This window comes from Xiphophorus hellerii, chromosome 13 (genome assembly GCF_003331165.1).
Source record: "Xiphophorus hellerii strain 12219 chromosome 13, Xiphophorus_hellerii-4.1, whole genome shotgun sequence".
Classification (NCBI taxonomy): domain Eukaryota; kingdom Metazoa; phylum Chordata; class Actinopteri; order Cyprinodontiformes; family Poeciliidae; genus Xiphophorus; species Xiphophorus hellerii.
In genome coordinates, this window is record NC_045684.1 from 4,052,001 (window position 1) to 4,340,358 (window position 288,358).

The following is a 288,358-nucleotide window of genomic DNA, read 5'->3' on the forward strand; positions in this document are numbered from 1 at the left end:
TATTTTTACACCAGGCACTTTCTCCAAAACACGAGAAAATGCCAATAGTTGGTTTAATGACCATGGTAAATTTCCCAAAAGAAACACTTGAAATAATGTATATCACTTTGTCAATGTGTATATTTTTATATTTATTTGTATGTGTTGAAAACTAAGTAGTTTCTTTTCTGCATGATTTGCTGAATGTGTGTTGAATCTCATGTTCTTTCCTTTTTAACTTCTGTAAAGCACTTTGTGTTACATCAGTGCATGATTAATTTATGCACTGATTAATTTTAATGAGCTATGTGTATAGTGAAGTTTGTAAGTAGCAGAAGAAACCCAACAATTCAAGTGAACTGCTTACAGGATATGTAAACTTTTGCGTCCTAGGGTCAAGCTGTTTAAACATTTAAAGACAAAATGTGAGCATTACATCATTTTATAATGGTTTTTATTATATCCCTTGAATAATTATATATGAATATCACAAATAAGTTTTCTGTGTTTTGAGACGAAAGATCAGAAATTCACTAGAAAAATATAGACAAAGTTACAAGCAACTGAAATGATCTTCTACCGTAGGGCGACTGCTTTTAGTCATAAATGTGAAGAGCTTTATCATGCAGGGGAAACTTGGAATAGAACTTTTGCATCCAAAGGATACAGCTGAGGTTATTTAGTCCTGTTATTAGAATTTCTACAAAATGACTCTTTCCAGAAGCTTTCTGGGTGTATCTCACTCAGAGGAGACCCCCGGGCAAACTCATAACTCACTGGAGGGACTACATACCCTGCCTGGGGATGTTTTGGGATTTCTCAGAATGAGCTGGAGAGTGTCATTCAGAGTGGCTCTCCAAAGTCAAGTTTCACTAAGTCATCAGTCAAGTTTGGAAACTAACACAGAAAAAGTTTCTGCTGAAAAAGAGTTACATCTCTAGGTTATTAATAACAATTCTATTTTTGTCAGAATCTCCCATCCCAAGTCGGTATCTATTGTGCTCATTTCTATTACTCTGCATACTTTTTTGTCATCTCATTGTCCCCCTTTGGTCAATCTTTATTTACTACAGTAAATTCTCCTCAATGTCTTGCCATGGTCAGTATATAAAATAAAATTAATCACCCAAGACTGAAGGTAAAACTGACTTTTAATTTCAGAAGAACTATTGATCAATAGAATTTTAAAAGATTACACTGGACCAAAGGAAACAATTCTTTAATACCGAATCCATGATTGGATTGCAAATCTTCCTTATTGCTCTTCCGATTAGTCAAGAAGGATTTAAATTTTTCTCTGGGACACAGGACATTTTTTTTTCCCAGACACATCTCTTGTCAGCTTCTGAAGAAACATCAGTCCCAAACAATAAGTTTCACAAGCCACTTTATGTGGGATTTCATTACAAACTCATTTTTTGGGTAAAAGACAAAAGGCTGTTTTCAGATGAAGGTTCTTACCCATTATGCTCTGCTTCAGCAGGTGAGAAGTAAAGCATGCTTGGATACATATTTCATGGTCGTCATCCAGCCTCAAGGTACCTTAGTGAACACCCACAAGGATTACCATTGTTTCTTTCTGCAGGTGTGATGTTTTGCTTTATGTCTGGAGGCAGTGCTATCCTCAGTTTCACTACATTGCAGCGACTGAAATCATCCTGAACCTTAGCCTATCCTCATATATGCTCTCTGTTAGGTGAGTGTGATTCACCCTCACCCTTCTGCCAGATGTAATGATCATTTCCTGGCAGCTGAAACCTAAAACCCAAACACTAAATGACTGAGGAACACACACTTGAATTTATATTTGTGTGTACTTGTGTACCTTATATTCAAAGGAAAATAAGTGGTTTAAAAGCAGGTTACAGTGAAACCTGTATGCCTATTACAAGCAATAGAAGAAAATGGAAATGTCAAATGATAGAATAGAACAGAAGATACAAGTTAAGATCCAATTTTTTTTTCTTTTGAGAAAGTAAATCTAAAGAGACAGAAAAGCTAAAATATCTAAACTGAAAATAAAGAAATCACCACTCTGAAAAGTACAATGTAAACATGGACAATGGAATAGCACTGATAGAGATAGAATATATACTGTATGTAGGAGGGAGAACTTTAGAAAAACTGTAGGTGATTGTCGATTAGCAAACACAGACCAAATGTGACAGAGCAGAACAGGACAGAGAAGCAAACTCTGGTTTAAATACGAGATAAAAGAAATTGCCAGAATGCAGAAAGAAACCCAGAATGTGAGTAAACAAAAAGTGGCATGTAATAAAACCAAGTCTAGTCCAAATTAAACAAAGAATTGTTATGACAGATTGAAAATAAATTCAGATTTTAAACCTATCAACATTTAAAGAGAACCTTATTTCCTACTTCTGAAGTAGTTTTTTTCTTTTTGGGTTCCATAGCTCATCCTTGTTTCATGTAATATCACATAAACCACACAAACTTCTCTACGATTTTTCAAATTGTTACTGTTTCACTGCAGGCCATGTTATGTGAAGCAATGTGTAGCCTGGTCTGATTAAACACTAAGTCATGCTGTGTTACAACATAATCACATCATTTCATTCTGTGTGGTTTGACAGAATGGGCATAATGGTAATATCCATCTGACATGTACAACTTGGGATTGACTAACCACTTATCTATTTTCTTTGTGTCTGGGGAATGTCTCCGTCCATATCTCTGGCTAAGTCAAAAGTTGCCATGGTGATGTTGCAGTACGTCTTTTAAAAATACATCTCAGCCAAAAAGCTATACTTGATATTGTCTTATGACGTCCATCACAACCAAAACTTTCTATCCTTATGAATGTTAAAGATTCCTGCCTTGAACTTGGAGAGTGCTCACTTGTGACTTGAGAAAAAATAAGGATGGTCAATTCATACGTTGACACAAAACTTAGACCCACAATGAATTTGTGACTTGTCTTTAAGTGTCACCTGAAGGTATGAAGGAATAAGAAGCTGTACAGTTAAATAACTGTGCTTGTTTTCAAAGATAAGAGTCCTGATGGTTTTAAGTAACAAAAAACAAGAAACCATATTATTTTAGATATTAAAAATGTCTCATCTATAAGAAATAGTAGCTACCTTCTCTGTGGTATCTAACTGCAGTATTGTCTGCTGGGTGGTGGTACTTTCTATCATTTTCATAATCTTTGGGGTTTTATGTTCCACAGCATCAGTTTAGAGCTTTTGGCAGCAGACCCACTGCTTTTTCATCTTGATTGGAGAATGATGGGTGCCACCCTGCTGATACATCCAGCTGCATTCAATGAGGTTGCTATGGAATCAATCAGAAACAAAAAACTCTAGAGTTTACTTGCATGTGTACATGCTGCCACTGTAAACGATCCCCTCTGTTATCCGATAGGTGAACCTCAGCGGGAAAAAAAGCAATGTACTTGTTCCCTGCAGGTCAGCTCAAAGGCATTCCAGCCTAACAACAACTCTGTTGCTCCCAAGCCCACCCCATTTCACGCATCCTCATTCTGTCAGCTCATCTAGCTGAGCTGTTGCCTCAGAAGTTCATCATAAAGATTCTGTTTTCCATAGAGTATTGAAGGCTATCCTTATAAAACTATACCTTGTAGCACAAGCCAACATAAACATCATTTGTCGAAGCAAATGGGGCCACAGTTAATGGTGCACAGGCATCCTCAAATGATAACCATTTGGTAAGAGCTTAATGGTTGTTCTTGCCCAAGATATTAAACTTAAAATAATCATTTAGTTAATTTGAAGTCATCTCAGATTTTCCTTCAAAAGTTCAGGGAGGACACTGGTACATGTATTATTTTTTAGCTGCAGTTGCTACAGAAAATGTAAACCTCTATAGACTGGTTTTGTTGCAACTATTTATTTGACAGTCTTACTGAATATTTCAATTTTCTGTTTATTTATAAAGGAGTTTTATCGCAGAGTGATTCCTGTGGACAGCTTGTAGACCAGCTACAGTCACAAAGGATTGCTGTTGTATGTGATATTGTCAGCAAGGCCAAAAACAAAATGGTTGTTTCTCTTATTACACTTTTGTGGCACAAGCCACCTTTGTTTAGACTTTTAGATAGGAAAGTTGCACAGCAGAGAGGGTAAGACATGTCGCAAAGGTTTTGAGGTCAGGAATCAAAATCCTGCCAAGGAAGGAGTCTCTGAAAATTGGGGATCTTTTTCTATAGCTACACCAGCACGTCATGCTGAATAAATCTAAAACATACATTTTAACAATTGTTTTACTTTTTTATATTCTAAAAATTAATCGGATGAGAAAAGAAATTATCTACCCACTGCGCACACTTGGACACTTAACAGTGTTGAATTTAGCTATTTATGTGGCCCTTCAGGGGCAGTCATGCTGAATTAAAAACTCCATTTTCATTTCCAGATCACAGCATGTAGAAAATAAATAAAATGTGATCAAGTTTGATCACAGTAAATGTAATGTACACCATATTGTTACAGTAAAACACTAAACGTTACATTCGCAATCCCAATACACAAACAAAACGCATCAAACTATCTATGTGAGTTCATAGATGTGAGTTCAATATTTTTGCAAAATAGGCATCATTTCATCATGTCCAAACTGGGCTTAGTTAACTAGTTTTATTTATAAGTTGTCAAAAATTATTGTGGTTAGAAATATCTTCCATGTTTGGCAAAATGATACAGTGGTACAGGGATGTGATTCGGTTTGCTAAGTCCTATTCAGGATGTTTTTCTGAACATTTTCTCCAGTTTACTTGCACCCTGGCAGGCAGGGCTTTTATAGGCCAGAAGTTGAATCCCAGTGTCCAATTTACCACCACAACACTGCAGCGTAAACAAGACCCAAAATGTCTGCCCGTCAGTGCTTCTGAGCTATCCTCTGATAATTAGGGCCTATTTTTACATGTCTGTGAGCCGGCTACCTGACCAAGTGACTGGTGCCATCTCTTTTCTATGTTTAAGTCAAGATGCATGTACAGAGGCAGCTGGGTTTAAAAAGGTGTTTATGAAAAGAAAAAGAAAAAAGAAACACTTCATGGGAATCATTTTTTTCTGTCTTTATCTTTTTCCTTCTTTCAGAGAAATAAAATCCATAATGGACTGGTGGAAGATAAACTCATAGATCTACAGTTCTGTAAATGGTTGAGACCAACTGAGGCAAGCGAGAGCTCTTTCTCCCCTTTAGTGCTAATATGACAGCATTCTGTCACTACAGGATTCTGGAAAGTCTCTGGAACAATAAATGACAATTTTGTTATAATTGATATGAAAAACAGGGCAAATTTTGTGTTGGTGTGAATGATTTGTTCTTTAAGCCAAGGACTGAATCTGTAACTAAGTGGAAGAACGTGAAAGAGAAAGTGTAAAACAGTGAAATGAAAGGAATAAAAAAAGATGTAAAGGAAAAAAATACCAAACAATTATCATTGACTCCCCTCGGTGTTGGAAAGTGTCAGCGAGAACAAAGAAATATTTTTTTTGCTCTGTCACAATCAGGATGAGAAATTGGAAAATGTTAAGTGCATGTTTTCATAAAGTAGTTCATCCATCATCTTTGAATGTACTGAAGGCTGATTAGAAATCAGCATCAAAACAAGAAGCGCATCAATATATGCTCAGCACCACATACAAGAAAAAAAAATAATAATTTAAGCAAAGAAACAAGGGAAATGAGGCTGGATTGAAGGTGAACTCAAAGCAAAACGCAGAGGGAGCAAAAATTCCTTTGCACAACTTAAGCGTAATTACATTCTGGAAGACTTTTTTTTCTTTATATGAGTTGTTCAGCTCTTTTAAAGTGTCCTTGAGCAGCACTTCCTCTGACGTTTTCTCAGTTTTTGTAAACATTTTGCCTACGGAGTTTTATATTTACAGATTTTCTGAAAAGACATAATCACATAATTTATTTTTTGTTGCAGCTAGTGATTATTGCATTTGAAATAAAATGAAATTCTTTAAAAATGCATTGTAGTCGAGAGACACCTTGATCTGAGGCCCTAACCTGACTTTTATTTTCAAAGCAAACTGAGTTTTTCCCAATTCTGGAGCTCTTTTTTTTAATAGAGTTGATTTGAGAAAGACAAAAGTCTCCAAATGTCCAACAATTTTAAAATCATATTGATAGGATGTTATTGTCTTGCAGCTGGTCAAAATGTACAGAGTTTCTATTTCTTTGGCTAAATCTATGGAAACACCAAAGACAACACGGTGTGGTAGTGACGAAACATTGGCGCATGTAGGGTTATTCATGTTGAGATAGTTTGAGCCTGTTAGAATGGTTGTGATTTTTTTCCTTTAATTATTTCTAAGAGATCAATAGGCAACCGAAAAACAAAACGAATCACAACAGGCTTTAAATACTAAACAGATCAGCATTGTCTGATAAAAAAATAACACTAAAAAATAAGAAAGACCTTAAAAAAAATAAAGAGGACCCACGAGATGCATCATCCTTAGATGAGCTGCTTTACATTTTAAGTTACAGGCACAATATTCTGTTTACTTAAAGAGATTGTATGTGAGAACTCAGCACAAATTATTAATCAAAGGAAACTTGTATGTTGTTTTTCACAAATAAAACACTGAAAATGTGTGTTTGTTGAGTCTCTGCTTTTATATCTAGTCAACTGAGACCTCAAACATGTTTTTCTACCTCCATCTTCTCATCAACTCTGACCAGATTTCCGGTCAACTGCTGAGGAAAATTGTCCTATCAGCATGATTCTACCACCACCATGCTTTATGTCAGGAATATTTTCAGTCTGGTGTGTAGATGTCTGCAATACAATCTCACTGAGCCAAAAATGAAAATCACACTTTTTATATTTTTATTGGTAAACCAATAAAATAATCATTTTCTTTACTTATGTGCTACTCTGTTTCCTTCCATCCCAAGAAAATGGCTTGTGGTTGTAATGTTACAAAACAGGAAAAGTTAACTAGTCAGAATAGTTTTGGAAGGTTTACAAGGATGGTTTAAAGACTTCCACACAGGTCGTACTTGGGTATCAGATGCCAAATTTATTTGAATTAAAACAAAGCTTAGTATTTCAAACTTGCTCTTAATTTATTTATTTTTGTTGTGAGGTGTCCAACTAAATAGGTACGCGACTATTGCGGTAATTAATAGATGGAAGAAAGCGTGGAAATAAATTTGGGAGACATGTCTGTATGTCATAAAAATATGGGAGAAAGGAAAATGACATAAGGTGCCTGAAGACACGTTATAATTAAAAAAGGAGGAAATGCCCAGTTAGGTAAATGTGAAATGAATGATTCCAAATCGGCCAACTTAGTTTAGCATTCAACACGTGTCGTGAGGAAGTGATGAGGAGAGGGAGATGAAGGGAGGAAGGAGAGGAGAGAGGGAGGTAGAGAGACGTTGCTAGGTGACGGAGCGTACATACTGAATTTTAACAAAATCACGGGAGAAGAGAGAGTGAGTGAGAGGGACAGAGAGGTAGCAGCCAGCAACATGTAGCCTCGCTGAGTGGAGGAAAGGTCCAAACTGTGCGCGCGCCTGATTCCTTGCCTTGTTTTTCTTTTTTCTTTTCTTTTCTGTGGGGGACAACATGTTTCCGTTTCATCCCGGGGACATTATCCCGCAACATTAGTATTGATCCGGCTGCATGCCGCAGGAAATGTCCAGCGGAGGGATGGACAGATGGATTTTGGTGCACGGAGAGAAGAACTGGAGAGCAAAAAGAGAAGAGGAAGAAGAGGTGGAAGAGTGTGGGGCTGCTGAGAACAGTGAGTAAATTCTTCTGTCTGCTGTCGGACACTTGTTTTCCTCTCTCCCCCCCTTTGGGTTCTCACGTTTGAAGGTGAAAATGTTGCGCCACGTCTCGGAGAACTGTCTCCAGATTTGCCCTTCACATTCCGGCTCTCCACTGTGTGATGGTGCTGCGTTTCTCTGGAGCTTCTCGTGCAGACTCTCCACCGGCTCGCGCTGTTACGGGCAGGACGCAGCCGGCCGGTGCGCGAGGCTTTGACCCCTATGTCATTGATGCGCACGCACGCCAAACTGCTCGTGTTTTTTTTTTTTTTTGGCTGTCTTTCACCCGACGCGCACAAGCCTACAGACCGGTGTCTGGTCTGGTCCCTCCATCCCCCCCCCTTCCACCTCTCCCTCACGCATAAACTCAGAGCATAAGTTCTAGTCAGTGACAGAAGCAAGCAGCTGTGATTCAGAGGTGACATTTCTGAAAAGCCGCATACATGCGCCTGCGATTAACGCACAGACATTTGCATTCTGCAATTTCTCAGCTGGCTGTTGCGCATAGCCATCATATGTGAATTATGGCTTTCTCCAGAAACCTCCCCCCTCCACCTCCTTTTTCCTCACTCCCTCCTTCTTTCATCCCTTCAGTGTTATTAGCTGTGGGGCACCTATCAGATCTGGGATCCGTCTTCTGGTGTTTGTGTGTGCACGCATTAGCAGCTGGTGCACCAGCAAGGAACAAGCTGTTTGCATGAAGATCACTCCTCAGGACAGACAGGGGAGATTGGGATTCAGAGCTAGGAGAATTGACCATCTCTTTCCTTTCCTTCATCTTTCCTTCATTCCTTCCATCCATACATCCGTCCTTCTCTCCCAGTACTGCAAATACAGACAGTTCCTCAAAGCTTGATGAGATAAAACACTTCAGGGATTGATGATGATGGTGCCATTTTGGTTGTGTGTTTGTGTTTGTGTGGGCCTGATTCAACAGTTTGTCTTCATGCTTCACTTCAGTCCGCTGTGAATTGAATTTCCAGTCATGTAGCAAAAACACACTAATCATTCTTTTATTTCTTTACAGCTGCCTGTGTTAGTCTACATGGAGCAATATGGCAGAGTAAGAGCTCATGGTCAGTGTGGCATTAGCAGGAAAGATTGATATTTTCTTGGGAAAACAACAGGGCATGAAGTAAACATTTTTGCGTATGTGTGTGTGGGGATGCCTTTCTAACTCTGATACTCCCATGATGAAAACCTAAAATAAATCATTTAAAACTTGTTCCAAAATTCGAAATTAAAAACTGTGTATCCAAACAGTTGCATTGACCATTGAGAAGTGTGAGAATTGTCATTTTGCACTTGGTTGTATGACCTTGTGGCCCTTGCTGTAAAAAAACCCAAACAAACAAACAAAAAAAACCTCTGGCATCACTGTCCTCTTGCTTCCTCCATTTTGAGACTGTCAGCTGCTGAGCCAGCAGTGTTTTCCTGGTGTTTGGCCCAGTCCAGACATCCAGTCTTCTATAGAGCTGGACACTGTGTGACTGATAAAGATGGTTGCTTTCTGTCTGAGATTGTCAAAGGCTGAAAAGCTTATCGTATATTCGCTTTCACCCTCCCCTTTTCAAGGCCATTCACCACCAAGGTGAGTCTCTGGTCATCCGTGCAGAAAGTGGAGTGTGAGCAAGGCTTCCTTTTGTCATATCAGGTGCTTTGAAATAAATCAAAAATGATCAAGATGGTTACCAAGAGTTGTTGCTTAATTCCCTACAGGTCAGAGTTTGGAAGACGATGTGATAAAAAAAACAAAAAAACAAAAAAAAAAAACAAGGCGACAGGAGGCATGCTCTTTAAACCAGTTTGGGAATGTGCTAAAATGTAACTAAACGGTGGCAAAGTCTGTCAGATTCTTTAGTTAAATACACTGATTAGACATAACATTATGACCACTCACAAGTAGTCAAGTGAGCATTAACAGAGCACCACAGTTTGTCACCATGGGGCTACATAGCCTGTAGAAATAATGTGAAACTTTGAAAAACGTTCTGAATCTCTGGGTTCTGAGATAAAAGTGGAGGTTACATCATGTCTCAGAGAACTGTCTCCAGCTTTGCCCCTCACATTCCGGCTCTCCACTATGTGATAGTTCATGTGCTTTTGGTACATGTACCATATATCAAATGCATTGTTGCAGTACATACTGTACTTACTAAAACAGTATCCCTTAGTGGTTGTGGCAACATTTGCTAAATGTTGTGGCAACATTTAGCAACATTCAGCATGTGCCATGCTGAAAAGCAGAAATTGTTAAAAAATGGTTTGAGGAGCACAACAACTTTGAGATGTTGACTTGGATTAGCAAATAGTTATGGTCACTGCTTACTAATATCAGCAATACCAGTGGATAACTTACTTTTATTAATTCAAAACCTATAAATCGAGATTGCACCGTACTCTATTCATGTCCCACTGGTTTGATCAGATACAAATTGACAGAAGCTCAAAGAAACTATTAATTCTTGAGAGGTTCGTTATTGGTTGGCAGCCATATTAAATTTGAATGCATGATTGCTTGTGAACCTCTGACTTTCCAAGTACAAATTCCTTCTTCTCTACAAGTTACTGTTAACATTTTATCAGTATCCTTTCCAATGAAAAAACAAATGTGAATGTGGTGCTTTATTTTTTGCAGTATTGATTTTGTGAAACACTTTAATATGGATACTATCGATTACTTGTCACCCATTCTGAATAATTCACAATCAAATAAAAATCTCCCCTTAGTCAAGTGAAAAAGATATCAAGTGATACTTCTGCATCATAGGGGGAAGGAATTTGGTTTAGGTTTTTTAGTCTCTCTGCAGACTCCTCATCTCAACAAAATGATAAATGATATTCAGTCAAGGCACTTGTGATTTACTTGTAGCTTTCTGCAGGAGAGTGTTTCAACCCTGAGTGTTCCAAATCTTTTCCAAATATAATAAGTAAGCAAGTGTCCCTGATGGAAAACATTGCCTGATAATTCCAGTTGGGGTGAAATCTTGACAAAATATTGGTACATCTAATTCAAAATGCTTTTCATTAGACTACTAAAGCTTTTCACATCATACCATTAAACTAAATCAGCTCTTTGCATACAAGCATACAGCTGAAACAGATGTTGTAAAATGTTCTGCAACCTGTGCAGGTAATTTTTACAGAAATAGAAAAGAGAACAAAAAACAGTAATACTCCAAGCAAGTTAGAAACTATTTTTATTTTCAAGCCCAGGAAGATGATTGTAACTGATAAACAATAAGTCACAATACCAATTCTATTATACTTTTGAAAGTTCCACGAGTGCATTAAACAAGGAAAATAGCTTAAAGAAGCAAAAAGACCAGAAGGCGGCGGCAACTGAAGCTTTTATCAGAATTCCAACTACCTGTATTTCTGTTACATCTCTCCATAAAATGAAAGAAATGGAAATTAAAGTTAAGCTTAAAGGACAAGTGAATGTGGTTTGGATCTTGCCGACAGTCTTCTTTATTGTTGTCGTGGTGAAAGTTTGGAACATGTAATTAAGATTGCAAGTTCGTCTGCAGGGTTAGTACTTTAAATGTTGACTCAATTAACTTTGAGTCTAAGTGAGTTGTTTGGTTTATTTCAATGAGACCCTTCATTATGTTCTATATGTTTATCCAACTATCTCTCTCTGTTGTGTTTCTGTTTATTATCACAATGTGATAGCAAGTTGTTAGGTAATTGTTTGTAATATGTCCACTGCTGTTGCGTATTTATGCCTTGCAGCTGTCTCTGTATCCCAGCCTTTCTTTTTTCATCAGCTGTTGGCAACAGACGTTTGGAGTTGGGTCGATGATGAGTTCACACTACCCGACTATCCAGATCCATGTTTGTTTGACTGTGACTGAGGTCGCGTTGGATCGGTTCTCCTCACACACTTGCAGACCCCAGTCTTCATTCCATCTCACGCTAACAGATTTTTGCTGTGACTTTTCCTGCTGAATGACTGCAGCTACAGCAGACTGATGCAGATTTGACCCAACTGGGAATATGGAATAAAATGGGGAAGAAGTTAATGTATTGTGGCCCCAGCTTCAGTTGAACCTAAACAAAGAGGTGTTGTTTCCAAAATTAAAAGCTCCTGTAGAGTATTATTAAACTCCCCTTACTAGCCATTAATCAAAAATATTGCTGATGTCTTTCTGTAAACAATATTTTTTTAACATTTTGAAAAGTGATCATTGCAGAAGTAAAGAGATGGAATATTAATTTAGGATGTATTTCAATGAATAATTTAATGTATGAGGTGCACTTTAATGCAACATAAGGGTATTGCTGTGGACATGAAATGCAGTGTAAAAGTGCTGTGGCCTTATAGCAGTGGAGAACAGCTATGTAAAATGTATTGGCAATGGTCACCTTTCCACAGACATGTTACTTTACTGCTCACATCTGGTTAAATGATAAAAGATACCCTGTAGATTAAAAACGTGTCACTGCTGTTGTGTTCCCTATGGATTGTTGTCACCTGTCATGCTGACCACAATCTTTCAAAAAATATTTACTGTCAGCAAGATCTCTGCATGTGTGCAAGTACATCAAGCTTTAGAATTTCATGGGCCATGTAATGACTCACTAGAGGGACCCTGAAAATCAGCCACGACTCAGGAGTGAGCAGAAAACTCAGATATTTATTAAAACACAGCTCAGACTGGGCACACTGTATCGTCAGCTGCAGCACTAGCTTGGCGATCAGGTACTGGAGTGATCAGCTGTGGGACGAGGAGGAGAGCAGATGCTGCACTGACGCAGGGCTCAGGAGGAAGTGCCCGGGGAGGGGACGCGCTGATGCAGGGCAGCGCACTAACTCCGTGAAGCAGCAGAAGTCCAGCAGAAGTACCAAATCCAGATCCAAATTCTTGGTCAGACGGGCCAAGGTCATGCACGATGGGGCTGAGAGCAGAATCCGTGGGAGTAGGCAAGAGCAGTGTAACCAAAACAGGCGTGGGTCGAAATCCAGATGGGGGGTCAGTAACAGTCCAACAAGGGCAAGGCAAAAGGGGCAAATCCGGGGAACAAGAGCGTGGTTGTAACGATGAAGGCGAGATAGGACTGCTGGAAAACTACTTACTGAAAGCGTAAGATAATCTGGAAGCGTGGTTGTGACTGAGAGAGGCTTAAGAAGGAAACAACCAGGGAGTGACACAGGTGCAAGGAATAACGGAAATGAAAAATCGGCTCAAAACAAAAAACACCGAGCACCATGTGAACATTAAAGGCCATTGTAAAAATGAAAAAAGTGTTAAAAGGCAGAGGGATCATAAAGAGCTCTCAGCATGGAGAGCTATAGGGTGGTGTAAAACAGGTTCAGAAACTTTTGCACTTTCTGAAAGCAACCTTGTTGTAGGTGTTGCATCCTTTACTACAGAACTGCAGATAATCCCGTAATCACTGAGGTCTTTGAGGCATCCAGGCTGAAGAGATAATAAGCTGCTACTGTAAAAAGGACTTTTAAAGAGAAATGTTTCCAAAAAGTGCTGGCAAACAGCAAAGCAGCTGGAGTTGGTTGAAAACAGAGGAAAGTGAGTGGTAAGCACAGCATTGTCTGCAGAGAGAGGATCCAGTTAGCTGAATCTGAGGCTCCAATGAAAGAATCAATCATTGGAAGTAACACCGGTAGTCTGGAAAGGTAAAAGAGTAGCAGATGGGGAGCTTCTTATTTACACCTCCACAAGATTTCTTTGCAAGCTGGAGTGTCGACAAGTCAATCTTTCACCAAAAGCTGAAAGTGTCCTGAAGAAAATCTTAGTCATTTGCAGGTTAAAGCTCGTTGGTAAATATGTTGTATGACTATTACCCATTACATTTGTTAAATGAGTTGTTCATTGATTTTGATAGTTGCAGTGATGCATCTAAACAGCACTATCAACCCAACCAGTTTCATGGCCCTCATGCGGTTTTGTTGCATTGGACTGTCTAACCTTAGGGTTGAATTTACTTGAATGCCAACTCATGGGAAATTTAACAAGAGTTTTAAATGTTTAGTTAGGAGACTCTCCTATTGAAATTCAAACTGTTTGAATGACCTTAAGAAAAACAGCTCCTATTAATGTGGTAAAATTTTTAGATAATTGTCAAGTGCATTTGATTAGCTTTACAATGAGCACAATGTGTCCTCTGCACTGACATGGAAACTGCTTCCCTAGACTTTATCCATTTGAAAAAAAAACAAAAAAACTTTGGGAAACTGGAAAGCATTATAGTTTAATATTTTTTGCACCAGATCCGTGTAGTTTTACTTTCCTATAATTATTGGCAAAAATCCATTATTTTTTTTAGAATTTTGTGGGATCAATTAACTTCTTAGGAAATTTAGGGGTTAAAAGTTTACAATTGAAGCATATTCTTTTTAAAAATCATAACATGGCATATGTGTTGAGTGTGGAGAAGCACTTTTCTCTGCATGCTTGTACTTCAGAGCATTTCTCTAAAACTAGGTTTGGTTTCAGTACAAAACAAACTTTTAGCAGCTTCTGATATTATACTGCTCTGCCTTTACAGCCGATAATGCAATAATCACACGTGAGAAAGCACAGCAGGTTCTGGAAACACAGAGGGCAATTTAATTGCCCAGTATGCTGTTATATGAGTCAGGGTGCAGGCAAACTGGACCTCACCTAAATCAAATGTGTATGCTGTTAATATAGTTGTGCTTTATGAAACGGTGAACCTGTGGTTGTATAGGTCTGTAAATCATTTAACTGAAACAAGGCCTGGATGTGTGAAATTAATCAAAATTGCTCGAATCTGGAATTATATTTCAACCTGAGGTTTTCAGTATGTGACATGACTAAGAATAAAGCTAGAGAGGTTAGCAGTATCTGTTACTTGTTAGCAACAAACCTTTGGATGTTAGACATGTTTAATCCCACCTGCAACATGAGCGAGGACAGAAGAAGGGGGGGGGCTGATCCAAAGACATGGGAGAGGAAATGGAGTAAGGAAGGGAAGGAGTGATAAATGAAATAGATTAGAGCAAAATGAAGGCACAACAAGAATCAAACCCCCCACTTGTTGCGCGGAGGCGCCTCTGTGTAACTTGCCACCTGCTCTGCTGTGTTGCTGTGTTTGAATACAGCACTAGAGCTTGTCATGTGTCATCACTTCCCACAATCCATCACAGCTTAGTGGTGGCAAGGCAGAGCAGACTTGTCTCTCTCTCTCTGTCTTTCTCCTGCTCTCCCAGCGCAGCTGATCTTCCTCTCTCGCCCTCCGTCTCTTTGTTTACTTCTCTTCGCTACAATCACACAAGTTCAATTGTAACACTAAGTCGGTTGAATATATCATTTCTTTCAGATAATCCTCTGAATGCTGTTGAAGTGTTCTCATATTCATGTCAGTATATGTGAAAGCGAGATAGTCAGTGTTAGTTAAAAATTTGACAACAGACTAAATGAGTTCAGCCATTTTCATATTTTCTTTGGCTTACAGCCTATTCCACTCCACTTCTTTTTTACTTGATTCGTTACCTACTGTTTTCTTTCTTAACTTATGACTTTTTTTACTCGTTTATTTTCCAATTTTATGCCCTTTCATCTGATATCTTCAGTTCTTACTTATTCTCTTTTTTGTAGATTTAATGTCCAAATTAATCTCTTTCCTAATGCTCTGTCTATAATATAGTCTTTCATTCCCTCTTCCTCATTTCCTACTTTAATTTCTTTCTTCTTACCTTCTCTTTATTTAAATTTTTAATGGTTATTCATTATACGGCTGAGGATATTTAACTGATACCTGCATTAGCTGGTGTTCTCTTTCTACTCAGTAATTGTTCTTTGTCTCTTTTTTCCAGTTTGTTTTTTCCTATTTTAATGTTCTTTTCAGCTTTTGTGCTTTATTCGCTTTCATATTCTTTACCAGGCTGGTAAATTTATTGCTTTCACTTCTCTGAGGTTTAACCATGGTGATCAGGTCAAGGAGTGAGAGTTAGACATCCCCTTTTCCAGGCTTACTCTCCAGTTATTGTGGTGAATCCCAAGTTGTTTCTAGGCCATAAGGGATACAGAGTGCATTCAGGAGGTTCTAGGTCCGTAGAGGGTCACCTCCTCATAACGCGTGCCAGGAAAACCCTTAAAAGGAAGCACTCAGTGGCCTTCCTGATCAGATGCTGGAACCAACTCAGCTCTCTTACTCAGTGCACAGGAACAGCACTTATAAGCTATTCTACAATGGGAGTCTGATCTTCTGAACCTACCTTTAAACCTTAGCCTGGTCACCTTACAGAGGAAGCTCTGTATAAATACGTAATAGGCTGGTAAGCTCTTTCTTCAAGTAGTGGAATATATTTAAGTCAGAATATCCCAACATTATTTTGTACAAAAATGTTACCCTTCCAGAAAAGGAAAATATATTCATGTTTTACCTTGGTTTCATTTTAGAATTTTCACTATGTGTTGCAGCCTGTTTATAGCAAGAAATGATTTGCAGCTATTTTTTTCATTCATCATCACTTCACAAAATACGTCATTTTTAGGCATTTTTTTAAAACAGTAACATTTCAGTTTCTTTATTACATGCATTTCAATTCAGTACAACTCAATTACAGCTCAGTTTAACTCAGATTCAGATTTAAATATAAATATTTCCGTCTTTCTTTTCGTCTTGCGTTTCTCTCCTCTACCAGGTCCAGTTGAATTTTTTGTGAAAATCAACTCTACTGCATCCATCACATTTCCTCTTGCTTTTTCTATACATTTTTCCAATTTATCTTCTTATGCGAGTCTTCAGCTTGGTTTTTCCTCTGTAATTTCCCTCACGGTACTCCCTCCCTCTTTAATTAATTGTTCATTCCTCCGGATCCTCCCGCTCCCAGCCGGGCCATTCATATCTGCAGATTTTTTTTCTCATTCTCCTCTTTATCGGCACGCTAAATCAGATTCTTTGAATGGATGCCTGAGAACAAGGAGATGAATGAACCACAATACACTCCTAGGTGTTTTTCATCAAACTTAGACATCACTCCCGCTTGTCCTCCGTGTTCCACCTCCTCATGCACATACTAACACACTCTCCTTCAGCACATCTGATACTGGGCTCACATGTCTGTGGACATAAAACTAAATGGACAATGGACATGCAGTATCAGACAAAGAGAAAGTATGGTGACTTGGAGAAAGAAGGAGCACAAGCATTTAAGCAGAACACAGGGATGACATATTAAGAGAGGAGTGCTATTAAAGTTATTGAAGAGAAGAAAAATAAAGAGGGTTAAAAAATAAAAAATGAAGGAAATGATGGTGGAAAAGAGGTGAGGAGGTGATGAAACTAGAGAGAAATAAAAACTAGCAGAAGGAGGCTGCAGACAGTGTTCTAAGAGATACAAAAAAAAAAGAATGAATAAAAATATGTGAAAGATGTAAATTGCCCAGAGAAAGACAGAGAGGAATGAAGAAATATGCACGCAAAAAGAAATGAAGTAACAATGAGAAAAACTGAAAACCGCTTAGCAAGTAACAATGCATGGAGTATGCGCCATGAGTCGATGGGGAAAAGAAAAGAAAGCCATAAGAAAGGTGAGAGCGAGAGCAGAAGAGATGGTGGACAGAAGCCAGGGGCTGACATCTGTTTGAGGCAAAGGACCGCAGTGTCAATGTTAATCGAAACATGCAGAGTTAACATTTGCTGGCGTTTAACAACGATGCCATTGTGTGTGTGTGTGTTTCCAGCAGCAACGCAAAAGGAAAAAGAAAGCATTAGGCCACCTTTTCAGAATGATGAATTAACCAAATACCTGTGAATTTTTTTATGACATAAATTTATGAACTACTGATTAATTCTGGGCCAAATTAAGTTTGCTCTTTCATTTGACCTTGATTAGACAAAAAGAACCAAAACATTCTCTCAAAATCTTGTTCCCTTTCCACTTATGTGACACATTTTCACTTTGCCAAGGGATTCTCATCTATGCAATCATCAGACCTCCCTTTGATAAATGGGGTGGCCTTTACAGAAGTGTGCAACAGAAAATGGTTTCCCTTTGGTGAGTGCTTGGCTGCACATGGGCATCATATGTGTGCACATAAAGGGTCAATGTCTTTGGTTAATTGCATTTTGTGGCATATTTTTTTTGCTGCCTGCTAATTTTGACCTAAATTCAGTTTCTAAACAAGGAAAACATTTTCTTGTCTTTTGAAAGGAGATAGAAAACACAAGTTAGCAACTCTCTTGTGGCTATTGTAGAGCCTTCCCTGGTCTGTTAGGGATCTTAAGGTTGCTTGAGTCTTGTTTTGTGAACAAAAAAAGAAAGCACTTGTAAGAAGATCTTGATTTAAAGACAGTAGTATAAGCATCTTATAGTGTGGATAGCGTTACAGAAACACTAGTCCTCTTGTGTTTATTATGCAGAATATAGACTCTTGTCTTAAGTTTTATAATGTGAAATACTGCCAACATTTCCAGATCCTGCATGTTTCATGGCAGAGATGGAAAACTTAAAAACATCCCTAAGTAAACGTGCCCACAATGAAAAGTATTGCTCCTGCCTTACCTGATTTTATTTTATTTTTTTAAGTTTTTGATTGTCCAGTCACCAATCAGGACTGAAGAAGCTAAATTAGCTCATTTGATAAATATTGGATCTCTCATGGTTCTTTGTTGGTTGAAGAACATATTATTTATTGTGTTTTTATGGAACCTTTTGAGAGCCAGCTCTAGAATCAGTCCACATATAAGAACTAGATATGTGGAAATGATACACCACATGCAAGTAAACACAATTCAGAAATGTCTACTGTTGTTGCGCAACACCCCCCCCCCTCCTTTCTGTCTCTACTGTCTCACTCTCTGCTTCCTCTTCTGAGAGGGGAGATGTGCTACCAGCTCTCCTTCTAACGGGTTATTTGAGTTTCCTAAATCTGCCGGGATTTACCCTGTCCAGAACTGAAGTAAACTCTGTTTAAGCTGGTTTCGAGAAACGATTCACCTGATTTTTAACGGCCTACATCCAGGTGTCCCACCCTTCTTCCCCCTGTGAATTAGCCAGACTGAGCAGCCTACAGCCAACTAGTTTCACAGAGCACACCTGTTAACGGTCGCTCGTTCTCTTATTTTACAACTTGCATTTGTTATTGAACCAGGTAGGTTTTAGTGACTCGGGCGAGTCCCAAGGATGACGTTTTAAATTTGGGCTACCAGCAACTTAAAAACATTTTAAACTTTTTCCTCTCCAGAATCAAACATCACAGCTATTTTACAACCATCAAAGAACTTTAAGGTGACTCATTAACTGAATGTCCACAACATCTTTTAGATTTTCTTTATGCTAAATATTTTATTAGTAAGGCAGTTTTGCAAGGGTCAGTACAGCTTAATTCAGTAGCAGAAATAATCAAATAAGTAAAATCAATCATCTAGTCTATCTTTCCCTACTGCTGATACTGAGAACTAAAAAAAAAAGGGAACCTTTGAGAGAGACGGACGGAGTTTGACGTTTCGATCCCCAGACCTGGCCTGATGATGAAGAAGATGTTGCAGCAGGAGGAAGATGTTGATCGGCGAAGGCAGGAATCTCTGTAGGTCTGATGAGCTTCTTCTCCGCATGGATGGTGAGGTCACACAGGACTTGGTGCTGGCAGGAAAAAAGGCACCAGTTCTTCTTCTTTGTCTTTGCCTTTGTCTTCATCTTTGTCTTTGGGGTCTGAACCCAGCCGATGAGAGAAGTGCGATTTGAAGCCACAGGTTGTGGGCCTGACCGGTTGGTCTCCATGAGCGGGACAGTCTTCGGCTCTGTGGCTCCGGCTCTTCTTCAGCTGCAGAGTTCTTTGTCCATCTCTTGGCTCGAAGCTGCCCGGAGGATCCAACGAAAGGTTCCTCTTTTGCACCCACCTTATATAGGGTTTATCCACCTTTTGGTGCGTTTTCATTGGCTAGTACTGTTGCTGTGCTTGTTTAATTGGCTGACTGCTCAGACAGATGATCTCATATCCATCACTGTCTTAAGAGACATTATGTCCTGATGTCTGTGCTAATGTCTCAGGGTTGCTCAACCTCCTATGTCCGTTGTCTTTACAACCTTTCACCTAAATAAGGCGTTGATCATCTCTGCTCTCCTGTTAGTTCCTTGCCTTTCACCTTTCACCTACTCTCTTCTACCTCCAACATATCAGTGATGTTTAATTGCAGTTACACCTTTTACACCATTTCAAGTTCAATGTCAAAATCACATTTATATCACATTTATTTTCTTTAGCTTCTCTGATTTAGCATTCATTTATAATTTTATAACCATAACTTATATCACATTTATTTTCTTCAGCTTCTCTGATTTAGCATTCATTTATGATTTTATAACCATAACTTATTAATTATACTTATTATAATCCTAATGTGAGTTATTACAGATGTTTTTCTGAAAAGAAACCAAGAATAATACATGATTCTAATTATTTAATACTAAAGTTACAGTTACTTGTTTTTCTTGTAAGTGTTCTCACAAATGTAACTGTAAGTATTATTACAAGTAAACCAATATTAATATAAGTATTTTACTTTGAATCTTATCCAATTACTCAAAATGTTTAGATTTCATTCTTTAAACTTTCATGCTTTAAAATAAGGAATAGTCTCAGCTATTTTTATAAATCTGCAGGCTGGAAACTTCCTCTTTTTCCAGGAAACCTGCTTTTCCTGTTTCATGACTCTCTCTGTCTGACTATGATTTCTTATGATTAGATAGAAAAAAGTAGAATTAAAGCAAAGTTTGCATGAGACAAAAACAACACACACAACCAGATTTATTTTATTGACACCTAAGTCTACTGCTGGGCCTTGATGTCACTTGAGTGATTCATTTTAAAGATAACTTTATTTATTATTACTGTTAAACTAAATTTATTGACACTTAAGTCTACTGTTGGGCCTTGATGTCACTTGAGTGATTCATTTTAAAGATAACTTTATTTATTATTACTGTTAAACTTAAATCTCCAGCATGGGGAAGTGGGATGAGCTCGGATTTTCTTGACACCCCCTCCACGAGGTCAGACCTTTCACATGCTGGGAGTCCATCACCCTCCTGCAGTTCGCCGTCCTCATCCCCTGGAAAGAGAAGAGGTTCGTCTGGGATGTGAAGATGCAGATTCTTCATCCTTAGTTGTCACAGAGGGCTCAGTGTAGTCATCAAAACTCCACTTCTCTTGACACCCCCTCCTTGGAGTTTTGATTTCCCCCATGAGGTGATGAATGTCGAAGAAAACTTGGATCGCTCTGATTCTTCTACAGGGACCTTCGCTGGATGAACTGTCGGTTCTTCAGGATGTGGGATGGTTCTTTAGGGAAGGGAAGATGGGCTGAGACAGAAGGCCTCAAAAAAAAAAAAAATTTTTGGCTGTTCAGCAGAGCAAAGCAAAAAGCATAAGCATCATGACGCTTTATCCGTAATCATGATCCTTTTCCATTTTAATCCATCAGGTGGTGACAGGAGTTCTTCTTTAGCATAGTCCAATTTCTTCACGGCCCTCCCAGTCCAATGCCTTGAAGTTGTTCTTTGAACGGCAACCTTCCTGTAATAGTGGCCAGTCTACTGTAGGATGGCATGGTGCTTGATTCTCTGGCCATCTTCTTGTAATGTTCTGGTTTGCTGTAGCTAAGAACTGGCTTGAGCACTGCTTCCTCATGGACCCCTTTCTTCATCAGTAGTACTGTGTTGAAGTTCAGTACTTGCTTTACAAAATCTTGGGCGGTGAATCTCAGCTTGATCACCGTAGTTGCAGGCCGATCTTGAGCTTTAATCCAAACTCTCTGCCCTGTTTTCAGTGACACTTCGAGCTGCAACTTCCCTTTTTCTTCTCTGAGCAAAAAGGAGAAGTGTCTTCGCCTCCCTGCTTTCTGTGACGTGAACGGAGTTCCTCTGCAGGGGAAGACCTGCTCTTCTAGCAGTTGTCACTGTGTCCATCAGCACCAAGAGGTACTTCTCACCTCTCTTTCCTGTTGTCCCCATTGGCTCTGCTACATCCATGCAGACTGAACCCCATGGGACTGTGCTCTTGATGAACAAACCTTCCATCCGCTGCCCTCGGCGACCTGTGTTGTATTGACCACACACTTCACAGTCCCTCAGCACGCGTTGGACTTGTTTCACTGGGATCCAAAGATCTTGCTCCTCCAGCTCCTTACGGGTAGGTCGCACGCCTGCATGTCCAAGGGCCTCATGCACGCCCCACGTTGGGCGCCATGAAGGTTATCCTGCAATAGTCAGCCCCGCCCACTCCTCACTACTCCCCAGGGCTGCCTACTGACCAGTTCTCCGTCTAACGGGTCCGGAAAATCTCTGAGTCCTGGGTATTACCCTAAGAGTACTCTATGAGAGATAATCTATTTAAACTGGTGGCGAAAGTGATTCGTCTAGCTCTAACTACCTCCAATCCAGAAGTTATGACCCTTTACAGTTAAGAAACAATCAGCTGAGTAGCCCTCGCAGCTGCATAATTCCAATAACCACTTCTGTTAACGGTAGCCCACTTTCTAAATCATAACTTGCACTTGGAACCGGCTAGATTATGTTTAGTGACTTAGATGTAAGTCCCAGGGTCATTATTTACTCTCACCAAAGGAAATTATGAAGCCTCCTAATACCTGGAATCATGTACATTAGTTTTACCTTAATTAGAATAACTGGACAAAGATTAAATGACTCTGTTAATTCCAATGTCCACCAACCTCATTAGAATTTTGTAGTATAAATTTATTAAGCAAGCTTAAGCAGGGATATGCGACATACAAATCAATAATCAATCGTATATAGATCAAAAACAGTGTAATAAAATTTACATGTACAATCATACTACTCTGTCTCCTTTCCCTAAGAGTTAAGTCGCAAGTTCTGAAATGGAATTTCAATGAGCAGATTCAACTCATACCCAGATGATGGTGGATCTTTTGGCAACAGGAATTTCTAGCCTCCTTGGTTGAGGTCTTTATCTCGTGTGGAAAAATCCTCCATAGAAAGGTAACAAAGCAGAACGGGTCCGAATCTTTTTGCAAAACCCAGTTCCTCATCCCTGAGGGACCTTTGTCCTTCCTCCAAGTCTTGTTGCAGAGTTTGAAAGTGCTGGGTTGAGACGAGACCAACGGTCAAATAAAGAACCAGAGATGGGGCGATGGGACCCAGTCCTTTCTTAGCGGTGTGAAGTCCGAGCTTCCCCGTGGTTCTGAAGTGCGGTCCGTAGCTCAATCTGCTCCTCTGTGAGTTGTCTCTCCTTCTGCGCCGCCGGACTGGGAACAGCTGGTTCCTCTTTTCAGCCCCTTTTTATGCCTCTCCTCACCATGTGTGTGTATGGGGAGGTTTGGTCTACGTGACTTGCTTCACATCTGCTGTCTCTCATGAAAAAGTCCCTCCATTTCTCAACCTGCTTGCTGACCACAGTGGAATTTCCCGTACTTCTCCATTCTTCCTGTGCTTCTTGGCCATCTGTTCAGAACTGCTTGCGACATTTCCTGTTGTCAGGGTTGTACTGCACATTCGTCTTTTCTATATTCTATAACTCACTTTATCTATTAAAACTCAATAAACACATTCAACCTGTTATTAAATTGATTTCAGATGATTATAACTTCATATTCATTGACAATAAATCACATCTTTTCCATGTTGTTAATCATTAACACAATCATTACATATTTAACTCATTACAGATCATTAATCAGAGTACTTGTATTCATGTTATTCAGCCTTATTCAACTTAATTAACTTTTAATCAAACTACAGGATTACTTTATTTCTTCCAAGCCATTATGCATCTTTTTCTGCGTGTGCCTGGAAAGATCTCATACCCTTATGCCAGTTTTCTTGACACTACACAACTTAAAGTCAACTGCAGCCCTGCTAGCCGCAACCCAACCACGCTGCTGCATTTTCCCTCCATTTTTACTGCAGATGCCTCACTCTGGGTTCTGAGTTGATCTGTACTAACACATTTAGCCTTACTTGCTTCCCAACATAAGATAACAGTATCACCAATTGTGTGTAAAGATTAAGGGTTTCTGGTCTTAGTGTGTTTGGCTGAGCTTATCTCGATCTCTGGTTGCTCCTTCCGTTTGTGCTACATACCTTGCTAATCCCTCGCTTGTGATTATCCAAGCAGGTACATCAGATATTTAAAGTAAAAGATCTCTGGGATCAAAGGCACAACAGTTTGTGGAATGAGAGTGGAAGCTGGAGAAGATGAGAGAGAGGAGGATAAAAAAGGACATTCAGCAGAACATTCTGGAATTGAAGTGAACTAACCAGGGGCTCACCGGGCCCTTCTGTCGCCGCAAATCTACATCAGCAGATTAATGTGGCTTTACCCGACTGAAGGAGGAAACAAGTAGAGGGGAATAAGGGATTTGTTCAGTTCACCTGTAACCCTAACTGATGTAGCTCTCGAAGTCAGGGGCACAGTGGAATAACAGTGGGTGAGTGGTGAGAAAAAGGATGGCAGGAAAAAGAAGGAGGTGAAGAAAAGCGAGATGGACAAGCAGGCTGTACCCGTTGCATATTTTCACCTGGAGACACTTCTATCTATCCTCTTGTTTTTGCTCAGATGCTCCCCAGTGAGTTGTTATATGCCCCTGTTCTTTGCTCACCCCTTCTCTCTTTTTTTTATTTGCTTCAATCCGATAGACAGCTCAGCTCAGGTTTGTCTTCCTTTTACCCTCCAGCCACTGTACATTTCTGACTTTGTTGCCTATTAGCCTCCAGCCAATGTGAATGCCCTTTCCAGCTAAAATTTGAGCTGAATATTCTTAGAGGAGCTTTGGAGGGAGACATGCTGTTCAGAAACTGCCTGCATGACCCTTCGGTCTGAAGCATAGTGCTCAAGTTAGACAGGATTCTGCCTCTCAGGGTTTCAGTGGGTAGTGCAGTGAATGCAATGTAGTCACTTAGGCAGGGTTCGAATCACTGCGCAGACCGCTGGGGGATCTGAGTAAGACGTTCCCTTTGTTTTAAGACTGCTGCCAAGGTGGAGGACTACACAGCACTGTGTCCCAAGCTTCCCTTTGAACAAATGAACTGCTGTGGTTATACAGAACTGAAGTGATAGGATTATAGTGACGCTGTAGATGAGTAAAACAGCTCATTGTATCACACTGCGACACATCTTAAGATCACTGACTTCTAGAATGGCAGTTAAATGTTTAATCACTGATAAAAATAATAACGCTGTTTTAAAAAGAGTATGACGGAATATTTATCTTTTTACAAAACTGCTAATTATGTGTTGAAGTTCCCAGGGTTAATGGTTTCTGCAAAATTAGAATCAGTATAAATTTATTAGTCAGGATAAAGTGGAGGTGGAGGTGTTCCAGTTACTTACAGCCCAACACAATCAAACTCACAAATCAAATCCCACTGTCATTTTTTTCTATTTATTTTCTTTTTATCTATTTTATTTGTAATAAAATCTGTGTTCCCAAATACATACTTTCATTTGCCCATATAGTTTTTTTTAATTTTTATTAAAAATATATTTTCTAAGCCACTTATTTTCCATTTCACATTAGAAATTCCATAAGTAAGCATTGCTTATTTATAGAGTAGGTGAAGAAAAGAACATTTTAAAACATTTGGCTGGGGTTTATGTTGATTTAGCATATTTTATGTTTATTTCACACCGACACATTAAAATGTGTTACTGTAACTGTCAATTTTCAGATGCATGGTTTTTATGCTTGAAAAGAAAATCTATGCTTTGATCTCATGTGCACTGAAAAAAAAATGTTTGATTGCGCAGCATCAACCCACATAGATTACACAAACATGTCTGAATTCACTGACTGAATTGTGCTTTTGTAGTTGCAGTTAATAACGGATATCCCAGTAAATGTTTTTGTCCCTTGATGTTAGTGTGACTCATTTAAGATTAATGATGTACCGACACTAACAAATGCATGGACATTATGAGTACATTAGAATGATTAAAATCAATGACTCTGCGTCAGCTGTTTTAAAACACAGTGCTGATACTAACTTGGAACTCCGATATGATCCATTACCTTATTTTATATGACTTGCATTATCAGCATAATCCCAGAGACACACTTCTTATCCATCTGTTCGTGGGCCACAGTCTTGAATCTCTACTTTATAAGCTTTGCTGTGTTAGATCTTTGTAACTGCTGATGGTATTGTGATGCCTGCTCAGTTACAGAATCCAATCACTGATCACTCATGTCAGACAATGAAACCACTGATACAAACTCATCAGATATTGGAACTTAAACTGTCTTTAAAGAGGACCTATTATGCAAAATAAATGTTATGCTCTTCCATCTGGGTCTCTATTGCTTCTAGAGATAGTCCAAGCACTTAAAAAATACCCATCAGTTTCCTGGCAATAAGTTAATGTCTTTTGGTGTTTGGAAAATGAGTTGTTTTAAAAACTTACCAATTATTAAGTCGAGATCAAGCCGGATTGTTCAGCTGATTTCACAGTTACAGTATATGCTCTGCACTCTGAAAAAAAGAAGTGCTTTGTTGTTAAATTACCATCCAGACATCACTGCTGCATCCTTGATGCTCAAGAGGCTTCACTTCTTCTGCTTCTGACTTAGGGTCATAAATGTACAGTTGTACGTTGCACATGTCTTTGCAGCCATATTCACGTACAAATGTTAATGTTAAGTTAGGGTTCGGAGCCAGCAGGGTATTTAGATTTAAAGTGACAAGAGGCCCAAAAACAGCTCATTCTGAAAGATGCTCAAAAACTGACCACTTTAAAATCTCATTTGCTGAGATTTTGTGCAATAAAATGTAATGAACATGCTCTTTGTAGCCTGCAGATCAGTGTTTCTCAATTCCGGTCCTCAGGGACTACTGCCCTGCATGTTTTAGATGTGTCTTTGTTCCAGAACACCTGACTTACATGACTGCATGGCCTCCTGTGCATGTCAAGTGCTGCAGAAGCCTGTTAATCACCCATTTGTTCAAGTCAGGTGTGTAGCAGAAGGGAAACACCTAAATTATGTAGGGCAGTGGTCCGTGAGGGCCGGAACTGAAAACCACTGCTGTAGACCTACCCTAACTTCTTCAAGGAGGCATAACAGGTCTCCTTTATTAGAATTAATAACAGTAACATCAGATGGAAAAAATGAAAGCTGAACTTAAGTTTTTAGGTTGGTGCTGTGTCAGATAGGATAGCTGAGTCCAGATTTTGCTTTAATTCACAACATTGCTGGTAAGAGTTCAATATGCAACTATCAAGACTCCTTTTAATTACCACATACTGAAAGATCTGCTACTATACAGCATAATTGGATCTAGTTTAATCATTGTTAATTACTAATGTAGATAATAATAAATCAATAAGTAATCAACCCCGAGGAAATAATTAAAATTATTGAATAGATTTTAAAATCAGCAGCCTCACAACTACAATATAATTGTGCTGAAGATACTTTAACCAATCACAGTTGGGAGAGCATATAGTATTTTCCTCTGAGTAGCTTTTGAGCCTAAAGCCGACACTTCATTAACATCACTGATGGTACCACTGTTGTTTTAAGTTGTTCATGCACACTGGAAGAGTTATTCTGTCTTGAATCATTAAGAGTCCATGGCATATTTGTTGTTATTAAGATTTTTCTGTCTCCATTGTTGATATTTAGCCAATTTCTCTTTTTCAAGAAGTAAAGATGTTTGTGCCTTTCTTAATTAGAGTAAAACTGGGTTATGACCATGACATGTTTTCTGTGATATTGATCCTTTCCTGCTGTAGACAGGTGTGTTTATCTTTGCCTCCTTTCTGCTGAAATCAATAATGAACTCCTTGGTTCTTTTGACATTGAACTGCGAGTTATTCTCTGTGCACTACACAGATATGACTGATGATAGTGGTTCGGCTCCAGAGACTTTAAAACTTTACAACAAACTTCTCATATCAGATATATAGTTTCAGCACTGGGACGATAGGGATTTGGGGATCGCCTGATAGCTCTGTATGTATATATATATATATATATATATATATATATATATATATATATATGTATATATATGTGTATATACATACATATATATATATATATATGTATATATATATATATATATATGTATATATATGTGTATATATACATACATATATATATATATATATATATATATATATATATATATATATAGGCAGATTGATAGAAAGACAGACAGGTATCCATAGTACTTTTGCAGCATTATAGTGGCATGTTTGTGGAAAATTATTTCAACATTTTAAAGAAATGAATAGCTGCGGTGCAACAGTAAATATAAACATATAATTCACAATATCGGAATACAGAAATGTCATTACCATAATGTGTGTTTGAGTTCATGACTCCCACACAGTAAATGAGTCATAAATTTGCTGAAGAGATAATGATGATGCCGACACAATGTAATACTTTATTGAAGTTTTTATTATTTTTTTTTAAACAAACAAAAATCTTTGTCAAGCTTGCTTGGTTTAAAGCTATAAATATTTTCTCTTAATCTCTTCTCCTTTGACACCAAAGACTTTTGCTCTGCAGATCCGCCCCATCTTCTCACAGTCCACTAGGTTAATAGGATAATAAGGACCATTTGCTTCAGAAGATCTCTTTAGTTCTACCTAAATCTCTTCTAATTAGCCAATTTTCCTGACATCCATTGTTCATTGTATGCAGAGATAAAAATGCTATTACATAATCAATCAGCTATGTACGAGTGATTATTACAGTCAGGGAGAGAACTGTCTGCCTCTTACTCTTTGAACTTACATGGATCCTTATTCTTGCATGGAAAATAGCTTTTGATGGGTTTGTTTTGCATTATTGTCCTGGATAGAAACATCTGTTCGTTATTCCTTTCCTATCATTGTAATATTGTGAGGATTTCAGATAAGGGTGTCAGCTAAATTATTGAAATAAAAAGGTTGCTGTAATATTTAGTGCTTGCTCTGTTTGTGGCACCATTTCTTCTCTAATGAAAAAATCTTGAAGGCTTTGCACAACGCATTGATTTCAGGTAAAGCCTGGAATCTTACAGTTTCCAGAGTTTACTCTGTGCCACTGAGCCATATCAGTGATCTGTTTGTTGCTCACCTTGGCAGTAGTTGCAAAAGAAAGGTGTGATGCCACCTGCAGAACCAGGTAGTGTACAATCCTGGAATAATGTGACATAAGAGAACAATGGAGCCAGTTTTAACTGCAGGTTTACATGTTGACTTTATTCAACACCACGGGAAACTAACAATCGTTTCACATTCACTTCAAAAATTGGCACATCCTATGAAACATTGTCAGTGCTTTGTCAAAAATGACTGTAGGGATTTGTTGGTGAAGCCAAGTATATTTGTTTGCTGCAATAAATTGAAGACCTGCACAGGATGCAACCTGTTTCTACCTCAGTGTTAAGTGGAACCCTATAATACACTACATGGTGATGATAGTGGTGCCATAAAAGAAACAGCAATCAGGATTATAGTATTTTGTGCAGAGAAATAAGAAATGAATGCCAGCTGAGCGATATCTCTATTGATCTACTGCTACCATGTGCCAGGTGTTTAAGCAATGTTCAATCATGCTAACAAATCTCACAAATTTAAGACGGTATGCAATTTCCACTCAACATCTCTCTCATTAGGTGAACTGAGCTGCTGCATCTCAGTAGGGGAAAAAATATCAGAAAACATGAATACAAGTAAGATGAGTAACAAATGGTATTGAACTTTTTCACCAAATTCCAATTTCTTGAGCTATTAGTCACTTCTTCTTCGGAAATGCTTGGTAAATGTAACTAAGTTAAGTAAAGACTTCTTTTGAGTTTGTGATTGGATACATTTGATAAAACATACTAGAAATTTGACCTAACAATTTGCATTTTAAGAAAATGAAAAATAAAAAAAATTGACATAATTCTTTTAGTGTTAAATTATTGGGTTAAATGTTCATGAATTCTCGTTTTCTGCATTGGTTGGGTTTATATGTACAGAATATAATTCAGTTGCATTTGTTAATATGCACATTAATTATTCTAAATAATTAAAATAATAGACACACATTTTTAAAGTTTAAATTAAATACTTAAAGCATCTTAAAGGACTCATGTTGAGCCTTTTTTCATTCTTATGTCTCCCACCAACAAATCAACTTTGCCTCTAATTTGCTTAAAATACACTTATTAGTGCTTCATACTATGATATATGAACATAGCTGCATTATGGACAGAATGATGTTGCCTTCAAGGCAACTCACTTACAGCTAATAAAACTCATTGATTAAATATGCATTTTGGCAAAGACATCAAGTTCAGAGCATTCCCAAGTAGCGATGGAAGCTCCTTAGATAATAAATAATATGTATAATAAATTATATAAAATAAAACATCCTTTCAAAATGCATATATTTTATGGCCAAGCATGTGCCGAACCCAATATTTATTATATTTTAATGTCTTATTACTCCCTAAATAAATCTGGAGATTTACCGAACAGCTTGGCTGAGATAAATCTGCAATAACCTGCTCTTGAGTGAAAGTTGTTGTTTAGTAGTCGCTAGATAGACAGATGCTTAAGGAGCTAAAGTTGGCTCAGAAAGCCATAGAGTAAGAGGAAATCTTTGAAATGAATGAAAAATGGGTTGTTTATTGAGAGAGATCTTCGAACCTGTGGAGAACCACTGGTGATGTTCAGTGAGGAAAAAAACACCAGAACAACCAGAAGAAAGCCAACATACACTCTTTATGGCATAACAACATTTTGCTGCAGTAAATTCTAAAATGGAAATCAAAGTTATTGTCTTTCCCTCCCCCCTCGGTGTTTGTTTTCAAGGTTCCTCAGTTGAAAGCCCCTTTTCTCTAACCTCAGATAAAACTGACCTTGTGATTTTGTGTGCATCACGACGTGTCCTGTGTCCTGATAGCTCAGGAAAGACTGTGATTATCTAGAGTCTGAGGTAAATAATTCACATGTTTTCAGTCCTACGGAGAACCTTGGTGGCTCTTGGGCATCTCCTGCTGGAAGGCAACACTTTTCTGAGAATTTAATTATGTCTGAAAAGCTTAGTAATAATATTTTTATCCTTTAACCACTGGAGGTAATTCTAGGTGAAAGTAAAATAAAGGAAAATACATAAATATTTAAAATAAATAAGTTACAGAAGAGAAAAACTGTTGAAGGTGTTGCATCAGGTGTTTAGTGGGAAAACAAAACAGCCAAGACTGAGGAGCAGGAGAAAAAAAACAGATGATAATCAAACAGACTCCTGAACTAGACAAGTAATAAATCCAAGTAGGTCAAATTCAAATAACAACTGAGTTTGGGAACTAGACTGAAGCAGACAAATAGACACAGTGCTCAGCTGGAGTAGATCCTAACATAAATCCAGGTGAGAAGGCAGGTAAATCAGCAGAGAGCTCCAGGATCTGACAGGGTCAATGAACAGCAGCCAAGTGAAGATTCAGGGTGAAGTCAGGGTGAATGAACAGCCTCTCTAACTAAAGACTAAAGGAAAAACTGAACCGTATAGACAAGAGACAAGAGGAAACAATAAAACCATTAAATCACTGGAGCAAACAAGCAGAGTTAAAACCATGAAAAAGAACTCCTGGAGAGAAGAGGACATAAATTCTCTTCTCTCCAGCTGTGGTTGTTTTAAAGTGCTTTATAAATAAAGTTGGTATGGTATGGTAAATTCACTTAGAGTAATAGGAAAAGCTCAGCTCTCAGGTTAAAATGGAACTTTAATAGTTTGGGTCAAGAAACAACTAACCGCAAGACAGTCTCCTTAAAAATTCAAAGGAAAAAGACAAGAAAAGTAACCTGAAATAAAACTCAACCAAAGCCTCAAGAAACATGATCAACATCAAAATTGACAGTTTACTTGTCGGATATTAACTAATTCCAGGCCTTAGCTAAAGTTATCAGGATCTTTGATTTTTAATGTTTTTGAAAACACTCCCCCCCAAAAAACAGTGTTTACATAGTATTCAGTGACGTGCTGAGAGGTTCGTGGCTGGTGAGGCACTGACTTGATCAAAATCATAAGATCCCCTGCATGTTATTGTTTACATACGGAAATTTTGCTCATGCGGACACATTGAAAGGCAAATGGACTATACTTTCACATCCATAGCCGTGCTGCCATGGTAGAATAATTCTGTTAACTCAATGATGCTTGGAAATATAGATATTATTAATTTAGTTCTATGCTGCACAGCAAAGGGAAACCCATTGAAGTACAACTCAAAATCACCTTTTTCTCGCTCTCTGTATCGGCCAAGCTACATGTAGACTCGTTGCATGTAGCTTCACTTATTTACTGTATGGCTAGCTCATTGTTACTGTCTCTTACTCTGCTGTTGTGGAGTCACAATGTCTGGGATCATGAGCGCCCCCTGCCATGAGGCAAGAGAACTGCCTGCCTCACCTCGAGTCTGTTCTCTGCCATTTTTTTTTTACCCCTCCAGGGGGTCTTTTTGTGGGCTCTAGTGTCCCTTATATGATAGTAGGCTGACAGGAAACGGGGAAGGAGAGGAGGGAAGACATGCAGCAAATGTCACCGGGTCCGGGAGTCGAACCCGCGACGGCCGCGTCGAGGACTCAAGGCCTCCAAATACGGGTCGCGCTAACCGCTACGCCACCACGGCACGCCCTGTTCTCTGCCATTTCTGATCGTTCCTCAGCACACGAAACATGTTACACACACAGTTGGTGACAACAAACACTGTACATTATATAGATAAACTAAATTATGGGAAATCAGTATATTAAATGGTTTTTAACCATTTTATTGGCAACATACAGACAGGAGGAGCATGCTCTCAGAATGGCAGACAATGTAGTTAGCGAGAGGTTGATCAATCCCAGGTGAGGCTCAGCTCACTGCTGCCTCAATGGCTGCGCTTCCGAGCATTTGAATTGGAAAATGCGAAAATTCAGCGATTTTGAAGAAAAAATAATAAAAATTGGTAAAGCTAAATGAAAAATAAATACTTTATAGTATTTAAAACACAGGATGAAATAGCAATATAAATGATCTTATTATATTATTCTTCCATGATGACAGGTGAGGCAGAGCCTCACCATCACTGACAGATATTCCAACTAAAAACTGGACCATGCTAGTAGGAGATGATAATGTCAACATTAACACCATTGAAATTAAAGGACACCTTAGCATGACTAAAGCAGTGGTCGGATTAAGATTTACTAAACCCATTGTAACTTGATACTGTTGACCATTTCCTCATGTTCATTAACTTTATGATTATATTTGAACCTCAATGGCAACATGCAGGATGATATGAAAAGAGTAGCTCAGCTATAGCTATATAATAGTTTATCTAGGAAAAACAAGATTGTCCTTGCCTGATTTGAAAAACCCATCACTTAAAACCATAACAAATAGGAAAATCCATTGGTTTTCCAATTTGCAAATATTTCTTTCAATTAAATCTATTATCATAACTCTTGACAATAGACCAGAGGGAAGATCTATGAGTCATAGGTCATTGTTTCAATGATCTCCAAATGTTAAGTCCACATGGATACAAAGCAGACGGAGGTTTGAAAATCTGCACGTGTCCCTGGTTTTTCTCATCTTAGACCTCTGAGTACAATATGATCTCAAAATTCTGCACCGATCAGAAAGAAGTCCCATTGTTACATTATATCTCCCAGCTGGCCCTGGGATACAAAATGTGCCAGGTGGAATTGGATGTCTGAGAGTGTGACGTAAGCAGCACCCCATTCTAACCAACAGTGCTGTCACTCAACTGTTTCAGTGGTGCTGGCCTTCTGCGTGGTAGCACGCAGTCAGGGGACTTGGCTAGCTTGATTGGTTCATGTGTGAAGTGCCAAAGACTACTTACAGAGGGGATTATCTTTGCATGCATATCACAGAACCACAGTGTGAAAAGGGACATCATTTTTAAACCATCTGCTTAATGTTCTTTAGCTCCACCTTGTGCCAACAAAAGGCTCTGAGCTACACAGGATGGATTTTGTTAGTCTTGTGGTGAGGTGTTCACAGGTGAATCCTGGGTGTTTAGGTTATGTCTGTTGGCCTGCAGGGTTTTCATTGCTAATATCAGCTCTGAAGGTCCCACAGATGCTATACTCATTTTAATTACTGTTTTGTTTGGAAACAATAATCCCCTGGTCACATTTTAATGTTTTCTAAGCAATTCCTGAAAATATACTGCTTGCTTTTGGAACCAGAACATTTTGCTTAAGAAAGCAGGTAGGCCATACTAAAGCCTGATTGAATGAAAATGTGAATCTGCGTGCACTAAAGGTCTCATTAAACTGTTATCATAGATAGTGGCACTTAAAGCTCTCAAACTGGCTGTTAAGATCCCTAATCCTTGCTGTCCACATGCAGGGTACTTTGTTGTGTGTTTCCGGATTCAACTTTTTTGGAGCTTTATACCTGTCCCACTACCTTCGTTTGCTCTGTACTACTCCTCTCTTCTGGCAGCATGCAACGCCACAACACCATGGCAGCAGCTGACAGCGTAGAGCAGATATTTGTCACATTTTGATGACCTCTTTGTGAATCTTTCAGTTTGCCTTCTCTTTATAAGTGTTCAAACCTGTACTTTTGCTTTGCTTGTGTTCTTCAGTTTGCCTGCTTGCTCTTTTTGCACACTCTTTCCCTGAACAAATAACCTCACTGGTTTGCATTGTTCTTGGCTTATATTTATGTTATGATATAGGCTACACACAGGTGAACTCCACTTACTAATAGGCTGATAGGTTGCACTACTTTTTACTGAGATGAATCAGTATGAAACTGTGTGATATAAATGTTTGAAAGCCATGAATCTTTTTCTTTCCACTTCACAATTATGTTCTGAGTCAGTCACATAAAATCACAATAAAAGCATTGAAGTTTGTGGTCATGTACCTAATTTGGATTTAAACACTACGTATGTGCCCTCTTTGGTTTGTTCACCTTTATGCAGCTTAGAGGAATATCTTGCTTTTGTGAATCATTTTTTGTTCTCTCCTTGCCAGGACTGTACTTTCAATTTCCTGTATTTTCAGATTTTATTTGTAAACATTGTTGGAGGATCATAAACTATGACGAAATATCTTAACATCTTAAAGCATGAGGATAACACTCCACATAGACCTGCAACTAAAACACTGCCACAGGGGGAATATATCAATAATCTAAGAGATTCAAGTATTCTCCAGTTCTTTGAAATAAAGGTAGCAGTTTTGTGAGTTGGTACACTGATACACTGATGTTTTCAGTTTTATGTGTAACAGTGACCTAATTTTTAAAAAGCTTAAAAAAGTTTCAATCAGTTACTGATGAAGTGAATTTATTGTATGGCACACAAGCTCACTTCGTCACCACTGCATTACTCTGACTTTTATTATATGCACTCGACAGGAAACTGGTGAACAGCCGTAGAAAATCAGTCATGCCGCAGCTGCAGCTAATTGGCACCAGTGAGTGTTAGGAGTGGGAATGCTGGTTGTAGGTTTAGTGATTTTGGAGAGAACCCCAAGTGAGTTGAAGTTTGAATTTCAAGCAGATGAAAGCAACCTATGTGAAATTTCTATGATCTCTTTGGCGTACTCTTGCACTGGAGCTGATTGACACCCCCCTCGTCCTTTTCTCAAGCCCCCTTCTTTCTTTAGAAATGCTCTTCTGAATGTTGCTTCAGTCTTCTCTGTTTCACTGCAACTCTGCATTTTTGGGGGATTTTTTCTTGTCAGCAGTATTTTGATCCCCATGACTTCTATTTGGATGAATATGCATTTATTTGTAAGGGTTTCCTTTTAAATTTAAGTTCAGTAATTAGATTTTTGTGAAGGAACCCACAATTACTGCAGAGAAATCATACTGTTCTGAATAACTGCTTGTTGCTGTAAAACTGATCATGAATATCTTTGGATAATGTTGTCCAATCAGAAACTCCCCTCTGTCTTTCTGTTGTAGTTCCATGGCCTAAAGTAATTAAAATTTCTCCTGGGATGCTGCAGAGAAACTTTTTAATTGTTTGGCTCTTAAACAGACCAACAATTTACACTGTGACTAATGAGGATTTTCTTCTCACTAAACAGTTTTTCTTGCTTAAAATTTTCTTTTGTTTTTCAAATATAAGCTATTTTAACCTTGTTTAGTCTTAATAAAAGTGAATATATCTCTGTGTCGTTGTCCCTATCAACAGATGAAATGAAATTAGATTTGATATTTGCTTTGCCTTGCTAAATTATTCACATTTCTTTAATTTTTGATTTTAACATAATGCAAAGAAGTCCCTAATTTGGAAGTGGAAGGAAAATGATTGTAGGTTTTTAACGCTTTTAGCAAATAACTGGGAGTAAAGTTGCGGTTTACTGCCATTAAATAATTTTATTCATATATAATTTTTTATACCACAAAATAAAATATTAAATGTATGCAATAAAGAACCATACAAAATAGAACACAGAAGAGCTATTAAGTAAAGCAAGGAAGATTGGTAGAATCATCTTTCACTCCATGTTTAAGGCATTTACTGCTATACTCTAAATTTCATAGATGCAGTTCAAACAGACCCATTACTTTGAGTGTGATCTATACAAACCAAACACATCTTGTGCCAAAATTATTCATCAAAAACATCCCAGAAATCTTTGAAGGAGGAAGCTCCCACCGGACATTAAAGCTAATCTTCGAAATTTGCACACAAATGGAACTGAAACCTAAATGTCAAGAGACAAACTCTATGAAATCAACAACATATTTTTTTCAACACAGATTGCAAAGGTGAGAAAAGTCTTGAATAAGAAAGTAAGGACATTTTACTGATGCTGAGGTCAAAACTGCACTGGCTACATTCTGAGCAAATCAGGTGGTATCACATTTATTTCCCTAAAGAAATTCACTGTTTCATTTCATTTTGATGGAGCCAACCTTGAACTACAGATGTAGTCTCTGCTACCAGGTCAAACATTTGGTTTGGAGTTTTTTTAATCACAAAAAAGCCTGATTTGTTTTCTCATGAGAAGGGTAAACTAATCTTGAGTTTGATAAGCTGTTAGCGGGTCAACATTCAAAGGTCTATTTGCAGCATCACTGAATCACAATTTATCCTTGGAGTGCTCTTTTAGACTACTTTTGCTTATCTTTGTTGGAAGACTACTTTGATTGTTTTTTGTTTAGATATTGGAACCTTTAAAAAATATAATTATGTGCAAGATAGTTGTCTTCTATGTTGTAGGTTCAAGGAATTTGACACTTGTGTCAACATCAGATTTTAAAGGAATCCATTTTGTTTTACTATAAAACTATTTAATTGATTTTTAGTCAGTAATGTGCAATGTACCTTTAGTGATGATAACTTAGATGTTGGTATACTATCAGTATATTAGAACTTTCTTCATTAAAAAAAGCTGATTTTCTCTCTCTCTGTGGAACAGATGCTTTTCTTCTTGAATGGTTTTGCTAAGAGTTTGAATTTACCAGCTGGTTCCACTCGGTTGATCTGAACTGATTGGCTGTGTTAGATCGACAACACCCCAGATGGATCTATATTATAAATCATCTGATACATCCGGCTGGTGAATATCACACGATTCATGATTGCCATGTGATTATTGGAAAATGATTACTTTTTGATGCAAGTCATGCAGAGTAGGCTTACAGGGAAAAAAAGCTCAGTAAATTTGATCTTAAGCTTTTCTTTAGGTGGTATATGTTTTTCTGTGGTTGCTTTAGTTGTGGGGTTGGTGCTCGTTTTTGATTCCATGAATCAATTTTTACACTTGTTTTTACACCTAATTTTGGGTTTTGCCTCCTGCTGTTTGTTAAGTTTCCTTCAGGAAACAGAGTCTCTGGTTCTCAGTCAGGGTTGTGGTTTTGGCTGGATTGTTTATTAAGGTTCACTTTAATTTTTGCCATATTTCCTCAGTTAATTATTTTGTAATAGTCCTGCCTTGCATTGGCCTTGATTCTGTTTTCAATAGAATCAAGGTCAACACAATCCTGTGTTGTGTTTTGCATGTATCATTTGGGTATTCTGTTTAAATCAATGTGGTTTCTTTCTCCCAATTTCCAAACCCACTCATGTTAGGTTAAAGTTGCTCTGATTAGAAGGATAAATGTATTCATTTTTGTCATGAATCTGTTCATATAGGCTTTTGTTGATTTATTTAAACCATTATTTTCCTGAGTGCAATGATTCATCAACAACTTGTTTTTTTGTGTATATTTTCTAATCCACACATGACTGACATTTTACATAAATATTTTCACACAAACCCATTATAGCTAGATTTCACAAGCCTGACTCAATATTTAACCACTCCTCCTGTCAGAATGTATGGTATTCATTTAATTAGATTGGCTTCAGCTTTGCTTCTTACTCAGATGCAAAGCTGAAGCCTTTGCAAAATTGATTTATGAAATGGTTCATCATGAAACATCATTGAACATTAAGCTTGTTCAATAGGAATAAGCTTAATGTTCAATATAATGTTTGACCAGGATCTGTGTCCTCTTGTAAGACCCAACAGTCATCAGGTTTCAACCATCTAATCTAAAGTGTCATCCTCAGATAAAAAGAAATGGGTCAAGATGTTAAATAAAAACCACCAGCTGGGGTATGAAGTGGAAGCTGCTGAAGCTTCACTTTCTTCCCTTACTGAAGCCAGTTTAGCATCAACTTGGAGTAAGAGAGCACCAACAAAGTATAAACCCACTTTAAAATCATCGCTTGACTGAAATTTGCAGCAGCCCACAAAGACAAGCCAAAAAATGCCTTTGCGGAGAATGTCTTTGTCAGAAGATACAAAGATTTGAGCTATTTATTCACAATGAGAATAAGTATGTTCAGAGGAATCAAGGTTAGGCTTTCAAACTTAAAAAGAGTGAAAAGCTGTAAGGCATGACGTTAAGGTCATGTCAAGGGCCCGCTTCACTGCCAGCCTCATATTTATTTTCAAAAAGTGGGAGGTCTACAAAGTTTTTCAATTCTTTGTCTCCAACTTCACTTTAAATCAACAATTGAATTATTGAAGTGGGTTGGGTATTCCAGCAGTACAATGTTCCCTAACAGACATCCAGCCTGATTCTGAAGTGGATAAAGCAGGTTGATATTAGGTCTCTGGCATGGTCCCGACCTAAACCTTCTGAAAATGTATCCACTTTGCTTAAAACCCAGGTCAGCAGCAGGATGCCTACTAGCTTAAAGAACTAGCAGTTCTACAAAAAAGCCTTTTTCAGCTGCAGTTATGCCAGAAAAGGTGCACATTGCAAAGGGAAATTCAATCAAATATCAGAGAGAGTCCATCTACATATATGAATCTGTAAATATAATTTTTACCCTGCATGCATTAAAAACAGTCCACAAAAAATATAATGTAATTCTTATGAAGAAAATCATTAAAGTTTCATGTTATCTAATAATTCCACCCAGGAAAAAGAACCATTAAAATAGGTCACAAAAAGAAATAAAAGGATGTTCCAAAAGGCGTAATATAAATTTATTGTGAAGGCCTTAGGAAGTTCTTGTGAAATCATCACAAAACTTAGGTAATTTGGATTTAATAATGGTGAGATAACTTATTAAAGTGGTATTAAAGACTTGATATAAGGGGGGATACTTCCTGAAAAGTATTGCTTTAATCTTAAACCAATTTTGGCTTTATGAAATGGTTCATCATGAAACATCATCTTACAGCTTTAAACAATGATAAATAAGAAATATGAAGCACTTTTCAGGAAGTCTGCTCATCCTACTTTCACAGATAAACCTAAGGACAAGGAGTGCAGCAGTAAATCATCTTGATCCACCTTAAGCGTTGGTCTGAGGTTTGCAACCCCCGGCGGCAAGGTCACAGGAGAAAGACAACATAACTTGATTGCCAGCGACAGAGTAATTTTCCTGGCTCTTGTCTTTGTAACCTACTCAAACCTTGACCTTAACTTCCCCGAACTGAGGTAAACAATGACTTCTTCAGACTACCTGATGTCTGGAGACTTGTAATTACATAAAAACAGTGTCGGTTTTGTATTTGTATGCGGCAGTCCAGACATTGATGGGGCTTTTTGGTGTCTGTTTCAAAGTGGATCTCCAGCTACACAGGTTGTAGTGTTGATTTTGTTTTTCATTTAAATTTTAGAATAATGAAAACATTCATTATGAACAGAGCCTGTATTTGCTTTAGGGGAAGTGATCTCTAATTACATCACTGGACTGTTAATTTTATATTGTTGGCCTGCCTGGGGAATGCCCTTCATAAGCTTAACTTCGGCTTTCCAGAAATCCACCGGAGAGTTACTGTCCATGATAAATAAATTCTATTTGGAAACGGTCAAACTGTGTCTTAGTCAGCTAATGATCTGCTTCCTGGTGCATGCTTGACTCGAGGACACAAAATTCACATTTAATTGAAGCAGTAGGTGTTGTGGTGTGGGCTTGTTAAAGCGGCCGACATGTGTTCTGGTTTTACCCACTGTATGAACTGCAAATGAGCATTCAGTAAATTTTAATCAGCAGTATGTGTCAGCCTTAGGTCGCAGCAGAACAGCAATGAAATATGTTTAACGATAATTGCAGTCCGTTTGTTTAGGTGTTGAAAGCATTTTGCAGAGAGCATGCTTGTATACAGCAGCAAGGGGGCCTCCGGACCTCCTCTGCCGGGCACAGAGCTGCTCTCTATGAGGGGCCCAGGGGTTCCCGCATTGCTCAACGGCACATCAGTGTAGCAGCAGCTTTCTGAAGAGAATGCGTCTCAAGTAGTTTTTCAGTTCAGGGATGAAAACCTGCTTTTTAAATTCCAGTCAAATCTAGTGGGATTCTGTGAGGTACTGGCTAGAAAAAATATCCTCAAAATCCTTAACAGTCACCTTACAATCAGTTACCTTTCAATTGATCGCTATGTAATTCTTTGGATGGGATAATAAGTTTATCCTTTCATGCATACTTATAATTTCACAATGAATACCACAAAGTTTTTCTTTTTTCTTTTTTTTAACGTTTCAAAGAGTTTTTCACTTCCATCTGATATTTTGCTCTGTCAGGTGGGAAATCATCTCCCTTTTTAGTTATTTCAGCATCTTAAGCATCCTGACGTCCCTCGGGATCTTCAGCTCTGCTCTACAGTCACTACATTTACCCAGTGCCAGCCCTTCCTTTTCTGCGAGGCTTTTACAGGCTCTGTCAGTGCCATTATCCTTATTTGACTCAGATATTAGCTCCATTACCTTCCCATACGTCTTTATGTTGTGCACTCACTTCGGCTCCACAAAGCTGTTAAATGTTGTTTTGGATAAATATGATTTTACAGAAGGGGTTAGGGTTAGCCTTTTTTTCCCAAAGTAAAATAAAAATGTTCAAAGATCAAGTTATTAGTGTATCTGCAAAGGTCCTGTATTGTAGAAAAATATTTTCCAGATGAATGGAGTCTCTGGCTGACAGTCAACTATGTTGGTTTGAATACATTTTTATCCACTTACCCTGGTTAGTCAGTAGGTGGCAGTGCATGGGGTAAAACTCTAAAATTTAAATGCTAATCCCTCAAAAACATATACAGTACATACATACACATATTAGGTTTTTACTGTAATGTGCACAACGAATTAACAAGCTAAGAAATTAATGTGACCAGTGAAAATGTTTTTGATATATAAAAAAATGATAGTCAAAACGCTCAATTCTCTGCTTGCTTTAAATATTTTGGAGAAATTATAAGACATCAAAAAAGACTCAAATATAAGGTGATTAATTTCTGCAGGAGAACGTTTGTTCCAAACAAAATAACTTATCAGTGTCAAAGGCAAATAAATAAATAAATACACCAAACATAATTATCGCAAAAAATAAAGGAAGATTGAAAAGACTGAGCTCACCTAATAATCTGTTATTTCACAAGATCTAACAAATAAAAAACATTGAGGCAACAAGAATAAACCAGATTAAAATGTTTTCCCAGAATACAGTTTTTTTAAGAGTGAAAATAAAATTTTTAGTTGATCTGAATAAATGGCAGACAGTGGCAGCCTGAGCAAATAAAATGTAGGCCTATTTAAAACCACATTAAATAAAGTGTTTGAGCAATAGAAAGTCACAAAGACATTAAAAACATAATAATATAGCATACTTATTTATCACCATCCCATAGATTTATTACCACTCTTCAAAAAATGAAGAGAATAATACCTCAAAGGGATAAAATTCGGTTTATATGGCTCCTAAATACAGAGGATGCTTGGTGGTTTTCTCATTAGGAAAAATGTCGACTTTTTTACTTTTGAATTTTTTCTCAACAAACCCACCAAAATTACAACAAAGTCATATTCTCAGCAGCATTACAATTTTGTATCTTGAGTTGTTGTAAACACTGGTGATGTTAAAGTTAGCCTTTCAGCTGTTAGCTCTGCTACATTATGAACTGTCATGTAATATGCATTCATGCACTTTTTAATCACACATGTTTGAAGGTTTTTATAATTACTTGTTAATTGCCTTGGCTCCCACTCACAGCTTTTTGAGCATCAAGCATAAGTCATACTAGATTCAGTTTTCTGATTAATGGAGTTGAACTGTGACTGAATAAATGTCTTTAGACACAGAAAAACATTTTTTCTATAGGAGAATATCAGGAGAGAATTAAACAAGTGTTATTGAAAACAATTGAGTTTATGTCAAACAAAAGATAATTGACACTTTTGTTTTCCTGTTTGTTTTGCCACAGCATTAAGGGAGCTGCAATGTGAAAGTTAATGACAAAGCAATAACTGATTGGAGTTTAGCATGTGGCTTTGCTGAGTTGCTTAGTTTTTTGGGGTTTTTTCAATGTGTAATACTGTGGTGTAAAAACAGTCTTGCAGTAGAACAAAATATTCAAAATTATCTATAAATCTTTGGTTCAGTTTCCCCAGTATTTTTACTGTAATAAACCAATTTTCACATTGTTCGACATTAAATCAGACAATAGTTTTCCTGTTTGTGAGAATTAAAAAGATATATAAATTAGATCATTGCCAGAATAATTAGAGTATGTTTTAGTTTTTCATGAAATTCAGAAGTCGACATTAGCGGTACACTGATTGCAGTCTTTTGACCAATCGCCGATTATCAATTTTTAAAAAGCCTGACCTGCTGATTCTGATTTTGGCCGATGCTATTTTCTTTTTTGTGAAATGTTGCTATATATAGCAGGAAATTTGCTGAGTGGGTGACTCTGTCATGGGAGAGCAGAAGACTTTTGCAGAGGTAGATAATTGGAAAAGGTCAGCTTCAAATTCACATGTAAGTATCAGCCCATCACCAATCTCCCAAAATTAAGGAAACTGGCACAGATAAATCGATGCACCTCTTGTGTTGACATGCACAGTGATTACTCTGAATGGTAATATTACGGCTTTTCATTAGGAAAGAACATTATGTGGACATATTGAAGAAAAATCTCCAGACGTCAACAAGGAAGTTCATTTTTTAGAAGATCCATTGGTAATGGGTCTGACTGATCAATAACCTTGAGCATACCAAATAAGTTACAAATGGCCTTAAGGACAACAAAGTTAATGCTTTGTACTGCACAAAGATGTGTTGTCCATCCTATAGAGAATTTGAGAGAAGAGCAGAAAAGCTGCGAGAATGTAAGGCATCTTATGAACCAAACTCAGTTACACCAGTTCTATCAGGAAGAATGATCTGTGTGTCTGATTGTAACTGCAACACAGTTCTGTCAAACTATTATTCTTTGACTATCTTCTGTTTAGTCTCTTTAGCTGATTTTTCATCACTCATGAAATGATGCTCAGTTCCATGAAAAAGAGTATTACACACCAGGCTAAAATATTATGTAAAATAAAAGTCTTGAACTTGTCTACATACATAAACTGCTCAAGAATTGATGGAAAACAACAATGTAAGTGTTCTCAGAATGAATTCAATACTCTTCTACAAACTTTCACTAGATCTCAGCTTTTCCTCAAGGGAACTAGTAGCAACTTGTTTTCACACACAGTACCGAGTCGAGGTAAAAGTTTATTTCAAACAGTCCGACCGTTCACTGCGCTGCATATTGTGGCTGTAATATCAAAACAGCTGACAGCTTTTTGTCATGAATGGACAGACCTTTAAATTTTAATGCTGCATTTGTCTTTTTTTCCCAAGCTGTTTTCTCTAACTCTCTGACATCTGATTAATTTTTCACACATACTATCACAATGACCTGGGCCAAGTTGTCCAAGAACAAGTTTGTCTGCCATGCTGTCAAAAACTCTTTTTACCTGAACACACAATCTAGCATCAGTTTAAGTGTAAAAACAGAGTTCAGAGCTTTAATTTTGTTCTTTTTCTTTTGTTTGTTTTTGGTCAAAGGTAATACTGATTTCATTCTCCTTAACACTCCTTCTTTTATAGTGTCAAAAAAATAGGGCAAGGGTCAGAATTTCTTCAGGTTTTGCTGTGTCCCTGCTCCAACAGTCCCGTTTTAAAAGCTTTCTCAGCTGTCTGTCCCTCAATTTTGAGCTGCATTGATAGTGCCTTAGCATTGTGAGGGGATATTATACAGAACACAAGTGGCTCAGTGAATGCTTCTACTGCAAAAATTAGGTAAGAGGTTAGAACGGAATATTATCATTTTGGAATTCAGGGAAGTCAGCCTTGAAAAGTGGCCTAAAAAACCTCCATCGTCCCGATTTTATGCTGGGATCTTATTAATGCCTCTGTTTCTGCATTATTTTGATTGTTCTCTTTTGGAACTGAAGACAGGGGAAAATGTATTTAACCAAAAAGTAGAGAAGCGTAAGTTGAATGACTGGCATTTTTTGTAGTACATTTTTGTGTGCAAGAATTCAAGGATTTTTTAAAACTAATATTTTTCCAAACTTTTGTCATTTTGGATGGTCTACATGCCTTTGCAAACCTTTAATGGCAGGGGAGTGGTTGCAACTCTAGTTTTAGAGAACATAGGAAGATGATTTTTTTTTAGCAACTTTAAAGTTTTATTGATCAACTGCAAGTTGGTACTATATTATATTATGTCAAATGTGGATTATTGGAAAGCGGAAAGCTGTTAAAGTTATTCTAGAGATTTAGTTCTAGTGTTTCTTCTGTCATTGACACTGTTAAGAATAAATCAATTCTGTGTTTTCCTTCTATCTCTTATAGCTAGTTGCTATGCTAAACCAACAGGAAATGACATGCAAAGGAGAGCTCTGCTTAGAGGAAATGACACAGTAGGGGACGCCCTCTTTGGGGCGTAGCTTAGACAGAGGCTAACAAAAGAAGTTACCAACTGTTGCTTGTTGCCATTTGACTGTTAGCTCTTAAAGGTAGCATGTCAGAATGGACCAGCTGTATTTTGGTATAATAAATGGAATTCATGAATTCAGCTCACTGACTGTTTTTCAACCTCATACATCACAAACTTAGCATGGAGAAGAGATGATTCTCTTCAATACTGTTTTGAAAAATTGTCACAACATAAAATCAAGTCATGTTAAAAACATTAGAAAGTAAATGTGTTAGGAAAAAAATAAGTACATTTATTTGATTTAAAATTTCTGACTTAATGTCTTTGTAACAAGATTCAGGACTCTTTGGGATGGTTGCATCTCAGCCTGCTTCTCTGTGCAATCAGCTGAGGGACGTCAGTTAATCTTCATTTACACTGAAAAGTGGTCAAAACATTATATCTGGAAATGCACTGCAAGTACCTCATTCAAATTTTCTTTTCAGTGTCGTCTTATCCTCTTTCTACATCCTTTGGCAGGCCTGTAAATAATACACCAGGACTCTGCAAAGTTGAGCACCCTAGAGGCAAAACACATTCTCCCTTTAATATTCCTCTCCATAACACTTTCTCAGGCTCCAGGAACATGGTGCATTCAGCTGTGCTTAAATTCATTCTGTGTAACGTCTTTTTCTATTTTAGTTCCAATTTAAGGTGTTTTATTTATAGTTCACATTGCTCTCCATGTTTGCACAATAATCATAGATTGTGATGTTCCGAACCTAAACAATCTGTCATCTCCCTGCAGGATGTTTTATAACTGGCAGCCACCTAACCAAACATTGGGTCTAAAGTAAAAAAAAAAAGAAAAATGTGCTCTGAAAAAAGGAAACTATAAACAGTTGAAGAGTGAGGGATCTAAGAGTCAGAAACCATAACTCAATTAAATAAATTAAGTTAACTTAAAAGAAAATAGAAACAAGTCTGCATTAAGAGCCATAATAAACAAAGCCTAACCAAATTAAACCAAACGACTCAAACAGAAGATAACATCAGAAACCACAACACAACATAAAAGTCACAGAATGTAAATGTACAGTTCTATGTACCTGAACCCTGCACAGTAAATGTACAGGGTTCTTTTCCAAGGTCTGACTAGTTTCATAATGTTTGTTAAACAAAGACAAATAGGTTGGACATGATTTATTTAAAAAGGTTCCCAAATAACCAGGCAACATTTTATATGAACCATCTGCTTAGTTATAGCTTGGTGAACAGCCAGAACAAGTCGGAAAAATAAAGAATTGTTCAAAACTTTTTATGCGTTTCTGGCCATAAAAGCCCTGTTTACATTTAGGGTGCAGTAAGTTTTGTGCTCAAAAAGCCCAGACAGAGGAAATAAGTGTGCAGACTATGGAAGAGATCTTATCTGGAGATGCATGGACAACACATATTGTAAATGTATCTAAAGGATATTACAGTGATTTGTCTCCCTTGGGTCAAACAAGTAAGAACACTGTTTCCATAAACAGTTAAGAATATAAAATATATATTTAGGAAAACCTGCGAGCAACAGTCTGTGCACCTGAGATCACATCTCTAAAAATATATTGTGATTTGAATTCATCTGCCAAGTTTTCACAAGTTTTCAAAGCAATGTAGACTGTGTCCAATCTTGTCTCTTCAATCTTGACTTCCAAATATTAATTATTTCTTGACATGGTAAGAGTGAGTGCTAAAATATTCAAGCCTTGTGAACTTTTTCATATTTTGACATATTACACCAGCAGACGTCAATGCATTTTATTGAGATTTTATGGGATGCATCAAAACAATTTGAAACATACAGTATATGTGAAGTAAAAGAAGAAGGGCAAAATACAATTCTGAAAAGTGGGCCACGGCTTCATTGTCACTTGCCTTGAATCAATACTTTGTAGAAATGCAATTTGCTGCAATTGAAGTTTTTAATAGTAAGGCTCTACCTAGAGACTGGAATATTTGTCCATTTGTCTTAACACAATAGCTCAAGCTCTGTCAAATTGGGTCGAGGGAGCCTGTGAACATCAGTGTTGCCACTGATAAAATATATTTAGGTCTGGGTTTTGAGTTAACCAGTCTTGTACATAAGTATGCTTGGACCAAAATCATTCCATTGAAACACTGGCTGTGTGCTTAGAGTTCTCCTGCTGGATGGTAAATTCAATCAGACACAGGTTTTTGCAGCATCTAAAATATTTTCCTTAAGGTATACCCAGTATTTCTCCACTGATCTGAGAAGCTCCTCTGTATCGGAGGAAAGATGCATCCACACAGTGGGATACTGTTATCACCATGTCTGGGAATGTTGAGTTCAGTGTGATCAACAGAAATTTTTTATTCATTTTGAACTTAAACTTTTTGCCTTACATTGCGTTTTGGTCTTATCTGACAAAAACCCCTTCTTTCACATGTTTGTTGTGTCTCATATATGGCACACACCAAACCAATGGTTTTCTTCATGCCACTCTTCCATAAAGGCCAGATTTGCTTAGTGCATGACTAATAGTTGTCATGTCAACAGATTCTCTCAGCTGAGTTGTGACTCTGCAATTCCTCCTGGGTTACCATGTGTCTTTGTGCTGCTTCTGCGGTTGATGTAGGTTTGTAGCTCTGCTATATATTTTTTATTTTTCAGACAATAAAGTGAACTTTTCTATTAAATGTTAAAGGATTGAGAAATTTATATAATTTAATGCTGCTTTAAAAATTTCCACAACTGTTTCACTCAACACATTTCAGATTTGAAATAGGAACATTTTAAAGTCATACATCCATACAACTACGCACAACTTATGACATACTTAGACATTTTTAGCTTTATGGTGATAAATTCTGAGACATTTAAGATTATGGACACTTTTGTATGGCCCTGTCAATTTCTGTTTTATGGGAGAAATGAATACTAACTTGAAATTGTGACTTCATCTATTTGCCATTTCCAATTCAAACTAAAGTATCTTCATGAGACTGAGATGTTTGCTATTTTGCCTCTTTATTGTTGAAACAGAGGAAGAAGAGATGGATAGTGATGTGATAAAGTGGCCAGTAGATCATCTGCATTTACTGCAGAGCACAGCTGCAGAATATTAGCTTCCTGCCTCTTGTTAATTTCACATCCTTGCTGCTGAGGCTGTTTCTGGTTGCTTTGTGCCTGTGTTTCTCAAAGTACTTCACATTAGCAGCTTTGCGTAACCTGTGGTGAGGACTGTGTGACAAAATGGAATTACTCTCATCACAAATGGAGAAACGGATTACAAGGAGAATCAATATTTTTGTTGCTGCAAGAAAAGCATGTGGCTCTTACTGAAGAAAAAGATAACAGGGGTGAGGGGGAACGTATTGTAAAACTATGCCTTCATCACCATCCAGGACACAAACACACACTTTAGAAGAACAATCCACTTTGGCACGTGCTGTCACCTTTACCATCTGGCTCAGCTGTGATGGTGAGCCAGACATCTGCCAACGTGGAGCCTGGACCAACTTCAAGGATGTGCTCGGTGGTTTTTGCAGTTGCACCCCTCAGGGAGGAGTGAGGTTGAAATCCCCCAGCAGTAGATGCAGCCAGTACCACCACTGCCCACATGGGACCAGAAGAGCTGGCTTTCCCTTTTAGTACTGTTTGTTGCCACAGCGAGGCACCGTGTTTTGTTTTTTTTTATTTTTAACACAAACAAGAATAAACCTCCTGCCATTTCACGCTCAGAATATTCAGCGTTCGATTCAACTTCAGCCTGCTGCTGAGTTCAAACTGGAATGTGATGGTTAAATGCTTCCTGCATGCCAGACACCAGATAAGAGAAGTCTTTCACATCCTTCATTGCACTATACTTACGTTTCTAATCTTGCGTAAGAGATCCATAGTGGTTTTTTTTTGTTCTATGGATTTATCTGGAGATTGAAAACTGCGGGAGTTTTATAATGGAAATCCACTCCTCTCATAGCAACCAAAGGCTGCAGATAGTCACCAACTGCTCCCATTCAAATGTTCAGCCTTGAGTTGTTGATATGTGCCGGAGATTGGCTGCACATGGCCTCTAATGGGCTTGTTCTCTGACATGTGTGAGCATAAGAGGGCTGATGAGTGGTGAACAGATGGCTTCTCTCTTTCATTTGAACTGTGAGTTTTAAGTGAGGACTCTAAATTGTTTATCTGAGCATTGATCAAAGTTTTCAGCCAAAGGGAGCAACAGTGAAAGAGTCCTCCCATTATCTCCCGCAGCACTGTCACCAAACCTATACAGACCTTTCTCTGTGACATTTCGCTATTTAAACACTGAATGTTTATAGTCCTGAATGGGATCAGTTCAAGTTTCTTAGGGTTCTGTTGTATTTGCAGGTCCTTCTGCAAAGCAAAGTTTTAGCTGATCAACTGGTTATTTCCAAAGAGAAAAAGAAGACTTGTTGGGTGCTTGTATTTTGAATACCAGAGTCTGATTCTAGGTGATAAATATTTTTCTTTTAGTTATTTTCTTCATCATTGTCTAATGAAGTACCACCTTTTGATGCACAAAACTGGACAAGTGACAAGTCTGTAAGTGACAAGTCTGTATGAACATACATTGTTTATACAGATTATAAACAATGCATGTAACTATATGCATATACAGTATATTGTGTGTGTTTGTGCCTCCTCCATGCAGCACTCTTGACATGAACCTGCACAAACCTGCCCGACCCTGCACACATCATCTTACTTCACGTTCTCCAATTCGACATGAGGTGGGATTTGCAATTCAGATTTCTGGCCTGAAACACACAAAAGTGGCTATTTTTGAATGAGAAGGGGAGCTGATGCTGGCACGATGTGGCATCTTATTCACTGCTCACAGGGATGTTCTCATTGCAATTCAACAGGTGCATGATCTATCATTGTGGTATAATATTGTTGAAGGATTAGAAGAGGGACTGTTGTGAATATTTAAACCCTACCGCTCAAGAACCTAACTCTTTTTAGGATTTGGAGGAAATAAACCAGGCAGTTTGTCCATACTGACTGGTTTACAGACTAGATTGCAATATATATTTTATTAGGATAGTATTATTGCTTATTACTCAGGTGATTTTATAAATACATATAAAATGCACTTAAACAGCAAAGACTGATGATTTTTTCTGATATTTATGTGTTAAAGAGGGTCAGTGAAATTTCCACTTTTACGGTTTGGATCCAGCTTTAGGGTCTCTCTTCTTCGTAGCAATAGGTATAAATGTGGAGATCTTCCATTTATGCCTAATGCTATCTCCCTCCCTAATTTAGGCAAGGGATGTTGGTCTTATGTTTGATGGAAAATATTTTTATTTTTAAACACTTTTGATGGTGTGTTGGATCTAAATAAGAGGGATTTCAATTTTCTTTCTATCTCACATCATTTCAATCTCACATCAGCTCAAACATACTTAACTAGCTCCTTCCTGATTCTCTGGCACATGTCTAAACAAAGCAGAAAGAATTCATTATCAAAAGGACACACTGATACCTTTCTACATTTTTGCTGTTGAAAAATTTAGTGGGTTTTCATTTACTTTTATTGGTAAATGATTATTTGTCCACATTAACTGAACATAACCTTTTACTTGATTATTCAATCTTAAACCCAACATTTGTTTTAACAAAGCCATGTACATTTTTTCCTAAATCTTGATTTATTTTGTAGAAAAACAAATCACATTCATGTTCAAAAGGCTACAAAATGTGAATGTCAATTAGGTTTTAGTGCTATTTTTTTAAAACATGATTTATCTTTGTGTGTTTAATTGTAAACAAATACATGTTTGTATTTGGCTTATTACTGCAGCCTGGTCACAGTAATAAAACATTCTAATAGTGAAATAATTAGCTCTTATAGCTGCAGCAACTGTTTAATGAATCCAGTAGACTTCATTAATGCTTTGCCCTCTGGAGATAGTGGACAGTCAAACTAATTTAAAAGTAGACCACAAACAAACACATTCACAAGGTTCAAACACACAGAGGGTTGGGAAGACCCTCCTCCCGCCCCTCAGGCATGTAATCTCAGATCTCTTGAGGTCAAAGTTTGGCATCGTCGGCCACATAAACACAAAGTCATTAAGCAAACTTCTCTCTTGTTCTGTCTTCTTATGCCATTAGTAAAGTGAATTGTATTTACCAGCTGTGACTTTGCTTTCATCTCCCCCACCTTCCTTGTCTACCATCTGCAGCAATTCCTTTTAAAATACAATTATCGTAACGACCAATTCCATCAGCACCTGTTAGGTCACAAATGAACCTCTTGGTAATTACTTTGAAGACACTCAGGTCTTGTGCATGTTTTTCCAGTCTAGGCACTTTTGCAATTGTGTGCCTTCTTCCAGTCTTTTTAGCAATTTTCTGCAGCTTTCCTAATAAAAATGATTGTCTGATTAGATAAAATAATAACATATGTGGACTTGTTCACAAAACTATCTAAAGCATATCTTACAGTTAAAAATAAACCACATTATCTGACTGCAAACAGTTAAATTTAACTGAAGGAAATTATTTGAACTTGGAAACACTCAATAAATTAAAACATTCTAAAATGCCTTGCATCTAGACCAGCGACCTCAGCATTGGTTTGATTGGCCTTTCACATTTTGTCAAATTCCACATTGAATGATGTATTAGTTCAGCTCATTAATATAGCAAAACAAAATAAAAAAAATGTCCACACACACCATTCACTCAATAATAATAACTTATTTTCTAAATGATATGCCAGAGTCACTGAGTTAAAAAAAATCTCTATTTTATTCCTCCTGTCGTTAATATTCTTTTTCATTGGCTTTAATCTATTTGTGTATGTTGTGATTTTTTTTTCCAATTTAGTAATTTTACATTTTTTCCTAAAGGGACAGTTCCCAAACAAGATGCAGTTGATTAGAGTTAAATACCAACTAAGACCTGTAAAGCTTTAGATATAGCTTTTTCTTCTGCCATCCTTTGCACAACCTTTTACTGCAGTCTCCCAAAGCTTTAATCTGACCTTGGAGTGGATTTGCAGGGACATTGAATCAAGGAAGATTGACAAGTGTCCTTAACATTTTTCACTTCCTCTCTTCAAAAGGATGCACTCAAGATTGCTTTGAAATCACCTTGTAACCCCACCAAAATCATAGCTGGAACGATTACGGTTTAAGTTTATTGCTGATGTCATACAGCACTGAATTCCTAAATCCTTATTTAAGGAAACCTCAGCTTTCACAATGACAGGTACACCCAGATAATTTATAGCTTCCTATCTCTGTAAACATAACTCCTCTTGTGGAAAATGCTAAATTGATTATGTTACAATACTCAATGTGCCCAAAGGGATTTACAGTCCATAGTTTAAACTGTTTAATGTCATCATGACAAATTAAGCTGGCATTTATGTTTGAATGTAAGACATTCAAATATAAATGCCACTCAAATCTATCTTGATGACTGTAGATTGCAAGCACCACTTCACTTTTAATGCCCTTATTAAGGAACATGAATAAAAACCACTGCCGAGTGAATACAAGGTTTATAAATTTCATCTTCTCAGTTTTGTCGGATTTTGTTGTACTTTCCTTTCATTCAAGGGTCCAGGATACAGTTTTTGAAGGAAAATTTGGAGTGAGAATTTAAAGAAACATATGACCGGCGACTTGGATGTAGCACAAAGGATTATTCACAGAACAACAACATTAAAAATAAAATTTGTATTCGAAAGTGGTGTGTAAAACATCAGGATCATCATGTTAGCTTAAACAGAGCATTTAAGCAAAAGTCATTCCTTTTGAGGTAATACTACTGCTACTGCAGATTCCTAACTTACCTGCGGCAAATCTTCAGTGTTAAATATTCACCAGTTATTTAATAATGTAAGCTATGGTCCGCAACAGTAAGCGAACTCATGTTTCATAATCAGTTTCTGTTGCTGCAGAAGGTTGTCCTGAGGTGCCCTGTTTTTCAAGAAATCTTTTATTTTTCTAAACCGTCAGCAGTTTACCATAAAAACCACAAAATAATAATAATAATAATAATAATAATAATAATAATAATAATAATAAAATGATGTGAGGTATTGTTTTGTTTTCCTAGGAAATGCCAAATATATTTTTATTTATTTTCTTTACCAAATAACATAACTTTGGGAACATGGTAAGAAAACGTATCTCACAGATTATAAATGCTCACACAAAACATTTCTGCAACCGGTCCAGCATTGTTTACAAGATTTTTCAGTTAGCATACTGATATAACTTTTTATCTTTCTTATTTTATGTCATGAGTTTTAGCTGTGTATGGAACCAAATACAGATGAAGTACAAAAGGACAATTGAAAAAGACGCAGTGCAACTTTTTCTTTTTCATTTTGGGATTACTTCTGAGTTACGCTGAACATTATCCAGCATCTATTTCTGACTCATATTTCCTAGATGATCTTCAGGCCCTAAATTCAAAGCGAGTTAGAGTCTTATTCATATCAGTTTATCTAGAATTTTATTTTGGTCCAAATTCAATAAAAAATAACCAAGTGCATTTCAGTTAAATTTTGTCATATAGTCAGATTCTGACTTGTAGAGTGTATATTATATCCAACTTTTCTGAGCAACACAAAAAAGTATTATTGTTTTATGTTTTTGTGATGCATAAAACAAGTCTCTCTTGTAAATCAGTCAATGAGTCTCAAGAGATTATAAATTCTGTTGAATACTTGCTATCAATAAAGGAGTCGAGAGAACAATTATAAGCAACATAAAAAGTTATTGGGGCAATATTTCAAAACATTGTAGTAAAATGGAATGTTAAATATTATAACATATTCTAAACTCCTATGAGAAACCAGATCAGCTGCCAATTTCATAAACAGGTGCAACATTCTGCTGGACGTTAAATGTACAATGTGCTTAAGTAGATATTTACAACATGGACAGCATAGCATAGCAAGTTATATTCTTTAACGGCAATATGTAATGCTTTATTAACATTTTTTCATTAAAGTACATAATACATAATGGTGAATGGCCTCTATGTGTATAGAACTTTATCTAGTCCAGAGGACTCCAAAGCGCTTTATACTATATTCAGTCAGTCAACCATTCACGCATAACAATATTTAAAAATTAATGGAACGAGATATCAGTAAGCGCACAAACTATATTAGGATAAATGTAACTTTCGGATGAAAAAATGGCAGTGGACTGCTCTGACTTGATAAAATCATCTCTTAATACATTATTGAAAAGCATCTGCTCCTTCAATGTCTGATTAACAACCACTGGCTTTGTTCTGCATGGCAAATTATAAATTGGATTTGCCTTCAGTTTGGGATTGAAAACGTCTGGCCTGGTCCTCTTTTCTTTTGGCTCTCAAACCTCCCTCTTCCTTCATATTTCTTGGTCTCCCCTGCGGACCACATTTGATGTGGATAAGTCCAAAGAGAAAAGCAGGCTTGGTAAGATGAAAGTAAACAGCAGGCAGAATTATAGTAATGCTTTGTGGTAATTATTGAAATAATTTCTCTCACAGGCTATTAGAATTTTTGAAAGTGTCATTGAAAGAAGGCTTTTTTTATTGTGGGGTAAATAATGAAAGATTTCCATTCGTATTATGGCTACAATGTAGAATAACTGAAAAAAAAACAAAAATCTCTGTCTTTACTTTTTATGTTTTATGATTTTTTGGTTCTGTATTTATAGCATAGTTTTATTAAATAATATATACATATTTATTTTTTTAAACTGCATTTTGAATTTTTGATAGCTATACATTTATCACAGTAGTTTGTACTGAATCTGAATTTTTGGCTGATTAGATTAGAGCTAACATATCGTTAGCAGGCATTTGAGATCCAAAGCAGCTTTTTTATGTGGGAATCTGTGTTAAAGTTTCATCTGAGTTAACTGAGAGGTGTTCCTCAAACAAAGAAAAGCCTAAAGCTTTTATGTTCAAGCTGATTTTTTTCTTAGACAAATGTTTCAGAGAGAGAAACTGCATATCAGCAAGCAATTAGGGTTCTGAGTGGACAATAAATTGAAGGTGATAAGTTTTTGCATTGGTAAGAGCCTTTTCATGCCTTGAAGACACTAAGGTTTTAGACTTTGTCAGCAGCTTTTGCAAAGGCAGAAGAGAACTTAGCTGCAAGTGGTGTAGATGTAAGAGTGGCAGGGAAACATCTGTTCAATTTGTTTAAGACAGAGTAAATATCACCTTGTCAAGTTTTGCTTCACTTTCTGACATCTTTTTAAGCAATTAGCATCTGACATTATCTCTCCTGATGTAATTGTAAACATCAGCATAGTAACATCACATGCATTTAACAGAGTATGCCACCTTTGAGCAGAGTGTTCCTCAGTGTAATACAAACAAATCATTTTAATAGCTTTGACTAAACTTTGATGAAAGGCATCATAACACATTCAGCTTTCATTTCTAAACACAATCTACTAGAGTTGATGTCACAACAGTTTTTATGCCAATACATATGTTAGCAAACCTGCGGTGATAGGGTTTAGGGTAATATTGTGACACATCAAGTTTGTGATGTGTGTGTCTCTTACAATATGATGCACCCCTGTTTGATACGATGCTTGTGTTTTGGGATAAATGGTGTAAAAGTTACATAATGTAACTGATAGGGAGCCAATATGTTGCTTTTGTAATAACTATATTTTTAAATGTACTTAATGATCACACAACCTGGGGGAAAATCTCAAATATCTATGTCCGGTCTAAAACTGCCTCCAAAGTCCACATAATGCCATCCTCCAGCATTCAGCAATGAACACACTGAGCTGTTTCTATTGAATTTTATAAGCTTGCAATCCTGAAACTCCAGGAATCCCTTATTTTCTGAATTTGTGCTTTCTTGAAGCCATGAATGGTAAAATATGGATTCAGGCTACACATTGTTGGATTTCTTCTACAAGACTTCCACGGTGTTGCTTTCCGCTTCTCCAAAAATGTGACAAAAGCAGACAAGTTGAGCATGTAAAAAGAGACTCAGAGGAAGAAGTTCAAACAGTGGGATCCTTTAGGGTTGTCAGCTTTTTTAACTTCTGTAACTTGCTGGAATAAAAAGAGATGTCATAACTTGTCCCTGCACTTGCAGTTCAGGCTGGCTGCTCATGCAATTTGCTGGTGAAACTGCTGCGAGGGAAAGTAGTAACGAGCAGACGATGTCTGTGTGCAACCTTCACAGGACAACAGAGCAGGTAACAGAGACAAGAGAAGGTGTTGGCTGGTAATTGGGGATTTTAACTTGTCATGAATAAACGAACAATGATAAACCATGTTTTGCCTCTTGAGAAACAATAATTCCATGTTATGCCTTACTCAACCTCTTAGTAATCATAGCATGACAAGTGAAACTAAATCAGTTTTGCTGTTTGCGTAAGGACTCAAGGGATGAACATACTGTATTTCTAAAGCTAGAGGTTATGTAGGCAGCAACAAGTAATACTTCCAAATGCTTTGCGTGAAATGATAAATATAAATTGTATTAATTTTACATGATTGGATATGTTTGAGCTGGAGTTTGTGCTGCATCTTCTGTTTTGTTATAAAGTAAAAACATTAAAATGTTTAAAGCTGGACAGGGATAGCAATTATCATTTGTGAACTTCCATTTCACATTATCATCATGCAGGATACTGTACATTTTCACTCATTTTCTGGAAACACTTTCCTGCATGCATAATATAATATCAACCCACTGATTTCAACAAGTGCATGAACAATGTTTAGTTACTGGGCTGTGAGTGGGAGATGAACTGTCATCTTATGAAAAAGTTCAACTTTTAGAACAAACATCTAGTTTGCTTGTCATATATGGAGCATTACTGTCATATAGAACATGGGGCATACTTTTTTGTCCCTGTTTTTACATGTGCAAAATCAAGTAAATTGTAAGACCTCATTATCCCTGTGTAATAGCTTGATAAGTTATTACACTCATTCTACTCATGTTTTGACTCAAACTCTTCTTTGTTTGTTGTGTTTGTCAGATTTTACTGCAACGGGGTTTGCGTAAATTGTGCAGTCAAGCATCTTAGAATATATTTGGCCTCTCAAAGTTGCAAAACGTGCCATGGAATGTTTCAGAAGCCTGGCTTGGCTGATGTTCAAACTGCATAGTATTAGATGGATAGAAAAACAGTCCTCAAGTGTTATGTACTTAAAGCTGCACATCTTCTTATGCTCTTGAAATGCTAGGCAGGCATGCAGCGTGGGAGATTTATTCTCACTGTCAACTCTCACAGTTTTGTGGAGGAGAGGGAGAGGGGGGCTCACAAAAACTGGAGTGCACATAGTTGCCTGAAGAAAATAAATCATTCATAAATGCATATCCACAAATCACATTTAGAGGGAAAAAAGACCGCTTGGGCATGGCTTTCAGTGTTCAGTAAAAGTGACTATTTTTACCTTTCTCTCTTAAAAAACATGAACTTGTGAAAATCATTTACCTCTTAGTAGTAATTTAATTTAAATGAAATTAACTTATGTTAATAAAATGAACTGGTTTATTTTAATAAAAATTGCATTGTAAAGAATTTATAAATTATTTGTAGAAAGATTTGTTAAAAAAATCTCACTGAAAGTGCTGACAGTGGTTTTACTCTAAAAGAATACATTATAAAGTTTTCATTGCAATAAAAAGAAGAATGTTAAAGTGAGGAATCATCAGGTTTCAGACATTAAGTCTGAATGCGATTAGTCTAAATATTGACACAAACTGGGCTATAATGTATTGAGGGACTTGAATAAAGGTTGTAACTGTGTAAGGAGCTCTAACAGGTTGCAGTTAAAAATGTGTGATCAAATTCTTCTTTTCAAATCTATTACTTTTCTTGTACACAATGTGAAAGTGAAGAGTTTTGCCTCATAATTGACATCTGTTTTTTTATGTTCACACACAGAAATGTCATTAGATGAGCTGCGTGACACTTCGTTGTCTTTTTAATACCACTTAAGCTTCAGGCAACTGAGTCATTGAGTCACCAGATTGCACATCACCAATAATCTTTATGAGAAAATAATATTTTTATTGTTCTGCTCTTTTATGCATTTTCTGCATGTATTAACTTAGAAAGACTTCCCAAACAAACAAATGAATGTTCTATAGCTTATATGATTTAAAATTGAGTTAAAAACGTAACCTTTCTAAGAACTTTGTTTCTAAATAAACTTCACCCAGTGGATCTTTTCTTTTCCCAGCTCTAAAAACATAACCAGCTCTGACAAAATCAGTAACAAATTATGACATATTAAGAAATAACAATGATTATCACTCTAGCTGATTCATACTCAAACATTAGACATATGACAACCTAATTCCAGATTTTTTTATAAAATCAATCTCAGAGTTTTTTTTAATTGAAAATACAATAATAAATTTGTTAACCAAAAAATGTTTTCAAGGGTTTAGTCCTTTCACCTTGGACTGATAACAATGTAATTATTCTCTACTTATTTGTGGTTAATGTGTAAAAGCTTTCCAGAACCTAAAGTTCACTTCCAAACAAAAAAATGTATTCATTCATTGTCATTACTGTCCATGAGTTATTCTCTTTAAGAAAAAAAAATGGCTGGAAGTGCATGAACAGAATGTACAGAATGGGGTTTTCTTAGGTTTAAAAAGAGGGCAATGAAAATACTCAAAACTGTTTTTATGTTGACAACATGAAAACAGTTTTTCTATCCAGAAACATACATCCCATGAGTTTGGGAAGGAAATTACTAACAATGATGGTTCAATCATGTTCTAAACGAAAATGTTAGATTCAGGATAAGTCTGCTTAAAAGAAATTGCTTAAAGTGGTCCTCCATTGAGTTTGGCCTGTAAAATCCTAAATTTCAGCTGACAATGCTCGTTACGATCCAGACACTACAATAAAACAAGCGACAGCCGCAGGGATGGACATGAAGACTTGTCAACTAGCAAAGAGCCAGCTGCTGAGCATAAAATTGGGTGGTCGTCGTTAAAGAAAATAGCTTTTTCTCCGTTAGGTAGAATCTCCCGAGGTGTCCTTGAGCACAGCACAAAACCTTTTTTGTCTTTGTTCATTATACGTTTGTTGACGAGATGCCGCGTCTGTCCCCGGTCTGGGCTTTACAGTCTGAGGAATTCAGAAATAAAGTTATGCGTTTGTTATGTCTTGAGGAAAACCTGCTTTAGTGCATGAAATTTCCATTTGAGGCAGATGCTCACTCCTGCGAGCATCCGTGAAAAGCAGTTAGCAGTTTCTAAATTGAATTGTGTGCTCCTCTGTGTTCGACATTAAAAATTCAGCCGGAAGATGGGTGTCTCATGTTGAGTGTTTAAATCACTGTGTGACCTCCTGTGTGTTATATTATGTGTGATTGTGTCTCTGAGGGTGGATGTGGATGGCTGTTGTCACAATAGAAAGGAATAGGGGCTGGAGGAGGTTGTTAAGTTTATTGGCCCAGAGGCAGTTTGATAGATTATGTCCTGCTCCTGTTTGAATTCGTAAAGAGTGATCCATGACAACTTCGTATATCTGCATGATTTTAACTGCATGTTCTTTTATGATAGATATAAAACTGAATGTGTACACATGTTATTCATCTTTGCTGGGATCTACTGGTTATGCCAGGCAATGGGCTTGTATCTGTGTGTCAGAGTTTCAGTAGTAAGGCATGCAGGGATACAAGGCAGACAGCTATTGCTCTTTTGAATGCAAGCAGACTGTCTGCCAACGTGTCAACAAGCTCACTGGAAGAAATACTGGGTACGATCTCAGTGTCAGGGTATGCTGGTTCAGGCCTTGACATCATGTCTCTGATTCTGTCTGTCTAAGTGCACTAGTCAGTGTCCATTAGACAGCAGTTTTAGGATGAACACATCCCACACTCCCCCTCAGGGATGTTTTCGTCCCAAAATAAACGTGACTGTGATAAATGTTTTATTCATTATGTGTTGTGTATATTATAGATTTTTATTTGGGTGATCTGTGTCTGATATGGACATATGAGCCAAATGTTTTAGCTGTACTGACTAGTGACTGTAAGGTAATGTTGCTGCTAGAAGAGACAGAGGAGGATGGTTGTGTACAGCTGAAAAGTGGGAATATCAATAACTTTTCCAATCAGTGGATAAAACATGGAGTCACTGTTAACCTTCTTTTCATACTTTAAAAACAAAGTATTAACTTACCTCTTACCCAGTGGTTTTGTGTTTAACTCTCTCTCCTGAATGAAGCCATTGACAGAGGTACTGCTTCAATAAATGTGGTGCACTCTTATAGAAATGTATCCTTTCTAATTTTAATTGTCTTTATGTTTGTCATAGAAAGGATTCCAGGTTCAGTCTTGCTGGGTTTTTCAGTGTCTTCTTCCTGTCCTCTCAATCCTCAGCCTGTTGGGGCCAGTGACTATCCATACAAAGCTAAACTCTGCTGAATATATATATTTTTTTTCTGGTTAATCCACTGTCGCCACATACTTGCTCAGGATGAGGGATTGCTGCAACATGAATGATCAAAGGCAATTGGCTGGGCTCCCTTGATTAGATATTTTTTTAACAAACATCAACCAAACATGTAACACCAACCAAATTTTGCGGTAAGGCCTGTTCCCAGTTCCCACATCAAGCAATCTGTGGCAAAAGTTTTACATTAACCGCGTTCTTTCTGAGACTTAATGTGAATAATTCCTCCAGAAAGCACACACACTCAGGCAAATCTACAGAGCTATATAATAGGAAGAAATGGGAATTTGAATCCAGTTAAAATTGGACAAACTACTTTCTGATTTAAAACACTGCAACTGCCTTCAATCACAATGGATCAATAATTGTACTTGACAAGAGTTGAAGAGGATGAGCTCAAGTTTGATTGTTCCACAGTGCGATGACAGTCTTCATGACTTTTGGTCTCTATTGGAAGTTTACTTGAAGCACTGTTAACGTAAAAAAAACTACTTTAGATATCAAATAAAACATCTGCTTTCTAAAGACTTTAGCCACAGAGCTGTGTGAGTCAGAAGTGCTTTTAGACTGATCTGAAAAAAATAACCTCTCTTCACTTCATTTAACTCCCAAAGTAAAGATATCTTTATCCTTATTTTCCACAAAGAACTCGATTTTTTTTTACTTCATCACTTCCAGAGTCACTAAAATTATGACAATAATTTGTCTTTCAGATGGTATAATTTTGGACTGTCATGCAAGATCAATTTCTCAAACAACAGCCGATCCTCCTCGCTCGCTAATAAACAAATATGGATAATGATAAATCTGTTCAGGCCTGGAAGCTAGTTTCTATCATTTTTGGCTGCAATTCAAGTGAAACAATGAAGGAAGGTGATGTGAATGAAAATTAGGGAGGCTTGTTCAGAGCATCAAGAGTCACAGAAGCCAAGTCCTGTTTCAGCTGTATCAAGAATTAAAGAATCATAATTCAGATATCCTTCAGATACTTTGACTTAATGTTTTCAGCTGTCTTCATGCATTAGTTGCATTAGTATTCCTTTCCTTTCCTTTATTTTATTTAACCAGGTAAACCCCATTGAGATCTTGATCTCATTTTCAAAAGGGACCTGGACAGAAGTCTGCAATACACAGCAACCTGGTTACAAAATAAAACTAATTAATACATATGCACAAGTGTAAAACAAAAGAAAACAATTATTATTATGGTCATTACTTGTTTAAATCTACACATCTCCTGCAGGGGTAATTTGAACTGACACCAGGTAATTGGGGTCAAGGGAGTTGGGAGCTATTGATTTCTTCTGGATTACTCCAAACAAGAGTATCACCCCTATGCTGGCCTTTAACATTTTCACTTACACACACACACACACACACACACCCCCACACACCCACACACACACACACACACACTCACAACCACATCTTATTGCTTTGTCAATAACATAAAACCACACATAGATTTTTAACTGTCATGCATAGATCCTCACACTTCCACATACACTTGTGCAAGCAGATCTAGAAACAGCTGGCTCAGCGTATGGTGCGGGCAGCACTGCTTGTTTAGCCGTAATCTATTCTGCTGCTGCAGCGGGTGTTCACTTTATGGCTGGGGAGTGGCCTTTCAGGGAGCCGCAGACTGTCAGATTTGCCTGTTTGGTTGCTTGTGTGTGCATTTGGGAGCATTTTAACCACCAAAGTGATGAACTGAGGTGTGAACTTGCCGCATATTGTTAAAGTGAAAAGCAGCTGTGAGGTTTTAGCGCACATCGAGTGTGAATGCTTCATGTGAACTTTGCAGTTTGGGTTGTTCCTGTGTTCTTGTAGAGTATCTTGCCCATGTTACAGATCAGATGATGACATGGCTGTTCTGTTTACTTAGTTTTTGTCCCTGCCAAGCTGCTGAAGCTCAAACGCAAACAGCAGGCTGATACTGAGCAGATTAACTCGGGTCACACAAAGTTCCCTTGAGCATAACCATGCAGCGGTCAATATTTGGGCAGTAGCATGGCCCAGTGGGCGCAGAGATGTTCCTCTAACCAGAGCAACATGGGCTGAGTTTCCAAAACAGGCAGAAAGTCAAAGCTATACTTCAGAAACCTTGGTGGACCTTCTTTATCTTATACATAAAGGTAATTTGCACATTGTGCAATATGATTGAGCTTTTGCAAAAACCAGTGTTGTCATTGCTGACTAAACAGCTGCTTAGTTATATCTCATGAATTGTCTATGTTGTATCCTTCCTCTAGCCAAATGACTACTGGACATATATTATATACATACATATATTATTGTCCAGTATAAGGGTAATGATTTTTTATCATTAAAAAAAATCTAATCTAAAGCAGAGTGACCAAATCTTGTCTGATGAGCATTTATAAACTTTCATTTATTTTTTTATCTCAAGTTCTCCGCACCTTGAATCAAGGCAACAACAAAAAACACTCTTGCTCACTCACTTTTTTGCACCTGCTTAATCTTGTTCTTGTAAACGGTTGAAAACTCAACAGTCGCCCAAAGGGACAACACAGAGACAAATTAGAATAACAGCCGTGCATGTATACACCTCTAAGGGTGATTTAGAGTTGCCAATTAAGCTGACATGTTTGTTTTTGGAGGATGAGGGGAAATAGGAGTGTTTGTGTGTAAAAATCCATGCACATTGCATGCAAATTTAGCTTCTAATGCCTCATTTAAGTACTCAGACTTTTACATTTTTTTTATTTTTTGTGGCATTACAGTGAGAAACTTTAGTGCATTTTATGTAGGATTTGATGTTATGCACAACACAAAACAGGGGGAGTGATGCATGTTAAGTGCATAGCCTCCAATACTCTGAGTCAATACTGCAATTATCTTTGTAGGTCTTTCTATATGTCTCCACCATCTTTGCATATTTAGGAAGTGGAAGCTTGCCCCATTCTCTGCAAAATAGGTCAAACTAAGTGCAATTAGATGTACAGTGTGAACAGTAATTTTCAAGTCCTGCAGCAGATTCTTGATTTGATTTAGGTCTGTCCATTCTAACAAATGAATATGCTTCACTTAAAACTATTACATTTTACCAATAAACCGCCTCCTTTAACAGGATCTGTACTTTGCTGCATCCATCTTTTTGTTTTGTTGCAATGTGTAGACTGGTGTTTACTGTTTCCTAGATCCTCTTGTTTTTTTAACACACATGTTGGTTCAAGTAAAGATGTTGCAAGTGAAAGCAACTAATGCGGTGGATTCCAAAATATTGTTTCCAATACAAATCAGTTCATGTAAAAAAAAAGGAAAAATGTTCATTTCCTCAGAAAAAAATAATGACTGCAAAAAGGCTCAAAGCAAAACTCAGCAAATCCCCATATGATTCCAAGTGAAAAAAGTGACAACTTAAACTCTTTATGAACCTGCCTTAAAATCTAATTAAACTTTGAATTTTAGTGGCCTTTATAAAAAATAATCTGCATATCTAGGGAAATAGCTACAAATGCATAGAGATGGAAACAGCTGATTGAGCAAAACCCTGAACAGGAAAACATTCGAGTTGTTCTGGCTCAAAGTGAAAAACCTGAAAAAAGTAAAATGTTCAGTTGGTTTGGAAATGCCAGCTGAATCCACACAGTGAGTGCAACAGTGGATGGTATACAGCGAGGCTTTGTAAAGCCTAAATGCATTGCTTGGGAAGACTTTTTGAAAGTTAAAATACATATACAGTACAGACCAAAAGTTTGGACACACTTTCTCATTGAATTCAATGAGAAAGTGTGTCCAAACTTTTGGTCTGTACTGTATATATATAATTTCAGTGTTTTGATTAGTGTTGTGCCAGTTAAAGATCTCCATTGCTCTTGACAAGAAGGAAATACACAGAGTCTGTAGAAATAGTTTATGAAGAAGCCAGAAGCCTTAATTCAGGGGTTCTTTTTTGTATTTATGAAACCATAGCTCCCTCTGCCTTTATTAAAACCCTTTCTAAAAATATGCAAGTATCTGGAAAAAAAAACAAAAAAACAGGGGTTCAACTGCAGGTGTTCAAAATAGAGATTCTCTATTTTGATAAATGAGAGAAATGAATCTATTTGTCATACCACATTAATATGCAAGTGAGGCGCAAAGTAACAGATTACCAGTTAAACTCTAAGTTTGAAAAAAAGTAAAGGTTACATAAAAAATATAGGGAAAGTCAGGCTTACCAATAATTACAGCTTAGTTAATTTGTTAAAAAAGTATAGGATATTTATTACATGATATATATTTTCTGACCCAATACATGCACATGATTCAAAATCTTTTTTTTCCCCATTTTTGTGTATGAAATAATGATTCTGCAAGAAAATAAAAAAAATTCCTCATTTTTATGGGAAAGGAGACGTGCAGGATCCACACATGCCTGGTTCCATTAAATGAATGTTATTCATTCTGAAATTGTAGGCACATATGAATGCATCCATGATTTCCACTCCAGTTCTTGGCCATGAATGAGTGTAAACATTAGAGAGACGAAAGAAAAAAAAAGTATTTCAAATGTATTCCAGGAATAGCAAACCTACAAAACAGACACGTTATACCCAAGCGTACTCCACCGGAGCTCAGCAGATAAGTACACCTTATTGGTAAAGCCCTCTAACATTAGTCATGACCGCTTTGCATTGCCTTAGCAATTTAAGACACCTTTTAGCAGCCTCCTCCTAAATGAGTTGATGTGAGTGACTGTGTGTTTTCACAATCCAATAATTCAGCCTCGTAGCTATAAAAGCATGGAGTGGTCTTTCAGTGGCCTCTGGAGGGCTGAATAGCCTGAACTTTCCAGTCTTTCCGAAGTAAAAGCGGGCTACTACACCTCTAATGTGCTGCTGAGATTTAAGGTCAGTGCAGATGGAGCCAGAGGAATGGTTAGAGGTGGAAAAGGCCATTGGCAAGCCTTGGTGTCCAATAATAAGGGTAAAGAGTGTAAAACAGGGACTGTATGCATCAGATGCTTTAAATGAAGTAAACAATGCTTTATCACTACTTTAAATGGCATTGATGTCTAGAAAACAACCAGTCTGACTGGGTATCAAAAATCTAATCACTCATCAATACAAGTGCTATCTGGAAATTAGCCCTTAAAAAGAGTTAAAAACTGCACTCAAAAAGAAAAGAAACTTTTAACAATGTTTCAGGATAGTTTTAAGAAATGACTAAAACTTACAAATAAGGAAAGTATTTCTTAATCTAATACTTTCTATTGATTAATAATGGACTAAACTAAAGATACAAAGAGAACCTATAGTTAACTAAGACGCAAAGTGAACAATGAACAAGGCAAATAATTGCACCATAAGTTGCATGTTGATGGAGAAAAAGAAACAGGTGATATACTTCTATAAAATAAATCTGATTAAAACTCTAGATCAAGTATCTGTTTAATTCTCAGATATCAAGAGAGAGAATATTCTGTTGCCTGAATTTGAAACTCTGATAGCTAATAGCAGTGGTGCTGACTGAATAGCAACCTCGCTTCTGTCTGTCTGTCTGTTCCAGGGCAGCTGTGGCTACAATCCCATCATCAGTGTGTGAATGTGTGTAAGAATGAGTGGATGACTGGTTGTAGTGTAAAGTGCTTTGGAGTCCATAGACTTGATAAAACTCCATGCAAGTGTGATCCATTTACTATTTATGTTATTGAAAGATAACATGAGGAACCATATTAATAAGTATAGTGATAGAAAATTAACATCAATTTACAATTGACATTATATTCTCAAAGAGATAGAAATAACAGATGGTGTTTTTTTTTTGTTTGTTTTTTTATTAGAATTGAATATTTCAGTTGCACCAACTCAGGACTTGAAGCTGCTCAGGATAAATGAGAGTAAAATATTCAGAAGGTCCTTTTCTGATAAACTGACAAATCACCATCTGGTTTTTGTAGTGATCGCTTCAGGAAGGAACACATGATTATTGGATAAACAGTCTCAAGCTGCACTTTTACAGAACTGCAAATGATGTTGATCACTGGTATTAACTCTAATTATTTGTATGAGTAAATTATCCTAGCTTACCTTAACATCTTCTCTCTTTTTATTTTACACTAGATGGGGAGTCCACATTGATTATACACTGCCTGGCCAAAAAAAAAGTCGCCACCAAAAAATGGTCACACTCTCTAATATTTTGTTGGACCGCCTTTAGCTTTGATTACAGCCAGCATTCGCTGTGGCATTGTTTCAATAAGCTTCTGCAGTGTCACAAGATTTATTTCCACCCAGTGTTGCATTAATCTTTCACCAAGATCTTGTATTGATGATGGGAGAGTCTGACCACTGCGCAAAGCCTTCTCCAGCACATCCCAAAGATTCTCAATGGGGTTAAGGTCTGGACTCTGTGGTGGCCAATCCATGTGTGAAAAAGATGTCTCATGGTCCCTGAACCACTCTTTCACAATGTGAGCCCGATGAATCCTGGCATTGTCATCTTGGAATATGCCCATTCCATTTGGGAAGACAAAATCCATTGATGGAATAACCTGGTCATTCAGTATATTCAGGTAGTCAGCTGACCTCATTCTTTGGGCACACAATGTTGCTGAACCTAGACCTGACCAACTGCAGCAACCCCAGATCATAGCACTGCCCCCACAGGCTTGTACAGTAGGCACTAGGCATGATGGGTGCATCACTTCACCTGCCTCTCTTCTTACCCTGATGCGCCCATCACTCTGGAACAGGGTAAATCTGGACTCATCAGACCACATGACCCTCTTCCATTCCTCCAGAGTCCAATCTTTATGCTCTCTAGCAAACTGAAGCCTTTTTTTCTGGTTAGCCTTACTGATTAGAGGTTTTCTTACGGCTACACAGCTGTTCAATCCCAACCCCTTGAGTTCCCTTCGCATTGTGCATGTGGAAATGCCTTTGCGTTCACAATTAAACATACTCCTGAGTTCTGCTGTTGTTTTTCTTCAATTTGATTTGACCAAACCTTTAAGTAATCGCCGATCACGATCATTCAGGATTGTTTTCCGACCACATTTCTTCCTGGAAGACGATGGTTCCCCACCATCCTTCCAGTTTTTAATGATGCGTTGGACAGTTCTTAACCCAATTCTAGTAGTTTCTGCAATCTCCTTAGATGTTTTCTCTGCTTGATACATGCCAATGATTTGACCCTTCTTAAACAGACTAACGTCTTTTCCACGACCACAGGATGTGTCTTTTGCCATGGTTGTTTAAGAAATGAGGAGTTACTCATTGCATCAGCTGGGGTTAAATAACTTGTTGCCAGCTGAAAGATAATCGCCTATGCAGTACTTATCCAATAGGAGGCTTGTACCTATTTGCTTAGTTAAATCCAGGTGGCAACTTTTTTTTTGGCCAGGCAGTGTATTTGACGTTTCAGGCAGGCATAGTTTTCATTTAATTTAACTTTAAAAAAAACAAAAAAAAAACTATCCCAGAGGTCTTTTTAGACTCAGTTGTTCAGCTCTGTGACAAATGGAATATTTAATGTTGGTGCTCATCAGTCCAGTATGTATTTGTAATCTTGGGATTAGGGCTGCCAAGGCTGAGAGCCAGACAGCTGGCAATATATTGGGAAGATGTCTCTGCTGACACTGGCTGCAGTGGACGGGTAAGGAGATAGTGAATGTCATAACCAAAGGGGTTACTGGAATATCTAAAACTGCAGGTGTTGTGGCCATGTACGCTTCCTAATGAGAACAGGTGTGGGTTTCAGGAACAATGCAGTCAGGCTATAACGAGGATGTTAATTCATTTTGGTTGGTTGTGAGAGCTGCAGCATTGTATTTTAACTATTTTTATGATTTATACATGCACAGTGCTGACACTTCTATGGAGAAGTAGCATAATGAATAAACAGATTCACACTGCAAACAAGCTTTTCCATAAGTATCTTTAAATTAATTTTACTATTAGCATTTTTTCTCCCATATACCAACATTCCAACTATCTATATGTTTTAGTGCTTTGTGAAATCTGAGCAGGTGGTGTCACAGTTGCTGTCCAGTAATATGTATATGCACTGTTCCTGGATCAGCAGCATCACTCTGCTGCTCTTGGCTGCTATTGTCCCCATCCCAACATGCACCACAGGCACGCAAAGAGTAGAATCACCTAATGAACTGCGTCTGTAGCCTCCAACTCACACGAGAAGCCATTATGGCAAGCTACAAATCAAGAACTCTGCATGTAGCGTCACAGTCATTTTGCTGCAAATTACTTTACAGTTCAGCAGTAATTTAGGGTTGGCATGAAAGAAGAAGAAAATGTGTGCAAAATACTCAAAATCAGACCTGGAATAGACCCCAAAAAGTCAAAACCATGGCATCCCAAAGGTCATTAGATTTTTTCTTTATTATGTCTACCTGAGAATGTTAATTCTACCTTCCAGATTTACACATCTTCTCAAAAGTAACAACTTTTTGACCTCGAGAATTAGCCACGTTTATATGCAGAACATATATTCTCTTAGAGATTTAGATCAGAAATAATTCATAGACCTTGATGGGAAAGTAGCAATCAAATGGATATGGATGTTTGACTCTTACCATTACATATCACAAAGAAAACCTGAATGATAACATCAGTTGTTTGATGCAAGTATGATGTTGTATTTTTCCTGACATTTAATAAAATACAACAATTTATAAAATCAACAAAAATCTTCTTCAAAATACATTAATATTTTTTATTGCCATTAATGCTTCATCAAAGGTAACAACAAAAGGCTTTTCCATACAGCATTAATAACATTGTTCTATCGTGAACTTATTACTAAGACTACCATAACTTATCCAATGTCTTGTTTTTGTTAATGTTGTGAGAGAGACTCTATAGGCACCCTTCTGTCAAAATTTAATCGGAGTTTGATGGATGAGTGATTTATGACCCTAATCATTAATTGCTATTAATATCCACCCCCCCCCCCCCTAAAAAAAAACCAAAAAAAAACAACTGTTACGCCAACTGTTATTCCCACTATGTGTTTTAAAAATAGTACAATGAAAGTATGAAAAACAATAAGTGTTAGATAATTGAGAATAATATACAATATAGTATATTTAAATAGAATGTTGTAGTTACCTCCGGTTTTTCTCACTAAGCCATTTGGTGTTTGTGCGTGTGTGTCCGGCTCTCTCGTGCTGACTATGAGTTTGTGACAGAATACCGGACAGGCCTCACCTGTCATCTGTGTGAGGCGGGCTAAAAAAAAACCCTAGGTAGGCGATTCTCTTGACCTGAGGGTCATCACACACACCGCCTGCAAGGAAACTCTATGTCTCCGGAAAACAGATTTTCAAACCGTCATCGATTATCAGCTCGGGATCTGCGCGGGAAAAGGGTTCCTGCCATCTGTCCGGCTCTCTCGTGCTGACTATGAGTTTGTGATATAATACCGGACAGGCCTCACCTGTCATCTGTGTGTGTTAGGCTAAAAAAAAAAACCCCTAGGTAGGCGATTCTCTTGACCTGAGGGTCATCACAGAGGGCCTGCAAGGAAACTCTATGTCTCCGGAAAACAGATTTTCAAACCGTCATCGATTATCAGCTCGGGATCTGCGCGGGAAAAGGGTTCCTGCCATCTGTCCGTGTCTTTCAGGGTGATTCTCATCAATTATCAGGTATAACTGTTTTACCACTTTATTTTATGGTAGCACGATTAGTCAGTGCTGACTATGAGTTTGTGATTTCCTTCATCGCTTAAATTTTAAACTCTTATAGATTTTCTTTTTCTGTAACACTTGCTAGTGTGAAACATGTCAGTAAATGTTCCTCGTCTGTACACGTACTTCTGAAGAATATGTGACAGACAGTAAACAGGCCTACGTGAGGCTGCTCAAATTTAACTTTTATCTTTCCGCAGTTAAAGAATTTGTCCAGACTTTTCCAGAATTTGGTCCGGCATCAATGTGAATGATTTTGTTCAGTTTTTTTTTCTTACTGTTGAATCAACGCTGATCTTCCCACTGCTTCATGTTTTCTCCAAAATAGTAAATCTTGGTTTAAATACATTTGAAACTCATAGATTTTTTTTCTGTAACACTTGCTAGTGTGAAACATGTCAGGAAATGTTCCTCATCTGTAAATTTATTTATGAAGAATATCTGACAGGGACTAAACAAGCCTAGGTGGCTCTAATGATGCAACTCTCAGAATCTGAGCGTGAGGCCATCTGTGTGCCAGGGTGGGTGCGTGTATGTGGCAAAGGACATAAGAGCTGAGGGTCAGTGGTGACCCCTCCCACGCAGAGGACCCCCCCCCCCCCTTGCTCTCTGCGTGCGTGTGTGACAAGACTTAAAGCTGGACATATACCTCACGCGTTCTTTTAAAAGCAGACGTCATCTCGGGGTAAGAATCACAGCTCTCCAGAATTTCGACTCACTTTTGTTACAAATCCAGCTGTATTTCCAAACTTGATAATTTTCTTTAAACAAGTATTATTTTGAATCATGTCCGACTTTACAGGAAGACCTGCAGCTATAAGTTCTCAGGTTCTGTCCACGTTGTTCGATCGTAAGTAAATACAATTCTCAAATTCTCTTTCTCTAGTCATATACTGAATATATATATGTATATACAGAAATGCATCATGCTTAATAATGATTTTCTTATTTTTAGGGGCAGTCTCAGAAGATCCAAACATTGTCTTAGAGTCGGAATTTATAAGCGGTAAGTTTGTTTTCAGCATACCTTTTTTTCTTCTTTAACCAGAGTTGTAACATAATTTAAAATATTATTTGCTTACAGATCTTGCCAATACTCAGGAGACATACCAGAACCACACAGCATTAAACAATACAATTGGTAATTTAATATCTCTGTAACCAGGATTCTAAAAGCGAGAAAATAAAACATTTACTCTAATTTTACTCTAATATTTACAGATAACCGGGAGAATCCTAGGAAGAACCGCTTGTCATTGAATAAAAAAAGAACTGACTCTGAAGCTATCAGATCATCACAGCTGGTGAATACGGCTCTGACACCATCCGGTTCTGTTCAGACAGGAGTACACAGTAAGTTTTTTTTCTTTTTTTAAAACAACTATCTTAACCAATCAAGAAACTGTTTGTTTTTTTTTTTTATTATTTATTTTTTCGTCATTTTACAGGCATAACCCGTGATGAAGACGTAATTCTCATCTCGTCTGAATCGGAAGACGAACCTGTGGCAGACCTGCCTTCAGGGCAGAGATTTGATTTCATCTCCGTCACGCCTCCTCCCACACCACGGCAGGCTGCCAGGGCAAGGCCAGACATCGAACAGAGAGCAGAACCAGAACCTGAAGCGGAACCGGAACCAGAACCTGAAGCGGAACCGGAACCAGAAGCGCTACCTGAGAGGCCTACTAATTCTCACCACCCATGTAAGTTTAATTATTTGTTTTAGATAATAAAGATATATACCTTTAATGCTTCTCATGTCTGATTCCAATGCAAGTCCCAATTTTCAAACTGTTATTTTAAATTAAAAGAAAGATATATATCCGTAACATAAACTCTAATAAAGTTTCTCTTTATAACACCTCAAAATACGAAACATGGGGAGGGGTGTGAATATTTTTCTACACTGGGAACATTTCACTGAAAACTTTACTCAACCCACCCCGACACACAGAGACAGAGACAGCAGAGGGGAGGGGTGTGTGTGTGTGTAGGGCTGGGTGTGTGTGTGTGTGTGTGTGTGTGTGTGTGCATGCGCTTTTTTGTCTCCAGGAAATAACAGCCGATGGCCAGGGGTGGGTGAGCGATCCCCCCACCCGCAGAAGATCCCTTGCTCTCTCTGCGTGCGTGTGTATGTCTCGTTGACATAAAGCTGGACATGAAAGCAGACGTAATAAAAAGGAGTTTGTGTGTATTTATTTCCCCACATACCACTATAAAAATAAATAAATAATAAAAATTTAAAAAACCTTACAAGTCGCCAAGAGCTACGTTCTTGTCAAGTTGGAGACTCCAGTTTGTCTTATTGTAAAATTAAAGTGCAATGTTTGTTCACTACCCCCTCTAACATGCTACATGCTTTTTTTAAAAAAATTATTTATTAATTTATTCTATGTTATTTTTGTATTTACTTTATCCTAATCTACTTTATTTATTTTTTAAATGCTTTTTCAGTAATGCTTTAATTCGGCCTTACCTAACTGATTGTAATCATATTAAATATATTCCACAGCTTCCGGACTCAGGGGCTGGGAGAGGAAGAGGAGAGCACATAATCTCCAATTCAGAACCGTTTTATTAGATGGATTGATTACAGGTATTTTATTTGAATTTATCTAGTAAAATCACATTTCATAGCTGCTAGAAGTTTATTCCTAATTATTTATTGCAGAATCTTTCATGCTGCTGGACAGACCTCCTACGGACAGAGGACGACGACGACAAGCTCTGGCTCGCAACCGAGAACAAGTTAAAATCCTGCTACAAGCCAGCAGAACAGTGTTGCATAATCTTTCCTCCGATGCAAAGGTGATTGTGAAATGAATCATGTATGATTTGTCTCTTATAACTCAGTAAAGAATGGAAGACCAACAAGCTAGAGTTGAATCATCTCAATCAGATTATTCCCAACAAATTTCTAATTCCATCCAAACTCTGCAAACACTTGCATTAGCATTGAATACTGGGGGAAATGACTTTTCACAGAGCCCTGCTCTTAGCCCTGCTAGATCACCAATCTCTGATATTTTAAACGCATCTGAAGTCTCAGACTATTTAAGACAAATTAACGATGCAGTCCGCGGTTTAAATGACTACATATCTCCGCAAAACTCACCGGCTGCCTCATCTGTGTTGGATGAAACTTTTCAAAATACAGAATCTCAATCAGATTATTCCCAACAAATTATTAATTCCATCCAGATTCTACAAACAATCGCTTCAGCTTTGAATACCGGGGAAAATAACTTTTCACAGAGCCCTGCTCTTAGCCCTGCTAGATCACCAATCTCTGATATTTTAAACGCATCTGAAGTCTCAGACTATTTCAGACAAATTAACGATGCAGTCCGTGGTTTAAATGACTACATATCTCCGCAAAACTCACCCGTTGGTTCACCGGCTACTTCGTCTAGCATTTCATTAGATGAAGGTTTTCAAAATACAGAATGTGTGTTACCATCTGAAACAGTTTCTGCAGCAAATGATCAAGCACGGCAGCAACAGCAGCGAGGAGGTAATCTAGATCAAAATCAGAGAATTGAACGTCAGCGTTTCAATAACATTGAAATAAGGAGATCGTTATCAATCGGGCCTCCAACCCAAGCTGTACCTGACATTGCTGAATTCTACACCGCAGTTATGAATGTTTTAACTGATCTGGCAATTGATGCAAGATCAATAGCTGAACGTAATGACTTTGTACAGTTAGAATTAGTGTGGGGTGATATTTCTCATCACATAAATATCTCTGTTACTGATAACGACGCAATCCTGCCTGCATTTGAAGAATTTTTAGATGAGCTCGTTCAATCTAATGCAGAGCTGCCCTCAGAAAGTAATTTGGAGCTGATTCTTCAGATAGTCAAGAATCCTACAGGAGGTTCAAAACGCAAGGCTGAAAGAACATTGGAATGTGAATTGATTAATAAGAAGAGGCGTCACCTGTATATTGTAGAAAATACAGGAAATAAATTGTGTTTTGCTACCAGCCTGGCACATATAGCTCACCCTGAATTTACAGATAAACAAGCTCTTGAACAGGGAAGAAAGTGGCAGCATCAGGCAGGTCTAACTGATCAGACAGCGGTTACATTCAGCGACGTCGCAAAGTTTGAAAACATTCTACAAAGAAAAATTGTAGTGTTTCATCGAACCTCAAAAGATAGGGCTTTATCTAAATTTGAAACAGATTTCCAAAATCGTTCAAATCCCTGCTTTCTCCTCCTCCATAATAATCACTTCTATGGCATTAGGAATCTTGCAGGTTTTACCGGGTCGAGATATATTTGCAGATTTTGTTACGGCGGTCATAATAATTCTAACACCCATCATTGCCAAGGTTACTGTGGTGTCTGCAGTTGTTACAGTTGCACACAACTGCAGTACAATCCAGTACATTGCGATGACTGTAACAGAATATGTCGAAACTCTACATGCTTCGATAGGCACAAAGAACCTCGCAACAGACCTCATGCTGAAATGCTTGTAAGTGATTGCGAGACGATCAAATTTTGTTCTACGTGTAAAAGGTTGTATCGCGTTCCTATGAACAAAGAGAAAACTTTACACATATGTGAATCAAAATGTGTCATCTGCGGTGAAAAAAATCTACCTCCTGGTACAGATGTAACTCTTAACGATCATCAATGCTACATTCAAACCAGTACTACTGATGACAAACTTCATGACAAACTTGTGTTTTACGATTTTGAAACCTTTGTAGATCAGAGCGGCGTACATAAACCCTTTCTAGTCTGTTCAAAAACTGTGAAAGGTGTTGAATGGCACGCTTATGGCCTGGATTGTGCACAGCAATTCCTTCTTCATTTTCGAAGACCAATGTTTAAGGGACACACCTTCATCGCACATAATGCACGTGGGTTTGATAGTTATTTATTGCTTAACTCTATGGTGCAGTTAGGTATCAAGCCTTTTCTAATCATGCAAGGAGGAAAAGTTCTTTGTTTTACAGACCCCGATTACAAATTGAAATTCATTGATAGCCTGTCATTTCTGACTATGAAACTGAGTGCCATGCCGAAAGCACTGGGCTTCCATGACCGCTCGAAAGGATATTTTCCCCACGAATTTTCCGCTGAAGAGCATCTCAAGTATGTGGGTGTGTTTCCTCCTTTAGATTCGTACGGCGTCAAACTTATGAATCCTGATGAGAGGCAGAAAATTACTGATTGGTACGGTGAAGCATCCAAAGGCATTTTTGACTTTGAGAAAGAATCCCTGCATTATTGCAAAAATGATGTGGACATTCTTTTTCAAGGTTGTGTTAAATTCAGAGAGGAGTTTTTTAAGGAGACAAATGTGGATCCCTTTAAGAACATCACAATTGCTTCTGCATGCATGCAGGTTTTTGTGACCAATTTTCTTCCAGAGAAATCCTTGGCGATCCCATCCGCTGTAGATTACAGGCGTGGGTCCAAAACTTTCTCCAATGCTTCAATTCAGTGGCTAGAGTGGAAGATGGACAGTGAGAACTTACAAATTGAGCACGCGCTAAACTCGGGCGAACGCAAAATCGGACCCTATTTTGTCGACGGATTCGCAGTAATCTCAGGTTTAGCCACCGTATTCTCTTTCAACGGGTGTCTTTATCATGCCTGCCCTCGGTGTTTCAAGCAGACTGAAATGTGTCCTTTGAGAAAAGTACCGTTTGAACAAATTTATGCAGCTACGATTGAAAGATCTAAGATTCTGCAAGCCGTTTATGGTGTTCGAGTCGAGACTGTGTGGGAACATGAGTGGGATGAAATGAAAAAGTCTGATCCAGGGGTAATCAGATTCCTGGAAAAATTTGATGCGCCAGAACCTTTGGTCCCACGGAACGCTCTGTACGGAGGTCGAACTTGTGCTCTAAAGCTCAGGTACACCGCTGGACCGGGTGAGTCTGTGCATTATGTGGACTTCACATCTCTCTACCCTTATGTAAATGCTACGTGTGAATATCCGCTAGGTCACCCCACCCTCATTTACAAAGATTTCGATGATCCCTTCAACTATTTTGGTTTTATCAGAGCTACCGTTTATCCTCCACGAGGCCTGTTTTTTCCAGTTCTACCCTACAAGACATCTAGGGGTAAGCTAGTTTTCACTCTTTGCCGCACATGTGCAGATATTAACAATCAAACAGGGATCTGCACCCATGAGGACGATGCTCGATCTCTGACAGGTGTTTGGGTGAGTGCGGAGTTTCAAAAAGCATTGCAATGTGGTTATCGTCTTGGAAAAATCACTGAGGTCTGGCATTTTGAGAGAAGCAGTAGCTCGATCTTTAAAGGCTACATTCACACCTTTTTGAAGGGGAAACAGGAAGCCAGCGGTTATCCCCCTGAAGCGTTGGATCAGGAGAGCAGGTTGAAATATGTGAGAGATTATCAAATTAATCAAGGTATTCAACTAGATGCTGGGAAAATTGAGGTGAACCCTGCTAAAAGACAAGTAGCTAAACTGTGTCTCAATAGCTTCTGGGGAAAGTTTGCGCAAAGAAATGATCTCTCTCAGACCAGCTTTGTAAATGATCCTGATGAATATTTCAATTTTTTTTTCTCAGGTAAATACGTGGTGAAGTACTTTCACTTTATCAACCCTGAAACCTGTCTGATCCAGTGGAATTACAGCAAACGTTGCATCGTTCGTCCTAACAAATCAAATAATATTTTCATCGCAGCATTTACCACAGCTTATGCTCGTTTAAAACTTTTCAGCTGTCTGGAGCGTGTGCAGGATAAGATTCTCTACATAGACACAGACAGCCTGATCTATGTGGTAAAAGATGGTGAGAGTCCTCTAGAACTGGGAAATTATCTCGGTGATTTAACCGACGAATTAGGAGGTGACACCATTCAGGAATTTGTAGCAGCGGGGCCTAAAAGTTATGCTTACCAGACAAAAAATCAAAAGAAAGTGGTGATCCGGGTGAAAGGCATCACTCAGACTTATGAGTGCAGCGAGAGAGTCAATTTTGACAGCATCAGAGAGCTGGTGGGAGGGTACTTAGAGGGGTCCCGACACGGTGTTATCAAAACACCGCAACACACCATAAAACGCGATAAAAAAGGGTTCGTTTTAAGAAACGCGACATTTCTTAAAAGGTTTCAGGTTGTGTATGACAAACGCAGGCTTTTTCCTGATGGTTCAACTCTACCTTTTGGTTATTAGAGTTTAAGAGACAAGGAAAAAAATAAAAAAATAAAAATGTCTTATTCCAACGATGTTCAAGAGGTATACTTTGACCCCAGATTCAATTCACCTTTCTCATGTATGATCGTCGGGGCAAGTGGAAGTGGAAAATCATACTTTGTAGGGAAAATGTTGCAAAATCTTGAGCATGTCATGAATGTTGTACCGGATAATATTGTTTGGATTTTTACTTCTTTTCAACCATTATATGCTGAATTGCAAAAACTGAATAAAAATATTAAATTTGTGGAAGGACTGCCTGATTCTTTCGACGATGAAGATTTATTCCCCGTGAATCAAAGTCACTTGGTCATTTTGGATGATGTCATTTTCCAGGCTTCTAACCACCCTGAAGTAGCCAAATTGTTCACCCAATATCGACATCATAGAAATATGTCTGTTCTATATCTCACCCAGAATGTATTTCAGCAGGGAAAATACAGCCGCACCATTAGTCTCAACAGTAATTATATGGTGCTCTTTAAGAACCCTCGAGATAAATTACAGGTGGATATACTTGCGCGTCAAGTCTTCCCATCAGCTAAAGCAAGTTTCCTGGAGAGTTTTGAAGACGCAACCAAAGAAGCTCACGGATATTTAATCGTAGATCTTACTCCTAGCTGCCCAGAACGTTACAGGTTAAGGACGGGGATATTACCCGGCGAATGCCCAGTGGTGTATGTACCTAAATCAAAGTAAGTCAGAATGTCTGCACGCATAAAAAGGAATGCTCCGATGCTCAGGGCTCTTTACCAGGCCACCCCTCAGAAGCGTAAAGATATTTTAGCTCATTGCTCACCGGATTTTCTTAAAACTTTATGTGAGATTGCTCTGAACATTCTAAAAGGAAATATTAAACTAACACCTTCTCAACACCGGAAATTGAAAAAGCAGCGAAAAATTATCAGACTGTTGGCGGATAAAAGAACCGGATTAAAGCGTAAACAGCTGGCTCTTAAAAGTCAAGGAGGAGGATTTATTCTCCCCCTGCTAGCTGCTCTGACTCCGTTAATAGGAAACTTAGTGGGCGGAATCCTCAGCAGATAGAACAAAAGCAATGGCTCTTAAAACATCTCAAAAGATGTTTCTCATCTCACCTCATCAGTTTAAACATTTGAACTCCTCAAAGACTTCAATCAGAGATGCGGCGGAGGAGGATCTGGATTCTCAAATGAGAGCCATTTTGAATGAATCAGGGCTCACTGCATACGAGAAAATTAAGAAATATGATGCTTTGCTACAAAGATCTCTATCTTTAATCAAGCAAGGTCAACTAGAAGAGCCACAGTTATCTGTGACTGTGCAGCGTACCAAGGATGATCCTGAACTTAGAAACCGTGAAGATGATTCTATTCAAAAAACTACCGAATTGGATGAAACTGCTAATGAAGTTGTGAAAGCGCTTCCTGAAAGAGATCGTAAAAATGCTGAATACATTTTGAAAAAGCTGTCCAAAAGTAACAGCGGTTGGACGTCTAAAGCAGAATTTGTTTATAAAGGAAATGTCACGAAAGGTTCTCATTTGGTTGATTTACTCAAAAACCTTCTGCTTCCGTTTAAAAGAAAATCCCAAAGCCTCCTGCCTGCAGGATGGACCGATTTCCTTTCCACACTGGATGAATTAAATTTCCCGGTATCGTCTGTTAATAATCCACAAGCTCGTGAACAATATTTGCGTGTCAAGACAGACGGTGTCAAAATCCCTTCCAGAAGAGAAAAAAAGAAGATTATCCTATCCCCTAAATTTGATTTCGGGGATGAGGTGACGGATGTAAAAAGTACGCGTAAAAAGAAATTTATCTCATCCCCTAAATTTGATCTACCGAATAAGATCAGAAACAGACAAAGTACGCGTAAAAGAACAAAACCATCACGTTGGATTGCTTTTACTCCATAAACTCTCTGACAACAATTCTTTTTTTTCAATAAAATATTTTATTAAAGAATTTTTCAGGTGTACAGTCTCTTGTTTTAATACAATAATATTAGAAAATCACGTTAACAATTTGTGACAATCTTTAAACATTTGCATAGAACATGTTCCGTGGTGAAAAGAACAAAACTTTTGGTTTTTTACACAGCGTTGATATTTTCTCACAAAATCTGAAACCATGACATCGTTTTTTTTCACATCCCCGGGGTATGAATCAAGCACTTGTTGCATTGATAAACCACATGCTCTATTACATAAGTAATAAACACAATGATGACCGCAGACAACAGACAGAGTATCTTGAAGTTGATTATTATGATATATTATTTTTGAAGACCTGTCTTTCAAAAATTTTACGATGCTTGTTGGATAGAAATCAAAGTCTGGCCGAAAGCCGTAGGAGTCAAAAAACGTGGCAATCCCGTTCCCTTCCAAAGTAAGAGCTAGCCAGTGTTCTCCGGGCATGTGAGCAGGATGCGTGTTCACAATAAAATATGCGGGTCCTGCGTACTCGTGTGAGAGCAAAGACAGTTCATCGCATGCCCAAACTCCACAAAATACTTTCCCCAACAGCTGGTGTAGCAGACTCTCAAGTTGATGATTATTCATGATTAATAATAATCCACCAAAACCTCTCTTTTAGAATTGATCTCCAGAATAGAATCGTAACACGTATATACGATTAGCGTGGTCGTGTGTGGTAATGGGACTCTGAACCGGATCTCTAACCTCAAGTTTCCGTTAGAAACCGGTGATAATGCGTCTGCGTCCTCTCCAGGGTTGAGATTAAAGACAAACAGTGAGTATCCCTGGTTAAAATCAGTTCGGTCTATGCTCAGCGGAAGGTCTTTAAGATGACGGCCTGATGCAGAGAATATGTTGTAAAATTCTCTGACCGATATTCCTTGGTTGAATTGGGGCTGGAAAGCTTTGCCGGGGATCTGTTTGCCCTCCTGGCACAGAGCCAAGTACTCAACGTCCATATGTTTAAAATGAAAAGGTGACAAGTCCCTTCTTCCTGTGAAGGCCTCGTGATGAACCATTCCCAGAACTATATACTTTGGTATAGCCCCCAAAAATAGGTTCTCCTGAGTACATATTCTTGAGTTTTCAGGGATAGAATATGTTTTAACATTAACTCTGGAAAGTGGGTACAACGCATTTCCCCGCATTAAAGCAGAAGCGTGTCCTAAACGGACCGCGGGAGAAACCGATACTTTTTTCACAAAAAGAGAAGCCCCTAAAATTTTCAATCGAAAAGTTGAGTCACGGGCTCCCATCAGACAAAATGCATCGCTGGCTCTTGTTAATTTAATCCTTAAATCCACAGAATTAAGCAGCACCCTCTCACAGAAAAATATATCAGCATGGAGTGCCCCCAACAGGTGCACTTCTCTGGATTCAGCGGTGAATGAGGCCCTTTTATTTAAACCCTGGTTTGGACCATTATTTACAACTATAGAGTCTATGGCTCCCGCTGTATCTTTGTAAAAAAGACCTGCGCTAAATTGGCTTCTCAGCGTATCTTGAGAGAAATTAAGTAAAGTTTCAATCACTGCCCTGTAAGGGTGGGTGGAACTCGACTGAGATATCAGACGGTCTCCCAACGTGATGTCGCATTGGGAAAATATTGTGTTAAGAGGATAATTAATTAATCCCACAGCAGCATCATTAGCCAGGTTGCTACCATCGGCGTTGGTGATCTTGATGCGTAGATGAAGCAGGGTGTCGTTTAAGTCCAGATATTTCTCTCCTCCCGGGATCATAAATTCGATAGGACCGTTGTCCGTAAGAGCCGACAGCGGCAAAATTTCAGTGTAGGTCTTATCTTCTATAGATAGCTGAGTCATAGGGGCTGAAAATAAGTCTAACTCGGCTAAAGTGCATTCCGGTGATTTGTGATGCAAAAGAGCCATGTTTTATTGAAATATATCTTTGCTAGGAACAGAGTTCCTCGCTTTAGCCTTCCTTCTCCCGTTTGATTTCTTTCGCTTCAGTGCTCTACGTATTTGTAAGTTATACGCACGCTCTCCCGGTGGGCGCGTCCTTGCTCTTCTTGACAGAACCATAATTCCTGACCCTTCTTGACCCTCTTTAGAACCAGATATTTTATTCATAGCTTTGCCTAGAACATCCGTGGCAATATTAGCGGCTGCTCTTTTTAAGTGAGGTTTAGCCAGGGCGAAACCTGATTTGACTAGGGGAGACACAAATCTGAATAATCTTGAGAATACCGCCCCTATACCTCTGCCGTACATCACCGGCGCCCCATAGAAACCAGGTAACGCGCCCCCTACCTGGTTATGGTAATAATGTACAAACCGGTGAGGATCATCTCTCAGATTTATTTGACTCATGTTACCCCTGATTTATACAGTTCTTCTCTTAAGGTAAATACTCTCTTTCACGCTGCGAGGGTGAGCCCGTATGAATGATCACCTTATCATCAGCGGTATTTTATACGAATGTTTCTCATCGAAGTTCATACAGTTATTATCTCAGGCTTCCTCGTGACCTCACAGGTCGAAAATGCAATTTCACGATTGCCTTTCCATAGGTAAAATCTATCGGAACGTTCTGGTCTGATTTCAGTTCTATTTGAATAGATTCGATATGTTTCCGCGCCACAGGAAGATAATCGGGGGGATTAAAGGTTTGAGTGATCATATCACCAAATTTACCGTCCACTTTAACCGTACGCAGCAAAGGAGCATAACTATCCCCCACTATTTGCTGTTCGACCACGTCGCTGTAACAATAAATCATGTAAAATCCTGCTTGCATGTCCATTGGTTGAGAAGCTTTTCTATCAAAAGTTAACCATTTTCCAGGTTCCATGCCGAGCATGTAAGCAATCGGAGCATGAAAACGTATTTGATATTGTCCTCCTACTTGAAAGAATACTTTATTTACAAACGCGTAAATCGGTTCAAAGTAAATGTCAGATTTTATTGCTCTAAGGACAGTTTCGATTTCTCCAACCAGATGTGTCGCGTTTTTGTAGTATCCGTGAGTAATACTTTCCCGAAACACCTTTTTCACTTTTCTATCCCTCCATTCAAAGTAAGCTAATTCTTCCGGGATATTATACCAGGTGTGAGGATAAGAAATCTCTGTCAAGGCAACTTGCCAGGAACCTTCTAAATTAATATGCTGTGCTAAATTCACACGAAAACTTGAAATGGTATTATCCTTAAAAACATTTAAACCCGCGTTTGAGGGTAAAGTAACGTAGAACCCTTCATCCTCTACCGAGCGCTCCATGATGTTGTGTCAGGTGTAAGATTTACTGCAGGTGTCTTTTATACATCTTGAAGGTCAGCCAGTCTGATCCAACTGTTAAATTTCTGAGGCCAATTTTTCCACTGCACAAAAACCTGTTTAACCCCCCTTAGGGTGCGTCGGTTTAATATCTTTTCCACTTGGTACATTTTATCTTTACACAGTTTCACTTTCTGAAGCTCCTCCTCGTAAAAAGAACCTTGAATAGGTTCGTTATCAAGATCTTTGAGTTTATACACAGGAGGAGATCGAAGTATGGTATCGGTCACTGTAAACACTTCATCCGTAAAACTCTGCTCATATTTTTTATCAAAAACGCCGCGTAATTTAGATAATCGAACCAGATCCCCGGGTTTAAGCTTAGGTTTGGCATTCTTGCGACGTGTGCTCGAGGACGTACCATACAGGTTCTGAAAGATTTGAAAGGCATTTTTTGAATTCACTTCCATAGGGGTAGTTTTAATACTTGCATGGTAGCTGTGGTTGTAGCTTTTCACCAAGTCTTGCACAACATCGACGTAACGACGGGTATTATTAGCGGTGAAATATCTCCACATTCTTGTTTTTAACGTACGATTAAACCTTTCAATCACTGAGGCTTTTGTTTCGCTTGCAGTGGCAAAATGCTCAATGCCGTGCTTTTTCATTAAAGCTTTAAATTTTTTGTTAAAAAATTCTTTACCCGCATCTGTTTGCAATTTTTTAGGAGTCTGACTATCTTTGAAAATGGATGCAAAGGCTTTTACCACTTCATCCGCAGTCTTCCTCTTTAAAATCCGTACGTATGCTCTTTTAGAAAATATGTCAATGACTGTTAATAAGTAATTATAACCATCATTTTCCTCAGCCAAAGCTTGCATGTCACAAAGGTCTGCTTGAAACTGTTTTAAAGGCCTCGTGACAAAAACTCTGTTTCTTGGGAAATTTATGCGTGCAGGTTTATGCAAAGTATAAGTGTCTTGTTCCGATAAAAAACCTTGTACTTTTTCCACCTTAACCTTCTTTCCCGTTTCATCCTCCAAACCTCTTCTCAATCTCTCTATTCCTCCTAAACTACCGGGATGTGACGGAGTGTAATATACCGTTTTCATTAACCTTTTCCCAGCCATCCTAGTGTCACCTGCTTTGATGGACGGATGATAAATAATGACAAAACCAGATCATAGTACAAAGGATTTATTCTTCCTTTAATAGTAAGAAATCACAAACAGTACAATTATTTACTAGAAATTACAATTAAATGTTTTACTGATAATATGTGTATAAAGATATATTTAATGCTAGTCAATCAGTCATAAAACACAAGTAAAGGATAATGACTAAAATACTTAAACATGCTAAATAAGATGAAGAAAAGGATAATACTTAAACTAAATCTATAGAACTAGAAAAATACAAGTCAGAACAGAAGAGAGATTACTTTTCATTCTGAGTGTAACACTCTGAAACAGAACGAAGCTGGTTGAGTTTTTCATCAGTGGACATGCTCAGATACATGTCGTTAATTGCAGTCTGGATTCCGAATGCCGATTTCAGTTCGTGTAAAACCGTTTCTGCAATCATCTTCACTTTTGCATCCTCAACCTGTATGTAACGCTGCTTCAGCAATTTCTGGACAGCCGGAATGAATCGTGGAGTCAGGAGTCGTTGTGTGATGCGATGAAAGTGGAGTTGGTAATATTCCTCCTCCGGTATTTCCAGGCACTGATGCTGTCGCTGGCTTGGGTGATCTGTTTTGCAGCCGTAGCAGGTTTCCTTGACATACTTGGCACAAATTAAACTGAATAGATGCAGTAAGGCTGTTTTTACACCACCAATCAGCGTGCTCGGTATCCATCCATCAATTTCATCTTCTTGTTGAATTGGAGAAGGTGTAGGTTCGGAGTAATCGGTTGCAGGCTCTCCAGAATCCTCTGCTGCCAGTGCTGGAGGTTGGGTGTAGGTGGTAGAAGGTTCCTCAGAGTCCTCTGCTGCTGCTGCTGTCGGAGGGATACCCTCTTCAGCTAGAGTACTCGGTATCAGAAATTTTGTAGGAGAGAGTGCTGGAGATGATGCCGATGAGGAAGAGTATAAAACAGGAGAAGGCGGGTAATATGGACCCATGTTGTAGCTTCCAGGAGACGGAGGAGTGAAGAGGCTCTCTGTAGAATAACTGGGCTCGCCCCAGTTTGATCCCCATAGTCCATAGCTCCTTACTTCTTCCATTCTAAAGGTCTGGTGTCAGAAGTCCTCGCAGCGCTCTCATTATATAAGGTAGAGGGGCGGGTCCTCAGAAGAGGGTCGGGCCAGAAGAGGATGGCAGGACAGGAAATGTCAGAGTTTTCTTCACTGCCAAAATATCGAGCCAGCAGCGAGATTTTCGGAACAGTTCTGAAATCCGATCCCCGACTTCCGTAATTTTCTCAGACCAGGCCTCAAATGGGAGAGCCAGCATGGTTCTGAATACACCACAGTCCACATTGAAAGCCTCCAACACAAACAGGTCTGGGGAATTCAGGCTCTCGCCCCTCCGTCTGCTCGCCCTTAAGGACCAGCGCCCAGATTCAGTAGTTTTCGATTCCCACACTGCGCTGAAAAGAATGTGTCCCTTTCCAATTTCAGTATCGGTTGGGAAACACTGTCTTCTGGTTTTCTTTGCAGATCGAGGGTCAGGTTCATCTTCTCTTGTATTTTGCTCTAAGGCCAATTCCATATCTTCATTGGCGCGAGGAATTGCGAGCCTTAGCACTGCCCAGTCATTATAGGTGAGGCTGCATGTATCCGATATCGGTGAAAGCTCCTCATCCTTGTCCAGCTGGTACAGGTAAAGCTCTCCGGTCTCATAACGGAAAACATAACCCCATGACCCCCATAGACCATGAGGTTTTAAAGACCAGTCTGCCTTGAGGGATCCAAGTACCGGGCTCTGCACGCGGCACAGATAAAATTTCGATTTCTTTGGGGCATCCGCTCTAGGCCTGGAGTTGTCATAGATGGATATCGGGGTCTCGCATAGAAGAGACGTTCCGCCTGTCACTATTTCTCTTTTATCCACAGTTTTTGAGGCAGATGCATCAGGCGATGAAGGTGAGCTTACAGGATTATCCAACACTGGGCCCAAATCCGGTTTCACTGCTATTGGGATCTCATATACAACAGCACGTTCTTCTTCTTCTTGTTCAGCAAGCAAGTATTTGTTCGTTAACGGTGTTGACTTCATCATCTTAGCGAATGTCTTAGGGCTAGGTAGCTTCGAATCCGTATCAGCTGATGCAGAGGAGGTAGGTCCATTTTTCTCAGCAGCAGGACGAACTCGTTTAGTTCCATTCATTGTAAAGTTCTTGAACAACTCTTACAAGTAGAGTGCTTGATTTTTTCCGACATTACTTATAGCAGAAACACTAAAAGCCGAACCCCTTGTCTCTGTTTCTATTGGCTAATTCAAACCCTAGAGGTCAGAAGGTGAAGGAATAACAGGTGTCGTAACAGATGGAGTGGGGGAGGGGCGGATATTAATAGCAATTAATGATTAGGGTCATAAATCACTCATCCATCAAACTCAGTTCTTTAATTGTACTATTTTTAAAACACATAGCGGGAATAACAGTTGTCGTAACAGGTGTGTGTGGGGGATGGGTGGGAAAGGTGGGGGAGGGGTGGATATTAATAGCAATTAATGATTAGGGTCATAAATCACTCATCCATCAAACTCCGATTAAATTTTGACAGAAGGGTGCCTATAGAGTCTCTCTGTTGTGAATATCTGCTCTCTAAATAAAATAAATATCTGGATGAAAGAGTCCAGCTAAGAGTGGATTGACTTTTCCCTAAAAATTAAGTACAACATGCAGAAACTTTGTTTTTGACTTCATTAGTCCATTAATTATTTTAAATATTTGTTTAGATGTCAAATTGTTACAGTTTTAACACAGAGTTAAGGATGAAGCATACAGTTTACCTGAGCTTGGAGGTCTGCTATCTATCTGAATTTATAATATTCTAGTCAAATAAAAAGCTTTAATTTTCCTTTTAGCCAAAACATGTTCAGATCTGTGATTAAGCCTCTGTTGTGTGCAGGTTAACAAACATGTTGACTAAAGTGCATCAAATCTAACAAAGTTAAAAAATCAAATGAAAAATGACCAGACTGAAGTTAAAACGACCTATATTAATGATTCTGTAACTTAAAAGTTGTAAGTAAAAATGAGACAGTAACTGGGTGATCTTCGACCTAATAAGATTACTGCAAAAAGTAAAACTGTAATACTTAAATGAAGTGTAATTTTCATGAGTAGTGTTCTTTAAAGCAAGTTGCTGCATCTCCTCCTTGAAGTCCCTTTTGTGACAAAAAAAAGTATATTTATATTTTAGGTGAAACATGAGTTAGAGCAGCAGGTTAATTTATGTCAACCTAAGTTTCTGTTAAAAACATGCTATCAATTTTTGTCAAATGATATCATGAATAAAAACAAATTAAAAAAAGGTTTTGCTGGAAAGGGATCTGACAGACATTTTCAGGATTTCCATAGAAAATTTCTGAGTCATGTGACATTACCTTGTTGGAAATGATATTTTACAGTAACTGAATGTTAAAATGGCAGAAACACAGTAAGGCTCCAAGTCCAGTGAAGCGTCTACAGTTCTGCTCAAAGAGGAACGGTGGTGATAATGACTGTGACTGGAGGAACATCAATCTTGGTCGATGTTCATCCCAGTAACTATCACCACAGTTCCACATTGAACAGTGCATGCTTCACTGAACTTGGACCCTTGGAGTCACATGAAACTGAAATCCAGATTACAGTAATACTTTAGGACTGAATATTGCTATGGTCTTGTTCTAAAACAATTAAATTACAAGCACCGCTAGTTAAATGCTATTAAGTTTTAAACCTTAATCCAGTTGCCTGATGGGAAATGATTGGTAACCGTGAAAGCGCTGTGGTTTAGTTGGGCATTACTGTGGTGATGGATGCACTTAATTATGTTTTCAACAAGCATTTAAGAACAAATATGGAGTTTTGTGTGAATGTGTGCTTGCTGTGAAGTTGTTGACCTTTCGCCTTCCAGCAAAAACACAAGAAGCTTTCAAGTCATGAGCGCACATCATGCACACAGCAATTATAGCGAGCACAAAGCTCAACTCTTGCTGAGCTTCACAGCTCCCAACCCACAGCCTGTTGGGCAGAAACTTTTCACTTCCACGCTTGTACACAAAAACAAGCCTGGCAGCAGCAATGCACTTTCTCACAAGCACACACACTTTCGCTTACAGTTTCTCATAACGCCAGCAAGTCGTGGAGTAACCTCACAGTAAAAGTGCGATGGATAGCACTTGACAGCCAGCAGGAGAGCATAACTGTTGGCTGTTTTTGCTTTCTGGGGGGTTAGAGAAGGGAGTGTTATGGAGCACTGCACAGCGACAGGAAAGGGAGAATTGCAAAGTGAATCAGCATGTGTGGTCAGCTGGTAGATTGAAAAGGAAGGTCAAAGATCCATAGATGATTTCCACCGCTGACTTTGTTTTAAAGACGCATTAAACACATTCCAGGAGCAATGAAGTGATAAAATGTCTCCCTACACAGCCATCCACCTCAGCCTTAGTTATAAGGGTTTTTTTTGTGCTTAGTGTTTCCCATATCTGCACAGAATTCTTAAAAATTTGCTGAGGAGAGAGAATATCGGGTGCAAGTTATTTTAAAGTCTCTTTCTTTTTCCATCACTATAGGCAATATAAGGCACAGAGACAATACTTACCAAACCCCTTTTACAATTAAAACAATAATAATTCAAAACATTAACACTATTTAATACTATTAAGCGACACTCAGCAAAGTTGTTGTTTGTTTGCTAATACATAAACAAACACTGGTATGGAAAAGGAACCAAACTCTGGAGGAAAACTGAAGCACCTCCAGAACTTTAGAGTCAGTATCATTGCAGCTAAACTGCTGTCCTAACTCTAGGCTTTGATTTGTGTCAAGGCAGCACTTTGGTTTGTCTTGCTCTGCTCTTCTACAGACTCATTGTTTTTGTGCTGTTTGGCAGGTGTGACATCACTGTGGGAAGCAGCTTTGATTAGATTCAATTGTTATCTTTATTGTTCATCATCACAATAAGGTGCTGGAAATTCTTCATTTGGAAAGTGTTTGCATTTTTCAGAAATTGTGCTGCATTTAAACTAATTTCTACATGTCTTTTGATTGAAACGCATCATATTTAAGCAATAAGGAGTTTATTCTAAAAATATATATATATGGTGATATCTGACCACTTTCTTGATACTTGTTTATATGGTTGACTACATCCACCAAGTTTGGTCAATAGCAGTTGCTGAGTGAAATATTTACACTACAGTGAAGCGTCTCTTCTCCTGGCCTCTCAGTGACTACAGCATGTTAGCAACATGAAAGTCTGGGTTGGTTAGTGCTTGTAGGCAGTTAAATTATGAATACAGAAGTGGGAATAATGATCCCCCCCCCCTTTTGAAATTCTAAGTTTGTTCAGTTACACAAAAATGATCAGGATTTTGTTTTTGATGGTTTAGCGTGTCAGAAATGTAACTTATTCAGAAAAAAACCCACATTACATCAACATAAAATAGATTTTTTATGCTTCTCAATGAATTATGTATTTAAACCGCAAGCAAAACTTGATTTAGAACTTAGTGGAGAAACCTTTACTGACAAGCACAGTAGTAATCCGTTTCTTCTATCTGTCTAGCAGGTTTGTTGATATCTTAGGAAGCATTTTGGTCCACTCTTCTGCAGACATTCTGTAACTCCATAATGACTATAACTAGTCCTCTTGGGACACTGTACTACATATTTTGGGCATTTTCTGGTTCAACACACCTGAATCTAATGATGGTTCATAACATAGTGGGTTGAGTCAATGTCAGAGAAATCTGTTTTGGTCTTATCTAAACTTTGCACTTTCTGCTAACTATTTAAATGTTTTAGAAAGTCACTGGGAATGCAGGATGAGTAGTAGCAGGAGGCTGCCAGACTGAAATCCAAAGTCATGGCCGGCTCCCTCGCCTGTCTCATGATCATCCTCATTATATTAGGCCAGATTTTGCTTGGAGATCCAAATTGAGGACAACTGATGGTCATTTTAGGCTTCTTATAATTCTAAATAGCACCATCAGCAGCTGTCACACTTAAAATAAAAACCAAGGAAATATTTCTGATCACAAAAACATGAACATTTGAGGTTTTGAAAATTCACCTGCCAAGCCTATTAAGTTTTAACTGCTTTAATAGTGACAATCTATAAACTAATTGATAAGCTATTTTAAATAGAACTAATTACCTCATGTAATCTTTGTACCAGCAGCATAATACTGTGAAACTTTAATAATTTTGCTTAAGTTTATAATGCTGTGGGAATCTCATACCGACCTAAGTCTAATCTGTAATGGATTGATTGAGCCATGTGCCTCTTGGCTTGCAGGGAATAAGGTATTTATTTTCCTGAGTGTCATCCAAATCAATGTTTAATTTTCATGTGGGTTTTTTTTTCCTATATTATTGGTTAGCATTTTGTCTCTTTCCATTCAAATAAACTTCAAGTAGCTGCAAGAATGAAAATTAGGTTAAGTTCATTTACTGGAATAGGTCGAACTGAGGATACTGTATATCAGCCATTATAGTTGGATCTAATGAAATTGCTTTTGTAACAAAGATCAACTCCGCTTTCCGAGCAGTAATGATGTTGTCTCACTTTGGCAAGAGTCAAAGAAATCCTCTTTGGGAATTGATTCAGCTTAGAGACAACTTCATCGGTATCCTGTGTGGAATATCATCTCCTTCCACGCATACAGTTTGGTCACACGCGCACACACTTCTCTATCACCTCCCATCATGGCCGGTGGCTGTATGAGGCCGTTATTATGTGCCTGAATAATGCAAAAGTCTTTTCACAAATCAGAGGTTGTTCGTTCCCTCATTGCACCCCCACTGCCCAGCACACCCTGAGCAGAAGATAGCCAGAATATTTCTTCTTTTCGCTTTTCCTTAATAATGATTTTCTCCCCATTTCCCCTCCATGCACCACATTTTCAGTATCTCACACTTCTCCCCTTGATGCTCTACTCATTATGTAGTGCACTTACTGTAATTTATTGCTCTGACAGCTTTCTCTTTGGTTCTTACAGCGCCATCTCTCCAGCAAAAATATAGACAGAATAAAATGTGATCATGTGCACTTACATCTCTGTCACCTTCTTTTTCTTTTCTTTTTTCTTTTTTTCTCTGAAGTATGTTTTCCTCAGAGTTACCATGCACCTGTGCACATATTCTGCTTCACCCCTGAAATGAAAAGTTTTTATCATCTTAATCTTCATTTTCAATTTAGTTCCCCTATACTTTGAGAATCCTAACAGACTGAAAGCCCAGGAGAGTTTGGAAGGAAACGGGTGGTTGAGTCAGAAAAGGACTGATGAGGTGGGAGGGAGAGCTTGTATTACGTCAGGCATCCTTCTGGTTTATTAGTAAGTGATGTTGGGAAAAAAGCCAATCTCAGAGGAGTGTGACAGTTATGGATTGTGTGTTTACAGGCATGGTAGTAGCGCAAAGGAGAGTGTTTGAGTGAATCCATTCTGACTGGTGGATTTCTTTGTAAATCCGGAGAGATTGGATTAGGTTCACTATACAGAGGTTCATTATACGTCTGGACAATTAACAAAAGTACATTATGGAAGATAATATTTTTTTCTCTATTTAGGCAAATTTAGTAATGCGAAACTTAAATATGAGCGTGTGTAGGAAATAAATGGTGTATTGGCTGATGCCCGGGTACATGCATGTCTTGGAAGGCACAGAACTCTTTCTTGACAAAGGCCACAGCAGAGGAAGCATTGTTCAATCTCAGGTTATCAGATAACTGATTGCACACTAATCACATTAGCTGATTGCTACTCCTGTGAAAACAAGAAATATAGTGTAGTATTTAACACACTTTATTTCCATAGTTGGTTGATGACACATTATAAAATGCAATTATGTTTTTTGTTCATTTGCAGGTGTTTACTTAAAGATCTGGAAAGATCTGAATACTTGCATCCGATTGTCTTTATTTTTTACTTTTTACCATGACTCTCCATGGCCTTTTTAATGCACATTACCAACATAGTGAGGTAAAAAAAAAAAGAAAGTACGCCCTTTTTTTTTGTTAAATGTTGTACATATCGTTTCATAGTAGAAATATTCTCCTCTTTGTCAAGTGTTCAATCACAGTAGGTGACACATTAGTAGTGTTTTTTAAACAGGCTTTTAAGCTGTGTGAAAAGTAAGTACACCACTGAAGTTTCTTTTGGATTTAAGGAAGAAAACAGCAGCCAGTTGCTGTTAACCAAATAGACCTCAATATTAAATGAACATCAGCAGGAGAGAGTAACTTTGTAACACCACCAACTATCAGTTTGCTGCTCTAGAGCATGAGGATGTGTGTAAACAAATTGCCAAGAAGGAAAGAACTAGGCAAATTAGTCCAGGAGTGGGTGGAAAATTATTTTCAGATTTGTGTAACACTTTTGAATTCTCTGAATTAGAGAAGCAGTTATTAAGAAAGGCTGGATAAGAACAATTTGTTTTAGTGTTTCCGTTAAATTATTCCGTCTTTTTTATTAAGAAGAGTACTGCCATATTTCTAGCTATGTTCCTTGCACATAAACAGGAAGAGCTAATGAGAAAATATTTGATTTATTTTATTTAATGAGATTTTAAAAATCTTGCAAAATAATTTATTTTATTATTTTTCATATTTTGTTCCAAAGGCCTTTATAAGTTGTAAGGATTTTATAGATCAACAAAATGTAGTGCATGATGGAGAAATATAACAACTGAAAACAGTATATATACATATACTGCAGATTTTTATGTATTAAAAAAATATTTCCGCTTCCATTGGTTCATAAAAAAATTGAATTTAATGTGTTTAAAAAGTAGTAGTCTTTTTGTTTTGTCCATATTGATTATTGTTTGCTTTTTTGCACTGTATCTCAAAAAATGTTTTATATAGTCAATCAGCTTTTCTCCTTTTTAATCAGGGTCCATGCATGGTGGAATAACATGATAAACAACTCACCTGCTGCTTTCACAACCGTCCTCTCTCAGCTCTCTGTCTGTCAGAGCTCAACAGGGGCTGCAGCCTACAAGCATCCATATGTATGACTTCAGGTCCTCTTCCTAGAATAGGACACTGTTTCTTGGAACTGCTCATTTTGTAGTGCAATGGTTCATTCTAAAAAAGAATCTAAACGTGTTCAAAGTAATATTGGAAAGCTAAAATTGTGTTGTGTGTGCTCACTAGAGAGGAAAATGTGTGTTTCTGTGCCTTGGCGTGGATTATTGTGAGCCTGAGGGGAGAAGTTGGAAGGAGGGTGATAATTATAGAAAGTGAATGGAATAAGGTGCTGTGTACTGGGGCTAATGAAGGCAAGAAAGAGAAGAGACAAAGGATGTGTGTAGGAGTTGTTTAAGACGTGCGGTGAGCTCACTGACTTGAGGATGATGCATTGGTTCGTAAGTTCTAGTACTCCCAGTCGAACCATCACTTTGACTACGTACTGGCACATATTTTATTCAGGGAGACTAACGCAGAGACAAACATACACAAGCTTATTTTTAAGTACACACATAAGTTACTAAAATTACTATAATTTCAGGCATCTGCCTGTGTACACTGTTGTAACTGTCAGGTCTTTCTTTTCCTCTGATGTTTTCCTTAAAGACATACTTTGGATTATATCCGAAATACAATTATATTTTTAGACATCTATTATCTACACTTTGCGATGACATTACAGTATTTTAATAAGCTTAGTGTCAATTTGTAATTTATACTACAGTGTTCCGCAAAGCTCATATTTAGGTCTCACCCTGTTTAACCTTGATAGCCTGCCACTGGGTGAGGATACAAGGCAATACACTTTTGAAAAAAAATCCAAGTCATTTTTCTTATGTTTGACCAATTATTATGTTTTACATTACATAAAAATGTAATATGATATTTAATTTATTTTTTGGAGAGATTTAAGCAATTTAAGGTCAGTGTGTTTACATGCCTGTTAAAATTAGTTTTACCCCAGGCAGATTTATGTTTAATCTAGTCTTTGAATTTTAGCAACTTGTTTCTTTGCAGTGGAAGCAATGTTGCAATTTTGGAGAGGTCCAGCCCGAATCCGAGCCTGAGAGGTCCAAGTTTGTCGAAAATTCCAGTAGAAACATACAAAAGTTAATTCATAATTCTAAGACGGTTTTAATTCGTTCGTGTAAAGGTCAAAAAATGTTCCCCAAAAATTGATACCCCTTGCATACTGTCTTATTTTCATTATAACAGCAGCAAAGTTCAGCAGTGTACTTCGGGCAACAAACAAAAATGAAAACTGATTGTTAGCAGTCCAGATAATTGTGGGATCATAATGGTATTTTTAATGTGTTTCACTTGAACATTTTATCCTGAGGAGCAAATGTGTCAGGTTTTGTGTAGCTAGGCAATTTTAAGCTCATTTAAGGCAATGAGACAATTGTAAAGAGAAATAAAAATAAATATCTTCTTCAAATCAAATTTGCGCTTTGTCATTTAAAACCACCAAGAGGGCTTGAAAAAAAACAAACAAAACATCTGGCACAAATTGTCTCTAGAATATATTAAGGGTTAAGTTTGTGATTCGTGAGATATATTTTCGTAAACTGCAAAAAAGAGAAATTGCTAAAAGTAAAAAATAAATAAATAAAAAGTATTGCTACAATCTAATCCTTGTGAACCCATTATTGCCTTGTGTTATAAATTGGATGCATTATGCACCAGTTGTATGCCTAGAGGCGATCGGTGTTTTGTTGCTAATCCTTACGTAAATTCAAGTCTCTTTCTGAATGTCTGTGAAGGAAAACTTCCTCGGCTTTAATAAATAGTTTATGTCTGTGAATGGAACAATAATAAAAACAAATGTGAGGCACTGTTTCTTTCTGTATGCAAAGCGTTCTCTCGATACATTCTATCTCAAAGACCGCTACCGTCGCAACTTCCACAATCACAAACCTGTGGCTACTGTTCGCTGTGCTGCATTACCCTTCATCTTGTTTCCTCTCATTGTCTCATTCACACAAACATGACCACACACACAAACAGGAAAGTCATTATTTGCTGAGTGTCTGTTCAGTGTCATGACCCATGAGCCCCCTGCTTGTTATGAAGCCAGGAGTCGCTGGCTGCAAACATATAAAACAGGACACACAGCAGGTTGCTGCCTCTAATGATGATCTGCTTGGTGACGGTTGTGCTCATGACTACTGGTGTTTTACATGCCCCAGTGTGGTGTGTGGATGTCACTGTGCTCTGCAAATTAGAATGGTAATACTGTGTATCTACCTTCATGCTCTCTCATGTTCATCTATCCATGTTTTTGATATGCTGATGTTTATTGATACAGTATGTGCTTTATGGTATCGTATGTGTAGACGTGTATGGGTGTGTGTGTGCAATACTATATAACTGCAAATTTAAAGGCATGCCTCCATGCTCTTCAATGATGTGAGACGGAGCCATGAATCAGCTCAGCCTGTAATGAATTCCGATGGCCCATGGAAGACAGAGGGGAGGAAGATGGGAGCAGGGAAAGGAGGAGCAGAAGAAAGAGTAGGAGCAGTAGCAAAGCCGTGGCTGAGGAGATGAGGCAGGGGCCGAGAGGAGAATGGTTGGAAAAATGAAGGAAAATAATAAAAGGGAATAACGAGGGAGGGAACAAATGGGGTGAAGCTGCATGGGTTCATTGATTGATCACAAAAAAATAATAATAATAATAATTCAGTCCAGTCTCCCACTGCTCTCTTTTTAACTGAAAACAGCTGAATTCTTTGTCATTATTACTGTTTCCAGAGAAACCATTATATGCAGTTTGTAACTTATTTGCCTAAAGTTAAATAAGGACTAATCTAATTCAGGAGGTTCTTTATTAAAAACTGAGTTTCTTTGTGTTTTATGAAAAGCAAACTTCTAAATGGAGTTTTACATTATCTGAATGCATTTTCAATGCCTTGTGGCTTTCATTCTTTAATAGGCTGATCTGCAAATACTGGTAGCTTCAGTGGGGAAAAATCATCACAGAGAACATTTAGACGTTCCACTCATATCCCAGTTTTTGACAAATTAACACAACCAAATACCTAAACTTAGTCTTATCATTATATCAGTTTTAGTAGTCTCTCTTAATTATACCTTCAAGTACATTTTCTTTCCAACTAGAAATAACATTCACTTTCTTAACAGTAATGGTAAATAGCTGGCAAATTCTGTCAGTATTAAAGCTGCAGTGGGTAGCTTTTAGAAAATTATGTTGGCAAAAATATGCTGTTCTAGATCAAAAAAAACTAAGAGTAAACTGTTTTTATTCAAGTAAAGTTATCTAATGTGAGGTTCATAAAATATGTAAGCAGTGTACTATAATACAGGTCAAATTTGATCTGTCTTTTAAATATCCCATTGTTTTCCTAATTGCATAGAAGTAATAAGAAGCTCACACTGTATTTTTTAAAGAATCTTAAACATGTGTGATGCAGAATGGGTAGGTTTGGCTTAAACAGCATCTTTGATGTCTTGCTCTCTTTTGCTCCTTTACAGCCTGGATGAACAGCAGGCAGGTCTTGACATGATGTTCAAAATACATTTTGATTTAGAAGCTTTTAACATCAATGCGCTTTCTCTGATTCATTTAACCATCTTACTGACTTTGACATTTGCTAAATTTGAGTCCGTTACAGTACATTCTGTCAGGAACAGCGTGCACAGTTTAGAGGACTGTCGTCAACACTACCTGGAAGTGCTTATTATGGTGCATTCACAGATTGGGAAAAGATTAGATTTTCCTGTTTTCTGGTGAAAAGTAAAATACAGGAATTCTCTTTACCTCACCCTTTAAGAAAGCAACCTCCATTTTAAACAGCTATGGTATATTGTCATATATACAAACCAGACTTATTGGAGGCTACTTTTGTTTTCCTCAGACAAACTGGTATTGGACTTTGTGTAACTGATTACATGTTGTCATACTTCACTGTCACCAGTTCTTGTCTCTCCCTGACTTTAAATAGCACCCCAGTTTGAACTCTTCTTCACTCGCTTTGGGTGTTTGACCCCAGAGATCTTTTGTAACTTAGTGGAGTATACTGTATATTAGGGATGTTTTTGTGACATTCTGTGAAATGTGCTTATGTTGTGGATAAACTGTTAATTAGAAAACTTAGAAGATATGGTTCATGAAGATGTGGCATCTGAGAATTCTTTGCTGTCACAGCTGGTGTGACCCAATCTGAAGATCCTCTCCGGTTGTTTCTAACATGACCTGCTCTTTCAGATTCAATCAAAACCCTAATCATAAACTTTAATAGCTTCTGTATACCACCTCGTTTTTTTTTTGTTGCACACATCGTCAGTCTTTAAATATAATTCACAAGTAGAAAGCAAGCAAACAAGACATTATTGAATGGCTTTGTCAGCTTTTCTTGCTCTGTATCATTTTATATTGATCCAAGCTCGCAATCATTTGTTTATATAAAGTCAAATATGTCTGCAGGCAGAACAATGAAACAACTCATATGACACTGCGGCTTAATAATAATATTTTCAATAACATGGCTCATGTGCTGAATATGAAACAGAAAAAGATATGTTTGAGTGTTAAAAATATTTTTGATAGAACCATGTTAGAATTAGATAAGGATAAAAACAATAAGACAGTGTACTGTACTCTAAGCACTTGTAAGTTTGATCGATCCATTTGCAATTTATTATTTCAAAAGGGAAATATATATATATATATATATATATAAATTATATATTTATTCTTTCTAAGTTTGCAAAATGTAAACCACCGGGAGCTTAAGAGATCTATGCCCCAAAGTAGCATCTTGGTTATCAAAGATATGTTTCTTTTACTAAATAAATAAAATACACATTTCCAAAACAAGTTTTATGCTTTAAATGGTTGCTTACATAGATAAACAGAAAATGAAGTCATATACTTGAAATGCTTAGTGGAAATAAATGAGTAATAAAACAGAACAGAATATTAAAATATTGATCACCATAAATGCAGTCTGTCTAACAGCTTTCTTGCATTCTTTGTTGCATTATTGTGATTTTTTTTTCTTTTTCATTCTTTAAAAGTGCTGGAGAAAAAGTATGCATGGTGGCCATTTTGTCTTACCATTTAAAATCATGCTAGCACACAATACCAGAAACAATGTGTTCCCATTCCAGCTGTGTTAAACACAATGTGTTCTTTGGTCACACACCCCCACACACATGCATACAAAGCACCAGAGCAGACATGAAAAAGAAAAAAAAATGTGCATGAACTGAGTTAGTATTTGAAAGCTGTGTTTTTGCAGAACAGTTGTCCTGTGAGTTTAAAAAAAATCAGTTTTATGCAGTTTGACTGGCTTTCAAGAGATTTGCTCTCAGTTGCAGATTTGCCTGCAGGTTAGGTGCATGCACCCGCTTCTCAGTCAAACGCAAACTGACTGACGATCAATGATACATTAACAGCTCGACAACAAGAGCAAACAAAATGAACACTGCTACATTAAATGCGCAATATGCTAGAGATCAACCTAACAAGCAGCAGCTTTGACAGAGTTTCTTATTCTCAATCCCCCTGAGGCTGGTTGTGTAGGATGTGTTTGTTTTTCTAACGATGGTTTAATTCACATGTGGGTTTTAATAAATTCAAAACCAACAAGGCTGTTTGTTGTAGATTTTCCACGCTGAATTTTCTGAAGTCTTACAATAGTGATACTGACATAAATAGTGACAGATGCTTTTCTAATGCAGGTTATACAAAGTAATGTTTTGAATTTGAACAGTTAGACCTTTCTGTGAAATCAAATATCTTCAATAGCATGACGTTGTGCTAATGAACGTCATGCTAAGTTTTACAATAGTGCAATAATTTTATGAAGATTAAATCTTACAATCTCAAAAAGAAGCCTGAATGCAAACACATCTCATACATCACATAAAACATCTCATTAGAGACCTTTTGACTGTTTGCAGTTGATTTTTTAATTCAAATTTCTCCATCCAATGTCTGTTTTCTCAGCTGAATGAGAAACAACAATAAATTCAAGAAAATTTGGTAATAATAAAATAAACTCATCAAATCTATTTGTAAAGATGATCAGAACAGGCTGAAATAGCAAGATTTCTTCTGTGATGATTTTGAGCCAAGTTCTTGTAAAAACCATGTGGCATTCCATTAAAATTATCTTTCGAGTGCCAACTGTGTTTTCTGCAGAACTGCTACATCACCCACTATGTTTGCCAAAAAGGATCCCCAGGTCGACAGACTTGTAATGAGCCCGAGTCTACCAGAGTGATTCTATATCCTCTTTTAAAAGCTACGATCATTCATAAATGTGAGCTTTAATATGGCAAAGCATTCTGTCTTGGCATTCTTCATTGGTGTCTAATCCAAATGGATGTTGATGGCAAGAAATTTTGTACATCTCATATTCAGCAAAGATAGGTGATTTCTGTATTTTTGTCCTGAGTCCTCCAGCCAGTTGGCTGCACTGTCTGTATTGTCACATCATACACTTGAGACAGTTTTACATTTTACAAATGCATGGAGATGGCATGGCTTAAAAAAAACCAATATGTTGCTTGGTTGTTACTCAATGTATATTTTGTGAAATCCTGTAGTGAAAGTCCATTGTACTGCATTACCCACTTGCATTAACATGACTCATTACTGAGGTAAACACCAACTAACCTCTCACATTCTGGCTCATTATAGTGTGACTAACCTGGTTGTTGCTTCATTAGACTGGACGTTGAATTAAGAACAATGTTTGGAATCTCAGCTAATCAATGTGATGAATGGGTTTCTGTGATTGTTTGTCTTATATGGAATTTTAATGAGGTGGGATCGGCTCCAGAAACCACAAATATATAAACCACAAAAATATGCAAGTGAATGACAATCTACATATAATGTTGCTGTACATGTAGGCATTACAAAGATCTCACTGTGACATGCTGCTACTAACCAGATTTTTTTATTCAAAATATTGTCAAAATACTTCTAATTTCAGAATATTTACTTACAAGAAATTTTGCAATTTCAACTCTTTCTTTTATGAAATCATGTATTAAAGTGTATAAATGTAACAGGTAGAGTTGTCTTTTTCATTACTATTAAAAAAGATAATTGGCAAAATCATATTTTTTTAATAAATAAGAAACCTTTGAAAATAATTTAGCGGCAATGCTCTGCATGTCATACAGCTTTAAAAGTCTGTTAAATTCGCTGTGGTCATGTCTAAAAAATGCAAACAGCAACATTTTTATATAGCATACCTACACACACGTGTAGTGGCTTCCAAGAAAGAAAAAAATTAAATCAGCATCTGAATCTATGGACAGGATGGTGGCATTCGACAGCAGAGTTTGAAGAGTATGCTGGGTAGAACATTACTTGTTCTATGTCAATATCAGCAAAAGGACTTTAATTTGAACATTTAAAACTTATAAAACAACAGCATTACGTATCCTCAGTTTATTAATGTAAGGTAATATATTTCAGTTCAAATGTTTTTGAACCACCCAAAATTGTACTCACTTTATTTTACTTGCAAGAAGCAGAACTTTCTTTAAAACATTTTTAAGAGGTTTTGATCAATAATTCCTCAGGCATTCTGAAACTTTTTCAAAGTTCTTCTTTAAAGGGGAGAGCACATTGTGAGTACTGCATTGGATCTCATCGGTTTACACTCATCAGGCGGTACCTTTTTTTTTTAACTGAAGTGGGTCAAGACATAGGAGATTACTGGGCAACCTCGTTTTTACTCATTTTCTATCGATGCTTACCATGGAAGCATGTTGGCATGTTTCAAAAAGAGCAAAATGGATAAGTAGAGACCAAAGGACGTGCCACTTAAAAAAAGAAGTTAAAAACAAAAGTAAGGCTTTAAAAAACAGCAAGAAAAATACAGAAACATATGACATAGAAGCTGAAAGTTTAATAACCCTTCAGCTGATCATCAATAGTAAGAATTTAAATTATTCAAACCCCTGATAGATTTAGGTTTGAAGTAATCTTAGTTTTATCAGGATGGATGACCTTCCTGACTGGATGCAGTTTGGACATGATGGAGTGACCCAAACGTTTCATGTCATTTTTATAAAAATTAAAATACATACTTATTTAAAAAAAGGAATAATTAACATGCCCCTTACATTGCGCTATTTCCTTTTGATCTGTCAATACATGTCACTATAATAAATAATTTTTTATAATGAAAATAATTTGACATCTAAATCTGACAGCAGTGTGAATAATTTTGAACTTAATGGTTTATATGCCATCTTTTCAATTGGAATCTCTTTGTTTTTCCTTAGTCGTTGCTATTGTCAGTTTGACAGGCTGCTACTAACAAAGGAGTTTATTTAAAATTGGTTGTCTCTTATGTGTCATAACACTGGTTCACCTGGAGCTTAGGAGCCTTTTATGGCTGGATGATTAATTTTCCAGAGTTGAGTGGGATAACAATTCTTGCAAAATACTAACATACTGTACTGAGCTGAGTCACAATCTGTAGAAAAAAACTGGAAGACTTTCAGAAACAGTCAGACAGTGATGACGCATCATTGGAAGCAAAGTGTAAAGAAACATTAAATGTCTTAAAACTGTTACACAACACGGTGGCTCACTAACAAGCTATCACTAATACAGTGGTAGCTTGTACTGCTACAAGCTACAGTTAGTAATTTAAAACATTTCAGAAAAACATTTCATAAGGTTTTGAAGTTGTCATATTGTCCATACTAATGGCAGATCTTAAATGTAGTTTAACTAATGATGTGGGGGGGGGGGGGGGGGAAATGGAGAATATCTTAGACCCAGTAAAATGAATGCATTTTTAAAAAAACTGTAAAACTTACCTAAGATTGTTTTGTTAATTTGGCTGAAATGGTTGTTCTGTCTCTTTTTTCAGGACGTTTCTCACATTTCCGAAGTCTAAATGTTTTTTTTCCCAAGAACTCTCTGCAAGTGTAATTCTAGCTTGTCTGGTAGATTAAATCTATTCTCTAACGTCTGTCTCCTTAATGAGCAAAAAAAACAAACAAAAGAACTTCAGTTTCTCATAACTTTTCACTGAAAACTAATAAGATGAAAGAAACATCTTCACAATTGTGTATTTGAATACATTTATTTTGCTTTATTTTATTTTATTTTATTTGTACACATTGTAAGATGAGGAAAACAATTATTCTTCAAGGATGTGTTCAGCTCTGTAAAGTGTAATTTATGTTTGAAGAAGAAGCAGCAGAGAGAAGTGCTGCGCTTCAAACTGTCAGCAGCACACTTGTTAACTTTAATCAATACACAGAAGATAATCTTGTCCTCTGAAAAGATAAGAAAACATAAAAGGAGCTGAGATTTTAAAAATGATTTTTGGAAAGTAGGTCAGTGCACATGGAGAGAAAGACAATATAGCAACTAGACTCAGATATTAAAAAAAAGCAACATTTATTTTCTATTTTCACATTTGTATTATCCATAAAAACTCACATATTTCAAATAATACATTCTTGTCACATTGAGAACATCGATTGCATTTTTAATAAATTCATAAATCAGCTTTAGATGTATTCCCCCTGCAGGATTTAAACAAACAGGCATAAAAATGATTACTTGTGTTTTAGCTGCAACATTTTCCAAATGAACATGCAAGCAGAAATGACTACAGTCATGCCAGTACCGTCCCAGCTGGCATGACTGTCCCAGAAGGCATCACATCATTGTTATATCCAATATATGTGAGAGTCAGCAGCTTGAGCTTGCACAGACAGGGCAGCTTAGGCCAACAACATGACTAATCACTGGTAATAATACTAACAGGTATGACTCACATTACAGAGGCTTTCCTTGCAATCTTCAATACATTTTTCATTTTGTGACACTGATGCCAAAAATAAAGAAGCTGCTCATTTTTAATCTGAAGATTAGTCAAGCTTTGATTAATTTGCATTCTTTGCTGTAATCCATCAAGTTTGATGAACTTTCTTGCTCAACAAAGCCTTCCATAAAACAACTATTTTATCTAGTCTGTGATGGGAACAAATTTTAAACTGTTCAAAAACTGTAATGTCATCGCCTAAAAAAATCTTAACAGTTTTCAGTATTGTTCCAGTCATGGCCTTGATGTTTTTCACTGCATTATGCTCTGTTCTAGGTTTGCATGATATTAGAAAAAACTGAGATTGCGATTTTCTCTAGCCTTGTGATATATTTTGTGATATGAAAAGAACCCAGGAATTTTGAATCGATAACTTGAATATCTCCCTAAGTTATGCTGCATCCCTGCCATCTTGTTGACAATTTCCTCCTTTTTGTGAAAGTCACAAATATTTTAGAAATATTTTGCAATGGTGGTAATAGTAAATATTTTAATGACAATTTAAATTGCTATATATCCATGTTTTTTTCCTCTCTTTTTTTACTGTGCTTCCATTATTCTATGACCTTTAGCATTTTGAGCATCAGTGTCCGGTGTGAGCATCTGCTGGTATGAGACTCTGTGCACCTGCCTAATATTACTTTCACATGGAAAAATACAGGTTCAGAACACTTGAAATATTTTGGTCAACAATTATTACACCCCTAACAGTCTTTTGTGATATGAGTATTACATGAAGTCCTTCTCTGTTCTATAAGCAAATGTCTGATAAGTTTGCAGCATTACATACAATCTATATAAGCATCTGATACGCCACGTTTATTACTAAAGTTGAACACTTTGTGTTTATATTTTCAAGAGGTCTTTACATAATTCTGAGATATTGAAATGTTTTCCAAGGTTAGCATGCTCCATGTCAGACAGGACTCAAAAGTCCCTTCTGTTATCAGCTGAAAGTATTTTTCTGTCTTGCAGTCTGAAGAAACTGCTGACATGCGTTGACATGTTGAAAGTGGTATTCTTTTAAATTGCTTCTTACATCTCATGTCTTTTTCTGACTTCATATTAAAAAATGCAACTGACTGTTAAAATTGCCAACTTTCTGACTTCTTAACTCACTGAAGTCTCTTTTTGCCTTTACTTCCACACCAGTGCTTGCTGGTAGAGCTGACATACTTCCACAGAGATCAGATTTTTGACTTTCTCACTGTCGGATAAGCAGTCAAGACTGATGACAATAAAAATTCAGTTTTGGCTGATTTTTCTGTATATCTTTAAATAGCACACCTTTCTAAACACTGAATGACAAAGGTCTATAGATTTGGCTGTTCTATCACCTCACTGGGAAAATTATTGGTACACATGAGTAAAGGTGCTTAGAGCTGTGATTAGATTATATATAATCTATCTAAATTAGATGCTACAGTACTTATAGTCTTCATATTTTACAATCAGCCCTTTCTTCAGTTTGGAAAAAATGCAAAAACAATACTGGAGTAGTTATTCACATTGTGTGTCTGTGTTGGAGGAAATTTACTTAAGCAGTTCTCTGTTTGTAGTTGTAATTTTGTTTAGTGTTTGAGCCCAGTAGGAAGATTTGAACTTTGTGCACTTTTAAGCGTAATGACCAAACATTACGCCAAGCATGGCCTCTCATGGCCAGGAATCCTTATACTGAAGAGAAGGGACATCTTTGGAGTCTCATTGTAAATGTAGTGCTTGTTTTTTATTGTTGTTTTTTTGTGTCTCTGTTGCATTTGTAAGACATACTGTAAGTGCACCTTCATACATTTTGCAGTTCTTGATATTTTCACTGCTTTTTTTGTGTTTTATTTTTCCTTATACAAAAGCAGATCTTTGCTGGTTAAGTGCGACTGCACCTACTCTCTGTTCTTCTAATCTCTCTTTCCTGCACTCGCTGTTTATCTGCTCTACCTTTCTTGCTGTAGGTCTTCCTCTGTGTCTCTGCTCTGTGTGTCTTCAGTGTTTATTGTCATTGTTCCTCTGAAACCATGCCTGTGCTGACATAAAGCAGCACAGATCCAGTCTCTGCTGGATTGAGAGGGCAAATAAAATATTGTTTTTGGGAAGATTTTCACTGTGAATAAAAAAAGCTGATACGTACACCCATAGAGATTACAATTCATAGGTCTTCCAGATTGTGAAAACAAGACATTTCATAACTCTTATCCAAAATTAAATGTATATTGAATAAGAATTACCAATAGTCTCTGTATGTAATCAGGCTAATGGTTTAAACTTCAGTGTATAGAAATGACCCAAAGTATCTTCATTTTGATTTAGATAGCATCCTAAGGAATAAAGTAAAAAGTTTTTTTTTTTTTTTTTCCTAATTATGTTTCCAGTTATAATATTTGCTGGCAGATATTTGCTTGAACAAAATTCAAAAATGTTCCTGAAAAGTATGTTTTCTTGCTGATTGAAACATTCTTTGTTTATAAAGTAAGTGGTGTCAAAATACAAACACATAGATGAATGGGTTTTAGTCTGTGTCACCTATTACACTGTTTACTAAAAAAATAACTTTATTACACCCACATAAATCATTTGTCTGTCTAGGAATAACACAAGAGTTCCTGCATTTTTAGAAGTGGCAATTAGAAACTGTTTTTGTGGTGCATGAAGATAAATTGCCTTCAGAGAGTAGTTGTGTTTCCATCAAAGTTTTTTTTATGTGCATTTTGAAGTATCACATTAGAAAAGGTTGACGGAATGGTAAAGCTCAAAAATAACTTCCCCAATTTCACAAAAAAGTTTCTTTTTTACACTCATTTGAGGTAGAAACACATTTGTCAAAAAAATTATCATGTCTGAACTTCCCACATGGAGGGGATGATTCTTTTTTTTTTTTTTAAATGAGTGGTGCATGCTAGTTTGCAAACTCTGCATCATGTTTATCACAGCCATGCACCTCAACATCTGATGAAATTATGCTTTGTTTAGCCTGTTTACCTCTGTTTTGGAGGTTAAATTGCTCCAAAACAGATGGAAACACCCCCAATTTGTAATTTCTTTTTTGTGACATTGTAAAAGTTTGCTCAAAATTCACATGACAATTAGATTGAAACATAGCTAGTCACAGTTTTAATCATTCTGCTTCATTCTTCCTCTGCAGGGTCTCCGCTCCATATCAGGTGAAGCACTGTAGGCTGCCAGGCCCCTGCCACCATTACCTTCCCTCCTCCTCAAGAGACGTCATCCTTTACACAGAATCCCTCCACCCCACCTGGCCTCATCTGGCAAAACCCCATCAGACAACCACCACTGGCCCTCCCTTTACCCCATGGTGGCCCCAAGGCCCACCCTCTCATTGCTACTGGCTATCCTGGCCTGCACGGGGCCCGCACGCCCCTCGCCCCCCCTGCTGCTCCGGCCCCGGGAGAGAGAGAGGGACTCGGGTGGTATCAACATAGCCGTAGTCCACTCTGGCTCCTCCCTGCTCCCGGAGACGGCGGTGGTGGGAGGCGCGGGGGTTGGCGAGCCGGGTCTCGGGTCCGGTCTGGGAAACGGTCCAGGAGGAGGAGGCGGCGGAGGAGGAAGGGGGGTGACAGATACAGCCTCACTTGCAGGAGTTGTGGCCATGGCCTCTTTGTCCTCCTCAACATACCTGTCGCTGGCAGCACTTTCCACGGAGACGGTGATGACACCATCAGGTCAAGCAAACGTCATCTACCTGGCAGTGAATGAGAGCAGTCCAGGCACATTGCTGCTGCAGCTGTGTGAGCTGCTGGCCACTACACCTCTACAGGTAGGCACAGGACACAAAACACACATTTTTACACCTTACATTATGTTTGATTCTAAATAGATATGCATTTTGAGTTACTGAAAGATGTTTCACCTGATATTTCACCTTTTGCAACCTTTGTTTAACTCAGGGTTTGGTGTTTGAGGAGGAGAGACCACCCCCGCCAAACCGTGCTCCTCTAGCCCCAATGCTGGAGTTTGTCTCCGCTCAGACTGGAGTTCCTGTTGTTGCTGTCGGGGGAGGAGCCAGTCTAGGCCGAGAGCCACAGGTAAAAATGAGTTACTTGTTATTGCATCATCATCGTCCCCGTTTCTTTCATCTCAACCAAAGAAAGAAGTGTCTGTGAAACACAAGATAGAATGTAACAATTAAAAGATATGAACACGTATTCTGCCTTCTTGAGCAGATTTCAGTTACATAACACTTTGAAGTTGTGGTCTACATGTAAATGGGAAATTTAATGAAGAGAAAATGCACAGTAATTTCAATAAAACAATGTCATTCTTGAGGGTGGAATAATATTACCTTTCAAACCAGTAGAAATCTTATTTTCTATCAATCTACTCTGTGTACAGCAGCATTAAATCTAGATACATGCAGTCTAAAAATCTATACATTATTTTGTTTGAGGAGCACAAAATAAATGTAAAAGAAGACATGGTGTATTATGTAGATAATGTAATCTAAGTAATCTAAGAAGTATTAATCAGCCTCTAACTTTTAACTTTGGTGTAAAAGTGGGAAGAACAGAAATTGTTGCTTCCCTTCTATTCTTATTAAAACCTGCATCAGGCAGAAATGTCAAACTAAAGGGACATGCTTTTAGAGCCAGCATGGCATCCACACCTGGTGTAATTGTTTATAAAAAGTAAAAATTGTAATCATGCTTCAACAAGTACAAATGTTTTACCACATACTGAATGAAAAAAATATTAGTGGTTTGAACAGTCAAAATATTCTGATTTTTTATTTTTTTTGCAGCCAACTCAGGCTAGAAAATCTATAACTACAATCCAATAATTACAATAATAGTTAACATAGCCAGCTTTTTTGTTAACTTTATTTATTATGATTTTTAGTCTCACTTCTGATCATAAATTTTTTGACCAAAAATAGTTTTAAAAAATGTATCTTTGGAGGAATATGTACCTCATGTTATGCCTAACCTACAAGTTTGTTTGTTTGCTGTTTGACAGGAGCAGGTAGAGCATCATGGTTCATTTAGGAAGTAACCATGGGAAAATCCAATCGGAATGGGAAATGGAAAAGGAAAATCCAAATCCAAATCCAAAGAAGCACAAATTTGTATTGAATTAATTACAAAGAGTGACTCAGTGAGACCTTTAATGCTGAGGTATCTTGTTACAAAGCTTTTCATTACGCAATCACAGTTTCTGCTTATTGCAAAAATGCACATTTCAGCTTGAGGGATGACAAATTCCTTAGGCCTGCAGTGTTATGGATATTAAATCCTCTCTATATCTTCTGACAGCAGAAATTGAAGCTCAGTGAGCAATCTCTAATTTATCTCAGATTAAAATCTACAATGTCAACTTCTTTTAGGAAGACATACGGCTTTGATCTTATCAGGAATGTGCGATGGAGAAGAGGGGCATTGCAATATCTTTCTCAGTATGGCTTTAGTTTCAGTTGTTGCTATTTGTTAACAGGTCAGCATAAAAATCACCAAGTAGGAAGAGACATTGGTATGACTATTCATAATATTCAACCTGTTTGAGAATTTAAAAAATAAATCAAAACAATTGTTTATAAATTGATTGCTTAAGTGTTAAGGATAGGCCACAATCAGAGATCCAGATAACAAAGCAGTACAGCAATGGCAGGTGTGATATTCAGTGAGTGTGCCAGACTGTTTTAAACAGATCATCTTCACAGCATGATGGGTTATAATTCTTTCATGACTTGGTTGCTGTTATTGTTAATACAATAAACCTGGCACCAAGCTAACAGCATCTTAAAATATTCATTGATTAAGCAGATTTGTTTACAGCAGGAGGTGAAGATACTTTAAAGTGGCACGAGACATTATGTCATGCAGGTATCATTAACCTTTTAACATATTGCACTTTAACCTAAAAAAAAATTAGGTGGAAATTGTTTTGCTAACTCTTTTACTGAATATGTATTTGTACACTGAAATGAACACAAACAAGGCTGATGATTTGAAATGGGTGTTATTCATTTCACCTACTTCATATTTGAATTTTTTGCTGCTTTATTCCTGACATGTTCAGGTGTGAAATGAACACAAAATGTTTTGTGCTTGTGAAGCATCAACTGGTTCCCACCTTCAGGAAGTTGTGTACCTGTTTTTACAATCAGTGATGTAAAGTAATACCCTGCACTCTACTTATTGTCTACTGAAAACTACAGAGATTATGTGTTGTTAGATGAGCATCCTCTTTGCACACACCACCTGACATTTTAGAGTCCCTCTCTGACCTCTCACATGTGCCTTCACGTCTCAGTCACTCAGATCAGCCGACTATCTGTAGCTAGAAATGCTGAGGACACACAGGAAGCTCAGAGAGGATTGGGCTTTTGCTGAGGTGGCTCCAGATCATGGGGTAGTTGCTGTTGGAGATTACAAAGGCCTCTTATCTAGCCAGTGCTCAATCCTCTCTCAAGACCTACCGCTTTGGTTTGGCTTTCAACCCAATATTTTTGATAATGTGTTTAGCTCTTTGGTCAGTGCTTGCTTGTTTTGAAGTACTTTTTGAAATAAACTTGACTTGGAGATTATTGATATTTTGAAGTCATTCATAGATATTTTAATTTGGGGTCATATTTCTAAATGGTTACTGGCCTCACCGAGCATCAGAGCAACCATCATTTGGGATGTGGTGTAATGAACTGTCTTAGAAAAATAGCTGAGAAACCTGCTGTAGGCAGCATGGAGACATTTAGCTCGTATCCTCTGGCTTTTAGATTTTCTTTCCTTTTGCTTCTACTTTCAGAATCTCATGACCTGGATTTTTTTTAAAGGCTTAAACTCTCGAGAGTCATATCTTCCCAAGTAAATAAAAGTTTAAAAATGAGTCAAACGAGGAATCAAAAATCAGGCAATACTTGAGGTTGGTGTGCAGTGGAATAATATCTTGCATTTTGTTTTCTGGTTTAACTATAAGTGGTCAAATCTGAACTGAATCAGCATGATTACACAACAAGCTCTCCTGGGCAAATGATACAGACTCTATAAAGGAATGACAAAAACTGAGAAGAAGCAAAATATGAAAGAAAAGATGCATCTATGAACCATGCTTTTCTACATAATCTGTTGAACACACCATTGGAAACTATTTTTAAAACAACAAAATATGAATACGCTATTAGAATTCATGAATAAAAGTCATTTCATTTTCAGTCCCTCTTGCTCCAGGCTGCCAGTTTCCTATTTTTCACTAAGACCTAACTTTTTCTTTAAAGAATAACAATGCACATACAAACGTCCTTTCACTTTGACATTAGGAAAGCATCTAGATCATTTTTCAGTGCCTTGCAAATGTATTCAGCCCCTTTACTTTGTCCCAGTTCAACTACAAATTTAAAGTTATTTCATTGGGATTTTCTGAAACAGACCACTGAAAAGCAGTGCAAAATTGCAAAGTGGAACATTTTTCTTCAAATACATAGCCACACTGTTAACTAGTTGGTCCTTTTCATGCCAGTTAGTTGCACTGGATTTTATTCAGGAATTTCAAAATAAGGGGCATTGCACACAGCATAGAATTCAATTTGAAAAATCTTACATGAAATTCTTTTCTCTTATAACACTATGATTCCTTTTGTTGGTAGGTCACATAAAATTAAATTAAAGTACGCTAAGGATAGTAATGTGACAAAATGTGGAAAGGCTTAAGGAATAGGCATATTGTTGCTATAATGTAACAAAAGTACATCAGTGATAACAATGTTGGGATGATGAATCGCCATTTTGTTTTCTATTTTGAAGCATATCAAGAATAAGTAGACCTTGTAGAAGTACGTTTTCTAAAACGATGACTTGGGACGCAACATTAGTCATTCATTGTTTCTGGTGAGTACTCAAGGGTGCCAGTGATTTTATTTTAGCTTCATCTTACAAAAGAACTCTAAAACAGTCTTTATTCTTCAGCTGCAGAATTCACTCCTAGCAAGTTTCCTATAAAACCTTTTCTATGGTAGGTTAAGAAAAGCAAACACACTTACACTGGGAGTCAGTCTGCTGGTTTGATAGCTGATATACTTCAGTGCATCATAACTGGAGGTGAGCCCTGACAGCATGAGACGATGGAATGTTATTCCCTGGCGTCATTCCCTTTGATCATCCACATGTACGCACAGATGCAGAGCCCTGATTACTAATTTACAGATATTCTCTCAACTCCCAACAAAAAAATTATAATTCATACAGTATTTGAAAGTGCAATGCTTGCAAAAAAAGAAACTTATTTTATTTTCTGCATAAACTTACATTCACTCCGACCATCTGCGAATATGTATTTTGACATCTTAAAACTTTGCTCTTGTTTCGACAAGAATACAGTGGCAGAAAAGCCAATAAAAATGAATTTCTTTTTCACACAGTGAGCAGCTCATCTACTAACATTAAATATGACTGCAGTGGCAGAGAGGAAGGCCATCACTGTTTCTTTCATCCATGCTTGAAAGCTTTCTTTTAAAAGCCAAAGCTTGTTTTGACAGACTGCGTCATTCCTCTGAGCCTGCCCCTCTTAGATTTAAACCAGTCAGACACAACGCAGAAAGAGCTGGAATGAATGGGAACAGTGTGATGATGCCTGCAGATCCACTGAATAAATATGCTCAATCTTATAAGACACATATTCAGTACAGCTGAATGACACACCACTCTAATTAACAGTTTATAGAGAGTTTAATGGAAAGCAATAACTTTTCTGGTATTTAATAAACTGAAGTTATATGTGAAATGCACACATTTTATTTGTGCGTCATGAATTCATTCTCTCTGCTTGCAGGAGAGCGGCTCAATCTACCTTCAGTTCACTTGCTCTACAATGCTCCAACTTGAGGTGATCTTCGAAGTCCTTGAAGAATATGACTGGACTTCGTTCTCTGTTGTCACCACCCGTCACCATGGCTACGAGGACTTCCTGGCCATGGTGGAAGGTATGACAGATGGCTCCTTCATTGGCTGGGAAAGGAAGAGCGTGGTGGTTCTTAACGTGACAGACGACCCCGGCGGGTCTCGCACCAAACGACTCCTCAAAGACAATGAAGCCCAGGTGAGTGATGGGAAACACAAATGCCACTTTTGATGGAGATGTAAGTCAGGGACAAAATGGTTCATCTTAGCTCAAATCAATTGAACAAAATGGGGTTCCAACAACACCTGCCACTTACCTGAGTTTGCCTAAAAGCCCTTGAAAAGAAAGTGGATTAAAAAAAATCTAATTTCTGTGAAGCAACAGTAGAAGTAAGTATTTAAGAATTAAATGTCCCCATCTTTCTCATGTGTACCAGCATCTCCTAACCTTTTTTTTCTTTTGAGCCCCCTCTTATCTCCAAATAAAACTCACTCGTTTCCCTGTTGTTGAACTCATATGCACACATGTGCATGCACACTTGTACATAAAAATCATAAAATGCATGCGCAAACTCCAAAAGGTAAACCTGACAAATATATAATTTCTTTACTGGCGAAATAATAAAGATAAGTTATTTTCTAACTAAAAGTTACTTGATATTTCATACAACTGTCCATTGTTGTGATATATGTACCAGCTGTTACAGACTTGTTATATTTTGACAGTATTGTAGATGTAGCATTCAAAGAGAATTAACCTGAAGTTGATCAATTTGACCTCGTCTGACAAATCAGAAGAGTGTGGTTACCATGCCTGATTGTTTATGTCCTTAATGGCCCGACTGAGAATTGGTCTAAATGTCAGTAAAACGAGACCTAATTTTCTAACTAACCCATTAATTTATCAAATCATTATGCAAATGTAAGTGGGGATCTGTTAAGACTGTTCACGTCTCTCATTCATTTAACCCTAATGGATAGGTATTACAAACTTGTGTACTAAGTGTAATGCAGTTCAGCTTTGTACGTCACTTGTTATTTCCCAAAAGAAGCTTGGAATCCAATTTATATTTTTTGACTTGGAGTATAGTTGTGTTAATTTTAGATCATTCTAATTTCACAGTCACAACTGGAACAAGTCATAAGTCTAAAGTTTGGCTGGGATTTTGCAAAGCTATAGATTTATGTCTCTTTTAAACAAAACATATTGCAGATTGTCACCATGCACCAACTGCTTCTATGGACATATGTCTAATATTTATTGGAAGATTTTTCAGGGCTTCCATGAATGTGTAGTATTGTAAATATTTAAACTTAGATTTAGAATCATTCTTGTTCTGCAGTTTTGTGGTTCGTTCCAAAAATGGAATATAACATAAATTTGCCATCAGACTGTTTCTCTATCCCTACCCAAAGACTTTTTCTTACCTTTAAAAGATTATGGCAGGTTACATAAAAAGACTAATGTTTAAAGTAAATGCACAGAATGCGCCTACTTGTGAGAAGTAATGGTTGAATAAACATCAAGCAACATTTTGCCTGACCTTACCGTTGTCTTATTCATGGAAGGAGGGAAGAAAGGAATCGCCTTGCAGTTTTTTTCCCCACCCTTCTCTTTTCTAATTCTCATCTCTGCATGAGTCAAAGTTACCTGAGATGACCTCTCTTTAATGTTTTACCAGTTTAATTTATATTCAATCCTTACTCTGACTTTTTTTTGGCTGATATTACAGTAAATGACCTTCGTAAAGATAAGTCTGAAAAAAAATGAAAGAAAGACAGCAAGGGCAGCTGGAGCAAAGGGAGAACATTATGTAATTATACTGAAAGTAATGTGACATGTTAAATGGGGGACATAAAAGTGATTTTGATGTGTCAGATTATTTTTGACTCTACAGCTCTTTGACTCTTCAGACATGTTATTCCATTTAAAATATGTTTCCTTATTTTTTGTTATTGTCACAATATTCAGAATATTGAATCCAAGAGTCAAAATTAGACATTATTTAAAAAAACGTCAGCAGCTGACATTCTACTGGCGTTCTTCTAAATACCTGCTTAAGCAAGTTCTCTGGCAGCTGAATTATTCGTTGCTATTTCCCCCTCAGAGACCCACCTTCTCAATAACAAGACTAAATAAAAATCTGACCATGATGGATGGGTCGTGTTTTTGGAAGTTCTCCAAAAACATGCCTGTTTTTGCCTTTCTGACCTCCTTTGCTCTCAGGCTTTTGTCTTCCTGTTTCCTGTGTCAGCATCATCAATTTGAATTTGGTATTTTCAACAACTGTATGAATGTGCATGTCCTTGGAAAAAATATCAATTTCCTGTGTTTACCTTGAAGTTTTGGAGGCAGCTTTTGTTGATGAATACTATATGAAGTAGAACATGTTTGGCCATGACAGAAAAAGTTAACAACTGTAAGCTATTCTTAGGGAAAGTCACCAATCTATTTTTACCAACTGCTGATGTTAAATTTGTGAAAATAAAAGTTTCTTTATCTGTCTAAGAAAAGTAAATACAGTTCTTGATGAGCTTGCACATTGCCAGCATCCCTCAATTGGAAGTAAAGACACATGGTTCCATTGAAGTATAAAAGAAGAGTATCTAAACGCTTTACTTGTATGTGCAAGTCAATATCAGTCAATACTAGGGCTAGTACGTACAGTTTTCCGCCCATGAAATGCAATGGCTCTCAGACCACTTACTGTGCAAGACTCCACTGCTAAAGAAAAAGAAAAAAACATGATCAGGCTTGTTTATATTTTGATGCCAAAGATATGGACAAACCAGCAAGACACTTAGAGAATATAACCTCTTAAGATGAGACTAAAGCTCAAATCTTTTGATGACATTTCTTACACCACGTTAGGAGGAAGAATAGTTCTGGACTTTACACCAGAAACAAAAATTCCTACAGTTACATTTGTAGGTGGCAAGATCATAGTTATAAAATATTTTGATTTTATAACTGAATTAAAGATCAATAGAAAAATGTACTCAGAGTTTCTTGATAAAAATACAGAGATGAAATGAGTGTGGAATGCCACGCAAGACAATAGTCCTGAACACACAGCTAAGGAACGTCGCAAACTGCATTTTTATTTTTGAGTGAAATACTTTAAGGGATGAGTCAATCCACTTGCTTTCATAATAGTGCTGCATTAACATGACCCAGATCATCTATTGATTTAGAAACACATTCAGAATGTTTTTGATCCTGATTTTCTCCTACTGTTTTAAGTACCTTGATTTATTTACGTAACTCTTAGTGAAAAAAATACTTTTTCTCCCTGTGAAGGTTTTATGTTTCTTGGTGTATTGGTGGCAACTGCAATCTGTTTGCCTCTGCATACATGTTATGCAATCTGCATTGTGATAACAGTACATAAAATAAGCAGATTAAGGAATATGTTCATAAATGTGTGAAAAATAAAGAGGTTAAAGTGACTGTAGCTTGTGAGTTCCTTTGACTGAGCTATGCACAAATGATAAGAATTTATCTTTAAGAAAACATTGCTCTGTCAAAAGTTGTTTTTTCTCTTGCCCTGCCTTTGTGTTGCCTTCATCTGACAGACTAGCTAAGATGTCAAATTAGGTTTTACCACCAAATGTTGTTTTTTTATGTTTAGAAAAATTCACTGTCCACTCTACTATTTTTAAATATTTCTTTTCATTTGAAATGCAGCTCATAAGAGTTTTGCAAAAACATATATTGGTTTTCTATCTTTCAATTGTGAAATGGGTAGCTTGTTCTCATGAAATTTAATCTGTGAATTTTTCAGGTGTCTTCTAAAAGCTCTGCAATAAGAAAGTATTAAATTCTCTTCACATACGCTCTGTAACCCAGTCAGTACTAGAATTATTGATTTCATTTGGTTCCTCTGCTCTGATGTGACAATAAAAAGATTTGTGTCTTGCAGAAACTTTTTGACTTTTCTCCTTAGAACAAATGTTTCTTGTCACTTTTATACTACTTTATTACTGTACTTGATTCTTTCTTTACACATTAGTGTATTTAAATTGATATTTGAAGACTGCATTTCTTATATACACCTCAAATTAAAAATATCTTGCCTTGATTCACCCAAAACATTTCCTTCTCCTGAAAAACATAGACCTATAACCTCTGAAAACCCTTTTAATATGAATGTGTTGATGGGACGTGTTATGCGCATAATCTAAAGCACTCAGGAGGGTGCAGCACTGCATGGGTCATTTATTTTACTTCAGAACTTGCTGTTGCTAATTAGCATACGGCAGGCATTGCTTGATGATTTGTATCTCAGTACTGTGACTGGTAAGCAAGGCAGCAGGCATGCTGGTTTTCCTCTGCATGCCTCACTTAAGGTTATCATTACAGAACCAGAACACGAAATGAATGACAAAACACATATTGTAAAAAGGAACCAGCTGCAGAAAGCTTATTTGTTCCTTTGTTTTGCACTTTAATTTGATTGCTTAGAAGTTTACTTCTAACCATAGTCTAAAGTTATTCAAGTGACACATCCTGAAAGATTCTTAAATCATCATAAGTTCATACCAACCCAAATTCTCTGAGCCAAGGAATGGAATTAGATATATTTCAAAAGAGATTTGAGATTATTACAGGCTTTTGGACTATTTCTTTTCTCATTTTGTCTTTGTGTAATGGAATCAGACAGGATACAGAGCAGAAAAAGGAGAAAATGTACTGACTGCATGATGAATAAATGATGAAAGATGAACTGATTAAAGAAGAACAACACCTCTGTATAATAACTTATAATAAAACAATATGTAAATTATGTCGATAACTGAAGAAGGAAAGAAAAACAGCCTCATATATATTGATTATATAACCTACGACCAACTTTTACAAGACAGTAGCACACACGATGTTGTTTACCAAGTTATTATGACTTTTTATAGACATGATGAAAATGCTAAAGAGAAGCACTTACTTGGTCCCAAAAACATAACATTTTTATTAAGATAAGTTAAGCAACAAAAACAAACTAGCTAAAGTATGGAATGTGGGTGCTAATGCTAAGCAAGCCTAGAGATAACCAAGGCAAAATCAAGCTATTAACTAGACTGTCTCCATTGGAGAAAACCACACAATGGATGTATAGACTTAAAAAAGGTTTGGAGCTTTGTCACTATCTCATCAATAACTTTTAAATAACAAAATCCAAATTTCAACAGCACAGATTTAAATCAAAGCTGTAGTGAAATCAGCACAATGTCTTCTCTATGTGTGGATGCAGATTTATTTTGCCTGGAACAAGATTTCTAATGTGACTAAGACAGTTAAGCTTTGTCAAAGTACAATATGAAGACTCACAATTGTCTAAAGAAATCCATAATGGGATACCCAGGCTTTAAAAAAATGGATGCCTTTTCTGACAAAGTGATTAACATGCTATGTAATTTTAAAGAAAAAAAAAGTATTTGTGGGTTGTTTGTAAAGGTAGCAGCGTACATCTTTCTTCAAATATTAGAGCAAGACTACAATTTACAAGAGGAAAAAACAGATAATTTTTACCTCATGAGATAAAGATTTTCTATGTAAAAGACTTTGAATGTATGTTGACTGCTGGAGGTTTGTGATAGCTATTGAATGTCTATGTAGACCTCATGCCAACCTTGATCCCATCCGCTGTCAGCTGAGTAGGAGGATCGGCGTCATCCGGCCATCTTCTCTGACGCGAGTCACAGCAGTAAACACGCAGCATGTGATTCAAACGCCACACGCCTGCTGCTATTACTGCTGGTATTCCATATTCCAGTGTTGACTGACTTGAGTTTTTATACCCTCACTCATTGTCTTCCGAAATGGTGGCACACATTTTCCTCAAGTGCTTCCTCTGAGCAATCATCTGAAGGACTCTCATAAACCCCCCCACCCCTAAACACACACACACACACACGCCCACGCCCCCCGTCAGATTCGCACAGATTCATTTAGCCTCCTTTTTTTTTTTAATAACGTATGAATGGAAAATAAAAATGCAATCAGAACAAGATTCCTAATTTTTCAAGTACAGCTAATTTAGCTAAAAATAAACTTAACAAAGGGCAGAAATCTGTTAGATGCCATGTAACACTGATGTATAAATGAAGAAAATGTATAACTGTGAGAGAAATATATAAAAGGTCATGGAACCAAGTAAAAAAGAAAAAGAAAGAAACACTGATCATTAAAATGGGATCCAGTCGCTCAACCTGCATCTATCACCATGCTTCATTTTAATTGATGCTATGCTCTATTACCCTACTGGTTATGGCCACCACCTGAACCCCTCTGTCTTATCATTCACCTCCAGGTCCGTCTGCTGTACTCCTCCCTGGAAGAGGCTGAGCTGATTTTTCGGGCAGCCTGGGCAGCAGGTCAGGCTGGGCCCAGTCACATGTGGTTTGTCGTTGGACCCGCCCTGTCTGGACTGGGATTGGAGGGACTGCCAAAAGCCTTGTTTGCCATCAGGCCTCAGGGCTGGAGGGACGAGCCACGAAGGTACGCGCCAAGCTGATGGTTCCCTACTGGTCTATTTGGGTTTTATGTTGCAATAGATTTTTAGTTTTTCCAATAAAATTAATGACAAATTCATTCCGGCAAATCCGCTCTTCCTTCCACTCTATCACAAAGCCTATTCCACTCTTAGCAAAAGTCTAAAATAATTTTTCAGAATAAGATTGCATTAAAAGCACAACATATACATTAAATATATGATATTACACACAATGTTCCTTTTAATTTCCCTTTAATTTCCTCATGTTAGTACCCATGCAACGCATATATTTAGTAGGAAAGACAGGGCACTGTGAAAGCAGCTTAAGCAAATATCTAATTACTCTAGACATAGTCGGTGAACCACTGGATTCTCTTCAGTTAAACCTTCAACACAACAAAATGTCACTTAACACTCGCCATTGTATGCGTCTGCACAGTTAATTGATTACAATTTACCAAAATGGATTTGTTGTAATGCCTGACTTCTCCTATTTCAGAAAGTTTTTTTTATTCCTAGTTTACTAGTTAGTTTTTTTTTCTTAGCTGAATGAAGAATTTAAAAGGATTAGGAGAGTTCTGCACTTCTGAGCCTTTAGGCAGCAAAAACCCAACCAGGTGATCTGAAAAATGCATGAGGATCAGTGGGAAAATAAACATTCTCTTCTTTATCCCTGATAAACACTTTTTGCAAATCCACGTTCTTTTGGCTTTGCAACACACAGAGGTACTCAAAACCGTTTTAAGACAACACCGCTCCATGCATGTTCCATCCTCCATGACCTCATTTTACAGCTCAACTTTTCTCCTTGCTTTTTCTAAATGGATTGACTAGGTGGATCAAGGTGAGAAGTGCCATAATTTCTTCTCTTTTTATTTTCAAAGAAAGAAAAAACAAAAAACAAAAAATAAAAATGATTTTAAATAAGCTTCATAATACAGAAAAAATATAAAATTCAAAATTAATTTTGTTCTGTATTCCTACATTACAAGTAGCTAAATTATGAAATTGAAAAGATATAAAAAAATAAACATTTGTAAATAATGAATTACTATTGAGTCTTTTATGTTTAGTTTTCCATCAATGACATGTCAAAATACAAGCTTTTTAAACCTTACCATCCATCTTGAATCCACTGAGATGCAGATGTTTTCATCTCAACAAGCAGCATTTTGCCTACATCAGACTTCCAGAAAAAATGTTTTGCACATAGAAAGCCCAAGAGAGCAGCAGAGTTGTCACTAACATGCATATTGTTGTAGTTCATTCGAAAACACAGATATAACAAGACAGGGGCAGCATACTTAAAGGGATGTGATAAACAGACACATGTTCTTTTAAATATTTAATGAAGCCCAGCACCTCTTTTCCAGGTGAAAAGGTTTATTCAGTGTTTAACCTTTCTGAAAAGAAAACACAATTCTCCTTGAATTAAAATCCACCCTTTTACCACAAGTTGGTGTATAAATCATTATGAAGATTTTTAAAATAAATTTGCCTTTTATTTTTTTCAGTTCAGTATTTTAGTCCATTATACATCTCAAAGACATTTCACATTTTGCTTGTTAAAAACTTGACATTGGCTGATATGAAATTCTTTAAATATGAAGATCAAAAGTACCATAATTTTACAATTATGTTATGGTTTACTGAATCATGTATAACCTGATGTTTTTGATGTATGTGTAAAAAAAAAATAGACCATTGTTACTGCAGCCGGAATAACGTGCTATATTAATGTATCATGAATAACTAGCAAAAAATTTATTAATACAATGTTTATTGGTATCTTAAAAGTGACTTTACTGGATTTGAAATTAATGTTGGTAATTTTAGGAGCTGGTGATACTGGACTTGATAAAGTGCTATTCAAGTAGAGGCCATTTACCATTTGTTCTTGAGGATTAGTTATTTTCAACTTTATATCTGTTTCAAACAAAATCCATAGTGATATATTCAGGGATTGAATATGAAGACAATGTGAAGTACAACATCAAATCATATTATATTTGGCAGATTATGATTCCTTACCAGACCAGAAAAAAAAACAAAAACACTGCAACAACTACAACCTCCGGCTGGTAGTTTGTTGTTTACTGGAGTCACATTTCCTTCATGTAAACTATGCGTCAACCAAAATGATGGTTGGTATGAAATATCTAGAGGTGGATAATATATTCATTGTCAAAGTAAATTTCTTTTATGATGAAGGGGTTTTCATCATGACTAAAGATGGGTAAATATGGTTAAAATTGCTGTTTTTTGTAGGTTCATAAATCTGTAATAAATACAGAAACTGCCGAGTTACAAGATGAGGAACAATGGCACTAACCCCTTATCTTAGTTTTATATGCGCAGTGTATTTTAATAGTATGGTCTGATTTATGTTTCCTGGAACACTGCTTTGACTTTTATGTCAGTTTCAGAATATACAATGGAATAGGAAGACATAATAACAAAAGACAAAACAGCCGTGTTTTATTAGGTTTGTACTTTATTCATTTATTTGACATTAAAAAAATAAATAAATAAAAAATAAATTTTCACAGTTTAAGGGTTCACATTAATCAGAGTCAGTTTTGGCCTTAAAGTAAAGTGCCTATTTCAGCTGGATTAGTATTTCTGCCACAGCATTTTGTGGTTGCTGGAGAATCTTTGGAGAACTTTCCTTCACTGAAAAGAAGTGATAATTGTGACATGGATCAGTAGTTTTGTGAACATAACAAAAAAAAGTGTCCCCTTTTGCAGAGTTTGGAATTTCACCCGCAGCCAAACCGTTCTTTCAAGTCATATGTAAAATTAAATTGTCATTGCTTCATAAGCTGATTCAAAACATCAAACCCTGCAAGATAAGATTTTCATTTATCACAACTTCATCACTTTTCCTTCCAGTATAATCAGGAAGCATTCTAGAAGAACATGTAAGAAATAAATTATCTCCCCGTTTGAAATGAAAGTAAGAAGAAAAAGCTGAGTGGTTGTTTCCACTCCTCAAGCTACTTTTTGCTCATTATTGTGGATGTTTATGTATGTGTCCTTTTTAATGCTGGTAAAATTGTTTTACTCTCATCTGGATAGTTTTTGTGTTCGCAGAATTTTTATGCTTAATTGTGTTCTCAGTGTATTGTTGGTTTAGCTTCTCTTTGATTCTTAGTGGGATTTGCATCTATTTCTTGGCCTCTTAGTTTAAGTGGTTTTACTTCTCTTATTATTTCTTTTTCAATTTGTTTTGGTTGTTTAATTTTGGTTGACTTTCCTCCAAGAAACGGCTCTGAATCAGGGTCTGAGGACTCTTTGGCATATAGTTGTATTCTTGGCTGTAATCAATCTACTGACACATTACAGCATTTGAAGTTACATTGAAACACCCAGAAAACATGTCAGCTGACATGATGGCATGTGACACTTCAAATTTATATCCTTTTGAACTTTTGAACTCCTGCTTTTTCAGCTGTTCTGTGAGCATTTTCAATGTCTGAGTTAAAAATGTGACTCAGAAAATAAATTTAATGTTGTTTTCTTTGGTTGCTTTGTTTTGCTTTTTTTTTATCATCATGTCAAATGGAATCCAAGAAATAACTGATAGGTTTTGTTAAAAAAAAAGCAGAGTCGAGTCAACGGTTAAATAAAAAAGTAGTGCCTTCACAAAGAGTCCTGCATTTCTTTCAAGCTTTCCACAGATCAATGACTGATCTATTAATATTTCCCTAAGACAGACAGCAAGATATTTTTATTTACTGAGCACCTGAATAAATTTAGAACTTTGACTTTGATGCATGTTTGTGACACGTATTGTTAGATTTAGATCTATTAACATAATTTCCTTTATTTTTCTTCATTTAAGCAGTCATCAGCAGTACAATTATTCAGGTAAACCGATAATTCCAACTGACAGAACAACATTTATACAGTCTTATATTCTTCATAGCCTTAACACCTCCCCTTTCCTTCTTATGGAATTATTGTCCTCTATTCAATTCATTCATTATGTTTTAGCATTTTTTTTAATCAAGCAAATTTTTTTAGATATACTGTGCTTTCATCTATGGTGTGGTGCATATGTATTTATATCCCGTGCACCTTTTTGCTTTGACAGATTGCAACTATAAGCTTAGCAATATGTAGTTTTCTATATGCCTTAGCTAATACAAATCAAGACCAAGAAACACAGCAGACAGGTCAGGGATAAAGGTGGTGCAGTTTACTCAGGGTTATTCTATAAACAATGTCCTAAGCTGAGAAGATTTCATAGAGCTCTGTTCAACCCATCATGGATAAAAACACAATGAGGAAAAAGTCTTACTTAGGGTATAACTATGGAGGTGCTGCTGAGGTCTATTGCCCAAGCTACTCTCAACAGCTCCCATGAGGTGGTAGAATCTTTTAGCAGGACACCTATTAATGGTGCACTTAACAAATCTGTTTTTTATGGAAGGGTATAAAGGAAAAGACCATGAGAAAGCTGTTTAAAAATCACCACCACTGCAAAGGGAACAGGGACAACATTTTGAAGACTGTGGCTATGACACAACAACCGTGATGATTTTCAAGGGTACAAACAATTTTTCAAATGCACTATTAAAGTCTAAATATTTCAGTCAAAGGGCCAAAGGAAACTGCTACTTTAACCACGACCTGATCTATCACAGAAATGTTATGATGCCAAATGAGTGTAACAAAGATTGGGTGCCAGGTAGTGCATTAAGAGACTGGTTCTTTTTTTCTTTTTTGGCATCTTCACCCTTTAAAATATTAAATACCACATAAGGCTTGTTTTCTTTGCCTCTTCCACTTGTTTTAAGTTGATCACCCCTTCAGTGTCCATCCCTCTTCTTACGATATTTGATCCTGTGTGACATCTATTATCACTTCCAACAAGTGCATCTGCTTGCAGTCATAAAAGCAGCATAATGGCTGTTTGTAAATCTATATTTCATTTAAAATTCATCCCATCTTTTCCACAGTTGCAGTTAAGATGTTGAAAAGCCAACTACGTAAGCAGATTAAAGTAGAAGCAAGAAAACAGAACTGCTGTGTATTTTTTAAATAGTTTTAAGTACAGCTACACACAGCATTTTCACACACCTCCACTGCGCCCATGAGAAGGTGCTGCATCCTTAGATTTTATTTTCTTTCCGTAGAAAACTAATGTGAATGTGTTCCTGAAAATGGCTTGATGGAGAAGAGAATAAAGTGAAGAGAAAGAAGAGAAAATAACTTATTAAACTTATTGTTCTTCTTTGTTATTCTCTCACCTATATGTTTTATATGTATTATATAACATTTTGACATGTTTTAAATGATAGCTATTTTACTTTTGGGACTTGTTTGATAATTGATCTTTATATTTAAATACTTAAAAGGAAAAACAAACTTACACAGTTTTGCTGATATGCAGTGTGACACATTACTTGTCAAAACATACGCAGTTTCTAAGACATGAACATTCCTAAGAAGAATCCTGGGTTTAAAGTGTCAACTTCCTTTACTAAATCCTCCAAAATCACTGCACCTACTTTGACCTGATCGAATAAAGATTTGGCCTGTTTAATGCAGATACAATCAGCAGGCTTGGTAGATTATTAGCAACAGAAATCAAATTTTGAATGAAGTAAGTAATTAGTTGATTCCAAGTACCTTTTAATTTGATTTGCCAATCAAATTAAAAGATAAATGTAAATGTAGAAAATGTAGATAAAATCATTATTGGCCTCTGATTACGTGCCAGATCAGATCTTCTGGATTTAAAGATTGGAAGTTCTCTGGCTCAAGTCTGCAAGTCACCATAAAGGATTGAAACATTAAACATGGAATTCCTTAAAATTTTCCATTTTAAAGTGGTAAAAATGCCATCTTGCATGTGAATTACATATACAAGAAAGCATAACAATAGACATAACACCAGTTTTAAAGTCCCTACACTGGCTCCCTGTAGCTCAAAGAATAGACTTTAAAATACTGCTGTTAGTTTACAAATCACTGAACGGCTTAGCACCACAATACATTCAAGATTTGTTGTTGTTATATCAACCTTCCAGACCTCTCAGGTCTTCCGGTTCTGGTCTGCTCTGCATCCCCAGAACCAGAACCAAACGAGGAGAAGCAGCTTTCAGCATCTATGCACCACAAATTTGGAACAAACTTCCAGAAAACTGTAAAACAGCTGAAACACTGACTTCTTTTAAATCTCAACTAAAAACCCACCTGTTTAGAATTGTATTTGAAACGTAATCAATTGCAAATTTATTGATGGAACTTGACTTAATGCTGTGTTTTGATTATTGATTCCATGTTGCATTGTGTTTCTGTGTTTGTAATGATGTAAAGCACTTTGAAATGCCTTGCTGCTGAAATGTGCTATACAAATAAAATTTGATTGATTGATTGATTGATAGATAGACAGAGCCATCATGTAAAGCAAATTTATTATTCTCCTCTTAAGAAGTCTTGTCAAAACTTGTACATTGGAACCTATAATTTATGGTCCCTAATGGATTGTTGATTATTCTTCTGATGTTGAGAATTATTCTGTGGTATAAATTACATTTCTTTTTGCAAAATGGGAATTGTTGCTGTCCATTTACATTAACATAGAAGCTACACCTTGTTTTCAACCACAGATAGCAGAGAAAGTCTGTGGAAACATATTGAAATTTTGGCCGACATTACCCACTTTCACACATCCACCACACCATCAGAGATCTGCTACGTGATGCCTGTTCTCACAACTGACGCCATTGTCGATCAAACAAAAAGGGTTTTGAAGGGGCAATTTGAAGGTAATACAGCCCTCTGCCTATAAATACTGTTTTTTTTGCTACAAAAATAAATCAAGCAATAAATGTTAATATTCTATCATTATCAGCATACATGATTTCAGAAGCTCTAAAAATAACCTAAAAATTTTTTAGCAATTATTGCGGCAGTAATTCTGTGTGAAGCGATTATTTAATGAGGCTCCTTTCACCCTCCAGGCTTAATTTGTTGTTACCAACGTGTTTTCTTTAACCCATCCTTATCTTAAAAATTGGCTTATCTAGGATAAGTTACATAACAAAGAGATAAGCTCATAAATGTTGGATTGTATTTTGTATTCAGATTCAAAAGTCCTTGATATTTTGTTAAATTAGAAAAGGATTAAAGGATTTTCACCATTTAATTTATAGAGCTGAGAGGTATATTTGATTTCTTTCTGCAGTATGAAGATTTCCACATCTTCAGGTGTACAAGCAAGCTTTTGGGCTTCCATGACTCTTGCCCAGTCAGTCTATGTCCTTTCATAAATTTCCCTTGGACCTCAGCAGTGTCAGCGAAAGCCCTTTAAAATGTCCTATTATCCCTGGCTCACATTCTTCTCTTGGCTATCTTGCAGACGTATTGCCAAGGGAGTTTCAGTGCTCACTCATGGGGCGATGGCTCTACGGAGGGACCAGGGGGCCAACAGTCGAGCCCAGTATGCAGGGAACTGCCAGAGTGATGGAAACCAGACCCACCGAGTGCCAGACAGGATCAGGTGAGAGGAGGCAAATGGAGCTGAGGGGATGCCTTTGATTATTATTGCAATATAAAGCTTCAGCTTGAAGGAGTGAATGTTGTTCCATACATTTGATGGGGCATCCAATCTTGTGAGATCTTGTGAGATCAAGATTGCTTAGATCTCACAAATCTCAGTGAAAGTTTCAAGGTGAAGGTAGCTTAACATTGTTCTGTGTTTTGAATTTTGTACATGTTTTGTACTGACCTATAGACTAACACTCTATGCCGATTGAGTGTCTCTGAGTGTGATGCTTTTGGAGCTGGATTATTTTTTTCCACTGTTTATTTTCCAGTAATATTGAATGATTTTTGTCAGTATCATTTTAAGGAATATAAAAGAGGAGAACAAAGAAAAACAAGACATTAAAAGTTCTTTGCTGCAACCAGAAAAAAACAACTATAAATCTATTATTTAGAAATAAGCTGTTGGCAGTAATCATCCTGGGAAGTCGTTTCTAGCCTTTTTTTAAACACCTAATTCATTCAGAATCAACAATAGATGTGTTGCTGATTTTCTCTTTAAACTACAAACAAAATATATTAAACAGGGTACACAATTAATACAAGTTTTATTATTAAAAATAACCACATTAACTAAAAAAAGCTATTTTGAAATTTTAATTTCCAAAGGGAAAAAAATAATACATAAAACAAAGATGCAATACAAGCTTTGCATTTTTTATTTATTTAGGTGATGCAAACTTCTGCACCATCTTCAAACATCCATATTTTAGACAATTTAATTTTCCTGTCCAGAGGGAATGCCGATATGAGGAAGGGACATGTTCCAGGTTTTAACTGCATGCTTGATTGGCTGCTGCTCTCTGGCCCGATGCCCTCAGGGAACTGTTTGGAGGAGTCCGATTTTCATGTTTTCAGCTGACTGCGTTACAGGAACTGTCTGTTAACCTGCTGCCACTCTGACTCTGGAGATTTGAATTCAAATTTACAAATGCCACTGTTAGACAATTGAGTGGTGGAATATTCCAAAATGTACTAAAATGTATATATTTATGAGGAACTTTTTTTTTTTCTTTTAATCAAGTGCAATTCCTGAGGCGGAGGCCTAACTCATTTTCTGAAATGTAATTATTGATTCAGAGTGTTAAATGGACTTACTTCTGACCCACAACACAAAACCAACAACACTTACAAAAATGAATTTTTCAGAGACAGTAGATTGATGATGGTATAACATCTTTCTAACACAAACAAGATTTCAGAAGCCAGATGAATAGACACCACAGGTTGCATTCCTGTTCTTTTTTATAAAGTTAGCAGTTTCACTTCAAAAATCGGTGAAACGTTCTATGCCCATCACAGTCTTGCTTTTATATTCTCTCAATCAGCGACAGGGTTGTCTGTCATGTTGACAGGTATTGTGGCTCAAGGCAGTCTTGTTGAAAAGCAGAGATAGTCCCCCGTACTGCTGCATGAATGACACTTGTAATACAAGGAGGATTTTATTCTCAGGTAATGCACCCTTTCTCTAAAATGTTTCTGTTTTGACAAAAGTCAAGTCAAAGCTGGTACAATTGTGAAGCTACATTCATATGTAAATATGTAAGAATTTAGGACACAAAGAATTTCTCACTTTGTTTGAATAAAAAAAATAAATAAATAAAATACTGTGTTTGCAAAACAGCTTTGCAATATGGCTGCATATGAGCCCCTCCTGCCGCCGGTCATTCATAAATCATTGGCTACATCACTCTCATGGCTAATGAACTCTAAACTGCCTTACTCTTTAGATTTGACACATCTGCAGTTTGATCATTACCTAAACCTGGTGGCCTGGAAACCTAACAATAGGTTAGGTTATGTCATCTTAGCCCTTTCAGAAATCACAACCCGATTGCCACAAGCTATCTCAATCCCAGTTTGAAGTGTTTGTGAATGAACCAACAGTCTCACTGCAGTTTACTGTTTCTCTTTACTTGTAACCGCAGCTGTAAGCATGCAAGAAGATGAGAAATAGTAGAGTTTACAGGAAAAGGAGGAAATTTTCTTAAGATTTTTAGAGAAACTATGAATGGCCATGTTTTGTTTTTTCAAATGAAGTAAAGGTTTTATAATCTGCAAATTGTGCCTTAAAAACCTGCAATCACAGTAGGGTAATCCATTCCAGGTTTGTGCATTTATTGTAGCATGTGTGTAACACAATATGACAACACAGCTCAAAAGCTACTTCCTTTCTTGCTTTGAAATAAGAGTCTCAAACACATGTAATAATGGTTAAGCTAACAGCACACAACTCCATACCTAAGTCCCCTAAAAGCTCATGGCACCTGGACATATGAGAAATATCAGAAGATTGCAAGATCTTATGGCAGTATCCACTTGGAACTGTATCTACAGTATCTCCATAATCTGTGCACTTGATATTAAAGGTTGGCTCTCCTATATGATCTCATATTCATCAATCCACTGATCAGAGATAATAAAAATGTGACAAAAGCTTTGCTCCCTTCAAGTGTGAAATTGCAGCTTTCTGTAGGCTTGTTTTATGAGCCTGAAATGTCGAATCAAGTAGCATTTCAATGGTTTTTGTCATAATCACCAGACTCAGTAAAAATCTAAATCTGTCATTGGAAAGTTTGAGTTTTTCATCTTGAAAGAATTGCTGCATTGACTGTTTTTTTCCAACAATTTATTGGAAGCGTGCATTCTAGGAAATTACTGTACTTTGAATAATCTCATGTTTTTGAATATTTTGCACACAGCAAGATTCCATACTCACATCTGTATCAGCCACACACATAAAAAATATATATTTGTTTCACAGATCAACCTACTACTGCATGCATATCATAAAACATAAAAACAACACAACTGATCACCATAAATATAGGTTCATAGCAAACATGCTCAAACAAATCTTAAAGGGCCACAAATAAATTTTTCAGTCTAAGGTCTTTAAATAACTCAAGCGTCACAGGAATTAGAAAAAAAAAAAACATGCTAATTTAAAGTTCCTTTCAGTTTAGCAAAACAACCAACCCCTTCACTGTGTTTGATAGTCAGATATATTGAAAATATAGATAGGAAGCCGTTTATGTTGGTATCAGCTGTCTATGACTGACACCATTTTTTTTATTTAGTATGAAATAATAAATAAAAAGAAAATTAGCTGCATTTAAAACTAAAACCACTTTTGGAAAAAAGGTATTCTTGAATCTATGAGAACTCATACTTGGACAAATGAAGCCTAGGCGCAAATTCAAACTGGAAGACTCTTTTATCCCCACCGGGACCCGTTAATTGAAGCGACCTGCCCACAATCGTCGACCTATCAACGCCGGACCAAGCCACGTCACGTCCAATCACCGACCAAGTCCCAGCTGATAAGGACCTTCATCCATGGTGTCCTTCGCTCTCCAGCCGAGCTCAACCCACCACCACCCCTTCTCCTCCATTCGCCCGGTCCTGAGGCCCGCACCCTTCTTCAACCTCCACCACCAGTGCCGGGCCCCGGGGGATGACGTTCTTAACAGCATCGGGGATGCTCATCTGAAGCCTATCGCTAACGCTGCGATAACCGTTATCCCCAGCCGGGGCCCGAGCGCCAAAGACTTTAAATTCTGTTTGTCAATAAACTCTTCTAATTGTCTTCTCATCTCCATCTGAGTCTCTCCAGATTGAACTGGCACTTGTAGACAGTAAATCTCTAAATGCTTCTTCTAATTTGTAATTTTTCTTTAAACCAGACTGTCTTTTATAGAGTGTACAATAAACCTTGATATTGTCATCTTTGGTTCATACAAATTCAAAGTATAGTATGAATTTCCAGCTAGAAAACATGCAACAGTTTTTCCCACAGATCCGAAATGTAGGCACTGCTTTGTCTTCTTCACCGCATCAATTTTGTTGTGCGTCCATCTGAGTCTGGCCAACATTTAAAGCTGTTTACCCTCTACACAATCACTATTGGTGGAAAGATGGGTCAGCACCACTTCCCCTTAGTTTCAAAATTAGTTATTTGCTTTTCCCAGTGTTGAGAGCCCAGTTATTATCTGTCCACCATATGCCCAGTCCGTGTGTCTCAGCTTTATGGGCTTTCTTATTGTCTCCTGAAATGAGTCAGTGAGTGTGAGGGTGATGGTTATGGTTATGATATGGTGTTACTGGGATGGCAATCAGTGCATTTATGAGTGTCCTGTGATTATAGTTGTGGAGTCAAAACACAGCCATGCAAGGAGCTGGTGCTGAAAGTAAAAGTAGAGGACATATGATTACCAATCTTTTCTGGCTGGGGTTGATTGGTAAGAATAGCATCATTGATTGATGTATTCACTTGATAAGCAAACCAGTTCCGGTTCAGGGCTGGTAGAAGACTAGTTTTAATATGCTTTAGTATAAGACATAAAGGTGACTATTAGCTATGTCTTAACCGGATTATGACTCATATTTATAATTCTTCAACATTTTATATTTAATTAATCTTAAGACATTTGGCTAAGAGGGCTCAGCCTTGTTATTGCCCAAATCTAGACAAGTGATATATCTACATTACTAAATAAACAGGTTCATTCCGTTTCATAATGAGTGTAAAACCTGTGTTTGGAAAGCAGATATGAATTTTACAGCATTCTGTACTGCTTGGCTCCAAATGTACAATTACCTCTGTGGTTTGGTCTATGTTGGGTGACAAGAACTTTCACCTATTGTGTGGGTGCCCATAATGCTAAATCCTATATGGGTAATAGTTTCATGGCACAAAAACCTGTCCCCTTGCAAATCCACATGACCTCCATTAATCTCAAAGACTGGAGTTACTTTCTTTCATTGGCATCCTTTGAATTTTGTGACATTCACTTACTGTATTGATTCACTATAGGATCCTCTGGGATTTGCCTGATAAAACCTCCTTATACCATTTGGTGGCTATTCTAACAACTCTTTAGTAACAGTTCCTCTTCCTTCATAGTGTTTTGTTGTCTGTATGTGCTGCAGTCTGTGAAAAAGTAGGGGGGCAGACAGATAAAACATATTTAACTTTCTAACTCTAAATCTTTACTTGTGCTTCCCTTTTTAAAAGATCAAAGTCTACTGTCTGAGTTCACAGACATACTGAGCAGTGATATCTGTTGTGAAGCTTTTCTATTTAAAAAAAATAGTTTCTGTATTTTGTTTTTAAGAAACCAACATTAAACGAAAACAACCATTCCTCTTGCTGACTACTGAACAATAGTGTTTTTATTCACAACAAACCCCCCCTGACAGTTGGCTCAGGTGGTTTGGAAGCAAAGCACAATAAAATAAAATTAAGTATAATAAACGACTCTGGAAATATGAAACCACTTAAAACTTAAGTTCATTTGAAGCTGATGTTGTTATAGAGATTTATTAACTTAGTTTCAAAAGTAATGAGATCAGAGTTTAAATTGTTGCTTCTCCAGACATAGTTTCACACCATACCTCATAAATCATTTACACGAGGTTGCAAAGTGTGGTTAAATAGCCTCATCAACATTGTGCTTTATCTTTTAATGAGAGGCGTTTGAAAACAACCTCCACACATTTTGCTGTTGTCCTTCCTAAAAGTCTCTATCGACAAGTCTGTTGGCTTTTTGTGTGTGCTAACAGCTAAAACCAATGTGTATTTAAGAAAAAAGGCATTACTGTCACAGCCTCGTGACCCTAATCATTCACCAAAAAGTCAGAAATTCTCCGCAGTACAATCTGCACAGAAGGCTGCACAAATATCAGGACATGCACACAGAGGGAAAAAAAGAGATGTGTGAGAAGACTTGAAAGGCAGGAAATGTGTGTCATGCAAGTTTGGCAGGCAGAGCTTGAGACGTGTCGAGGGGAAGGATGGATGAGGGAGGAGAGGGAGTAAATGGAAGACAGAGATGACAGGAGACAGAGGCAGTGATAACGGTGGTGGTGATGTGGCTGTCTACTCGGAAATCATTTTGCAACTTCAAGCTATACAATTACAACTAACGGCAGTGAGCCAGAATGCAAACTTGTGCAATTAGATAAATGAATGCATGACAAACCACAGAGAACAGTCAGAATATGACATTTAAAATATGTGCAAAAGAACAATTTGCAGCTCACTGGAACTCACTGAAACACAATGGGGAAATCTAATAGCCTAGTGCCTATAGCTAATCTGGCAGAACAACTAAAGTTATAAATCTATTGGAAATAGTGACTGGAAACTTGACGTTTATATTATCTTTATTGTAAATGCTTTTTTTCCCCCAGCTGCGAGATGGTTATTAACATTATCTAAATACCATCTATGCTGATTGAAGACTGCGAATACATAAAAATCAAGTGCCAAACAATTTTCATGCTGCTATTAACAAAAGAAAAACAAAATGTCACTTGATTCTAAATTAACAGCAAAATCTGCATTCTGACCTCTGCCCGATTGCACAATGTTTCTGTAACACAGGACAGAAATGTTAAAGGCTGAGAAGTAGATTATCCTGCTACAGAGGTTTTTTGAAGATCGAAGTCACACTGAAGGGGCAAGTCTTTCTGTTTTTTTGAGACCAAGCTGTTCCATATGAAGAAATGCTAAAGCATTATTTATTTTTGACAAATATTTTTAAAAATCATTCATTTTTGTGGGTAGCATCAGAGAATTGATTAAACTTTGAGGTAATAAGCTTTTCTTACAGGACAGAGCACAACTGTTCACAACTTCGGGCGATGGTGCTGATGGTGGTAGGAGTTTGTACTGTAAATGCTGGGTTGCTGGTTCAAATCCTGGCTCCATCTGTTATCCGTGTGTGAATGGGTGAATGACTGAATATAGTGGGAAGCGGTTTGGGATCCACCGGCTTGATAAAGCACAATACAAGTACAAGACATTTACCATTTGATATGTAAATGTCAGGCCCATCCTGACTAAGTCACCAGTCCTTTAGAAGGTAGCAATACATCTCATTAGGACAATTATGCATGTTTACCTGTACAGCACATATAAAGACAGGATCGATAATCAAATCCTTATTGTACTGTTGTGTAAATATTTAGGAGTCACGATTGACCAACTTCTGTATTGAAAAAACAAAACAAACAATATATTTCCTTCGACACCTGAGGTCCTTTTGAGCAAGTAAAGAAATTCTTGTGTTTTGTTTCTCAGTGATCATGAGTGTTCTGCATTTCTGCAAAACCGATATGAAAGATTTTCTTGTGTTAAAAATTATGAGCTTTTTCATCAAGTGAAAAATAGCTCTAAGATTGAGGACCACCCAGCTGAAAAACTGTATGACTCATCTTGTCATAGTAATATTTTGAGATTAGCTAAATACATTGTCTTTGACCCTGACCACACTGCTGTCATCTGGTCAAAGATACATGGGTCCACAGTTTAAACAAGTTAAACAGAGAATGCTTTTTCAATCCCCAGTGTGGGATAATTTATTTGGATAATGAAATAAAAGAAATGTTATTCAGAATGATATGTGAGACTGTTTCTTCGGAGTCATGCAACATACCTTGCATTGAATCCTCTTTGGAAAATATTATCAGTCTAAAAGTTTATAGTATGTCTTTGCTAGGATCTGAAGTAGAATTTTAAAAAAAATTGTTACAGAAATGTTATTGTTCAATATAAATAGAATACTTACACCTCCATACCTGGTGAGGAGGAATTTGTGGTATTTCTCTTTAAATCTAAAAATATATGCTTCATAGGTGGGAAACGGGTTCCGTCCTTGTGCATCCTTTCTATATTTTCTCACCTTGATTTTATTGTTTGTTTATGAGAAAGAAAATGAACAAGGATTAATTTGTAAAGCATCACCCACAAACATTCATTGTCAGCTAGAAATAATGGTAATTTTTTGTTCAGAACACAAGCTTTGTGCTTTGAAATCCCTTCAACATTGTTTTCTGTTGTTACTTATCTATTTAACATTATTTTTGGTCATTTTTGAGCTTTTAAAAAAATGAAATTAATAATTTACAGGCTACAATTAGATTTAGGGAAAGACTCCTTGCATAAATTGAAAGTTTGTTTTACCTATTCAGCAAATGTGAAAAAAAGTAATGCTTGGCATTAATATTTCGGTAAGCCGTGACATACTGCCTCAGTTATTCTTAGTAGGATTCTTTGTATCTGATGAGCCTTGAAACTCCACACAGCTGGGTCTGTCACACCTTTTAAATTTGTAGATGTCATTTTACCTCAGCACCTGAGTGTTAGTTCCCTTTTACAACATGATAGTCTCTTGACAGATTGAGACACTCGTCAGATTAAACCAGATAAAAACCCCAGTCATTCTTAAATGGAACCAATAGAGGGATTTTATTCAACCACCCCAAAGTCAAGAAGGTTTAAAAATGAGTTTGAAAAGGACTTAATCCTTTCCGACAGATAATCATGCAGTGTATTGTACGAGAATATGTAAAATGGGGATATGTTAGCTGAAGAAGAGAATGTCAGATAAAGAATCAAAACAATAAGATGCAGCAACATGAAGTAGAATGGTCTGTGCATTCCTTTATGGCAACAGAAAAAGTATGTTTTAATGTTCTATTTAGTGTTTTTAAATTACATTTTGTCATGCTTGGGCAAAAGTTCAAATATTCAAACAAAAAAGAAGAATGTAAGACATGCAGGGAGAAGTACAAAATGTGTGATGTAAGGAAACTTCATCCAGATGTAAAAAAAAAAAAAAAACACCCCCAAAAACAGTACAGTAAAAATTAATTTTAAAGAAATGTGACTTGGAAACAGAAAAAAGAAGTGCGGACTAAGAAAATAAATGGACACTTATGAGATAGAAAATGAAGCAAAATAAAAGAGAGATAACTGGAGTGAACTGGTGAAACATATTTTAGCTAATTTAGCTGAACCTAAATTGTATATTTTCAGGAAACTCAGATCAGCAACTAAATGAGCTCATACTGTTTTTATCTTGCTTTTAAACTTTTATCTTACTTTTATCTGCACAAACATTGCATGAAATTTTGTTGATGAGAATCTTTGAGTAAAATTGCACTCAAACATACTTAGGGCTTCTTCCTCTAACTCAGATATGTTTTTTATTTTTGCTGTTTTTTTGCCCGTTTGTTTTACAGCTACATTACGTTGCTGTGTTACACATACAGTAAATGCTCTCTTATCATTGGAATCAGAAATTTTCATAATAAATCAAGGATGTTAGACTCAGCAGAGATTCTGGCAACTCATCAGAGAATGTTTGGACTATGGAGTTTAACATTCAGGCAGTTTCTATCTGTTAAGAATGGAACAAAAACCAACAACAACTCACATGCCACTGATATTTTTATTTTTTTTTGCATTGTAAAAGGGAAAAGTTTGACAGATTTATGTGCACCTTGCACTCTATCAATTCCACTAATTTCCACTCTGTCTCCTTAATTTGCGCTTTTTAAAAAAATAAATATGCCAGATGGTGACGAATAACTATGAAAAGCTTGTGTTAAACTTTCACCAGAGCTGCATGAGCAGAATTTGTCCATAACACAGAGAAATTATATTTTCAATGTTTTTGCTTCAAGAACAGTATAACTCAACAAAATGTTTTAAACTGTACCCAAATTTAGACCAAGTAGAAACATTGTGTTCTTTTAAATAAAAATTTATGCTTCTGGACTCTAGTCACCTTGATGAATTGCAACTCATCTATTTGGTTTCTTTTGTTCAGTTGGAAAATGATATTCATGAACTTTTGTTAATCTCGTTTATGCAGCTTGTTTTTAAGCCACTCGTACAGTCTATGCTCATTATCAGTGGTCCTTTTCCCACTCTGTTAGGCACTCCATGACCACATTCGTATTATACTCTGTGTGCAGAAATACTGGCTTGCAGTTTACCACTGCACAGTGCAACATAAAACCTCCAGCATGTAAATACGAGGCAGAATTACGGTTATTGAGATTCAGCTTTGCACACTGTGCTAAAAACAATGATGGCGTTCTTCTGAACATCGAAGCACAGGAAAATGGACACCTAAAACACTGAAGGGTGTATCAAGAGGTTTGTCTTTTTAAAAATCACTTGAATGTTTCATGAATTCCTTCTACATATACAGCATCAAGCTTTTTTTTTGCCTTGAAATATCATTCTGTATACCCATTTGTTAAAATACTTTATGAAGAAATCAGTCAGCTTAAATAAAAACACATATGGGAAAGTGTTTAGATCTTTTCTGTTCCTCAGCTTCAAATCTTCTATCAAGCTGGCAAATTTTATTTGAAGATTTTGTAACCACTCAGTCTTTTCTGTAGTATCTGCTCCAAATCTTGACAAATGCACATGATCTTTTCCAGTCTTAATATGACAGACAGCTTTTTATAAATTATGTACTTCCATTTTCAGATGAATCACTCAACTGCCTCCTCTTTCTTGTCTGTCAACTCTGAGTTTAAAGAAGCGTTTATATGAAAATGCTTTTCCTCTGCCATTTATTTTAGTTTTTTGTTTACTTTGTTGGCTTCAAGCTCAACATTCTTTTGAGGTTTTCAAGCAGACTTGAACCATAAGCTTTCTATAGATGTCTCAAACTTTGGTTTGGATTATTGGAATTGATTTTTCTCATTTTGTGACCAATCATAAACATGGCAACTTATTGTACAATTTGTGTGCTTTAAAATTTAATAATGTATGTGAGAGGATTGTGTAAGAAAAATTCCCATCCCACAGTTCCTGTTGCTTATCATTTTAGCACCTTCCACTGAACGATAGGTGCTGAATCGTATGCACCTAACATTCAGGTGCATAAGATTCAGCTATGTTCTCTGACAATGGTCAGTGAAATTTAGTAAAACAACCGTCCAACTCCAAAGAAAAACTTGTTGAAACTTCTATAATTATGTCCTTAGTAGTCCCCATCATTTATCAAGACAGAAAAGGTCAAGCTTCAGGTCTTAAATGGGAATTCACAAAGAAAAGCTCCACTCATGCCAGACTAAAGCGAGCCACTCGTCACACCCTTATACATTTTTCTGAAACCCAGTTGAGACCTTTTCAAATAAAATTGCCAGGAATTATTAATAACTGGTCAAATGAGCCTCAATTTACATAAAAAGGATTCATTGCCGTTACTTTCAAGAGCATTTTTATGAGTTGAAAAAAGTTTTTCAGTACTTTTCCTTATTCATTGCCATGATAGTCACTAATCAGGAGGCTCACCTAAATAGCATTCCTTTTAGTCTACATACATTTTTAAACAAATATACATTCAAGGTTTTGCATTTTTGATTTTTTTCCTGTACAGAATTTTTACATCTCCATTCGTTTTAAAACATGTCTGGATTAAATTAAAGTCCATGCCACCTATGGTTAAAAAACATGAACTGTGCACAATTATGCCCACAGCAGAATATCTAGACAAATTCAAAGCTTAATTACAAAAAAATAAGTTTGTATTATGTTATGCTATTAAGAATTAGAGTCATTTTTTTAATCAATAAATTCCCAGTAGATGAGATGAAATCGGAAAAAGATTTGATGATATCACCCTTTTTGGAGCATACATTAGCCATGATAGTCATCTTCCTCTCTGTTGTAGGAATTTATTCTGCAAAGAGCAATGTTTTTACACAATATAAAACATCATTGTAATTTAGAAAAAAAAAACAAAAACATTGGGATAACTCATCTTTGTTTTTTTTAAAAGTGTAAAAGTGATATCTGTGTAAATCTTCCACCGTCTTTGAAGTTCCTCTCTCACTCATTGTTTACTCTGTTTTTCTGCCTCACTCCTGCCCAATCACATTCCATCAATCATCATGTCTGCTCTTTTTCCTTGCCCATCTTTCTCTCCCATCCTATCCCCTCTTGGAAAAGTGGCCTCAAAGACTTCTGATGCATCATCTTGGATTCAAAAAGGATAATTGGATTGGGAAGCACTGGGTCTGCTGCCAAACAGGAAGAGAGGACAGGGGACGGGAACACAATGTTGGAAAAAGAGAAGGAGATAAGGTGCAGCATAGATGGTAGTAAAGAGAAGATAAACAGGAGAGTTGGAAAATGTATTTGCATCAAAAATGCAATGGTGCAAAATACCTACAGAGTAGATCAATTTAACAGCTGCACATTATAATTATGAATATTTTGTCTTTGTAGGTTTACAGCGGTTTTGTAAAGACAGACATAACCTTAGATGATGTATGGGAGCTATCACATCATTTCCTATAAGTGGTATGGACACCAGCTGATTGCGGCAGGTGACTGAGTGAGAGAACATGGCATGGAGTTTGCAGCTTGAGACAGCCCATGTACTCATTGCAATGTTTTTATATCTATAATATCTTTTTTTCTTCTATTTTTATTTAGCTCGCTTCCTTTTGTTTACAATATTCTATCTACTTTATGATTTCCTAATATTTCTGTTTCTTAGTTTCTTTATCACCCTTTTGATTTGTATTTCAAATAATTTCTCTATTAAGATATGTTCTGCTGATTGGTTTGTAACATGAATTCTGTATTTGTTTTCATTCAGCTTCTGCTTTCTGTTCCTTGACTTAGTATTCCCTAAATTATGTCCATCTTCTGGTCTCTCACTAAGCTGTTTTCAGTTCATTTATTTCTTGTTCCAGTTCTCTGGTTCATCTTTCTGAGAAGGTTCTGTGTTCCCTCATTGAGTCTTTTTGTTGTCTTATCAACTCTGCTTTCTGACTGCCTGTCTGGATTTGTTTGTGTAAGCAACTCTGAAATTATCTTTCTAATTCCCATCCTTTGGATAACAAGATTGATTATTTGCAGCTTCATGTACACATATAGCACATTCACTCACAAATTAGAAAATACAAAGTGTCTGAATCCAACTGATTGTACTTGTGGCGTTGCAACCGCCATTCTCCTAATGCAGTGATGGGACTGCTGTGAAACTGTTATCGTGATGGTGTAGTACACATGCGACTTAAAATCCAATGCAGTATTGGAAGTAGTGGACGCTGCCACCAGCCTTTACGCAACTCAGAAGTTCTCTACCAATGTCACCCTGGGCACAGGATGGGAGAAAGACACTGTGAACTATCTCTGTTAAGCAGCTTCACCTGTTTCTTTCCAATCCTCTGAGCATAAAGGTACTTTTGATGTTAGCTAAACAAATGATTTCCAAAATGTTTTTATTCACACTTAATTCAACAACAAATTTTACACCATCACGTCTTCTGTACTTGTTTTTGCTCTTTTATCACACTTAAAATTTCAAGTCAATAAATAATGGTTTCACATACTAAGGGGACAAAGCTTTCCAAACCAACCTAAATCTATAAGACTGCATTTCAGACAGTTCACGGCATAACACTTTTTTTCTTTTTCTCACTTGACATGTTTTACTTTTATGAAGTATGAGCATATCATAAAATGCAGATGACCAACTCAGCTTGCAGCTAACACTCACCTCCCTGTGGTGAAAGGCCAACAAGAAGTCACGTTCTCCACAAGAAGCCGGAAAACAATCGCATTACGTGAGACCTTATTTAATCAGTGTGGGAGCTTGCAAATGTTCACCTGATCCCCGCAGGTGAAGAACACAGAATAGGTGCTGCTGATATGCAGTTGACTTGTCACATTTGCTTCATGGTAAATTACTCGTTGTCAGTGGGTATGAGCGGATCTCCTCTGGCTCTGTGACTTCCTCTGCCACCACTGTGGGAGCCGTCGGCTTTGTGGAGCTCACGCAGATGTACTCCGGCACATGAAGACACTCCCCTGATATCCTCGCTGCGACTTGTCCCATCAGTGGTAATAAAGGCAGCCACATCAGTATGATGATCGAAGGGAAGTGCTGGGGTGAATGTGTGGTTGCTGGTTTGTGCAGGAGTCTAACATAAGAACTGCCATTCCTGCTTATAATCATGAAAATGAGAATGTAAAAGGCACCTTAAATTCTTCCCGACACTATTTGATGTTTAAATAGCTGCTCCTCTCCCTCAGCTATTACACCAGTTCCTCCCACTCACTTCTTTTCCACCTTTGTCTGCCTTATTATTTGTCTGTTTGCTCGCTCTGTCTCGCCACTACTTTTTGTTTTCTGAAATGTTTCATTATTAGATTTCCTTCTTCATCATGGATAGTTCCTAACAAACCCCATGTTAAAGCACAAAGGTGTCCATATGGGCTTTAACCACCAGCATCCCTTAGGGGTTTATTGACTTTGTTGTCATTTCATCTGATCTGCGTTCACGTCTTGAACACCTCGGTGAAGAAAGGAGGAGCGTTGTCAATTCACCACAACCTGGTAGTGAGTTGGCCTTCTAAATAAATTTTTTTAAGTGACATTTGTTCAAATGCATTTAAAAGAGAAAAGACATGATCAGATTCTGACACGTCTTTCTTTCTTTCATTGCAGTTTTGCTGATACTTAAAATTGGCACATATTTCTTCTTATTCTGTCTCAACCATCTTATTTGTGTATCTTCCTGCTGGTACTCTTCTCTAGTCAAACAAGCTCAGGCTCTGCAGCTTTGTTTCAGTTGAGCCTTAGCCATGGCAGGCATTAGCAAACACATGTAATGTCGAGCTTTGCACATCGTCTTGACAACCCCCCAAAACACAGAGTTAGAAGATGGAGAGGAATTAAAATTTGTAAGAGAACATGTCAACACATAGTTTTTTATGTAGTTTATTTTCCTTAGTTGCACAGAAATAATGAGTCTGAATACATTTATTTGCAATTACATGTTTTTATAACAGAATTCTAGAAACTGATTAACATAATTCAATGAAAATCAATTTAGTTTATTCATAATTAAATGCTTCTAGTTGAGTCTTGATAATTGGGTTTTGTGTTTAAATTGAATACATTTTCAACAAAGTAAAAATGAAAGCTCAGTTGACATAGAAAGTACAAAAGAACAATTATTTATTTTTTATCAGTAAGGCAAAAAAACAGGTTGACAAAAGTAAGACCTAAGGACAAGGCCAAATGTAAAAACAATGATTTAAGCACATCAACAAGGATAAAAATGTTTCTTTTTTTAAAAGTAAAATAAGTGGAAAAGAGATAAACAATGTCTTCAAAAATGAATGTTTTGTTGCATGGTACTCTCCTTTTTTCTTAAAACCTTTGCCTTTGAGAAATCAAAACTCCAGCCACATAAATAATGTCATATGTGTCAGCAAGTTGTTTTTTTTTAAACCCAGTCCATCTAGATTCCAAAGCATGAAGCAATTATTCTTCTTTAGACCAGAGAGGAAAGGCATTTCTTTCACACATCTCATTTTTAATATTTTTGTCTCCTGGCTTGCTCTGTGTCCTCCCCATTAAATTTGTTGAGTGCCATTTCCTTTCCACAACTCCTCTTTCCCATGTGACAACTCCAGTCCTGAGCTGTGCACCTTAGACATTATTGATTTTATTTCATTGTCTCACACCATCAGTGCTTGGCTCTCATGAGCTCTTGAGTCATCCATTCATCATTATTTCAGAAATCACATGTTATCGACACAAACTCGTGTTTCACACACCAGTTGTGCTGAATCCCATGTGACATAGCATAGCCTTGAAATCTTAGGTTTGCCCTCCATCAGTCATCCTTCTGTCTCTCATTTATACATGGCTTCCTCTCTCACTTCTGTCCACAAGTGACAGTTGTTAAATGATTGAAGATCCATACTTATGAACTGGAAGTGGATACTGGACCTTGAAACCAACAACCATTTTTGCTGAACCTCCCAATGACTGTTGGAAGCTGTGAAACTTATATATACATGCTCAAAAACATATTTTTCTCAAATAGACTACATTTGGAAAAAAGCTCATTTTATAGATGTATATTGTACATAAAACCATGGGAACAGCTATTTACCAAATGTACAGGGACAATAGTCTAATATTCAATAATGTACAGTGTTTTCAAACCCCTTCTCTATCATAACAACACCACTGTCCTCATGGACCCATTGACTATTATATAAGCACTTTGGTGGTGACAGTTAAGGGGTTAAAGTTCACTGCATTCATGACAGTTACTGATGTAGACTGGTGTAATTTAAGAGTTTCTGTTCTGAAAGGGATAGATGAAAAGATTATGCTTTAAAAAAATCTGAAGTTTCTTTTAACTGTCATGCACAAAACCATCTGTCTTTGTCTCAATATGTATTTTACACTACATTATTCATTTGTCTCATTGATGAAATCTACGGTGCATGTGTACCCTTACGTGGTATGTCTTTTAAAGAAGCAGACTGGTACAGTCTTCTATTGGAAGAGGGACAAAATAAAAGTGTTTCAAGGATGTTGGTGAAAGACAACATCCTTGAATCACATAATAGGACAATCTTTTCCCAAACTAAACCCTTGTCGGAATTTATTTGGAATTACATATTAAAAATGGTTATGTTTTTGCTGTTAAAAAGATCCTAAATTAAGCAAGATTTGCAAACAGAATAATTGTAGCTATTTAGCATGAAGATTAGCTAACATAGGTGCAGTCTGCCATAGTTCTAACCTCCCGATGGTGGCCAGATATTTATAATAGTATCAGTAATACTATTAGAATTTGCATCAACAGACATTTCTGTGCATGTTTGATGAGTTCACTTGGTTAAGACTTTCAATGGAGAAGCAATGCACCCCTTTAATGAGGACACAGCATTTGTAGGGAGAGATGAGGCAATGTGAGACAGGTGACTGACAAGTTGTGTAAACATTACTCTTTATTTTATTTATTTTGAGTGAAATAACTGACGCTTCTGATGACTTGTGAGTTTTAAGGAACGCAGTTGAACCCAGTTAAATGACACGTAGCAGACTGTGTGGCGTGCTTGTGTACATCTGCAGAATCTGAGTCACACAGGATGCATGTTTATCTTTACCTCTCTGTAAAACTGTCCCTTGCTGTGGTTTTCATGGCCACAAGCCTTTCATTTGTATGGTGTGATTCATGCATAGGCCTTGTTCTTCCCTTTATATGCTGAGCCTATGTGTGCAATTGCATATAATACAAGCATTAGTCTCCACAATATTAGAGCGTTCCACAGGACGGGACTTGGCCCCACAGCAGTTCTATCATGAAATATGATGAACTATGAATCATATTTTTCACTGGGAGAACATTGGGGAGAGAAATAGCAGTGGTATAAGAGGAGAGGTGTAGCAAGGGAAAGAGAAGGTAAAAATGGCTGTTTTAAAAGCTTAAGCAAGTACATGTGATGCATAAAGAGATGTTAGAGGGGGTGTAACACTAATGTAATAATTTGCTGCAAATGCTGGATAGCATCACATAAGCAGAAATGTATTATGCATATTAGTATTCGCACCAGTTTTGTTTACCATTGAAGCAATTAACAGTGTGGAGTTGGGCATTTGCACAGAAAAGCTATTATCAACAGTTCTGTACTGTATAATCTGTTTCTATTATGTTTCTGTAGATTTACATCGCGTTCTGGGGACATTATGATCAGCTGCAATCTAAATTATATTATTAAATAGACAGACTAGTACTCCTTTAAATAAATTAAGTTAGTGGACTTGACTTGGTCTAGAACTTTTCTCTTTAGCTCTAGGGCTTTATCTGTTATGTACTCTGCTTTTATTTGCAATTTCTCAGTTTTCAGGTCATTAGGGCCCTAGTAACCGTCCATTGCTAATTTTACTGTACTGATGCTCTTCTGTGCATCAAATTAACACATTTACTAGAAATGAAACTACAAAAGCTGCTGGATTATCATTATGAGTATGTTACTGTTATTTTAACATTAAACCATTTACAGCGGAAACAAACAAAGAATTGGACCCTTTGTTTTAGCGAAAAATATTCCTGCAGCAAAACTAATGTTTTTTATAATCCTGCATGGTGGACAAAGCCTGACCATCAAACAAAGCAGATATGCAAGCCGCCTCACTAGGAGGATATACTGTGTCATTTCACTTTACACTAAAAGCTGTTGACAAAGCCAATATCCGTCTGAATATTACATTTGAGTAATCCTCTTTCTCTCAAAACACAAGTCACAGCTAAACATTACCACAAGCTCTGGAATCCCCGGTATAATTCATCTGCCTATAGCTTTCGAAGGCACTTTGAAGATGTTGTTCACCATCCAGTTTTAATACCAAAAGTAATGACAGTTCTTACAGTGATACTGTATAATCTTTTTCTATTATGTTTCTGTAGATTTACATCGCGTTCTGGGGACATTATGATCAGCTGCAATCTAAATTATATTATTAAATAGACAGACTAGTACTTCTTTAAATAAACTGCCGTTTTAAAACAATGAAGTCCCTCAGGATACCCGTACCAAGGATACTTACAGGAAAACCCTGTGCATATGTGTTGATTATTTTCATTGCTAACTTCTTGTGACCACGCCTTTGTCCTTTTACCAATTGATTCTTTCACAGTTTTGGTTGTTTCAGAAAACATTTTTTAAGGTACCAAGGGCCATCTACTGAACACTTTATACTGACCATCTGTGAGTTGTTACCTGATTTAAGAGAGTTTTTTTTTCTTCTTTAGTTTACGGTTTTTTAGTACTTCCAGGGGTTATCTTCTATTCAGTAATGTTAAAGTCTAGTTTGATTAAACAACAAAAAACAACAATTGTGCAAAACACTGCACAATTAAACATTCAATAAAATGCAAACAATTAAGGCATGAGAAAATTTAAGAAAAGCATGAAACAAGACACAGGAGCAATAAACAACACAATTCCAATAGTCAGAACTCGTTCTGATTAAAGACCAAAAAAGGAAAAGTGGTTTTATAAGCACCTGATGTAAACAGACAGTTTGTTTCACAAATTAGAAGTAGTCACAGCGATGGTCTGCTTTGTGCTAATGAATATATATATATATATATATATATATATATATATATATATATATATATATATATATATATATATAAAATAAAAAAAAAAAATAAATTCCCTTCTCACCCACCGCGGGTGGTTCTTATCCTCTGAGCTCGGGTCCTCTACCAGAGGCCTGGGAGCTTGAGGGTTCTGCGCAGTATCTTGGCTGTGCCAAGGATTGCACATTTCTGGACTGAGATGTCTGATGTTGTTCCTGGGATCTGTTGTAGCCATTGGTCCAGTTTGGGGGTGACTGCCCCGAGGGCCCCGATGACCACAGGCACCACTGTGGTCTTCACCTTCCAGGCCCTCTCCAGTTCCTCCTTGAGGCCCTGGTATTTCTCTAGTTTCTCGTGCTCCTTTTTCCTGATGTTGTAGTCGCTTGGTATTGCTACATCTATCACAACGGCTTTCCTCTGTTGTTTATCCACTACGACAATGTCTGGTTGGTTCGCCATTACCATTTTGTCTGTCTGGATCTGGAAGTCCCACAGGATCTTAGCTCTGGCGTTCTCCGCCACCTTTGGGGGTGTTTCCCACTTTGATCTCGGGGTTTCCAGTCCATATTCTGCACAGATGTTTCTGTACACTATGCCTGTAACTTGGTTATGTCGTTCCATGTACGCTTTCCCTGCCAGTATCTTGCACCCTGCTGTTATGTGCTGGACTGTCTCAGGGGCCTCCTTGCACAACCTACACCTTGGGTCTTGTCTGGTGTGGTATATCTGGGCCTCTATTGCTCTGGTGTTTAGGGCCTGTTCCTGGGCGGCCAGGATGAGGGCCTCTGTGCTGTCCTTGAGTCCAGCTTTTTCCAGCCATTGGTAGGATTTACTGATATCAGCCACTTGGGTTATTTGCTGGTGGTACATCCCATGTAGGGGCTTGTCCTGCCATGATGGTATCTCTGGCACCTCAACCTCCGTTCCCTGTTGTCTGAGATATTCACTGAGCACATACATATATATATATATATATATATATATATATATATATATATATATATATATATATATATATGTATATATATATATATATAAGCTGTTAAATGTTACCTAAGATCTGCATCAATTTTCAGTCGAATTGAATTTTTTTTTATGCTCACTATTTCCAGGTATTGTTGACTGCTCTTGTTAAATGTATTTGAATTGTATATATTTAAAATTTTAACCTTTTAGCTTCAGTTTCTTATGTTAAGTCTGAATTTACAGTAAAAAATTATTTGAAAAATTATTTTCAAATTACATTTTCATGCAAGAAGTGTATTCAGTGATTTTATTACTACTTAAAATATTGAGAACTGCAGACCAGAGTCTAGCAAACCATCAATAATAAATGCTGAACAATCCTGTATTTTAATTAAGTGAAGCAAGCAATGGCTCTTGATCATTCTGCCTTACACAACAGTCTTTCCCGCTTCTTGTTTTTATCTTCTCTCTGTTTTAAAGCTTCATCTCTCTTTGTTTGCTTTCTTTGCTTCTTACTTCTGAAGAGGTTGCCATGGTTACAAAGAAAGCTTTCGTGTAACAGGCAACAAAGAGGCAGAATGTTTCCACTGATGGAAAATCGCTCAACTTCATACATGGCTGCCATTATTGGTTTATGTTCAGGCAGAAGTCTAAACCATTATTCCACACTGTAAATCACACAGGCAGGCATATAACTTTGGCACTGTTTTGATCATCCTTCTGCCTGGATAAATCATATTATGTCTGTTGTGACATTTTATGTGTGACATCCTGTGATGAAGCCACAGAATCTTTCTTTACTGCAAAAGTTACCATTTATCCATTAAATTTAGGTAATGTTTCTATTAATATATGATTTACATTTGTAATATTGTCAGTAGTATCATTGAATATTTGTTCATATAAAGATTTCAGAAGATGATTGCTGCCTTCTGCTTTTAATTGGTCATCAGAAATAGTTACACCACAAATAATCAGTGCAGATTGTTCTAGATACTTTATTTTCACCAAAAGTACTCTGATAACTGAATGCTTGCATAACAGGCTTTTAACTTTTTTTTTTGCAATCCAAAGCTTCTGCAGTGATAGCGGCTCAACAGGAGATGGCCTTCGGCATGATTGGTTAAAGCAAACAAAGCAGAGCTGACAGTAGGCCAATAGAAGAGCAGCAAGCTGAAGGTAACTCTTTTGTCACCAAGTGACGGATTATGAACCACACTGAGGCTAGAAACAGGGACTCGGCATACCTTTAATGCCACAAAATATCTAACATGAGCAATGGGGCTCTTTAGTCAAGGTTTTGGTAGATCACTCATTCAGTAGATAGTTTTAGGTTGTTCTCTTACCAATTTCAACATTTTGTAGCCCTAAGTGAGCTTTATTTATTTCAAAGGTCTCTTTTTATGGCTTAACTGGCTGAATAAATGGAGAAATAAAGAAATAAGAAATAAAGAACCACAGTTGTATCCCTGAGTCACTGCCTTTCAATCACTGACTTGTTTTCTCTGTCTTGTACTTCTCCTTTTTTACTTAGGTTTTCATCTGTTCAAAATCTCCTGACGTACATTTCTGGCCTCATGTTCTCTATCATTATATTAGGGAGAAAGTCATATTAATTCCACAGGGAATCATTCTTTTGTTGTTTGAAGCACAGCTGTCATGTGTCTTTGTCATGAATCTGTTGATTAAATTATGCTTCATCTCAAGTCTGCTGCTCTGTGAGTATCATTCTGACTGTGAATCACGTTTACCTGTGAGGCAGTCTTCATTCTTTTGGATCCTCTTTCCTTCATAGTCACTTCTCCTCTTCAGATTCATGTGTAGGAAGTTACATTTACTGATGCCTGAGGACACAGGAGTTGTATAATTATGCACTGCTTTGTGGTAGTATCTTAATAATTTTGAAATTTTGTTGGATATTTGTCTTGGGAAGCTTGACAGCTTGTTTTTTTTTTCTATTCTGTACTGTGTTTGATGCTACTTGTCATCCAGAACACTGAAAATCTTTAACTTTCTTGATTGTATTTTTTCTCTCTGTGTCCCTCTCTCTTTCTTTTAGCCTTTCTGTCTTTTTGTTTCTTATTCAACAGATCCTCCTGCTTGTCACTTTCTTTTGTTTTTGGCCCTCCTGCTGCTTCATGACATTTCGTCATGGTTTTCACCTTTAATTCTCTGCTTCTCAGCGTTGTACTCCCCTGTCAGCATCAAGGGGAAAAAAAAGAAGAAAATTTCATATAGTAAGGGTGAAGTTAGATAGACATAAAGACCGCACAAGCAGATGAAAGAAAAGGTGAAAAGGAAAGAAAGGAGCTTAAAATCATCCTCAGACTAACAGTAGCTGGCTAAAGTGAGGAGAACAATTTTGACTTGTGCCACTCTGAGCCTGAAGGCAGTCATTTTTTTCTCAGGTAGAAGCTGTTAAAAGAGGAACTCCACAGAGGCTTTGAGATGTCAGTCTACAGCAGATGCTCATGGGCACGGCGGCAGGTCTTAGGCCTCCTCTTTTTAAACTCCAGAAATGAAGTACAAACTGTCACACATTAGTGGAAGATTAATTCAGCATCACATTCGTCAGCGTCTTTTTTTGAATTGCGCTTTCCTGGTGGGCGTAGCTGTGTCTGCAGCAGCTGTGCTGAATGTGTTCTGGCTGAAGATTTACATCAGCTACTGCAGGCTGACATGATTACTTACACAGTCATATTCTAATATTCTGTTGATATAATGGTTGCAGTGTTTATCATTCCGTTGCTTACCCGACAAATGTGTGATGGATGTTGTGATTATGGGGTGTGGTAAAATTGTATTTTACAGCAACCTGAGAGTAATTTAGCCAGCAGCCACCCCTATCCTTTCAGATTAAAGTGAATGCATCCTTTTGCTTTTTTTCACGAGAGTGGAAGTTCAATTTCACAATCATTTTTCAGCTGCATGGCACTGATACTTATATTGGCAAAAACATATATCAAACTCAAAACTCATGCATTTTTACTGAATCTCCTCACAGTGGGATGTTATTTTTATTATTATTATTATTATTTTGGATGCAACACACCCCAGATTCAACCATGTACCCTAAGCCCATCAGCACAGAACCCCTTCACCACACAAGCAAGAATCCCCCAGGTTTAATTTTTTTAGGAGATGCTTTGTACATTCTGCTCCATTAAGTTAAGCAAATGTTTGACCAAAACTGGTCTTAAAAAAAGTCATGATGAGTGTAAAAAAATAATAAAATGTCAAGTAAAATATGTTTTTGTCACTAATAGAGCTAATATGAATAGCTGTTCATCATATTTCATCTGATGGGATGACATTCCCACAATAGTCAACCATGGCTTCAACTTTTTTGGCCTTATGGAAGTCTGCAATGACATTATCTTGTTCCGTGCCATAAAGAATGGCCCATTGTATCCAGGGCTTTTACAGATAATAAAGGTAGCACAGAAATAAGCTCTTATCATGGCTGACAGATATTTCTGGGACATTTCTATCAGTAAGAAACCCTCCTGGGGTAGAAAAAGAAAAAAAAAACTTTTGAGCTGAACACTTTGTCTTCCTGTGATTCTTCCTACGTCAGGCTTGCCACAAAGCAGATGGGACGGAAACTGTGCAAATGGCAGACACAACAATGTTTTTCTTGTTATGGTTTTATAATGTGTGTGGGCATTTATTTTACAGATAAGCCAGTGATGTGATTTCTGCTTTTCAAAAGAAAAGAAAGAGACCCTCCTGTGATGAGAATAAGTCAGCCGAAATGTCCATGAGACTTTGGGGGGTTTAGTTGGGGTTGATCATCAATAGAAGATTTATCTGTAACAAATCTTAGATTCCAGTGATCAGTCTCAGAAACTGTAACATGAAAAGAACATGAACATGTGCTCACAGTTAAATTCCCACACATTTGCAGTAGTACATTCAGGAAGGAGAGACTTAAAGGAAAGCTGCACAAAATGTTGTTTCTTATTGACACTTGTGTTTACTCGTGTGCACAAAATTTCTACATACCAGCTTTGCATATTTAATGACTTGTTATAAATGTATTATGAACACTGAATTTTAATGGACTTTCGGAAATGAGGAAGGGTCAAAAGTCTCAGGACCAATGAAACTACAGAAGAGACAGTTTTACAAAGAGGAATACTTGACTGTCTAATTATTATGCCATGCAGTGTGTCTTTAATCAACCATTTCTTGATGTGTGAGGTTTTTCAATTTCCCCTTCAGTTTAGGAAGGTTCGTGTTTTTGGGTTGCTTAAGGTTTTCTTTTTGTATTTTAGTACAAAATGTATTAATTTAGCCTGTGTTTGTGAGCTTTTAGGATGATTTAATTAGATTGTTTTGATTAGCTTCTTTCAGGTCTGTTTTATGTTAGATTTTATTACTGAAAAGATCAAAGATAAACCCTTTGCTTTCTCTCCGCTGCTATCTGTTCATGGTTAATATTCTCTTTGGATTTGCCCTTTTGGTAATATAAGTTTAAGTCCTAATTTTTCCTGCAATGTTTGCGTCCTTTGATTTCATCTGACTTGTTATTTTCTGCTCTGTAAGCCTGCACAGATACACAGCTGAAGGTGGAGAAATGTTTTGGAAGTTCTCAGTATCTTGCCTCTTGCTTTCTGTCTTGCCTTTGCTTGTGTTTTTTTCTTTCACCTTATGATCTCTACTTCACAGCAGTGAAATTTCCTATTATATACACCAGAGTGTGTCTCCTTGAAGTGCAGGGAAGGTTTTATCTCTGCACCTAAACCTTTGATATCTTTGGCTCTTTTCTTGTTTTTTTCCCCTATAACATTTTCATCATAGTATAAACCAACTGATGCATCTCTATGAGATGCCTATCGAAACTAGTATTTATTTATTTGTTTATTTATTTTAGAAACGTGAGTAAATATAAAAAGTATCCCTGTTCTGCGTGGGAAATCCTGCAAGTAAACTAAGTAAAGGTTATGGTTAATCTTTGTAGCAGAATGGCATCGTCAGCAAGTTTTCCTCACTACCATTACATGCTATTTTTATACCAGCAATTTGTTTTGAATGATTGCAATAAGAAAACGCCTTTTCTGTCTGACTATCACAAATATAGACAGTTGTACCTTTGACAACAAACACAACAGATTGATTTGGTGTCAAATAAAGGAAGAAAACATGGACAATTACAGATTATCAGGTGATGGCATGATGAACCACATTGCAGTCCGTTACATCTGAAATGCTGGAATGTTTAGAGGAAAACCTTATGGACTCTACCAGTGAAGTGAAAATTGCTCATTTTTTGAAACCAAATCTTATCAAAAATAATTGACCAAATTAATACAGAAATGGTTCACCAGACACAAAATGATCTTTCCTTCATGGCTATCTTAGATCTAAATCTAGATGTAAATACTATTGGAAACCCCTGGGTGTACTGGAAGAGAGAAAAGCCTAGGAGAGGACTCCGAACAAAGATACTGTTCAAAAAGGAATGAGCAAAGATCTATTTCTGTATTCTCTGAAATGGTATATTAAAAAGCAATTAGCTATTTTATTGACTAAAGTCATCTGCGCGAAGTATAGTCAGCAGAGGATCAATAAGTACAGTTTGTCACAAATGATTTTAGTGAGAAAAACTACATCTGAATTTTTCAGAATAAATAATGTGCTCAAATTAAAAGTCGGATCTTTTTAAATTTTGTGTGGTGACTTTTGTATATGCCATTATACCAAATAAATTCCATATTGTAACTAATAAAACCGCATGTCTCCCTTTCTGCTCTCCCAATTCCATTACAGGTATTTCACCAACATTTCCCTCAGTGGACGAGATTATTCCTTCAACAGCGATGGCTACCTGTCCAATCCCCTGATCGATGTCATTTCCTACACCAACGGCAGAGGCTGGGAGGAGGTCAGTACACGACAATGCACACTCCTGCTAAATATCACAATGCAGCAACAAGATAAGCTAACTGCAGTTTCACACTCCATCAGACATGCTAACTCATCACTGTATATTTTCACCTCTCTGCTGTCGCACAGCTTCTTTTACTCCCATATCTCATTAGATCTTCCCCTCCTTTCCTTTCCTGCTCTTGTCTAGCTTTGTCAGCCTTGTTACCCACTGCTAACTCACAGTCCAATATCCTGTCCATCAGAAGCCTGTTTAACAATTGCACAGCAATACCACCAAATTCAAGGTCTGCCCTCCCTGGAAACTTTTCAACTCCCCAGTCCTCCTTCGACCAGAAAGAAACAAGAAAACCTCTTTGCTTTTGTTTCCCTCTGCTCCATTTGCTGCTGACCTTTAAGACTCTATATGTTTATCAGTGAGGGCGGACTCAAGTGTGAAGTGTAGCATTGTGAGATTTAGATTTCCAAATAGGTAAGAGGTTACTTTTCACCTTTCTATTAATTCAGAGCATGAGTGAGAGAGATTTGTCATGAGAGAGAAGTTTATCGTGTTAGGTGACCTTAGATCTGCGCAAAATACATAAAACCCCTAAACTATGAAGGTGGTGTATTTCTATCTCTCACTAACGGTTTCTTTGCATTGAGTCTTTGAGTCATAACATTACCCACAAACTGCTTTTTCCTTATCAGGTTTACACTGCTGTTTTATCATTTTTGGCCTACACACTACTAAAATAAACATTAGCAACTTTCCAATTTTGTGTGACAGTGAGTGGTTGGCCCTGTCCCATTGTGACATTTCATTCTATTTAGCAGAAGGAACTTGGCTGACCTACACAGATCCTAGACATCCACATCATCATTATCATGCTGTGCAGCCTTAATAAAGCTCAGTAATAAGGATGAATTGAAGGACATGCCTGCAATCAGATTCCTCTAGTCTGGGAGCATATTTAGGGCAAAATATTAAAAATTACAGTAACAGGCCATGTTCATCAGGCCCCGGTGATCTAAATGCACAGTTAAATGTCTCTTCACTTGGCTTATGTGGAAGCTGTGGGTCAGGTGTTAGGGTTATACTCCACAAATGTTTGAAGAAAACTTTGGGCTTACTTAACTGTAATGTTTCTGACCCACATTTCTGTAAAATAGAATATCTCCACTCCTCCAAACACAAACACAAACAAATTAACCCTCCTATTATGTTCGTTTCTGAGGTACAGCAATAATGTTCGTGGGTCAAATTGACCCACGAACCCTAAACTCACCCTAAACTGACCCTAAACTCAGTGTTTAATCATGCAGTACTGTCAGAAACCAAAAAAATCCTCCAAAACGTTTTTGTATCTGATTATTAACTCCAATACTAACCATTTCAATCAATGTTTGCGCAATGGTGTTTTTTTATGGCGTTCAGAAATTAAGGATCAATAACGACAACCTACTCATTTACTCATTTGGACATAAAAAATGGAATTTACATTTTATTTATGTCCACTGAAAAAACCTAGACACAAAAAAACTATAATTTCCTTGAAATTGATCTTTGGTAATTTTTTTTATATTACACTTTTTTTTTTTGCAAAGGGTGATCTTTATAATTGAACTTGAGACACACATACTGTTCAGGGTCAAAGTGACCCGCTGATTAAAATCAAGACAAATGAGTCATGCAGAGAGTATTTATGTTTTCCTCCACTTCTGCTGTGTCCACTCAGTGTGAGTGGAGTTTTTCCACAGGAACAGAAAAGATTCCCTTCAAAAGTTGTATGAACACCTGCTTTCTCGCAGTTTCCTAGTGAAGTAAAGGGAATAGTGAGAAAGTGGACTTGTGTGTGTCTGCAGGTGCATGTATGTGTGTGGTGTGTTCTGTTTGTGTGTGTGGTGAAATATGGTTCATAGCTGCAAGGAAACATATAGCATTGGACATTTTTTTATCGCTTTTTGCACTTTAACTTGACAGCCAGGTCAAATTGCCCCGAACAGTATCTATGTAAAAAATAGATGCAGGGGGAGTTGCAAATGAGTAAAATGAATAAATGTTCAATTTATATGTAGAGTGCACGTATTAAGAGAAATACTGTAGAAAAAGTTTCATGCAAAAAAATTAAATAACAGGAGGGTTAAGCAATAAATTATTTGAATGAAGTTGCATGAACATCAAGCTGCATATATTTTGGATTCAATATTATGCATTTAAAGTTTTCTTATACCTTGCCATAGGCAAAATACAATGGACCCTTGGTATTCTCAAGGGTTAATGACCACAGCTGCCCCCTTTCTAAACTCAGTTAACATTTGAGACCCCCTCTAAGACTGCTTAATACTGTATATTTTAATAATTCAGATATTCACCTCAATATACATGGAAACCATCCTAGTATTACACCAGAAGGTAATGTCTTTTTTGCCCCTAATGTCTTCGGGGCATAAAAATATCAGCACCAAGGAAAATAACATACCACTTATAGATTGGCTGATTTGCAGTCAATAGTGTTCTGCATAGCGTTGCACCTTGGTATTTCAAAAGAAAAATCACAGAAAAAAAAAAAAAAATAGGTGAATAATTTAATAATGAACTGGAGGGGGTCCACTGTAAAATGAGGTCTGCAATGTTTGTTTTGTCACAAAACTGGCACTTTATGTAATCTTTTCCTCACAATTTCTCACTGCCTGAGTGTTTTAAAGATATATATGTATACCCTTTTTTATTTGCCAAACAGTTTTTAACTAAGTGGAGATTATTATTTGAAAATAGCATACTGCATTTAAATCTAGGTATTTAGTATCCAATTTAGGTAATGAGGGCATTGGGTATAAAATCAACCAGGAGAAAGCAGCAAAGTGCTTCACCAGTTCATTGTATGCATTCAATTTGCCTTAGCAGACATTAGTGGTAAATGTATGGCACTTTGCCTGAGTGGGAAATTAGTTGGAAACAGCTAAAACCTGATGCAGTGCATCGTTCTCTCTGAGTTTAATGAGTTCAGCACATGGTTTCAGGTTAATAAACTATTGTAGAGAAAACAATATATAGGAAGGTACATTCTTATAAAACAGTGATAAGATGTCATGACATTTTGTTGTTTTCATTCTAAGATGGTTTTTACATCTTAGAATGCCAAAGTTGACAAACAACAAGTACAAACACATAAAAAAGGCAAAAAATTGCAGTTGTTTTAGCGACTGCAACTTCATAAAACTAACCGGACCAGGGGTTAAAAGTTGGAAACAAAAAGCTGAAAACAAAAAGAACTCAATGAGGGAGACCATTTTTAAAAGGGAAATTTTTAACTGTTTTCATTGTGTAAGGTTTTACTTCACAGTAGAGCAAAAGCATTCAGTACAGACAGAAGTAAATCACCTGCATTATTTTCTGATGCATCACAGATTTCTTTATTGGAATTTAGGTGAAATAATTATTTGCAATTAAAATATGATTCATAATTTGCATTCAGTGGATACTGAGAAAGACGGATACAAAGAAACTATGCAAAGCCAAAGTTAAAATTGAAAGAATTTTACAAGGTTTTCAACAGCATTTAAAAAATATATGTTTTCATGATTTACCTTAAATACATAGCATGGTAATCCTAAAATAAAACAAAATCCACAGATATCCACAGTTATAATGTGCTCCCTGGCATTGAAAATCTATAACAGATCTTCCAAATCACCACATAGTCTTCTTTCAAAGACAAGGTAAAATCAAACTCCATCAGTTGCTTTAATCGGTTGATCTTTTTTTTTGTTTCAACACTGGGTTACACCTTTGACTCACCTTTCTAGAGCTTTCCATTATATTTGAGAATTATATGTACATTTTTAAAGATGCTTTTATTCTTAAAGGGTAATTGGACCTTTTTCTCATATATATTTTCTTTATCTAACTATTCTGTATCCAGTCAAATATAAACTGTATCATAAAATGCATTTTCATTTGCATTTGTCTGCCTTTAACAACACAGGTTTAGAGACGCTATTGCAGCTCAGTCCAGAGGCTGCTGTAAAAAAAAAATAAAAAAATCATAGTTCAAACCAAACAGAATGTGAAACGTTTTAGCACAAATCTCCAAGCTTCCTTAAAAGCCAGACCTGAGTAACGTACAAGAGCTGCTAGAGCTTTTGATTTGTTCACTGTGCCACCTCTGACCTTACTCTTCAATCCAAACATGCGGTCTGCCAGCAGCACAGTGTAAGAAACTAAACAGCCAGACAGAAAAAGAAAAGAAAAAAGAAAACTCAAAAAATATGGCAATACCCACGGAAAAAGAATTTTTCTTCATGCACAGACTGTACTTTGTGGATCTTTTGATTTATTTAACATGCAATTAGAATGTAAACATTGTAGTTACTTTACATTCACTGCAAAATAAAAAAAAATCCTGTTTTCATGTGGTCATTGTACAAATGTTACAAAATTTGTATAATAACATATACAGTTAGGTCAAAATTATTCAAACCCCTTTCAAATTTACATTTTTTAATTACTTTCATTTACCAGGAAGTGTGTTTGTGTTGGGAACTAAGACAAGTGTCTTTCAAAATAAAGACAATAAAAAAAAAACAAGAACAAAAATCCTTACTGACATTTTAGCAAAGAAAAAAAAAGATATTTCTGCTGTACTTCCATTACTATTTTAGAACTTTTGTTTGGTGATTACCTCCAAATATTTGAGGTTGGTAGGTCTGCTCACCATCTCTGTAATACTTAGCCCCACAGATTCTCCATAAGATTCATAATGGACCCCCTATTTCTTTTAGTCATAGACAACATGTTGGCAAAATTAATAGAATATGTTAAGCCCTAATCTCCCAAAGGGATAAAGAATTTTGGGCATAATCGTAATGTCTAGAAACCTAGCTCATAGAAAAGTCCAAGTATTTATGTATTTTTTACAAGATCTTTTCTCTTTTTTCATAGGTCATGAATTGAAAGATTTCTTTAAGATCCAATGCAGCAGAAAATATGATTTTTTTCCCAATGGGCTAGATTTGAAGATAACAAGTGACTCTATTTACAAATGTACTCTGTTTAGCCCCCCTAGGTAATGTCAATATTTTATGTCATTTTTTTTTCCATAAATGTATTTTACAAAAGATAAACCAAATAAAGTTACTTTGTAACATGTGCACCAATGCACATCTCTCAGAACTCAAAGTGACTTATAATAGTGGACATTTTGTTGTTTGTTACAGTCTTTTTTTCTCAGACCATCTATGCAATGCCCATAGAGGGTTACTTAGGATCTATATGATTCAGTAGTGTATCAAATTAAAATAGATGTTCTTGTAGCTGTGACAAAAACAAAGGGATGTAAAAAGAGTCACTACATGTCAAAAGACCTGAAGCAGAAAATAATGTTTTGTTTTATATACAGTATTTTTTTAGTATTTAAATATATTCAGTAAAGTTAGAATCCTAAATGATACAGACCAAAGTGTAATTTTGGTAAAGCTACAATCAAACCTCACAGGCTAAGTCATCATGGTCAGACTATATTTCAAGGTTAGCTTTCAATTACTAAAAGCAATTCAGAATGACGAATGAGAACCTGCTGATTTGTAGAATCTTTTTTTTTTTCCAACAACACATTTTAAACTGATAAAATATCACACATGATGCAGAATGTGCAATAAAATTTGCTTTCCATGTGCTTTTACTCTGACCTTGGATATGCACTGCATCGCTGCTTGTTAACCGCAATAAAACTCAGCATCAGGGATTTACTATTTACTCTTTGATTTAATTAATTCAGTTAAACAGAATTACAAGCTCCAGTTTCACACACAAGCCAGACACACTCTGGTACTCTCAACCCTTCTTGGTCAAAATTAGTAATGAGCCAACACCAGTGTTTTTGTAAAGTGATGATGTAAAACATTGTAATGTCCTGTTCTCTTCCCCAGTCTTGTAGCTTATAATAAGGCTTTTATTTTCTATGCAATGACCAAGTTGAACAATTTTCTTTCTAAGTCTTTCCTTTGAGCGCGTCTGATTTTTTATAAAAGAGACAAGTTGTCCTAGAATATAAAGCTTTATAGATTTTCATTTTAACATTTTATGTCCTGACATACAAATTATGTTGTCAAGGTAGCTCTAAGTCTTTCTAAAGGTCTCTCTCAGCAGTAAGCGCCACTTTATGTGCTGTTACAGTGAGTGTATTAGTTTGAAATAGATTTGACTTGAAGCTGTGTTGTATTAAAATGTAACTGGGCGCAATGAAATGAATTGAAATATGTTTTTAATGTTTTTTGGAGTTTTTTAACAGAAATTCTGCTGCAAATATAAACATGCTCAATACAAAATAACACTAGTGTGGGTTGTGCATCATCCACAACATAATGTGACATCCTAAGTTCTTAAGCAGAGGGCAACTAGACCTCTTTTCCTGTTCCTTGAAAACATTTTAACTTTCATCCAAGCAGCTGTTTGACTGTTTAGAGAACTGAGAGGAAAAACAAGAAAGTAAAATAAGAGTTAACTTGCTGGGTCACAGAGTCTTGGGGGACTGAAAGACTGAATATTTAGCTATGATGAAAGCTAATTTTTCCAACATGATACAAGTGTGCTTGTTTGAGAATGAGCTGATAAGTGCACAGCACCTTTGTTTCTTGAAATTAGGTTATTAAACAATCATACTGTGAATTGTGTTTTAACAAAGGCACCCCCAGTTAAGGATAATTAATTAATCAACATTTTAGTGCTTACTTACTCTGGATTTCTATTGAAATAGTAAGAATGGACTTAGATTTGCATTAGGCTAGAAGTCCCTTGGAGTTTTATGGAATTCCTTAGAATTCCTCATCATTATTTGGGATTATAAGAAAAGAAGGATAAGCATTTTGTAGAATCTGTACATCTTCTGTTTTTTATTGTAATGATTTGCTTTTTTTACTTTTTGCAAATTTTACTTATTTTTCCATGCACAGACATTTGGCCAGCAGAGCCTAGACAGAAAAGGAAAACAATAAATCCACTGCAAGCAGGAGTCTCATGGATGATTGCATACCCACTGACTATGAAAAATGAGTGGCAGGAGTATTTTTTTTTTCCTTTGGTGCACCACCGATAATTTATCTCCCCTTTGAACTAGAGTTAACTTTTGTAACATACATGGTAAAATTAAAATACAAGATAAAGTTATTTTGACATTGCTGTGAAATGTTTTCTTTTTAGATTAACAAATTTCTCCAAAATAAAATAAAGCAACAAACCCGTATGGGTAAATTTAGGAATTTATATTATTTTCTCTCTGGCAGTAAGGACTCCATCAGTAATCACTCTAAATTGTAATTTCTGATTCAGGGAGTATTGTCATCAAAAAGGTGACTGATGTGTAAATTAGAGAAAGGAAAGAAAAAAGTAGATAAGGCAGAACTAAAACTCTCTTTGCCTTAGGCCAGTTCCTTCATTGATTAGCGACATGTGTTGATTATGAACATGTGAGTCATGACCAATTTTTCTTCATTTTGCTTTAAGGTAACCAGAAACCACCAACAACCAAATATCTCCCCCTTCAGAGACTGGCAGTGCCCTGTTTTTGCAGTTCATCCCAATTTCATAGCTTTCATTTACAGTGATCTGCAAAAATATTCAGAATTTGTTCACTTTGTTCACGCTTTGTGACATCAAAACCTCAAAATTCAATGTATTTTAAGACCAAGAGTGTGTAACTATTAGGTGGAAAAATAACAATGGTTTTCTTATATTTTTCAGAGCGCGATATGAATCTGAAAATTGTGCTTTGCATTTTATTCAGTTACCTGTACTCAGGTGTCTAAAACTCATTACAACAAACTACATTTTGAAGTTGCTTAATTGTTAAATGGAGTTTACCTGTAATAAAGATAATCTTAGTATATGCATATACTAAGAGTATATGTATAAAGCTCACTGAAAATTTTTCAGAGAGCATCACTGAATAAACAGCATGATAAAGTCCAAAGAACACAGCAGACATGTCAGAGGGAAAATTACAAGAAAATCTAAATAATTCTTATCTGCAGTTTACTACAATGCATGTAGGGGATAAAGCAAAAATATTGGTCCTCTAGACAGGAGAAACTACAGCTGAACCTTATGCTTTGTGGTGGAAAACTAACTGCACTTTACCATGAACACACTACATGCTGGAGGCACCATTATGCTATTGGAATGCTTTTCTCCACCAGAGTTGATGGGATTATGGATTTATCTACTTACAGGGCAATCTTGGAAGAAAACCTGTTACAGACTGAAAAACTGCAGAATCTAAATGCAAGGAACAATTTTAAGTTTTATTTGAAACCAAGGGATTCACTAGAACTTGAGATTAGAAATTGTCTAGATCGGGTTGCATCATATTCATATTTCAGCTGCTGTGCATTTAAAAGAAAGTAAGAAAGAAGGTGTTAAAATACTAGAAACAATTATTTTATTTCTGTTTGTGCTCTGTGAAGTTTGTTTTATGCTATAGCTATATTCAGACCAGATTTTTTTTGTCTTTTAAAATTACTGTGGTAATCGCTACACTGACAGTCAACCTAAAAATAATACAAAACTAAGCTTAGGTACACAGAATAGTTGATCACTATACAAACTAAATGTTACTGATCAGTGATTTTGTCCAACTTAATATGTATTTTTACTCAAATATTGGACAACAGAATTTATGAGGAAGTCAGCAATATTTATTTTCTGAGTAATGGATAACAATTTTGAAATTAGAAGGTGAATAACTAAAAGAATCTCAAGATGAAGTGCTGGCTAAAAATTAGAAAAATCCTTTTAAAAGAATCCCATAAAATGTTAATGCTACAAATAGTTTTGAAATAATAACAATTAATACAAGAAAAAGGTTCATAGGAGGTTTTGAATTTACTAAAGATGTCACAATGAAGGATCTATTTTTGTTTTTTACGTTTCAGGTTGGCTGGTGGGAGAACGGACACCTGCGCCTGCGTTACCATCCTTGGTCTCGCTACGGCTCCTTCCTGAAGCCTCTGGACGATGCTCAGCACCTCAGAGTGGTCACCCTGGAGGAGAGGCCCTTTGTCATCGTGGAGCCTGCTGACCCTGGAACCAGCTCCTGCATCCGGGACTCTGTTCCCTGTCGCTTGCCTATTAATTCCAGGTAGTAAAACAAAATGCATAAAATAATTTCAAATTTGACTTTTTAGGTGCGCTTGAAAATAATATGTTCTTGTGACTATAAACAGAGGTAATAAGAAAGTATGGTAAAGTTTCTGGCATTATGAATTGACTATAATTGGTCAATTGCCAACCGTGACGTAATGTTTTTTTCTAACAACCAGCTTCATAAAAAGAAAAAGGTTCAACATCTCATTAAACATCTTCCTCCAATTCTCAAGCTGACATTCCTGAAGCAGTTATTAAACTTTATGGCCACCGTCTACATCATCCTAAGATGAACTGTATAAACAGAGAATATTTAATGAAATATTTTTCCACTCAAAGTCATTGATACGGATATATAAACAGATTTTTAATTGTCCTGGGGGATTAGATCATTTTCTTCCCAGCATTTACGTAAACAATAAAAGGACGTCAACAGATCAAGGCAAACATTTATGGGAACAATAGTCTGTTAAAATCCATCCATCCATCCATCCATCTTCTTCCGCTTATCCGAGGTCGGGTCGCGGGGGTAGCAGCTTCAGAAGGGAGGCCCAGACTTCCCTCTCCCCAGCCACTTCTTCTAGCTCCTCCGGGGGAATCCCGAGGCGTTCCCAGGCCAGCCGAGAGACATAGTCCCTCCAGCGTGTCCTGGGTCTTCCCCGGGGCCTCCTCCCGGTGGGACGTGCCCGGAACACCTCACCAGGGAGGCGTCTAGGAGGCATCCTGACCAGATGCCCGAGCCACCTCAACTGGCTCCTCTCGATGTGAAGGAGCAGCGGCTCTACTCTGAGTCCCTCCCGGATGACTGAGCTTCTCACCCTATCTCTAAGGGAGAGCCCAGCCACCCTACGGAGAAAACCCATTTCGGCCGCTTGTATCCGCGATCTCGTTCTTTCGGTCATGACCCAAAGCTCATGACCATAGATGAGGGTGGGAACGTAGATCGACCGGTAAATCGAGAGCTTCGCTTTTTGGCTCAGCTCTCTCTTCACCACGACGGACCGGTACAGCGCCCGCTTGACAGCAGACGCTGCGCCAATCCGCCTGTCGATCTCCCGCTCCCTTCTTCCCCCATTCGTGAACAAGATCCCGAGATACTTAAACTCCTCCACTTGGGGCAGGACACCCCCCCTGACCCGGAGAAGGCACTCTACCCTTTTCCGGCTCAAGACCATGGCCTCGGATTTGGAGGCACTGATCCTCATCCCGGCCGCGTCACACTCGGCTGCGAACCGCTCCAGCGAGAGCTGCAGATCACGATCTGATGAAGCCAAAAGGACCACATCGTCTGCAAAAAGCAGAGATGAGATCCTAAGGCCACCAAATCGGATCCCCTCAACACCTTGGCTGCGCCTAGAAATTCTGTCCATGAAAGTGATGAACAGAATCGGTGACAAAGGGCAGCCCTGGCGGAGTCCAACTCTCACCGGAAACGAGCCCGACTTACTGCCGGCAATGCGGACCAGACTCTGACACCGGTCATACAGGGACCTGACAGCCCGTATCAAAGGGCCCGGTACCCCATACTCCCGGAGAACCCCCCACAGGGCTCCCCGAGGGACACGGTCGAACGCCTTCTCCAGGTCCACAAAACACATGTAGACTGGTTGGGCGAACTCCCATGCACCCTCCAGGACCCTGCCGAGGGTGTAGAGCTGGTCCAGCGTTCCACGACCAGGACGAAAACCACACTGCTCTTCCTGAATCCGAGGTTCGACTATCCGACGGACCCTCCTCTCCAGGACCCCTGAATAGACCTTGCCAGGGAGGCTTAAGAGTGTGACCCCTCTATAATTGGAGCACACCCTCCGGTCCCCCTTTTTGAACAGGGGGACCACCACCCCAGTCTGCCAATCCAGGGGAACTGCCCCCGATGTCCATGCGACATTGCAGAGTCGCGTCAACCAACACAACCCTACAACATCCAGAGCCTTAAGGAACTCCGGGCGGATCTCATCCACCCCCGGGGCCCTGCCACCGAGGAGCTTTTTAACCACCTCGGCGACCTCGTCCCCAGAGATTGGAGAGCCCAACCCAGAGTCCCCAGGCTCCGCTTCCTCAGTGGAAGGCATGTTGGTGGGATTGAGGAGGTCTTCGAAGTACTCTGCCCACCGGCCCACAACGTCCCGAGTAGAGGTCAGCAGCACACCATCCCCACTATAAACAGTGTTGGTGCTGCACCGCTTCCCCCCCCTGAGACGCCGGATGGTGGACCAGAATCGCCTCGAAGCCGTACGGAAGTCTTTCTCCATGGCCTCTCCAAACTCCTCCCACGCCCGGGTTTTTGCCTCAGCAACCGCCCGAGCCGCATGCCGCTTCGCCCGCCGGTACCCATCAGCTGCTTCCGGAGTCCCACAGGCCAAAAAGGCCCGATAGGACTCCTTCTTCAGCCTGACGGCATCCCTCACCGAAGGTGTCCACCAGCGGGTTCGAGGGTTGCCGCCGCGACAGGCACCGACAACCTTGCGGCCACAGCTCCGATCGGCCGCCTCGACAATGGAGGCACGGAACACGGTCCACTCAGACTCCATGTCCCCCACCTCCCCCGGGACGTGTTCGAAGTTTTGCCGGAGATGGGAGTTAAAGCTCCGTCTCACAGGGGATTCCGCCAGACGTTCCCAGCAGACCCTCACAACACGTTTGGGCCTGCCAGGTCTGACCGGCTTTCGCCCCCACCACCGGAGCCAACTCACCACCAGGTAGTGGTCAGTGGACAGCTCCGCACCTCTCTTCACCCGAGTGTCCAAGACATACGGCCGCAGATCCGATGAAACGATGACAAAGTCGATCATCGAACTGCGGCCTAGGGTGTCCTGGTGCCAAGTGCACATATGGACACCCTTATGCTTGAACATGGTGTTCGTTATGGACAATCCATGGCGAGCACAGAAGTCCAGCAACAGAACACCGCTCGAGTTCAGGTCGGGCGGGCCGTTCCTCCCAACCACGCCCCTCCAGGTCTCACTGTCATTGCCCACGTGAGCGTTGAAGTCCCCCAGCAGAACAAGGGAGTCCCCAGGAGGAGCACTCTCCAGTACCCCCTCTAAGGACTCCAAAAAGGGTGGGTAATCTGAACTGTCGTTCGGCCCGTAAGCACAAACGACAGTCAGAACCCGTCCCCCCACCCGTAGGCGGAGGGATGCTACCCTCTCGTTCACCGGGGTAAACCCCAACGTACAGGCGCCGAGATGGGGAGCAACAAGTATGCCCACTCCTGCCCGACGCCTCTCACCCTGGGCAACTCCAGAGTGGAAGTATGTCCAGCCCCTCTCAAGGAGACTGGTTCCAGAACCAGAGCCGTGCGTCGAGGTGAGACCGACTATTTCTAGCCGGAACCTCTCGACCTCACGCACTAGCTCCGGCTCCTTCCCCACCAGAGAGGTGACATTCCACGTCCCAAGAGCCAGTTTCTGCAACCGAGGATCGGACCGCCAGGGTCCCCTCCCTCTGCTGCCACCCATCCCACACTGCACCCGACCCCTTTGGCCCCTCCCACGGGTGGTGGGCCCATGGGAGGGGGGGCCCATGTTTCCTCTTCGGGCTGAGCCCGGCCGGGCTCCATGGGTAAAAGCCCGGCCACCAGACGCTCGCCATCGTGCCCCCCCTCCAGGCCTGGCTCCAGAGTGGGGCCCCGGTGACCCGCGTCCGGGCGAGGGAACACCAAGTCCAAAGTTTTCCTTCATCATTGGGGTCTTTGGGCTGCTCTTTGTCTGGTCCCTCACCTAGGACCTGTCTGCCTTGGGTGACCCTACCAGGGGCATGAAGCCCCAGACAGCATAGCTCCTAGGATCATTGGGACACTCAAACCCCTCCACCACGATAAGGTGGCAGCCCATGGAGGAGGCAGTCTGTTAAAATGATTTATTAAAACTACAAAGGAAGCTTGAAACTATAACGCCAACCAAGGATAACTGCTGTTTTTGATCAATGCAAATAATAAACAAGAAGGAAGACTTTTCCAGAGTATTACAGCCAGTGAACAACACTGCATCTCTAAAAGGGTAAATATGGGGGTATGTGCTGTTACTTATTTTTACATGTTCATATAGTTAATTTTATATGAATGTTGTCAAATAAAAACATATTCCACATTTGTGTTTGTGGGGGTGTGTATGTGTGTGTGTTCTGACCTCCTGGGCTTTCATTAGTAAACTTTTTTTCCCACCTGCATTTATTTTAGGTGTTAAAGAGATAATGAGTTTATTCCTCATCAATTAATGGCTTGAAAGGTGAAATGACTAGCTAACACAAAATCCATAGTAATCACCAACATTGGGTATCAAGAGATGAGTTTAGTCAGAGACTTCATTGCCAGGCATTCAAAACTGCCTTAATTGGGATCACAGGTATTACTGTCCCATATCTGATCCCTGTTACTGACAGTTAAAGTCTCAAATTTCTTAACTGATGGCACATAATTATATTTCTCTGCATTTGTAGTAATGAGAAATTATTTTGCGAAGCCATGCAATTAATTGCTAAACACCCAAGCTGCATTGGTTCTGCACACATTGTAGCTTGCAGTATATATGAAATTCTTTAATACGCAAATGGTTAAAATTGAATTAATGTTAATTGAGATGATGCAATTTCTGATTGAAACTTCTGCAGCTCAGTCGTCTGTATTTCATTAAGTTTCTACAAAGATCAGACACATTTGAAAGATTCTTGCAACTTTCAGAAGGTGATTTGTCCCATTCTTCTTCCCCAATGTGATTGCAGCTTCTAATTGAAACAATTTCCCCCAGAGTTCAGACTGTGTTGCTTGGTAACACAGTCAAGAGGTTACAATAGCTAAATGTCTGAGAGGCCATGTAACTCACTCTTGCTATGGAGAGCTGATGGAGGCCACTGCAGCCACTTGACTGATAGTCATCAAAAAGTACTTGAATTCTTCTATGTGTAGCTTGAACATCATGCTGAGGTGTTTGCTGCCTAAAGTCTGAAAAGCAGTCTCACTGCAGAAATCTAGTGTGTTTTCAATAAAACCTAGAAGCAAAACACACATTTTATTTTAATTATACTGAACATTTCAAAAAAATATATATAGCTGCTGGAGTTATCAAAACATCCCTTCTCCAAATGCACTGGCAAATTGCCAGTACTGATCCACTCAAAGTCACCCACTAATAATTTACAAGTCTGGCTTCTTTTTCTTCCATCTTCCTTAATATGGTTAAAAATGTCTTCATTTACTCAGGTGTTTGGACATTCTCCTTAGGTTTAACCATCTTATTACTGTTAAAGTATGATGTTTTTACTAATATGTGTCCTTTCTCCCATTATGTTAGTTTGGTGTTGGACGGAGCTGCACCCATGAAGCACTGCTGTAAAGGGTTTTGCATTGATGTTCTAAAGCGCTTGGCTAAGATTGTAGGCTTCACCTATGATCTTTACCTAGTGACAAATGGCAGACATGGGAAAAACATTGATGGGGAGTGGAACGGCATGGTTGGAGAGGTGAGATCCGTGATTTTGACTTTACAATACTTTACATATTCAGGCATTTAAGTTGAAAAGTCTTGTTTTTAAAGTAGAGTTCTTCATGAATTTAGATGCTCTGGAAATGCTGGAAATCTCTTTGTCAGTGAATCCTGTATGTTGATTTTTATCTAACAAAATGTGACTTTTATTGAGACAGCAGTATTTTACACAGGTTGCATTTCTGCTTAAAAAAGAAAACAACATTTTAGAAAACTAAGAATAATTTCAAAATTTAAAATGGCATTTTAAAAACAAAATGTAATATTTTTAACTATTAATTTATCTGGCTGGTAACTATTTCTTGTTCACTGTTTTACAGTCCATTAATTACCAAATAATTATCTAGTTAGTAATTACCAAATGACAGTGTATTACTTGGGTAACTTAGTGACTGTTAAAATGTGATCTGATTTTGATTACCCACTAAATTACATAGAATTCAATTAGGCTACATAGAAACACACCATAGCTTGGTAGTTGCATGGCTTCATGTTTCAAAGTTAAAACCTAATGAATGAGAACCAGTGACTTGGTTGTATGATTCCTGTTCATTGAATGAAACAATTTCTGTCAGTGTCTTTTAGATATAAATCGTGACTTAAGCTAAATGTCTGCAGCATGCTCAAAATGACATGTTCATCACCTTTGATAGCAATGTACACTTTCTTCAGGAATATTGTAGGATTAAAGTCTCGCTGATCAATGACTGTTCCATTCAGTGGAATGCCAAAATCCTTGGAAACACATTTGAAAGAGGAAAAAAGAAAGTTTTTAAATATGTTTTGGCAGAGATGAGCAAATCTTTAAGAGAAGAGGTCGCTTTTGACCTTGGGTTTTGTACAAGTGTCTAACTCGAGAACAAAACTCTTTGAAATTTGAAGATTGGTTGCTTACATACTCCTTTTTTTTCCTGTAGCCACATGTGTCTTAAAGTAAACTCACTACCATAGAAACTGATACTGAGCTGCCTCCATGGGTCATTTGTAACAGCCACTCAAAAACCTTTATGGCTGATTGAAGTGGTATTGGTCTTTCTTTAGAACAAGCCAGATTTGTCTTTAAAGAATATTGTTTTGCATTTTGTGGTCTGCTATGACTGTGTTAATAGCTCAGTGAATTGACCTTTTAGAAGCATTTAGCCAAGCTTGTATTTTCTGCTGCCAAATACCTACCACTTGATGCTATACAAACACTAGGACTTTTCCAGCGTCACAATGGCCACATAGACATTTTAAGGTGGACACGCATTTAAGTAAAAATCTTGACATCTTGATCATTTGGAATTTGTTAGCAAGCTACAACAAAGTTTGCACTCTGTGTCCTACATTTAAAATATCCTCCTGGATGTTTTTGCTTATTTTAATTGTACTCAGTTCTTTAAATGTCCTCTGAGTAAATATATTTGCCCATTTATCCATAACAACTGAAACTTTCAGTATCAATAATATAAATTATTTTTACAATTTGATGTCTAATAAAAGAGTGCCCTTTAGATTAATTTCACTCCCTGCTACGGCAGGGGTGCAACTACCATAATAACCCGATATTGGCTGGAAAGTGCAACGTCTCCCCTTTCAGAAACCATTGAAATTTTTCAGATAGCGCAAAGTGTGGCAGAATTACAATACTGCAAATATGGCTGAGTCGCCCGCTTGTCGTTTAGGAGTTAAAGGTTTACAAAAAGATATGTTGATAGGCAACAGGTTCTGTGAAACTGCAGTACTGCCCACATTCTCAGTCCACTGATCCTAAGAATGGTTGTAAACAGCATAATAAAGAAGCAAGTTGTAACGATGTGGTGAAGGTGCAGTGTCAGAATGAATGGGAAATTATTAAAGAGACAGGCCACTTTCAACACGTCAATTGTGAAGTCAAATTCCTCTAAGTTATTTTTGATATATACACCATTTTCATAACCATTAGAGCTAATAGTTACTACACTGTGCTATAAAATATTGCCATGTATCTGGGAAATACATAATACACCCCTTTAAACGCTTGCCTTTGGTTTTAGTAAAAATTTTCACAAATTTGTTGTTCAGCTTCAAAAAATCCAAATATAGATTATCTTTTTATTTTGTGGTATGTTTTCTTTCGTCAGTTTGTTGACATCTGAAGCACAAACCAAAAAAGCATTCAAACATTTAAAGGCAAAATAATGGTTTTATGTATAATTTCTAGGCACTTTTCCACTAGCAGCCTGTCAAAAAGACATAACGTCTTCCAATCTCTTTTGATGACTCCATGAAAAATCCTAATGATAAACCAGTCTGACATGCAGAAAATACTATTTAAGCATCAACAAAGTGATTAGTTGACAACTTGGGATATATTACATGATCAACTGAAGGATGATGTATCTCTCACATCACATTCCAGGTCCTGTTTGGTTTGGGATCTGCTTCTTAAAGACATGATTTTCATACACTAGATAGTATTTTTTAGACAATACTTTTACTGTAGACTGTATTTCCCAGTTTCCAATCTTCTGTTTCATTATTTCAATCACATCTTATGTGAGTGCTTTCATGATCAAGTAAACAAAGTATACAAGAAATTACCATCAAAGCAGACCTTGAGAAAGTCTGAAGCGCTTTTAATTAAGCTTCACTTCAAAAGATAGTCAGAATCTTTTAAATCTTTTTTAAATGGAGTGAATGGAGGCTGGCACATATTTTGAAGAAATGGGACTTTACTTTTCTTTTGGTCAAGACGTATTAGCTGAGGGTATTGTCCATATGTTTTTGTTTGGGTTTTTTTGTCACTGTTTCAGAAATGTCAGAAATGCAGGTGGTTTCTTTTCCTCTGTCAGTGTTTCCGTTTCTCTCTCCATGTCTCCAGCTGTCTCCAGTCTAGCAACTCTCATTAACTCTCTGTAACTCATTAAGTTGCTTAATTACGGTATCACACAAACACATGTGAGCAGGGGCAGAAAGTGTGTTAAAAAATCTCATCCCATCCTTTCCTTCGCCACTTCCTGCTGCATGAGCAACACCTTTTTAAAAGAATACACTCAAAGCTGTCCTTTCGTATTTTATTTCTATTTCATCCAGACCTCAGCGTCCTTTTACAGATAGTTAATGCTTCCTTTTAAACCAACAGTTCTGCTATTTCTCATTGTGTCCCTGAGCCCTGCACTTATTCTTCCTGTGTAAGTGCTTTCCAATCAGGCAGTAATTTCCAACATTCTTAACATTTTCTCACCTTACATGCTGAGTCACCCTGAGAGAATCATTTTTGTGCCCAGTATGAAGTCTTTGCTGGAATGAAGCATTTCCTGAAGAAAAAATGTCACAGGTGATGCTTTCAGCCATGGCTGTATTCAGATATCTAAAATGCCTTGCCTGGGAAAAACGGGATGAATAACAAAGTTTAAATGATTCTGACAAGAAAGGATGAAACTATTGAAATGTTATCAAAAGTAGGGTACCTATATGTCCAGGGATTCCTGTAGCAGTTTCCTCTTAGCTGTCTCCTGATGATTCAGCCAGAAGCAATTGATTTTTTTAATTAACTTCATAGGTTTAATCCCTTGCACTTTTTTTTCTGAAGTTGATTGAGTGCCTATTGTTTCTTCTGCACATTGCGTCTCTGCAGTCTCTTTGTCACTGAAATGACGGACATGCAATTAAAACTGAAAGAAAGGATCAAATTGTTGAATGTCACTGGAGAAATGTAGATCAAAGTTGGATTTATCATAGAGGTCATTGGACCAAACAGACCTTGTTAAAAGATACCGCAGATCTGTTCCCAAATGTACAAATCTGTACAATCTGTACAAATTAATTCATAATACTAAATTCAGAATTCAATGGACATTGGGCTATTAGGGGTCAGTTTATAAGTTTGAAAAGTAATGCTTTGACATTTCAAAAATATTTTTATGATATTAGAAAAAATGCTTATGTTTCTTTAGCTATATAGGTTGTATAGTACTGGATCTCCATTTACACCGATTGCTGCGCAATTACTCAGCTGTATGTGACGGCAACATAAGGGATTCCCCTTAATCCACTTTAGATTTAATTAGGATTTTATATTTGATATTTTGAATTCAACATATCTCTAATTAACACTACCCTGGAATAAACATATTGAAATACTGAATCTAATATCAGGAATAAAAGAACATGATCATCAGGCAAACAACAGTTTCCAACATCTGTGACTACATGCATATAGCCACAAGTAAACATTGAAAATGTCCCAAAATGCAAAAATAGGATGGTGCATGAACACCTCACTCAATATTTTGACATTTATTCACTGGAAAGATGTGAGATGGTGATAAATATTTTATACAACTGAGTTCAGCAACACCAACAGATATAACCTGCACTGATTATTCTAACAGATATTAGATGCAACAAAGAAGAAGTTAACATGAGTCTCATTGTGAAGAAAGAGTTGAGCTAAAAAGCAAAGTTCTCAACAAAATGACATTCTGTTCTTACAATTTTTGATATTTCTTGCAGTTTATTATTTACTCTTATTCTGGACAGAACTTTCTTTTTTATTGTGTCTGATAAGTATGATGTAATCACTACACTGTCAAATTCTGCAGTAGGACGGATCCATGCCGACTTCCTAGGAGTTCTTCACTCAAGTTCTTATGAAGTAGGAAATGTCCGGGCCCAAAAAATGTTGGCATTTTTTTTCTTTTTTAAGGGAATAGTAAAGAGCTCAGTCATGCAGTGGGAGCTTGGAGTAAATGCTCCTCCACATCAAAAGGAGAGTGAGTTGAGGTAGTTCTGGCATTAGATCATGATGTCAGATTCCTCCTGTGTGCCTCACCTTTGAGGTTTTCAAGGCTCGTTCTACTGAGAGAAGACCTCAGGGCTGACCCAGAATACACAGGGAGGACTAAATATCCCTTCTGGTCTGTCAACGTATTTCAGTCCCTTAAAAAATGAAGTTTGAGTGTTTCAGTGGGGAGAGGGATCTATGGGTTGAGAAATGGAAGAATATACAGTACAGACCAAAAGTTTGGACACACCTTTTAATTCAATGAGTTTCCTTTATTTTCATGACTATTGACATTGTAGATTTACACTGAAGGCATCAAAACTATGAATAACACATGTGGAAATATGCACTAAACAAAAAAGTGTAAAACAACTGAAAATACCCCTTATATTCTAGTTTCTTCAAAGTAGCAAAATTTGCTGTGATTACTACTTTGCACACACTCTGCATTTTCTTGATGAGCTTCAAGAGGTAGTCACCTGAAATGGTTTTCACTTCATAGGTGTGCCCTGTCAGGTTAATAAGTGGGATTTCTTGCCTTATAAATAGTCATGAAAATAAAGAAAACCCATTGAATTAGAAAGGTGTGTCCAAACCTTTGGTCTGTACTGTATGTATATAGATGGATGTTCATAAGGAACATGCAGTATAGGTAGAAAAAAACAAACAAAAAAAAATAAATAAATAAATATATATATATATATATATATATATATATATATATATATATATATATATATATATATATATATATATATATATATATATATATATATATATATATATATATATATATACATTTACAACAATAAGACTGTAAAGTAAACTTGTAAGTATTCAAGAAAGTACAGAAACAAGAGAAGTCTCAGTGTCAGTAGACAGCAAAGAAAAGTTTCAGGACCTAAGAGCATGGTTAAAGGCATCTCAGTGGTGTTGGCTCAGGACACTGCAAAGCCTTTATTGTTTCACAGATTCTTTGTGTCAAGCCACAGCAGAATAATGAACTCCTGGTCAGCATCCAGCTTCTCTAACCTTCACAATCCCTCAGTTGCCGTCATGCAACCCCTGTTCCCTGCCAGGTGAAACATGACAGAGCTGCGAATTCCCTCATTTCTTCACCTGCTGACCACCTGAGCCACAATTATTGCTGCCAGAGGAGCTTCGAAGAGGAACACAGCTCTGATTTATGTTGAAAGAAAAAAGAGAAATTCAAATCCAGGACTTAGTTCTTTAACAAAGACTATATTGTAGTACTCTGAGAAAAAACATAAAGCAGCAAATTGTTTTATCAAAGATTGATGAGTTTACTGATGTCAAATGTTTCTGCATTCAGATCTGATAACGAAAATTATGTAGAAAACATTATTAGTTATATACATTAAAGCCAAATAATATTTCAACTTCATAACAACAACTTTACTAAAATATTGGGAGTATTATTCTATAAGCTGTATGTTCATTTTAGCACCATTTATAGTTTTAAGGCTTCATCTGTGAGTGAAAATGTTTTGATTCATCAGTTTCACATGATCTATTTCATCAAAAGTCTTGTAATTTTAATTTCAGGTGTTGTGTGTTCTAGGTTGTATCCAACAGGGCTGACATGGCCATAGGTTCCCTCACCATTAATGAGGAGAGGTCAGAGGTCGTGGAGTTCTCTGTTCCTTTCGTGGAAACCGGCATCAGTGTCATGGTTTCTCGCAGTAACGGCACCGTGTCCCCTTCTGCTTTTCTTGGTAAGCTGTTGTTTAGATTTACCTTCAGGTATCTGGATAAGTCGAATTTAATTATTTTAAATTTTATTTAATTAAATGTGTAATAGTAATGCTTTTGAAAATATATAAAATTTGCAAAAATCAGATATCTGAATTCTTAAGACCTGAGTGATGACAGAAACATTTGATTAAACAGCAAAAATTCTACAACTGATGTTGTACTATTTCTCTTGAAAAAATAGAAATTCTGCAGTTAAACTTAACCTTGTGATACTTGTAGAAAACTGACACTCATATCACCTCTTTGCTTCACAGTTCTCCCCTCATACTGTTCCAGCACTCTTATATGCTGGGAGCCCACATCACAGTTTGTACTGCCCTTGTCTCATCAATTCAAGAACAGTCAAGTCTGATGATAAGCTAGTCAAAAAAAAAAAAATCTAATATAATCACCTCACTCACAAATGTTTCAAGGGCATCTATCTATACTTTTCAATCTTTTTTTTTGCGTATTTCACAATGTTCATACTTATTTCAAGTACAAACTTAGAAAATTGACAATACTACCAAAAGTTACCGAAGATTGACGTTACCACAGAACATTGAACTCAGGCGCAAGGTATAAAACAAAGACAGCCTCGAAAGATAGCACAGTGTCCGTCTCAAACATAAGCTGACAACGCTAAGGCATATGTGGGTATTTCTTCCACCAGGAAGAGAAAGTCAGAAGATATTTGGCCTGTGAGGCAATGGGTTTGGAGACCTAAAACAATGGCACCTTAACCAGGAATTTAAAACAACTCTGGGGAAATCAAGTTTTACTGTAATTTGCCTTAGTAGGAAAAGAGCAAGTCTCAGTTAACTTGACCACATCAAGTTAAAAAATCTACATGTAAAATTAAGACTCCAGTGGCCAACTTTATTTAAAGTTACATATAGGATTTTTTTTTTTTTTCTGGTCTTCATTGGGATCAAAGGTGAGAGTCTCGCTTTTCTTCACATGATCAGTTAACCTTTTTTTCCAAGCTTTTGTTTTCCCCAAAATATAACTTTTATACTACATATATGGTTGGAAGGGAAGTCATATATTTTAAAGAGATATTCACCTGCTCATCCACAAAAAATAGTGGAAGAAACATTTTTAAAGCCCATAGAAATTAGCTGGGGCTGAATTGTTAATGGTACAAATAAACTGGTTTCATAGACAGTACATAACATTTACAACATAAACTTTGCTCACAAAACCTACATTTGAATCAAATCATAAGGAATAGAAAGAATGTATTACAGTATTACAGTTTAAAATGTTTATTTTTCAGACTCACAAGATGTGTCTTGAATATATTCCTGGCAGCTCTGGTTCTTTTTGTGTATTTCTCTTGATTGTGTGAATGCCGGTTTAACTGCCTGTCTGGGATTCACTGCCATTCCTGGCTTCTTTTTTTAGGACCTCACTGCAGTCCAGTATGAAACCAAGCTGTAATTTCACAAAAAAAATTATACAAATTTTGATCACCTAATTGTAATAAAATAAATAAAATATGATTAGATGTTGTAAGGTATTTTTTTTTACTAATATTGTGTAAAATTTGTATTTTGTTATGTTATTTTTGTAAGTTTGTTGTAGTGGTGCCAGTTTGGGATGTAAAACCTTTCAGATGGCTTTTATACTATTTCAAGTTTCAATATTTCCAACTTACTTTGTGCTCATTTACCTTTCATTTTGCTTTAGATTTCAGCTTTGTCATTTTAAGATACACTTGTTTTATGTGTAGCTCACCTTCAAAACCAGATTTTTCATTCCTCTACTTCTTTCATTTACTTTCCAGTTCATTTGTCTTCTTCTTGAAGAATTTTACTGACATAGATAAAGACTGGCAGTAAATTACATTTTCATTGAAATATGTCCAATGAATGTTTCTTTTACTTACACTGAAACAGTTGTCACATTTGGGTTCTTAGTCATGCATTAGACTTTGCTCTAGAAAAAAAAAAAAAAAACTCTTTTAAACCTTCATAAAAACAGCGATGCTGGAATCAAATCAGAAGAGGCAGTTTGCAGCTCAACGGGAATCTGATGTTGTGATGCAGTTGTAGCTGTTGGAAAGGGCTTATTTAGAGAATCTTTGGGAGTATTGACCCACTATTATAATTGCTCCCTGATAAAACAGACTCTTTTTTTTCCTCTTCCACTTTAAAGTCCGCCTACACTGGAGGGATTTTTTTAAATGGACAAAAATAAAAACAAAAAGGTAAAAGAGAAGATATTAATACACGGCTCAGTGCCATATTAGGGGTGTTAGTTGTGTAGAACTTAAATGGATCTAAAAGGGAAGAAGGAGCAGAGCACAAATTAAGATGTTTAAAGAAATAAAAGTTACAAAAGCAATCAATTTAAAAATCCAAAAACCTGAACAGAAGATCATGAATCTAATATAAAACCAAACTAGTAACATAGAGAAACGATAATGGAGGCCAGAGTTATACTGGACAGACAGAACAAGGTTTGAGCAGTACCCATCAGAGGAACCAGCTGTTACTAAAGAACAAAAGTGAAATAAATACTGAAGAGAATTGATGAGTGGAAAAAAAACATATGCAAGGGAACAGAAACCATAAAATAATGAGCACATACAGTGAGTGCACAAGAAAAACAGAATCAAAGACTCAAAACCAACAGAAGACTGGGAAACTCAGAAACAGTAAGAAATCAGGAAGTAAAGAGAAGACGAAACAGAAAAGGCCAAACTATCCAAAATGAAACAGGAACATAAATAGGAATCAAAGAACTATCAGTCCACAAAAAGTCGACAGAACCTCTGTAGCATTATAGTACTCAAAAATGTACTAGGCAAAAATCTACTGAACTTTGCAGTAACATATCTGAACTCTCCCAAAGAGACAAAAACTCTTAAATCTTAATGTAGAAGACTATTTCAAGACCAAAGTTCTAAGTAGGATAACTGTTCCACAAAATTCAGAGAAAACAAATCCTAGAGCACTTTAAATATGATCCAACTCAAGGATCACAAATCATTTCTGAATTTGTTCAAATATCACACTGTCTCTTTGTATTATCCAATATCAGGAATATACTTCACATGTAGCGATATTAAAACAGACTACATTCAGAAAATCAGTTGCTATGCACTAACAATGTTTTATTTATTTATTTGCTTTTCTTTAATAGAGGATGTACATTTATGAAGGAGGTAAACCAATGAAGACATTTTGCATAATACTGCACAGTGCTCTCTGTAATTCCTCAGATATGTAATATGCCTTCACTTCTGACATGCCTTTTGTCTCCCACTTGAGGAGTCTAATTTGTGCTTTTGTTTCTCAAGCCAAAGCTGATGGATGCAGACTTAAAATGTGATTTTTGCAGCACTCAAAATAAGCTGACCACTTCTAAGATAACACCTGCTGGCTAACAAATCTTCTTAGATTAATTCCATACATATCCAGGCATAAAGAGATGGTAAGATGATGGAGGGAGAGAAATGTGGGCAGAGAGAAAGATGAAGAAAGTGTTAAATAGAAAGAAATGAGCCTTCACACACAGAAAGAGGGAGTCTTGGTACAATATAGATGTAACACAAAAGAGTAAGCGAGCATGGTTTAATGCCTTTGTTAGAGCACTTGAGCCGTTCTAAATGCTCTCAGATGCTTTAATGTACACAGTGACTGGTTTCTGCTCATATATGTGTGTGAGCTCTGGATGGGCCAGATGAGACTGTGCCCTGTAGCAAAAACGACTTGTTAACACAGTTCGGTGTCTCAGGCGATCACTTTCTAAGCCTTCCATTTGTGCTTGTGTGAATTCGGTGCACATTTTGCTGCAGTAAGCAGTGCGCATGTCTTTGAGTTGTAAAACAATGCTAGACAGATCTGTACAGTACTGAGTATTTAACATAATTAGGCTAAAACTGCATATCCTAATCTCATTATGTCATAGCCTACTGAATGGTAATATGATGATGTGATTTTTTTTGCAAGTAAGCTAATATGGAGGGTGCTGTTGTATTTGCTTTGTGTTGGAAATAACTCCTTCCAAATGCATAAATTTGCTGCAAAACTCAATAAAATTTTCAGCTTTTTTGTATTTGTAATAACATTTACTTCTCAAAGGTCATGGAACTGCCCAAAAATTAGGTTCTCTCCTCATAAACCTGATCTTTTCCTTTATGCCTTAAGTCACCTTAATTCATACGTTCACAGCTGCTGTAGTACATCAATCCGTCTGTCAGTGGAGATTTAAAAGACAATCTGAAACATGTCACGGTTGGACAGAGGTGCAGCGCTCCCAAGGCTTTTTTATCTCATTTTCTCCAGGCTGCAGGACAGGCAGTGATGCCACACCAAGCTCTGGCCTCATTGGTGCGGTGGCAGTTTTGAATGCAATTTGTGACTGCATGCAGTGCTGACAGAAAATAACAGGTATGCAAGGCCAGAGAGAATCGAGAGCAAAAGGAAACGCAAGAGGTCAGGAGCAAAAGAATCAATCCAGGGAGAAAAAACAAAGCACAGTAAGAACGATCCGACTTTAGCAAATTGAGTGGGAGATAGAAAATGACTCATAAAACGCAGGAAGGCATTTAGACGTTTAGTGAGTAAAGTAATTTCTGTTAAATACAGCTTAATTATCTCCTTGTTAGTATTTAAAGTGATAAAAAATGTAAGCAAGAGCAATTTCCTTGAACTCTATGTAAACAGAAAATATTATTTTTTTAAATCTTTTTTTCATCCCACTATTATTTAGAAACTGTTAGTTTTGCTGGATTTTTGCTCATTCTGACATCAAACATACCAGATATTTTAAAGTGTCAGTAACAACAGACCTACATCTGTTTTATGACAAATGTACATAATGTTTTGCCAGTTAATCCTTAAAAAAAAATCAAAATTTAGTTCAGTTGAAACTGATCTCATTCTTGTTCGACGCCCTATTTTGTTTAAATAGAAAAGGTTAAAAAATCGATACAAGTCTTCATCAGTTAGCATTTTAACTGTGTTATCACATAGTGCCTGTAAATGTCCTTCTTTCTTTTGTGTCCTTGCCTTTGCTCCCATGAATTGCATTTTATAATGGCTCAATTCTTAAAACATTCACATATTTTAATGCCTTTGTCATCAGAAACCAGGATGAGTCAGAAATGTTGATTAAAATCCGGCCATTTAGACTCTATCTGTGGCTGAAGTCACTCTTAATCCTCTTATCTCTCAACTGTCAGCTCAAATGTTTGTTTTGCTCTCTAAACTGTTAATGCACAGTCCAATACACACAGTATGGAAAAACTGCCAGATACTGAAAGTTGAAATAATCATGGAAAAACAATTTTCTGATGACTTGAAATATGTTTCGAAGCATAAAGAAGAAATGTGTTTTTGGCATGTCCTTTTTCTTCACAATGTTCCAGTTTATAAAAGTTATATTAGCTCCTGAGTTTAAATTATTGTCACCTTTCTTTTTAAACAATAGCTAATTCTAGTTGCTATTGCTACTCCCAGGGCTCAGAGAATGACAGTAATCTGTCTAAATCCCTCAATACCTGCTGTGAACATGCTGGCACGCAAAACAAATACATGATGCCTTTGCTTTTTTTAGCACCTGCTGCCAACCTGCCCTTGAGGTAGGACAAATAAACCTCATTAACCCCAATCTTAACCACGTGTGTTTCAGTGGCACTGAAACCAGACTGGCTGGTACCTGACCTCAACCAGGTGTAGATATTACAAAGAGCAGCTTTGAAACATGGAATTTATCTCCTGTTGATGAGCTTTGCTTCAGTATGGATACAAAATTAGATCACTGTTGTCCCAAAAGCATACATATCTGCTGGAGACCAAACTGTGGGGCTTCCTAACAGACAGCTGGCCCTGAATGGGAGCAAAAACAATAAAGCCACTCGCATATTAACTCAAGGCTGACATCGCTTTCAAAACAACGCTGTTTCTTTTTACTCTCTTCACCCACCAGACTATAAGAAAATAAATATCATGAAACCTTCAAGATTTTCAGGGCACAAAGGATTTATTTACAACCTTCCTCTGTCGAAGCAATTTTGATTTATCCACAGGTGTACAGCACACGTGACTGGATTGAAAACTACACATTGTGAAACAAAACTATAAACAGGTTCCTCATGTCGCGAGCTAATAAAACAGGACTCATGTGCATACACTAACAATTCAGTAACTTTAAGTGCTTAGGATTTCACTTTATTAGTACAACCTCCAGAAACATTAAAATTAAATATTTGTATGTGTTAAGGAACACTAAATCAAAGCAAATAGGCTCTTTCAGTTTTTTGTTTTTTTTTCTGACAATGCATTTTCCTACAATCCAATAAAATAATTTCTTATTTATTGTATAATTAAATTATGGGCAGCAAAGTAATGACGGTTTCTACTCTTGCGGTATGAAAAATCTTGGTAGAACTATAAAGCTGTGCCTCAGTCCTCATGGCACGCATTTTGGCAGCTCATGCAGCCTTAAAAGCATATTAGCCCTGCCAGGCAGCGAGTTTAATGGATAAATCCTGAGAGTCTCCACCTGCTCCCTCACTGTACATCTCTGCAGGGAAGCCTCGGCTAAAAGCCCGGTATGTAAACAGAGCTTGTAGCTCTTTGGTATGCCTGCACAATGTCGACTTTGATTTAGCATCTTCACCTGGAAGGTGGAGATGAATCAACCCAGCAGCTCTGCTTTTCTTTCCAGTGTAGTTTGATTAGCAGTACACCTGCTAGCACTGTTGATCTCAGTCTTTGTTGCACAGTGGAAAATCTCAGGTGGATCTTTTTGTTTCCTCTGCCAACAGTTTCGCTGTTCCTCGCTTTGTGAAAAGAAAGAGATTTTTTGTGTTATAGTTTTCAGGTTTTACATTTCTTTCTATAGAGATAAATATAACACTAAACATATTCTTGACATAAACACAACCTTATGTATTTGATATTCCTTACATAAATATGTTTGTCAAAAAAAAGTAACATTGATGTAATGTGACAAGGATACAATTTATTGTTTACTCACCAAGAAAGTCTTCCTATATTTATATGAGCCAACGCTCCCTGTACTGTCTCATACTGTAAACTGTATGGCTTCCTAACTTTGTGCTGGTCTTTGTAAAATTATCAACACCTACAGTTATGCATTTAATAAAAAGTAAGTAAGAATTTCTCTGCTAATACTGCTAAAGTTAAAGCCAGTAGAAGGCTCAGAACTCTTTTTTTTCTTCCTTTTCTTGTCCACCATCCATTCAAGTTCATGTTTGATATTGTCGGGCTTTGTGGATGACGGACACCTTTCTATAACTTTATCTGATGTTTGCATGGGCGTCTGTGTGTTTCTCTGTGCGTTGCAGAGCCCTACAGCCCGGCGGTGTGGGTGATGATGTTTGTGATGTGCCTGTCAGTGGTGGCTGTCACCGTCTTCATCTTTGAGTTCTTCAGCCCCGTGGGATACAACCGTAGCCTGCAGAGCGCCAAGAGTAAGAGATGGAGTCCCTCTAGCTTTAGCATGCCAATCAAGGCACCGCCACTGCTCATGTCACACCATTATTACCAACTTGTCAATTTGTCAGTTAAGTAAGCGAGGGGGGGCTGATTTGAGGAGGACGTTTTGCAAATTATGCAAAGCGTCCTATTTTTCTTAATTTTTTTTATTTATTTATTTGACTGCACAAGTCAAAGCAATCACTCCACAGTATGCCTCATTTATATGTTATGAAGCAAACACTGACAATGCAGTGATGGATGATTTTGACATTTTTCTACCACTTATCAGTTTATGATTTAGTCCAACATTTTGCTGGCTGCCAATCTGTCCAGCCATATTCATTTTACTTGATTATCCAGAGATTTTTCTCGTTATATTTTATTTGATTGACACACGTTGTAAAAAACAATTTCAGCATGACAGGCCAAAGGCAGTTTAGATTCTCCTTCTGTATTAAACCTTCTTGAGTTTAACCTTCAGTACCAAACATTTTATTTCACATCTAAGATTTGTTTTTGATCTTAATTAGCCCTTCCAGAACTATATTACTATAAATGTAGAATAGCAAAGGACAAAAATTTCAACTTACCATCTCTGTACAACCACATATCCTTTAGATATCACTGTTGAACCTTTGAATTAGTTAAGTCCAATATGCTTTGTGTTCAGATTCTTACATTTACATTGAATAAAATTTGATTGATTGATTGATTGATTGATTGATTGATTGATTGATTGATTGATTGATTGATTGATTGATTGATTGATTGATTGATTGATTGATTGATTAGAGTAACATCCTGGCCAGAACCAATATTGAAATTTATATTTATTGAAATATTTCAATATTGAAATATTTGGCAAAACATGAAATGTTTTGCCAAACAAAACATTACATGTTTTACAGTCATCTGAAGTCATCTCCACCACCAGAGGATACAGAGTGTTTATGTATGTTTTTTTTTCCTTGAACACTACATGTTCTTTAACATAACCTTTGACCTATTTGTTTTTGTTAGCAAAACTGATAAAGATATAATAATATTTCCATACGGTGCATTGTCAGGAAATCAATCTGTATTAAAGACTCAGGGCTTGTATCCAGCCTGCAAATGTATAAAATTGATTTCAGTAGCTTCCAGGTCTGAAAAAGCAGAGTAAAATACAAGAAGAGTATTATAAATTATTTATCCTTCTTAACATTATTCCCTGTCCCATTATCTAAAAGTTGTATCCTTCTATATTTTTACGTATTTTCCTTTAGTCATTTCTCTATTCCTTCCTTCTTCCTGCTAGCTTCTGTTTTTGTAGATTTTTGGGGGAAGGTCAGTTTCTCATCTGTAAAAACATCACCATTAAAGTCATACTGAAGATTAGGATTTAAGATTCAGAAAGTGAAGGTTTGAGGCCCATGGCAAGTTGTGTTTCAAGAAGAATGAAACTGAAAAATATGCATAAACCCTTTACCGTTGGTAACCACACCTAAAGTTTTATATCCTTCTCTTAAATTGTCACATTCTTTTATTAAGTAATCTAAATAGAGAATATATGTCAGGAAATGGTGATACATTTTGGATTGACATGTTACTATTTTCCACTTTGTAGCACAAGATATTTACTGCATCCCTAAAATGTTGCTTCATGAAAACTGCTTTATTTCTAATTTCCTTACTCATTTCCAGAATCGGGGGGATCCAAGTTCACCATTGGTAAATCTGTTTGGCTGCTCTGGGCGCTGGTTTTTAACAACTCTGTTCCTGTAGAAAATCCCAGAGGAACAACCAGCAAGATCATGGTGAATATTCTGCTCACTAAATTCACGTTTAATTTCACTTATTTGCTTTTTGCTTGTTTCCTTTTTCTTCTTTTTGCATAGCTGCCTTACTGACTATTTTTCTTTATTTTATTTGTGAAACTTACATTTAATGTGTGTCCTTATAACAGAATAAATGCGCTAAAAGCTAGTGAGCTCAGCCTACAGTGACAGGCTCAAAATGTATTTTTCTTTTACTTGTAATGTCAGCCCACGTGCTTTTGACAACAAACCTGATCATCTCAAGAGCTCATTAGCTGCTCAATTAGCTATACAAAGGGGGTCAATGAGGTAAAGTGAAGATGGTTATTTTAGTTCGGTCTTTGCAAATGTATTTTCTGCTTCTAAACAAAATGTGTCTTTATAGTGAGATGACAAAATGGGAACATTTTATTTTTCACCAAATCCTATATGTCCCTTTATTATTTATTTTCCTGCATTGACATCTCTTTATTTTCCCCCTAAAGGTCTGGTTTTTGTAGAAATAATTATTTCTACCAAAACCATGTTCTTGCAGATTGATATAATCAGAGGCCTCACCAGCTAACATGAAATATTTTTAAAGGACTTAAAATAATTAATTACGTCGTTATTTTCAGACCTTAATATTGCTGGCGACAATAGGCATGTCTCATAAACATTACAAACATTGTTTCCTTTTTATTTCTTAACAGCTATATCTGTCAATCCAAACATACCAAATATCTGAGAATGTATCCTAAAGATCACTAATATTTAGACAAATGTAGTTTAAACAGAAACATAAAACCCCATTCATCATTAACTGCAAGAATGTATTTATTGCATAGACTAGTCCATATATTTCCTTTCCTTTCTAGCTAAAAGTCAGACTTGAACAATGAGGGGCAGTTAAAGTGTCACATCTAAATTGCTACATTTATTCCAAGTGCTTTGTAACATCATTCTGTTATTGGCAAGACTCTTATTTAGGGCAGCTTCTGTTATGGAGTGTTGGAAATAGCATTAATCATCTTAGTAAGAGGTTGTTCCACAGTGATTAGACCAAATTTAATTAAATGATCAGAACTATTACTATATATTTCTGTTAAAAAAAGCTGAAGATTTTCATATAGCTACAGAAATGTTTACAACTAATTGGTAAATTTCCACTGCAGATTCTCTGATTTTTTTTTTCAAAAATAAGTAAATAAAGAAGCTTGCTTTGTTAACATGATTAATTCTGCCCATTATTATTGAAAAAGGAGTAAGTATTATCATTCTAGAAGCATAGCCAATACATTTTGTGCTGTTTGATTTCACTTTTTTTCTATATACAGTACAGACCAAAAGTTTGGACACACTTTCTCATGAAAAAGTGTGTCTAAACTTTTGGTCTGTACTGTACATTCTGAGAGATCTAATCAAATGGTCCATAAATATCAATATACTTTGTCTTCTACTTTCTCAGCATTTCTTCTTATTTTGGTAAAATTTAGAAGTGGAGTTTTGACCACAATTCAGGAATTACTTTCTTTCTTACTTAAAAATCAGTTTCTCAAATATAGAGACGGATTTTTATGCCTAAAGCATTCATGTTTATAAATTTAGTGATCACTTAGAGACTGATTCTGAAACTAAACCATTGCTTAAAAACTGTTCTGGTTGAATATCATTAGTGCTTGTTTTTCTTCATAAGATTTTCAAGGTTTGCTTGAGGATATTAATGCTGTAAAAAAGAAAGTTACAATGTCTTTTGACTAATCTTGTTGCTATATAGTTTTATATAACAAGTTGAAAGAACACATATCAAGGTTTCAGTGGCATTTTAGAAAGTTAAATGTGACTAACTGACAAATGATACTCTGTTCAAAAGAGCCCTTCAGCTGCAGGTTCAGAAATTGATATTGTCACCAGAACCTTAAAATACTTTCTATTCCTGTCATGCTCATGGCTGGTTGATCATCTCCATGTCCAGGTGCTGGTTTGGGCCTTCTTTGCTGTCATTTTCTTGGCCTCCTACACTGCCAACCTGGCTGCCTTCATGATCCAGGAGGAGTACATTGACACGGTGTCAGGGCTGTCTGATAAGAAGGTGAGGTCTTGAGTAGATGGAGCAAATAAGAATTTCAAACTACAAGTTTTATGTGGATTTGCATAAGTTGAAAATTTAAAAAAAACATTCAAGATAAACATAAAGCATTTAAAACTGTCAACACAAAATTGGTTGCTATTTTTGTTTTCTTTAGGAGAACAAAGTGAAGGCTTTCCTCAGTCTCATTCCTGTCAATAGAACCGCAAACCGTATCCTGCTGCTACGACACTTTAAAACCTCACGTGTTTTATTAAAGTCTGCCCCACCTCTTTAGAAAACTCCACCTTCCAGGCCTCACTTTGAAAGTGCAGACTTTGAATCTCCTCTGCACTTCATGCTGCAGCAGAGATCAACTCATCTCCCTCATTTTTTCCAGTGACTCGCGTTTACTTCCCACTTTCCGTCTGTCACGTTAATCTCTGCCCACCTGTTCCTCTCGTGCAGTTTCAGCACCCGACAGAGCAGTACCCACCACTGCGCTTTGGTACAGTGCCGAATGGGAGCACCGAGGAGAACATCCGCTCCAACTATCCCAACATGCACCAGTATATGATCCGCAACAACCAGAAAGGTGTGGAGGAGGCCATTGACAACCTAAAGTCGGGGTAAGAAAGAGAGAAGATAATGAAGGTGGTGGAGGGACAAATTGCTGCAGGGCTGCTTAAATATGCATACAGTCATCTTTGATCAATTAGAGTGTTATTGACTTAATTTAATTCAGTAACTTAATACACTAAGTGAAACACATTATATAGATTAGTTACTCACATAAAAGTGTTTTAAAGCTTCTACTTCTGTCTTTTATGATGATTCCAACATAATGAAAACAACATATTTAGGAATAGAATATTACATCAGGCCACTAAAAAATATTTCTCTGACAGAAATGTGAGCTTAATAAAAATATGCCACTCGCTATGACAACATTAGAAATAAGTCTCCCTGGGGGCATTTCAAGTAATTTACTATGTGGATTCCAAGCTTTCTAAAGATGTCAACACAAAAATAAAAAAAGAGAAAAAGATATGGACATCTGATTGTTGGCACTCTGGAAACAAGACCAGTGAAAAAACAACCTTCAGAGTTTCAGAATAAAAAAAATGCCTCCAATCCTTATCAGCTACCAGAGGGCGTTAACAAAGGCTGTTCATTTACATAGCTTTAGAGTTACCACACCCTGCAGCACTGACTGCCTACTGGTATGACTGGGAAGGTGTGAAGACAATAGCGAGTGTTTGTCTTTCCTACCTATTTGATGATATATATTTTTGTAAAAGTTGCATTTGTTCCATTTTTCAATTAGCCTGTGCTTCAGTGTTGTTGACCTTTATCTGTCATGGAGTTATCTGTGAACTCTGTACAGTTAGTGGTAAGGTTGCACTGTACAAATTGAGTTACCAGTAAGGTAAGGATGCTGCTGTAATGCCAAACAGTTTGTATTTAATTCTGAAAAGATCTCACAGGTTGTGCTTTTTTAGCATATGGTATTACACATTTACCAGCAACTCAAATAAACACTCAATTACATGTGGGAATCCACATCTTTTATGCATAAATGTCCATCACACATTTAGTGTAAAAGAAAGTCAATGTTGCTCGATAATGTAAAACTGAATTACATACATTCTGAAACAACTTTCAGTTTTAGTCAAGCTCTCACTGACTGATAGGTTTATCTCATTAATTTGTGAACATACACTCGGTGGTGCCCATTCTTTACTCTGAGGTGGTGGCTAATGTAGTTGGAAGATAATTAATGACCAAACAAAATGGCTTAATTTCTCTAGGGGTTTAATCCAACACCATGTCAAACACAAAGCACACTTTTTCAATGTAACACACTCCAACACTACAGAGGAGCCCACGGCTGGATCTAAAAAATGCATTTTGTAAAAGATTGTTTGGTTTATTTTAGCCTGTAAGTTTTCAGTACCAAACAGTTGAAGTTTTAACACTTCCACTTGCAACATTAACAATGTTGTACTTTATAATTGCTATTCTGTTCTGCAGGATATATGATGCTATTATTATGTTCTGATTGGATGTAGTTTACAATGTATTAATTGTACATTTTGTGACTCTATAGACAGACAGCTTTGCTCTTTATTGAACTCGTGTCTCATTTGCTTTTTTTTTCAAATTTATAGCATCCACAAGACAATTTTTTTGAGCAGATTTTTACTTTTAAATTGTTTTGGTGTTAAATATCAAGTGTTGTAGCTGCAGATATAATTTTTTACAATATTACTTACCCCTAATTTACAGTTTGCAAAATTATTTAAACCCTGTAAATGTTTCTATTATCTCATTTGAACTCCAAACTTTAACTGATTTTACTTTAGTCTGTATGAGAAAACAGCATAAAGTAGAGCACATAACAGGATCCTTGCATTTCTTTTGCAGACCCATTAAATTAACACTTTATAAAAACCACCTTTTACTGCAGTGTGAAGCTGCAGCTTTTCACATGTGCAGAGGGATGTTTTCCCCATTGTTCAACTCAAAATAACTCAAGCTCTGTAAAATTGGATAGAGAGCTTCTGTGAAAATCAATTTTGAAGTTTTGCAACAGATTTTCCCTCGGAACTTGGCCTGGACTTTACCCAGGCCTTTCTAACACATGGATATACTTTAGACTAAAGCAGTCCATTGCATTGTACGGCGCCTGAAAACCTTGATTCTTTTACTGTATATTTGTGTGGGAAATCAACATTTTCCAGTGTTTGTGTGTACTTTTACACACATGTTTTTTGGTTAATGTTGTCATCCTGCTGCAATTTGAAACTCTGCCCTTGCCTGGAGTCTTTTGTAACATTTAAAAATCTCTCTTTAACACAGGGTGACCCCGCCACCTCAATCTTAATGGCAGAAAAGGAGTATTCAGGGTGATGTGCACGTTTAGTACCATTTTTTCTTTCGTAGGCCAAACAGTTTAGTTTTCATTGGCTCTGACCAGAGCACATTATTTCACATATTTAGTTCACCCTGCTTGGTTTGTAGCAAACTGAAGAAATGACATCTTTCAATAATGCCTTCATTTTTCTCACTTTCCTGTAAAGGCTAGATCTGTCAAGTGGATGGCTAATAGTTGTCCTGTTCATAAATTCTATCACCTGAATTGTGGAATTGTGGATACAAACCCCCAGAGTTATGGCCTCTTTGATTATTTACCAAGTTACCAGGGAGGACAGATTATTTAAATGGTCATTCTTTTGAAGGTTAACAGTTGTTCCATAATCTTTTAATTCTCAAAAAATGGCTTGAACAGTCCTTCATAAAAAAATGTTTTATAACCCATTCAAAAATTAATCCCTGAAATGTCTGGCATGTTCAACAGTTTCAATAAACTACAAAAAGCCATGGATGCTTTCACAGAACAGCTGGATTTGTCCTGATAAGACATTAACCACAGATAAACTACATTTACTAATTAAATTACTTCCTAAGAAATGTATTCCCTTGGATTTTATTTTGGGGTGTCAAAGTAAAGGTAGCTAAATAAAAGTATAAATGATTTTTAAACAATGTATGGTCCTTTGTGTTGGCCACTTACATAAACTCATTAAATCAATAAAGTTTGTGATTTGATGAGGCAAGATGTGAAACGTTTGAGATGTACAAACTCTACACCAAACCTGTAAACTCTTTATTTTTTGACAAATTTTATCCTTTACTTGAGGCAGTTGTTTCATCCACACTCGGCTCATTAGCACAATCCTCTTGGGTGACTGTGAGCGCATTGATCTGTGCTACCTCAGAAGCTTCAGCTAACTGTTGTAACCTCTGAGGTCCCATCAGGATCATTGTTGCTGCATGAAGGAGGAGGAGAGAGAGGCAAACAAACAGCCAAAGAAAATGAACAGCTTGTTAATAATACATACCAACCACAACCGCAGTGCGGTGGGAAAATCATGACCACCAAGCTCCTTACAGTAAAATATACATTGCTCAGTTAATTCTGTTCAAGGAGTGTGGGGGTTAAGATTGAGGGGGAGCAATGCAGATGAGACACGACTGAACAAGTTTTGATGTGCTCCATGATGATGCATTCCTTTTATCATATCTGCTCATCTTCCTTGTGCCTCCGAAATCAGCAACTACCTCTCTTTATCTATCTTTTCATCTCACTCCGTCTCTCGTTATCCACTGTTTATCTCACTCTGCTTATCTCCCTGGATTCATCCCAACTTGATATTATTTACAAAGGAAACATAAGTTCATGCTTTCAAAGCCAGATGTCATGAATATTCTTGGAATTTCTGACAAACATTGAATTTCCTAATTTTCCCCTGACACTTTTTCCTTACAAGCATTTATTCTGCTTTGTGTATCCCTCCTCCCTCATGAACTCCTTGCTAACAGCTAATGGATGTCTTTGCTGTTCCTCCGCAGTTACTTCTCCCATCCCTCAAATAATCTCATCTATCATCTCCTCATCATCCCTCTTTCCTCCGCTTCCTCTCTCCTTTGTAGACATAACCTCCTCACCTCTTCCCAGTTTTGCATCCTGAAGTGCAGTCTGCTTCTATGATGGGCCTGGTTGTAGCATGCTGCTTCCTCAGTGTGAATATAAATGAATGGGAAGTGGAAGAGCAGGTGTACTGACAAATTTATCATCATATGCTCAGATATGCATCATCAGTCTGAGCTGAGCTGTTAAATTCAGTCTATTATTCCATTATGAATGGTTTTAATTCACTTTTTATCTCCATTCATTTTTCACAGCCTGCCTAATTTGAAACTCCTGTGAAGCATTTCTATGTTATGTTTCTTTTTAGAGCTGTGCGTCTTGCTTGACCTCACATTTAAAGTTGATTAAAAGTGTTTGGTAAACATTTTAGTACATTGTGTGTATGGCAAGGAGAGGGAATCATTATTTGGTTTATTTCTTTTTATTTTATGATATTCAGATGTAATATACTTAATTATTGTTTTTCTTCTTCACCAGCACTGCACACTTTCAGGTCTTTTGTGGTGATGCATCAACTTTGAGATTCAGCTGAAATGTGTTTATTTATTGTTTTGTAAAAAATATATGTGATTTTCATCTTCACTTGTTGCAATACTTTCAAATAGCTAACAAACACTACTTATCAGTTTGCAAAACTGCTACATTATGTTCAATTTGGAGCTAAAAGTTCAAATAAATTAGATTTTCCTGGATGAAAGGAGTGAAAATGTGCAGAAAACATTTTGGTTAAGCCAGTTTATAGGGCTGAACCAATTCCCTAATCATATAAGCTCAAGTAATTTTTGTTTCTTTCTCAAAGCTGTTTCAGCAAAGCAACATTCTGGCAGTTTAAGAACAGGTACAGAAAAGTAATGTGGTGCAGTGGTATTTGTAATGCATCGAGTTGCAGGGAGTCCTGAAGAGGAGGTTTCCTGTCCTTCAAGGGAGCTTCCCGAGTAATCGGAGTCAACAATAGAACTGAGAGCTAGTTCTGGACTAATGAGATATCACACATATTTTTTTCAAATTAACATGTAACCTTATTTGTGACTGCTTGGGGAGCCTAAATTGAGAGCTGCTGAAAATCCTAATCTGTGATGACTCAGTTGTCTGTTTTACTTTTAGACACTTCAGTAGACATACAGTCAGATAAAGAGTAGATCTCTTAGGATATTATGGAATCATTGGAACTAACATGAGCTTGATGAGAGATTTTCCAAGTTTCAAAGTAAACTAAAAGAGCTAATTTACACCTGAAATTATTGTAGCTGTGGTGTTTGGGTCATCCGGATACTTTTTAACTTTGACCATGAAATTATCTGCATATATGTTAAGAAATGGGAAATGGATAACATTTCGAATGTGACTTCAACAGAACTGTAGCTGGAGAATGCTGGCAAGATCAACATGTCTGCACATTTATGTAACAATCTGTGTTTCTGCGGGCAGCTGCAGATGGAGATTACAGCAACTGTGAGCCTTTCTCCTGCTGAGCTAAAGCGGCATTCACTCCCTTTTACTTGAATCTCAGCCTCCCCTGATGCTGCATTGTATTCTGTTCTTTTGTGGCTATTGTAGGAGAAGAAATGACATCTTTGCCTCCACCATGATAAATATCTCCTTGTAAGATTTTTGAAAGTTGGTACAGAATTGTGTGTAGAAAGTGGCCTCCTTTAAAATCAGTTTTCTTTTGTGCAGGGTTGTTTTTATAGTGCTGGTTTTTCCTCCAATTCCGTCATTTTGTGTGCTTGTTCTATAGTCATTTAGCTCCAGGGCAGTGATTTCCAATTCTGTGATGTAATTTTCCACCTTCATTCTTCCCTTGCAGAAAACTAGATGCCTTTATTTATGATGCTGCTGTGCTGAACTATATGGCCAGGAAGGATGAGGGCTGCAAGGTAAGGAATAGGTCTGCCATTTCACAGCTCTGCACACTGACACACTCATACATATGGGCAGGAAATCCCTGTAAGCTTTCTAAATGAACATTTCTACAAGGGCCAAATCTGCCTTCAATAAATCAAACAAACACATCAGACGCCATTTTATTGATCCCTTGGGCCTCTAGCTAAATTAATAATGTCATTTTTAGACAGCACTGATGTTGATTTATTTATAAGGTTGCATCTGATGCGGCTCTTGCAGGACGGATAAAAATCTCTCAGTCATAATTTGTAATGATGTCTGTGTGAGGCCCACGCTCCCAGCTGGTTCATACAACAGCCACTGCTGCAGTAATTACTACAACTGCTGCACCCCCTCCCCAAAACCATTTCTCATTCTCCAGTGCTGGGATTTTAAGGGACGTAAATATTTAAACAGAGATAACCGCACTGAGGCAGCAGTGACAGAAGGGATGTAATAATGTTTATTTATCTATATGTGCTTGATCCCATAAGGTGATGACCATTGGGTCTGGGAAAGTGTTTGCCACCACAGGCTATGGCATCGCCCTGCACAAGAATTCTCGCTGGAAACGACCATTAGACTTGGCTCTGCTGCAATTAGTTGGAGATGGTAAGAGAAAAAAAGACAGTTCACATTACATGCAGTTGAAGAAAAAGAAAATTGACTTGATCATTTTTTTTATTCCATCTAATTATCATATGACTGAGTAATAAGACTGAAGCATACCAACAAGAACTCATTTTATATTTAATTTCTCTGAGGAAAATTTAAACACAACCAGGTTCTGATATTAGTCAAGCAGCAGTATAAAACACTTACATCTGAGATGTCTCCAGGGCTCAAGAACAGCTAATAGGGGCATAAAAATGATAAATCTCTTCTAAATTTTTGAACCAGGTTGCCTGATATGTGAAGCATGTGAAGTATGTTTTCTTTCTAAGAAAGAAAATATACTTCTGAGGCGCTACAACTCAGAGGTACTACAGAGGATTAAACAATTCCTGAAGCATCATAAATTTCATCCAGGCAAAAAAAAAAGTGCATGTTTTTTGAATCGTTATCGCAGCAAAATCTAAAATATGTGAAACAGAAGTTTCACAATCTGATTTCATGACTTAAACACATCTGATCTGTCAATTCCATTTGCAGCTGTTTACAGATTACTTTATGTAAAATCTTTGACATGAGGAGTAGCTTAGAGATAAGCGCATGAGTAACTCTCTCAAACTATTGTTTACCAGTCTCTTACTAACATGGAAAACACAATGCCATAGCAAAATAAAACTGTCTTTAACACGGTACGGTACACGACTTCATCATCACATTACCCTACCTGCCATTTCTTTTATGTAAAAAATTTCACAATAGAATTTTTCATCTCTCACAATAATAATAATAATAATAATAATAACAAAAAATAAGTTCACAAAAAAGTAACATACCTAGTCATAATGTGGGAGAACATTGAGAATTCAACCCCACTGTTCTATACACCCACCACGATGAACATGAGAACATCAAAAGCAGAGTACAAACTTCAAAGACATTCCAGGAGTTAATGTGCAGAAAGAAAGAAAACAAATACCCCATATATTCCCACTTTTAGACCCACATGACGTGGGTTTCAAAGCGCTAGTAACATGGCTGTAAGGGAAAACGGTGAAAGGAACACAACCTCATCTAGATCAAGTTTTTCAGTTTAGGCCATCAAATCCAGGTGTCCTCTAAAATGTTTGTTTCTATTGCCTCCAGCATTGACTCTGGCAACAAAATGCTGGTTCACAGGAAAGAACCATTTTCAATCTTCTGTATTACTTAATAGAAGGCAGAAATATGGCCCACACCATGTTTCAAATCTTACATGAAAAACTTTGTATAGCTTTCAAAGTTAGCACTGCTGCTGTCAGTCAGAAATAAGCTGGTTCTCAAACATAATTTTTGTTAGTACTGTAATGAGGAAAAATGTGATGTGTGCAATAAAACTGTTTCTATGCATTTTGATGCTTTAAAACTTAATAAAACAGGGACCATCAAACCATTACTGGAAACTTGCCGGAAAACCAATATGAGTAATTAAGCCAATTAAGAATCGACTCAAGCATGGACATCGGTCTAACAGTGGAAATACTGTGGTGGAAAACCCTACAGTATAACAACTCATTTTTTTATATAAATCAGACATGATGCCACAAGCAACAGACTGATTAATGATGGTCATCAGGAATTGGTCCTGTGATACTTCTGGCCTCTTGAAAACACTCTTGGAGGCACAATTCAATCCTCTCTATGGGGATAAGGATGGGCAGTTATTAAATAAAATGCAAGAAAAATGATAGAATCTTGGCAGGTGCATGTGCGATGGTTCAGAGCAAAGGTTTGAAGACGAGAATTAATACATCTCTTATCTTAAATAAACTAATTAGTACAAAATGAAAATACTTTATCAGTGCTGTAAGGATTCACTGATTCTAATGGTGGAATTTTATTCTGATACAGAAAGAAACTTAGAACTTTGAAAACTTTGATAAAGTAGCCTATTTGTTATGGTTTTTTTTGGCCAAGCAGTTTCACAATTGGTTTTGAATTTTAATTTAAACTGACATGAGAATGTTTCCTTTCCAAGACTTTATGATTGGGTGAAGAATGAATAAGATAATTAATGAAAAAGACAGGTGTAATCAGACAGAGAACTCATTAGAGTTTAAAATGTATGAAAAAGTTATTCAAGCCACTAGTTAAAGGAAAGAGAGCAAAACTTGTAAGAAATGACAGCTGTTCACATCAGTGTTCGAGGTCAAGAGCCAAACCAGTCACACATGACTAAGATTTTTACATTTTTCTCTCATTTAAATAATTTCCATTCAACCAAGAAGTTTGTTTCTGGTATGAGATGAGAACTTCAGATGCCATTTCTCACTAAAGGTGAAATCAACATTTCTGTTTTATACAAAATTGGGTTTTATTTGAACATCCTACATCTATTGAAGCTATAAAAAAGACAGAACAAAAATCTGAATAGTATAAAAAAGCCTGAAAAGGCTGAGAAATAGGACAGCTCAGTGTAATTTATTTACTAGTTTAACAATTCTCCCAGACAAAAAGGATCTTTAGAGACTATTAACATTGCAAACTGTAGGACAAATAGATAAACAAATCAATAAGTATGTGTTTAGAAATACTGGAAAATGCTTGTTCATCCAGGAATGTGAATAAATTTCCATGCTTATTTGTGGGACCAGCATGTTTTTTTTGCTTCTACTGTTTTGCTTAATTGTGCTCTTCGGGTTATTCATTTGGAACCTAAAGTCTGAGCTGCAGCAATCATGTAATCAACCTCAAATATATATTAATTTATCAGGCGCTGTAAAATGCACTGTGGCTCTAAACGGGTTCTGTAATTGGTCCTCGTAATCCACCTCTTTGTTAGAGGGATGTCATTTCCTTTTTTTCACATGGTCAGTTATCAAATTGGCTTCCCTGAGGAGTAATTTAGCCTCTTTGCAATTAGTGAACAAGAGATGGTGGCAAATGCCTCAGTGCAAGCAGTGACAGCAGCTCCCGGGGGTAGATGGCCCTACTGGCTGATGGCACATGGATATTAAAAGTAAAATATGCCTGTTCCTTCTTAAAATGAGATGTCTGGCTGTTTCATTTGATGTCCTTCTATATTTATTTCTAATTCTGTAACAAGATGGAAGGACAGAACTGTTTCTAAAAAAAGCTTCAACTTCGCTCTGTGCTAATGCAATTAAATGGGGAATTTTACATTGGGATGTCTATCCATATTTATGTATATTAACTTAAATTGCAGCCACAGCTTCACATTCTCAAAGGCCAGAGCTATTTGCATTACCTTTGTGTGCAGAAACAATGTTGCATATTGAAAGCTTGTATTGATTAGCTGGGTCGTTTTTAACTAACGCTGAGAATCCAATCCTCTACTTTATTGAGCATCTTATTAAAAAGCTGACTTTTAAGTCTAAATGTGATTACATGTTCTAGGACTTCATTTTCATTGTAGGCTTTGACAAAATTGGAAATTCTGTGTACATTTGTGAGAAAATCTGAGGCGTAACAGTGCTTGTAGCATAATCTCTTTAAGATGAGATAGCTTACTGCCGAGTTACACTCGGCTCCAACGGAGTTTAGAGAAATAAACTACCTTTAAAGAAATGCTATAAGAACACCCAGATGCAGAAGTACATGCACTTATAACTGCTGACATTGTATTTCAGTGAAAATCCCACAGCAGCATACATCCAAAGTTTGCCTCCACCACACTGTTTCTTTGTGCCTCTCACACAGCTTCATGCTGACTGAGCAAAAGCAATAAAACTCACACACACACACACACACACAAAAAAAAAAACATAAAAGAAAATGTGAATATGAACATTTTTTGGCACTGAAGGTAGGAAAAACTGTCACAGTACAATACACCTGGGGGAAATTGATTTCTTTTGTTGTTTACATCCTTTTTTAAATTGCTCTGAGTTTCCATTGACCCAGATGTTGATCTTCATTTTATAGACCGAAAGAAGAGTCAGATGTTTGTGTGGATCTGCAGTGTTCCTGTCTTGCTTTGTGTCTTTCCACAGTTGGAGTTTTGTTGTTTAAAAAACAAATGTGCATTGGTAACTACTCTGCTTTTTCCATCAAACTTTCGTTTAGACATTTAAAAAAAAACTTTGGTCTGAGCAGTGTAGGACAAGATAATTAATACGCTAGTCCCTGAATTACTTCACAAAATAGAGCTTTGAGAACACCCAAACATGTGTGCCTCTAAACATTTCAGTAGCATTATCGCCCTACCTGTTGTTATGATTAAATATGTAGTGAAAATTATTCAGTAGAGATTGTTTTGAATGATGTCTATGAGCACACAGAAAAATCATGTGTTGCGTAGCATTTTTACCCAGCATCCCTGCTTTCTTTCTAACGGTGCAAGCTTTTGCTCATTTAGCCACATATAAACATGAACTTACTCTACCTGCAGTCAAAAACAGCACATCTATAATGCATATGCAGATCAGCTTTATGTCTGCAGGTATTTGAAATGTAAATTTTACAGAGAGGGGATAAAATAAATAGAGCTTTGAATGCTGTGCTGTAATTACACCTCTCTGTGTGTGATTTATTTTCTCCTAAATTCAACCCTAAAAATCTGTTTCTGGTGGAGGGTTGCCGCTTTCACATCCAACAGTATAATTTTTTTCCAACTTGTGTCATTATTGAAGGTAAGAATATGAACTATAGAAGTTTTATGTATGTTTTTGATAACACAGTTTATGGTTTCTGTTCATTTAAAATGTTTTATTTTTTATTTGCACAGAACGTGAAACTGATTATTTTCATTCAAACAACCATTTACCACTGCCTAATTCTTACTTTTCCCTTACACACACACATGCACCCCCTCACACACACACACAGTGCACACAGTTGCAGTGGTCTAATAGTTTTAACAGACAATAAAATAATGTAATTAAAAAAAAAATACTTTGTTTTTGCTCCATAAAGAAAAAAATGTTTTTTGTTGTTTTCTGTGTTTTCTGCCTCGGCATTCCAGGCACAGCTTAAGATGCTGGCTGCCTTCATGTTCCAGGGCATTTTTTTTATCCACAAAAAGAATATCTAGGAATGATAGCGTGTGTGATAGATCGTATTTAACCAGCGTTGCAACTAGGATCAAACAGACACATTGATTATTGATTTCAGACATTTCGATTATAGCCCAATACATAGACTACATAGTGATTCTTTTTACTTTTCTAACAGAGTCCATTGTTTTTTGTAAGACTCCTGGTGTTTAAATTGTCTTGATGACAAGAACCCTGAAACAACTAGAGAAATGCTACAAGAAATAGTTCTCTTCATGCCATATGTATATCCAGGGAAACATATTTGGGAAGTTATGAATAAACAACAACAATGTAACAAAGCAGAAATGACAAATATTCTCTCAAATGTATATTTTTATAAATCTTTGTGAGTGGCGATAACTGTGACAGGTTAAAAACAAATGTCTTAACAGTGATTTTTTTTTTTCTTGACTAAAGTTTGATTTTATATTGTGAGAAAAGTGTTATGAATTTTTTTTTTTTTTTGCTTTTTTTTCCTTATTCAGTATCCTTGTTTTGGTTGCCAGTGAGTGCAGTGTGTAGAGCATTTGTTACATAAAAAAACAAAGCATCCACCATCCTTTGGAGTATAAAAACATCTTTCTTCTAAAACTGGTTTTTCAATCATTATCTCATCTTTTAAAGACTTGTTGATATCTTCACAAAGCAATTTTTCTCTGAGATAGATGACATGACAGTGCCAAATGTAATTTACTTCTGTCACTCACAAAGTAACCTTTGCACTACCTTCCAATTACTTTCCTGTGTTTTATGTCCAATCCAATACATCTCCCAACCAAGAAGACACTTTTTGCTTATTCATATGCTGAATATAACTTCTCTCCAGAATGTTACAGAGCATAGACAGTAATCCAATCCAAATTTGACAGCTATTTTTTTTTTACTAAATAAAAAAGTGAATACTAAATGTGCTCTTTTTTTCTGCCATTTTAAAACAAGATTGTATAACCATCCAATTCCACTCAACTGGGGAACAATGTATAGGTATGCAGCCTTGTCCTAAAAGTACAAAAAACAATGGAATAATAAAAACCAGTTGCCATGACACTAAAATAAACATTTATCTAGAAATTGAAATGATGCCAGAGTCTATTGCAATCATCCTGTGTGGTTTTCTAACATTTACTTTTAGATAATTAGGTTTCCTTGGCCTTATTTTATTTATTTAGAATATTCCAGTTGTCTCCAATGAGGAAAATGGTTTAGCAAAGAACGGAAGACTTTGGCTAAGTCTTCAACATACCTATTTTTCTCCTGTATTGAGTCTATTGTGCATTGAATATTGTTCTCTTTACATTAGTGCAGGAGATGTCAAACACATGACATAACCTCAGACACAATACACAATTTGCTTATTTGATCTGAGAAAATCATGTTGATGTGATAAGCACTTGGTAGGATTCCTCTTGTTTGCCTGATTTTGAGGTCACAGCAGGTGATGCTGTATCCTTAGAACTGCCTCAGGTGATAATAGCCTTAACTTACTGCTTTTTTTGCACAGATTGGATAAGGGAGATATTTTCTACAATGCCACTGAGAGGATTAAAATTCTGGGGGCTTAATTCTTTACTGTAAACCAGTGAGTAGAAGTTGGAGGAATACAGGAATGGTGGATTTAAATAGGAGTGAATTTACAATGATTGTTTGCAAGTCACAAAAAAACTGTTCACAGATGGAACCATGAGTTTAATTTTATGGTCTGCATGCTAAATCCTTTCTTCTATTGTGAGGAAGGGATGACAGATGGAATTATGTGCTTCTGCTGCCTTTTTTGTGGAAAATATTCTCTAAATAAAAGCTTTATTGCTCATTGACTGCAATAATTTAGTATAAAATACAGAAAGTGAAAAAGTATGGGCAAAGAAAATAAACCAACTGAGCTGTGATTAAAATGTGAAGAATTAGATCCCGTGAGTAAGCCGCCATTGAATGAACATTCATCTCAGTGGCTGTTGTGACATTTGAATTCAAGCAAGCCTTTTAACGGATGTCTAATTTTGCACAGCAGTTATTACTGGAGTGAGATTTTTTTTCTTTTTTATTTGAGCAAATTTGAAGTTTCAGTCATTCTGGCTGAGTGGTAGAAGTCTAATTGACGTGGCACAGTGTTAGGAGGCATCTCCAAGCCACAGTAATTAACCCAAAGGTCGACTTATAATTGAGGATGGGATCCTCTTTAACTGGGGCATCATGAGACTGCGTACAGTGACACATCCTGAGCCCATGTTCAAGACACTGTGCTTATGTGCTTGATTCAGAAGTTGTCTGCAACCCAGTCATGCACACCTACAGCCCTGTACATGGGAAGAAGAGGTACCGTTCTCCTTTGCACAACCTCATTCTTTTTGATTAATGCAGTAATGGGCAGGGCAGAGAGCCCTATCACACTGGAGTTCAGAGTGTGTGCCTTGTGTGTGTGTGTTTTGTATAGTTTGAGCAGGAAATGTAATGTTTGTGTGTATTTCTCCTTTCATCTCCCATGTGCTGTCGCATCACTCTGCCCTCAGTGTACTCGCCTCAGACACAGAGCCATTTCAGAATCGGCTTCAAAGGGTTTCTCTCTGCCACTAATTCCCAATTTTTACTTTCGATCTCATAACTTCTGAAGGGAAAATATTTTACATTTCTGCTCTTTGTGAACTTTCTGTCTGTTCTTAGCACTTGTTGGTTTGTTTTACAAGTTCTTGTTGTAGTTTTTATTATTATTATTTTTATATTGTCTCTATCCAGCTGTTGTATTTAACATTTTTGCAAGAATATTAAAACAAGAATTATTTTCCTCTGCTTATTTCTCTTCACCATGCTCAATTTCATCATCCGTTCCTTTTATTTTTGTTGAAACTACATTTTCTTCCTCTCTCTTAAGCTTTACTTCTCATGCTTCAGTGTTCTCTCTTAGGGGATCAAACACCTTGATCTTATGACAAAGAGGTGGTAATCCCCTTCTTTGCATTTTTTACTTAATTTCCCCTTTCCTGCTGTACTGTCTGAACTTATTTTACCAATTGTCTTTTCCATGTGTCCCTTCAACCTTAATTAATTTCAGTTTTACCCTTTAAGCACACTCACCCATCACCTCAGCCCCATCTTCTCACCAATTTGATCTTCTTTCCACTCCTCCTTTCCTTTTTCTTTCAGATGAGATCGATATGCTGGAGCGCCTCTGGCTGTCTGGAATTTGCCACAATGATAAGATTGAGGTACGATGTCTTATTCAAAGCTTAACTTAGTCTTCTGAGCCATGTTCTGTGTGTATTTATTGATTAGTTAAGCAGTTTAGGGGAATTCTCTTTGTAATTTCCTTCTCTCATTGCTACATTATTCCGTGCCTTTAGGTGATGAGTAGTAAGCTGGACATTGACAACATGGCAGGGGTATTCTACATGCTGCTGGTGGCCATGGGCCTCAGTCTCCTGGTGTTTGCCTGGGAGCATTTGGTGTACTGGAAACTAAGGCATTGTGTCAAAAGGTCTGGAGGGATGGACTTTCTCCTGGCTCTTAGCAGGGTAAGAAAGAAGAGATTCTTTAATAAATATTTTTTTCTAATATTAAGAATTACATTTAAAGCCAATAAACTGTTGAAATAGAGTCATTCAATCATGGATTATTGCCAATCAGTGAATAAGCTTTATAAATGTCTGGAGAATGTGCTATGTTTCACTCTTATCACTGCAGAAAGATACCATTTTAATCAAGGCTAGGGTGAAGTAGAACTGCTGTAAAATGATCTGTGACTTGGACAATTTTAGTTTATTTCCTAGTATTTTTCATCTATTTTACAATAAGAAGTAAAAAGTCTTACAACTTCCCATCTTTCCCACTTGCAAAAATCATATATAATATACATTAGGATAGTGTAAGGAGTTAAATACATGCACTTATGCAAAGAAAATTTCTGGACTGTTTCTGAGTTCCCAAACATTTAGTGCCGAATGTCATTGTCACAACCTAGTGGACTTGTAAAGATTTAAAGGACAGACTTTTTTTTTCTCAATGAGAGCAGGGGTGTTACGGCCCAGCTCGAACGGCCGCAACAAAAAATAGGGAGGACACTGCAACCAGCAACATTTTTAAACTCTTCAGAGGCATTTATTAAAAACAATCAATTGTCTAGGGGTGCAATGGGCGGAAGCCCAAGACGAGACAGTTCAGCGCTCCCTCAGCCTAGTCCTTCCCCAGTCATGGATCTGGTTTGGCCCCACAGGTCTCAGCTCTGCTGGCGCCGCCTCCGAGTCCCGATCTCGTCTGCGCCTGGTTCTTGCGTCGGCCAGCCACACTCATGAATGGAATGGCGCTCCTTATATACTGTCCAGGTGGCCATGTAATTAGAAGCACCTCCCACAATGAAGGACCTAATTGACAAACAGTTTACCCGCCACACAGCTCACACACAGGACCGCACAGCAGGGCCGTCACAAGGGGTTTTGCCAAAACCCAGAGCATTTCATTTTTCCCTGCATTTGATCATGTTCCATGTTCTCAATGCATCCCTAATCAAATATTACTAAATTAAATAAATGAATAAATAAAATAAAAATAAAATTTTTGCATGGCTCTAAGGTTTGGTTTCTTGACCAAACAAAAAGTCAGTGATTCACAGTGAGAGGTCCAAATACAGCAACCTTTTGGCTTATCAATGATAAACAAGTTTTTTTCTGTCTGCATAGATGTTCTTCTAGGGTATTACTTTCTGCTTTAATAGTTCTTACCAGGGAAAATGTTTAAAAGCATCCACATTACTGTAGTACTGACTTTACAGTGTACAATAATATGTTTTCCCATAGTGTGTTGTCTTTCTAAGATTCATTGATTTAATGTTCTTGACTGAAATCCAGTTCACAGATTCCTAAATTAAACCATGATTTTAAATATAAAGTGCATATATTTCAATGTGTGCAACAGTAGGAAATGCAGTTAAAGATGTTTACTGAATTTCAAATATTTTCATTTTAGATAAAAGCAGTCATGTGTAGAAAGTAGTCTGCTCCAGCCAGTTTTAAAATATTAAAAGAGGAACAAAAAACTTTGTTTGGGAATCATAATAGAATATAGTCAAAGGCATCAGAGTTTTTAATAGCTGTGACTCTGAAGTAGCTGATTTTACAAATTTGAAAACTATTGGCTTAAAAAAGGAGCTAATCAGTGAAACAACCATTAACTTCTTTCCAGATTACTTCAACATTGCTGATGAATGATTTATTCAGGAACAGATGTTTTGATAAACCTCAAGGTTAAAAATGTTTTGGGTTCTTTCTTGTTTTTGGAAAGATTGGAATCAACCATGCTTATTTGTAATGCTAATGTTTTCAGTAGACAGAGCTGTTTAATGATAGAGTCAGAAAATACAAAAAATGTTTTCAGATACAATCAAGATTTAGATTCCATGCAGGCACATGTAGGCGCCAATCTTATTGGCACTTGTCTCTGGCACTCAGCAAGGACAAGGAAACAAAGCCAGAATAAGTAGCAGCATTTATCTTTGGCACCATTTTAAGAAGAGCTTTAAGAGCCCAATACAGATTGATTACTCTGCTGTTGCACAACTGTCTCCTTTTTATGTCCGCAGGGTTTCTGTAAGTTAAGCCCAGGCAGTTTTTGTGGGGCTAACTGTGAAAAATTGAAGGTAGTTTGCAAACAAGTTAAATAATTAACTCAGAAAATTGTATGAAATAAAAAAACAACACAGAAAAGAGAAATTATTTCAAAGTGGACAGATATAGGGTGTCAATGAAGAGGAAAACTGAGTTATAGTTGCTCTGTTAGATAGGGGAGCTTTGAGATAAGAAGAGAGCAGAACCAGCAGTCAGTGAGACAGTTGCGAGTTTTGAGTGGCGAGATAGTGGATCATAAGAAATGTTGTGCTGGCAAAAAGGTTGTGCAGGCCAGAAGAAGAAAAGTGAATTAAACAAATTACAAAAACAGTACAGAGTGAGGTCAGAGATGAACTGGAAAGCTGCAGAAATATGAAGTTCAAATAGATACAGCAATGGTGTTTCAAACAATGTTTGTACTGTTTCTTTGAGCGGCTACTATAAAAAATCTAAATTGAAATAAGAGTGAAAAACAGAAGTGAACATTGTCCTAAGAATAGTGTTGACATAAACTACATTGAGATTTTTGAAAGCTGAGTTTTTAACACTAGAACAAAAGAGGGGTAATTTTGACATTTTGAACATTTTCAGTTTTGCGTAAAACTTTTAAATTGAACAGCTCCATGGCATTTCCAAAATTGCTATATTTAACAAATAAGAGTGAAAAACAGAAGTGAACATTGTCCTAAGAATAGTGTTGACATAAACTACATTGAGATTTTTGAAAGCTGAGTTTTTAACACTAGAACAAAAGAGGGGTAATTTTGACATTTTGAACATTTTCAGTTTTGCGTAAAACTTTTAAATTGAACAGCTCCATGGCATTTCCAAAATTGCTATATTTAACAACTCCTAAATAATGGGATATTTGGAACTTGAACTTTGACCTTGACCCCAAGAACCTTATCAAGAATTTAATGTCAGAAATTATTGTTACTTAGCTCATTGTTCTATAGCCTTATTCCAAATCGTATTACATTAGTTTTCCTCTAAATTATACATATAAATTCCCTGTGTGAAGTTTTTGAGTGCTTTGCAAATTTATTAAAAATTTTTAAAAAATCAAGAAATCACATTTACACCAGTATTCATATTCTTTTGCCAATGAAGCTCAACATTGAGCTGTTTCCACTGATCATCTGTGAGATGTTTCTATGGCTTAAATGGAATCCACTTGTGATAAATTCAGTTAGCCCGCTATGGCATGACTTTTTATTTTTTGGGGGAAAAAATATTTTCCTGCATTCTTTGGGAGCTTAGTGGTACTTAATTACATATCAATCATAAAATCGGACCCTGACACCACCCGGAACCAGATTTGGGTTTGTTGCCTCAGGCAATATTGTGCTACAAGGGGTCTAAAACACCAAGGTTTTCTACAGTAATTATGAGAAATGAAATAAAAATCAAACAAAACTATATTCATAAAAATAACTTTTTGTTGACAAAAATAAATCAGACCAACTCACCAAATATAAAACAAACAACTAACTGTCATTAATGAATGGTACATTTAAGAAAATTACTAAAACAAGCATTTGTGTGCGTGTACATGTGTGTGTTTGGCGGAGGTAGAATCACTAAGGATGTTGCCATCAGTCTTTTTCCCTATTATATGTAAAATATCAGGAAGGAATTACTTGCTGATGTGAAATCAGCACATTTCTGGTACTTGATTATTGACATACCTGTGAATCACCATCTGTTTATCTGATTATCTATGGGTTGTAGCGACCAGATTCACATCAGTGACTGGAGTTAGGGCTGCAGGTTCTTTTTTTAAGAGTTTGTAGTTCTGATTCCTTGGTAGAATTTGAGCCAAGCAAAGGACAACATTTCCACCAGCTCCCATGTCTGGTAGATTTGGTGGTTGCACGACTCGCCCTGTGTAGGTTTTTAAGTTGTAAGGAACACTATCTGCACCAGCCATATGAAGTACCCTGCAGCCCCATATTTTAGGTTTTGGCATATAATGCTTCAGCCTTTGGACTGAAGTTAGTTTTGAGGATAAACAGTGAAATAATAGAGGTACAGTGGATCATGTTTTCATCAGGAATGACCCCAACTTATGAACCATGCACCTTTTGTCCATGAAATGATCTTGCATCCATCTCCTGTTGCTGTTAGTCAATAATAAAATTAAAAACTTGGCTGTGATAATTGTTTTGCAATCAACTGCATATCAATGCACTAGAATAATATTGTCTGAACAATAGGGCCCCTACTGCGCAATGTTGCCCTGAGGCAACAAACAAAAAAACAGTTTTAGCATATAAATTCAAAAAAAAATTGTCTTGAAATGATCTACAATGCTTCTTTACATACTCACAGACATAAAAATATTTTTAGTTAGAGTTACCCAAAATTTAAGCATGAAGAAAAGTGATCTATAACTTACAAGTAAGAGGCAAGGTGTACCATGCAACTCTGCTTCATAAAAAGGACTGCCCCTTGATGGTCACATCAACCTCAATACCTCTTTTATTTGGATAAAAATATGTCTGGTGGTACTTTAAATCAAAAGTACCCAAAGAATAAAATAAAGGAGCAACGTGAGGTACAGTTATGTAGTTTGTTGCCTGAGGGCAACGCCATGCCATAGAGGGTTAATTGGACATGATTTGGAAAGGCATACACCTGTCTATATAAGGTCCCACAGCTGACAGTGCAGGTCAGAGGTTAAACACCAACTACGAAATGGAAGGAATTATGTGTAGACCTCAGAGACAGAATTCTCTTGAGGCACAAATCTGAGAAAGACAACAGAGAAATACACACCTTAGACCACTCTCAATAAACCATTTGATCAGCTTCTGAACGACAGAAGGTAGTACTTCTGTCACTGGGAGTGCCAATTCATTTGTGTTCAATCCTCAGCAGTCTTTTTGATTGTCTAGTTAAAGTTTGTTATTTTTGTTTTGATTTTTTGCTGTACCTGTTATCTAGAAATATTGCAAGTAGATCTTCATTCTGAACAATTTGGAGTTCAATTTCACATTTCTTCATTAATACCCATCGTGTCAGCGTACTTGGCTAAATTGTTATCTATAATATTTTCCATTTTGATGGAAAATATTGATTATACCTCATCTTCTTTACCTAAAGGTTGGCTGGTAAATGCTTATTAGGGTATATATAATGTATACCTCTGCTTTTAAGTTTGTGTGTATGTGACTTCCTTGAGCACAGTCAGCGACTTACCCTGACGTCCAATTTCACAGTGTGCAGCATCCTCTGCTCCAAGGACTGAGGCAGTACTTCTGTCACTGGGAGTGCCAATTCATTTGTCCAGAAGGACCATTATTATAGCCCCTCCATTAGATCTATATCCGGGTGGAGAGCAGAGATTTACAAGAGGCCTCATGTGTTTTATCACTGTTATGGTGTGGATATCAAATGAGTCATCTTCCCCTATCATGTGAGGAATAATAGAGATTTTGTGATTTACATGACCACTCTCAGAGCTGCTAATTGAGTTCCATTCCTCTTCTCTAATGTGTAAATAAAGGGAAGAGGAACACAGTGTCACAGAAGGGACGTAGTTATGTGACATAAATTTCAGTTGACTTATGTTTTTTTAGGGGGGAAGAGGGATCGAAATTTAGGATATTTAATGCAGTTTTATGTTTCGGTTCAATTACTTGAAGAGTCTTTTTCAGACTTTTCAGAACCAGATAGAGCAAAAAAGAAAACTAAGAGAACAAGACTGCAGGAACAGAAAACCAAACAACTAAACCAATTTGCACCATAAGACTGTTAAAAACTTAAGACAAATGATTACATAAAATAGACACAGTAGTAATTATTTTTTACAAATAAGATGTTTTAAATTTATGGTGAAAATGTTTTGAAGCAGTTGTAAAAAGTCTCTTCTTTCAACAGCAACAAAATTGTATACTTTGGTAAAAGGTGATTTTTTTTTCACAATCATCACAATAAATATAGTTCTTGATTACATCTAAACTTAGAAAGTAGGGGTTTAAAACAACATTATTTTTTACCTAATTATTGGGGATTGGTTTAAATAGTCATATAAAATATATCTCAAAACTGTCTTTTAAAAATTATTTTCACATTATTTATTTCTCAGGTCAGAATAATTTGACTTTTTTTTTTTTTTTCAAACCAAGGGTGTTGGCATCCATGTTTTTCTGCATTTGATATGTACATACAGTCTCCTTCTTTTCATACACGACTGCCTGCTGATCTAATTATGGTCCTTCTGTTATCTCTCCACCCAGGGGATGTACAGTTGCTGCCAGTTTGAGGATGAAATGGCACCGGGAGGGAGCAAAAGCTCTTTGCCTCAATACCACTCTGTTACTACTATCCCCAGTGTCCCCCAACAACACCTTGTTACAGCCACAGTGAACAACACAACCGCTATCGCCATGGTGCAACAGCAACAACAGCAGAAGCACCACCAACAGCAGCAAGGGCAGACCTATACAACTATGTTACCTGGATCACCAGCAGCTACAGGACATTCAGCAATGGCTCTGGGTCCTTCCAATAGCCCTTTATTGGAAGGCCCCATGCCTTGCTCCACCTTCCTGCCTCGTCATGACCGCAGATTGGCTGTGGTTGATCGCTGGAACAGGCCAAAGCCAGAAAAAATAATGAGCGGAAGCAGCAGTGGAGGAGTGGGTGTTGGTGGAATTGCAGGTGGCATCACTGAACTGCAAGCACAGCAGCAGTATCAACAGAATCTTGGAACACATTGGAGCCTCCAGGTAGGGGTTCCTGGTGGAGGTGACACAGGGCTAGATGAATATAAGCGCTACTATGGTCCAATAGACCCAGAGGGGCTAGGGGCTAACTTGGACCAACAAGTAGGAGGTCCTCAACAGACTACCAAAGCCAATTCTCGAGGTTTTAAAGCCCCGGGGATGCCACGGCTGCCTGCAAAAGGCTCTCAACAAGGACACCCAATCCCCAAGCCTCCTCCTCCACTCCCATCTTCTCCACGAAGGCCTCCCTTTTGGCGACGAGGAAGCCTTGCTCAGGCAAGGAGAAAAGGCTCAGGAGGTCCACTTTATGAGAATATACTCCCTCTAGGGAGACGAGGAGGTGGAAGGTATGGGGCAGGTGATGGAGTTGGCAGGCGAGGACGCCGACCTCCTCCACCTCCTCCACTTCCTGTGCCGATTTCTTCCCCTACACACACCCCTACTACTCCTTCGTCTCCATGCCGTTTCTACTCATCTTGCACCAGTGCCTCGTCTTCTTCCTCTTCTTCGTCTTCATCCTCATCATCTTCTTCATCCTCTGGATCACTTTCTCGATCAAATTCCCCCTCATCATGCTCCAGTGACAGCTCCTACAACTCCTCACTCAGTTTCCGGTACCGAGCAGGAGATCGTGATTTTATGGTGGATGATGATTATGACTCAGATCTTCTTACTGAGGAATCAAGCCTTCTTCTTGGGTCACGGAAGAAAATTCGTTCCCGGAGGATGTCATCGCGCTCATTACCATGTAGTCCACCACCTCCTCCAGTCCCTCCCCGAAAACCACATCCACAGAGAAATTTTGGAAGAGAGAGAACCAGCAGTCAACTGGCGCAATTGCAGGAGTGGTGGGCATCATGGGGTGACAGAGAACGAGCGAGAGGAGGGATATCAAACAAAGATGGAGCAGTGAGTAGAGATGAGAAAAGACAACACAAAGAGAGAGAGCGGGAGAGAAAAAGGAGAAAGAAAGGACGAAAAAAGAAGAAGCGAGAGGAAAGAGAGAGAGAAAGGGAGCGTAAGCACCGCAAAGCAAAGAAGAAGAGGAAGAAAGAGGATAAGACAAGAAAAAGAGAGCGAAAAAGAGCAGATCAAGAGGTTGGAGATCCAGAAAAGCGGGAGGAAGTCAAATCAGCAACACCAGATTTCCCATCTTACCCACCATTGAGGCGGGAATCATTTCGGAAAAAGAGTGAAAGCTCTATCAAAAGCTATGGATGGAACATCCCTGGTGAAGATGAAAGGAAGGATAGAAATGAGAAAGAGAGAGATGGTGGAGAAGAGAGTAGAGGAAAAGACAGACATCACAGGAGAAGAAACAGCAAGAACCAGCATAGCTCTAGTAAGGCTTCTACATCTGTCAAGTTCTGGCGAGGAGGTAATCCATCTTCTGATGCCATGCCATCTGCCTTTCTGCCCTTGTTACCGGTGTCTTCTAAAAGAAGGAAAAGCAAAAGCTCAGACAGAGATGCTGTGGGCATGGAGGGAGAGAGGAGGCCACTGCTGGGAAGGAACGAAAGAGGTGAAATGCATTCCAAGGAAGGATTGTCTTTTCATGAGTGGGAATCTGAAGTAGAGGATGAGGAGGAAAATTCTGAGTCAGACAGGAGGAAAGTAGAACGTGGAAAAAGGCATAGAGGGGGTAGGACAATATCGGAAGAGGAGCGTGAACGTGATAAGGTAGTTGGGATATACTCTGATGACGATGGGTCTTCAGGAGAATTCGGGAAGTTTGAGAGGTATTGGGAGGATCATGAAGGTAGGGCAGTGGGTGGAATTGGAGGAGGGGGTTGGTTTTTTAGCACATATCCCTCTAGGGATAAAGCAGGCAGTGTCAACAGCAGAGATGACCTCTTCCAAGAGCGAGGAGAAAGATGGGGAACAGCAGAGAGTGGGTGGGGATCTAGTGCAGGTGGGGGAGGTAGAGGAGAGAGAGACTGGGGATCAGGTTCACAATGGCCTCCGCCTCCTCTCACCCCACCACCACCCCGTCGATACTGGTCAGTAGACAAGCTTCACATACAAGATGAGAAGAAAAGTAAGCGCAAGTCTAAGGACAAAAGTAGGGGGCACACTGCTTGCTCCTCCTGTCATTCACCTCGACACCATCCACATTCCTCTAAATGGGCTCGTGTGACTTCACGAAGCCAGGAAGAGCTGTACCACCACTGCCAGAGTTTTGGTGGTCCCTTGAAACCAAAACACGACTCCTTGTCATCATCCAAACCTGATCGATCACACAATCTTTCTAAATTTGGTAGCCAGTCAAACTTAAGCATCCAGCAAAGGACACAGAGAACAGAAAAGGATCGAGATCGAGGAAGACAACCATCCCCGCCTTCATCTCTTGTATCAAACTTGCCATCACAGCTCCCAGCCCTTCCAGCTCCTCCGTCCTCATCTCACTCAATTCATGCTCCTCTCCCTACCTCCTCCTCATCTGTATCCTCTCCCTCAGTGGTTTCATCTGCACCGGGAGCAATCCAGGCCTCTTCAATGGCTTCGGCAAGTGCCAAACTGCAGTACCAGAGACTGCGCTCTGTACCCCAACCCCAGAGATTTCCTCAGTCTCCTCACTTACCCCTAAAAGCCAAGAGCCTTTGCTCACGAAGGGGCTCAGCTCATTTCTCTAGTGTGGAGAGTGAAGTGTGAATCTAAGCAAGACAACAAAAGCTCTACGAATGTCCTGCAAAGTTGACATAAAAAAAAGAAAGTGCAAATATGGCTGTGTAGCTTAGTCAGTTCAGCTCTGAGCCCATTCCTTAATGTTCTGCACAAATGAACAAACAAACCAGAAAGCCAAACAGAGCCACTGGAGTAGGTCAAGAGAACACAGGACCATTTTTTTCTTACCGTTGCCTCTTTAAAATTCTCTCATCCTGTGAAAGACAACAACAGCATTGACTCTCTGAATAATGCTAAACATTAGAGTAATCTGACATGAAAAGCATCACTAATACAGAAGGCATATTTGCTGTTATAAGTAAAGGATTTTGAAAAGGTAAAGCAGTGAAGTAGTCAGTGCATTCAGAGAAATCTCAATACTTTCTGAGGGCTCAGAAACTTTATAGTACTGTATGCCCATTGCTCTCAGAAGCCTTTAACACTGAACACTGTTCTTATTTTTTCCTTTTAAACAAATTGCTTACCTTGATTTTCTTTTTTCCCAAACAAACTGTTTACACTCCCGCAGAACTGTGACAGCCACCTAAAGTATCTTGGTTGCGTGATCAATGCCTTCTTGTTAAGAGGGACAGGAGGGTGGTTACCACCTGTTTTTTCTTTCTTTTTCTTTGCTTTCTTTTTCCTCCAACTTTATTACCTCGTCCTCCTGCTCCTTTTTTTCATTTTCTGTTTCTATATTTTTTTTACTTTCTGTTCTTCACATACCAGTCTTTTTTCAGCTCTCTCGCCAGCTCCTCTCCTGTTCTCTCCTCTTGCCTCTTCTCTTTGATGTGATTATTCTGTGTGTCTGTGCTTTTCTGTGTTTGTATTCTTGACAACAGGGTAAGTCAGCTGTGACTGATATTCTTCTGGCTTAATGAAAAGCTGAGTGCCAAACTTAAGTAGAGCTCAACATCAACATGTATAATGTTTCCAGCTGTGTTTCCTTTTATCTCGCAGAATATTACATCACCTCCAATACTGTATGTGCTCACACCCCTGCAAACAAACACACATGCATACACACCCGCATACACACACACACACAACCCCACAAATGCTCAAACACATGTAAGAACAGATGCACATAATCAAGTCAAGTTATCTACTCTCCTTCTTGAGCAATACATTATACCATATTTGTTATTGTTAAAGCTTTATACTTAAATGCCATTTCTTTACTTCTGTGTCATAGTTGTTGTTGCTATTGATGGTGTTTTAAATGTCAAGACATGTATTAAATCTAATACAATGTAATCACTGTGCCATGCTACTCTAGCTTGGGTACACATAAAATGTTCTCACAACTACCTAACTACAAAGCTGGAGGCAGTTTCTGTTCCCTGCCTGTTTTTCGACTGAATGTAAAGTCAGCCGCCGACATGTGTGCTGCACCATTTACTGTAAGACACTTGAAGATGGAACTTGTAGCACTTCAGAGGGTCTACATACATGGTAAAGAAACAGATATAACGTTGATGTGGGTTATTGTTGACAAAGCGGGGTGAGCAACATTATGTGAATCTTGTGGAGTTCTAAAGAATTAGAGTTGCCATTGATTGGAATGGAATTGTCTTTTTTTCTTGTTAGTTGGTTTTCTATTTTTTGTTGGCTTTATTTTATTCTTCAAGTTAGTGCCAAGGCTAGAGAACAAAAAAATAATTTTAAAATGCTTATCAAACCACTTTTGCTTGCCATCAACCAAAAGACATGTAGTTAAGCAGCTTGTTGGTGATTTACAGGTTGTTTGACTTTCTAGCCTTATGCTAATTGCTCCTGTCAAGTATGAGTAAGATGGTATGTTAATGTATTATCAGAAAGTTATTTATTTACCTAGGAATATATTTAGTGCCAGAGCCGTTTTGATGTCACAGGGAAGATGCTTGTGATGTGATAAGTGTTGGATCTAAATAAGAGTATATGGAAGACACAATGGAATCTATTGTGATATTTTGTTAAAAATATTAAAAAGCATTTCTCATCTTGTAAATGTGTGATTATAAGACATAGCTTTTTATCCATGGCATGGCTGACACAGTTACGACAAATTTTAGATTCTGTTTATTCAAAATTAGGTTACGAGTTTTTTTAAACCGGAGGCTGGGCATCAGTGAAGCGGTAGGAAAAAGACAAAGGTTTTATTAGTTGCTGAAACATCCTGAGCCATCTTTCCCTAAAACTCTGGTCAGCTCATGTTGATCGCCTGGAACTGCATCTGAGCCATAATTTAATTTAACTGAAGAAAACAAAACAGAGGCTAGCTTTTTAATATAGATTTTGCATTATAGAGTTTGTCTTATTTTCATTGAGATAAAATTATTTATATTTCATATATGTAAATATAACTACCATCATAAAAAATGTAAGATATTTAAAAAATTTCATCTGTTTAAATAACAATAAAATGTCTCAAATGAAACCATACTAAACAGATACAGTAGAATGAAATTCACACACGTAAAAACAGTGAGCCATCTTTGCTTTGCATATTACAATCAACAGCCTTTTGATAAACTAAGCAAACATGGGGGGGCATGCCTCTATGCAACCAAGCAACCTAAATTTGAGTCCAAACTATTTGACTTGAAGTGAGTGAAGGCTGTCGCAAAGAACTTTAATGTTAGTCATTAAAGATATGTAATTATACAGGAGGTCAGTTGCACAACAGTAGTGGTCTGAACGTAAAGCTTGAGTGTTTACTTAAAAAAAAGACCATCAATCTTTCCCTTTTTCCTCTTCTCGCCTCTTTTTCCCTTATGTCTATCCATTGTGCTGGTATCTGTCTGCAATTGTAAAGCTGGTATGTTCTTTTTAAAAAAAGTATCTACTGATATATTTATTTAATCTCGAAAAAGCCCATTTCTCTCTATGTAAATAATAGTATATTTCAAAACTCTATTATCTGTTATATAAGTTTGTCTACTAAATTCATGGTATTATCTCAAAAATGTCTTTTTTGTCTGTGTCTCTCCTTGTCTCAGACCTACTGCCCAGCTCCCTCACCCCCAGTGAAAACAGAGACCAGTATGTAACTGTGTTTTTGCTCACCTAAGACCAACCATCCGCCTACGTTAGCTATTTACTATAGCTAGTGCAAAGAGCTGAACTTATAGTGACAACAAGGAGGGGAGCACGAGTGTCTTAAGACCACGTCACTGTAGCAGTGATGGTGTGTGTTTGTCTACCCAGAGGGGCCTTCATTTTTTTTGGTTTGGGCAACAGATAGAGAACTAACTAAATATTTTAATGATGCAGCAGCTTTTACCACAACTTTCATATGTGAAAGGGTTCTATTCTTGACCCTCGGTTTTAGTTCATTGCATTTGTGAGTTAACACCACATGATCTCTCTTAAATACAAGGTAGTGAGCAGCACAAATCTTACTTTGTTACTTCTTACTAAACATGCGTTGCATATCTGTCAAGCTGCTGTGCTGAACAACAAAAAATACAAACAAAAATTGTATATTTCTTAAGTAAACTGTATTTTCTGAATACAGAACTGATATATCTGATTTTGACGCCTGTGAGAAGAGCTAAATCTCCTGTTTATTACCACTTTGGCTAAAAGGGGCTGACCAAAGGCTTTCATGAACACAGGTGCATCAAAAAATATTTATATTATGAAAAAGGTGAATATTTTCTGCCACTCATTTCAGAAAGTGAAACTCGTACAGCTTCATTACACATAGAGTAGAAGATTTATTTCTTGTAATTTAGATGAGTATGACTTACAGATGATGAAAATCCCAAATTCAGTGTCAGGAAATGTCAGGTTTCTGAAAGCATATATTAATTTCTACGCATTCAATAGTTTCCTGGGGCTTGTTTTGCATGAATAACCGCATGGAGACTATTAGCCTGTTACACTGTTGAGGTGTAATGGAAGCCCAGGTTTCTTTGATGGTGCCCTTCAGATCATCTGTTTTTTGGGGGGGTCTTTTGTCTCTCATCTTCCTCTGGCCAGTACTTCCTGGAGTCCCTGTGGGGTTCAAGTCAGGTCAGATTGTGGGCCAATCCAGCCCCGTAACACTGTGGTCGCTGAATCAGCTTTTGGTACCTTTGACAGTATGGGCATGTGCCAAGTCCTGGTGGAAATTGAAATCAGACTCCATAAACCTTGAGATCAGAAGAAGCGTGAAGTGCTTTAAAATGTCCCATTAGATGACTGCAGGCTTCAGATAATACAGTGGGTCAACATCAACAGGTGACATGAAATGTGGATTCTGTACCTCTCCACTCGTCCTCCACACTCTAATTTCCAAAGAAACAAAAACTGTATTTCATCTGAAAAGAGGACAGTGGAGCAGCAGTCCAGTTCTTGGTCTTTTTAGTCAAGGTGAGATATTTCTGAGACCTGTGTTTCAGGAGGTGCATGACACAATAAATGCATTATTTTCATACCTTTCAAGAGACTGTGCATAGTACCTCGTTTGTGCTGACTATAGCCTCGGTCTGCTCTTTGTACAGCTCACCTAAATTCTTGAAAAAAAATTTGCTTGATTTTCCTCTCAAGAATGTGGTGCACCGTTTTGCACCACACTTTGTCCTTCCATGTAACCTTGCTTGGAAATAGGACTCTGAAAAAACAGCTTCCTTAGCAATGACCTTTTGTGATTTACCCTCCTTGTGGAGAGTGTCAATGGTTGTTTTCTGCACATTTGCTGAGTCCAACATTCTTCCTCTTTTTTTGTGTAGCCTACTGACCCAGAGTGAAAAACCATTTAGAGGTTTTGAGTAAATTAGCTGATGTAAAAATGAATTTTTTAACATTTAACTTTTTTACAATACTCTAATCATGTTAGACACTGAACTTTGGGTTTTCTTTAGATGCAAGCCATAATCATCAAAATGATCATGAATAAAGGCCTGATATATTTTACTCTGTGTTATTAATCAATGTAACACGTTTCACTTTCTGAAAAGTGATTTTTTTTTTTTTACTTACCTGTAGACTGGTTTGGTAATGTTTTGCTTTATATCTAATGATATAAACAGTATAATATCCCATGCTGTCAAGAACAACTTGGCAGCAATTACTGTCTTTTACATGTTATAATATTTGATCCCATCATTATCAGCATTGTTGGCCTGCTTCTGACTTTTTACTCTGTTGATTACTGCTTTTGTGCCATGATGTCATTTACAATTATTCCTTCTTCCCGTTTTAAAGTACTGAAGGCAGTATTTAGTTTATTAAAATCCATACACATCCCCAAAACTTCAACAAATTTAACATGCAGGAGCAGTAAAAATTTATGTCTATCATCGGTTGCACAAAAATAAAAAAAATATATTTCTGACACAACACCTCTTAAATCATAGCAATTTTAGAGCAGATACATTTGTAGAAATCTGCAGGGTGGGCTAAAAAATTTCTTCAAAGTATGCCTTAACCCAACAGTAAATAGGCCATTTTGGATCTAAACTGCCATTTTCAAGGTTTTACACATGTGGCACTTTGACAAATGCCTCCTGGGGACTTTCACATATCAGCTTTAAATTTGCTTCAGTACATTCCTAAGACATCTTTTTCTTGGACTGAATAAAATCTAACACACCCTAATTGAGAAGTTAGGGAAAAATCCAAGGAAAGTCCAAGAAAAAAATATTTCCTATACATTGTCAATGACAAGCCCTACTTTCACAATTCTACATATTGATGACAGTACATGCAATTCTGAATTACAGAGATTGATTTGGAATTGCTGACAATACATTTGTAGTTGCAAACTCAAATTTTTACTTTTAATGAAGTTTGAATTTTTTTAGTTCCCCATTTCTCTTTTCCCATTACAGTTGCCATTTTACAGAATACATGTTTGAGAAGAGTAACTGAAGATATGATAAATGTCAAGTTGAAAATTTTGTTTAGGATTATGTGAAACTAAGTTTCAGCCTGCACTGGAAGCACATCTGCAATTTTTGCTCAGATGCCTCTGAACATTGTCTTAAGGTCTTGTATTACTACTGCTGTAATGACTGACTGTGTGGGGGAACTGGCTGTTCTGTGTTCTGTGCCAGCACATCACACAGGCAGGCAAACAAACATGATAAAGTCACTTGAGAATCACAGATTCATTCACAGGTGTGGTAAAATGCTGCCACCACTGCTTTAGCCACATATTCCAAACAATGGGGACAATGGCAACATTGTGCTGTAATGCAAGTGGGACAAAAATAAAAAAGATGATTTTAATAAAAACATGTGTGTGAAGGTTTTCTTCTTCTATGCTGAATGAATGGGTTAATATTATTTTTTTAATTATTTATTTGGTCAGGACATTGGTTTGGATTTACTTTGCTGTTTCGTAAATTAGAAGGCCTCTATTGTGCCCATGCATTGACAAACCACTCTTTGCTACTTGCTTTTTGTAACAAACCAACCATTTTGTATCCATATACTTAAAGAATGCATAGCATTGTATTTTTTTTAGGAATTATGGAGATAATATTTCACAAAGTTGCTTGAATCTCACTTGCAATTCATGCAATTACATATCATTTTCAAATTATTTTGTCTTATGCACTATTTCTGCTGGCATTGTTTCCCGCTTGGCCCAATTAAATAGGAATACTTAAAAAAAAAAAAGGTTTTGACTAACCATATTCAATGTTTCTAAATGTACATCTGACACAATTCATGCAGCTACAGATATCAATAATCTCACATTTTTCTTCTGATGATAATCAGCAGAAAAATTGTCTTCTGATTGTCTTCTGATGATGATGATGATGATGAGAAGAAAAATGTAGCATGTACCTTTTGTAGTATGGTGTTTATATTCAGAGCATTTTGCTGAATTATCAGGCTGACATTAACATGTTTACTGCATTTTGATATTTAAATTCAGTTCTAGTTTATCATGCAGTCTTACAGGAAGAAAAATACCCAAACATACGACTGTGAATCTAACTTTGAAAGTGGATCATATATTATGATTTATGAGAATGATGGAACATCTCAGACATTTTTCTTATTTTTTTAAAATCATTTTGCATTGTGATTTAACATTTTTACATGACTATGCTGAAACAGTCCCTCGGTTTCATAGCTGTTTAAGAAGGTAGACATTTGAGCCAAACAACCCAAGAAAGTCACATTTCATTTGCAGTAGTCAGCTTGTGCTCCTGTCTTTTAATCTCCGCCATTTCAACATCTACATTCAGACAGGCAGAAAAGATTAACTGAAAAAGGAGAAAGAGAATGACAGTGAAAAGAAGTGCCAGATCAAGACAGCAACAATAATAGAATAAGGTCTAAACTAAGACAGCAAAATGGGTGAAAAAAATGAAATGAAAGGAAAATGATGCAGCGTTCCATTCTGATGCGGTCTGGAGAGCAAGACAGAGCCGCTTGTCATTTCTGCTGTCCATTGGCAACCTCTGAGTGCTGCATTCATTAGGAACACAAGATACAGAGAAATCACACATATGTACACACATCCTCTGTTCCATTTCAGCCTTCTTCAGTGCAACATATTACGGTCATATAGCCATCTCCACATACAGAGGGATCCTCTATACAACAGAAGGCATAATCTGATCCCTCCACCTGTCATTTTCAAATTCTATTCTTAGAAGCCTGGTCCACAAATTCACATATGGCTATTCTAGGTAAAAAAAATTACTATAAAAAACAACACATGAACTGAATTTCTGGTATGTGCTGTTTTTATTCTGAAATAATTATGTTCCTGGGGAGCAGACCTTCATGTGTGACTGCATAAAAGCTCCAGCTCAACCCCTTGTAGTATGAAAGCTGTTAAATGTCAGAGTTACAGTTCATTAGTATATTGCCTTCCAGACTTTGCTCTCAGCACTCAATACTACTTTTAGTAGATGGTTTCAGTCAGTTATAAATTGATGAACAACCGTGGTATGACCGGCACCCTAAGCTGCACCTGTAGTAAATGCCAATATGTGATAATTCACTTGCTTTTGACCTTAACAGATACGCTTGTTAGAAAAGCATCTAAAAAAACATTCAATCTGTTCTTTCTCTGGACATATTCTAATGGTGACATGCCAATGAAGCAGTTAGGGTTGACACTAAAAAATATATCGATGGCAAAGTATATTACCGTAACTGAAGATAAAGTACCACCCCATTTGACAATCATGTTTTAATTTAAAATCAAGAAGTTTATTTCTGGAAAAAAAAGACTGGGGTTAGCAGGATAACCCCACTAATGAAGCAGGATAAAGTGAGGATAAAGCAAGCTTTATCCTAACTTTAAGACTTAATCTTGCGTGACACCAAATGGTTTCTCTACTGCTGACCGATACCCATGTCGACTTTGCTCTCAGGCATGTTGCATCATATTTGCTTACAGACAGCAGGAGAACATTTTTCCCATCAGCCTGTCTGCAAAACAATGACCATCACATTTAATTACAGTTAAGAGGGATCAAATAAATGCTGAACAGCTTGAAGAAAAGGCTTCACACACATACACCGTGGTATGACCTTGACCTGTGAGAAATCACTTGAGGCAGCATACTTTACCATGCATTTATTTAACCTGATTTGCGGACAGACACTGCAGGTCGTTCAGATTTACAGCTGGGGTGGGGTGTGAGTAAAGTTGGCCGAGTAGTGAATCTAAAACAGCAGACAGTTTTCTCAATAACTGAAGTAGTAACAAAAAGGCTTCTGAAACATAAAATTAATGGTTTGCAAGAAAGTCAGTGAATAAACATGAATTTAGTTAATACATTAATCATATTAATGTATTAATTTAATTTAGAGAAACTTTGAGCTTTTCTCTAAAAATAAAAATGTGTACATTTCCACCAATTCTTCAGACAATTGCCCTAAATTTGGAACACCAAATATTGTTTAAAAATGAATAGAAAAAAATCATTTAATTCAGTTCACCAAATAAAACAATTGTAAGTTAATTACACATAGGCTGATGTTTTCAAGCCTTTATTTCTGTCAGTTTTAATAATTTTCTATTTACAAAAACTTAAAAAACATGTTAAGATTATAGTCCTACATGAGAGTAATAAATAAGAAAAATTTTAATACACATGTAGTCTTCATAAAAAGCATGTGTAATACCTGCATAAAAGTTATTGTCAAGAGGCACTTTGACTTCTAATATGACAAAAGAGCCCTATCAGAACATTATTTGAATTTGACAAAATAAACATGCAACTAAAGCCTATTTTTATATTTATACCTTATTTTACATTGAAACATTATTATACATTTCAGGTAGTACATGAAGAGATTTAAATAACAATTGGATTGGGTTAGACTATAGTCCAATACCAGAATATTTTGCAGTAGAGCTAGAGATACATATAGCAACATATGTCCAAAATCACTGTATTTGTTTTAGTGTTTAACAATTCAGTTATCTTGTTTAATGTGATTTTACTAATTTGGAGTCACAGTGATGAATTCCAGGTCTGATGCTTGCCATAATTTATTTTCCTAAATCTGTCTGTGTATGCATGAACTTGAACTGCAGTGATGAGATAAACTAGAACAGGGATTGGATCAGTAGTTATAAAAATACCACATATTTTATTTATCCAAAAATTCTGTTTTTTATGAATGTCTATTGCTTGCTTATTAGCATAAGATGTGGTTAAAACCTGAGAAGTGCTAAGTGATGGATTTTCTCATTAAAATTGAAATTGAAGATACACTTTAACCTAAGAGTTCTTCTACATAATCCACTGCAGATAATTGAGAATCTTGTGATGTGTGTGTGTGCATGCAAGTGTGTTACAAAACTGTGCTACTTATAAGTTAGGAATTTTACGTTCAAGGGTTGATTCCATATACATTTGCTGAACAGAATTGGGGCACCACCATAGCAACCAATGAGTCAGATTCTGATTTCCCAGTTTTGTGCACTATCACAGTCCTTTACTAAAGGCATTGCTAAAGTGCCTCAGGTTCAGCTTACTGACACCTTTACAAAGCAACGGCGTGTTCTAAAACTAACCCCATACCAAGACCGCTGAACACTTTGGTCTTGCAAGTTTCTGAATTTTTAAAACTTTGGCTGGGCTATAGGAAGAGTTTTTCATTGAATATATTCAATGGGGAGCAACATTTGTCCAACATTTGGTTTCCAAATGCTTCTGTATTAATGGTCTAACCTCAAGAAGGTACAAGTACTATTACAAATATTTATGAAACCTTTTAAAAGACTTCACAGCCAAGACTAAGTTAGATACTTTTTGTAGTTACATTTATTGCTGTACAATTTCTTCTGTATTATTTTTGTTGGTCGTGACACCTAGCATTGAGGAGAAAGATTACTGAAAAGTTTTTTGGGTTTTTTTTTGGCAAACTTAAGACTGCCCTTTGTGTTGCACATCAGTGACTCTTGTAAATATAATGTTTAGGCTTAAACTTGCACCGAGTATCCAGTAGCAGCATTGATATAGGCTCCCTCAGAGAGCCATAGCATGGAGGAGCACTGCAGAAACTTCAGGAAAGTCTCTTTTCATTTGTGCCCCAACACATTTTTTATTGTTCAATATTTAAAATCATTCATTGCAAATTTTAGTAATCAAAATTTAGAACTAAAGTATTCATACTGATGTTGGATCTGACATGCTGTTGCTAAAAGAAAGTGATGATAAATCAGGGAAAAATGCAGACAAATTTGAGTTTGTCACAGTACTGTGGGAGTAAATTAATGATGTAGCCTCTGAGTGTAAACGCATATGACCCTTTTGTGTTTATGTCCTTGGATAGGATGCATGCATATATATTTATTTTCTGTATACATGTGACCTTCTCTCTGTTTATGTGTGCGTCCTTGACCATCCCACATCGAGCACAAACACACACACAAGACGACGTGTCTAGAATACGAGCCACAGCATAATGGTAGAAGAAAAGAGATTGCTCCCGTATCCAGGGGCAACGCAGGTAACAGGAGAATAAGCTGCGATGACTGAAGGAAGCCCTGTTCTGCTGCGTTTCAAGAGCCCCGAGACATGCTTGAAGACATTTGCAGCTCTAACAGATTTTTGGAAACCGACTGCGTCATGTTCGTAATGAAGAGGTTTATTTTCATGACAGATTCATGTAAGGATGGAAGACAGCAGCTACAATGTTTATCAGGAGGATATAATTCCAGTCACATGTACAAGCTGTTGATTCCACTGATTAGCTCTGCTGCCTGGTTGGTAGTGCATTAATCAGTGTAATCGCCTGATGTGGTGATAATGTTGGAGCTTAAACCACAGTTTTTTGGCTCACCTTGATTCATCAATACCTCATTAAAACGGTCTTTTGATGACAGCTTCACAGATTTACTTTCACAGATGAAATCTTAATAAACTCTTTCTTCCCTGAAGGACTAAATTATGTTCAGCAAAGGTTTGGGAACCAGCAGGCCAAAAGTCAATGTTGTCTTGAGAAATATTTTCTCATAAACTTCATACCACTCAAGTTTTATGATTGGAAAATATTTAAAATGAGAAGTGGAAAACCCATTAGCATAAAAACTATTAAGAAAATGTAAGCCTTGACAATGAGATTCCCCTTAGTTTACTTTTTTGTGTACTACTAAAAATACATAAATGTTCCACATATTGTTAGGACGTACCAGTTTTAAATCCAATAGAAAATGAAGGAATTGCAAGTCAAATCATGCTGCAAGTTGGTTCATTTGAATGTAGTAAGTAAATGGTGAGAATTTGTAATTTTGATGCAATTAATGAATATGAAACAATATTTTGATTTTTTAGGATATGACTTGCTGTTAATCAATCAGGGTTGATCAAAAGAAGATTGGTCAATTCTACCCTCTGAATTATTCTACCCTTTGAAGCAGTGTATAATGCCTATGATGAAAAATGTATTAATTTTTTTTCTTTTTCTCACTTTTATCTTCTTGACAGATGTATAAATTTATTCACTTTATCTTTTCTGTAAGTTTGGAGTGTGTTCTTCCCGTGCATTAACAGTGGAACCCCATTACTAATATGGAGGAGGGAACTCTGCCAGCTGCAGATATATCAGCAAATACTTAAGATCCCCACTAAAAATTTTCCCAATTGCCTATTTTAATTGTTAAAACTCTAAATACATTAATATGAATGAATACAGTGGAAAAGTGGAAAGTGAATCTAACATCTACAGTATCCCTAATTTTCACTCTTGGAGGTACAGTACATAACTGCCAAGGAAAATAAATGTCGTTACTTGATTGGCTGCTTTACAAATGCCGGCCATTAAACTAACAAACTGCATCACACCTAGGTATTTTTCATCACTGGATCCTGTTGGTATGTTTATTACTTGCCTGTTTCCCCCTCCTAGCTTCATGTTCTGTTCACCTTGTTCCTGTTTCCAGGAGCTTTTCATTTAATCGTTCATCATATTCATTCCAAGTTCTAGTCTGCATTTTCATTCAGCCTGAAACTGACATTAGAACTACAAATAATGCAAATATAGTTAATTTGATATAAAATAAATTAATAAACAGTCTTTATAATTAAGGAAAAAAATTATTTCTCCAGCTTGTTCTAATTTTTTATTCCACCAAATATGCAAACTTCCAAATATGCAAACCCAGAGGATACGTGCAGGATCAGATTGAAAAATGAGACACATTCGGTGAGATAAAAACTCAAGTGATTTCTATTTTTTCCCCCCACTGTGTCCTACTTTCTGGGGAAGTGATATCAGAGCACATCCTGCTGTTTGCAGTTCTGACAGGTGAAGAGAATAGAGGGATCATCTTTTTTTCTAACCAGTATCTTCTTACATTTGAATTCTTTGACCCAAATATGATTATAGTAAACTTTTTGACAACATCCGTCGCAGGTTATTTTATCCTAATTATTGTTAAACTGGTCATGCTAGTATCAATTTATCTGTATTCTTTGGAGAAAGAAATCCTTTTAAAACATGCAACAAGTACTGAGCATAATCAACATTTTTTTAGACTTGTAGAAAGTTAAAAAAATCTTTTACAAAATTTCAAAAGTAAAATGCTAGATTAGATTCATTAGATCTTGTAAATTTGTTTGTTTTTTTTCAATGGATGTAGGTTAATCTGAGTTATTTACTAGAGGGATTCACTTCTCTTGGGTAGCTTGAGTATTAAGACTGTGAGACACCTGTCCAAGATGTTCTCCTCTCACTTGTTAACTCCTCAGTACAGGAAACAGTGAACTGGATTTTTACAAATGGATAGATGGAATAAAGAAACAACTTGTAAGACCTTTTCTGAATCTTATCATTTTAATAAAAGACATAAAACGTCCTTTTAGATGTGATTTCTTACTTTTTGGAGAAGTGACATGATTTATCAGTTTTTACCTTGCCATATTAATTATTTTTTCTGTTTTTCTTTAAAATTTCTGTTCTTTGTGGTTGTTGGACTTTGTTCCCTTCGATAACTCTTCTTATTTTTCTGTTTCTCTTATTCCCATTTCAGATCTGTTTATTTTTTTTACTTTCCCTCAATGATACTTTAAGAAATTTTGGAGTGGACGATTGCTTAAATGTTACTTTTTTGGTAAATAATTTATGACAGGGACCCCCTGAGTAAATTCCAAGCCTAAATTTTCCAGTAATCACCATTTTAGACCATAGTTAAGCAGGAGTGGAGCTTTTCAGTTTCATTTGTTATGTCATAAAAATCAAACAAAAATTATTTGTTTAAATATTCCAAACAATTTACTGAGAAGCGGAAATGTTTATTCTTAAAGTTGGAATAAATTAATAGAAGGTGCATATAAGTCAAAATCACAAGTAGAAAAATTTTCACCATTCCAGAACATAAAATCCAAATGAACTGCCTTTCACCTAAATCACTTTAATAATAATTTATTCACTCTATAAATGATTGACATAACATGTTCTTTTGTTAACATGTTATTCAGTATTCCAAGATGCAGAGAAATAATTCATCAGCTTGTTTTGCTAATAGTAGCCAGTCAGAGCAGTGGCCAAATAAATAAACTAGTCTCACTTGTTTTTTGTCTTTGGAACTAGAATGTTGTTAGACTTTGTGATGCCATGTTGGCATGATAGGAGGAGATCTGCATGAAAGGAAAAAAGCTAGACATGCAGAAAAAAAAATATGTGCATTCCAGTTGGATAAAAGTCTTCATAAGGATAAAAACAGGCACCATTTTTTCAATAAATCAGTCCATTCCCCTTTTTTTCCCATTAAGATTCAACCAGAATATAAGTCACAAGCAACTCCTCTAAACCTTTTTGTGGTCGCCTTGCAATAAAAGCAATTTATTTAAACTGAAGAATGTACACTTCTTAAGTTCATAACATCAACCCACTCCTAAATTCAGAGTTATCCTGTAAACCACATACAGTAAGTAACCAGTTGCATTTGTTCCTGGTTCACTGTCTGCCCCAATATTAAAATATCTGCACTTACCTTTTTTTTCTGAGTACTATTAGAAGCAGTGAAATTATCCATAATGGCATTTGTACAACAGTTTGAGAATCATTGAGTTAAATTATTTTCTTTTTGCTGCATAATGAGTGTAATCTAAAACATTCTGTTTTATATCTTTAATCCTTAGACAAGTGATGTCATTTTACTCCAAATTGAAAAATTAACTCTGACCTCTGTAATTATGCTGTTTAATTGTTTTCCAGCGACGCTGCACAATAATTAACATGACAACTAATAGAACAGTACAGCTTGTAGTTCCTTGGTTTGGCCAGATGTTAAATTACCCATTAAACTGGCATTTTCACATTGGTGTCCCAATTAGATGTTAGTGTATTTTAATTCTTGCTTGATTATGTTGAATTGTTGAAGCATGACTAGCATACTGAATGCTTAGCTGTGTTAGTAAAGATCAGGAATCACTTTCAGGCTGTTGCTTACACTTAGATAGAGGTAACAAAATAATACTTTCAAATACATGTATTTGAGTTTCATATTATTTTATTTGTGTTTCAAAAAAGTCAGACTCTTAGCTGAGTGCTCTTCCAGTTACCAGTATATTGAAAATTTGATTCAAAACTGTTTTAATTATATTTACACCATTCTGTGTTTTTATTTTAACCTGAAAGGTATAGATAAAAAGAAAATAGTCAAGCAAAGCAGAAAACTTGCAAAAGAAGAAAATATACTGTACAACTGTCAGTGAGACATATGCCTCATTTCATTTTCTTGTAAGATTATATTTAAGTGATAAAAATCAGGGATGAGGATTGCTTATTAGAAATCTGCACATTAAGTCGCTAAGGGGAAAAATATCAACGATGCTACTATTAACATCTCACACAAGATTCCTGAGCATAAAAAATAAAACAAGAATTTTGTTTCATTAGTAAAAAAAAGTATTGTTACTATGTAGGTAACGGTTACCGGATGGGCTACACATTAGTGCAGATGGTAACACATTTGCTTTGCAACAATAAGTGTTCTGGGTTTAAATCCCTATTTGAGGCCTTTGCATCGGGTTTGCATGTTCTCCCCATGCATGGGTGGATTATCTCAGAGTACTCTGGCTTCCTGCCACAGAGTCCATTAGGTACGAGTATGTGTGTGTATGATTGTTTGTCCTATGTGTCTTTGTGTTGCCACGTGATGGACCAGAGACAGGTCGGGGTTTCCTCCGCCTTCCCATCTCCCACACGAACCAGAAAGGACGACTGGATATAGAAAATTGATGGATGAGTAGGTGACACATTTCTTTAACCTGTACAATCTGAAGTGTCCCATTTAGCAATAGACTTGATTTGAACATAAAGACCACAAAACATAAAATCACAAGTTTTAGTGCATGGAACAAAGTGAAAAATACTTTCACTTTTACATTGATGTGTATTTTAGAGCCAAAACCTGGACGAATATCATTATATACAACAACATAATTGTACTGTTCTAGCAGATTTAGACAAAATACATTTTAATGTCACTAAACATTTGACATGCATGCAGGAAATTGGTAAGAGGACACTTGGTATCACCAAAGACTGCTGTTTTCATAGCAAATGCTTTGCAGCAAGGGAAATAGTTTCTGAACCAACCCATTCTCTGCTGATGTGACACAACCCCTTTGATTGGGTTTCTTGTGTCACACAGATGACGCAGTGCTGTTGAACTATCTTTGAAAAACAAAGTTTATTTGGTATTTTAAAAAAAAAGTTTATTTATTCCAAAGAAACTGCAATGGTACACTTTAAAAATTACATGTTCATAGATTATTTGGGCATGACATGGTGTTGTATGCTTTAAACTGTAAAGGTAATATTTGTTAATAATCAAAATTTTCTAAGTTTGAGGCCAGCTCATGAACCTTGTTTTCCTATGTTTGCCAAAGTACGTCTACATTACAACTTCTAAGAAAAGTCTAGACATGTCAAAAATGATTTGGTCCAGGTAGACCAAATACATTCCAATTTTAGAAATTCCAATAAATCATTTTATTTTTTGATACAAAGAGGAATCACAAAAATATCTATATTTTGACAATATGACAGTTATAAAATCCTAGTTTTATAGTAGAAAATATCAGTTCCTTTGCTCAGGAAACTGCTTACAACAAGCAACAATGTTTACTCAAAATATCTGTATGGTAGTTGTGACAGTCGCTATATTCACATTAAAAAACACTGTAAAATCTGATTGTCAGTTTTGTCACATTTATTCAGAGGAGTGACTATGTTTGCAGTATTGCCTGTCAAAACATTTTTCACATTTTTTGCCTTTCTTTTAGCATGTGCCTTTTGGAGACTGTGTTAGTGGTTGGGATCCCTTTTTTGTGAACATGTTCCAGTGTCATAACGTGACATAAAACCCAATGATAACATGATGTTCTCAGTTTGTGTTTAGTAAATAATTTTCAGTAAAAGAATCGGGCCAAAACAGGGACTGGTTGGGACTCAGTGAGGGAATAATGAGAAAAAAAGCAATGCCCGAAATAAAAAGACTGAGACAGACCCCGTTAGTTTGTAGGAGCACAAAAAGCAGAGATATCTTTGATAATAAGGAATGACTCCTAGAAAGCTTGAGAGAGGTAAATGGAGATGAAAGGCAGGGGAAAGGAGACAGAGTGATGGATTAAAAAAGAAGGGCTGGCACAAAAAAGGAAAGATCTCAACATATTCTTTTATTGGTTTATTTTTCTTGCTGGATTGTATTGCAGCACAGCTTAGTATCAATGAGTTGGATAGTTATGGTTTGACTTTGAAGAAACTTCTTGTCTCTTCTCTTTAGATGATGAAATACCTCGAAATAACCAATACTATTTACAGCCTGCATGGGTTGTGGCTTACTTCTGACTCTTGAATTACACTCTTATATTTTCAAAGGTCATTCCTCAATAGAAGTTAAGAAGGCAAATAAAGATTTTCCTAAAGATTATTGTGATGCGCTTCATTAAGGCTACCTACCTGTAATTGTGACATCATTTCAGTATTTTTCATGTTGAAAAAAATCCAGTAAGATGAGACTTTTTTTTGAGTGTTTTCTAAAGTGAAAAATTATGCCTTGGCTCTTAAAATATCTGTCAAAAAGTTTGTGCAAATGTTATGCAGTGCATTTGTCAGTTTGCAAACTGACATGATGTCCTGAATTGATTGTGATCTGGAGGGTCTGTCTTGTGCATTAAACAGAACACCTGTTGAAAAATGAAGCACATGCTGGTAAACATTCTGTACTGTTAAGTATACAAAGCATGTACCATTTATGATGTGCCTATATGCTACAGTGTAACAACATCATAAAGTTACTCTTTGAAGGGAAGTCACATAAAAAATCCACCAGAGAATAGGTGAAAAGGAAACATAAGCGTCCAAAATGGGAGGCACTACACATGTATCTGTCAAAGCAAGACTCTACTTATTGAGTAAAAGGGACAGAACAGAGCGCATGTATCATTTACTGTATGTTGCATCACAACTCAATGCAGAGTGACGTGTGGAAATGGAATGACAGACCCTTACACTGGGGCCGCTGGCTAATGATACAAGATCATAAGTCAGGCCAGGGTAGGAGAGAGACACAGTCACATAAAGATGTTGTTGAAAATTAAAAGTGACACCTCCAACTCAATGCTGTAATATCTCTTTGATGGCTTTCTCTTTTCACTGAGAAAATAGGGCCATGAAACACTTGTACTTCTATCACTCAAACACATCACCAGACCACCTGGTCCAGTTTGTTATTGACAACGAAGCTGATTGAATCACTCGTATACTGGCCCTTCACCCTCTTCCCTACCATTACTCCATATTATTTTATGGAAAAGGTGAAAAAAAATATGTTCCAGTATTTTCTGATAAAATGATAATCTACAAGTCAAATGAGAATTTTATTTGACCTTGTAGCCATTTAATTAGACTTTCTATTTCAAAATGAATAATTTAATTTGTGATATACTTTAAGCTCTAGTCAGGAGCTTCCACATCCTCATCCCTTAAGGCAGTGGTTCCCAAAGATTTTCTTCTGGGCCCCCCCAGTGGTTCCCAAAGATTTTCTTCTGGACCCCCCCAGTGGTTCCCAAAGATTTTCTGCCCCCCCTAAAATCCCCCCCAAAAAAGAAAAAAAGAAATAAAAAAATCAACTGGGCACACACATCATTCAACCAGACATAAACCTATACACATATTTTGTTTTCAAACTCCACCGAAGTTTATTTCACACTTCAGGTTGCAATAAAACACACTACAAACCATCTTTACAGTGAAACATTTTTTTTTTCATCCATACCGCTTCCCACGTCCCCCCTGCAATGGTACTTTCCCCCACCCCCCCACCCCACCCATATGCATCTGATTTTTTTTTTTTAAATCATAGAGTTTTAATGCGGTCTGAACATTTCAGTATTGAGGAGTCAAAGAAATTACAAAATGCTTCAAATCAAATGTCAAATTCTGACCCAAACTGCAGACTTAATGAAATAATGAAAGTTGGATAAGTTGTAAAATCTCAAATATAAGCATAAATATAAGCATTATAGTTTTACCCATTTCAGTTGCTAAAATCTCTCAAGATTAAGACCTTTAAAGAGACAGAGTTTAAGTTTAAGATTAAGTTTGTTTTGAATTGGATTGTGGGAGTAAGCCAGAGTGTATGTGCGTATATATATATATATATATATATATATATATATATATATATATATATATATAAATATATATATATATATATATATATATATATATATATATATATATATAGGCACAAAGTGTGATGAAAATGTTCTCTTTGTTGTTATTAGAAAAAAGAAGGTATTAATACTTGAACGGTTGTATGTATGTATGTATGTATTTAATTTCTTGCATGCTATTATGTAGAGTATTATGTATTATGTATTTGAAATTGGAATCAATCTGTAACATCTATAGTTCAATTATTTGTACAATAGTTGCATCCACCTCATCAGCACTCCAATTCAAACCAAAGCATTTTCACATTATACTCTAATGGATGCTTGTTTATGTATGTATTATTATGCGTGTATAGAATGGTGCACAAAACATAAGTAATTTTTTGTGGACTCAGTCTGGAATGAAAGCCATGCTGTTTACAGCAACTAAATTGAGTTTGATCGAAGCTTCATGGGGCAGACGGGTTGTCGTGACCTCACACATACACTGAATGTGCCATAAATGATGTATTTCTGATTTCAGTGAGGCGAGGTGAAAAGAATGTGTTTTGATCAACGGGTAAGGGGCCAAAAGGAGGCAGAACAAAACTAGAAAATAGAGCACAGACAATCCATCAATCTCCTGTCCTAACAGCTTCCACTTTTTCTCTTTTTTACAGAAGATGTTTGACTGTGTCTTCAGGGATTTACTCCCATTCAGCCACAAGAGAAGATTAAGGCTCACACTGAGCCATCCAGTTCATCCCAAAAGTGTTGGACAGATCTGAGTTCATACAAGATACATTGCATAAAGGACATAACAGCAATGGTTTTAATAGTGTCGCTTTAATTCTGACTTGCTTCAAAAGCTTTGTTAAAAATGAACAAACATTCTTTAGATGATTGATTAATCATACATTTTATAAGTGTAGCATGCATATTATTGTTTTACAGATTGCTTGCTGATATTCCTGTCAAAGATGCTGAACTACTATATCTAAAAATATGATTACTGAGAGTGCAAAGGCATTGAACAAAATTAGAAGCAATTGCTCTGAAACATGTTTTGCATTAGTTTTGCATCTGACAGTATACTGCCTAATGGCTTCCCTTCTGAGGTCAAAGCCACTATAAGCTAAGTAGTATTTAATCATAAAAAGATTTATGTCAAGGCAGAGTTCCTAAGAAGCAGTTTAACATCTGAAGTGAGAAAGCTGTACACTTCAACAATCTGCCACTAGAGGACGCCAGATGCAGGAATTTTCACATTATGTAAACCTTTCGTGGCTGAACACTTAATCTTTGCTTCAACGTGATGTGATAAATCATATTACCAGGGCCATAGGTGTACGAGTCAGATGTGGTGTGTATGTGAGTGTGTGTGGGCTGAACTCTGAGTGGAAATGACAGAAATCCAATGGAGCAATCGGAGCTGAATTCAGGTGAGCTTTAATAAAAAGAGATCGACCTGGGAAGTCCACCACAGACAATTCTGCTGCTGTGTCAGAAGCCATTTAGTCTGTTCAGTGTTTAGCATATCTGTGGGCGATTTGCATGTAGCTGTTAGAGGCCAGCAGAACCCAAAGCTCCACAAGCCCTCCCCAGTTTAAACTTAAAATAAGTACCTGATGCTCTACTAAAACATTGAATGACATTCACTTTACATGTTTTAAGCTAGGAGATTAACCATTTCTTGACCATTTGGAGACATCAATGCATAAAAATCAGTTAAAAAAAAAATTGCAGCAATGGTTAAAATGCCAGTAGCTGAACAAAAAAGCTTGCCCTGTTATAACCTTTGACCTACAGTACAGACCAAAAGTTTGGACACAACTGTGTGTCCAAACTTTTGGTCTGTACTGTACACCAGGACATCAAACACTTCCCTTTAAACTATAGTTATACGTTTTGTGGACATATCTGTGTCACAACCATACAACTGGGGGGAAAATCAGATTATTGGTAAATACAAAACTAAGAATCATGAGGTGTGCTTTGTTTTGATCTTTATTCAAGCATGTTGAGCTGCATAATCTATTTAAAATGAATTGCAGCTGCAAAAAAAAAAAAAAAACGATAGTTCAGCTATAGTTAGTCATGCCCAGTGTACGTATTTACATACAAATGAAAACATCTAAAGCTTTTTGTGGCTCTTTATGATTTTCTGGAACAGCTGTAGTGTAACTGTTCAGAAAAACCAACCCCTTTCAACTTTTTACAGACTGAAAAATTGACAAGCAATGACAGCACAGTGAGTTCTTTCAAACATCAGTCAAAAACAGGTAGCTGCTGAGTTTGTCATCGTTTGTCACTTGAAATAATATCTATTGCAAACAGAGGGGGACCGAACTTTACCTTGCAATCACATTGAGTGACATTCGTATGTACGTACTGTTATCGTATGAGTTTACTGACGGACCGGAACCATGTGACCACACATGCAGGAAATCAGCCGACACAAATAATCAGACTTTACTTATTTTATTCTTTTTTAGCGCTAGAAAAGAGAGACGCTTACCCTCACAGGCTAATTTGTTGTGGCGTGAATATAACCGAAATTATACAGCATCTGCTCAAACACGGAAGACACATTGCTTATATCCTAAGGTCTGCCTCCTGGTCTGCTGATGTGTCACGTCACTAAAGGTCCTCCCAGTGGTCATCCGATGCTCTAAATTAACTAAAGTTAAGTTTCGTTTCTAAAGAAAGTTTCCATATAAAACAAAAGGCTTTTGTGTAGAATCTTTGTGTCTGTAGTTTGTGTGTGCGTGCATGTATGGTGCGTGTCTGGAGTAAACGTCTCAACAGTACTTTTTAAAATATTTTTTTGGCACTAGTGGTCTTTATTCAACATTAATCTGTCACTTAATCTAGCCTCGGTATGCAGGACTCCTGCTCTAACTACTGCACCACCCAACGCTGCCATTTGTATGTACTTTAAAGACCTTTAATTCTGGGAGCTAATGTCCTCCTAATGTAACTGACCCAGTATTTTAATGTGCAATGGACATGAGATCAGAACTATGTGAAGATTAAATGGAGAAGGATAGTAAAAACTTTTGATCTCATTGCGTGGTTATATTGTCTGATCTTATACCTAATGGTATTAGAAGTTGAAAAAGTGTAATGGTTTGCTAGTTCACCAGATCTTCACCTCACCAGATCTTTGACCTTCTCTATGGAGTCTTTGAAGTTGTGCCAGAAACATTTGGATCAACAAATGTAATAGAAACTGGATCAGGAGGTATGTATGTTGAGGTATTGTTGGCTGAGTCAGAAGATCAACCTGCTTATTTCAGTATCTTGGGTAATGCCTCTACCTAAAATTAAGATAATGATTGGGTAAGGGATAAAATAAACATAAGGATGACCATTTACTGAATATTGTTCTTTCAATATCCAAGATTTAAAGTAGAATTATTTTTAATCTACTTGAGATGGGTGAAAGCTGTTTCTTTCCATGTTTCTGAGGGAGAGAATGAGCTTTTATCTGCATGGGCATGTTCAGGAATACAAACATCTTTGTTTTTCGGTGTGTATGTTTGGTTGGTTGATGACAGCCAGCATGATGTCTAGCACACCCTCTGAGCCTAGCTCTGTCTGAGTGAAAAGGAGTCAGGCAGAAATGAGGACATTGCACATATAGGAGAAAAGTGAGATGCTCACAGAGATAGCTTGTCATATGATGATTGTGCAGTAAAATGGCGATATTGTTGTAGATTTTCTCTTTGACAGTGAGACGAATTGAGTTTTGGAACACACTGTAAATATTTACCATAAATACATCATGGAAAATGTCTAAAACAAGACACTTTTTTGCTTGATGACTGCTGAGAATATATCACTCTTTAAAAAAGGAGGATCAGGGATGATTGTTTAAATACAAAAAACATAAAAAATTACCAGCGGGGAAGGTGTCTTCATTATTTCCTCATGCATCTCTTTTTGTCCCTGCTTGCACTTCAGACTTCTTGAAATTTTGAACAAAAAATCATAAATATCAGGATTTAAAAACCATGTCAAAGAATCTTGGACAGGGTAACCAAACACAAGTTTTTAATGCCCTTTCTTTCTTGCTACTTTGAATTTCATCATTGAAGTAGAGTAAAAGTGAAAATTGTTTGACTGTTAACAAAAACCTAAACAGTCTTATAATAAATAATACCTTTAAACACGCATACTGCCTAAGAAATTGCTTTATTCACCATTTTCTATAGCAACAAAAACTTTTCAAGTTCTCAGTTGGGCAATCTTCAGGAACAGACAGGACGATAATAAAAGGCAGAATGTAAGTCAAAATAGAACGATACATTTCTTAGGAGTCTTGTTTAAAGAAATCAATCAATTTTTTGAGGCTAATCAGAAGCAAGTCTCGTCTTGGAATTGCCAATTGTGCTGCCATTAAACTTCTTGATGATGGAAGCTTTTCTTCACTACTCTGTTTTTCTTTGATTTTGAAAGTACCTGTGGAGAAGAGCTTCTGTTTTTTTTCTGTCTGGTCTGACTCAACCCACAGCGGCTCACAGCAAATGGCCCCTCACTGCGTTGGGTTCTGCTGAAGGTTTGTTAAAGTTTAAAGGGCAGTGAATCAGGATGCAGCAAAGTCAAAGCCCATTTAGTGAATAACCCATCCACTGTCGTCACATGCTTGCAAAACCAAACCCTTGATGTAATTTGCTTTCTTAGATAAATTGTTCTTGAATATAAACTGAATTTGACTGCATTACATTATGAGTAGGAACAAACTGGAATGTAATTATGAATTAAGATTGGGATTGTGTTTGACCGATTTGATTAGCTAGCACTCTGGCTTTTTCCCAAATTCCAAAAACATAAACTCGTGGGTTTATTGGTCTCTCCAAGCATTCCTTAGGAGGTGTGTGTACTTATTCTTCTGCTTATAAAAGAGATTTTTTTTGTCTTTCATAATCTTTCAAAACTGTTATATTTTGGTTTTAACTAAATTGAATATATTCCTTTGTGTATGCCAAAAATCATATATAAATAAATAAATAAATAAATACAGAGATATAAACCTGGCGACCCCACTAGGAATAAGCGTGTATGATAATGGATGGAGGGATGGAGTTTTCAGCTGCTCGGTAACCCTCACCACCAAATGACACCTATAATTAATTATTGTTTAAATGTGAAAGTATTTACTGAGTAACAACTTTAATGACTATATTAATGTGCTCATGAAATGGTAAAGCAACTAATTCTTACACAGTGAATCATGCAAAGTGACAGTTACTCAGCAGCAGATGGTGGGACTTCATGTTAAATTTTGTTTCTAATTTATTATGGCATAGTGTGTATCTTTCCTATCATTGTCATTTAACATAAGATCTTCTGAGAACTCTTTATCACATTCTGCATCTCAGTAAAAGCTAAAGTCATTCTGCCCCCACTATTATACAACTGTATCTGAACTGTTACAGCAGATATCCCTTTCATTTGCTCACAAATTCAATTTTTTTATAGCAAAGAAAGACTTTTTCCTTATAGGGAATAAAACGATTTGTTGGATTTATTTTATTTTAAGCAAAGTTGTTGAAATAACACTTACAACTCTGTATGTGTGTGTTTTTATATTACAGATAATTCTTTTTTAGATGATTTGCAGTTTTTAGGCTTGCAAATCCTAAACATTTTATTTAAAGTTTATTAAAATTGTTTCAACAGTAATTTCCCTGCAATGCTACTTTCACTCATTTGGACTTGTCACATTATTTTCTTCAGTGGACCGAGTGTAGTGGTATGATTTAGTTACACGGGTTCAAGTGATATGGTTTTGTTCACAATTATGCATCTTCAAACAGTGAGGTTCAAAAGTAAATTATTGGCAGTGGAAACAGGCAGTAAAATCAAATCAGAAACTGAGTTTAATAAACTTCCTCCCCTTATTTATTTACAGTACATTCCACTTCTTTATGTGATCTATAAAGAAATGGAATGTCGTTTTTTGTTTAAATATTTCTATGTACCATCTGGTCAAACAAAATGCTATCACATCCTTGATCTCTGTTTTGCACCTGTTCTTTATCCACTCATCTTTGTTAGTAACAGATAAATAATCCAGTGGTAAGTGATGTGCAGATACTGAGGTGCACAGATGTACTTTGTCATGGAGATGTACTTGTACATAAAATGTACATGATGAGACTATTAATAAGAAGATAGTTTGCTGCCAGCTAGTGGTAACATGTCTTTACTGCAACTTTAGTTTTTTCAAGTCTTTATAACCTTGTCTCCACCAAGCATGCAGAGAAACACTCTTTGTAGTTTTTGTGTATTTGTAAATTTTTCCATTTAGAAAAACTCAGAAAATTACTTCAATCATGTCATTTTACTAGTGTCATATATTTGACTGTTGATGTTGAACTTAAACAAGAATGATAAATATTTAGCTGACAAAATGTTTGTCACATCCACATCAGTTCAGCTTCATACCATCAGTGAAGAAGCTCTCCAGGTCCAGCCTGCGGTCCAGCAGTCTGTCACAGATGTGGCGTAGCCGAGTGGCCGAGGGCTAAAAAACAGTCAGCAGCTCAGCCATTCGGCCTCTTATTTGGCTGAGCAGGAGGCCCAAAGTGGGTCAGGAGGCATCACAGACCTGAACACACACGCATGCTTACAAGTGTACACATGCACTGGAGCAGCGATATTTTAATATTCATGGGTCACATTTCAGAAATGTCATCATGAGGCTTCTCTGGAAAAAAAAAGTCATCATTAGTAGACCTCATTTGTCATCAAAGACTTTTATTACCTGATCTGTTTTATTCTTTTTGACACAATGCCTTATGTCATATGGTATTCCATCAAATGAGAGTCAAAAATTGTTCCATCTATTTTGTTAACCAATGCAAGCATTAGCTACTACTTTGCATTAGTGCATCTGAATTAGCTTGGGCAAAATACACAATGTTTCTGGGTCTGTGGATGTCCTTAACATCTACACACATCTTGGCATTGGGGTGATGAGGTTAAATATAGCCCTTTGGAAAGAAGGAGTAAGATAAGAGCTTCAGGGTCCTTCAGGCCTTGGCAGCTTCTGCAAATCCAATGTGGCCCCTGGCATTTTCTAAGAGGAAATAGCCAAGTCGTGGAAGCTGAGGCATCAGTCTAGCCTTTTTCGGGAAATGCAAACACTTCCAGTTATGTAAATAAAAACAGCATCTGTTTCGTTAGATTTACTTTCCTTCAAGATGAGGCCAGGAGAATTATGTTTGTCTTTTTATTCCCAATGCCAGAAAACATCAGTTTTATTTTACTGTAAGTAAACAGACACATTTTTTGTCTTTATGCAGAATGATTATCCTTCAGAAAGTTGAAACTCTGTTTTAGCCTGTAAAAGATTTGGGCATCTGGGGTTTTCCTATGATTCCACCCATCTTACCACAAACTCTGATAAGATTTATTGTGCAAGCATTACCAAAACATCAGAACACCTTGACGCTATACCACCATCTCTCTTTACCTTGGAAATGTTGTATTCAAGGTGATGTGCAGTTAGTTTTTTCACAACACATAGCATTTTGTGGTCAAACTTAAATGTGTCCGTTCACAGACACCATTGTATCAATTTGACTGACCTTGAGCTTTGTTGCAAAGATTAGTTACACTTTTCACTCTTGATGTGTAAAGATGGTAGATTCATACTTCAGAATTTATCTCCAAGACTTGTAGCTATAACTATTGTTCAATAAAGTATTGGTTCAGGGGACCTAAATCCAAATGCATGCCGAAATGTGTTCATTTTGATCTTAAGGATTTTTTTCTTTCCAGTTCAAAACAATGCACTAGTTTGTGTTTGTCTCGCTCTTTAAATCAAAAGAAAACAAAATAAATGTTTTTGGTAGAATACAACACGGAGGGATATTTTTACAAGCCAATGTATGCCTATGTCAAGTTTTTTTTTTTTAACCTGCAGTTCACAAGGTTTAAACTGGGACTATTAGAATTACTCTTAAAACTCGGACTCATCAAAAGCACTTGAGGACGGGCCGTGTCACATCTTATGTAACTGAAGCCACGTCAGTGCGCTTCATCTCAGCCTCTAGCTGTGATCACAGCCATATTTTACTTTAAGAGTCTGGGTGCTCTTTGATGGAAGCATCCTGGGGCGAGATGCTGCTGTCATCATATTCATCACATTAAAACATTCCACAAACTTCACATCAGTGCACACGCTATATGGGTTTGACACTAGTATCTTAACTGCTGATTGCCCATTTCTCCTTTCTAGGCTTCATTCTCTATATGGCCCCCACACCTCATCTCTTCCTTTATTCAAATTTCTTCCATTGTTAATAGTGCACTTTCAAAGTTCTGTGATAAGTTACTCAGGCGCTATAGTGGGAATGTATTAGAAGGATTCTCACAGTTGTCTCTGCTGCAATACAGTACATGAAAGTTGGATGGATTAAGAGAAAGAAAAGCCTTAGCTGAGACATAATGCCTTTCTGAAATCCTTCACACACACACAATGCAGTGGACTAATTTCCCATACACTCAAAATGAGTCTTACTCTCTATGTCTTTCTCCATCCTCCTGCCTCTCATTCTGCTATAGCAGTTTATCTTTTCTACTATATCACTTCTATATATGTATATTTTTTTTGCTGAAAGTATATGCTAAAGATTTTATCATATACTTCTCATTTTTGTTTTTCTGAGTCTTCTTGTGGTTTGGATTTGTTGAATGGGTGGGGAGTTGGAAAGGGTGGAAAAGAGGAAGATTAACCAGAGTCTGTTGTTTTCTTGTATTTCATTTTATCACACACAACCACTACTGTACTGCTGACTATTTCATAAGTAACAAAATCTTCTTGTTTTGAATGTATTGGAGTGATACGAGTGGAATGAAATGAATCCGGACTCTATTGGATTTAATATGATTATACAGAACGGATAGTATTTATCTTGGAAGCTGCCTTGAGTTTGTTCTAAATTGGTCCCATAGAAATATGGAATGGAACTGAATTGCAGGATGGAATGTATATCCTGTTCATTAGGACTGGAGCCGGGATTTTCAACTGGATTTTCTAACTGACCAATACCAGCATCCCTAGTTCTGCATTATGTCCTGTGCTTGTCAGCAAGTAGATGAACGAATGATTTATTTTTCTTTAATCAGCTTTTTTGCATGTTCTCAAAAGAGTGCTAAGGCAGCACTTCTCAAAATTTCTAGAAAAATACATGAAAAAGAAGGTCTACTTTTCTCATTTCAATCAGATTATGTTAATTTATAAAATTACTGACTGTTGTCTTATGTGTAACATATTTTAAAATGAGTCTTTTTCAGATTAAAAAGCAGTTTACAGGTATATCTACTTGCACTTTACATTGACTCATAATATTCAATATCTTCTAAATGCTTTTTGGTCAAGGTAGAGTTTTTAATTGGACTCTGCTGAGAGGAACTAGAATTCTGCAACTGTTAGGGGATGTGATCAAAAATCTGTCAAATCCAAATCCCAGGGACAGCATGGTAGACAGTGGTCAGCTCTGTTACTTCGCACCAAAAACATCTAGAATTCAATTTCATGCTCTTTCTGTGTGGATCTGACACGCTTTCCTGGTGCATGAGATGAGAGGACTCTGGTTTCCTTCCCACAGTGTAACAGCATGCTTGTCAGGCTAAAGATTGCAATTTCCAGAAGTCCGGACTCAAGTCCTATGACTTGGACATGAGTCAAACTCAAGTACCAAATTTACCTAACTTTTTTCCAGTAATTTTATGCTGAGTACCCTGACTCTCCATACCTAATATATAATGCTTGCTGCTGCAAGCAAATAAATAGATAAGGAATAATTGTTAATATTTTAAACTACAAAAAGTTTGTCCTTTTGAACAACAACATTCAAAAACTTGTCCTTGGACATGTCTGTCCACTCACTGCTACCCATAGCCATATAGATAATAGAAGGAAGAATAAATGCCAGCCCATGCCGTCTGTTCTGACAAAGGTAAGAACATGATTTAAGGATGATTCAGCTTCCATCTTGGCACCGAGTTTGTTCTCTGTTTTATTGTTCTGCCTGGCCTGTCTCCCCTCTTGATTGCCTCTCCTTTCTCTTCCCTCCATCTTCTGGCTCTTTGCTTGACAATGACAATCATAATTGGTGAAAAGATGAAAGCCACTGTATTGACTGCTTGAACAGAGGCAACAATGCAAATGCTGATACATTTTTTTCAAGAACAGACAGACTTCTAAACTCTACATATGACTACATTCACACTAGCCTTAACTAAACAAACCAATTCAGTTTAGATTTCATGGTCAAATATTGTTATAAGTTCTCGCACGTCTTGTTGTCAACCTTGATTTTACCCACTTCCAGTTTCTCATGAGTTTGTCGTTTCTTTGTTGTCTTTTGAAGATGCTGATCTTCCTGTTTTGAGAATCTTGGAGCAGCAAAATAACTTTACTCCTTCACTCAATGTGCTTCTGTCATAAATCTCCTCTTTGATTCTTTTTCTCTGTACTAGATCTTAGATCAACAGTTGTGTTCTGGTTTAAGTGCAGTAATCTTCATTCTATTTTAAAGCATTTCCTTTGTCTCTTGTTTATATAGCTGTTCAACTTTTAAAGTGAAATATGACTGCATGACAAAATGTTGCCAAAGGGTAAGAGGATGACCTCCAAAGAATCCTCCAAACAGCTCAAAATGAATGACATGATGTAAGTATTTAAATATTCAATAATTTCAGTTGCTTATAATGCTATATTAAAAGTCCACACAACTACCCCAGGAAGTGACCAAAATTTTCCACAAAATTTCAAGACCCAGTGGTAGTTTTTGACGAGTATTGGGGTTTACTTCGCATTTTGCTGCCCATTGTCAGGACATGGTTAAGTGATATGGATATTAAATAGACCGTAAAAATATTGCTGCTCACCACACCTAGTCTATAACACTGAAGTTCGTATATAGTTTCAAGTGGTTCCAGTTTTTGAAGTGAAGTTCTTTGAAGTTATCGGTGATAGCTGCTTCACCTGTAGCAGAAGGATATTGTACCTTAGTGTGCTTATTGAAAAGCAACAAATCTCTGGAGTGGTGAAAAGCTAACAAACTAGTATTATGTACAGTGAGTGTTTAATTGTTGTAGTTGCTGCTGATTGTTAAGGATATTAGTAACTTTGTGCATGTCCTTTTTTATTGAAAAATAAATGTAAATAATATGTTGTTTACATTTAAATAAATCTAATAAATGCATATAAATTTTATACTGTCTTCAGACTGTCCACTTAACATCTGAGAGATCCCTGTCTTATATATATATATATATAAATAAATATTTCTTCTTCTCCCTTCTCTCCGCTCTTCAAGCCCAATGTTATTTTTCTGGTGAAATTATTTTCCTAAATCGCAGCTCTGACAGCAAAGTGGGAATGACTTTGAAATATGTTCAAAACAACCTTTCTGAAAAGTCTTGCGGGGAAAGGTTATTGTATTATTTTGAAGCAGAAGAAGGCAATTCAATCCGGATTACTATTTCAACAACACATCACTTTTCCTATACTGCATATGTATCATCAGACTGCAAGTTCAATTTCTTTTTTATGTGATAAAGGTTATGAAACCAATTCATCAAGTGAGTTTTACACTTTTGTGATAATGTTTGTGATGTTGCTTAAAGTTTTCTCAAAATACATCCATCTACAATAACAGACTGAAACATACTAGGGACTTTCTTGTCAAAATCCCCCTTTACCGTTTGTACAACATCATGATAATACAAATCCTTAGGTGGCCAGCTGCATTTTCTTCTTTCTTCAGTAAAACCTCAGTACAGTTATTACTGATGTCATAGCCATAGATGTACTGTTGTTATTTATTTACATTACTTAAGTTGGAAAAACTCTTTAAATCTAATTTCAAAACGTCAAAAGTCTTTCAGTCCTTGTTAGTACACTGTGGATACAGCCATTTTCTCATGACCTTAAACCAGCATCATCAAAAGATATTTGATTTACCAGAATCAAATACAAGCATAATTAGGAGTTATTTTGTATGATGAGCTAGGTGATTTCTCTCTTCAGGAAAGCAGTCAGAGTAACTCACTGAAGCACTGAAATCTACAGCTGCTTGTCAGTTTCTTAAGAGATTTGTTTTTTCTCAGCAGCTCCCCCCTACATAGTGCAGGATTTAGCATAGGAAATTCCTTTATGTTCTTTCTCTTGAACACACTCGAGAAAGTTCCTGCTAATATAACATGAAAATAATCAATCACTTTTACACAAATATGAATGTAAAAGCATCCAAACTTAATTTTATAGTGATTAAGGATGTATTATACTTAGACAATTAGTTCATCCAGAATTTGTACTCTAGAATTAAGCAAAACATTGATATAATTCAGAGCTGCTCACTGTTCTGCATCTGTTTTCTTTTATTGTTCAACCTTCCTTCCACAGTAAAAGAAAATAAATTAAATTGATGGGAAGCTCGTGTCTGTTCTGTGTGTCTGTGCTTCCATGGCAACCTATCTTGAGTATATCCCGCCTCGCACCAGTAGAGTGCTGGAGACAAGGCATCCCCTACAAAGAAAAAACATGCTGTACATATTTAACCTTGAAATTTGTACAGCATAGACAACACAAGTAGTAGTTATTAATACAAAGTCTAGGTTTCACAAGAGTAACATTTGGTAATTTTCAGGTTTGAATTTTCAAAATCCCTGAAATAATTGACGCAACTTTGATGAACGGAAGATAATGAAGCCTGCCATCTGTCTCTCCTGCAGTACAAGCTGCTCCAGTCCACTGATGCAGAAATCCTTCGTTTCAACACTATTGCTCACATGTGCAGATCAATGTACGCTCGGGTTATATTTAGCTCTGCTCATGAATTGGAATTCCCTGACAGGAAGCTATAAATAGAGGATAGGGCAAGAAAGAGGAGGCGAGAGGGATCCCAGGGGATTAAGACAAACACACAAAGATGAAGGAAAGAGTGGAAAGACAATCTATAAGGACTCTGCAGTGCAGTTTCTTTGCATCCCCTCCTTTTATGCCCATGTTTTTGTTGGTACATTCCTGCTCTAATTAGAGTAAGTATAGAGTATGTATTAATGATCTGTTTCTATGACAGAATTCTAAATGTTTGTAATTTCACATTTCATAATGACATGGGAAAAGAAAAGGATTTTTTTACTTGAAATATTCAGTATGACAGAAAAATGGACAATGTGGAATTTGTGGATCGGTGCCCTGGTTACCCCTTAACATCTGGGTGCCAGGAGAGTTTTACTTCAATTACCCCACAGAGGAGCTCTTAAAGGATGCCTCAGGCACAAGTAGTAGGTTTCCATGTCCACTGGGAGATTTTTATGTGCTGTGTTAAGCAGAAGTTTGTTCTCTGTGCTGACGGAGCTACTGCTGCTGCTGTTGTTAAGGCACCCTCTGTGCCTGCTGACGGCCATTACACATCGAAGAAGTGGCTCCAGAAGGGCTTTCCTAGAGATGGACGTGAAGTGGTGCTACTAATCATTTTATTTCCACAATGAATCTTAATCTATCATATTCATCTAAAAACTGAAAATGCCTACCACAAATCGTATTTTGAATTACATTTTTTTATCCAACAAACTGAACCATAAAAAAGTTGAAGCCACAATTGTACCATTGGATTTGTAGAGAAAATATTGAAGCTAATCTTTTTATTATACCAAGTCATTTAATGTCATATATTTCAGATATAGGAATGATGTCTAACTGTGTTCCAGTTCTAAATGAAAGAAAAAAGATTTGCTCTTGGTTGAGGTCAATGATCACCCTAACTATTATTAGCAATGAGTGATGGGTGAAACAAAAAGGCCTGCCCTAATTAGATCGTCCTAACATTTGATTTGTTATTCATAAAGGTCAGTGTTTCTGTTTGACTGAGGACTCTGAACTTTTAAGCCATTGTGTTGTCACTGACATCTTGGAAAACATTATTGTTCTGAAAGTGGCACTTTGGGGTTGTTATTGTGTTTTGTAACAAACCTGACACACAGAGTTTGAGGGATCAGGATGTTGATACTGGAAAAATTGCCTTGTGTGTGACTTTTGTTTTAAGGTTGTATTGGCTCTGACTTCGGTGTGATGTAAGATCTCTATTACATGTATGAACCAAACCTGCATTTACATAACAACCACTATTCAACATAAATTATTTCTTCACTCCTTTGGACCACCTCAGGGACTCTAACATGTATACATCAGCTTAAGAAACGCTACTGCCTTGCCTTTCAGGTAGTTTTTCTGTAAATGCAGAAGGCAAGTGTGTTACCTGTCACTCTAACAGTCCTAACCTGTGTAACAACCTTCACACTTAAATTTCAAAAATAAAATAATTCAAAACATGAATGAGCTATGAAAGAGTGACAAAAAACTTGCATGGCTACAAGGCAGCAACCCTTTGTTTTTGGTTCTTGATGACATTTCATGTTTCTTCATGTACGTAAATGGTTCTTGTTTCCCTACGCTGGCTCTCTGTAGCTCAAAGAATAGACTTTAAAATACTGTTGTTAGTTTATAAATCACTGAATGGCTTAGCACCACAATACATTCAAGATTTGTTGTTGTTGTATCAACCTTCCAGACCTCTCAGGTCTTCTGGTTCTGGTCTGCAATGCATCCCCAGAATCAGAACCAAAAGAGGAGAAGCAGCATTCAACTTCTATGCACCACAAATCTGGAACAAACTTTCAGAAAACTGTAAAACAGCTGAAACACTGACTTCTTTTAAATCTTGACTAAAAACCCACCTGTTTAGAATTGTATTTGAAACATAATGAATTATGAATGTAATGATGGCACTTGACTTAATGTAATGTTTTGATTGTTGATTCTATGTTGCATGACTTTGTGTTTTTGTTTGTTATGATGTAAAGCACTTTGAAATGCCTTGCTTCTGAAATGTGTTATACAAGTAAAATTTTATTTGATTTCAAACAGTTATAAATAACAATCAAATTGCCTTAAAGTATAATTAAGAAAGTCTCTTGGAAATAATTCACCACTAATGGGTATTGTCTTTTAGTTAACACAAATTCCATTTGCTTAATACATAAAAGTCACAACGACTTTAAGTTTTACATTTGCTGCTTTGGATTTTAAGCAGATGGCAAGAAACAAAAGCAAATGAAAGAACGATGGCTGCACTTGCAGATGTTTTGTGTCCCCTGATCTCTGCAGCATCAGAAGGCATTTTGACTCAGGACCAGTTGGCCTGACTCGGGAATAACCCATTAACTAGGCCATGTGCTCCCTCGCTATTACTATGTTTGTGATTATGAGTCACACATTACACCATAAATGGCAGGAGGGTTCCTAATTCTTGGCTTTAAATTTCATTTGAAAAGTTGTCTATATTCTAATATTAATGATTTCCCAGTCTACCCCAGCCTGAACAGTCTTAGCCATCTGTTATCAAATATATTTAATGGTGATTGGCCAAGGATGTGTGGCACAGATATATACAACACTATATTATTAAAAACTTTTACTCTGTTATAATGTGCAAACAACTATAACAACATTCAGTTTTAATGCCTAAAATAATTTGTATGGAATGTTCCCTAACATCTTAACAGTTTCTGAGGAAAGGTTTACAGATTTTCCCTGCAATGGTACTTAGTGAAGCTGACTTAACCTGAAGAGATGAGAGATACAGCGAAAGCCCACCTAAGGTGGTTGTGACCCATTTTACAGCTGTACTTTTCATTACACTGATTGATTTGAATGGATAAAGATGTAGGCCAAAGGCAAACTTTGACATGTATGTAGGATGGGATTACCGGTGAGCTTGAATCCCACAGAGAACACACAACATTTGCCAGATTGCTGCTGGGTTGTTACATTTGAATGCGGGATGACAAACAGCTGCAAACACAAACAAATTCAAACTCTTTAGATGATACATATCTCTTCTCATCTGCAGTTCATGTCAAACTGGTTTGATGTTGTCACAAGAATCCTACTTCTGTATTTTGGTGTTTTGTTTAAGTGGCACAGTCACTGCACGAAAAGTGGCGTTTTTGACTCTGTACACTGACGCGAGCGCGGCTCGTGAGCGACAGCTACCGACAGGAACCGACAGTGAGCAGGACAGCGAATGCTGGCGAGAGGTGTTAACGACTCTACTTAGCATACGAATAGCCTAGCATATGCAAAGCCACTTCAGCAGACCAACGGGGATTCTCAGTCATTGGATGAAAAACAATGACATCACAATTCATCACTGACATGTGAGTGGTTGGTTGATGTGTCCCATTGGACAACACACGTCTTTATAAATAAACCCCGCCCCAATAATTAATAGTTTGAATGATGTATTTAAAAAATTCTATATAAAATTACATGCTGCATTAAAATATAATCATATGACATTGCTTTTATGCAACATGTTCATATATGAGGAACACATAACTTTTTTTTTCTTTATTTCATTTTATTTTTCAAAGTTTCCACACAAAATAAGACATAAATGCTTGTTCACTTCTGGACCATTTGGCAGTGTTTTTTTGTCCAAACATTATCCAACATTGTGCTGCTTTCAGGAAAAGTCCAATGTCTCTCCTGTAGTGTAGACCTGAGGTCACTGAGCCCTTGGCTGGGGGAACTTGGGGTCTCTACCTCACCACAGTCCATCCTGAAAAGTGCAAAGTGAGAGTTGATCTGTTACGTTAACTGAATATGACAATATAAATTAAAAACAGGACTATGGATTTTTTTTTATAAGTGTCTTGCTTTATTAAATTGACAAAATATTGGTTAATACAGCAGTATTAATACTATATATCAATATCGGCCCAAATTTTCTAATTTGTGCATCCCTTTACTTTTCTGTACTTGTTACTAACCAGTAACAATAATTGCTCACTTTTTACATCAACCTGGAAAAAAATTATACAAAAATCTGAAATTATATTCCATTTAATAATAAAGCAGTAGGTCCACAAAGATACCTGTCTATAAAATGTCTATACTCCTGTTTTAGTTTATGTATTCATCTTCAGTCACTTTAATAGATAGACTCTCACTTTGTCCAGCCATCTACAGCTTTTGTGTCCAAGTCAGCGACAGGATGTGGTTCCTTCGTCACACACAGAAAAACATATGTACTGCCATGATGAGCAACACCACCTGTTTATTGTGACAAGAATGATAGGAAATTTATTTCTAGTTTGTCTAGCTACACTAACCCACAGCCCACTGAGTTCTGTCTGAACCAGCCACAAGGCAGCAGCTCCAGCAGAAGAAAGGCTGTTGTATTCCAGGCATCGCACCAGACACATAAGAATTTGCATTTGGCAACCCGAAAAACAATAAAAACCCAGACATCAAGCAATGAAATCTTCAAGGACCGAACTTGAAAATTGGAGGTTATGCTGCTAATCTTAGCATTTGTCGTCAACTCATAGATGGAATTGAGAACATTATGCAAAATAAATAATCACCTATCTGAAACATAGTGCAATAAATAGTAAAATCATAATTCAATGGAGCTTTGAGGCAGATAATTTGCCTCAATAAATTTTAATAAATCACAGTACTTGAATCATTCAAGGAATTGTGACATCCCTAGATTAGTAATAAATCTTACATGCCTCTTTCTTGACCAACATCTGGATGACTGGCAGTAGGTCCTTGGCGCAGCTGGAAAACATTTTTGTGAATTATAAATAAATAACAAAATCACATTGCCAATAGCCCTCAACCTCTAAGCGCACGGCAGCACTAAGTGTCAATAGCTGTCGAAAATCCCTCTTTTCTTGCAGTGTGTAAAATCATAAACATTGCATATTTTAAGTCAAAGTTACACTTTGTTTTAATAAACTAAAAAGGGCACTACATACAGATCCAGCATCTTAATAATCAGGCAGAGGACAAACGCAGGAAGACAAGAAGACAGACAGAGTGGTACTTGTCAAATAGGCGAAGGCGAGACTCGGAGGTCGTGATGCAGAGTGTGAGTCGTGGTCCAGTTATTGGAAGAGCAGGAGAAATCCATCAAGGGCTTGGCGGAGAGGAGAAATATGTGAGCATAAGGAGAGTCTGTCAAACGCTGGAAGCTTTGGAAGGGTATGTTGAATCACCAGTGGCATGGGGCGGTCGATAATCTGGTGAAGAGACAGAGACTGAGAGGCGCTTAAGTAGAGTGAGACTCAGGTGAAGCAGGTAGCCAATCAGGTAAGGCACAGGTAAACTGAATAATGGTGGCACAACACAGCTTGAACATAACTTGACCCATGAATCATGACTATCATTTTCTTTTCCTGTGATACCATCTATTTGCTGAAGTCCTCTTGCCATTCTGCAGCAAATACCAACACCACATGATGCTGCTGCCTCTGCATTTTCTGAAAGATATCTACACCCTCAACCCCCTTCTTTTGTCAGACACTTTCACTTTAGTTTCATCAGAACTATATGTATGATCAGGATACGTCTCCAAAAAAATTAAGATGCTGTTGAGACAATTCCAAAAGTATTAGGAGGTTTAGGATTAACGGCTTCTTTGTTATATTCAGCCCAGGTCAGCAAAAGACTCGCTGACGTCGATAAAAGTTTTACCCAACATCTTCACAAATGTTTCTGTTTTTGTATTTTGTGTTATGTGGACTTTTTTTCATCTCTTGAGTGTGATAAACCAGTCATCACATTTCCCTGGTGCTTATACAGTACCTGTGCAAAATTACATTAAAAAAAAACCTTGCAACCAATAATGAACCAGAATTGTGGGCGGCCACAATGCTTTTCCAGAGACATTGGCTGATTGCTTAAAATTTTTCCATGATGGGAGTGAAATATTTTTAAGGTTTGCTCTTAAAAGAAATTCACAGGTATGTCTCAAGTATTGTGAATTAACATGTCAGAAGCTTCCAAGCCTTAATTGTACAAGGCCTTGTACACTTTGAAGTAAGTAACAAAAAAATCTTGGAATAATGATCTATTTTATTTGGTATGATTTTTAACATAAATAAATAAAGGTGTTAATCCTAGTTAACCTAAAATAAGATAAAGTTATCCTTTAATGTCAGATAGTCAGACAAAAAAGCTGCGTCTTTTTAAACGATGCATGTCATTGTCTTACTTTACCTGTGTTAGCTAGCTGGAGCAATTTCTTTATGGTCCTCACAAATAAAATACAAACAGGAATCCGTGCACAAAATGAGTCACAGCCCACTGTATCAGTCTGTGGGTCGCCAGGAGCTGATGGGGCCACTCAACCATGACGGAGTCTATGCAAGCAGAACAAGCACAGATAAACACACACGTCACATGCAACGGTACTGGGAGAAATGCACAAAGAGCTCTAAGATAAACTTGTCAGCTGCACTGTTTGCTTGAACATCTGCTGAAGTTACATAAACTTCAATTGGTAGCTAACATTTCTTCAAGAATCCTTAAAAATCTATGTCTTTAATTTACTGTACATCCACCAAGAAAGTCCTGAAAAGCTCATAAAGACATTCATGACACATTATTAAATCTCATGAAAAGTGTTTTGACACTAAATATTGAAAATATTATCATTTGGAGCTGTGTTCTCTTTATGGGCCATAAAGAGAATTTCACTACACTGAGGGGACAAGGAAAAGGGTCATACACCTTTAAATGTTGACAAGTTGTAAAAGGATCTTCCAGTATGACAGAAGCTTCGAAAACATAACTTGTGCCTTATTTAGCTAGTGGCTAAAGAAGAATCCCGCTCATGTCATGGAGTGGCCTAACTTGTTTCCCAATTTCAGTTCTGTAGGAGATTTGTTAGAGAAGATAACACTTTGAGTTGGAAAATAACAGCAAAGATACACTAAGAATTTAAAGAGGTTCTATAAATAATTGTGGTCCAAAATCTCTCACAAGTGTGCAAACTGGTGACCTATTGTAACTGTGTGCTACATTTTTAATCAGAATTCAGGAATTCCGAATTCCCAATTGGAAAAATCAACTCAAATGCCACCAGATTTCCCACTGGGAGCAACTCCGATCACCCTCAGTTCTGACTTCTTCAAAGTTCCGAATTCTGACTTCCGAGGTAATTGGAATGCAGCATGAGAAAATGTCACACAGCTGTGCTTGCCAACAGAGGTTTATCCACTAAATGACATGCAAATTCATTTTTACCATTAAACAAAGTGTTTCTCACATTTTCAGATGTTAGTTTTATTTTAATATGAGACCTACCATAGAACTGAAAGAAGATTTGTATAACCGAGTAAGCTTAAAAAAAATCATTGTTATCAAATAATGATTTCCCCCAATGTAAATACACAAACTAGAACAGGTCAATGTGCATAAATTTTATCTAGAAGTCATCTACAAATATCTGTATTGTTATTTTGGTGCAAGCACATACTGTACTGCCTTAATAAATTGATATGATGACAATGTCTATAACCTGTATTGGATAGTATATTGTCATAAACAATTCATAAACAGAAATATGAATAAATAACTTGCTGTTAAAAAACCCTTGTATAATATTGCCCACATTATGTATGTCAGAGTCAAATGATAAAAACAGAAACATAACGTTAAACATCAGGTGATTCAAGTCTTGACATGAATCACATGGATACCCCTGGACTTTGACTGGGCCATCCTAAGACATATACAGAGTTTGATCTAAAGGATTGCATTGTACCGCTAGCTTGGCAACTTGTGACAGGTTTCTTTTAGGGTTTTTCTACATCTAAATTGATGAAGATAAGCATCCCCTCAGCAGAATACTGCCATCACCATGTTCTACAGTGGGACAAGACATATGCCATGTTACCCCATTTCGCTTTTTAATTCAACTTGAATTAAGTCCCCTTCCAAACATTTTCCTGTTATTTGATCTTTTCCCAGTCATATTAGGGAGAAATGTTGGTGTGTTCATTAATGAGTTAAACAATGTTAATAGCCGCTGCATGTCTGAATCCGTCACGCTGTCAGAGTGCATGATGTGTCCTCAATTCCAGGCACCGCTCTCTTGTGCCACGCTGCTTTTTCAGTGCGTGTACTCGTGAACCTCCTTCTCCCTCTAGCCTACATCGCTGCAACCCCACCGCCACCATCCCACCCCTTTACTTCACACATACACAGCCAAACACACACAAAGAAACACACCAGTCCCACCTCCCTGTAACCAAACTAGTGAAGCCAATCCAAGCGATTCTCCGCAGTGCTGAAAGAGCAGCGAAGTAAAGGAGAAGGAAGAGGAGTGAGAGAGGAGGAGCAAAAGAGAGGAGAAAGAGGGGAGATTTGGGGAAACACGAGTCAGAGGCAGAGTGGGTGTGTGGCGAGAGCAGCAGATACTGTAGGGTAAGGGAGAGATAGGAGGGGAAGAAACTGCAAATTTGGTGTTTGGCTTCTCAGCAAGCACATCATCTCAGCTGCACTGTTCAGTTCTTTGCTCTGCAGGGTGAGTATTCATTATCTTACTATCCTCTACTTCCGGTCAGCTCTTAATTGCAGATATATGTTTGTTTTAAAATCACACACACACTTTTTGGTTTCCAAAGCTATCCCTATCGGCAGCTCTGGCTTGTTAAGACTTCTTCACCTTCAGGGAGAAATGATGCTCATGCATGGAACTGTGTGTTTGCATACATTTCTTGTGAAAACCTTCCTCTCATAATGCAGCGCGTTTGCATGAGAGAAGAGTGTTTCTGGGTTGAGGACAGATGTGCGCTGCCTTGCTGACGACCGGCGGTCCCTCGCCCGTTAGTGGAAGAATGTGCTGCGCTGAGATTAATGCAGTGCATCTGGAAGCAACTCGCTTTAGCATTATGTTGTACAGTCTCAACAGAGTCTGGAGAACAGCAGAGTAAAGCTGCTTTGCTCCCAGTTGTGCGTTGAGGAGAGAAGACAGAGGGAGGTGAGAAGGAGGAGGGATGAGGTAAAGTGTTTGAGGATGATGTGATTGTGCCACACATCTGAGAGGTAAAAAGCTGAATTTTAGGGAAAATCAGGAGCTCAGTAAACATGATGAATAACTCTTGGGTTCTTCTTGGGGAATCCTTTCTGCAGTTGAATCAAATTGCAGTAATCCTGGGTTTCTTTGTTTTACATTGGAGGAATTGGAGAGTTGAAAATGTTCACTTCCTTTTTTTAATTTTTTTTTTGTAATAGCCAAGCAGTGATTAAGAGGACAAATAATTGGATCTGAGATTTGAAACAAACGTGTAAATACAACAGAGGAATCCCCTCAAAGATTTGATAAAGAAGGTTTCTGTCTCAATGTTTTCATGTCAGGCTATTGTACTGTGCACATGGAAATTTTGCAAATTACCTTGGATACACTCTGGCAGTCAAATGTTTTGAGCTGCAAGCAGTTTCATAACTCACAGCTATTGCAGGATGCTTCATTGTTTGTGTCCACACTGCAGGAGTTCAGTCATAGGTCAGACAGCTGGATTAGAAGTAATTTCTAGGTATCTCTTATTATAGAAAAAATGTTTCCATGAAGGAACTATGATTACCATCTGGAAGTGAGACACAAAAGTCCAATGGGAGTCATGGAAAGAGGAGCACAGTCTACTGCATGTAAGGAAAGTTGCCTTTTTGATATTAGACGAGTTTGGTTTTTAGAGCTGTACTTATGTTTGTCAGATTATGACATTATGCAGTGACAATTTATTTTCAAAAAGTGTGCATGTTTATAGTTTTTTAACATGTTTTATTGTCACTATGAATAATATCACAAAAAACTCCCGATAGACGATATCACCATTCCCTATTGAGATCCTCCTTTTACCAACAACCAGGATGCAAGTAAAAAGTATTGCAAGTATTTGCAAGTAAGAAAGGTTTGCTAAAGGGCAGAACTGACCTACTGTTAAAGAAAACCAAAGGAAAATGTATTTAGGTGTCTTGCTTCCAGTTAAGATCATCATCCACAAGCAATCCAACTCTTTTACCATCCATTAACACATGATTCTCCTTGCATTCTTCATTTAACACAACTTGTTTGATTGGTGCAAAATCATATTTTTGCTGGCTTCACCACTAGATGTCATCGAATCATACATACTTCAGAACTTTTGCCTTTTTGCTTTTTAAATTTACAAAAGTTTCTTACTTCAGTTGAATACAGAGATTGGACACACAATATATATCACACTAATGCACTAGAGAAAAGAAAATACTAACCCACTAACATACATGGGCTGCATAGGAGGAGCAGTATCCAATGGGGTCAAAGCCAGAGGTTTGCTTTATGCTGGAAAAAAATGAAGAGCAGGAAATACCAAAAATATAGGGGATAATTAATTTACTCAGAATTTAGTAGAAAATAATCTTATTCTACAAAGTTACTTCACATCAGCTATCATTAAGTCTCACAAAATGATATAGTAAAACCAGGCCTTCAATCCAGTTTTTATAACAACCAAAATATTAAAACCATCTAAGCCAAATATTAGATCCTCATACTAGGAATGTATGAACTACATGCACAGAGACATGTTATTGTGCTTCTCTTAAGTAGGCATTAGAAGCTCCTGATTTAATGATTTGATGCTGCCAGATGCCCTGGACACCAAAGGGCAGATTTAATAAACATCTGCCTGTTTCATTAAAAAGATGTTTTCAGGTCTGTTAAATGCTTGTATGAGGCGTGAGGTAACATCACTATCAACTGCCCTCTGAGGTGAGGGGGAATGAATCAGTCACTAACTTGAGTTGTTTAAACAGCTGACTGATGATGTGAGTCATTCACATTGGCAGGGTCAGTTTCACTACAGGAACTCAATGAGCTGTGAAGCTTTTCAGATCCAACAGAGATACAAGAACACATCACCTCTGTTGTTGTATGACAATCTGTTCTATACTAAGCTCAGGTAAAAATTAAGCATCAAGGGTGTCCTAATAAATGTTTAAACAGTCACAAAGGACAGCATCATCCCTCGCTAAGCTAAGAAGTATTTTAATCTTTTAAGTTGGATTCATTTTAATATCTGAAAATGCATGTTATAGTTTAAATATGATTTAAATATTTTTTGTCCAAAGTAACCGAAGGAGTCACCTTCAGACTCTGAGGCTTTTAATTGTTTAGCTTTTGAATTGGTTTCATGCTTCTGTGTTAGTATCGTTTTTTATCTATTTATGTACATTTAGAATTTAAATTCTTTCCAGTTTCCAGATATCACTGCTTGTCTATTTTCTAGCCTCCACATTTTAGCACCTGTTCCATATTTTTAATCAGCTCACCTGTTCTCACTTACTAATCACGACTCCCATGATTTAGTTTCCTTGATTATTCACTGCCAATTTTCCTATGCTAATTATGAAACTATGCTGCAGGGTCAGGATTGCCATGTGTCTTTGTTGTTCAACATAAGCTCTTAATTGGAGTTTTATCTGCCTTCTTTTTTTCCGTGTTTGACGTTCTTAAGCTTGCATCATATCAACTGATGGGGAAATATATATATTATAAAATGAAGTTGCGTAACAATGTTGAATAACTTAACCCATGAGTAGCATTGGATACAAATAAGTCAGAGTGAAAATTATAACATAAATTCCTGCAATTTTAAAATATGGTTGTTTGCACCTATAACTGATAAGAGAATATATGTTAGAACTAGATGGACTTTGAGCTCCAACATCGTTCCATATGAAATTGATTTATTTTTAACAAAAGTGAGGATAACAGATGTTGGCTGAATTATAGTTATGTGACTATAATTCTTACAAGATCAGAACAAATGAAAACAAAAGGACCAATAAACCCTAAGCAGTATTTTGCATGGTGCTCATTTGCATTGTCTGACTATATAATGCTTTGTGAATTCACCAAAGCCTAACACGTTATGTAATGCTCAGTGGACTATACTAACATTTGTTTGTTAATCCTGATTAAATTAATTTATTTCACGCATGAAAAAGAGGGTTGGTCCATCAGTTGTATAAGCTTGCTGATATTACTTTTTTTAGGTTAACTGTACCTAATAATTATGAAATACTAGAATCAAATTCAGAAATGCTTTATCAAACAAAGATGAGGTAATATTATCTATACAACATTATGCATATCTACATATTCAATGATGTGGATGTTTAACCATTGATGCCATGAGAAAAAATGTTTAAGAAAAATACACTTATTGGTTAAAGATTGTGCTTTTTAATGTTAGATCATCCACAAATATAGTTTGTCTATCAAAAGCTATGCAAAGCACCTTTAGTTTTCTACGCAGGCATCGTATAGGTTTAATCAGTGTTGTGCAGATAATTGAAAGAGGATTGAAAAATCTTGAGGAAAAAGCAGCTGAAAAAGTCAAATTTTAAACAAATATTTTCACATTTGTGTATTAAACATTATTTTTATTTATTTGATAAGGATAATAAGGGAGAATATTGCTTAATTCGTTGTCTTAAAAAATATAGAAATATATTTTTTTATGTACTTCACATGTTTGTTACATAGATGAAGAACCCATCATGTATGTGTGTGACGTACTGTGTGTGTTACAGGGTCTTTCCTCCGTCTTTGGGCCAGTGTGTGTCATTTTATTCTTCCTCCTTTGTCGACACCTTTCCACAGCACATTTCCATGCCTTTCACAGGTCCAACCTCCTCAGTGTTTATGTGTGCATGTCCTTTATTCAGCAACATAAGCTCATTATTGTTATCAGCCAGGCAGTCGTTCTATAGGATGAGTGTTTGTTTCTCAAAGCTTTCCTTGTCTTAAGTACTGCTATGAGAACTAAGCAGCTTCTATGTCTCTGAAAGTGTGAAAAGTGCAGAAGTAAAATATTGCAGAAATGTCTTGGAGAAAATTTGAGCTTTTTTTAAGAGATTTGTTCTTTCTGGCAGCATGAGGGCAAATATGCTTTTCATATTTACATTTCCCCTTCTCACTAAAATTTTTTATCATGTTTCTACCTCTCTTTTTTTAATTCCTTCCTAATTTAATTTCCTCATTGTTGATTTCATTTCTCCTTCTTAATTGGTCTCCATAATTCCTCTGGCTGGTCCTTCAGTCTTTTATTTTTTTTCTTTCTTCATTTTTACCCAATTACTTTTGAGTTCAAAGTTACCCTATTCCATTCCTCTTTTCTCTATTATTTTATTTCCTTTTCTTGCCATCATTCCTGTCCTCTGTGACTCCTTTTGCCCTCTTCATATTGTTTCCCATTCTCTAATCTTTAAATATCACCTCTTCTCCTGCCAACTGGCACAAGCAACTCTGAGCTGATAGAGGGACATATTGCCTCCTCCACGGAAAAACACCCCCGCCCACCTCACCCCAAATGCTAGCAAAACAAACCTAGGAACGCCATCTGTGGATCCCCGCCTGGAACCATGGGACGTGTAGTTGTGTAGTGCTCAGCAGTTGCTTTATCCTGTGCATCGTTGACCCAAAGTTGATGCCAAGTCTTTTATCTCTGTCTTTTTTGCTTTGTTTTTGTTTTTATTTTTGTTTTTTTGTCATAGATGCCAAATTGGAAGTCTCTCTGGGTTTCTGACAACTTTGTTGTGACAGAAAGGATTTCTCTTTATAGCATATAAATATCCCTTTCTTAAAACTTTGTTCTGGAGAAGTGATGGTAAAAGAGATTCACATTCATCATGTTAAATTCCAACCCAACAAAGAAACATTATGTTGTACCTACGGGTCTATGTTCTACTGGAAGGTAAAATTCCACTCCAGGGTTGATACTTTAGTCGCCTGTTTAATTAATTTTTTTTCAGTGTTGTCAGTATTGACCTGTTTTCAGGTCCACACATTTTCCAATCAACCTTTCCAAAGAAATGCTTGTCTATAGCATGATGCTATCACAGTCATCTTTTTACATGTGTATGTCCAAGGTGATGTGATGTCAATTTGCTACCACATGTAGCTAATTTTTTTGGTTGTTATCTCTCCTGATGTCCTTCTTGGTTTTTTCATGTGTCCTATATTGGCATTTCAGGCATACCATTTGGCAGGTTGCCTACATGTGCCAATATTCCATAATGGGATATTGATTGTCTGACTGACTTTATTAAATCAAGACTGGAATCAACATAAAAGTAGAAAGCCACATTGCCATTGTAGTAGTGCGTTTGTAGGATGTCTAACCGTTTTATATTTATGTGTTTGGTTGCTTGTGCATTCGTGTGTGGGGGAATTATGTGTGATTGTGCTGAGTTTGTTTTGAGGTACACAAGTGGTAAAGCAGTGACAACAGTATAAAGCATGCAACTCATAGCACCAAGGAGCAGCAAAGAAGTGGACATGACTTTGGAAAGTGACAACCACTCCAGGCAGAAAGACACAACGCACCACCACAGAGCAGCTATATGTTCCACATAGGGGTAGGTGGTCACTGAAGCACAGGTCCCCCAACCCATGCGGACATCTCTCAGGCCAACCCCAGTGCCCATGGCAGGCAAGTTCCTGCATAAATCCCCAGATCAAGACAGCCCAGTATTAAGCAGGTGAGAACCCCCAACATGCTTCTACACAGAAGAATGAGGAGAGGGAGGGCACTTTATCAACCTGCCAGGTGAGTTGGCCCCAGGGAGATTAAAGAAGAAGAGATGCCCACCACAACCCAGCTTAGCTCCTGCAGCCAACAGCATGTCTGACACACCCCTGGGAGCCGTAGACCATCCCATGCCACACCAAAGGAGGTGGCTCCCCCTGTAGGCCTAATGGGCCTCTGCATGCCCTGCCTGCACAATGTCAACTGTGGCTAAGGACCCCCCACAGCTCTCTTAAGGCACTTGGTGGGACTCCCCTGAGGGAGAACCAGGCCACCTTGAAGGCATACAGAAAATAGTTTTTGTACTGAGATTAAAGTACACAATGGTGCAATTCCATTACTAAATAGGGAGTTTCTGAATACAGCTGGTTGTAGTAGAATTTGTTTCTATAGTTTGGGGACTAAATTTATATGCTTTCCACACATTTCACATTTTTATCTGTAAATAATTTCGAAAATCATATCCCTTTCACTTTACGACTACTCTATTTTGTGTTTCTATACGTCAAAAAATCCTAACAAAAACGTTTGTGATTGTAAAGGCATTTTCTTAAAGCCTTTTCAAATGACACATTTATGTTTCCGAATTTGTTCTTTGAAACATAAATCAACTTGTTTTATTCTTTGTAAAGCAATGGAGATGAATATTTTTGCAAAGAACTGTACATACTGATAAAATGCTGCATAAATCAAGTCCATAATATCTAATTAATTTAATGCATCCTTTTTCATAAATTTGAATTCACAATTTGGTTCTGGTATTTTCAAGCTGTCATTTATATCTTTTGTTTTGTAATGAAACAAAATATATATATATGTATATATACAAGGCCATCCCTGGGTATTTTACATCATAACGGATGTAAAATGTTAAGTTAATTCATTTAAAGAAATAAAAAATGAGAGAAAAACAATCCTAGTGTACATCAAATTTAGGGACCATGTTTCTGTAGCCCAATCATACCGGTCTGAAGTAGGTAAGGGCCCCTGAGTTCGTTAAACCCATTAAATTACAAATAACACTCTTGTGTTTAACCCTTTGTAAAGTTTCAATTTGGAGTAATAATACACCAGTACTTTTCTATTCTTTTCACCCAATAATATAGCTTTGAGCAAGAATAATATTCTCCAAATACTATTCTACAAGAAATCAAACACACACCTGTATGAGATTTTGAACATATATTGAAGACAATAATAAATTCACAGAAATGGTAAATGTTTCAGTCTTTTGGTTTCACAAAACCTATGTTAATTAATGTGGGCCCACACTTCAATGTTCACCTAAGCCGGCAATAATTAACTAAAATATAATTCCCCCCCCAAAAAACCCGTTGCAGGCCTGATGTGATGACGAAGCGTGGAATTTGGTACCTTACTCCAAAGGAAAATCTTGAACCTTCTAGGAATTTCACCTGTCCTTAGTCCCAGTTGGCAAGATGTCTTCAGCTCCTTCACCAGTCCCTCGGTCCACAGGATTCAGGAAACAGCAGGAAAATCCAAAGCAGACACAAAACTCTCAGTGTAAGCTCTTCTCTCTGCACTAAGCTCAACTCTGGAACGCTCCCACGACGGAAACTTTAGTGAAGTCTTCTGTTAGCTCACAGTACTCAATGTCCATTCACTGTGCTAATGAATGCTAATGCGTTAGCGAGCATTACATATGACTTTCCACCTACTGTACAGTGAATTCCGGTCTGAAATTATCACAGTAGCTGCAAACAGAAGTGTAGAGTCGATATCTATTAACAGACTGTCCAGTTGAAAGCCTAAATATCTGCTAAAACACTCGTTTATTAATAACTTCGCCACGTTCTTCTTCTTCTTCTTCTTGTTTTTTTTTTATGGCGGTTGGCAAACAACTTTTAGGTGCATTACCGCCACCTTCTAGACTGGAGTATGGATCAGATGTAAAGTCACTATAATCTTCCCATAATACCTGTTCTCCTTAGAAAATTAAAAATACTATTAAAAACTACGTCCCCCGATGATCTTTGAAGCAAACTTCTAATATCTAATTTATTTTTATTCCTATTTAAATTTCTAATTAATTCCTCCCTTTCTCGAACATACTTACTACATTCTAAAAAACAATGTTGTATTGTTTCTAATTTCCCACAATAACTACAGAAACCTGTATCATGTTTATTAATTATTTTAAGAGTACTGTTTAAACCTGTATGTCCAAACCTTAATCTAGATATAATATCTTCTTCTTTTTTATTCCTGCTACATTTCCTAAATTCTCCAACTTTTCTTTGGATGCTATAATAAAATCTGGCATTGCTTCCTTTATCCCACTGTTCCTGCTATTTATCCTTAATATACATTTTACTAATATTTTTAACCTCATTTTTACTCATTTTAATATTTAAATCAACAATACACTTTTTTGCTGCATTCTTAGCAAAACTATCTGCCAGCTCATTCCCTATTACTCCAATGTGAGCAGGAACCCAAACTAATTTAACCAGAGATCCATAACTTTTAATCCTAAACATTAAATGATTAATATCAGCTATAATATCTTGCCTTGATTCTGAATTTTGTTCTGCAATACTTACTAAGGCACTATTTGAATCTGAACAGATTACCACCGCTCTCTCTCTTGTTTCCTCAACCCATTCTAGAGCCATTAAAATAGCCATTAGTTCACCTGTGTATACTGTCAATTTGTCTGTTATTCTTTTATTTCTCATAATATCTAAGTCCGGAATTATAAAAGCTATTCCTATATTATTATTTGACATTTTAGAGGCATCTGTATATATTTGTATATATTCCGCATATTCATTTCCAATATAATTTTCCACCTCTTTCTTTTCTAATTGTTTTCCTTTTTCCAGTAAACTTAAATCAACTTCCGCTATCTCAATTATCCATGGTGGGATAACAGGAAGAACAATCACAGGACTAATTAAACTATGATTTATTCCTATATCTCTTATTTCATTTTTTATAAACCATCCAAAACTATTAATTTGCTTTTTTTCTTTTTCTTGACAAGATTGTAACATAATATATGGAGGATAACTTTCTTTATGTCCTTTAATATTTGCCCAGTAAGTTATTGCTAATTGTTTCCTTCTGAGCTCCAACGGCATCTCACCCATCTCAACTTGTAGAGCTGAAATTGGGGTACTTTTCATCGCTCCACAACAAAGCCTTAATGCTTGATATTGTATTCTATCTATGGTTTTAAGTAAACTATTTGAAGCTGAATTATATAAAATACATCCATAATCAAAAACTGACCTGATTAGACCAATGTAAATTGTTTTCAAAGCTTTCCTATCAGCTCCCCATTCTTTTCCTCTTAAACACCTCATTATATTTAAGATTTTTTTACTTTTTTCAACTATTTTATTAACATGAGTCTTCCATGTAAGTTTTTTATCAAACCAGAATCCTAAATATTTTATTTGATCTATCCTTTCAATAACATTCTCATATAATTTCAGACTTGTAATAATATTTAACTTTCTATTTGTAAAAACAACAACTTTAGATTTAGATATTGAGATTCTAAATCCCCATTCTAAAGCCCAATCTTCTACACTATGTAATGCCTCTTGTAGTTTCCTATTTACAAATTCAATATTTCTTCCCCTCTTCCAGATAAGGCCATCATCTGCAAATAATGAAACTCCAAAAGATTTATCTATATTATTAAAAATATCATTAATCATTATAATCACCTCTTTCTTTCTCATTTCTTCTTCTCTTACTTCCTGTCTCTCCTTGACCCTCAGCCAACCACGGACCAGTGAAGTTGCTTTGTTCTACCCCACTTCCTCTTACAAACATAAGCCCTTCAAAATAAAAGATGGTGAAGATTACTTTCCTATAAAACGGTTTTAAATACATTTCTTTTTGTTGACACTTATTTATAACAATTTTAACATATTTAAGCAAACATGCTTAACACATTCTAACTTATTATTCCTTCCATGAACTTAACTCAATTCAAAATGCCCTTATTTTGGACTGGGTTACATTTCAGTCAAACGTTGTTTATGTTCACCACTTTTCTTTGTTTTCAATCTGACTTTTAATATTCTAGTTTCTATTACCATATTTATTATACAAAGAAAAACAAGCTGGTCTGTGGTGTACAGATCAAAGGACATATTTTCACACATAAGTGTGTTATTTGAAAAGGCTTTAAGGAAGTGCTTGGCAAAATATCTGAAATCAGCTGCTTGACCTACTTCACAGTGATTTTAGGAAAGTCAAGAGCTTATTGCAGCTAACTGAATGCTAATGAAGTAGTCAGACTTTTTTTTTTTTACTTCTGATATCTTCCTTTCTGTCACATACTAACATTTACATTTTCAGCCCAAATTTACCTTTCTAACTGCCTTTCTGTACCCATTTAGTTACATAACACCAAAAAGTGACCAAACTCTGCTGTGTGCAGATTTTGATCAAATTCTTTCCAGTGAAAGGAAAATAATTTATGGTCTGTTGAAAAAGTTTTGTGCCAATAAAATCTGAAAATCTAAAGGGTGATGTTAATGTGAAAACCATATGAGGACAAACTCTGCGACAGAACTAGATTTAATAAGAGAGACTGCACAGCTGCATATATTTACTTCAAGGCAGATACCCCCTCAAACCTGTTCTGTTGTTTTTATATGCTTACTATGCACAGTTTTATCCCTATTTCCCATGTTATTCATCTTATTGTGATTTATCCTATCCAAACAAATCTTAATCTTGTCCTTCCATCCAGTTTCTAATTTCATCTCAGCCTTCCTTATCTCTGGCATTACGTCACTTTTTCCAAAGTATCTCTCAACATTACAGCATGTCTAATTGTCTCTCCATTCGCTGAGTTAATAAGCAGCTGGTACATCTTGGGAATTGTTGCCATATTCTCAATGCTTACACCACAAAGAAGCTCAATCCAACCCAAATGTTGTCTGCTATCTCAGCAAACACTGGCCGGCTGTAGCTGGTGTGGGAACCTGTGTTAATCACATTTGAAGGGCAAATATCTGTTCACAACAGTGTTTTGCTAGGATTCACTGCCCTTTGGGAAACATGCATTACTAGCCCATAAAGCCAGTCATTACAACTGTGAAAGTTAAAAATATGGGGGCATTTTGTGTGTAATAAGGGGGTGTAAAACCTGAAATCAGGTATGCAATGATTAAAGGACAGGGTAGGTTGAGCCTCCCAGGAATGACTTTAAATCAGATTATTGCGTCCTTTGGAGTGACAGGACCCTGATGGCGAGTGTGTGGATAATTAAATGAAACTCCAATCAACAGGCCTGTAAAGGCACTTCTCATCAAGATTCTGTATCTCTTTGCCTTTTTACTTCCAGGATAACACTTCTGTTCATTACTTAAGTAAATTTTCACTGAGTTACCACCCGATCAGAGAAACCAACACCCTTACAGATTTACATATTCATCACTGTGTGCCTAAATACAGAAAACTATATGACCCATGAAGCATAACAAACAGAGAAAGAGGAGATATTTTGAGCTACACTTAACTGCAGCAGTGGGCTAAAAGCTGCTCCACAGTGCTGAGTCCACACACTTGTCTGTTCAAATTAGCTAAAAAAAAAAGTGCAGCGAGACATTAAATGTTCATGTCATACCTGTAGTTCCACACCAGAAGGTGTCTGTATTTAATTTTGCATTTAGAATGGAGATAATATATTGAAAAGTTGTTGTTTACCTGGAATACCTGGAGAGTCACAATTGCAATCAAGAATGTCAGAATTATTTTAAATAATTCACTTGAGACTTGTAAGAAAGTTGTTTGTACCAATCTGTAGTAGTACAGCAGCAGTACATAACTCCAGTCCTTCAGGGGCAGTGACCTGCAGCTTTTAGATTCCTGGTCCAACAGAATCAAATAGACAAATTAGTCAAGTTCCTCAAGGGCCCGCTAATGACCTGATTATTTGACTTGGGTTTGTCGAAACTGGATGACACTGTCCCTCAAGACTGAAGTTGAATACCCCTGATGTACACAAAAGAATGTCTTAGCATGTTAACATGCTAATCAGTAACATTATCTAAACGTAGCATCAAACTTGAGTGACAGGCCACACTTCATTCCTCTTCTGCCTGACAGGAGGTTTCTTTGTGCATCTCATCTGTCCTGTTGTTGTCTGCTGAGCTCGTTTTCTGCTAGCCTGCCCTCTTATCAGCTTTCAACTCTAAACTTTTGAAGGTTGAAGACCATCCTTCAACCCTTGTTTCAGCCTATAATAGTAGTTTTAAAGCAAATATGTTTATGTTTCAAGCTAGAAAAAGCAGAAAACAATAAATAAAGCAAACAAACACATCTTTCATTTAATACTGTTGGTCATTTCTGGTGCTCAGAGAAGATTTATTTGTGAAAGCTGTTATTTCAATAGTCAATAATGGCTTTTAATTGGAAAAACAAGATATATGATAAAAAAGAAAGAAGGAACCATGTTATTCCAGATGTATGAAATATAATGCTATTACAAAAGAAATTTAATTTGTAAATACTATCAATATCTGATCAGTAACATAACAATTACATTTTGCAAACTTAATATTATATTGCTTAAACATAATATAGCAGTATAGGCGGTATTATGCTTTTAGGCTGCATTGTTGAAATTTTATAATATAATTAAACTATAATTACCGACATTATGCAAGATTATTCTGCCACGAACTAAGTTTAAAAGGTGTTGATAGCGTTAAAAACTAATTTTATCTTTTTAAATAATAGGTCTTTGACATGGGGTTGAATAGGAATGCTTATTATTTCAAAACAGATATTGGCTGCATAACTTTTACCCTTTGTTAAGTTACACCAAGTAAACCACAAGACTTTTGGGACAATGCACTTTGGGCAGATGAGAGCAAAGCAGAGATTTTTGACCATAATACATATATTCATGTTCGGAGAAAAACAAGCACATAAATCAGCATGAAATTATCAATCATGGTAGTGAAAGGAACAGTTGGTACATGTGTTATAAAAACATGATCTTGGGACCTGCTCTCATTGAATCCCAGATTTAAGCACAACATCTTGATATAAAACATCTAAACTGTCAGCAATAACTTTAAACCACAAGATTAGGCTGTTGGGAATATTATAAACCTAATGCCACACACTCAATATTTAAATGATGTGAAATACTGAAGGCAGAGACTGACAAGGAAACAGCAAAGGAATTCATCTCACACTTATTTTCTTGCCACAGGGAAAGGGCTAATTGCTTAGTGACCATGAGTATGAATACATCTAATTTAAAAGCTGCTTCTCATGCATTTTATAAGTGCACATTAAGCCTGTAGCATGTTCCTTTAAACCATATCAACGGAATTCAATTTCCAGTTTTTAATAATTTATGCTCCACCTGCAGGTGATGAGAGCTGCAGGTGGCATAGTATTTAACATGGTTTTAATAAGAATAAGAACAAGCTGCCTGCTAGCTTAAAGGCTGCTTCATTTTCACATACTGCATCTTGAACAAATTTAAAACAATAATTTCTAAAATGAAGGTTAGGGAGAACAGTTTCTTCCATCAGAGTAGATCAGTGTTCTGGGTCAGTGTTTTGTTTTTGGATCATTGAAGGCATCACATCTGTTACATCAGGAGAGTTCACTGTATGATGAATGAGACCTCCATTTTGACTGGATGGATGAGTGTTTGTGTGTGTATGAGAAGAGGATATGTCTCACAGTGTCAACAGCTATGGTGAAGAATGACAGAGGCAACTTTTCTGCCACCTAGTGAGCGACAAGCTACACTGCATGCTACCTGGAAACCATAAACAGGCCTCATTTGGTGATGCAGAGGATGAATTTAATTTTTCACAACATAGTAACCTGAACATATACCAAATATTAAAAGCATTGTCTGCTTTTAAAGAAGGTAGAATGTTGAATATGGTGCAGTATTAAGTTGCAGTCTTTCTGTTGTTTAGACTTTATAACATGATTCAAGTCACCTTGCAGAAATCTATGAATTATTCAAGCTGCCACAAAAAACACACATCTTCTCACTATTCAAATTTTATTCTTTTTTTGTTACACCTCCAACAATAACTAAGGATTCCCACTAATTATCACCAATTCTTTCCTCTTTGCTCCTCAGATGAGTTCGTTCAGCACGAGAGCGCTCACACTGCTCTCGTCGGTGTTTGGAGCTTGTGGGTTGCTGCTGGTGGGCGTTGCTGTATCAACGGACTACTGGCTGCTGATGGAGGAGGGAATCGTTCTGCAGCAGAACCAAACCATGGAGGTCAAGATGGCGCTCCACTCCGGGCTCTGGAGAGTCTGTTTTGTTGCAGGTCTGCAACCAGAATCAGTAAACATTAGACAAATATGTGGTCAAAAGACTGGATGCGATTTGTATTCTTAGAAGAAGAATGTTTTCTTCTCAAAAAACAGAGACAAAGAAACATATGAAATATTTAGTTCAATTTTACCCAAAACTACAATCCTTTTTTGAGAAAAGGAGAAAAGACAGGGCAGTGAGTTCTTTTTTAATTTTTTAAACATTTTAATTAGAGTTTCTTCATAGTTTTTCTGAGATTACTATTATGTATTTATTAGCTTGTTTTTAAATGGTTCACTGCAGAGCAAATGACTAGTCTAAAAGTCGTGTTTGCAGCATGCTGTCCTGCATGTTTTTGAGGTGTGTTTGCACCAATGCCTCTAATTTAAGTGCATTAATTACCTTCACAGCAGGTCATTAAATTCTCCTCAACCCTGTTAATGAGCCATCATTTTAAATCAAGTTTGATTTGAAACATGCAGAGCTGCGTGCTATGAGGATCATGATTAGGAAGAACTGGTTCAAGGACTTTATAGCTTTTTCTGAGGAGTGGCAAACTCCTGGGGTCGTCTGTGTGACTGCAAATTACAACCATTGTCGTCTTAAAGCACTTTACTGAACAAATAAGTTTGATCCAAAACCACTGTATAAAAAAAATCCAAATCAGTCCAACTTCAGCTATTTATAAGAATCATCCAAGGTTTTGTCTGGATCTATTTGAGTAATTTCCATCATTCTGTATGAATGGAGATTCCAGACAGTATGACTTGCTGCAGGTGAATAGTGCCAGACAGATCCGACAGACATCGGTCCAACAATGAACGGACACCAAATAAAAGGGGTTTATGTGCATCCATTTAGTGTTGGATTGAAACAAAAAGGGAGACAGTGGGAGAAATACTTATATTTGGGCAAAATAGGGAAAAATAATCAGATATTGGCCTCTGCAATAGTCATACTGCATGATTTTCCCAGAAAATATGTGACACCGCTTAAAATTTGCCCCAGGGTTTTTGTTTTTTGGTTGATAGAGACCTAAAGAAGCAGTTGGTGCATCTGTCACATCAGAAATTTTCTTTCACGACAAGATTTTGGCCCAGACAGAAAATAATTACACAATGTGAACCAGAGGCTAAGGAAGCCCAGTAAGCACATGGCAACAGTGAACAGCTAATTACATCGGATCATGAAAGAAAATCTGGTCCACATTCCAGAACAAAACTGGGTCAAAATCTATGGATAGAAATTATGAGATGGTTGTCAATCCCCTTAATGGATAGGAAACTTTACCACAGTATTCTAATCATGTATGCTGATGTTACCAATAAATGTAGTATTAACAGAACAGCGGAGAAGTTAGGGCTAAGTATTGTTGCTGGTTTTATCCTTTTTTGTCAAGTTGCAAAGTGTTGCACTAGAAAACAACATAATTCAAAATTTCCTGTGAGATTGTACTATGGAGTAGAACTAAAACAATATTTTATAAGGCTATAAATCTTCACATTTCTAAGTTTTTGTTTTATGACTGCATGCAGGCAATGCTGCAGTTTAACTCTAACTTCTCATACTATTTTAATTACTGACACCTAGATGTGGTTAAGATGTCTGAAGGCAATGTCATGTTTGGAACTTCTAATTTTAAGAGCACACACTGCAAGGAGAGATTATTTAGACAGCATTTACAAACCTGAGATTTAACCTTAAAATACATTAATAACTTGATAACAAGATCAGTATGAAACTAAGAGTCAGTGAAGAGTTCACTCTTTTTTATGAGATGTATTGTCACTGGACACAAGTGTTTTCATCGAGACACACACACAAAAGCCAGGCGGTCACAAATGACTGTCCTTTTTTGCAGTAGCTGTCGCTGTGTTTTTGGTCATGATGGTGTCGCTCTGGGGAGGAAGCCATGTTTCTGATGCTTAGTACAAAAGGTCAGAGGATGAAAACGCTGATGGCATTTTGAAGGGCCAGTCGTGTGTTGGTGCGTGGGTGAGAGAGGGAGGAGCCGTATCACATTTGTCTTGACATGCACGCATCACTTATCTGGCATATTTTTGCACAGACACGTTTTTGTGTATGTGTGTGTTTTTTCACAGTGTGACCACAGTTTGAGGTTAATTGTTGTTCAGCTCTCCTCTCTCTCTGCTCAGGTCTTGTTTTTCTCAGAAACCTTCTGACCTCCATCTGTCTGTGTCTGTAATTTTATTCTCTGCAGCTCTGTGTCAGTTTATTTACGTTGTTTTTAAATTCATCTGTTCAATAGTATGTTTTCAAAATTACTATTTTGTTCGGCTCCTCTGCTGCTCAGTCTGGCCCTCCCTGTCTGACCTTTGACTGTGTTTTTCAGCTGTAGTTTCTGTTTTGTTTGTTTTGGACTAGTTTTTTTATTTCCATATGCAAATATTATATCCCACCCTTCATTTCTTCCTCTCTTAGGACCTGAGAAGGGCAGATGTGTTGCATCGGAGTATTTCACTGAACCAGAGATAGAGATCACAACAGAAAACACAGCCAACATACTAAGTAAGTAAACATATATACACTGGATCAGCTCTATTTGGTGCAAAAATCAATATAAGATGGAGAATTTCATGCTTTGATTAAATAAAAAATCTAACACACTCATTAAAATGTTCACTTATTATTTTCAGATTTCTGTGTCAAGAAGGAAACTACATGACTTCCTTTCCAATGTTCTTGAAATCCTTTAGTAAAATGTTTCAGTACATACTGTTTGCTGGTTATTTTCAGTTAATTTTCCAGAGGTAATGTGTGTTTCGGGGAGGGGGGGGATATACTACAAAAGCAGGGCTGTTTGTTCATTTTCTAATAAATTTAAAATCCCAATCAAAATGTATGACCAGTGAATGCACCGTACCTTCCACTCTTTGATGTGGAAGTTATTAAACTAATAATCAGCCTCTGTTTTAGTAAAACTGATATCTTGGGGGGGGACATACTCCAGAAGCAAATAATGAACAATTGCTCACAGTAGGAAGGTTTTTATCATGCTGGTTTTAATTAAACCCTCAAGCACAGATTTTTTTCTCCTTTTAATGTTAATAATGAAACATCTTACCTTGACATAGAATAACTTTTAATATGTTGCTCATTTGTTGTCACTGTACAGTCTCTTATTCTTATTTTTATTTTTACCTTTCTGCTTCAGTTCATATTGAACTTGTTTCTGGTACACCAATATTTCCCCACACAATTGATTGTACTATCTGTATTTAACAAACAAAAAAAAGAACCCGACAGATAATTTTGTGATTATTTTCTTTTTTTACTTGTTTAGCTTATACTTTTAATGAAGTTGTTTTGCAAAGTTACTGATATTTGAGTATCATTCTAGATAATGAATGAACTCTTGAACAAAACAAATCAAATTCTGGTATTACTCCATTGTATTTTCTGAGAAACATCAGTTACATAGAGGCACATGAAACTTGTAAGTTATTTAACATGTAAAAAATCAGGGGAATTCTCAAGAATAAATTAAATATAATCAAAGATTTTAAAAGACATGGTTTCTACTGCTGCAAATAAAAAGCCTGTGGAGGACTTTATCTATTTTTAACAAAATATGTGTATCCTAAAACATTAAGAAAGGAGAGATAAGTGAATTCTGAGAGCTTGACAGCGCCCCCAGTGGACTTTATCCCTAAGCTATTTCAATAATTTAAAATATTGACACTAAGAACCAGCCTGAAACATGTTTTACTCTCTGCAGTTTATTCTTCCACTGAGATGTAAATCACACCTTGTTGGAGGTACCTTAGGGAAAATCTGTGGTCTGGTTAATGGTGGACAGATATTCTTAGGTAGATGCACAAGTCATAACACCGCACTGCATCTGTGGATGAATAAATCATAACCTTACTCAACTTAGCCCTGAATGAGCTGTGGCAGATCAGCCTTTATAGGGAATAGATAAGTAGAGTAATTTAAATGAAACACATTCTGCTTATTCTTTATTATTTTACACAGTGTTTAAATTTTCTGTGTAATTGTTCTTGTTCAAAGCAATATCAACATTTCTTGATATTGCAGAATGAATAAGATCTTTCCTGGGTGGAATGTGTTAGTTTCAGCCAATGTGTGTATTCAGACATTGGCTGTATTCAATGTATGCTTTGGAAATGAAAGTCTCGCATAACTTTCACATAAACCACTCAAAAATAAGTGTGATGTGAATATACATGATATATTTAGAAAAATGAGCATCGTAACAGAGGTTTAGATTATCTGAATACACTGGACAAGCAGACATGAGCAGAACTAAAACTGTCTTGTTTTAACAATTTGAGAAAGGCCAGATATTAATGTCATCTTCTTAGCTGCTAATTTAAAATCTTTATTAACTATGAAACAAGTTATGTACCAACATGAAAGACAAAAAATGTGCAGTCATGGTGATGGAATTTCACAAAGGCTGTAGATATAATTATGGTAATCCTTATGAACCTAAAACAAGAACATTTGAGTATAATTTGAAGTCCATCAGTGAGAAAATGAAATCCTCTTTTTTAATCATCCATGTTCGTTTCATTAACATTTCTTCTTTTGTCTTCTTTTGCTGTTTTTCAGAAATGGTCCGGACAGCCACACCGTTCCCCATGGTCTCCCTGCTCTTCGTCTTCACCGCCTTTGTCATTAGCAATATTGGTCACATCCGGCCACAGCGCACCATACTGGCCTTCGTTTCTGGGATATTCTTTATACTATCAGGTAATGCTTACACGAGAAACGCAGACAGAGCAAGCACCTCACAGTCCAAACATTTGTGGCAGATATTTTGTGAACTTGTGGGGAAAACAAATATGGCTTTAGAGATCTAAACCTCCCAGAACAGTGATTTTGGAATGGTGTTTATTATTATTATTATTATTATGAGCCATAATAAGTACTCATTCCAATTTCCCTCAGACTGGAGATGTTGAATTATTTAATTTCTGTTTTTTCCAAATGCTTAATCTCCTATATAAAATGAATTTTCAGCTTAAAAGGTGGTATGTCCCTTATTGACTCCAACTTCAGAATCCAATATGGCTGACTCATTCATGAGACAAGATAATAAATGTCATTATATTTGTTATTTTGTGATTTTGAGTCCTATAAACAGACTTTTACAATCTCTGTTATTTAATTTATTTGATCTGTGTTTTAAAGAATGCAGAGAAAAAACACTGTTGTCTCTGTTAAGTTGGCCCTGTTGCAAAATGCAACAAAATCATATTTCTATTGCAAATGGAACAGAATAAAATTGAAATGTTATTCCATTTGATGTCATTTCAACTACCGGGATGATTATCAAGCAGCTTGTAATTTTGTGGAATAAATCCAAGAATTTTTTCAGTTTTCTCCTCGATTTTGCAATTACTTTTTATTGTAATTATAGGAAATCAAGTTACCACATTCCATGCCTAAAGGGTCTGTGTGATGTTAAAACTATTCTACTGTATATCTGAATATGTTTTAGTCATTGTTTTTATGCTAAAACTTAAAGTGAACTTTGAATGATCTGTGTGACATTTTCTGACACTTTTTAAAGGTTTTATAATAAATGTTTTAAATCTCTCCTGCCGTTTTTCGGTTATTCTCATCTTGCCAAACTTGCAATAAAGGTCTTCAAAAGGCACGCTACTGAGGATTTAAAGCTTATTTTTGCATAAAAGATAAAAAGCCTTGTGATTAAAGGGGTGCTGAGGTTGAACTCAGTCTTTATAGAGGCATAGTCACCTTACTGTGCTCAACTTTAACAGCTCTTTTGTTGCAAAGGAATCTTGTTTTTTTCCTGCTACAGCACAAACACTGAAGCAAACTCTTGAGGAGAGGAGAGTATACCTCAGTGAAACAGCAGATAGAAGGCATTTCATTTAATGTTACGAAAGCTGAGTTATTTCAAATGGATGTTTGCTACAACAGCTTTAAGAATGGGAGACATGGGCAAAGATTTTCATGATAAGTTATATTTGAACAGAAAGACTTGATGTTATTTAGTTAATTCAACCAGAATGTAAGAATTTTTGCAGTAAAGATTGAAAGTGTCAAACTCCTTTTAGCTATTGGCTAAAATGAGATGTTAAATGGCAACAGAAAAGGGTTGAGATGTGCTTGACAACATTTGTAGGGACAAGTGGTAAAAAAGACAACTCTGCAGACGTAAGAGTCACTTTTGCTTCTCCTATACATCTTTCTTAGCTGACATCCTGTCAAGCTGTACCTTATTCTTGCAGCAGGCAGTACCATGGGGGTGATTTAATCCCAAATAATAGCTTCCTGTCAAGGAAACTATACAGGAGTAGTGTGTTTATGTTTCAGTGCATGTTTTTGTTTCCTTTTAAAACAGAAAGTCAGTACTTTGATTTTTATTTTTCTATATGAAGGTCTGTTGCTAACTGTAGCCAAATGGCTCAAGCTTCCTTACTTCAGTAGATAGACTGCATTTAGTATGAATATATTCCAAATGGATTTCAGACAAGCATCTGCAAACAATCCTAATATTTTAATCTTCATTGTTCAATCACATGTTTTTAGATTTGGTTGACTTTAGATTATGAAGATTTTTAGATACCACTATTCACAAAAAGATATAGGATGTGTGTCAAAACTTTCAGCTTGTCTATATGGCAACAGCCTGTCATTGGTGCATTTTTTTAGTATGCTAAAAGTAAGATAATCAACTAAGAAATGCACTTGTTTTGTTGTATTCTTAGACAAAATACTCATGTTATAAATTCAGATGACGAAGAATTACTTGTAAAATACAACACACATTTTTGAGCTAAAATAATGCCTATAGGCACATCAATGCCTAGAAGCACATATTAACAGTTTTTGTCTCATTACTGGACTTTGAGCGGTGTGTCATTTGGATCAGACTCCTGTTGGAAACAGAAATCACTGCAACCAGCAGGATGACATCACCTCCTTACATCACTGCAGGACAGCTCTCTCTAACGTTTTTTGGTCTGACCGTTCATCTGATAAATAGATTACTGCAACTTTTTGGCTCTCATGCTTGTCGGGCAAAAATCCTCATTGTTGCACCTTTTATGTGCATGGGTGTTAACCTCACAGATGCTATCTTAGCATGGTGGACTGCTGACTGGACACATGATGTCATACTAATGTTGGCGAGCCAGCATGGAGAGGATCATCCTATCATACCAAACTGTTCAGCACAATTTGTCATGCATTTTTGCCCCTGAAATCTATATTGCAGACACAATCCATTTTTTAAAATGTTGCAGGAAAACATGTAAGTTTTACGTACACTGGACTGCAGTGAATAATGTGGGGTATTTACAACAATTTGAAGACATGTTAACTTTGTAGATAAACAGTAAATATCAAGTATATGTTTTTTTCTTGCAGGTTCTCATTTTAAGAACAGTGATGTTGTTAATCTACAAGTGAGCAGTCATGAAAGACTTTTGTAAAGCCATGCAATTGAAAGAAATTTCTAAAATATTCTACTGAAAAAGAAAGAAGAAACACCAAGAACAAACACGCCCATAAATCTATTAAACTGACTGTTAAAATAAGAGAATACTTTATTAATTGGGTGGTTTGTTGCAGACTGTGTGGTGATTATCCAAGTGATCGATGTTGTTTTTTTGTTTGTTTGTTTTCTTTTTCAAAGTTTTCAATTTGCACATAATTTTCTCAGGTCTAATTTCCTGTGGGATACAATAACCAAGAGCTTAGTACTAAACGCATTAGGCTACAACACTACCCTCTAATGGTCAAGACGAGACATTACAACTTTATTTTCTATGAAACAATTTAAATCCTAAAATTTAGCACTACAGAAAGGAAAACCCTGAAATTAGCAATTAAATACATTAAAAACATTTAATTGTGATATGGTAATTGGAGACTTCTTTTTATACATTTGAATCTTTATTCAAATGTATTTATATCTTTGATTTGGGCTATGCTCAGTATGGATCAGTAATTGAGTAAAACAAAATTTACTTAAATGTTGTTCTTTATTTTTATTACTTTCTATAAGCGCAGTGGGTTCTGTTGTCTTTCTAACATAGTGTGGTGTAGGGGCTTTTCTGGTGATTTCTTCCTTCCTGTGCATAATATGCCAGGTTTTTCCTGCACCAGGCTTTACAGGTCGGCTGCAGTAAATCTGTTGACAGAAGAGATTCTGACACACTTCTAATGAGGCTTCATTGTCTTTGTTTTAATGTGTGTTTGTGTAAGCAATGGGAGTCCATATTTGAGTATATGTGTGCTTTGTGCACTCACATTTCTTTAAACCACAAACAGACATGCAGGTCTCTCAGTGTGTGCAAGACTGTTCTCGTTTTATCTCTTTGCTACAGCTCTGCCACTTGTAAAGGTTTTCTTAGCCTATTTGCAGCACCGTCAGGACACATAATCATTAGGCTTTCCAGGCTCTTTTTTTTTTTCCACAGAGCACAAACAAATACAAGTAAAAAAATAAAATAAAATCAGATTCAGATGAGAATAGCATTGCAGTAAATCAGGAGAAATGCATATTTCTAATTGGGTGGTTAATTGGGTGGCATTTTCTACAGCGTTGTCTAGAATGTCTGACCATTTTCTTTGTTTTTTTGTTTTAAAACCCTTATGTCAAAAACTGACTGTTCAAACGTTCAAATCATTTAAGTTCAACATGTACTATTAAAATTAAACTCTTTCTTTATTAGCATTACAGAAAATGTTTATGTTATGGAGTGCATCAACAATTTTCAAGATTTGGTATGTTACTAGGAAGCACTTTCATCTTTCAAAAATTATGAACAATAAACAGAACTTATTTTAAAGGATGACAGAAGAACTGCTGTTCCAGTTGGACTGAAGTCTTAAAGAAATTATTATAAGGAAGAGGATTCCATACAAAAGAAAAAAATAATAATTTTGACTCTAGTTTCAGAATTCTGACTTTTTTCTCAAAATTCTACAGAAAAAAATAGCAGAATTCTGACTTTTGATCTCAGAAGATTAAAGTCAGAATTCTGAGATTTTATCAGTGGTCCTAAGTCTCTTCTATATATGTCAACTCCTGGAGATAAGGAAAGAAAAAGATATATATTCTCAAGACATTGTCTCTGTCTTTATTCTGGTGTTTGTCAAGTTAATATAAAATGTGTCTTGTTATAAAGTGAACAATGATATGTGGTTTCAGTTGTATGTGTCTGTTGGTTTTTTTGCCTCCTCAGGTCTCAGTCTGGTGGTGGGTTTGGTTTTATACATTTCCAGTATTAATGACGAAGTGATGAATCGACCCAGAGAGCCAGAGCAGTTTTTTCATTACCACTACGGCTGGTCCTTTGCCTTCGCTGCCTCCTCCTTCCTGCTCAAAGAGGTAATTCAAGAAACACTCATGTATGCACACACATATTTCAATCACATGCAGTTGCAAAGTTACTTAGTTGCTAATCCTGCATGTAGATAAACACATGGCAGAAGCATTTAGGAGCTGTGTTACTATTTTGTCTGCAAACACTGCAGCTGCAGCACACATACTGTACGTTGCTGGAAAATTCAACTGAACACATAAGACCCTTTTAGCCAAATATATGCTGACGCTTAGGATTTATAGAGTCAGTATGCATAGGCCAGACACACACACACATAGATTGCATAGGATCTGGCTGTAAAACAAACACAGTTCAGATTAACACACTCATTTAAAACAACACACACATAAATGCACGTACACTCACCAGATGTATTGAGCCAAACACACGCTTAAAAGTGCCTGCGTAGGAGCTCGTCATTCCGCTCACATCAATATTCATAAATGTTAATAGCTGGAATACTTGAGGGCAGCATCTCTGTTGCAGCAGCACTTTGCATCAGAAAATTCCTCGCTGGTGGAGGCGGGGGTTCTCTGCTACACTCACTCTTTCATCCTTCAATCTTTTCATTTTTAGATCTTTCCTCCTCCTCCTTCTCCATCATCTCTTTTTCATCTTGCCTGTCGGCCTTTCTTTTCAGTCTGGTCTTGTCTTTGGATGTCCTTTACTTTTATCTTGTCTCTTCTGTCTTCTTTAATCTTCATTGTTTTAATCTTCTTTTGTCTCAACCCTCTTCTGTTTTTCTTTTCTCCACCTCATCCTCTTTCCTTCACTGCTTTTGCTGCATCCCCTCTTTGTCACTGTGACATCTTTTTTAAATGTATTATTTCACATTAGTTCCTTTTGTCCTTTTCTTCCACCAAATTTCATTGTTTTTACATTAGCACTTCTTCCTGATTTCCAACCTCCCTCTTTTTTCTAAGGCATTTTTTAAGTATTTATTTCTACCCTTTTGGTTAATTTTCAATTTTTTTTAATTTTGTTTAAAAAAAAGTGCCATTTTTTTAAAGCTTTCAGTCTTTTTGATAATTCCCTGTTGTCATTTAATTTTTTTATATTTCTTTTCTTTTCTTTGCCCGTCTCATATAATCATCCACATTTCCTTTATCTTTGTTTTTTTCATCCTTTTTGTACTTATTTCTGTAGAATTCCATAGCAGTTTTTCACACACAATCTGTTTCTCTAACACATACTTTCTCACTTTAATCAGCGTTCAAGTTTGTACATGTTTTTTGTAGTCATGATATTGTGGATGAATAGTGAATGAGCTGAGGAAGCTCAGTGAAAGCCCAAGTGAAAACATGAATACATTTTTGGGTAATTGCTCATTCCACCCTGCAGCTCTGAGGCCTTTTTGTCAACTCCTTGCAAAATTATGTCTGATTTATTCATCTTTTCCTCTCCTGATGGTTGTTTGAAATCTTGCAATTTATGAATAAGGATGCTGCAGGTTCTGTTAGCTCAAAAATTGGCTCAGTATTATTTCTCATTTTCTACTACCTGTGGTAATACAGATGTTATTATGAAATAAAAGGTAAAGTCTGCTTTTTCCCTTTGTCAATTTCGGTTTTCCGAAACAATTTCCCGACAGCATAAAATCCCTCTGGACTCAGCGAAGATAGTCCTGTTATTACTGTCTGTCATTAGACTGACACCATTAATACATGATTGTGTTTGGACTACTGCTGGAGAATGCTAAATGGAAAGCCATTTTAATATGAAAGACTCACTTTGCAGATGTAATAAATATGTGTTCTGGTTTCTGGGGTAACAGTTTGTAGCCTCCCAGATTATCTGTAATTATTGCTTTTTAGTTTAGTTAGATAAGTGCCTGCTAAGTTTTGTTTTATTTTTGTTGCAAAGAATCAAAAAATAATATCAAACAATGGTATGTAGGAAACGACACATTATGTCCCAACAGAATGGATGTAACATTAAACAATACATTTTGGCTACTAAACACTTCTATAAACAGTTAAATTTGAGTTGGTGTTTTGAAGGGATTCATCAGGTTTTTCATCATATTTGTTTTATTGTTTGTACTCTATTTAAGTAGTATATGAACTGCACTTATGCAGCACTTTTCTAGTCTTTGAACCACTCATGCTCATTTTAGATTTGAGTAACACTAATTCAAACTAATAACATTCACTTCTCAATGCAGAATATTGCTACACAACTTGATGTTCTGTGGCTAATTTTATGTCAACATGTGGTGGGGGAAAGCGTGAATCTAACTTTCTAATTGCCAGCTGACTGCTCTTCCCCTCTCAGGCCAGAGCAGTTCCTGTCAACAACTGAATCACTAGTTGAAATTCAGCGGGAACACAAATAAATAGAACCTAAATGTTGGATTCATATCTTTTCCTTAACTGAAGCCTTATCCTTTCTTGAGCAAACTGAAAACCCCCAACCGGGCCCCACTAGGGACAAGGGTGTTAGAAAATGGATGGATGGATTAATATATTTGTAGCACCTGGGGTTTTGAACTATGTTTCTTCATTTAGGTTTCTCTATGTTTAAATAGCAAATGACTATTTAGATTTAAATCTCCAAACCAGTTTTACATCAAACTCTGCAGTTAGAAGGCTACCTATGATATGTCTGAAATGTCAATTTCGGGGGTGGGGAAATAGGCAGCATTTATAGTTAATTTAAAAGAAAATGACCAAAATGACTACCTGTCCATTTTAGTCTACATTCACAGAAGATAAAATAAACCTATTTATGTAACTCTATCTGTGTCCTTCTCAGGGTGCAGGAGTGATGTCTGTCTACCTCTTTATGAAGCGTTATGCAGAGGAGGAGCTCTACCGCCCCCATCCAGCACTCTACCGCCCCCGTATGTCTGACTGCAGCGACTACAGTGGCCAGTTTCTTCATCCAGACTCCTGGGCTCCACCACAGCGGGGCCGAAGTCCCTCTGATGTCTCCTCTGACATCTCCATCCAGCTCAACCAGACCCCGCCGCCTCAGCAAACCCTAAAGGGCGGCAGTAGCTCCCAGGCAACGCCTTCTTCTTCCGGGCCTTCATCAGCTGCCAGCTACCAGCTCCATCCTGCGTCTTCCTCCTCCACCTCCTCCTCATATCCACACCCCCTTCACCCAGGTGCCACCTCTACCCTGACTAGGATGCCACATGTTCTCGCCCACTCGCAATCACATCCCCATTCGAGCGGGCCCCCACCTCAGTCCCTGCCGATGGTAGCACCTCCCTCTGCCGTGCCTCCTCCTCACTATCACACACACACACGAATGAGTGCCTCACCATGCTAGGCTGAGTGAGCATGGAGTGGGGTGGGGGGTGGGATACAGCTGGGGTTGATACACCAGATGGGGGGGGACATGCCTATGTTATAGCTCCGAAGGCACTCACCAGATGCACACAAACGCTAATCCTGCTCCCTTAAAGTGTGTGGGAGGAGGGATACAGCAGAGCAACTGAACGAAGGAGGTTAGAGGAGCAGAAAAGAAAAGGGGGAGAGGAGGAAAAAAAAGGAGGGAAGGGTGGAAGAAAAGCAGGTGGGCGAAAGGATGAGTCACTGTAATGCTGAGCCTGAGATGAAGACAGACGCTTAACAAAACTTTAACATGCTGGGAGGGAACACGCGATGGGAGGAGTGAGGAATATGATGATTAGTAGCAACAAGACATTCATGGGGTTTTCTGATGAATACATTCATCATCATGAACTTGATACAAAGGCAACAGCATGAAGAACAATTTAGGAAAGAAAAAAAAATTACAATGCTGTGTATTGTGGAAACAACAATTGAGCAACATAAAATGTATAATTTAAGCATTTTATTATCTGATTAACCAGATAAGACTCGATATATTTCCTTATTTGCAAAATTTTATCTTTTCATGAACATGGTGGGATAGTTTTCTGACCTGTATATTTCATAATAAATGCTGGTGAATATTGTTTAACATTTTCATCCCCGATATTGAGCTCAGTTATTTGGGACTCGATCATTCATCAGCCCTGAACTGAGTTTTTCATATTCAAAACTCATTCGTTTTAAATAAATAACCCATTTTATCAACATTTATTTTTCAGTATACACTCTGTAATAACTCACTCAGAACAGCATCAATGGCCTAACTCAATTTTTGTGAGAAATGTAACTGACATAAAGTCATAGAGATTAGACCTACAACATTTATGTTAAGATGAGTTTCTTCTTGGTTAATCTAGACACCCTTGATCAGAGCCATGATTATCTGAAATAGGATCAATAACCTTTTTAATAAAAATGTTTGTAGTGAAAAACATATTTACCTATCAACAATAAAACTGTCATTTGAAAATATGAGAAGAGGTATAATTTTTTTTCCTGTTTTGCTAAATGTTGACAATACTGCTTTCACAGCATCTTGATAACATAAAAGAAGAAAGTAAACAGGATCTGCATTGATTTCACCTTTTGCCTTTGTGTCATGACCTACCAATACAGCTCATTATGTAGGGGTTAACTGTATATGCATAGAGAGTTTTATGCCTGATAGTTTCTTGTATAGATTCTTCTTCTAAATTTTTGTCAAAACAAGAAAATCTAATCCCAATCAAAACTTGTTGGGAGGTAGCATTAATGGACATTTTTTGTATTTAAAGAAAAAAAAGTTTTGGGAATGAATGTGCTGCAATTTCTGGAATGAAGCTAAATATGTAACTCAGAGACTTTCTATGGATCTGATTCTGGATAGTTGAGGAACCTCTGTAGAATCAAAGGTTTCAGTGATTTGCATGAAATGTTCAAATCACTAATGGTAAAATCGAGATAAAGGACATTTAACAATCATGACCCAACACAAACAGTTAAGCTAACTGTTTTAAGAACATATTATGATAAATTGCATTTGAATCCATTTGAGTGACATTGTACTTCTCAGATTGGTAGATTTAAATGAAATCTCACTCACCCAGGTTTGACAAGAAGCAGAAAATTTATAGAAGAAATGAATAGAATTACTCAAAGTGCACTTTGAGTAACTCAAACTTGTTGGGGAGCAAACTGGAAACTTGTGTTTACTTCTTGTGGTGTTGTTTTACTAATGTGACAACTACTATAGTCATAAGTTCAATGCTGAAAAGCAATTCAAAATCAGTGAAAACAAAGTTTTGCTGGTTAAAGAAGTGCAAATATGTGCTACTTTACAATTCAAATCCCACATCTTAATTTGTCTCCGATCTGAATTTATCTTGTTTCACAGTAACTGCAGTGATTGCTTGTTTTTGTAGCTGAGTAGCAGTCATGCTTAAAATAAGCCATTGTTTTTAGCATTTTTAGATTTATGCGGAAAAACTATATGCTTACAAGCTGTGATACTATGATAAAAAAGAAACATGTAGCCAATGCAGTTAAGAATATTTTATTATTCTTTGTTATGTAGCTATTAGATAAGAAATGATTTAGCTGCTGATAAGAATTTTTGAATATATTTTGCAGATGTATTTTTTATTTTGAACTGCTAAGAGTTGAGCATCCATGCTTATGAATACTCACATGCACACATAAACATGTCTATTAAGCTGACTGTAAAAATCTCTGCAAAAATACCAACAAAGTGTTTTGTTTTTTTTTTTAAACTGCAGTGGAGAAATGAAGCTTTAAAAAAATATTTATTTTATTTTTACCTCTTTTGTTAAAAGGTTTATTTTTTTTTTTCCCAAGCTGTGATTTGGTCTAAAAAATCACTCTGCATCATAAGTATGCAATCAACGCAGGTTGAATTATGTAAGAGTTGGTGGACATCTTGAGTCAGTTATATTAGACTCAATTGATACCTAGTGAAAACAATATTTATTTAAATGAGCTGCTTTATTGCATAACTTTATTTTTGTCATGCCTGAAAGTGTACCATTTGCAGTGTTTTGTTAACTTTGAACTCAATAAACCTTTGCCTGACTCTAGACTTCTATTTGCCTATTTGTTAATTATGCAGATTTTTAATGAACATGCAACAAATCAGAATAGTTGTGAAGCATCATTGTTGTGCTTAACTAAGAATTATTTGTCCAGCGATAACATATGAAAAAATTATGTCTCGCTTTTTATTGTAAGGCACAAACAGCTGTTGAAGAAAATGAAAAAAGGGGGAAAAGTGTTTATTAATAAAATCCTCCTATTATATATTTTTAGTCATTTTTTTATTATGCCTTGTGATGGTTTATATGTTAGTAAACAAAAAAGATGGAAAATCACTTAAAAATAAAATCTAAAACAACTTATAACATTCACATAGTGTCAAGAGAAAAACAACTTTGTTTCCAGGAGTCTGTTGGAACCAATGCTATTGCCCACAAATTTGGGCCCTCTAGGAAAGAGGGGGTTAAAAATGATCAAGGTGCCACAAAAGGGTAACTTTGTGTTGCAAAAAAAAAATACTTTTTTGATTAATTGTTGGAAAAGAAATGCTTTTCTTTCTACAGTTTAATAAATAATTCATAACGTCTTAGATGTCTAAGACTGAATCTAAGGAATAATCTATCAGGCTGACATTCTCTTTGTTTTATCTAACGCCAAGGTTTATTCAGCCATTTGCTCTCTCAAGCTAGTTGAGAATGTATCTTGTAATTAATCCAGTACTGACAAACATTTGACACAATTCTGTGGGCAAGAAATGTAACAGAACATGTTAATAAAAATAGCATTTTTGATACCATCATTCAGAGCCCTAAAATTATATTCACTATGGTGTATCATTGTTAAAGTATGATTCAGTCTTTGCAAAACACATTTGCTTACTACATTTTTTTTTTTTGATGATTTGTTCACAGATTATTAAGTGATAATGAAACCCGTTATTTTTTTCTGTGGTGTGTTTCACATTGCCAGATCTGAGTGCATCATTAGAATTGTGCTGCCTTATTCTCGTTTTATACAAGGAAGACATAAACAGCAGAAAAGAATATTTTTCTCAAAATGTTTACATTTTTTGCCCATAGTGATGTGTTTCAACATACAGTATATGCCTGGCTCCAGACTTTCATTTATCTATTGTTAATGCCTATTTGGTATATGTTGAAATACATATATAGCCATTTAATATCCATTGCAGTTTTTCATCCTTTCCATGACAACGTCCATTTGAACCAGGGTTTCAACTTTCCTGAAGATTAGCTTGAGTCAGAACAATAGCTTGACCTTCCTGGCATAAACAGTGCTGATGATGGAAGATGTCAGTTGGTTGTGGTCTTAAATACTTTTCTGATAAAATGACTTATCGGTCCCATAGCTTTGTTTTGCATGTGTTCCTAGTACTGCTAAAAATCTCTGCTCCGGGCTTCTTTTGAACAACTTTATCATCATTATTATTATCATTGATAGATTTTAACTCACCTGACAATAATTATAAAGTTTGAAACGTCCTCTTAGAAGTTGAGGTCGCTTGTCACTGCAACTGATTTAATGCTGTCTGTGCCATTGAGCTCACAGCTGCACTTTTAATTTGAGCAGCAGGAACAGACTGTTCTCATCTAAGGAGGGAAGGTTGCAGGCATTTTGGGGGAGACAGATTTGGGCAGCTGGTCTGTCCTAATTTGTGCAAGTTATTTAAAACAAACTTAGCTGCAATGAGAACGGTGGATTTAAATAATTCAAGATGCCATCACAGTAATATGAAGTAATCACAAAGACAAACTTATGGGTGAGCAGGTTATGTTTATCCACTACAGAGAACATCTAAGGCTTGCCTAGAATCCCCTTGCTGGGCTTGTCTTAACCATGGATTTCAAAAATAATCCAAAGAACAGGATGTAGCTGAGGTACTGTCAAACTAAGACACTCAACCTATCAGCTGCACTCCTATAAATCTTGCATCATACCATAGCTCTTAAAACATCTTAGCTTTTCTTTTTTTCTTTTGCAAAGAATTGAACAAGAATAGCATTACATTTTATTTGGTTTTCGCATAGATAACAAAAAAATTAAATAGTTTAAATTTTAAATTTAAGATTTTAAGGAACCGACAAGCTCACTTTGTAAAAATATAAACAATAACATTTGTTGTTTTATTCCTATATTGCTACAAGTAAAAATTTTCTTTGAGTTCAAGGAAAGTTTGTTGATCTTGAGTAATAAAAAACTATTTTCTATGACTGTTTTAGTCTTAGCCAATTAAACCTGACCCTCTCTGGTAATGCTGCCTGCATGGAAAAATAATAAGATAAAGTTTTTGTTATGGGTCCTTGAGCACCTGCACACTTTGATCAATTGTTTGTACCTTTTCTGTTTTTCATATCTGCTGTGAAAACCTAATTTCCCACCCACAAGTTCTTGTTTTTTTTGTTTTACTGAACAAAAAAAAAATCTGAATGAAAAAAAGCTGCATGTGAAAAGTATTTAACACTTTGAACCTAATAATTAGTTGTGTGCCCTGTGCACATTTGACAGGAGAAACTCCCATAAAGCGTTTGGTATAAACTGCAATGAGTCTTTCACAACACTAAGCCCAGTTTCACAATCCAAGTGATGCATATGTATTTCCTATAAATTCATGCATTTTAGTGTCAGTTTTAACTGTTAAATCACAAGAGAAATAAAAATGACCCCATCAGTGTTTTGTTCAGATTAGTACAAACCTGCTTAAGAGAGAGGATGATTGCATCTTTAGTTCCAAATTAAGGGCCGTATACAAACTGCTCTGAGTCCAGCGAGACTCCTACTTATTTACTTAAGTGGGTCTATAACAAGTTCTCTGGGGCTTTCCTAATTTCGCTTGTTAAGGCAACTGGTAACGTAATTATGAAGGGCAAATTACACAGAAAAATTAAAACAGAAATACTGTATGTGGGAATGTATGATTAAAACAAAGTATGGAATTTAGTTTTCCTCAACAAATACATTCATATTTAATAAAATATACATTCTGTTAAGGCTATTTTGCCAGAGAAAAAGTATCTTTTAAAATAACATATGAGTAGGTTTTGAATAAACTTTTTATTAAACCCAAATTTCTACATTAAGGAATAAAAATATCCCAGCCTGAGATTTGAACCCAAGACCTTCTTGCTATGAGGCAACAGTGATACCAACTGTCCCACCATTTTACCCTTGATCTATAAAAATGCTCTGGCACATACAGTACATCTCAAAAACTGAATATTGTAAAATACTTCAACATTTTTTCACTTATTTCATCTAGTAAAATTCCTCATTCATTAAACCTTCATAAAACATTCAAAGCCTTATTTATTTATTTATACTTATTTTGGTGATTATGGCTTACTGATAATGAAAACCTATTTAGTGTCTCAAAAAAAATAAACTGCATAACAGCAATCAGTTTGTAGATTTATATATTTTTAATGTGTAAATGTTATACAGTGGTCATATCATGGCTTACATCATCATGTGGAAGTCTGCTGACTGGAGAGTTGCCTGGAACACAGTCATTGACTGGCTTCACAAGAAGAGTTAGCTATTAAAGGCTATTGTTAAAGAATCTGGTTGTCCACAGTCTGCTGTATCCAAGAATAGTCATAGGAAGTTGAGTGGAAGGGAAATGTGTGGTAGGAAGAGGTGTACCAGCAGAAAAGATAACTGCTACCTTGAGAAAATATGGAGTCTTTCAATGTATGCTTCATGATGTTAGACTGATTTATTAACTCCCCTGCTCAGGAACTATAGATGAAAACTACCATAAGCAAAGTCTGGTGCAAAGCATTTTTATTAATGTTTTCTTTTTTGCATGTTGTCCCTGTTTTAAATAACCTAATAAACCTAAAAACACCACCCAAATAGTGAATGAATGAATAATAACGGTGACATACTTTCCTTATAAATGGGTGGGAAAACTAGTCAGAGTTGATTGGGAGATTGATACAGATAAACAGAAGCTGAAAAAGACTTGAGGACCACGTTTCAGAAGGACAACAATCAGAAACATCCAGTCAAAGCTATAATGTATAATTTCGATCAAGCAAGGAAACACCTCTGAAGCATACATACATCATGTAAACCCCAACCACATCCATTGAGTTTTTTATGTTATGTGACAAAATGTGAAACGGTCAAAGAAGCGTGATTGTCTTTGCAAGACACAAAATGTCTGCTTTCCATTCAGCTCATACGAGGTTGCTTTCTTGGTCATTTCAGAAAAAGGATTTGTGCTGTGAAGTAACTCTACGTCTGCTGTTCACATCAAACAACTTAACATCCCATGCTGTGGTGGTGCAGCTACCTCTCATGTGGATTTAAGATGCCCTGTAGTTTTGGCAACAGCTTGTAAGAAGAAAATGAAAACAAAAAGAAGCAGTAAAACCTGACCTCCTGCCAGAGCTGACGGGGGTTTTCTCTCCAGGAAAAATGTTGAAATGCAGGATGGAAGTTCAGGGTGAAAAGCAGCTGTTCTGCTGGAATGCCCTTGGGAAAGCTGTCAAATCTCTGCTTGATGTCTTGGCTTTGAAAAATTCACATTGTGAGGTTCAAAGTACAATCCAGGGCTAAGTCCTTGTGATTAAACTATCGCACCAACAGGAAGAAAGTTGGATGGATGAGGCATGCCAAGATGCTGTGACCGCAGCACAAATGACTCACAAGTCTGTCATCTCTCCTGTGAATGTTCATTCCTCATCTTCAGTGAGGAATCAAACATGTCCACGACAGAAATCCCTGTGTTTGGGCAGCCAGTGTCAACATCTAAGCTTCTCTGTGTGCGAACACAATTTACACTGTAATTTTTCTTTAATCTCAACAAAATCCTCTCAGTTGTTACATTCATCGCTTTATTTCCCCATCTCAGCTCTGCACACTAACAAACACACACCCACACGCACACTTGCCAGCTTCACCATAGACTTTGGAATTCACTGTTGCCATGGCAATGGACTAGAGCACGCTCTCTCGCATCGCTTGTTCTTTTTTTGCTTTCTCTCTCTTTGTGGAGGCAAACCAGCTTCTCTTATTTACAAGGGGGCTTGCTTTTGCTGTTGGCTACAGGTTACAGGTTTTGGATATTTGCTTTTTTTTAACTGACAAAGAAATCATTTTAGATTGAAAAAGGCTTGTATTCACAGGGAATGCTTTTGCACAGAAGCATCCCCTGGTTTTCAAACTCATTTCTCATCTGTTAGTCGAATTCACCGCCCACCTCATCTCGTCTTCTTCTTTCAGTGTTTGGTTTCTTCACTTTATATTCCCAGTCCTTTGATTCTGTTCATCTCTCTCTCTCTTTTGTCTTTTCTGGCAGTCTCTCTCATTTGCTCCCTCCTCACCCCACCTTCCCAACGCCACCTCCTTCTTGCCTCTCTCAGTTGCAGAAGATGACTGCCACGGCAATTCAATAAGAGGAGCGGACAGCGAGTGAAGCACCCACCACTTGCTAAGAACAAGCGAAGGAGTGGCCAAAATTTAAAAAAGAAAAAGAAAAACAGAAAAAACTAAAAAGAAAAGAGACCGCAAAGAAGTAGGAAAGGTTCAGATTCGAGGAAGTGGCAGTGAAAAGAGAGAAGGAGAAAGGGGAGAGAAAGCAAAGGATAAACGGTGGATGGAGGCGGTTCGGACCGGGGTTACGAAGCTCTCTTCACTGACGAAGAAGAAGAACAGCAGCAGCAACAGCAGCAGGGGGGACAGGAGATGGAGACGAAAGGAAGAAGCATGCCCCCAGGTAATACACTTGCATACGCATGTGCTTTTGCATACAACCTGCACACATCTGGATTTTTGTAGGTACACATATGACTCATGCATCTGTATTTAAACAGATAAATAGACGCACATGACTTACTGCCATTCAGGAAACGACCCAAATATCCACATTCACACCGGCTCTCACCTTAAGGTGCAGATGTGTCCAGAGGTCTGGGTTCAGCTTTGGTACATGTAGCTATGATCTGGTATAAGAAGCTGAGGATTTGGTCATGTCTGGGTCAGAAATTGCTCAAGTGACGGATATTGGTTAAGCAATACAGTTTAACACAGAGAGCAATTACAGTTACATAAGTGATTGTTCTTTTAGTTGAATTCCTATTTGAGTTGTCTTTAGATGCATGTTCTCAACCTGTCACAGCTTTGGTTGGTTAAATCCCCTAAATTACTTCTAATTTGACCCAATCAGAATCAAGTGCAGTTAGGAAGGATACATAGCTCTGCTGTGATCTCTTGTAGCACACAGTTAATTGTGGACATTTAATTTTTCCACATGAAAAAAAGTGTTTTAATACAGCATCATGCAATATCAAACACCTTAAAAAATATGTATTTAAATTTTTTTGTTTTGCTTTGATCCTTTGATAGTCTGTTTTTACTCCTACATATTTGAATTAGACAAATTAGAACATATATCCACCATTTAAGAAACCTGCATTTCAAAACCGTTACTTTAGTTTGGTGAGATGTAACATCATCAGTTTTAAAGAGGTCTTAAATAACCAGTTTAAATGTGAATAGACGTATAGGAAGCCTGTTGCTGCCACATTTACTTGTCGGGGCCAACATGGCAGCAGGTTGGTCAGAGGAAGAAAAAACAACAAAACAAGTTTTCTGTGTTTAAAGCAACAATACAGAAGTTATTTATTGTGTAGAAGCATAATGGATGGATGGATGGATGGATGGATGGATGGATGGATGGATGGATGGATGGATGGATGGATGGATGGATGGATGGATGGATGGACTTTTAAAATGCAAACAATAAAAGCTCTTGATTTCAAGATGAAAATGTTAAGTGTTTAGAAGAACAAACAACTTCTAATGAACAACTGATTGAACTTCTTCACCTTAATTCTCCTTTCATTTTGCTGCAGTAGTAAACCCCAGTGCTCTGAAATATTATCTTGTCATTCTTAATGTATCTTGAGTAGTCTGTCACAGTTATAGAGGTACCTAAAGGTTGCATATTTATTTTCTGCATTTTATTTCCTAAGTTTTTGAAAACTTAAATCTGGGACAGAAATTATTTGGGTTTTTTATAAGCATGAATGAATAACTGAATGGAAGATAATGTGTATAGGAGGTGAAACACAGCTTTTGACTTTCACTTTTGACTTCCTGCACAATAGTTAGAATGAATGCATCTATGTTTCCCTTTCCTCTCCAGAATCAATTACTGTATAATGCACCAATATTGATCAACGACTAAATGGCTGGTTATAATGAGCAAACATCATAACCATAATTTAACTGGTAAACAGGATTCTTGAAAATATAAATGATTCATGAAAAGGTTCGAGCCAAGACATAATTACTCATCTACACACTTAATATGTCTGTTATAAAAAAAAATTCAACAGTCCATGTAATAAATTACAAACAACTACTAACATTTGTAACTGTCCTGCATCCACATTTACAATTTTCACATCTTGCTCCAGCGATGTGGACATTTTGTTTCCAGCTGGCTGCACACTGCCAACATTTCTTCACAGCTTTGGGCTACATACGCTGTGTTTTGATTAAAAACTACTCAAGTGTGCTTACATAGAATGTAGTGACGGAGTCAACACCATCAGCAGGTCCCACCAGTCACCTACAGTGGGCCCATCAGGGACAGTAGATCTGTTCATGCATCAAAAGTTAATAGTTTAATTTACAAATAGAGGCAAACAACTGACAGCTAATGGCTATTTTTGTAAGGCTTTTTAAGGTTTCCCATCCTTTCTGGAGAAAAATAAAATACAAGCTTTTGATGGCTTAAAGTAAATGTAACTTTGCTCATTACACCAAACTTGATGAATTTTCGACAAGGGCAATTAAAACATTTACTTAAAATGTAATGCTGAATAAATTAATGGCAACATTGAATCTAAAGCATCATAAGAGAAAAGATCAGAATAGACAATGGAGTGGGTTGTTAAATGAATTTGCAAGACAGACAAGCCCCTTCTGGTTCTAATTAAAGGTCAAAAGTTACCTAATGCTCTTCTAAACAACTTATTCTCCTCCACTTGACGTTTTATCAGCAGGTGGTATTTATTAACATTCAGCACTGAATATTTAGCTAAAGGTGGGTGAGAGAAAAATAACTGAATGTAAATCAATAGAAATAGTCATCTCTGTTTATTGCATTTTTGGGAATCAAACTAAAAAGTTAAAAATACCTTCTGATCCTTTTTCTTTATTTGTATTAGACGTCAGTTTCCTTCCACGCCCTGCGATGGTTTGGTGGGAACGAGGCATCCAGGTGCTGTTGACCACCATGGGGGCCTTTGCGGCATTTGCTCTCATGACGGTGGCCATCGGCACAGATTACTGGCTGTATGCCCGCGCATTCATCTGCAACAGCACAGCCAACTCCTCCCAGGAGGATTCCTCCAGCAACAAGGACAAGAAAGACCCCGGGGCTCTCACCCACTCTGGCCTCTGGAGGATTTGCTGCCTTGAAGGTACAGCTGGTTTCAGTGTTTAAGACTGTAAAATAACTGTCTGGTGTGATAAGTATGTATTCTTATGTATTTAGTTGCTTGGTGGGAAGGATGAGGGACTTTTTGAGATGAGTGTGATCATCAGAGTAATCAGACATGACATAAATAGGTGTACAATCACAGACACATACTACAAGCAGTACCCATGTGATATATAGTCTCCCTGACATTTTGTCATCTACTACTAATGTTTTAGTCATGGTAAAGGATTCATTAAATCGTCATCATTTTGTCGCTGCCACTTTTCATGGCTGGAGAAAAATCTGAGCTGTGATCAATTTAAAAATACAACAAAAATAGAACTGCAAGCAATTATGCCAACCTACCATGCATTGACTATTTAATATTACCACATTTTTCATAGCAGCAAATTAGATCATCCTTGCAGAAGCACTCAGGCCTTACAGTCGTAGCCTCCATGCTTTTTGACACTATGAGTGCTAAGTGCTGCTAAAATGTTTTTGTTTCTTAATGTTGGAGGAAATGTAAAAAAAAATTGAAAAATCGTTAAATTCACTAAACATTTCTAGAGAAACTGTTTCTTGACATAACATATGAAAATCCTTAGACATTGATTACTAATTAATGGCCATGTCTTCATGGCCTTTGCTCACTCTGTGGGCTTTGGACCCTAAAAACATAGTAATTTTGAGAAAGTACTGCAAAACCTCACAGCCAGAAACACAATCCCTCTAATGTGTTTAGCAGAACAAAGAGTGGACGGTAGGGATGTTTGCATAAATTAGGAACTATTGCTATGTATCCTCTGCTTTAACATTGTAAGCCTTCCTTACGCTGTCCATGGTGCTGAACAAGCAAACTGCTTCATATGGAATTATGTTCTTTCTGCTTCTACACCTATTGAGTCATAATCTGTCATAAAAGAATTTAAATTCATTCAGTGCTTGTCTTGCCAGATTTGACAAAACAGTTACCTGGTAATTTTTTTAAATGTTGAAGGATATTACATTGCCCTCAAAAAGTGGATTCCCTTTTGGGTTAATTTGATATTTTAGTCAACATTTTTAAAGTAAATTGTGTCTATAATCTGTGATCTCTCCTAAAAGTGTCCTGTTGTAGTGTCAAAATGTTTTTGTTTCTTGTTAGATTTTTAATAGAAACTGCCCAAACCTTAGCCTTTATAAACAGGGGATGTTTTTGACTCTTTAACTACACTGTTAGGTAAATTTGTATTTTGATCATATAAGGTTTTGACTCCAACCTGGACAATTTTGAATGCAATGGTTCAAAATCGCATCCATTAGGATGCAAATGGATTTAAGCAATTAGGTGATGTCTGTTTGTGTAATTAGGTTGGTGTGGCCTATGATCAACATCATATGTCAAAATATCCCTAATTACTAAGCAAGATATATTCGTCGGTTAAAGTGGACCAAGTAAGATTTAACTGGCTCTAAAAATTGTAAAACGTCCTTCAGAGAGACCAATGATCTTGAAATAACCAAAAATATTGAGTGCGAGTACAAAACCATTAAAAATTGTTTCAAAAAGTCAACAGCACCCAAAGAAATGTGGTAAGAAAAAATGACACAAAATGAACTGCCAATGAATTTGAGATGAATAAAAAGTGAAAATACCAGAAACCCA

General features: G+C 37.0%; 4 protein-coding genes and 1 long non-coding RNA gene across 11 annotated transcripts in view; 4 read left to right on the forward strand and 1 right to left on the reverse strand.

Annotated features, from left to right (window-relative positions):
- Positions 1–7,409: 7,409 nt before the first annotated feature.
- On the forward strand, positions 7,410–214,426 carry grin2da (glutamate receptor, ionotropic, N-methyl D-aspartate 2D, a). The gene is made up of 19 exons (XM_032581124.1): positions 7,410–7,727; positions 105,481–106,113; positions 106,244–106,381; positions 111,111–111,377; positions 117,487–117,674; positions 125,042–125,182; positions 150,691–150,805; positions 159,718–159,923; positions 165,220–165,388; positions 171,741–171,894; positions 179,238–179,363; positions 181,054–181,166; positions 183,121–183,237; positions 183,682–183,842; positions 189,516–189,585; positions 190,087–190,204; positions 198,376–198,437; positions 198,573–198,743; positions 205,070–214,426. Exons 2-19 carry the CDS (start codon positions 105,649–105,651, stop codon positions 208,208–208,210), a joined length of 5,922 nt encoding a protein of 1,973 aa, XP_032437015.1. The 5' UTR covers positions 7,410–7,727; positions 105,481–105,648; the 3' UTR covers positions 208,211–214,426.
- LOC116731410 (translation initiation factor IF-2-like) lies at positions 70,399–77,435 on the forward strand. 2 transcript variants are annotated; one of them, XM_032581126.1, is made up of 7 exons: positions 70,399–70,842; positions 70,948–70,998; positions 71,077–71,133; positions 71,214–71,345; positions 71,441–71,695; positions 72,505–72,588; positions 72,664–73,196. In XM_032581126.1, the coding sequence occupies exons 1-7, from the start codon at positions 70,779–70,781 to the stop codon at positions 72,813–72,815; spliced, it is 795 nt and encodes a 264-aa protein (XP_032437017.1). In that variant the 5' UTR covers positions 70,399–70,778; the 3' UTR covers positions 72,816–73,196. The 2 variants fall into 2 exon arrangements, with proteins under 2 accessions (XP_032437017.1, XP_032437016.1); XM_032581125.1 differs by having other exon boundaries at positions 70,592–70,842; positions 72,664–77,435.
- A 29,291-nt stretch (positions 214,427–243,717) lies between the features above and the next one.
- Positions 243,718–256,555, reverse strand: LOC116730817 (uncharacterized). 4 transcript variants are annotated; one of them, XR_004341419.1, is made up of 6 exons: positions 256,117–256,555; positions 246,380–246,522; positions 245,205–245,400; positions 244,884–244,936; positions 244,321–244,423; positions 243,718–243,929 (listed from the first exon to the last, which is right to left on the reverse strand). It is a non-coding gene; the product is annotated as an uncharacterized LOC116730817 (long non-coding RNA). The 4 variants fall into 4 exon arrangements; XR_004341417.1 differs by having other exon boundaries at positions 244,884–245,400; positions 256,158–256,555; XR_004341416.1 differs by having other exon boundaries at positions 244,884–245,400.
- LOC116730816 (voltage-dependent calcium channel gamma-7 subunit-like) lies at positions 248,394–278,301 on the forward strand. Its single transcript, XM_032580315.1, has 6 exons — positions 248,394–248,690; positions 262,850–263,045; positions 265,475–265,561; positions 267,629–267,769; positions 272,242–272,387; positions 275,137–278,301. Exons 2-6 carry the CDS (start codon positions 262,850–262,852, stop codon positions 275,656–275,658), a joined length of 1,092 nt encoding a protein of 363 aa, XP_032436206.1. The 5' UTR covers positions 248,394–248,690; the 3' UTR covers positions 275,659–278,301.
- A 4,923-nt stretch (positions 278,302–283,224) lies between these two features.
- The window catches only part of LOC116730815 (voltage-dependent calcium channel gamma-4 subunit-like), a 10,758-nt gene continuing 5,624 nt past the window's right edge, over positions 283,225–288,358 (forward strand). The window contains exons 1-3 of one of the 3 annotated variants that reach the window (XM_032580314.1): positions 283,225–283,328; positions 283,579–283,995; positions 286,457–286,711. In XM_032580314.1, coding sequence (XP_032436205.1) covers positions 283,965–283,995; positions 286,457–286,711 — 286 coding nt within the window. In that variant the 5' untranslated portion in view covers positions 283,225–283,328; positions 283,579–283,964. Of the gene's footprint in view, positions 283,996–286,456; positions 286,712–288,358 lie in introns of all 3 variants that reach the window. The other 2 variants (XM_032580313.1, XM_032580312.1) reach the window with 2 other exon arrangements.

Bases quoted from the DNA above. Each gene is read 5' to 3' on its own strand.
- LOC116731410 (XM_032581125.1), top strand. From the start codon at position 72,852: ATGGAAGACCAACAAGCTAGAGTTGAATCATCTCAATCAGATTATTCC.
- grin2da (XM_032581124.1), top strand. From the start codon at position 105,649: ATGGTGGCCCCAAGGCCCACCCTCTCATTGCTACTGGCTATCCTGGCC. The intron at 125,183-150,690 runs GTGAGAGGAGGC...ATTCCATTACAG, and splicing joins CGAGTGCCAGACAGGATCAG to GTATTTCACCAACATTTCCC. The intron at 159,924-165,219 runs GTAGTAAAACAA...CCATTATGTTAG, and splicing joins CGCTTGCCTATTAATTCCAG to TTTGGTGTTGGACGGAGCTG.
- LOC116730816 (XM_032580315.1), top strand. From the start codon at position 262,850: ATGAGTTCGTTCAGCACGAGAGCGCTCACACTGCTCTCGTCGGTGTTT. The intron at 263,046-265,474 runs GTCTGCAACCAG...TTCCTCTCTTAG, and splicing joins GAGAGTCTGTTTTGTTGCAG to GACCTGAGAAGGGCAGATGT. The intron at 265,562-267,628 runs GTAAGTAAACAT...GCTGTTTTTCAG, and splicing joins AAACACAGCCAACATACTAA to AAATGGTCCGGACAGCCACA.